Source organism: Amblyomma maculatum, chromosome 4 (assembly GCF_055883805.1).
Source record: "Amblyomma maculatum isolate TAMU_Amacu chromosome 4, ASM5588380v1, whole genome shotgun sequence".
Lineage (NCBI taxonomy): Eukaryota > Metazoa > Arthropoda > Arachnida > Ixodida > Ixodidae > Amblyomma > Amblyomma maculatum.
Genome location: NC_139347.1, coordinates 164,202,816 through 164,491,173, shown reverse-complemented (window position 1 = coordinate 164,491,173; position 288,358 = coordinate 164,202,816). Strand labels below are relative to the sequence as shown.

At 48.9% G+C, this 288,358-nt stretch overlaps 1 protein-coding gene and 1 non-coding gene across 5 annotated transcripts; one reads left to right on the top strand and one right to left on the bottom strand.

The window, feature by feature from the left end:
- The first annotated feature begins 73,889 nt into the window (after window positions 1-73,889).
- On the top strand, window positions 73,890-73,962 carry TRNAP-CGG (transfer RNA proline (anticodon CGG)). Its single transcript has one exon. It is a non-coding gene; the product is annotated as a tRNA-Pro (tRNA).
- An 85,720-nt stretch (window positions 73,963-159,682) lies between these two features.
- Window positions 159,683-268,167, bottom strand: LOC146193399 (ETS homologous factor-like). Of its 4 annotated transcripts, none has more exons than XM_084602743.1 (9): window positions 267,727-268,167; window positions 177,600-177,672; window positions 176,909-177,071; window positions 176,035-176,331; window positions 173,047-173,157; window positions 172,324-172,458; window positions 171,424-171,510; window positions 170,290-170,485; window positions 159,683-165,966 (listed from the first exon to the last, which is right to left on the bottom strand). In XM_084602743.1, the coding sequence occupies exons 2-9, from the start codon at window positions 177,636-177,638 to the stop codon at window positions 165,876-165,878; spliced, it is 1,119 nt and encodes a 372-aa protein (XP_084458869.1). In that variant the 5' UTR covers window positions 177,639-177,672; window positions 267,727-268,167; the 3' UTR covers window positions 159,683-165,875. The 4 variants fall into 4 exon arrangements, with proteins under 4 accessions (XP_084458869.1, XP_084458867.1, XP_084458868.1 ...); XM_084602741.1 differs by having other exon boundaries at window positions 159,683-168,350; window positions 267,727-268,164; XM_084602742.1 differs by lacking the exon at window positions 267,727-268,167 and adding an exon at window positions 228,796-229,257 and having other exon boundaries at window positions 159,683-168,350.
- Between the last annotated feature and the right edge of the window lie 20,191 nt (window positions 268,168-288,358).

Here is a 288,358-nt window from a genome sequence, read left to right as displayed (position 1 = left end):
AAGTCGCAACAGCACATGGCTACTAAAATATGGTGCGATTTTGTTTGGGATTAGAAGCCACTACTCCGCATTTTTTTTTACTCATGTAGTATGGGCGTACGTTAAAACAGCCAGGAAGGAAAAGAACACTTCTCGTAAGCATGATGTGAACAACAACGAAGAATTATAATTCTGTCTCTACCCTTGACCCTTTCTGAACGGTATCCTCTTATACCTCCCTATCTTCTGATGATATTCAAACCAAGCTCTGGTGATCTCATCATTTTTCAAGCAAGAGTTATAATCAAATAGGTTTAAAGCTTCTCAATTTTTAGACATTCGTCTCCCAAAATATTGATGCACAAAAATCGCATTATTTCATGCTTTTGTTACAGTTGAAGTCATGAGGCATAGCGAATGCAAGTTACACGCTTTGCTAACACAGTATCTTCATCGTGCTTCTGTATACGTGCAGTTATTAATCCTGTCCTGCCCTGTTCCTTCTATACTGCCTCTAAAGGGTTTATTATTAACGGTTAAATACAATACGCAAAAGTTAGATGTAAAAAAGAATTATTTTTATTGGTGGGACTGTGTCTATTAGTATGTTTTATTTTGAACATTGCTCAGATTAGTTAGAAAACTAAACAATGTGCATAATGACGCGGTTGAATCCGTCTTTTATTGTGTATAGTCGTGAGCGAGCTTTTTTTAAGGTTTTAAATAACCATTATAAGAATCAAGACAGGGAAAGCGCAGTGCTGAATTACATATGACAGCGGTTGACAGGACGTTGAGAGAAGGTAAGACTCGCGGAATCGCTTTTCGGGGTTAGCACTTTGGACGGTACTCCTCCCAGTGCATGCATGCAGCAGGCTGGAAGCTACTTGAATGCATTATTCTAAGTGAGACAAAAGCACACAGAAAGACAATACTTAGCCATCTCATATAGGGTTTTACAGATTTACATATTTCATCGCTTGCCAAAGAATCGAAGCTCGTGCGCTCGGCTCGTCTTCATTTATATAAATCGTTTCCGATTCATCCCCGCAATTTCGTCTAAAAAAGAAACTACAGTAGCGCTGTCTAGTCTGCAAAATGTTATTGCCACGCGCCTATATATAGCCAAGCCAATCTATTCTATATTTGCGCTCAATCAGACCGAGCATTGCTAGACACCCCAACTGCATCCTAACTGCAAGAATTCAAGGAAACCCCATATAGAATGCGGCTTCCGTCGAAAACTTTAGCCACATTTTGAGCCTATCTTGTCGACGGCCCTACAACACTTTGCAATGTGCACGTTCGCGGAGCTACTGCGAAAAAGTAAGCATCGCGAAACTCATACGCTCACTACCACCAACCAAGAATTTTGTCCCATCTTGTTTGTTTCGCCGATCTGATTGGCTGAGCTGTTTAGTGAGGTCAGAACCACGTGGCTTCGCGTGGTTGGTTAAAACTCAGCCCAGCACAGCGGCTCAAATGAGCGAGTCTCACCGAAGGGTGTTTCAAGTTCGTCAGCCAACAGAAACAGTGGTGGAGCCTGTGACTGAACAATGAGTGACCATGACCACTTGTAGTACCCTCCTTCAAAAAAGTTTGTCGGAGTAGACTGGAAACAGTCGAGTTCAAACCCGGGTGCTCGGGAGCAGTAGCCGATCGTCTAAACCACTCTTTTGGGTGCTCTACCCCTCGTTATAGCCAGGTTTAAGTATCCGCCATTTGGAAGGGCGGCTTCAACACGGCGCCACAAGTACGGTTAAACTGCCAACCTTCGATATCAAACGCGTTGTTTCACCACAGCCGATCGCAAAATGTATTCAGTTTAACTTCTGCCATTTTACGCGACGACTCTGAGATGGCGCCACATGTACAGCTGAATCTGCAGCTTCTCTCGCTTCCGCACTACAATCGGCTTAACAGAGATAACACACTCTAATTTTATTTTTGCCGATAAGCAGCGAATCATCATGGTGCGTACCACTAGCTTGAAAGATCCACACAAAGGAGGCGAACAGCAGGATGACGAGTATGGCGACCACGAGCATCATGGTGCCGTCGAGCACGAATACCACGAACGGGTCCAAACCATCCGATCTGTGCAGTCAGAGGAACAGTTTATTTACGCGCCAATATCGGCAAAACGTTCTTGGCTAGGGAGAAAAAAGTCAAAGTGGTGTCCCTGAACTTCAGAATTTACCCGAGAATGATGGCCGCCGACTTTACCAAGCGCTTACAGCACCCCGAAGTAGCCTGTACACTGTTCAAAGAGAAGCTGTTTCTGTCGCACGTTTTCGTGAGCTGGGGATTCCTTTAAGGATAAAGCGGGTAGCTATGGTGCAGATTGAAGCTTCTAGCGCAGACGGGGGCATTTCATAATGCGGCAGCAAAAGGAAGACGGGGCCACTCGTGATGAGCAGAGGAACGCGCGTGAACCTAGAGTAGAAAAAACGTGCAGCGCCAGCTGCTTGTCTCAATCTTTCGAAAACTAAAAAAAAAAAAGCGCAAAGGTCTGGAAGGTGACCTTTAGCATTACGGTTTTGACTCCGCGGGAGTAGTACTGTACGCTACCGGCTTTTCAATCGTGCGCATAAAACATCCAATAGCGCAACATCGTATTCGTCTCCTGCAGTCTTCCGCGGTCATTTCGAACCAATACGAACCTGCCGCTCTCCTTTCTTTTCTGCTTGCTCGTTTTCCTAGCTTTTCTTTTGTGATTTCTTAAGTACCTGCCACATAATTTGGCGTAATTAATCCAGTCGAAAGAAACAATGACATAAGCCTTTTTGTTGTCATGACAGAATTTCTGCGCGGCTTTCGTCAGTTGATCTGTTGTGACGACAGGAATTTATGTCGTAACATCAGATTTTTCTGCAGTTACAACAGAAAAGTACTACTGAACTACAGAAAACGTTACGAGAACTACTGGCAGGCACTGCAGAATGAAAGAAAATTCTGACGTTTATGACAAATTTCTGTCGCAAATGTCAGAGCTACAAAATATATTGTCGTACTTTTGACATGGTTGTGCAGTTTTTTATTTCGACTGGGTTCTTCCTGTGTTTTCTATCAGAATTCATTAATTTACCAATTGGCATCAACACAAGCGCAGCTCTACGGCTACAAAGGAATGCTTTACAGCTGCCGCATAATTCTCGTAATTCAAGGAAGTAAGTGCTAGTAATGTCTGCGCTGTTCTGGGCCTATACCAAGACCTTAAATCTGAGTAGTTGATCCATCGTAAACTGCGAAACGAATCTTCTACGCCAGTTCAGTTTTTGTGCCCATGGAGGAATCCTTCATGGCACAAAAAGACAGAAAGGACTGCGAGACTTTCACATTTTTGGAAAATGAATAAAACCTCAAAATATCTCTACAAACGACTAAATCTACAAAAAAATATTTTCTTATTAGTGAGCTGGCTATTTCTCCACATTTTCAAAGGGTTCGCAAGGAAATAAATTTGAAGGTTTTTGCAGCTTTCAGGAGTGCAACAATCTCACCAGCAGCTGTATACTCTGGCCGAAATTCGCATTTAGCAACAACAGTACTTCCCAGAGTGCCTTTGTTCATTCATACTTGTTATATTTTGCGTTATCTCTACCTTGCTTCTAACACGTACGGCAACTTGATACAAGCGCTACTGGAGTGCCATTTTGACTAGGAACCGTAGTGTTCTGCGTGATGGACCACAACGGCACGTCCGGCGATCCTTAGCAGAACTTGTTTCTACACCTCCTTGTTGTACCCAGCCGTTCGATAACCGCGGGGTTAAAGTGCCCGTTATAAATCAGAAAGAGGCCCTGCCTGCGTTTCCTGCCTTTGTAACTACACGGATGCCAACTACCGCAGGCAGTTGATGGAAACATAGCATTCGCCGAGTTATTACGGTCGCATATCAAAACGGCAGCCTTTATCTAGTGCTGGCTGCAGCTGATTATTCTTAGCTACGGCGGTAGATCACTTTCACCGACACGTGCTCGCCGTACGTACTTTTGCAGCACGAAGCATCAGACATCAGAGCAGGCATTCGTTTCGGTTTCGTTTACGAAGGCCGATCGCGCCGTTGTATATTTCAGCGTTGCTTCTGCGGCGGCCGCGAATATAATCAGTGCCAACCATGCCCGTTGGAACTGCAGCCAGCGTTATACTTCGCCTGGCCACACAGCTCGCTTTGATATCGAGTGGTCATGGCTGCTGCAAAGATATCAGGGCTCTATCCCTCAGGCATTTTAACAAGGCTCTACCACCCTGGCGCAGACCTAACAAAATCCTGCTTTCTGCTGCTAGTGGAAATCAATGAAATACGAAAAGACGCAGTGAAAATGACGAAAGCTAAATGCTTGTGTCGTTGCGTTCTTCTGTCCTTATCTAATGAGGTAGAATCAGAATAGAAATAGACCTGGCTACTATTCGCGCTTAACAATAGTTAGAAAATTATTAGCATTAACAAAAACACTGAGGGAACTGCAGAGATCTGCACTGAAGAAATGCGACAACATGTGCGTTGGCTGCTCTTTAGTAGCTCCTACAGTTTCATGACACTAATACATTTGAGTGTCATGACTCAGTACTTTTCAGAGACATGACTATAGATACTAGTCATCGACATGACTTTGACTTACACAAGTCATGGACTCCATAGTCACATAGTTCCGATCTGATTGACTAACGCAAGTGACTATGACTCATGTCTAAACTATAATGGCTCACATGAAATGACTAGGCATGCCATGACATTTATATACCACTTGTCATTATGTACACATTCATGACTACCAACCTCATCTCATGTGACGTTGTATCATGCGTTACATTTCGCTTCCACTTTTTGCGGACACGTTTTCGCAAACATAACCAAGTAAGGCTTTTGCCTTAAAATTATTTCAACGAAACGTTTCTGAACCAATTCAGTTCCTTCATCAGGGTCGATTGATGCATGAGGAAGCTGTGTGCATTTTGTAAAATCGGATGTGATTCATATACAAGTCCATTTTATTATTACATTGTTAAAGTTTTTTTGCTGTTAATCAAAATACGAACAAATTAGAAAATCAGCGCAGGTTCGCATCTTTAGTCATACAAAGAACTTGAAATGTTCAATCACGTATGAGTTTGCTTCAGTGTTAGCTTAGTAACATCCATCACGGGGTCATTACAAAGTAATTTTAATACGCTTGTCTCATCAATAGCAGTAAAAAGTTACGAAAACCTCTAGGTTCTGGGTGACCACCACTCTTCTTACTTGTCTTCGGGCGCCGTTTTGGACACACGATAAGCCTGTATGTTCTTTGTTAAGAAGTCCTGTAGCGTAGACACCCATGTTTTGGTTATGCAGTTAGTAGCTCGTTTCGCCCATCGCGGCATTCATCTGTACGTGGCCGCGTTCTGCTTTGAATGTTAGCGAGAATGCGAATGCTTGAAATCTGAGAAGCTAGTCAAATACTTACCCTGGTTTATTTTTGAAAGCAAAATAAACAGGACATCAATTCATAACTCATATCGGACTGTCTGAATGGTCTGATGGTCGGATGTAAGCATGTGCCACATCCAACACTTACCCGAGAGGGCAGCCTGCGGGCTCGTCTTATAGTACACGGTTGGCTCCTCGGATGGCTTGTGCTTTAGAATGCTGAAGCGCGCTGAGCGATTTTCACTGCGACGTGCGTCAATAAACAAACAAAACGGGGCACGACTTTTGTCGCTAGCAGCACTCATCGAGATACATTTGGGAGGTAAGTAAAGGTAAGTTTCAATTTCCTTTGTAGGCTTTAAATTAATTTTGACGCAATCGCAATCAGACACTGCGTAAGCAAAAACGGTGGTCGTGACCATGATTGAAGGAGGAGAGGTTTTGCATCGACTAACTGGCGAGATGTTCAGTTTTTGACATTATGCTTGCTGCCTTTTATGCGTTTTACTCTCACTCACTGCCTGCCTGTTTTTACATTTTACGAACTTAAGTTTCCAAGCAGGGCACGAGAGCTTGTTATGTAAAATACAGAGAGACGTCAACTAAATATTGGTGCTGTTTTTCACTGAACAACTTCTGGCGCGTTGCAGAAGTCCTATGACGGGCTGTGATAACCCTCATAAAAGCGGCTGTTGCATTGTGGCTGGCCGTTATCTGAAACCATGTGCTACAGTAACATGAAATCGCGCGTGTGTGATTATCCCGGATAGAGTCCCATGCTACAGAGCTTGCACCTGCGTGCACTCTAACAGGCGTGAGCATCACAAGACAATGTCCCAAAATTAAAAACACAAGCGCTCAAACGTTGTTAGAGAACTGTGAGGTCTGTGTGGCACTGCTTCGTAATTTTTGCGCCAATCAAGTACACAGCCGACAGAATCAGGAAGGCATTGTTAAAAAAATGGCAGTAGCGTGTATATGATATAAACACTTCGTTTTAAGCAGCAACTGTTGCCACAAGGTAGCATCTATGATGGTGTCTTTATATTAGGAGCCGCCAATAAGGAGCCACTCTTTATTGGTGGCTCCTCTAATGCATAGTGGTTAAGTGTTATTGCTGAAAAGTGGTAGTATTTCGGGCTACTGAACAAGCAACAACATGTGAGAGAAGAGCCATCACAGTAAGCGGAAAGCTCACCATGAAGAATTGCTTTCCTAAACAGAAATCTAGACTGCTGTTGACACAGCGGATAATGGGAACAGTAGTTAATTGTGCTCTGAAGAAACGCCTCACCTTCCTTACAGCACTAACATAGTTCCAATATTAATTTTGGAAATTGTGAATTTGAATTTTCGAGTTTTTATTTGTGAGACACTAACACTAACCGGAGGGAACGTATTTTATCCTCCATGTTTTGGAGCCAACTTCTCTCTTCTTGCGGTACTTTGAAAACGCCGTTCACTGGAAGAAAACGGAGCTGCCTCGAAAATACCATCATGTCTACAAAGCGGTCTAGGCTTATGTGACGCCATCACTGTAAAACGTCTCGTGTTTGGTTTAGTTTACAGAATTTAAAGTCCTAATTCGGCTCACACTATAACGGACAGCATTGTGGACGGCTCCTAAAATTTCGCCCATCTGTGATTCGTTACATGCACTTACATCGCACATCACACGGGCGCCCTGCTTTTCGCCTCTCTCAAAAGGCAGCCGCAGTGGCCCGGGTTCTTGGGCTCATGCAGACGAGCGCAGTATACTTATGAGCCACTACGGTGGGGCAAGACATCGCGTTTGTCTTACCTGCTGATAGACATGGTCGACCCATAGGTCACGCTTGAGCCTACGAAGAGAGAGCAGTATAAAGGGATAATTAATGCGCTTTGAATGCAGATGCAAACCTACTCGCTAAATTTCTACAAACGGATATCCTGACGAGCAGGACAAAGTAAGCCACCTTATAACTGATACTGTCGCTGCGATGTGAGCGACAAAATATTTAATGTTGAGGTTGGGTGGATATGCATTACTGTACTAAACATAGCAGGCATTTATGATTTAGAATATACGTGTACTCGCATCGCGAGAGTCTACGTTGATGCTTCACCATGTGTCCTTGTTTTCCTAGTATTTTTTGCATGCTTCCAATTCAGCAATTTCGGCAGGCAGTTCTTCACGTCTTAATTTCACGCGACAGTGTCAAGATCACGTGCCGCCGAACAGCCGGCGTTGCCATCGTCGCTGTCGGCGACTTTGATCGTGAGCCGAAAATTGTTACTGGCCGAGAGGGTTGCGATGTCACAGCCCCATGACCTCGCATGCGGATTACGAACAGGCACAATACTCGCCTTAAACATGACGCCATGGGCGAAATATAAATGTATGTGAATAAAGATCACCTCATATTTCAGGTGAATAAATGTATGAGGAGGATTTGACTCTTCGGTTTAGGTCTATTGGAACAGAGAAATCCCATTTTCATAATTTCATTTTAACCGAAAAAATGACTATTTAGGGCTCGTAACGCATAGAAGCTTGGCTATTGAATACGAGTTACGGTCGGATTTAAAATTGGATATGTATAACATAGCCATAGTGGAAGCTGTGACAGATTTTCTCTTCTTGGGCTCAGCGATTACCGCGGAAGGAGACTGCAGCCATGGAATTAGGAGACGCCTGCTTCTGGGAAAGAGAGCCATGGCTAGCCTTGACCGCCTAGTAAAGAGCGCAGACATTAGACTGCCAACCAAGATCCGTATAACTAGTGCTATGGGCTAGCCTTGACCGCCTAGTAAAGAACACAGACATTAGACTGCCAACCAAGATCCGTATAACTAGTGCTATGGTCTTTCCAGTTGTGATGTATGGATGCGAGAGTTGGACTGTGAAGAAGGCTGACCGCCGAAGAATTGACGAGTTTGAATTGTGGTGCTGGCGGAGACTCTTGGAATGCCAGAAGATCAAATCAGTCGATATTGTCGACCATAAACCCTGACTGCTCATTGGAGGGTCAAACTCTAAAGGGAAAGCTCAGCTACTTTGGTCATCTGATGAGAAGAGAGGAGTCGCTAGAGAAAGATTTGATGTTGAGAAAGGTTGAGGGTCACCGGAGAAGGGGCAGGCAGCAAACGCGATGGTCAGATGACAACCTCGAGGCGCTGAAGATGAAGTTATGTGATGTTAGGAAGATAGTGAGAGACCGGAAAGCGTGGCGTGCTATAGTCCATAGTGTCACGAAGAGTCGGACACGACTGAACGACTGAACTGAACTGATGTATAACATCAATAGGTGACGTTTATGTTGTTGGATAAGCAGCGTAGTCGTGTGATTTGAGGTATCGCTCATTAAGATTACACGTCTCTGAAGATAAGGAACCAGCTTGATCTCGCCACGTGCAGCTAACCACCGTTTGGTCACTATCGCGATCCCCTTGCCCCTACAAGGGCAGAATTACTAACTCCGCTCACAATTTTCTGAGGCACGGCTGTAGCACAAAGCCCCTAAGGGACCATCTGCTAACGTTTTCTGAAACGGAGCAAAGAATACGCAATAAATAAATAAGTAATAATTTATTTTGCAAACAAACTATGTTTCAAACTGAATAACATCAAGTAGAACAAGAAGCGCTCTCAGTTTTCCCATTATATTTTCTTCTCAGTAGGTTTTGCTGCCGCGAGGGGACGCTGACAGCGTCAAACCGTGCACTTCGCAGCCTGGAAGAGAACAGCTGATTCACTGGCTAGTTGCTGCTTTTTCACGCGTCGTCCAAAATGAGAGTCCTGTGTGGTTCTGTAGCAGCGCAGAAAAAAATATGTAAGGCAGTGGCAGCGAAGAATCTCTAGAGAGAAACTTGCGTGGAGCATTCGAAACAAAAGATGACGAAGACATCTTGCCGAGGCAAGTGTTTTCGGTCAGTGCTTGCTAGTACCGATGAGAAAATGCTCAAAGTGAAACGTGCAGGCACTTGATCTGTTGTTCTGATCTGATTGTTTTTCTTTAGGAAATACGAAGTGACCGTGAAGCATATAGTGTGGCCCAAAAATGAAGTTCTGCGGCTGCATGATCATGTTTGTATGTAGCTGGGTAGTAAGGAAAGAACATGGCCATCAGAATGCTTCCGCCTCTACCGGGGCTAAATCCGAAGCTTTAATCCAATGCAGTGCCCCCGTGACAGGGCTTTCAATGTGTATTCAATTGTAATGTGCGCTCTATTTCTTTTTTTCAGCGTTCTCCATGATCTTGTTGCTTTTGAGTGATACCTTCTGCCTACATATCCTTGATGTATCTATGATGTTTCCACTTGTTTGTGTACCTATGGGAATTGAATTTTATATTTATGTTTAGTCATCGTGAGCACTAAAACTCGCAATGCACATTATGCACTCGATTTGTCAGCTTTATACTTGATACGGTTCACTATTTTTAATTAAGCAATGTACTAGTCTCCACCAAATTAACATCCTCTGTGATATCAATGCATGCTGTGCACCGTAACGGTATATACAAGCCTATAGTCCTGAAATATAGTCCTGAAAGGCTCATTAATTTAAATTTCCCTGCTGCAAAAAGTGTACAGAACACTACTTGTGTCATGTTCTACGCTGATAAGTGCGTACTTGGTTTTCTGCTTCTGCAATGTGCAAACTTCTGACAGCTACTGCGCAAGTCCGTAATCATTGACTATTCTTTCGTCTCTAGCCTCTGCGTCGCGCAGTGTTGTGCACAATATTTTGTTCCGTGCTTCTGAAGTGTGCCAGACCTTCGATGAGCACTGTGGAAGCTTACAGGCAGTGAACAAGTATTCTTGTCTGTCTCCTCTGCCTCTGTGTAGCCCAATCGTACAGCACGTGTTAACTGCTGCAGCACATTCAAGCGTGTTAAATGCTTCAGCATCATAAAGGTGAGCAGTAAATACACGTGCTTCTAAAAACCTTCTGTGAGACATTTTCGTTTCGGTAAGCATCACAATTGCTGCCTTGTTGCGAAACACTTTATTTGCGTACTAAAACGCATGCACACAAACAAACACCAATGTGCACGATTGCAAACACCAGTGAAGGAGGGTGTGCGAAGACCAATTTGGTTTGACAGATGAGGCGTTTCAACGCATGACTCGAGACGATGCTTGTTTACCACAACAGGTTACTCGGTACTAACATGAAACGAGAAGAAGCGGGTACTAGGTTTCCTGTGATGATTTGGTCAGCTACATGTGGTATATCACAGCCGGTTGCTCTACTGGGATTGACGCCGCAGCTGTTGCCGCACAATGTACAGTTGTGCCAGCCTCTGGTGGCGAATTCTCTAGAACCGGCTCACAGCATGACTCTGCATGGCTTTCTGCGGCGCAAAATGTGCAGCTGTGCCAGCCTCTGGTGGCGGGTTCTCAGGAACAGGCTCACAGCATGACTGGCATGGCTTTTCCCTGATGCACCAGTGATCCCACTTCCAAGTAGCCGGTACACAGATGTGACCCTTTCTTCTCCAAGCCAGCAGCACCCTCCTCGTCCGCAGGCAGGAAGAAAGCCAGAATTATGCAAGACAACACATGCTGCAGTCATGCAGGCTACACGCTCCGGCTGGTAGAAAAGCATCTGCTATTCTTGCTGGAACCTGAAGCGGCTCTTCAGCACCCCAATGCAGTCATCCGCCACTAACCTTGTGGATGTGTATGCCGTGTTGTATAACCTTTCCGGAGAGGCCCGACTGAGATATCATGACACTGGGAGCCACGTCTCAACAGGTGCCCCTATCACCAGCATAACTGAAAATGGTACGCTGTTAAACACATTCTTCGTCGTTGTCGACCTCAAATGCCTTATAAGCTTTAACGGTCTTACTGACACCATAGAAGGGTCCCACCAAGTAGCTCATTGCCACGTTTTGCTGAAAATGACATTCATAGGCGTGCAGACAATGCATGATTGTGACGTGTCAGCAGAACTGATTTAAGGATAGCCTTGCACTTCATATCGGTATAAATGATGTCCCATTCCTACTCAATACAGGCATCAAACACGATTTCGTATCTTCGTTCTTACGTAGGAAATAGTATGCATTTCAACAATCTACTACGTGTCCTATGTTTCAGCTGTTATAAAAGCCCAACAACGGCAATACACGCGAGGCATGTGAAGCCTACTGTAACTTATCTTCATATATATATACTCGGTAGGGTATTCGACGTTTCGCAGAGATCTACCTCGACCTGTGTGGAGCCGATAATCCCGCCAAAAGAAAACATCTTGCCAAGATCCCAGGCAGCGGGCGTTCATGGCCCAAATCATGCTGGCATCTCATATATTAAGAGCGCGAGGCTATTTGTGGACGTCCGGTGTGCCGTCGGCAAACCCGGCGACGCTGGGTATGCTGGCGTCACGAAGGGAGCCTATCTTCGCCGCCGCCCTAGCTACGCCAACTGCCGCACAAGCTTTCGAGCTGTCCGCTGCGCGAGACATTGTTACGAAGCGGTAAGCCGATGAAGACAGGAGACAGAACATGACCGATGGCGATGGTAGATGACGTTTAATGAATGTTCGCGGGCCTAGCGCGAGCGCTCCTGCCCGCGCCACTGCCCGCTTCTTCTTCCTTGTCGTCCGTAACATGACCCGGGGCCACCGAGCGATCGTCCCGATCGTGGACAAGGAAGTTTAGCGATGTTAATGATTTTATGGCATGATGATGGGCGTGTCTGGATGCTTCAAGAAGAAGAGGAAGAAGGAAGAATATAACGGCTTGCCGGTACGATCTCTGATGCTTGGGTAATCCGCCCCCCTTGGAGCTGTCAACCATCCGTCACCAGAGTCCATGGGACCGATGGCTCGAGGTCACGTCGGGCAGCTTGGGCGGGAGTTGCGTGTTTGTGTCCATCGGTTCCTTCGGGTCATTCGGGTCTTTCGGGTCCTTCATCTCGGTTTTGATCGGTATGTCTCTTCTCCTTGTCTTCAGGTCCGGGCTGGGGGCTGGGCGGTGGTAGTTGTTCAGGTCTGGGCTTGAAGGGCTGGGGCGAAGCTGCTCGGCGATGTCCCTGGGCCCTCGGTGATGGTTCCGGCTTGAAGATGGCGTCGATGCTCCAAGGCGAGGATGGGGATGTCGTACGCCGCACCTCCAACCAAATGTTACGAAGCGGTAAGCAGATGAAGACAGGAGACAGAACATGACCGATAGCGATGGTAGATGACGTTTAATGAATGTTCGCGGGCCTAGCGCGAGCGCTCCTGCCCGCGCCACTGCCCGCTTCTTCTTCCTTGTCGTCCGTAACAATATGTTCACTTCGTTGCCAGTAGTGCCTTGGAAGCCTCTAGCATTTAGGAAAAAGTGCAGTGCACACATTATCTGCCGCAGCACAGGCCGCGCACTCGGCTGCACACACCTCTCACTTCATCGCGTCATACAGCCACTACATTTCTCGAGTAGCAACATACGTCGAAACAACTCTCCCGGTACGTCAACGTTCATCGTACACCGTCCATTGCCGATGATAGCGTCGGGGCACCGCCCTTACGCCTCAGGAGAACGCCGGTTACGCCGGCATCCGTATAGAACGCGACGATTTTCACTTTGTGTGCACTCACAAACAAGCTGGCTCTCGTCGCTCGCCACCAACACTCACAATCAGCCCGTGGCTAACGTCATCACTTCAAGTGTGTTCATAACATACACCTGAGCCATCGATGATGTAAAGGAACAGCACTCCCGGCTTGTCGCCGGTGACCAATATGGTGATTGTGTGTTACTGCGATTGTGTGAGCCGTCCGTAATTCGGCCGTAATGTAGGAGCGTAATACAAGCCGTGCATCTGCTACATGAATGGTGACGTGGCCTGGCTTATAACGATGACAGTGAGAAAACGGTGGTTCCAGAACTGTCACTGTATGCCATGTGCGGTTTTCAAAATGCTACACATTAAAAAGTTCCAACTAGGCGAATATTTTCGAGGTGTGTTATCTCGACGAGGTCTCCAGCGCCTTCACCGGTAATCGTTGGCGATGGCGGCTGTGACATGGCACGGCGATAAAGTAGCAGGCATGTGATAAATGTTGCTCTGCATGCTCACTTGCAGGCTATCTCAAACCAGGCGCTATCGGTAGGCGTAGCGCGTGTAGCTAAAACTGGTCCGTTCGAGCGCTCTAGACCATTTTGCTGACGACTGTACTTAAACATCCACTTGCAGGTTTTGTTTGCTCTGTATCTCAATTTACTTGCATTACTGTGTTAATATTGTTAGAAATTATGTAAGTTATGCAGCTAATACTACCATTTCTGTGTTAAACGAACTTTCTATACTGACAAAAATTACCAGACCCAAATAAATATTTAGGCACAGTATAGTATTTTCAGAATAAGTCACGAAAAAAAAACAATCCGTGCACACAAAACCTTAAAGAAAATAAAACGTCTAAATCTTTGTTCTGACACAAGCACTCATTTAATTCCATCTCGTGTGGTCTTTAATGCGAAAAAGCATTTGACTCAGTAGAAACCTCGCCGGTTATGCAGGCATTGCGAAATCAGGGGTAGACGAGCCATACGTGAAAGTCCTGGAAGATATATATACTGGCTGCACAGCAACCATAATTCTGCATAAAGAAAGTAACAAAATTCCCATAAAGAAAGGTGTTTGGCAAGGAGACACGATCTCCGCAGTACTATTCACAGCTTGCTTAGAGGACGTTTTCAGAGAATTGAAATAGGAGCAGTTAGAGATAAGGGTAGAGGGAGAATACCTCAGTAGTCTGCGATTTGCTGATGAGATTGCCTTGCTAAGTAACTCAGGAGATGAACTGCAAAGAATGACTGGTGACCTAGACAAGAAAAGTAGAAAGGTAGGCTTGAAAATCAATATGCAGAAGACTAAGGTAATGTTCAACAGCCTCGGGAAGGAACAGCAGTTTACATTAGGTAGCGAAGTACTGGAAGTAGTAGGCGATTATGTCTACTTAGGACAGGTAGTAATTGCAGATCCGGACCATGAAAAGGAAATAAGAATAAGATTTGGATAGAGCGCATTTGGCAAGCACTCGCAGATTGTGACTAGCAGCTTACCGGTATCGCTCGAGAGGAAAGTATAGAACAGTTGCATCTTACCTGTACTCACCTATGGGGCCGAAACGTGGAGGCTAACCAAGAGGGCTCTACTTAAGTTGAGGACAACACAGAGGGCTATGTAACGAAAAATGGTAGGGGTAACATTAAGAGATAGAAAGCGTACAGAGTGGGTCAGAGAAATAACTCAAGTTAGCGACATTATAGTGGAAATTAAGAAGAAATGGGCATGGGCAGAACATGTAGTGCGAGGAGAGGATAACCGATGGTCGCTTAGGGTAACAAACTGGATTCCAAGGGAAGGAAAGCGTAACAGGGGGCGGCAGAAAATTAGGTGGGCGGATGAGATTAAGAAGTTCGCAGGGGTCAAGTGGATGCAGCTAGCACAGAACCGGGTTAATTGGAGAAATATGGGAGAGGCCTTCGCCCTGCAGTGGGTATATTCAGGCTGAGGATGATGATGATCCCCTTCGACTGCGTGCTAAAGGTATTTGGGGTTTAGGCTTCCTTTAGGAGGTTTAACGTTTCAAAGAGAATTGGGATATGAGAGACGCCGTAGTGAAGGGCTCCGAAGATTTTGGCCAGTTGGGGTCCTTAACATGCACTGTCACTGCACAGCACACGGACGCCTTGCTTTTTGTGTTCATCGAAAAGCGGACGCTGCGACTGGGACACGATCCCGCATTCTTGGGCCTAACTGTCGAGTGCCCTAACCGTTGTGGAGATGCCAGTAGGACAGGTTTATTCCATCAGGCGAACTATGGCCCCAGCACGAGACAGGTTCCAGCAGCAGCGAGCGTCGCACGAGTAGGGAGTAGAGTAACCAAGCTGACCGGCCTAGCCACTGCATGTGGCTACTGCCTAAAACATTGACCCTAACAGAAAAGCAATATCTTGAGAGCCTAGCGTCCCATGCTCTCCCGACGTCGGGAGAGCATGGGACGCTAGGCTTATCGACGACGCCGACGCCTAAATTATTCGTCATTAAAGAAAGCGCATAGGGCTGGGCCCATCCAAACCACAGGTGCGTCACTACAACCACCAAATAATAATAATAATGTAGTAGGAGTCCTTGAACAGGGTGCTACGCCGTCAACAGTCAATGGAACGTTCTGCGATCAGTCGTTGCACTTCTGTAAGCGCACGCCCGAGCGTCGGAGAGAGAGCTTCGTTGTCGTTTTCTTTCCTGACCGTCACGCGCGTTTAACATGGTTGTCGTTCTCTTCAGAGCATCAGGCGCTGAACGTATCAGAGCCGAATAACTGTTTTACAACTTCCCCCGGGCGAAAAGACGCCATCCTGGCGGATTATGGCGATGTGACGATGGCAGGGTCGTAGTAAGGCTTCAGGCGGTTACTGCGTACTATTTCACGATTGCGGCGACGGTGGTCAGTGGATGGCGTAAGGGGTTCGATGAGGTAGTTGACGGGGGATGTTTGCTTGGCAATACGGTATAGGGGCCCTGATACTTGCTCAAAAGTTTGGATGAAAGGCCGGGACTGGAGGAAGGCACCCATAGCCAGACCAAGGAGTCTACGGCAAGTAGGAAGAAGTGCAGTTTGATCTCGTGTGATTTTCTGCTGTTGCTGAGCGTGAGAAGTGAAGGACCGGGCAAGTTGGCGGCATTCTTCAGCATAAGTTGCAGCTTGTGAAACAGTCGTGAATTCGGAAGAATCTGGTCGGTAAGGGAGAATGGTGTCCATGGTACAAGAGGGCTCACGACCGTACGGTAGGAAGTATGGCGAGAATCCTGTGTTTGCTTGAGTGGCAGAGTTATAAGCGAATGTGACGAATGGAAGAACGCGGTCCCAGTTGGAGTGGTCGGAAGCGACATACATTGCCAGCATGTCGCCCATGGTGCGGTTAAAACGCTCAACCATTCCATTTGGTTGCGGATGGTACGCGGAGGTGGCGCGATGAACGATTTTGCATTCTCTAAGAACAGCTTCGACAACTTCGACAACTCAGCAATTATTTGGGAGCCCCGTGGCGAAGAATGATGTGATGGAGGATGAAGGAGGCACAAGAATGGCAGGTCTCGAATCTGGTTGTGTTTATCATAACATAGAATCTTTTCGTAGCATTCCTTTATTAAACAATAAGCAGGCGAAGTACTTTTCCTTTTATCACCTGAATGCGCACAGTTTGCGTAACAAGGATGAAGAAGTTAGCAGTTTTTTCTCTTATTTAGAGCACGAGTTTGATGTTTTGGGCTTTTCAGAAACCTGGTTCAGGAATTATGATGATATAGTACATTTTGAAGGTTATAAATGTGAAGCTTTATGCAGAAAAGATAAAATAGGCGGTGGTGTTGCAGTATACATTAAGCAAAGCCTTTCCTATGAAGTCGTATCTGACTATACTGTTTTGAACCAGAACATTGAATCACTTTTTGTCAAAACCAGGGCATTCATGTATGGCGTTATTTACAGACCACCATCAAGCTCTAGCGAAGAATTCTTTCGTATTCTTGAATTTATGTTAGATAAACTCTCTGCATTACGACTTCCTATTATCATTATGGGTGATTTTATATCAATCTGCTTCGACGCTCCCATGTATCTAACACTTTCGTAGACACTTTGTCTTCTTATGGCTTCAGCAATGTTATCAATACCCCTACCCGCGTCACTGATAATACTGAATCCTTAATAGACCTTTGTTTATTAAGCTGCGTACCCGATAACACGATGTCTGGTGTCCTTGCTAGCGACGTCAGTGATCATTTGTTCCTTTTCTGCTTTATACCAAGAGGGCGGTCTAAAGATTCTCGTTGCACAGACAGAACACACACTACACGAAAGATAACAAATGTCAACATTGAACAATTCCGATCTCTTGTAGCCGCTGTTGATTGGCACGAACTTCTATCAGTCCTAAACCCCAATGACTTATACGAACGGTTCCTCGAAAAAATAATTGAATTGTATAATATTGCATTCCCTACCGTCACAATAAAAAAGAGCAAAAGGGCTAGGAAACCTTGGGTTACACGCGACTTAGTGATAAGAATAAAAGCGCGAAATGCTCTCTTCCATAAGTTCCTATCATGCAGAGACAAAATTATTATTTCAGGAATACAAAAATATCCGTAACAAGTTAGGTAACGATATAAAGAAAGCACGTATCCACTACTATGCCAATAAATTTGCTGACATTTATTATGATCCTCAAAAGACATGGCGCATTGTAAAAAGCTTACTTGGCAAACACCATACAGTTTTACCTGCTGAATTAAAGATTGATAACCAAATGTACGGTGGTGTGGCTCTCAGTAATGTGTTCAATAGACATTTTTTAACTTTTGGATCTTTTACTACTTCTGGTTCTTACGATTTCGATAAGTATATTCAGTGCAACCTGACTAAGTCCATGTTTCTTTATCCAGTCACAGAAACCGAAATTGTCGACCTAGTTAATGACCTTAAAAATAACAGTTCATGTGGTTTCGATGGTATTATGGCAGCACCAATCAAAGCGGTTTCTGATATTTTATCTGAAGTGTTATGCCACTTAACTAATCAGGTGTTATCTACAGGAATATTTCCAGATAAAATGAAAATGGCTAAAGTCATAGTTCTACACAAAGGAGGTGCCGTCGATTGTATCAGTAACTATCGCCCAATATCAGTCCTCCCACTGTTTTCCAAGATAGTAGAAAAAGTAATTAATCTAAGGCTAACTAAGCACTTGACTGAAAATGCCTTGCTCTCTGCAGCCCAGTATGGTTTCCAGAAAGGTAAGTCAACTGAATCTGCTCTATTATTCATTAAAGATAAGATAGCACATAATATAGACATGCAGTTGTGTACTATAGGAATTTTTTTGGATTTCAACAAAGCTTTCGACTCAATTAAGCATGAAATACTTTTTGAAAAACTGCCACACTACGGAATAAGAGGTGTCGCACTTCAACTGCTCCAAAGCTACTTGTCAAACCGTTCTCAGTTTGTCGTTATAAATGATGTTGCCTCGGATCCTGAATTCATAAAATACGGTGTTCCTCAAGGTTCCATCCTAGGCCCTTTATTATTTCTTTTATATATAAATGATATAATTGCTATCCCTGGAACTTCCAATATCTTGCTCTATGCCGATGACACGAGCGCCTTTTTTTCCTCGCCAAGCTTACCCTCCCTAGTGTCTGCAGCTAACAAATGGCTTGAAGATCTGTCGAGTTGGCTTTGTGCAAACCAGCTGATGTTAAATGTTAATAAAACAACATATATACTTTTTTCCGCTTTCAATAAACCAATAAATAAAAATATCACACTTTCGTTCCAATCTGTCTCCTTAGAACGTATTTCAGTGCATAAGTATTTAGGTGTTCTATTTCACGAAAACCTCCGCTGGTCTTATCATGTAGACTTTGTATCCAGCAAAACAGCCCGATACATAGGCATACTGAATAAATTTCGCCCGCTTCTGCCAATGCACTTGAAGAAGCAACTATATTTTTCCACTGTCCAGTCTCGTGTTCAGTACTGCCTGTTGGTATGGGGAGTGGGTACAAAAACCAACATGGAAAAGATTTATATTTTGCAAAAGAAAGGCCTTCGGTTTATTCACAACCTGTCTAGATATGATTCTGCGTCTGTATACTTTAAATAATATATTAAGTATTACAGCCCTCTATAAACACCGACTATCCGAATTTATATACCGACAATACAAAACTGACAGTAATGCATTTTTAACTACGTTTATCAACACTGATCCACATTACGTCCTTAGAAATGTGAACTTTATAAAACCTCGCATAAGGACCGGGTATGGTATGCAGTTAATTCACTGGCAAATCCCTAACCTCTTGAACTGCTATCCTGACATATTTTATCTACTTGAAGAATCATCCTCCTTGTTAACATTCAAAAACAAAAAATTAAGATGTACTTTTTGGAACATACGTGATTATTTGTTTCCTATTTCCGTTGTGTAATACCAATTACTGTTGACACTGTTACCTTGATGTATGTTACAGATTGAATTTTATGTATTTTGCCCCTGGTTTGTGTTTGTATTACATTCTCACATATGACTGACTATTTTGTGCTGCTCTGTGCCTGCTGCGTTGTGTTGCACATGTCATTTGTGGTGCCGAAGGCCTCGTCAGGTGACTTGTACGTCACCTTTAGCCTCGGTCCCACGGCAAAAATTGTATTTTTGCTACAAAGTGCAATAAATAAAAGTAAATAAATGTCTTGGGCTGTAGCAGATGGCAAAGACGTCGTTTCGGCGTAGCGTGTGAGATGATCAATTGCAACGATGATCCAGCGATTGCCTGTTGATGTGCTAAGAAGCGGGCCGTACAGGTTGATTCCAACGCGCTGAAGAGCTGAGCTGGGCAGGTCAGCGGCTGCAGAGGAGCGGCTGGCTGGCGAGGTGGGTGTTTTCGGCGCTGACACTCTTGGCAGGACTGGATGGACCGACGAACACAACGGTACATCCCACGCCAGTATTACCGCTGTCGCAGGCGAATGAAGGTTTTCAATAAGCCTGCGTGGGCACACTGGGGATTGTCGTGGTAATGGGAGCAAATCACAGAGCGCAGATGGGTCGGAATTACAAGCAGCCACTTTCTACCAATCGGAAGGTAATTCCTACGGTAGAGGAGCTCGTCTCTGATGGCGAAATGGTGAGACTGGCAACGAAGAGAGCGGCAAGGAGGTCGTGAAGCGCGGCTAGATAAAACATCCAGGAGTGAAGCGATCCATGCGTCTTTGCGTTGCTCGGAAGTCATATCGGTGGGCATGTCGGTGGGGTGTAGAACGGATATAGCAGGAGTGGCTTCAGACGGCAATGGAGAACGTGAGAGAGCATCAGCATCGGCATGTTTATGGCCAGAGCGATAGATGACGTTAATGTCGTATTCTTGGAGCCTCAGAGCCCGACGGGCCAGTCGACCAGAAGGATCTTTCAAAGAAGACAGCCAGCAGAGGGAGTGATGATCGGTCACGACATCAAAAGAACGGCCATACAAGTAGGGGCGAAATTTTGCTATTGCCCAGATGATAGCGAGACACTCTTTCTCGGTGACGGAATAGTTTGCTTAAGCTTTTGTTAGGGTCTGACTGGTGTAAGCGACAACGTACTCATCAAAGCCAGACTTCCGCTGAGCAAGTACTGTGCCGAGGCCGACGCCGCTGGCATCAGTGTGGATTTCCGTGGGAGAAGGGTCGAAATGACGCAGGATTGGCGGAGTCGTCAGAAGGTGGCGGAGTGTCACGAAGGCATCATCACAGTGGGGAGACCAGGCTGAAAGATCGTGGCTGGACAGAAGCTTGATGAGAGGGTTGATGATTGTGGCGAAATTGCGAACGAAGCGGCGGAAGTACGAGCAGAGGCCGACGAAGCTGCGGAGTTCTTTCACATTAGTTGGCTTGGGAAATTCTGCCACAGCGCGCAGTTTTGCCGGATCGGGAAGAACGCCATCCTTGGAGACAACATGTCCGAGTATGGTTAGCTGTCGTGCTCCGAAACGGCACTTCTTTAAATTTAATTGGAGGCCAGCGTCGGTCAGGCATCGCAGAACTGTCTCAAGGCGCTGGAGGTTGGATGGAAAATCTGGGGAAAAGATGACAACGTCGTCCAGGTAACAAAGGCAAGTGTGCCATTTGAGCCCTCTGAGAAGGTTGTCCATCATGCGTTCGAATGTGGCAGGGGCATTGCATAGTCCGAATGGCATGACATTAATCTTATAGAGCCCATCGGGTGTGACGAAAGCGGTTTTTGGGCGATCGGCCTCTGCCATCGGCACCTGCCAATAGCCGGAACGCAGGTCTATTAAAGAAAAGAACTCAAGCTCCCTGCAGGCAGTCAAGGGCGTCGTCGATACGAGGGAGAGGATAAACGTCCTTGCACGTGATCTTGTTCAGTCGGCGGTAGTCTATACAGAATCGGAAGGAACCGTCTTTTTTCTTGACCAGGACGACCGGAGACACCCAAGGGCTGTGCGACGGTTGGATGACATTGCGCTGGAGCATGTCAGTCACCTGTTTGTGAATAATGCGGCGCTCGGCGGCTGAAACACGGTACCGACGCTGGCGAAAAGGGGCATGCGTGCCGGTATCAATGGGGTGAGTAACGGCAGTTGTGCGCCCCAACGAAGGTTGCTGGGAGTCGAACGAAGCCGCGAAACGTTGTAGGATGGCGAGAAGCTGGGCTCGTTCTAAGGGCGTCAGTCCAGTGTCGATGGACCGGTGGAAAAATTAGAGGGAAGATGGAGTGACGAAAGGAAGAGGCGCTATGCGCTGATGTGAAGGCCGGCAGTGTTATCGACGAAGGGATAAGTGGGAGTGGAATCGAGCAAAGCAACGCTACCCAGTGACTGGCCACGGAGCAAAGTAGTTGGGCAGGGGCACGGCTTACAGAGCCCGACGGGCCAGTCGACCAGAAGGATCTTTCAAAGAAGACAGCCAGCAGAGGGAGTGATGATCGGTCACGACATCAAAAGAACGGCCATACAAGTAGGGGCGAAATTTTGCTATTGCCCAGATGATAGCGAGACACTCTTTCTCGGTGACGGAATAGTTTGCTTAAGCTTTTGTTAGGGTCTGACTGGCGTAAGCGACAACGTACTCATCAAAGCCAGACTTCCGCTGAGCAAGTACTGCGCCGAGGAAAATAGCACTTGAGCTGCGAAAAATTGTTAGCACAGCATGGGGCAGCAACACGGATTTTTAGTCAGCGCATCGTAACTAAGGTGTGTAGATAACAGTGGCGTTGGAAAGAGCAGCACAATAAAGAGGTACTAGCACTTAGGAGAAAGGCGGAACGTCGGTGTCCTCTGCGACGTGCACGGTAGCGGCAGCAGCAGCGGATACGTCGAAAGGAGTGTCACTGAGGGGTAATAACTCAAGTTGAGCACGGGCGCAGTCTATTATGGCGTTATGATTGGAGAGGAAGTCCCAACCAAGGATGCCGTCGTGTGATGAGCGGGCGAGGACGAGGAATTCTATTGTGTATTGAACGTCGTCGATGACAAGGCGGGCGATGCAGGCGGCTAATGGTCGAATGTCCTAAGCGCTGGCGATGCGAAGAGAAACGGCAGGAAGCGGCGTCATTACCTTTTTGATTTTGCGACAGAGGGTGTAATTAAGAACTGATACGGCTGCACCAGTGTCTACAAGTGCTTCGACAGGAACTCCCTCAATGAATACGGTAATAATGTTGGCTGGTACTGAAACAGGTCTTGTGCTAGTCCCTGATGGCGCAGTTCTTGCCTCCGGAACTGCGGCCGTTAGTTTTCCGTGTGAACGGCTGATTGGCGGCGGAGCATCGGAGAACGGGAACGACGGCCAGGTGAAGGCGAGCGGTGGGATCGGCGGTCGTAATTTGAAGAGGACTGCGGAGGATGCTCAGGGAACACGGGCGAGGGGGACGGGATAAGATTGTACATCGGCTCACGTGTATAGTCGTAGGGACGAGGGCCACGATTGCGGCACAAACGGGCCACATGGCCGGCGACTCCACAGGCGTAGCAAATGGGTCGGTTGTCTTGTGTGCGCCAGGAGTTTGAAGGCTGTGGCTGTAATCGACGGCGGAGAACCGGACGATAAGGGGGATTGTAGGCTGCTGAGGGTGCTGATGTCCCTGAGGCTCGTATAGGAGGGGAGGCTGGCTGTATACAGGGGCGACAGGAGTGGTGGCCGCACCAAAACATCAGCGTACGTGAGAGGAGCCGCCACCAACGGCTGCGGAGGAGGTGAAGGCAGAACATCAGCGACCTGCTCTTGTATGACACGCTGAAGAGTGGGAGTGAGCGGCGGCGCAGGCGCAGGTGCTGGCGGGCAGGTAGACAAAGAAAGCTGGCGTGTGACTTCCTCACGAACAAACTGTTGAATCTGCTGAATGAGCGACTGCTGATCTAGGGCACCATCCCCGGAGAGAGCCAAGCTGGAAAGGGTGGCCTGCTGAAGGCCCGCACGTCGTGTGGAAAGCCGCCTTTTGCGCAGCTCGTCGAAGCTTTGGCAGAAGCTGATAACATCGGACACAGTTTGGGATATTTGGCGACGAGCATATGAAAGGCGTCATCGTCAATGCCTTGCATAATGTGTCCGATCTTCTCGGCGTCGCTCATGGTAGGGTTGACGAGTTTGCAGAGGTCGACGACATCTTCTATGAAACTGGTGATGTCCTCGCCGGTTCGCCGGGCCCGATTTTGCAAGCGTTGCTCGGCGCGAAGCCAACGTTAGCGGGATGGCGAAAGACTTCGGTCAGGCTGGTCTTGAGAGCCGCCCAGGTAGGGATGTCACTCTCATGGTTGCGAAACCATAGATTGGCCACGTCGCTCAAATAAAAAATGACGTTTGTGAGCTTCACGTTGTCGTCCCACTTGTACGGACTTACGCGTTCATACGACGCCAACCAGTCTTCTACATCCGTGTCATCGGTGCCGCTGAAGATGGCTGGGTCGCGCTGACGCGCTGCGCCGGGACAGATGACAGGCGATGGGGTTGGCGTTTGGTTGGCGGTCTCAGGCATCGTGGCAGTGGTAGGCAACGCTCGGCTGCGAAGCTCCAGGTTGAGGGGATTGCTCTCACCTCCACCACTTGTAATGGGAGTCCTTGAACAGGGCGCTACGCCGTCAACAGTCAATGGAACGTTGTGCGATCAGTCGTTGCACTTCTGTAAGCGCGCGCCCGAGCGTCGGAGAGAGAGCTTTAATAATAATAATAATTGGTTCACAGGAAGGGAAAGGCGCAGTAACTGTCACACTTGCTCTGTGGACACCCGAACCGTGCCGTAAGGGAAGGGAGGAGGGTAGAATTGAAAGTGGAAAGAGAGAAAGAGGGGCCATAGTGGAGGGCTACCTGGGATCTTTAACGTGCGCTGACATCGCACAGCACACGGACGCCACTTCGTTTCGCCTCCATCGAAACGCAGCTTCGTTGTCGTTTTCTTTCCTGACCGTCACGCGCGTTGAACATGCTTGTCGTTCTCTTCAGAGCATCAGGCGCTGAACGTATCAAAGCCGAATACCTGTTTTACAATAATAAGAATTGGTTGGTTGGTTGGTTTGTGGGGTTTAACATCCCAAAGCGACTCAGGCTATGAGAGACGCCGGTTCACAGGAAGGGAAAGGCGCAGTATCTGTCACACTTGCTCTGTGGACACCTGAACCGCACCGTAAGGGAAGGGATGAGGATGGGAGTGAAAGTGGAAAGAGGGAAAGGGGAGCCGTAGTGGAGGGCTTCGGAGTAATTTCTACCACCTGGGGATCTTTAGCGTGCGCTGACATCGCACAGCACACGGGCGCCACTTCGTTTCGCCGCCATCAAAACGCAGCCACCGTGGTCGGGTTCGAACCCGGGAAACCCCGGACAGTATTCGGGCGTCTTACCACTGCACCACCCCGGCGGGGCACCACCAAATTTCCAAAGTTGTTTTCATCCATCCCTTGGAAACCACCAAATGATCATATCGACGATTTCCAAGGGATGAATGAAAACAACTTTGGATGCGCCTACCCGGGAAGCGAAGACGATATCCTCTCCGATCCTTTGTCGGAGCCAGTCGGGTTCAACAATGCTGCTAGTTGGGAGCTTGTTCAGTCCAAGCGCCAGAAAAAAAACTTCGCAGACGAGGAGAACGGAAATGCACGGGAACTGGCCAGGACGCCCGATTTCACGACAGAAAAAATCCAGGGATGCGACCGGCTGCAACAAGACTGCACAGAGAGAGCAGAGGAGGCCTGGGCGAAGAATGCTACAGGTAAACTATTCGGGGGAAAGTATGAGCAGGTATTGCTTGCTGTGTCTTCTGCTTTCGCTCATACAGAGTCGGCGACACATTGCGGTGCGCAGGTGCGAACTTCCCTTCTCAGACTGTACACAAGTATTTACACGTTTTTACAACTTATATACAATAACATCGTCAGATGCGACATCAAACATGGAGGGCTAACTGCAAATGGGTGAACGATCGGAGGTCAGAGGCTAGCAGAATCAGGCCTTGGCCTCTGCTACGCTTTAGGCCAGAGTCCCTTGAGACCTCCTTCAGCCTAGGCTCTCTCCACGAAAAACCCGTCTGCCCTCGACTCTCGTCTGGACCCAACCCTCCTCCGAGCCCCCTGCTCTACCCTTCCTTCCTTAGCGTTACCAAAATTCGAGTCTAGTCCGTTGACCACACAACGACTAGTCACTCTGTGGCCAATAAAATGCAGTGTTTCAAAATGAGCTGACAAATCGCTGTGTCATATATAGCCCTCTCCTATGCATGTCAAGTAAAAATAACAGAACGCACGCACTTAACAGCGAGTGGTTCCGCACGCAAACACACACACACACATCTGCGATTTACACTCTCTCCCGAGGTCTTCCCTCAGTTCACGCAAGAAGCGCCAAGCAGTCGCAAAGACAAACGGCGTCGACGGTTACACTTCCGAAAACACACACATAAACACACACGCGCAAACCTCAGGTCCAAACATTCCGATCGCTGCTCTTGGTCGGTTGCGCGCGGGCGGGGTATTCAAAGGGACGTCCAGGCGTCTTCCCGAGAAGACATGTCAACAGCGGCTCCCTCTGCAGCGCATTCTCCCAGGCCCGTGTTTAGCAGCGTTTCGGGATTTATGGCCTCCGCGCCCTGATGCCAGGATATACGTAGCGAGAGTTACGTTTCGCTGTCTGAGCTTGTTGTGGTAATTTATGTTTAGCAGTGAGAGACATTGGATAGACACATCTTTTACTCATTTTGCTTGTCACAAATAAAAACTACCTGGTGATCTGTGAAGTAGCATGCAGCGGTCTCAATTTTGTCTAAAGAGTATTAGATTTGGCAGTCTCCAAAGGCAAAGTCTCATAGATTGGATTACTCACCAGTGCCAAGTCCATTTGGTGCCACAGTCTCTCGCACACACTACACATGTCCAAACGGATTGATCTCAAAGTCTCCTTCAAATTTCCGGGTAGCAGATGCATCTTCATAAACTTGAATGGAGTGATTCGACGTGCCTTCAGATCCTCTTTTGTTGGTTCCCGCTGACTGAACTCTTCCGTAGGCCCCATCTCGGCTGCTTTGCTTTTAGTATGCTAGGCAGACTGGCTTCCCCTTTTGGCAAGCCGTTTCTCTCTCTTTTCGGACGTCTCCGCTGCTCTCTTCGCCTTTTGTCGCTCATTCTCTTTGCTGCTGCTAAGCGCCTCTTTTTACCCTCTGCAGGCATGCTGCGTTTCAATAGAGGTGGAACGGAGAAAATTTTCTCAAGGCGTTTCTGAAGCAAAGTGCAAGGACTCCACGCTTTACCAGCTTAGAGTGGGCGGAGTGAAAAGCTAAGTGGGGCTTATTGCTTCGAGGTTCGTAGCTCCAGCATATGTGGTTGTCGGTGAGTGAAAAGTTAATGTCAAGAAATCGTATTTCCCCGTCAGATGGTAGTTCATGGGTTAGTTTTAGTAGCCTGAGATTAATCTAGAAGGCTGCTAAAATCTAGCTAGCTTCGCGCTGAAGGGGGTTTCGGTCACAGTCAATAAACACTAAAAAGTAATTCACAAATATAAAAACCTTAAATAAATTTCAACCCTCGAGGTAACGCTGGAGGGCTCTGTCACAGTAGCTTAAAAACAGATCACTAAGCACAGTGCTATATGGAACCAATACACACGCCTTCCTTTTGTAGGAAGGGTTTGTTATTCCACGAGATCAATGCATTTTTCAAATAAAACTGCAAAATGTCTAGAAAGCCGCCGCATGAAATCCCGGAATCATTCTGGAAGGGGACAACATCGAAGTGGTCGATGCTGTCTTGAACATAATTAAACAGAGAAATGCGGGAGTGAGCAGTACACGTCTTTGGCACCGATTCAGGAAGCCTGAAAGCGCTTGTCGGGAAGGGACGATACAAAGTGTAATAATTCTTATGAGTTTTTAACTACAAAAAGGTCGTAAATGCTGAGCAGGTCGTTTTTCTTGCGTTGTCAATTACATCCCTCTATATTGTGGCAAAACGTATGTTGGACAAACAGGTCGTTGTCTCAGCGATCGGCTACGCCAGCACATCAATAATGTTAAGGCTTCTTTCGAAAACAACCTAGTCATTCACTACAGTAAGTGTCGTAACTGTGTTTCATTGATAAATCAATGCCATATAGTCGGGCGTAGTCGGGATCAACTCACCCGAGAGATTATAGAAGCCCAGAAAATAGCATCGCTGGCAAGCACCTGTGTTAGCGCAACTTTTATTACATTGTCGAAAAAATAACTTGCATTCCTTACATATCGGCGTAATCTCGCACATGTCTTCTGGTTTCCGTCAGTCTCGGCAGCTACGCTTTGTTATCGCGCATATGCTGACTTTTGCCATGTCTTTGAAGTGATTGTAGACAGTATTTAGCACTTGAGGTTTTACGAAAGAAACAGTTGGAAGTAGCGCTTGTCCCAGTCTGTTTCTTCTCCGTCCATGTTGTTTTAGCGCTTTCGAAAAATTTCAAACCTGCACCAACTAGCCCGATCCGCCACCCTTCGAAAACAGTAACCAAAAGCATCCAACAATGTAGACCTTGAAACAGATGATGCAGCAGGTGATGCAGGATATGATGCGGCAAATCCAATCGCAAATACAACAGTTGCTAGCACAATTTCAGGGGCAGACCTCAGAAAGCAAAAGTGTTTTTCGAAAACAGGCGTAACGAAAACATTAGGGAAAGTGTGTACAACCGTACAGTGTTAACAGTGTTCACTGTCGAACAAGCAACAGCAGTAACGCTTAAACATGAGCAATACGCGTCAGCAAGTGCAAGAATGCTTAGAAAATTTGGCAATGCAACTGCAGAGATTACCGCAAAAAGCAGAGCCTCCATACCCCCTGATGCAATAGCCATCTATGAGACTGAAACCAAGCCCATTTTACAGAGGTATGATGTTTACGAGAGTAAAACGGAGGTAAAATGGTCGTCCTAGCCAGCACAGCCATCACCGCTATCAAGCACGATACCATCGCCGACACAGACATCGAGCACACGCTTGCAGAAATCATTCCGAAAAAGCGCAGGGAAGGACCACATTCGTACTGAACGTGTACAGCCCGCCAAAACAAATAAAAGCCAATTTCTTCGAACTCTTCCACGGCGCACAAGCTGGCCAAAGAAGTTGCACTCTTTTATCGTAGGATATTTCAACGACTGGACAGGAGTTAGGGATATCAGAAAAAAGATATCAAGAGAAGAACATTAGCGGAGGTAGCGGAATATTCTGGCTGCAGTCTAATCCCAATCTCCGCAACCCCTAGAGAATCAGGAATAGCTTGAGCACGAACCCTTGCCCGGATCTCACGTTCGTAAGGAAGAGCAGAGAGTAACAGTGGGAAACATGATGGAAAACCTAGGCAGCGATCACTTTATCCTCCGGATGCGAATAGCATCGGACAGGATAAGATGCAGGATTGGACAAGCAAAACTCAGACTAGAACGCGTTTCACGGCGCTTGCAAATAATGTGAAGGCAGCACCCAATCACGGGAAGAACTGAGCGGCATGCTGAGAGAAACGCGAGAAAAATGCACAAGTGTAAGGCGAACAACAATGCCCGAAGTAGACAGGCACCTTCTTTGACTATGGGAGGCCCGACGCAATCTCATCAAATTATGGCGGAAGCATAAGCACAATAGGAAACTAAAATTAGGATAGCAGAAGTTATGACAGAAGCTGAAGAATACGCGACGCAATTCGCGAAAAAAAATTGGGAACAACTCAGCGACTCGCTCAAGGGAACCTGGAGTCTCCTGAAAGCTCTAATCAATCTGACCAAAATCAAATCAGGAAACAAAAGCCATTTACAGATTCATTCACTCCTACCAGGGTTCGGACGCCAACAACTTAGAGAAGGTACGAGCAAAATGTTTCTGTGATCACAACCCCTCGCAATATCAAGGAACGTATCATGGAGCCGAAAACGAGAGACTTGACCACTCCATAACTCTGGAAAACATTTACGCGGCCAAAGAAATACGACCAGAAACACGGCAGCAGGCGCGGACAGAATCGACAATGGCCTGATCCGTAACCTGAGTGACAGCCTCATACAAGAGCTCATAAGCTTTCTTAACAAGCACCGGTAGGCGGAGACTGTTCCCGAAGACTGGAAGCACGTTGAAGTAATTATTATACCTACACCTGGCAAAAAGCAGCCAGGTGGAAGCTAGCAAAAAACGATTCGAAGATTGGTGGCTTAAAGCAGAAAAGTAACATAATGCTAGTAATGTAGAAACAAAAATTCAATAAATAGAATGATGGTATAGTTAACTGATTTAAAACAATAATTAAGATATAGGGGAAAACAACGAGCATGATAGCAACTGCTACCACCCCGTTTCAAAGGGAACGCTGGAATATTCCATCCCTCCATTCCATTCATGAAACTTTCAAGCCCATCTCGCTCACGCCGTGCCTTGGCAACTTTCCAAGCGGATGGTAATGCTCAGACTGAAAAATTACGTGGAAGATAATGACCGTGTACCCCATACCATGTTCGGCTTCAGAGCAAAACTCTCCACTTAGGGCGTACTCCTCCAAATACAAGATGTGCTTCAAATAAAAGATGTGCTCCGCAACATACCCCAAACGGGTCGGTGAAATGTCATAATGGCCCTCGACTCAAGAGCGTATTTGATAACATCAGTCATTAAGCGATCATTACAGGTATAGACGACCTGGACTGCGGACGCAGAATCCACGAATACGTCAAAGCCTTGTTGTCAGATAGTACTGCCACCATCAGAATGGGAGACCTTCAATCGAACAAAATTCATGCGCCTTCCAAATGGCCGGTCATCTAAATTATCCTCTTCAATATAGCTATGATAGGTCTAGCACGAAAACTAGAGAAGATCGAAGGCATCAGACACCGCCATGAATGCCGACGACATATAACAACCTGGACGAACACCGGTTCCCTCGGGGAGAAGGAAGCAAAACTACAGGAAGCGGTCTTCTGTGTACAGCAACACCTCGGAGAAAAAAGGCCATGCTCGACCGAGAAATCGGAACTGCTTCGAGTGTGGAGACGCAAACGAAACCAGACCGTCCCAACCAGTGAGGACCTGAAACTCAACACCTACCTGGAAGCAAGGCCTATAGCGGAAAAGACAACAGTAAGAATATTGGGCACGTGGGTTTAATCAAAACAACGCAGTAATCACAATTTTATCTTGCTCAAAGCAACAATGCTACATGTCGCACGCATAATCGCCTGCATCACCAACAGGCGGCATGTCATGCGCGAAGAGGACACACCAGAACTAAGCAGAAACGTGGTAATTAGCCAAATTATGTACAGCCTACTCTACCAGTGCCTCAACAAGAGTGAAATACAACAAGCGGATATAAGGCAGCGCTCCAACTACCGCGCAACATGTCTGCAGAAAAACTCATGGCCCTTAGATTGCAAAACACCTTCGAGGAGCTACGCGAGGCGCAGCTTTATTCGCAAAAACTAGGGCATGCTGCAGACGACGACTGGGAAAACGCTCTTCAAAATACTCGGATACCGCGAGCAAATGCGAGAAATGGCGAAGACAGAAACGATCCCTGACGAGCTTCGCAAATCTCTCAAGGTGGCGCTCCAATCCCGACGAACATAGACCTCAACCTCTACTGAGGCAGAAGAGAAGCAAGGGTCGAATTCATTGAGAAAACATACACGACCGTGTGGGCAGAACACGACCGTGTGTGCAGAAGCGTCTTCGAGATGAGGAGACACAAAAAAAAAAAAAACTGTGGCCGCAGTGGTCGATTCGTCTCTGCGAGAAGTGACCGGCGCCCTATGCACGCTGCACGGTAGCAGAGGCCGAGGAAGTCGCCGTTGTTGTAGCGGCGGCGGGGGGCTATAGAACCGGGCGATGGCTAACGATACTCATGGACTCTCAAACAGCATACCTAAATTACATGCATGACCGGATAGGTCGTCACGCGCTCCGTATGCTCCTTGAAGCGGGCGACAAAACTAAAAACCAAGAAGAAAACAACAAGACCACACACAAAATTATAAGGCTGCCGAGGGCACATGGGGGTGAAAGGGAACCAATAGGCCTTCACGATAGCTCGAGGATACACTACTTTCTGAGAAATTTGCCAGTGCCCAAGCAATACTCGGCCGTAAGAGAAAGCTATAGAGGCAGAAGAATGCGATATCTTCCACCGCGCAGTTCTCTCAACAGAGTGGAAGCTGTCATTTGGAGACAATTACAGTGGTTCATACCCAAATTTACACATTCTAAACAAAATAAACCCTGCGATATACGCGGACAGATGCCCATGGTGCGACAATAAAAACCCACACGATATCACATCACATGGGCCTGTCAAACCATAGACGTGGCCCTCAAAATACGAAACACGAGTGCGGAGTAATGGGAGACCCTGGTGTCCAGCGACCGCTGCGAAGACCAGCAAGGTTTGTTGCAGCGAGCTCAACGGGCGGCAGTGGTCAGCGGAGCCCTGTACTGGGGGCTACCGACCATTGGTTGGAAGTGGACGAGGTCGACGGAGAAGACTCCTGAGTATGCAACAAGGGATAATCTCTGACGCCCTAAAAACCGCCGAAAAATGACAGAGTTAAATAAAGTTTTTTCTTCTCTCTTCTTCTTGGGAGCAGTGATACGACGTCCACACCTGGTGTGCTGGTGGGAGGTGTCAGCGCAGGTTGTTTGTGAATCTTCTGGAGACGTATCTGTGTGCGTGTCACCATACAGAGATTCCTCGTAAACGACATATTGGTTCTCTCTTCTATTTTGCAGGCTTGAAAAAAGTGATAAGATGGGTTCGATTTCGCGTACATTGCCGTTCCCAGTGTCAATCATATATGATCTGGGCCCTTCTGCGGGCACCAGCATGTTCCCTTTTTGCTTTGTCTAACCCAGACTTCATCACCTTTCAGAAGGTTTGGAAGTTGCCGTGCGTTTTATCGTCTACAGTAATTTCTCTGCTGCTGTTCGCTGTATTGGTTTAGAAACTCCGGAGTTCAGTGACATATAAAAAAGGGGGACACGTCTTCTGGGAGTTAGAGGAAGCTTTCTTCTCAATCGCCTGCCCATCAATAGTTCAGAGGGGTTGTAGCCATATTTCACTGGAGTTGACTTGTAGCATAAGAGGGTCAAGTAGGGCCTTGAGTCGTTTTCATTGTAGTTGTGATGATTGTTACAGCAGCCTCGGCAAGTCCGTTACTCAAGGGGTAGTGCGGCTTATGTTAGGTTTTAAATCCGTGTTCCTGAGCAAACGTCGTGAAGTCAGATGACAAGAACTGCGCATTGTCCGAGACCACCACCGCTGGAATACCATGTCGGGACGAAGAACTGGTCCATTGTAACTGTCTGCCATGGGATTGCTGAAAACTGTACTTTGAAGAGAAATGTTTTGGTAGCTGGACACCTTTACACATTATTGACAATGCTTCGTGGCGGCTGCGATGTTTTGGCTCCTGTAGGCCTCCAAACGAAGTCCTTTGCGTGGACCTGCGTCTTGGTGACACCGAAGTGACGACCCACAGTCAGGAGCACGGGCTCGGGAAGAATCCCCTGATCTCTGGAAGCAGTGGAATGGGATGAAAATAGGAAATAGGAAATAGGAATAAGGAGTTGATTATGGGTAGTTGGACGGGATCCGGGGATCGCGAGTTTTTGCCATGATTGCTGATATGCTTTGGCTCCGCGTAGAGCCTGTCTGGCCAAGACAAGTAGAACATCAAGATCCTTCGAATATACGGCCCCGCGTCGCGGGATTGCCACTCACTCACCGGGCGCAGTCGGGCACCAACGCAGAGACGGGAGAAAACCTAAGATGGGGGTGGTGCAACCGGTTCGCCACCCCCTATGCAAATTCTGCGGGGAGAAGGCAGACCTGTACCATATGGTGTGGGCCTGCCAACGAAATCATACTATCACTGTTAATAACCAGCCAACGTAGGAGAGGTGGAAGGCAGCTCTGACCAGCTCGGACGCAAGGAATCAAAAAGAACTCGTCGAACGAGCGGGGACAGCAACCTACGCCAATGGGGTTCCGGACTGAGGACTCTAACTGCCGCTACAACCTCCTAAACATTTTCATTAAAATAGTTTTACCACCACCAAGCTAGCTATCTAATCCAGCCATTCACAATGTTCGGCGTCGTTGAATGTCTCCTTTTTTAAACTTTATCCGGATACATTTCACACCAGCTTTTTAGGTCTTCTTTTCACAAAGAAAAGTATACTAGGTAACAGCGCCACGGGTTCATCTGCATGTGGGAGTAGTAAAAAATGCGCCTCTCTTGGCTCAAGCCGGTGCAGTTTCGATAACATAGTCGATAAAATCAATTGAGGAAATCGTGCACTTACGTCGTCTCGATTGGTCCCCCCTGCGTTGAGTGAGCATGTTGAGCTGGGTACAGAGCCAGTAAAGTCGCTTACAAAGATGAACAGAAATAGAGCTAGGTCTTCGTTCTGCAGCCGTGCAGATGTCTTCTTACTTCTTCATTCTCTTTATTAGCGTGCGCGTTGATGTTGTTGGTGACAACAGGTAGGATTGGCACTATGTTAAAATGTTAGCGATTGCTCCACAGCAGTGACATAATAAAGAATATTTGAAAAGAAAGGTCTCTATCGCAAATTTTCTCCCTACAGCGAATTATGCACATACTCACTAGAGTCAAACCGCTCTTCTCATGGACGCATTGAGGGCCTTAGCATGGCTTATGTTCTCAAGAGTGCGTTATATACGACCCACCGAAGGCATCTTTTCTATTTTCTTTTTGGGCTTACTTGGTAGACTTCAACGAATGGATATTTTTGTGTTGCTCACTGTGACATATTAAGTAATTGTGGACGTATAGGATTATAAAGTTGAAAATATAACAGTAGATGTCACCGGTGGGATCCAAACCCACGACCTCTGAATATCATGTTCGGTAATCTATCGACTGAGCTGCGCCGACTGCTGTTTAATCGCAAATTTTCTTGGCCATCTACACGGCGTATAATCTATCCTTGAGAATATTAATCAGCGTCACCTTTCGCAGTGGAGTGTAACCGCGAGGACGGCAAAGCCGGCGCCTTATTTTCTTCCTGTCTATTAACCCAATACCTGTCATTTCCCTTTTACTAGTCCGCTGCTGTGTCATGGACTTTGGCTGGACCGTTTCTTATAGCAGAATGGTTCTGCAGCATACGCTAGCACTTTTATAATGCAACTATTATCTATGGTAGAACGAGGTGAAGAAGACGGTTGCCCGATATCAAAGATAATAGGACAAATGCTGAGAAGGAAGTCTCAGCTAACAGCCACCGTTTCGACAAGAGGAATTATCTTCTTCTGGGGAAAACGAAGACGAGTCCTGTTATAGACTATGAGTACGCCAGCTGGCCTTCTGACAGTACCATGTACCCGTTTGTACTGCTGTACTCTGATATTTACGCTTGGAGCTACACAGACGACCAGCTATATGTGCAGTTCAGTAAATGATGGAGGACACCGAATCAAATCGATTTACGCAGAGTACATGAAATACCTCATCGGGTCGACACCTGCAGGTGAAAATCAGCCAGCATCAAGCTGCCCCTTGACCTTGTCGCCCCTGCGGAATCTCCCCCGCCACAGTGCACCCGCGATGAACCCTCCGTTTCTGGGCGAAGCCCGCAAACTTAATTCCTATAACTTCCAGGTGGTCGAAATGTCCGGGGTCCTCCACTACGGCGTCTCTCATAGCGTGAGTCGCTTTGGGACGTTAAGCAATATAAACCACAAGCCAATTTTACTTCTGTTAAACTTTACAGTTTCTGTTTTTTTTTTTGCTGTGTGCATCCTACTCTTGTCCAAGGCCTGTAACACAGGTTGCCGGTATTTACCGAACAATACAACAAGAAACTGTTACATATATTTCTCTTGATAGCTACTGGGAAGTAACAACTCATGACCTCGCGTTGGTGGCAATAATGCGGTAGTGGACATGGCACTGGCCGGTGGTATTTGGCAGCTGGCATGGCCGATCACTCATTGTTCTATAGTTTGTGCGACTTAGCCGAGACCACATTACATCACAAAGTTTGGAGTAACTACCAGATCGGGTTGCTCATTGGTGGTAGCAAGGTGGAATAAGAATCAACCTTACACTGCTTTTGGATGCCGAGTCATGCACGCCATAAGGCTTGATTGAACCGGTGCTTTATACTTGGGGTGGTCACCTACAACCTCCAGTTAGTGGCTTAACGCAAATGTGTTATTCCATTAAAGGCAGAGCTTAAGTGTCCCACACAATTTTATGCAAACTAATTTGAGCGTATGATATAGCCCAATTAAAAACGATTATATCGCAAGAGCTAACAATGACGATATAACTTTTAATCTTTTCGCCTATATCGTGCAGATCCTCGCCACTACGCTGGTGATACCAACGGCACGAGACTATCATGGCCCCATGACGCAGGCCGCAACAACGCGGGAGATAGACCACTCCTGCTCCTTCCGGCCTGTGGCGACGGCGGTCATTGACGACTTCGGCTTCCAACGACAACCGACCGTGACACTCTGCATCGACGGAATCCCCACTACGGCCCAGATGGCGCTCTGCGACCCATTCAGTATAAAGCAAGGCTCGACTATACCCGGCATCATTGGGCACGGCAGCAACAACGGCATGCGGATGCATAATCTTTTCGCCTATATCGTGCAGGTAAGAAGACTTTATGGTAAATGTCTTCGCTCAGATGACCTGTTCCTTATTGTGCTGCCGTGCCCAAGGTTGCTGTGTCCTTCACTCTGTGATTTAGCAGCACACCTTGCTGAACTACTGCTGCTAGCGGGGGATATCGAGACAAACCCCGGTCCTGAGCTCACTCAGATTTTCAAACAACTGGAAGCAATTGCTGGCGACATAAAAAGCATCAAAGAGGAACGATTAACATCTATTGAAGCGAAGTTGGAAAATATGGCAGCTCTTGACAATAAGTTATCGGAATGCACAAACCAGGTCGCCAGCCTGCAGAAAGTTGTTTCCGCGTTGGAACTAAAACTGGATGATCTGGAAAACCGCTCGAGAAGATGTAATCTGTTGGTATACGGCATCCCAGAAGATCCTGAAGAAAATAACGACACCTTTGAACAGATGTTTAATGAAAGCATTGCCAAGAACATCCTTGAAGTTGAACCTGTTGCAATAGAACGCATTCATAGGTTGGGCAAGCCTTCAGCTGAAAAAACCAGGCCTGTAATACTAAAACTTCTTGATTATCGTGAAAAGACACTGGTGCTAAAAAACTGTCGTAAACTTAAAGATTCAGATTATTCGATCAGTGAAGACTTCTCCGTCCGAGTACGTGACATAAGAAAAAAATTGTGGAATGGTGTAAAAGAAATGAAAGATCGTGGTGCAAAGGTAGCTCTAGTCTACGATAAAGTGCGCATTAACGGGGAACTTTTCCAATGGGATGAAGAAAATAAACGTCGAGTGCCCTTCAAGACACATGCAAGCGAGAATAAAAACGAAAAAAACCAGCAAGGTACTGGACCAAACCTACGCCCCCGGCAGCCCCCAAAACGAAATCAATAACATTTGCGAACGTAAACGCGCGTAGTATTCTTAATAAACTTGAATCACTGGAATCGCTTCTGATAGGCCTCGAACCTGATTTCCTGGCGATTACGGAAACGTGGCTAACTGAAGATATATGTGACAATGAAATTTCACCCCCAAACTATGCAATTGTTCGCAGAGATAGGTTAACACGAGGAGGAGGTGTGGCTATATTAATAAACAAAAAAATTCCTTTCGTAGTCCTGCCGGAGGTCGAGGGTATTGAGGCACTCTTTTGTAAATTGATTTTTGTAACTACTACCATTACTGTTGGCTGCGTATACCACAGTCCTTCGGCAGACGAACGTGCAATAGTATCACTGTACGAATATATGCAGCGTCATGTACAAAAAGCCAGACTTATTCTACTTGGCGACTTCAATCTTCCAGATATAAACTGGGAAACTATGTGCTACCGCTCTCCTGGTTTTGAAATTGTTCTTGATATTATGCTTAGTTTTGACTTGTTGCAAATTGTTAACGAACCCACACGTGTTCAAGGTAATACATCTAACATTCTTGATCTCATCTTCCTTAGCAATCATTTTTCAATTGACGACACTAAGTTAGCAGTTCTAGATGGCATATCAGACCATAAATTGACGTTATGCACTACTCCAACTGAAGGCGTAACGATTCACTCCATTTCCAAAACAACTTACTTAGACTTTACAAAGGCTGATGATTCAAGCATACTTAATTTTCTAATATTGGAGTTTGAATCATTTGAAGAACTTTATAATTGTCCAGGCACAGATATAGATACACTATGGCAAAGCTTCAAGGCCATTGTATCACACTGTGTCAACAAGTATGTGCCAAAAAAAACCAAACGATCAAATAGACATAACCCATGGATAACACGTGATGTTATTCACTCGAAACGCAAAGTGAAAAGACTGAAAAAATCTTTAAAGTTAAAAAATGACTCTCAAATAAAACAGAGGCTTACGAACGCCATCAGTGAAATGAAAGCAAAGATTAAGACAGCTAAAAGAATTTATTTTTCAGATACCCTTCCTAACTTTATGAAACATTCACCTGGAAAATTCTGGACGTACCTTAACCCCCAAAAGCAAAAAAACACTTTCAGTCGCGAGACCAAAACGAAAAGTTCGCCAACTCTTTAAACGCATATTTTCACTCCGTGTTCACAGCTGATAATGGCCAGATTCCGGTGGTTGATCATATCTGCCAGAGACCATTAGATATGCCAACGATAACTGAGGCTGGAGTACTGAACCTGCTACTATCAATTGATACTAAAAAAGGAAACGGCCCTGATAATATTCCTAACACTTTTCTTCACAGATATGCCGAAGTAAACGCCAAATACTTGCATTTAATGTTTCTTAAATCCTTATCTACTTGTTCTCTTCCTGAAGAATGGAAAATTGCAAAAGTAATTCCTGTACACAAAACAGGCAGCAAAGATGATGCTTCAAATTACAGACCAATCTCGTTAACATGCACGGTAGGAAAATTATTAGAACACGTTATACTAAAGCATATCACTAGTTACCTTGACCAAGAGAGCACACTGTCACCCGTCCAACATGGGTTCCGGAGGGGACTTTCCACCATCACTCAATTACTAGAATTAACACATGATTTGTCCCAAAGCATTGATAATCAAAAACAAATTGACTTAATTGCATTAGACTTCTCTAAAGCTTTCGATAAAGTAACTAAAAAAAAACTAATTAGCAAACTTAGAACAACCTTAGGCAACGGCTCCATTGTCAACTGGATAGAGGACTATTTAACTAACCGATCTCAGTATGTTACAGTTAACCATGAAATTTCATCCACTGCATCGGTTACATCGGGAGTACCCCAAGGATGCGTCCTTGCACCGATTTTATTCCTCATCTTTATCAATGATCTACCCACTAACATAAGAGTTAAAATCAAACTTTTTGCCGATGACTGCATTATTTATAATGAAATTAACTCTTCGAAGGACCACGATGACTTAAACAACGCCCTTCAAGACGTGATAACATGGTGCAAGGATTGGCAAATGGAGCTAAACATTCAAAAAACCGCCTTCCTAACTATAACACGTAAAAAACAAATGTCCGACTTCACGTACAGCATAAATAACATACCACTGACAAGAGTTAATCAACATAAGTACCTAGCTTTAATCCTCTCACATGACCTAAGATGGGAAGCACATATTAACAGCATTGTATCTTCTGCTCTGAAACGGTTATTCTTGTTGAGAAGACGACTTCATGAAGCACCACCAGAGACTAAACTATTAGCATATAATACATTTATACGACCAGTTCTCGAATACGCTAACACAATTTGGTTCCCTTATACACAGCAGCTTATTAACAAAATCGAAGGAGTACAGCGAAAGGCAGTTAGATTTATATTTAACAAATATAGGATCACTGATTCGCCATCCCAATTGCTTAAAAAAGCCTCTATTCTTACTTTACAAAACCGCGCCAAACTTGCACGACTAAAATTACTTCACCAGTTATTACACAATGCGCTAAACATAGATAGCTCGTTGTATATATCCTTAGATAAATGCAGACCTTCCCGCCATAAACACCCACAAACTCTCAAAGAATATTCTTTCCGTACCGAGTGTTTTAGATATTCTTTTTTTCCACGTGCAACTACCGAATGGAACGGTTTGGATCCCCACATCACCAACAGCACATCATTGCCGAAATTTGTAACCCTTCTAGAAGAACTACTACACAACACGTAAACCATTTCGAACCAAATATAACAAACCAATTACAATACTCTAAATGAAAGCTATCGTATTACTACATTATTTACCTTGTCTAACTGCGTTATTACCTAGATATGCTGTGTATGACATTGTTTATCACCTGCTACCTGTTTGTTTTTCTGTATTCATGTAATTGTATCCTTTGTATCGCCATTATTGTAGTCATTATTCAATTATATGCCCATCCTGTAAAAATCCCAATGGGGATTGACAGTATCTGAAATAAATAAATAAATAAATAAATAACTTCAAGTGTAAACATGTTTTATTGATCGACTACCAATACAGTAGATATGGCGTTCGGACACGAGGCTTCGGTCGCTAAATGGAGCTTTGCCCATCCATATAATGAACCCATCTTATGCTTTGTTTAACGGCCGCCAAAAACCGCGATTTACGTTTGTAATTCCCATTTTTCGGAATACTTTTATGCGTAGCGTTTTCCATACATCTGTCATGCCATGTACATGGTGAAAAAAGCAAACTAAATTCTGCTTGTCCCATGTCCAACCGATACATGCCATAAGTCTGGAAAATGTTTTAGCTCTCACGTGCACGCAGCAAAAAAAGCATACTCATATATGTGTGAGCGATTCAGAGAAGAAAAGAAAATATATGTTTCGTGCAGAAGAAGAAGAAACAGGCGTTCGCCCATACACGATTTGAAGCTGCGGGAAGAGAGTTTGATCCATGGCTGACGCTAAGAAAGCCAGCGGCAAACGTGAGAGCCAGCGGCCGGTGGAGAATCCCGAGAACTCATCTGCCGCAGCGTTTGTACAGTCATCACCCCCGGGCACTGCGGGAAGTCACGTCCGTCACCGTTCCTCCTCATCGAAGGCCAAGAAGCGTCGACGGGGTGGCGGCGGTGCCTCAGGGACGATGTCGCCTGCCGTTGGCGGACGGGGACCTCCTGCGCTTATCCAGCCCGGTCGCTCAATCGCTTCAGCACCGTCGACCTTTTTCGATGTGTCGGAGGCAACGTCTACGGTGCCAGCCACAGAGGCTGCTAACGACGATGGCGTCCACGGTACGAGAAGCGGCGGCAGCTGTAGGCCGCATGATATGTCTGTTTGATGATGAGTTCCTTGCTACTGTGTTAACGTGCCCGAAGAGGTCTGAAGCAAACATGCGTGGCTAGGACGCCAAAGCTCACCTCTCACTTAGAAAACTGCATTGACATTATGCGGTGGAGCGCCTTCAATTCGTACCAACCCGCTTGAACCCTATATACCGGAGGTAAATATATTGACAAATAATGCGTTGCATGTGTGGCTGTCAAAGGCACTGCCGATTCGAGTGCTGGCTCGGCAATCAACGCGACCTCATGAGGGATTATGCGTACTGGGAGCAACTGTCAGAATCATTAGCAAAAGCGAACACACAAATGCCGACCGGGTTGGCGCCGAAATGCCTGAGTGGAATCATCGCGGATCGCACGCACTGGCATCGGGAGGCTGTTCTGGATGCCGAAGCGAGCTCGCCCGCAAAGCTGCGCGCACGCACCGCACCCCCTTGTCACGATGCCGCCATCACGTTCTCAGCTTTCAGCTTTTGTCGACCCAGCTCTCATGACGATATTTCCCTAATGAAAATATTATGTGATGACATAACTTCCTATAGGATTTTTCTCGCAGTTTTTTACAAATATAGATATGTCACACAATGTTATACATTGCATAAGAAATTTCATCATGTACATTTGTATGGCCCCGCCGGGGTGGGGCAGTGGTAAGACGCCCGACTACTGTGCCGGAGTACCCGGTTTCGAACCCGACCTCGGCGGTTGCGTTTCGATGGAGGCGAAAAGCAAGGTGCCCGTGTGCTGTGCGATGCAGCGCACTTTAAAGAACCCCAGGTGGTCGAAATTCCCGGAGTCCTCCACTAAGGCGTCTATCCTAGCCTTAGTCGCTTTAGGACGTTAAACCCCACAAAACCAAAACCCAAAACGGACATTTGTATGATATGATTATGGCATTGTATGACAAATTGCATGTGAGGGTACTGCACTATACCACGTTCTTCAGTGGAATCGCCATGATGAAAATTTGACCACAATTCTAGGGCAGTTATTTGGACACCCTTCTGGCATGCGGAACTAGCCAGATTCTATGCCCAGTGTCGCCGAGCACTCGGCAAGTTCTAGTGCTTGCAAAATGTTTGCTACTCCGGGATTAGACTTCTCTGAAACGAAGGAATAAAAGAATGGACGAGTATTGAGGAACTTGATAATGGGAAATTTGAGCTCAGCTTTTCAGGCATTTTGGCTTCGCAGTTTGGTGGGGTGGCGTCTGCTGGCGCCGCTACTGGGCAATTGTCGCGCTCGTCTCGGATAGTATACGGGGGCGCGTTTCTTTTCTGTGCGATCATATTTCACCGCTCCATGTTAGGCCTCGGTCGGTGCAAATTGAGTCTACTTTTCAAATGCCCCGTGCCGCTTATCTCCACTTTCCACTTTAACGCTTTCACCGTGCTGACTTCCGCCGCTGCCCTCCTCCTCCTTTCATTCTTACGATTTCTGGTAGCCACCCTTCTGTTTATTGTCGTAGCGCCACCGTCAGGTCGCGCTTTCACCAGCCCTCGTCATAATCTCCTTCACCTACGGTGGCCGCCCTCTGGGTTATTCTCGCGGTAGCCACTTTCAGGTTGTGCATTCATCCTCTCTCGCCACAACCCCGAATCCACTAAGACACATGTCGCCTCAAATGCTATCGACTGCTTACCTCTCCTCTAAGTATAGGAAATATACTTCTTTGTCTCCACTGTGCTATGTGCGAGCCGTGTAAAGTAGAGCTCCGCTTTGATTTTAGCTGCCACGGCTGACAGGCGGCCGGTGACGCCAACAACGGCGTCGGTGAGAAGTCGGGAATATGAAATCGAGAGTTCGAGAAAGGCTGGTCTGGGCGGAGTGAACTATAAAATGTTGCATTAAAGATGCCAACCAAACAAAAAACAAGAAGCACAGCTAACACCCATACGGGAGTCTTGTTAACAGAAAAATGAGAAGCGGACACACGAGCTCATGTGTGCTTGAAAAGGGGCCTAGGGAGCGTGCGTAAGCAGTTGTCACATCACCACAGTTTCGGTTCAAGGTGCGGCTAGTCGTTTGTATCGTCACAAAATGTGGACAGCAGTGCCATCGCTGAGCGCTCCACATTGAAACAGCTCGCTATCGACTGCTGCAAGACATATGTTTTTGGAACTGAGAAAAAAAAAAAATTCCTCGCGTGCAGCTGGAATCCTTCACGACACAATCGCCCAGAGCCGCCTTGAAAAGAAACTAAATCTGACAACTGCTTAAGGGCGCGCTCTTTGCGCCCCATTTACAAGCGTGCTCGTGTTCTCGTTTTTGCTGTGAACCAGGCTCTTATATGGGAGCCGAAACGTCTGTTGTGTTCTTCCTTGGTGGTGGTGAAAATATTTTAATGAAAATTTTTAGGAAATTGTAGCGGCGATTGGAACTCCGTTGGCGTAGGCTGCTATCCGCGCTCTCTCGACGAGTTTTTTTTTTTTTACTCCTGGCGTCCGAGCTGGTCAGAGCTGCCTGTCAAAGCAGAGGGCCTAGAACTGCCACAAGGCCCTGTGACCTTGTACAAGCGCACTGGAAACACAATGTCGCACTCTCAAGCAGCAGCCGCACTCTCCTTGGCTTCCTGATCGAACGCCCTCGCCAGTTCTCCGTCAAGCGCATTATGTACACGCGGAGCAACCTCCTTGCGCATGCCTCCCGTGATGTCACTTGGTTTTCGCGCATGCGCCGGACTGGCGGCTCCCGCACACGCGAAACTCGATTCTGACCCGCGTAGTGTAGCTTTTCGCTACAAAAACGGGAGGTACAATGCGCGTTACGATGAAGGCAAAACGAAGTGGCGTCTATGTGCTGTGCGATATCAGGGCACTTAAAGGTCCCCAGACGGTCGAAGTTACTCAGCTGCCGTACACTATGGCACCTCTTTCTTTCTTTCCACTTTCACTTTCCACCTTCATCTCTTCCCTTACTCCCTTCTCTTCCCTTCCGCTCCAGGTGTCCGCCTTTCATTTCCCGTAAACCAATTAACATTATTATTATTATTATCATTACTATTACGATTAACTTGTGAAAACTTATATCGTGTGTAGAAATTATCATTAACAAATAAATTTACTCTATGCAACCCTGCAACCCACGAGGTATCGTGAATTGCTAAGTAACTAATAGCTAACACTCGATATTGAAGTTCGGCAACATTAAACTACTACTGATTTTTTAACTAATCGGCTTCAGTGACGGCTCTAATGCTATATGAAGAAGGATGATTGGTATGCCCCTGTGCTTTCTGCTGGGTCTACTGCTTTTATGTTAAATCAGGTATGAGGGAAGTTCAAGTGTGGGATTGCAGATGGCAGGAATGCTAGACAAGAACACACCTCGCGGAATGACAGATCTCGCGCACAACTCTCGTCCGTTTTATGAGAATAGAGAGTTGTTCGCCTTAATAACGCTTAATAATTGAGATAGCAAACGCAATCCTTTTAAAACGCCCTGCTGCTGCACGATATTCCGTGATTAACTAAGTTATACTGTCGGCATATTTTTGAACCTAGAGACCGTGAATCATTACGGCTCAAGAAATGCTGCATGCTTGGTACTGAAACAGCTTTCCATTGCGCAGCCACCGTGGTTACAACACCGCAAGAGGGCTCTTCCGGCGTGAGCTTCTCGAAGAGGCTAGACACGGCGGAACTGGAGCGCAGTTCCTCCGTGTACGGCACCCCGATGCAGCAACATAGCGATACCCTGGGCGTCCTTCCACAGGTATGCACTGTCTAATATTGAATGAATGAACCTGCATTAGTGGGGAAGGCCTGAGCCCGTAGTCGTTCCGAGAAATCCACTAATCAGGGTGAGAAGCTCCACATCACACTGCTCATATAAGGCCACACGTCTACTATAGGCAGCAAGGTCCTCCTTAATGATGTGGAGGCCGAGAGAAGTTGATTGAACGCGATAGCATCTGCGGGTGTGCCATGTTTGGTAACCAAGGCGTCCCTGCCTCGATCAAAGACGGATCAGTGCCACATCAGATGAAATAGGTCTCGCTTGCAATTAAGGTGGTAGTATGGGCATTTCAGTTGAGGGCGATGCGGTGCCGCAGCCATTTGGGGAGAATGTGAGGAGGGTAGGCAGCATTAGCACAAAGCTTATTAATGAAAACTTCTTCAGCCCGAGAGAGCGTGTAGGTGTCCACGAGAAAACTCTGAGGGGTGATGTCATGAAGCCGACGGCGACTTGCAGAAGGATTTGATTTGCTGGAACCTACGACAATTCCACTGAATGATAAGGTCCCAAAAGATTACGAAACATGCACTGCATGCGGCCTTCTTGCGAGGTAGTCCGTTACCGCTAGTGGACGCCTGTGTAAGGAGGTATAGGATTTGTGGTGCCATAAGTGTGAGAGATTCATTGACTGAGTCTAATTGAGGGGGTGAGGGGGCAAGATCTCGGTGAAAGATGTTAAACGTTCTCTCAATTTCGCGCGTAGTTTGGAAAGTGTATTTGCGCAGCAAATTGTTCGTTATGCGTAGCGTGTGCTACGTGAGCGGTAGGTGTTGATGTAGGGGCTTGTTGTGTAGCAGCCATAGCGGATCGCCGAGTATGAGAGCGACTGCGTTGTGCCCGCGATACATGGGTAGAGGGCGATCGCTAACGCTTGGGTGCTTGTTTGCGATGTAAAACAATTTCTTGCTGGAGCTAAGCAAATTCATACATTAGTACGTCGCTCGCTGCAGCGTCTGAAGTCGATGGTGTTGTGGCGGCGGAGCATTCGTCGGTCCATATAGTAGAGCTAGACAAAGCGGGTGGTGACGACTGAGACTCGTCAGACTGAGGTGTCTCCTGTTCCTGAATTTGTCGGCTAGGACATGCAGGGCTCAGTGAAGTGCGGCCCATGCTTTTGCATAAGACGTAGAACGGAGGCTCTTTGTACTCTTCATCACCCGGATGTGGATGCCCGCAACTCTTGCAAACTCCTTTCGATGGGCAGAATGTAGCCATATGTGCCCTATGATAGCAGTTGAAGCAAACAAGACGTTTTAGTTGGTACTGGGCAACTTTACCAAATCTCTATTTAGTACTTTACCACACGTGCGAGTGTGGCAGTACTGAACTGAGGAGTGCTCTGTCGGTTTTTCTCAGCTTCTGGACGCGCACTATCTTAGCTTGCTCACAGTGGAGCCAATTCATAATGGTATCCACGTCCTCACGATTCTGCCTGTCGACTTGAATTGGTAGGGAGACAACCGTAGTGCCATCTTTAAAACGAAGCGACTGGATGTTACAAAACCGATTAGCCGTTCCTCATCATAAAGCGTTATGATTATTCCATTAGCAGCGTCATCAATCCGTGAAGTGACCATCTCAGCCAGTTCTGGCTTAGGGGCAGTGCTGCCTATGTCGGACTCAATAACCTGTTTGGGAATCTGTTTGCACTTTTGCAGCGGTCTAAGGCGCAGTGTAAGGTGAGGCCTCTTCACCCGTTCAGCTAAGGAGGCCTTGCTTGCTTTGGTGCGTTTTTGGCGCGTCCAGGTGATTCACTCTGCGGCATCCGGCGTCACATTGTCGTCAGCATCCATCGTTGAAATCTGCTCCTTGTCTTGAGTGGAGACAACAGCTCACTTCCTTGGGAAACACTTGGGAAGCGACTGTTCGAAGTGGGTTGGAGGAACTTGAAGTGTTGCAGGGCGAAGAATATCGTTTAATAATGAAGTTAGCTGTGCCTCACACAGCGCCAACTGGGCACTTTTACTTATATTTTCGGAGCTCGTTGTTGTTGCGACTCTAGGAAGGAAATAAAGAAAATGCACGGGCCTGCCAACTGGGTGTATGGCTGATCCGCCACCGCTGCCTCATGCGGACAGAGGAGAATTGATAGGATAAGAGAAGAAAGAAAGAAAAAGGAAGGAAGGAAAGATAAGAAAGAACGGAATAAAATGAAATAGACAGAAAGAAAGAAAGGAAGATATGCGCATCACAACAGCCGTCGTACAGCACACCGGAGCAGCGGTGAGTGCAATGGCGATATGCACAACAGATACCAAAAGATCGGTGGCAAAAACGCCTCCGCTGCAAAAAGTGAAGCCCCCTAGGTTCCCAACCCCATTGGGCCGAGAGCAGCAATGTGTGCGTTGCAACGAGATGCGGACGCTCGCCATGCAGCCGAGAGAGCGGAGGGCCTCACCCCCTCCCTACCTCATTCCCTACCTTTCGGTAGGGGGTGAGGTTTAGCTCGGCAGCTTAGCCAGTCTGCACCTCCTGCCGTGGTTATCTCAACTGGGCGCGATACCGCCGGAATTGTTTTGGTGTCTGGCCGTGTAACCGGTCTTTTGAAGCAACTTTATGATTTGTCGGAGTGCGGCATGTAGAAGCGTCATATAAACGGCGTCACTGCGCAGGAGGATGGGGATTAACTATCTTTATTCTGGTGGCGGGAAAATTGGTGGCTTCACCGCAGTGGCTCAGTGGTCAGGGCGATCTACTACTGAGCGGTTTAACCTGCATTAGATTCTGACAGCGACGTTGCTATGTTTCGGTGGGGGCGATGCAAGACACCAGTGTACTGTGCGTTAAAAATGCATGTTCACGTTACAAGTAGCCCTAGCCCTCAACTACTGCGTTCCTAACAGCCTGGGACGAGAAAATGTCCGACGTAAAGAGAACACACGAACACAACGAGAGGCGGTAGGACACATTAGTACGGCCGTCTCTAGGAGTAGCCCGTGTTTTGCCTCCGGCTCGCTCTCCTTTGTGTGTGTGTTGTGTGTGTGAGTGTGTGTGTGTGAATGAGAGTGCGCGCGCGCGCGTGTGTTTGTGTGTGTGTGTGTGTGTGTGTGCGTGTGTGCGTGTGTGCGTGTGTGTAATTTTTGTGCCAGCGATAATGTCTGGATCCAGTAACCAACTAGACATAAGGTGCCTTCGCAATCGTTGTCTGAGTTGCTTTGCACGTCACATCCCAAACCAAACTTTCGTTTTTTGCAGATGCTTTGAACGGGAAAGGGTTTTGGGGCAATTATGTGCTATTTTCTTAGTGACACAGCCAACGTTATGCCCACAAAATAGGAGGGGGGGGGGGAGGGGGAACCTTAAGCTTCGCCTTAAACGTATATACATTATAGCGCCTTTTGACAGCCCTAATATTTCCGCTAATTTTTGTTATAATTTTGGTTCAAGTTTGTTTTGAGGTAAATTAAGGCGGCGTATCTCTCTCACTTCTCGATGGGCATTTGCAATTAATGGCATACAATCAGAGGTAGACAGTCATGATCGAGCAAAAGCAGTATGCAACACAGTCAGTGGCGGAGCTGTATTGTATACGACTGGTCCGGTTCTGCGGTTACTGCCTCTCCTAAGTAGACATATTCGCCTACTGCTTCCAGCGCTTCGCTAGCTATTGTAAACTTCTGTTCCTTTCCCAGGCTGTTCAGCATTATCTTATTCCTGTGCCTATTATATTTAGGCCTACCTTTCTGCTTTTGTCTACGTCATTAATAACTAGTTCCAGTTGGTCCCCTGAGTGACTTAACAAAGCAATGTAATCAGCGAATGATAGAATACTGAGATATTCTCCATAGACCCTTATGCCTAATTTCTCCCTTACCATGTCTTTGAATACACCATCTAAGCAAGCTGTAATAGGACTGGAGAGGTGGGGTCTCGTTGCCTAACACCTCTCTTAATTTGAATTTTTATCTCTTTATGCAGAACTATGGTTGCTGTACAGCCATTATGGATATCTTCCTCTACTTTCATATATGGCTCACCTACACCCTGATCTACCAATTCCTGCGTTACTACAGAGGATTCGACCGAGCAAAATGTTTTCTCTTAGTCTATGAATGCTATATATGGTGTCTGGTTATATTCCCGGCACTCTTCTATCATCGAGTTTATAGTACGGATATGATTTATGGTAAAGCATCCTTGTCGAAAACGTGTTATTCCTTCGGTTGATTGAAGTCAAAGGTTGCCTTGATGCTATCAGTGATTCCCTTAGCAAATACCCTCTATGCCACGGATAGTCCTCGAATTGGTCTAATTTTTCAATTCTTTAGCTTCCCCTTCTTTTGAATCAAGATAATGTTATCATTATTACATAACTCTGGCACCATTGATGTCGTCAGGCATTGCGTATACAGTAGGGCCAGTTTTTACAGCACGACATCGCCCCACCCTTCAACAAATCTGTAGTTAATTATTACTCCCCTGCGGCTTTTCTCCTTTTACATGGCTTCTAAGCCTTTCTTAACCTCGCCCTTCGTTACTTGCGGAACGGTTGATAGCTCTTCAGTATTGCCAATCTCATTATTGGCCTGACCACTTTGGCTACCATATAGGTGAGTATAGAACACTTCGGCTTCCTTGATTATCTCGTTGCTATTAGATATGATATTGCCCGCCTTGGTGCCTCAGTGGATACATCTGATTTTTGTCTATGCCCAACTTCCTCTTCACGGCTTTAAGGCTACGACCGTTCTTTAGAGCATGCTCAATTTTCCCCATGTTATACTTCCTGATGTCGGCCGCCTTGCACTTATAAATTAACTTTGACATCTTTGCCAGATTTATCCGGTCTGTTGGGTTGGAGGTTTCATACTTTGTCGTTTCTTAACCAAAATTTTCGTCTTCCTAGATAGTTCACGGCATCCTCTTAAACGATTTAAAATTTTTAAAATACAAGGCCATGAAATACCCAGAGTAGCACAATATAAATATCTCGGGTTATGGGCAAACGAAGGATTGGCATACATTGGAAAGCATGAGCAATGACTTAAGGCCAAAGGGCGAAGAAATGCCTGGATAATGAAGCATAGGGAATTTTGGGGATACAACAGGTATGACGTTTTGAGGGGCATTTGGAATGGAATTACGCTGCCCGGGCTTACTTTCGAAAATGCAGTTTTGTGCCTAAATTTAGAGGCACTGTCGACATTAGAAACAAATCAGAGAGCCGTCGGACGATTACCACTGTGTGCCCACGGAAAAACCACAAATGAGGCGGAACAGGGAGATATGGGCTGGGCATCTTTCGAAGTACGGGAAGCTCTGAGTAAAATATTATATGAGGAACGCCTGAGGAAATTGTACAGTAACAGATGGCCAGCTAAAGTATTTAAATACATATACCAAAAAAGCGTTGACTCTAAATGGAGGAAAAGAACAAGGAAACTAACCAGTAAGCATGCTGGTCACAAGGACGAAGAAATAAAGAGCGTTAAGCAACAGGTGAAAAACACAGAAGGTAAAAACAGGATAAATTCGATGGAAAAGAAAGTGAGTGGGGAATTATACCGAAAGTGGAAATGGCAGATCAGGAAGGAAGCTTTCTTTGTTAGCTCAAGAGGCAGTGCCCTACTTTTTGAAGTTAGATCAGGGTGCCTTAGAACACGCAGCTACAAAAAGAAATTTAACAATGAAGATGACACATGTGCTGTATGTGGTAACTCCAGTGAAACAATTAACCATGTTATACCTGAATGTAATGGTATCCATCCGGAAGTCGATGCAGGCGCAGTCACTCTTCCTGAAGCTCTGGGGTTTAGAGATACCAGTGGCCGGGTGAATAAACCGGCGATGGAAGCTAGCAAAAGAACCACTGGAATATTGGTAGCTTAAAAGCAGACAAGTGACATAATGTTAGTAGTGTAGAAACAAAAATTCAGTAAATAGAATGATGGCATAGTTAACCAATCTAAAACAATAATTAAGATATAGGGAGAAAAATGAGCATGATAGCTACTGCTACCACCCCGTTTCAAAGCGGACGCTCCTATATTCTATCCATCCATAAAACCGCCCCCTGGGCAACGCAGATTCTCTGGAGTTGAGATGGATGGATGGTGGATGGAATATAGGAGCGCCCCATTTGAAACGGTGTGGTAGCAGTGACTTCCGAAAGCATGCCCGGGCACCATAATTCCTTTATAAAAACCCCTGTATCCCCACAATTCCATATGCTTCATTATCCCGGCATTTCTTCGCCTTTTTGCCCTAAATAATTTCTCATGCCAATCTTTCGTTTACCCATACCCCAAGATATTTATATTCTGCCAATCTAGGTATTTCATGGCCTTTTATTTTGAGACAGTGATCCCTTGAGCAGCCGAAAATCATCAGACCCGTTTTAGCTGCGCTAAATCTGAAGCCTACATCGTCCCCTTCGTCTCCGCAATATTTAACTAGAGTTGGTTGCAGCACTCTTCTCAGTACGTTCTCCGTGCTGTAAAATTTGGCGTGTACTGGTATATGCTGTGCAGGGTCGAGGGGCATTCTCGTTCGTTTAAAGCACCTAACGTCCAGAAAAGCAACAAAGTTGCACTGCCGCAGCATCGAATTCCAGGTAGATTTCATCGGAGGCTAAAAAAATAAATTCCTGTAGGCTCTCTGAACCGGACTTCTAATGCGGTGTCTATTCTTAACCTTATAGCCAAAATACGTTCAAAACTTCCAATTAAAGATTTGGATAAGCATAAATATCTGTAAAGCAGTTCTTAAGGTACTGAAAAAGTCGAACTGGCGGTGTGTGGAGGCACGTGATACCGCGCGCGCGGAGCAGGAGCTTCGTTCTATAGTTCCGCTCCAAACATTTCTTGCACCGACGGCTCAAGCTGCTCAAGAGTTTCTTGTTCCAGATGATAGTCCGTTCCATCATTAGTAGCAATGTCAAAAACCATAACTCTAACGACCTCGCTTAAGGAAGTCGTTGAGTGCCAGCGTTGCCCGTCGGCTTTCCCCACGATTGAACTGCGGAGGTACAAAATGCATGCCCGTTTTCGTCGATGACGCACGCTACAACCGCAGAGTGCTTGCAGTCGCCACGACATCCGTAACGGGAACCGCGCCTGCCTTCCTGTAACCTCCGCGGCCCTGTCTAAAACCGCGCACCACGAACAAAAGTGTTCGTCAGGGTATTAAACTTTCAAGCGAAACCGTGAGGAAATTATGCTGCAGTAATCAAACAGCAAGCACCAAAAACAATGGGCGATCAATCTCTTCTCAGGTTCCTTCTGCACTTTCTATGTGTCGGTATGCGGTGTAACCGTAATATCTAAATGAAAGCTCCCTTTACATCAGCCAACATTTTCTATTCATTTATTGATTTCTTAATTCTTCAGCACATATCCCACAGATGCCCTGAGGCAATAAATATTGCAAGAAAAAAAATGCTCCGTTTACTCACGCGGAATTCAACGTCGTGCACGCGGTTGTTCCGTGGCGAGCGGCGCGCACTTCGCGGTGTCGTAGACACCGTTCACGTCATGACCATTCTGGTGTCCTTTTGTCAGTATTGGTGTTCGGAAGTAGCTTTCAAGACATTAAATTGCCTTGAAACCGCAGAAAGTGAGAGCCGACATGCTTCCCGCGGTACAACGCAAATGCAACCCAAGCGCGCCGCCTCAAATTACTCGGAGCTGCCGTTGGTGGCGCCGAACGCTGCGCACCACTAGCGCCGCCTGGCCACAGCAGGTTGCATATACGCATGCGCATCCGCTTGCAGGGCGCGCCGCGAAACGAAATTTTGTACGTTCGTGTGCACCGATTTATTTCGGGGGCACTGGCACAACAAAAGACTCGCTTAAAGATGGTGGTCAAAGTGGACTAAGCGTAAAGCATGCTGGGTACTCTGACTTCCGGTTCGCTCGACAAGGAGAGCGTCTACGGAGCAGCGCTTGAAACGCGGCGCAGTCAAGCTTTAATTCAACTTTTCTTTCGTGTTTTGAGCACTAATGAAGGCGTAAAAAAGGTCAGCATGATCTGTGTACATTATTGTGTCCACGTTCAGAGTTGTCTACCTCAAAAAAAGAGCGAAAAGGTGTTGTAAGTGCGACCGTTTCAGCCAGTGTCGTCTGTTCGCGCTGAAGTTTAGTACACGCTCCAATCACTTGCTAAAAGTTCGTTGGTTGCTACTACTTTTATCGGGCAGTTGCTATATGTGTGTCTAATATAGATTAGAGTAAACATATTCTGGCAGTTCTGCGTTATCAAGAGCTGAATATTCACGCTGCTGTAGCAGCCGTAGCTTAGCATTATGTACCATCTTTGCCAAAAGTAACCAGGCTGCTCCGAAGGCTGCCGGAGCAAGCGTGCGGCCGTGTGGCGGCGTTGCGCTCGCTGTGGCTTATCGGTGCTCGTCAGCTCCGAGGGTACAACAGCTGACGTAACTTCGCACCCTCACTCTCACCCGTTGGATGATAAAAAATAGGCGCGTATGATGTGTGGGCTGTGGTTTCACGCTTGCGAAGCCTGGATGTGCCCAGCGAGGGCGCTCAGTATAGCGACGGGGCTATTATCTCTTCTCGGCAACTGCGGAAAACAGAAAAGCAGGTGATAGTAGACACGGTGAGCTCTTGTTCATTTCTAGGACGAATATGTGCTAGATTTGCCAGACAATGCTGCTCTGAAATAAGGGTTCCGCGAACGAGAAAGCAGTCATGTGCATATAATGGCTAAGCGTGAGGAAGCTTTCATTATCGTTTGTTACCTATACCAAAACTTACCTACAAGCAAATGCAAGAATTTGTTAGAATCAAACATTGATCTTATTTATACACAGCCTCCCCAAGGGACTAGCACAATTTTGCAAGCCTAAAAGAGAGATAAGGTGGCTTGGAAGGGTTCGCAAGCTTTCCATAACTTTGTACCGGAGTTACGGTCCGTAAAATTGCAGTACGCAAGGCACCTCGGAGAAAGCATGTTGAAATTTCAAGGTGCGTTATCATTCTTTATGTACAGGCGCATCAAACACGCAGGAAAGCGCAATTCTGCTGGTGTGTTTCAGTAGCGGATTGCAGAACACAAGCACGTATAATTATATAGCGAGAAACGCGACATCTGCTTCAGGGCAGTTGCCGAGAAGAGCGAATAGCCCCGTCATAACTGAGCGCCCTCGCTGGGCATAACCAAGCTTCGCACACGTGAAACCGCAGCCCGCACATCATACGCGCCTAGTTTTTATCATCCAACGAGCGAGAGTGAGGGTGCGAAGTTACGTCAGCTGTTGTACCCTCGGAGCTGACGAGCACCGATAAGCGACAGGGAGCGCAACGCCGCCACACGGCCGCGCACTTGCTCCGCCAGCCTTCGCAGCACCCTGGTTACTTTTGGCAAAGACGGTACATGCGAGAGCACTGCACGCGATTTGCGGTTGCGACAGCGAAGTTTTGAAGCCTACAATCTTAAGAGAACTGTCTTACAAAACTTTCACGTGCTACATGCGTTGCACTGAGCAAGAGCAGCAATGGTTTATTGCCGTGCGATTAACAGCTGTCTAAGCTTGAAAGAAAGGTACACAGCAGCCTAAACTGGACATGCCGCTCTTAACAGTGCGTCGAGCTCGCGAAGGTATAGGTTTATTCACCAGGCGTCACAGCCTTAGAAGGGAACACTTCATGCTCTCTACAGCTCAACTGCGTATTGAATAGTTCATTAATAAATACTGCAGAAGCTGAGCCCTTATCAACTGTATCCTGGTTAACATTATGCTTGTATAATAACATTATACTAGTGTAACAATACTTTTATTTATTGATAGCTATCAATAAATAAAAGGATTGAGAGTATCATAAAATAAATAAAAAGTCTCATGCGCAATTGAATTTTATTTCAGCTGCATTGAAAACTGGAACTGCATCACATGTGTTGCATTGTTTGCTGTGAATGTTTAGTTAGCATGTATGCATTATGTCCCAACATGCATGAAACCAATAGTAAATGGCTGAAAAGCTCTACCACTGAGTGTCCAGGGCCTGGAGAGACTATAGCTATTTCTGGCCCAAATGGGCTTATCTAATCCAGCAGCACAAGAGGCATTCACTTGCTGAGGCTTTGATACGTGCAAGTTAACGGCGCTTATAGACATATTGCCAAGCAGGTGGCGGCAGATATTTTAAATTATACATACAACTGCTGGAGATATTCATTTCAGAAAATTCTCCCCAGTACTAATTGCTGCATTATGTGAATAAGAATGTAATAAAGAAAATCCTTTATCTTTACGGCACCCCTCGAAATCTCCGGGAGTTTCAGAATGTAAAACCCCTGCATTCGCTTCCCATCAATGTCAAGAAAAGCCTCTAACCAATTTGCTGGTGCGTATTTTATACCCGGAACCTGGTTAAACGAGAACCGCCAGCCCGTGTACAAATAGATTTCTTGAATGGATGACACCTCGGCTGCTGAAGCATGCATACAGAAATGTGGAAAATATATAGCTTACGCATTGTATGCAGTATGTTGAAGATAAAGCACTTATTACGAACAGCTAGGCAAATGGTGAGCTTGTCCTGTGGTTTTTCCTATGAGCACAGGTATTAATTAAAGAAAGGCATGTTTTAAAGCTTGGTGCACAGCTTTGTTACAGGCATCGCAAAAGAAACAAACTTGGGCACAAGGGTTCGCCAAAAACGAAAATAGCAAAACGTAACTCTTGACAGGCAGCTTTATTATACAACTGTGAAAGAGGAATGTTTCTCGGCTCTTAATTATAAGCCCTTTGTCTAGTGTTGGCAAAAACATCTTTTTCTTGCCAAAGTTTTGCAATACATCTGTATAGCATGTACCGAATTTGCCTGAAGCAGATTATGAGGGAGAACGAGCAAATTGCAACAAGATGCACGGATAAGCAAACATAAATTAAAAATTTTGAATACACCTATGACTAAGAAATACTAAACTGCTACAATGCATGGTACAGTGTATAGAAATCTTGCTACGGCTTTACTAGTGCACACAACAGCTTGATTCAAGTTATTTTAAGCATTGCTACAACTTCCCTTGACAAAGTTTTGCATAACGTTGAGCGAAAAAGTCGGCCCATCTTAATTTCAGCATATCGCTTTGGCACAGCTTGAATGCCCTAATGATGTTTGGTTAGCTATTTCCGAGACAGTCACAACGTCTGGGATACCTGTGAACGTGGTGTTTTTCTAGGCTTTTAAAACTAGCAGTTTTACAGCATTACCAACTACTATCTTACCTTCATGGACCCAAAAGCTACCGGCTAGACCAACCTCTGCCTATCTTGCGGTGTTTGCACTTCTTGAAATAGCTAATCACTATCTCAGTGATGATCCAATTGCATCACATGTTTTTGGACTTTGTTTGTTTTTTGTTTCCAAAACTTGCTACTTTGCTATTGTGAAGATCGAGAGAAATGATGTATCTGAAACATAAAACGTAGAAGGCAGGCCATGCCTCCCCACAGTCATGGTTTCCGGCTGTTCTGAAGCCTCTGCAGAACAACTATGAAACAAGAAGCAATGACACATAATCTTATTTTATGCAATATCGTGCAAACAATGAGTGCAGCACTGTGCAAATAATCATATGTAAGCTGTACCTAGATGTAGGCAATCACTTTTCATGCGTAGTACATTCACTTTCGAGGCTGCAATCAGTAAATTACTTTGCTACCTAGCCAACATTTGGTTTTATACCATTTATTTCAGCTGTTAGCTTTCCTATGTGCTGCACAATAATAGATGAAAAAGTGCTGGACAATGTTGGCATCTGTTTTTAGCGAAAAAGCTATCACATAACAATGTATAGATCTTACAAGTGCTCATATAACACATTCGTCGACACTGCGGTGGTAGTCACGCAACGAGACCTTCCATCCACATCACGGTGTAAGAGTAGTTTACACCGATATCCGGATGCAGCTGAACACATTGACGGATAGGTCTTGATTCGAGAAGCTCGCATGTAGCCAAAATGGCCATCGAAAAATTATTTCACTGCTTATAACGCGGCTGCGGTGTGCAAGCGGATCGCAACGACCGGCCTGCTGTTACTGCCGCTCCTTTTTTGATGACATTCAGAATATCCTGTACCCCATACCAAAGATGATGTAGCCGCTTGAGGCAACGCATAACACCATTTTTCGGGCGATATGAGCGTCATTATTGACAAAATATAGGTTGAAACCACACGGTAGCCAGCAACAGCTGTACAAACTAAACCACAGAAACGATCCGGAAGCTGAAATTCACATGACGAAGCACCATCCCTGACACAATGAATGTCCGCCGTCGTTTGACCACCACCGATTACACCGCCAGGTTGGTAAGCGCTACTAATCTGTAGCCAAGTCTTTGATCGACAGCCGCCATATGCGCTATGCCGGCTGTTGGGCACAAGTGGCGCAATGAATTCATGGCGCAAACTCGACTTGCAAACTTGCAAACTCTAGTTAAGTATTGTGGAGATGAAGGGGACGCTCTAGCCTTCAGTTTTAGCGCCGTTAAGTCGGGTCTGGTTATTTTCAACGGCTCAACTGATCAGGGTCTTAAAATACAAGGCCATGAAATACCCAGAGTGGTAGAATATCAACATCTTGGGGTAGGAATAAACGAAGGAACGCATACATTCAAAAGCATGAGCAATCACTTAGGGCAAAGGGGCGAAGAAACTCCGGGATAATGAAGCATAGGGCATTGTGGGGATGCAACAGGTATCAGGTGCTGAGGGGAATTTGTAAAGGAATTATTGTTCCCGGGCTTACTTTCGGAAATGCGGTTTTGGGCCTAAAAGCAGAGATACAGTCGATATTAGAAATAAATAAGAAAGCCGTCGGATGATTAGCACTGGATGCCCACGGCAAAATCACAAATGAGGCGGTATAGGGAGATATGGGCTGGGCATTTTTCGAAGTACGGGAAGCTCAGAGTGAAATATTATATGAGGGACGCCTGAAGAATTGGACAGTAAGAGGTGGACAGCTAAAACTTTTAAATACCTATACCTGAAAAGCCTTGACTCACAATGGAGCAAAATAACTAGGCAACTAACCAGTAAGTATGCTGGTCACAAGAACGAAGAATTAAAGAGCGTTAAGCAACAGGTGAAAAATATAGAAGGCGAAAATTGGATAAATTCTATGGAAAAGGAACAGAGTGTGGAGCTACACCGAAAGTGGCAAAGGCAGATCAGGAAGGAAGCTTTCTTTGATAACTCAAGAGGCAGTGCCCTACGTTTTGAAGCTACAGTGGGCTGGCTTAGAACCCGCAGCTACAAAAAGAAATTTGACCATTAAGATGACACATGTGTAGTACGTGGTAAATCCACAGAAACAATTAACCATCTTATACTCGAATGTGATGGCCTCCATCCGGAAGTCGATGTAGGCGCAGTCACTCTTCCTGATGCCCTAGGGTTTAGAGATACCAGTGACCGGGTGAATGAATCTGCGGTGGAAGCTAGCAAAAAACGATTGGAAGATTGGCGGCCTAAAAACAGAAAAGTAACATAATGTGAATAATGTAGAAACAAAAATCGAATATTTTGGTAGAGTGTAACTGATCTAAAACAATAAGTGAGGTATAGGGGAAAAAACTAGCATGATAGCAAGTGCTCCTATATGGGACGCTCCTATATTTCATCCATCCAGCATGTAGCACCAGGGACATGTGTCTCGTAGGGTGCATTTTGTTTAGTGTGTGTAGGAAGGGTACGAACATGTCTGTCTCGAAATGACAGCTTCCCCTCTGTTGAGAGATCTGTGCGGCGGGAGATATCGTATTCTTCTGCTTGTATAGTTTCCTAGTATGGCTGAGTATTCCTTGCATGTTGGCGGAATTTCCGTGATCTCGTCGTATGCTCGGAAATTAGTGTATGCTCGAGCTACCCTGTAGGTCTCTTCTTCGTGTTTTTAATTTTGTCGCTCGCTTCGAGCAGTAATTTAGTCGCTCGCTTCGACATCATAACCATTGCACCCGCAGCAACATTTATTATCTACGCTGATGACACCAGAATTTTTTTGTTGTTGTTGTTGTTGGGAACACTATTGAGAAGTTACGAACTTCGCAAACAATATGCTGCAGACTGAATCTCTGGGCACAACAAAATCGGCTTAAAAAGCAATGATGTTTCCAAGAAAAAACAGAAATACTACTCTGGAACAACCAATATTATTTAATTCTACTTCTATTGATGTTGTATTGAGGTTTAAGATACTAGGTGGTACATTCCAAGATACGTGATGTATACACATAACTAGTATAGGGTCCAAATTATCTGACATCATCACTGCAATTCGAAACCGCCAAATACTACCACGAACTGTTATGCTACGTATATATAACACCCTCGTTTCTTCCAGGCTTAACTACTGCATTTCATTATGGGCGTCTACAACACAGCAGAATACAGAAAAATTGCATGTCCTGCAGTAAACGTTTTTACGAATTATTGAAAATGTTCCATGCTATTTTCATACACATCACTTATTCGCGAAGTATAATGTGTTGCTGAATAATGAACTATATAATTACCAACTGTGTAAAGCATATAAGCAGAAAGTATATAATGATTCTATGATTTTGAAAGAATTGGGAAAATTAGAAAGAACTACTTCAGTTTACACAGCACGATATAGTCCTGAAAAGTGAAAACATAAAGGACTACATACGGGCAACAAAGGCTGGAAGACATACTACCTAGATTATTAAAATGTTTTGAGCGGCACAATATAGACCTTAAGAAACTCCCTTAAATCTCTGCGTAGCTTTCTCGAGTTTAATTCCATACCACTATTTACTTAAAAGCCGTTTCTCGGATATGTGCGAACGCGTTTTAAATCATTTGTGTAAATTTAGAGGGCTATGTGGCATCATGATGTTACCTGCCTTAATTTTGTGCTATAATTGTCATGAAATCTGCTTCCTTATAGTGGCAAATGTAATGGTTATTTGTGTTCTGCTTGTTTTTATGCATCTATATATACCCTGTTGTAATGCTGTAACCAAAGTTTATGTTGTACAGACGCCAAGTCGATGACTGTGCTCCTCAAATGCCAAGCCGGTGGCGTGAGGCTTTGTCAAGCTGTCCTTAGTTGTGTCAGCTTTTTCTTCACGCCTCCTGTATCATGTACGCTGTATTTGGTGCAAATAAACTTCAATTCAATTCAGCTCGTTACGGAGCGCGTGATGACCTATCCTGTCATTCATGTATTTCGGCAGTCGGTTTGAGAGTCTCTGTGTATCATTAGCGACCGTCCAGTTCTATAGCCCTCCGCCACCGCTACAGCAACGGCTACTTCCTCGGCCTATGCTACTGTTCAGTGTCGCATTGACGTGCTGGTCACTTCGCGCATAGACGAATCGACCACTGTGGCCACAACAACCCTAATTGACTGACGTTTTTTTTTATTACGCAAGCTTGCCATAAGGCATATTATAAAAACTCATGTGAATTATTTTCCGTAAGGAACCGGAGAAGGCTCCCGCTCTTATCGTTGTCAGTGAACCATTTGGAGAAGTCCTCTTCCCTTGTCGCGGTTAGTCTCACGTCCCGCAGAATCTGTGTCCTTGATGCCATTGTCCCTGTGCAAGTCCACAGCAGGTGGCGAACATCCACTTCTGCAGCTGGTATGGAACACTTCAGGCATGTGGTGGGTCCGATGTGTTCTTGATATTCCCATCGGCATGTTATCGACGGTGTAAGGGCCAACCTAGTACTTATCCTTCTAAGAGAAACCTCTTCCAACCTCGTTATGTTATGAGGGAGGGGGAAAGTGTACAGGGGAATGAGGGCGCCTGTACTTTTTTTTAAAGAGGATGCTAAGATGGGAACAGCGAAGCTGGCATCAAAAGGGAGCCTGTTGGGGGGCGCATTAGTGTTTGGAACTTCGTGTGTGACGTGGTCAAGTTTTCTCAGTCCTCAGCGTTCTCAGCATCGTCTTGTGTCCAATGTATCTGGATGCGTATATTTGTTTATTTATTGAGTGCGTGAATTTCCTGGGTTACACATCGTGTCTTTGTCACTTTCTTCAGTTGTTTTACTGCGGCTAAGGTGTCTGTATAGATGTGGGCTTCTGTTATGGAATCTATTTTATTTATGGTCTCCATAGCAACTCGAATTGCATAGGGTTCCATCACAAGCGGGTCCGGGTATTCTGAAACATATTCAATATGTACCTTTAGTTCACTGTGTGTTGGGCTATAGAAGTTGCTCAAAATAACGGCTTGAGGGGCTAGTTGGTGCTGCATCGTATTCAGAAATGTGGCGCAACAAACACAAACACAAGCGAAGATGCGCGTGTGTTGTGTATCCTCTCTTGTGTTTGTGTTTGTTGCGCCACATTTCTGAATACGATGTAGTAGTTGCTGTATATATGCAATGCAGGTACCTGGAAGTGCATTAACCCGAGGTAGAGATGCCAGCTTTTCTTTACGACGAAGCCGAGTAGTCTTGTTTGTCGTAATAGTCGTGAATTCTCACGGAGGGGGGTCAGCTATTGGTAGTGTTTGCACTGTCACTTCGTTATACAAGGATGCTATGGGCACAAAGTACTTTCGCTTCATATTCCTTGTTGCCTCTCGTTGTTCAATTAATTCTGTCAACGTACTTATCTGTGAAAATCCTTGAAGAATAGGGATAGGGGTAAGTTTTAGTAAGGCCGGGATTGTGCGCATTGCGTTTCTAATTACTATCTCCAATTTCGCCCACTGCCGCTTCGTGAGTGTTTGGAATTGAGCCTGGAATAGTATCCTCAGCTGTAATACCGATTGTACAAGACGTCTTGCCATGTCCGCTCGAGCTCCTCCTCCCCTAGATGAAATGCGCTTTATCAAGTTTAAGGAAGTCGCAGCTACGATTTCAGGCTTATGAAGCCATTGTGTTCCTTTGTCGGATTTGTGAATTTCTAGGCCAAGAACTCTCAACTCGTCCACCTCTTCCAATGCCTGATTTCCAATCTTTAGGGTGACTCTTTGCGTTGCTAATTGTTTGCTTCTATTCTTGTTCGCAATATGAATATAACTGGATTTTTGAGGTGATTCACTCTCTTAATTAACTATTTTAGTCTTTGGTACTTTTAAATTGCGCGCTAATTCCTTATGCTCTTTTTTGGCTCGACTTCAGGTTACGTGACGTCAGTCTAATTGACTGATTTAATTACCTATTTTGTATTGATACGTCTCAACGTCACCCTAATTGGCTGACTTAACTATTTTATATTTCATACATTGTGGTGCCAAGCCACGATCCGGGCCATGGCACAGTGGTAAAGCGCTCGGCTGCGGATGATGCATGAGATGGAGGTAGCTGGCAGAGCTTGGCGAGAGGGCTGTGCAACTGGCCTTGGCTGTGACGTCATGCGCATGCGCACAACTACTTGCTAATAGCCGATGGCTTCAATGCGGCGCACCCGGAATGGGGTTACGCTAAACAAGATCCTAAAGGCAGGCAGTTATGGGAAGACGCGCACGCGCTCGGACTCACCTTGCATACGGACCCTAGTTTTCCCTCCAGGGTTGGTAACAGCGTCTGCGTAGACACTTCCCCTGACTTGACCTTCTCCAAAAATGTGAAAGATCTGAACTGGCAAAATTCGGAGCAAAATTTTGGCAGCGACCATTTTAATCTGGCTTTGATCCTTAAAAAAGGAGTAAAGAAGTACCGCGCCGTGTATGTCAACCGAGGGTTACGCAATGGGAGCTATTTAGGGAAAAGCGAGAAAAGGCTGCCGAAAGGAAGATTATAAACATAGAAAAATGGACGACGACCCTCATGCGTCACGTTGGAGAGGCAACAAAGAGTCTTGAAGGGGACGATGCCCCCGGAGATAGCTGATAGCAAACTGCTTCACATGTGGGAGGCAAAACATGGTATGGAGCGCAGACTAAAGAAGCAAAAGTGGAACCGTAATCTTAGAAGGAGGATAGCTAGACATAATAAAGAAATTGAAAATTATGCGGTTAAAGTATGCGAACAGAACTGGTGCAGCAGATGCGACGAGATGGAAGGGTGCATGAGCCTTTCCAGAACGTGGGGTCTGCTGAGACACCTATTAGATTCGACCAACTCAAAATCCCAGTCAGGAATTAGATTATCAAAAGCCAGGCACGCGTTTAAAAGTACAGACGCGGAATTTATGGATGCACTAGTCAACATGTACATTGGCGATACTCATAGTGGCCCCCTCCCAGAGTATGACGGAGCTGGACGCACCCATCACGGAGGCGGATGTCAGTGCAGAAACATTGGGACTAAAACCAAAATCGGCCCCGGGCCCTGACGGGATAACTAAGAAAATTTTAGGAAACCTGGATGATGACTCCATCAGCGCTCTTACTGAGTATATGCAAGAAATTTGGACTAAAGGGCACCTGCCTCGGCAGTGGAAGTCGGCAAACGTAATTCTAATCCCAAAACCGGGCAAACCCCCGAAACTAGAAAATCTAAGGCCTATTTCTCTAACCTCATGCATGGGAAAATTGATGGAGAATGTAGTCCAGACACGACTGACGCGCTTTATGGAGAAACACGACCTGTGGCCGTACGAGATGGTCGTCTTTCGACCGGGTTTGAGCACGCAGGACGTGATGCTCCGACTCAAATACGACATAACCGACTCGCGTTCTAGAGACGGCAAAGCGATTCTCGGCCTGGACTTGACAAAGGCTTTTGACAAAGTTAAACACGAAGTGATCCTCCACGGTCTTCAAGAAATCGGAGTAGGTGAACGAAAATATGAGCACATCAAGGACTTCTTGTCAAACAGAACTGCCTGCATAAAATTTCAAGACATTCAGTCCCCCACAGTGAAGTTAGGGAGCAGGGGGACGCCGCAAGGCTCGGTTCTCTCCCCGTTCCTTTTCAACGTGGCGATGAGGGGCCTCCCAGAAGCTCTGAGGAGCATAAAGGGGCTAAATTTCAGTATTTATGTGGATGACATCAATTTCTGGGTTAACCAGGGTAGCGATGCGAGCATTGAGGAGCGCCTGCAAGCGGCGGCGGACACTGTCGTAGACTACGCTGCCAGTAGGGGTCTATCATGCTCGCCGCAAAAATCTGAATTATTTGTCTATAACCCAAAGTCACTCCGATGCAAGCGCAGCTGGGAATTTGACATTAAAGTAGAAGGAAAACCAGTTCCAAAGGTAGATCAAAGCAGAATCTTAGGACTATTCATTCAGGAAAATGGATATAATGATGGAACAATCAGAAAGGTAGAGGGATTCGCCACACAAGCCATTGGAATATTTAAAAGAATCGCGTTGAAAGGACGAGGTCTGAAGGAAGGAAGCTTGCTTAAACTTATCCAAGCCTACGTAATAAGTCGCGTGAGCTATGCCACGCCGTTCTTAAATATCAGGTCGGAGTAGAAGAAGAGATTAGACTCTCTCATTCGACGGTGCATAAAGAGGGCCCTGGGCTTACCAATTACCACATCCACAGAGAAGCTCCTTTCTATGGGAGTGCACAATAGCTGGGACGAAATAGCGGAGGCTGTCAGAGTTTCGCAGCTGGAAATATTAAGTCGAACCACCACGGGCAGAACTATACTCGAAATGGTAGGCCTGCAGACAGGGGACTACGAGAAAAATCAAGTATCCCACAGGACTGCCGAGAAAATCTAATCACCCCCCCCCCCCTCCCTCGTAACATGCATCCCATATTCAACACAGAGAGGAGGGAGAAGAGAGTAGAAGCACTAATCAGACGCTTCCATTCGATGGACAGCAAGTCGGTTGCGTACGTGCATGCGTCAAGTGGCAAAACGGGGGCGGCGGTCGCCTCGGGGGTCGACGGCCGAGGTGCCCCGGTATCAGCCGCCATCATTAGATGCCGCAACACCGAAACGGCTGAATAAGTTGCAATAGCGCTCGCTTGCGTCGGAACACAAGCCAATTTCATAATCAGCGATAGCAAAACGGCTATTTGGAATTTTGGAAAGGGTAGGGTCTCGCTGGAAGCGGCAAGGATTCTGGCCAGTAGACGACTAAACAGGAAAATTCGCCTAATTTGGACCCCTGCACACACGTCCGTTCCTGGCAACGAAGCGGCCCACGAGTTAGCCCGAGCTCTCTACTTCCGGGTAACTGTGGAGCCGCCCGATTGCCGGAACATGGACGAGCGTCTGCAAAATTTACGTAGATTCTTCAAAATTACAGGTTAAGCAGGAGACTAGTGCCAACACCGGATAAAAGTCTAAACAATAGGGAGGCAGTCGCATGGCGGCGCCTGCAAGCTGGGAACATTGTAAACCTGGTCTGGGCATATTATGTCCAAATGGAAAATAGGAGAAACGATAAATGCAAGCACTGTGGGGAGAGAGGGACCCTCGACCACATAGTCTGGGAATGTACTAGCTCCCCAGGGGCTAAAACAAATATAAATTGTAGGGAAGCCTGGGAAGCCCTGCTGCGGAGCGAGGTCCCTGCTCCACAGCTACAAGCCATTCGCCTAGCGGAAGAAGCCGCGAAGAGCCAAGACCTTTTTGCCTGCTTCTGATCGCGGAGGTCTCTGCTCCCGTCCCTTAGGCCTGCGTGCCGGGGGCGGGAATTGGGGGCCTCCTAATCTGGTGGAAATAAAGTTGTCATCCTCATCATCATCATCATCGTCATCATCATCATCATCATCATCATCATCATCATCATCACAACTAGGCTTTGTGGAGCAACGCGAAGCTGCGGTCTGACACGGGTAGTGAAGCTTTCGCTTCAAAAACGAGACACGCGAATACCACCATGCGCCGATGCTGTCTGCCCGTCCCATTACGAGATTGTACTTCATGAACGGATCGCAATCAACGCGAAACACAACGGGTCACATACAAATGAGACCTGAATAGTCAAAGTAATGGAACTACAGAGTACAAGCCTTACCCTCCTTTCCGTCCTTTGATAACCACGGTTCTAGGAAATAGTGACTGTCCCGACTCTCGTGTGCAAGGAAATAGAAGGAACCGCGTCATGCTCAGTTATGCCTTTTTGTCAAAGCCTTATACAAATCGCATTAGGGACACACTGCATGTAGTCACAGCCACGAAAATTCTTTGAGTAGAATGCTTCTTTTGGTCGGCTTGAATTTATCTCTCTTCTCAGCAACGTCGCATTGCGCCGCGAGCTTTTAACACAATGCAACATCATCGCTTCTACACCTGTTTATGCATCCCAATACATGCAGAGTTGTGTCGTGCTTTGCACGTCCGCAACGCACGCAATACCAGTAACTGCGCATGGCGAAAGCCACCTCTGTTGGCTCTGAATGCCTCCGGCTCCTCACAGTGACGTTATGACGGACGGAGAAGCGAGGTTTGTCTCTCCGCTTTCCTCCTCTGTAGCAGTGCGTGGAGCGCGGGTAATTTGAATTGTGCGCTTTTAGTCGGTGATTGCGCATGTGTTTTATGCATAATCGAAAAAATAACTTCACAGACATGATAAAAAAATAATCTACTTAAAACCTATAGTACTGGCTCATTTGAAAATCCCTGCAGTGTCCCTTTAAGCGAGTCGCTGAGGTGTTCTCAATTTTGTTTCGCGAGCTGCATTGCGCATTCCTCTTTTGCTTGACTTCTGCTATTTTAGTTTTAGCTTCCTGTTGTGTTCTTGCTTCCGCCATCTTTTGGTGTGACCACGTTCGGCTTCCCATAGTCGGAGAAGGTGCCCATCTGCTTCAGGCATTGTTATTGTTCGCCTTACACTTTGTGTGTATATTTCTCGCGTTTCTCCTAGCATGTCACTCCTCTCCTCCATTTGGATGACATATTCATATGTTTTTCAAGCCCCGCGACACGCGTTCAAGACTGAGTTTCGCTTGTCTAATGTGGCATCTTATCATGTCCGATTTTATTCACGCCCGGAGTATAAAGTGATCGCTGCCTAGCTTTTCCATCATGCTTTCCCAATGCGACTCCGGCTCTTCCTTTCGAACAGGGCAAGTGTCCGTGCTTCCACTATTCCCGATTTTCTTGGGGTCGCGAGATCTGTGAATATATTCCGATACCTCAACTAATGTTCTTCCATTGATATCTTGTTTCTAGTAACCCCAACTCCTGTCCATGGCACTGAAATCTCCTATGATAATGAGTGCATATACTTTGGCCAGCTTGTTTTCTCCGTGGAAGAGTTCGAAGAATTTGGTTTTTCTTTATCTTGGCGGGCTGTACACGTTCAGTACGAATATGCTCCCTCCCTGTCGCTTTTTCGAAATGATTTTTACATGTGAGTGCTCTGTGTCGGTGCCGGCAATAGTATCGTGCCTGATGATGGTGATGGCTTTGCTGTCTAGGACAGCCGCTTTACCTAGCTCCGTTTTGACTCTCCTAAACTTCGTACCCCTGTAAAGTGGGCTTGGTTCCATTCTCCTGGAGCGCAATTACATCAGGGGTTGTAAGCTGTGTGCTTATGTATTGTTTTATGAAGCCCCGCTTTTGCGGTAGCCTATTCAGGTATATTACCAAACTTCTAAGCATTCTTGTTCTGGCTGACGCGTCTTGGTCATGGTTTACGCGTTACTGTTATTGCCTTGTTCGACAGCGAAAGCCGTTAGCGCTGGACTATAGTATGCTCTTTGTCTACTGTTTTCGTTTTGCATTTGCTTTCGAAAAGCGCATTTGATTTCTTAGATCAGCCCCTCGAGGATTCAGCAAAAAAAAAAAAATAAAAAAAATTGATAACCCGAAAGGAGCAAAATTTTTGTTGCAGGCATTCGTTTAGTTTAGATTAGTTTAGTTTAGTTTATGGGGTGTAACGGCGCAAAGCTACTCAGGTTTTGGGGGACGCCGTAATGCAGGTCTCCGAAAAGTGAAACCAGTCTGGGGATCTTTAACCTGCACTGACGTCGCAAAGCTCTTCACCGCTACGGCAGGATATGATCCCGAATCCTCAGGCGCTTAAGTCGAGCGCCGGCCTAACTATTATACCACCATGGCGGGTCTCTTCAGACTTTCACTCCTAAAATATGCGCATAACCTGTTGATAACGCCGTGTGAAAATTTTAAGGTCACTTGTTCCGTTGTGATACGTATTGAAAAAACAAAGAGAATTTAAAAATGTTATTTCTTACGGGATAAGGAGTTACCGGTTGCGTATGACGATTTCCAGTTAATCACCTAACACTTGCGCAGCGGTTTTATGAGTAGTTACGAACTCAGCAATAATGTGCTCTTCTTGCTCACACAGCTAACGGGGCCGCGGCAAGTCCGCCACGTCGCGACTAAAGCTTCAGTCTAAGGTATTTGTCAGGAAGCTGCACCTGCCGAAGAATGCTCGTACACGTGTGAGCAGACCGCCAGTGCGGCCGAGTGGATGGGGGGGGGGGGGGGGGGAAGCATTGGGCTTTCAGCGCGCGAAAAGTGGTCAGAGGATCGAGGGAGTAAGGCGCGAATACGTTGAAATGCAAAATATTGACTGAAGATAGATCAAGAGAATGGCAAAGCGGGCGAGTTCGTATCGATAATATATTCATATTGTCTGGCTCATAATGAGTGGCAAGTTGCTCTCTGGGTGAGATTCTTGGGGTCGTTGCCACTTGGGCGTTCCGCCACGGCCTTGCTGAGTCATGCGCCTTAGAGTTTCTCCAGTGCCAGTTACTCGTTGGCGGCTTCCTCTAATCAGTTTTGCAGGCGAACGACCCTTCTCTACAACCGCGACACGTGCACTGCGAAATTGTTTCTCCTCCGCCCGTCCGAACCTGCCTGAAACGCCGCCGTACACACACGCCATCGTATTGTCACCTAAGCGCTCAGTGATTACGAAGGGCCCATCATATTTCGCGGTCAGCTTACGCCCTGTTTATTGTAGGCCGCGTCGCACCCAGACCTCGTCTTCTACTCTATAGCGAGGAGCTGGTCGATGTCGGCGGTCATAGTTGTGTTTTTGCGCCTGTTGCGCTCCAGACGCTCTTTTCCGTGCTTCCGTCCTGAAGCGCTGACAAGTTGCCTATAGTGGTACAGGGGTCCCGATGTTAATAGGTGTTTCCACCTTGCACGTTCCTGTTGGTGGAGGCTGTTGTCCGTATACAATCTTATAAGTCGTTGTTCCTGGAGCACTTTACACAGAACTGTTGACAGCGTATAGGCTGCCGCTCGGAGCTGCTGGTCCCAGTTTGTCTCGCCTTTTTTGTTGGTCATGCAGAAGGGAGTAAATCGCGATTGTATGGTCTAATTCGTCTTCTCGGTGAGACCATTCGCTTGAGGGCAGTACGCCGATGCGAAGTGGTGCTCAACTCTCGTCCGGCGCAGGTAGGCACGGATTTCGCGACTCCAGAAGGTGGTTGAACGGTTCGATATTAGTTTTCGTGGAATCCCGTAAACCATTCGAACCGGTGTTGCAAAAATTCAGCGACTTAGTGTGCAGCGAGGGAGCGTACAGCATCAACCTCTACAAATTTTGACAGATACTCTACAGCCATTAATATGTACCCATTGACCACTGCTGATGTCGGCCGAGGTTAAATGTGGTCGATCCCTATGATGTCAAATACAGTCTCAGGCAAAGGGATTAGTGTTAGAAGCCCGGGTTGACATCCTGGAAGACGCTTGTACTGCTGGCACACTTCGCAGTTGGCAACGTACGCGCGGATGTTGCTGCTCACATTGGGCCACCAGAAGCGCTCCTGCGCCTTTCGCAATGTGGTTCGCTGACCAGTGGGCCCTCCTGTGGGGGAGTCGTGAATTGCGTGGAGCACCTGTCCGCGGAGAGCAGCAGGAAGTACGAGGAGATGCTGCTATTCCTTGCAGGTTTTGAGCCAATGTCGACGGTATAACGTAGCATCCCGCATGACAAACTTGGAGTTGCTTCCAGTGTCCACAAGAGAAGCCATATTAGCCGCCAAATATCTGTCCTCGCTTTGGGCCTTCTTTATATTCTGCTGGCAATATAAGAGCCAAATGTCGCTGTACCGAGCTCGAGAGTAGCCGTCACCACTGGGGTGTCGCGACAAGGCATCTGCAATACGGTTAAGAGCCCCGGCCCGATGCCGCACATCATATGTGTATTCTTGGAGCGTGATTATCCAGCGAGCGAACTTGTGCTTGCGGTGCTGCTTCGTGAACATCCAGGCGATTGTGGAATTATCCGTTACGACGGTGACTTTCCGCCCGAAAAGGTAATGGCGAAACTTGTCGTCGACACTTCAGACCACCGCCAAACATTCTAACTCGTTACAGTGGTAATGGCTTTCAGGAGCGGGCAGTTTGCGACTAGCATATGCAACGACGTGCTGAGCACCCTGTAGAAGAACCTGGAACCTGGAAGAACCTGTGGAAGAACGCTGGAGAAGAACCGCCCCCAGGTCGACCTGGCGGGCGTCAGTGTGCACTGCAGTGTGCCAGTCTTCGCGAAAGTGGCTGAGTCAGTTATCTTTGAGCGCTTGAAAGGCTCGTCGCTGCCGTTCACCCCATGTAAAGTTCTCGCCCTTCTTTAACAAATTTGTGAGGGGAGCTGCTGTGGGGGCAAAATTGGCAACAATTTTTTGTAAATAGGAAGACATGCCAAGGAGCGTCTGCAGCTGCTTCACATTGTTAGGTGTGGGGTAATTCGTGACGGCCGCTATTCGCTCTGAGAGCGGATGAGAGCCCTCCGCAGAAATTTTGTAGCCGCGGTAGGAGATCTCCGACAGGCCAAACTTACATTTCTGCCGGTTTAGCCGGAAGCCAGCTTGGTATAACAGGACAAGAACATTATCCAGATTCCGGATATGCTCATCTTCGCTGCCGCCGATGACCAAAATGCCATCGAGGTAGACCACACAGGCGTGGTCTTTGAGAGAGCCGAGCACCATGTTCATAGCGCGCTAGAAAGTGCTTGGAGCTGTACGTAGCCCGAAAGGCGTGCGATTGAAATCGTACACGGTAGGGGTGCGAAAAGCAGTCTTATTTTTATCCTCTGCAGCGACTTTGATCTGCCAATACCCAGAGCGCAGGTCTAGGGATGAAAAGTATTTCGCGTGTAGGACGGCGTCAATTGTGTCGTCAATACGGGGAAGCGGATAAGTCTGGGATCGTGTGCTTATTGAGCTATCGGTAGTCGACGCAAAACCTCAGAGTGCCGGTTTTTGTGCGTGCAAGAACAACAGGGGTTGCCCAAGGGCTCGAGGAGGGTCTTACGACGCCGGCAGCCAGCATGTCGTGTACCTGCTCAGCGATGACCGTTCGCTCACGCTCTGCGTAGCGCCGCAGCGGAATGGTTATGGGCGGGTGATTGTCGGTTGGTATGCGGTGGACCATCAAGTCAGTGCCAGGAAGCTGTGCACTAGTCTCCGCGAAAATGGCCCTGTGCCGGTGCAGCAGGGCAATCAAGGTTTGAGGACTGGAAGGTTCACTTTTAGCATGCTCGTCCACGGGCGGGCTGGGAGCAGTATGGCATGCGCGGAGCTGTTTTCAATAGACAGAGCCACGTCCCCGGACATGAGGTAGTATGCGCCCAAGGTGAGGTCAGCAGGCAAGTCCGCAAACACCGGGACGCCCACCGGGACCTTGCTGCCAGCCTCAGTCCGGATGCAGATATCGACTGCACCAACGGGAACGGCGCTTCCCCCCAAGCCTTGCAGTGGAGACGAGGTTCATTGGCTCAGTGGGTCCAGTGCATGACGTTGCAGCAGCGCCGGTGTCAACCAGTGTGCTCAACTCCCAGATGCCGTCGACATGCACCGACAGGAAGAGAAGAGGGTGATTGTGGAATTGTATGCGTGGGCGGGTAGTAGCATGAGGACAATCCTTGTACATGTGGCCATGTTGTCCGCACGAAAAGCAACCGTGGCGTCGCTGTGGTGCTGCGGCAGATGTCCCGGCGGCAGCAAGGATCCGGCGACGACTAGCGGTGTCATGAAAGGAGGCCGCTCGGTAGACAAAGATGGAAAGGCTGTCTGTGTCCAGTGTGGACATAATCGATGCGTGGGTGGCATCTAGAAGCCCGTCGACGATGTACTGTTTGGCCGCGGACGCGGGCCACTCGATTTCGCAGGCGTGGAGAAGACTGACCTTATAAATATAAAGGGCGACGTCTTCATCTGGAGCCTGGCGCCGCAATCTCATCGTCGTGAGTTTGGCGTCATGCGCACTGGCCTGGGGTGTAAACGCGGCAAGGAGGGCAGAGGTCCAGGCCGACCAAGTGGTGTAGCGGCGGCCTTCGTACTGGTGCCAGGCGCGGGATACCTCCCGGAGAGTACAAGCACTTCGGGAAGGAGGGCCGCCAGAGCCGAATCCGCCGAGGAGGCATGGACGCCGTTCTCGGTTGTAACAGAAGTTCTGGGCGCCGAGTGAGCCGGTCGTGTGACTGCCCGGCCGCTTCGAAGGAGGAGCGGGTCGGGGAGGTCCGGGTTTGACCCGAAGTTGGTCGACTGCGCCATTGTGACGGAGAAGACCAGAGACGCGGCCATTATTTCGAACGCCCAGCTTTATTCTGTCTTCATCGCCGTCTTCCCCTTCGCTCCTGCACTCTTCACTTCATCGGCGGCGGAGTACACCACACTAGATACAATATTCTGAGGTCCGTAATATGCGATCATATTGTCTGTGATTTTCCTATGATGTTTATATGTCTCATGGAGTAAATTGGCATCCTGTTGTTTCCTTTTTTTTTCAATTTAAGCTCGGTGATGAGCTCTGACTTTCACAGAACGGAGTGAGGTGTGCAAAGAACTTTATCTGCCACATTTGGTGGCAACACCACATCAACTATCTCCAAGTCATCAATAAGGATGCAGAGAGGTGTTGTCGAAAGGCTGTGCGCAGGACCGAGCCCTAATTGTGGGAATGCTTGAAAAGCTGTCATTGCAGCACTGCTGCCACAGCTATCAGGATTTGGCTACTTGAGTGGAAACATTAACTAGCACTGATAAGACATCCAAGATTTACGTTTTGATGCGTTCAGCGCAGTCTGCGATGAGTTCAAAGACATAGCAAAACCGAGTCGGCATGCTTAGGACGTAGCGCTAAAACAACGTACTGTCGGATAACGCCGTTGTTAGTCGTTGTTAGGCCTACTAATCTCGCTTGACTGTCAAGTTTCGTTTGTCGATAGCAACGATACGCCAGGTCTCAGCCCGTCGCGTATGCCGTGGCCGCGGCCACGAACGACCTTGAACTGCCTTGAACAGCCGCGCCTAGCAACCGCTTAGCCGAGCTCCGCCAGATGGCGCCGCATTAAAGCCACTCCGCGCCGCTGCCGCTCGCTCCCGCCAGATGTTTTGCCTTGTTTTCTGGCGAAAGCAACACTCCGATAGCCAAAGCGAGATCTCAGGTGGCTGCAGCTACGGTCTCCTCATAAAAAAATAAAATTGTCTCCAGCAGCAATCAAACTTCCATATCTCGGATCCTCGGGTGCCCAGTCGAGCGCTTTAACCAACTGAGCCACGCCCGGTACCATGAACAGCGGATCTTATTTCTCTTTCTCTAGCGTGAGGATGGTAGTAGTGATGATGATGATAGACTATAGTCAGCAGCATATTTCAGGCAAGCGTGTACTCAGCAAGAGCGCTCACTCGGCCTCTCTTTTCATGTGAGAGGGTGACATTGGAATCAACCTGCCAGACAGCTGAATTCACGTTACCCTAATGGCACGGGAAGGATGTTCCAGCTCGGAGCGCTCCTTTCATATGGGAGGATGTGATATCAATGTTTCTGCCGGAACCGTTTGCATTCTCGTTACCCGTACGACAAGCAGGAACGTCCATACGGCTTGGTTGAAGCGTGACTTTACATGTGGGCTGGTAGCTCGCACTCTCGCGATATACCCTTAAAGGATGAGCTTAAATGTGCCCAATAATATAGCATCTTACATTAATACGGCGTGATATGAGAATAATGCAGGCAAAAGATGCTTCAGCCATTGCTTCGTAATTCAACTAGGGTTAATTAGAGCTAAATTCCAGCCAATTTTTACTATCTGTCCTGGTTGAAGGGGGAAAGCTGAAAACTCCCTGGAGAAAACACCAACCAGTAACAGTTGGCGTTCTTTTGATAAGCCTCCAGACATCGCTGTCCTGGTCACGTTAAACAAATTGGGTACCGTTTTCGGTTGCAGAAAGGCGGAGTCGAGGTGTCTCCGCTGAGCGGATCACTGCCCACCTTCGAGTCCGCCATAGGCCCGGCGCGCCCCAGCCTCGCAGCTTCCATTGCACCGAGTCCGACCTCACGCTACGACGAACTCACAGACACTGCCAACAAGAACGTCCGTCGGCGTTCGAATGTCAGATGTGAGTAGAGGTGGAGACGCTGCTTCAATGTCTTGCAGTGTAACAAAAAGCACAGCTTTCGCCCTCGCTCTTGATCCCGTTCTACGTGACGCTGGCGGTAACAAAGGACGTTCCACGCCCGCCGCTATGGTTGAGGGTGGCGCTGGTGAACACTCTCAAGGTTCGTATACAGACAACATAAATACCCAAGCAAGTAGCAGGGGGGACAGCGGCCGATGTAGCTCAGTTGGAAGAGCACCGGACGCGGTATTCGGAGATCGTGGGTTCGGTTCCCACCATCGGCGCGTTGTTTTTTCTTCTACTTTGTGTTTAATTATATTTCCCCGAAACAGATTACATTACTAATTTCTGTGATTATCCAAGTAATCATTAAAAAATAAAAAAGTAAAAAAGACATAAAGTACCATACCCAACGCTTTCCTTGGCCTCGCCGACTGTTGGCATCCTTCCTTCATGTATTATACCGAGCACCCTCATTTCCCCTTAATTGATCTGCTTGTAGCTTACGGGGGTCTCGGTTCTGGCAGTCTTGAAGCCATAGGTAGCGTAAGAGGGTTCTAGCACAGCTTTCGCCCTCGCTCTTGATCACGTTCTACGTGACGCTGGCGGTAACAAAGGACGTTCCACGTCCGCCGCTATGGTTGAGGGTGGCTCTGGTGAACACTCTCAAGGTTCGTATACAGACAACATAAATACCCAAGCAAGTAGCAGGGGGGACAGCGGCCGATGTAGCGCAGTTGGAAGAGCACCGGACGCGATATTCGGAGGTCGTGGGTTCGGTTCCCACCATCGGCACGTAGTTCTTTCTTCTACTTTGTGTTTAATTATCTTTCCCCTAAACAGATTACGTTACTGATTTCTGTGATTATCCAAGTAAATATTAAAAAACAATAAGACATAAAGTACCATCCCCAACGCTTTCCTTGGCCTCGCCGACTGTTGGCTTCTTTCCTTCACACGCACACACACACACACACACACACACACACACACACACACACACACACACACACACACACACACACACACACACACACACACACACACACACACACACACACACACACACACACACACACACACACACACACACACACACACACACACACACACACACACACACACACACACACACACACACACACACACACACACACACACACACACACACACACACACACACACACACACACACACACACACACACACACACACACACACACACACACACACACACACACACACACACACACACACACACACACACACACATATATATATATATATATATATATATATATATATATATATATATATATATATATATATATAGATATGTATGTATGTATATATATATATATACCATTAACTGTTTTTGCGGTTCGGTCAGTGTTGTTTTAGGGGGTTATCTTGGCCCCATGATTGCCAGAGCAGATACTAAACGCAGACAGACGAACAACTGCCAGGGCCGCTCAACGGCGGCGCGATTCGGGGCGCCTCCATTGAGCGGCCGTGGTACTGCGCACACTTGCATGATGACCTGTTTTTTTGATGCTTTCAGTTTGATATGTATTTAAAAACTGCACACCCTCTCGTTGGCTCCCATTATTGCGATAGCTAGTGGTGCAGAGCGGTTCACGTGAAGTCATCGTGCATGCGTAACATGCTACCGGATATCGGCGTTGCACAATACTTCCTTTTCTCAACCGGCTTTCTTCACTCTGCTCCATATTTTCCCTATTGGAATGCAGTGAGGTAACATACGTGGCTGGGTTACCTCCCTTCATTTTCCTGTCCTTCCTTCTTCTCTGTAAGTCCATTTCTGAATTTAAGGAATTTAAACTGAATTTCACAAAGTCGGTATGTTACCTTTGTGTCCGCTAGGTAGTTGGCTGGGCTACAGCGACAGAAGCGTTGACACGAGCATGCGCATGTGTCCACAATCGCAACAGCCCAACGAGTCGCAGATTTCACTTCTCCGTTGAACAAGGTGAAGTTAAGTAGGTGCGGTGTCCTTGAACCGCTCCGCCAATGGAATGTGCAGTCGGTGCCACGACGTTCCGCGAGATAACCCAGCGCACCGCCACGGCGTTGGGGCCTCGCGGGCTGCAGCACCTCCTGCTGGCGCTCATGGCCATCTCGCTATTCGTGCTGCTGCTGGCCGTGCTTGCGGTGGTCTTCGTGCGCGTCGAGGAGCCGCTGGTGCTGACGCGCTGCTCGTCGCCCAGCTGCCGCCGCGCCGCCCAAGACCTCGATGCCCTCGTGGACGCCAGCGTGAGCCCCTGCCACGACTTCTACGGGCACGTGTGCCGCCGGTGGACCGACGGTGCCGAGGCCGCGCCCAAAGAGGACGGCGCAGCAGCCATGGTCCGGGGTGAGCCTGGCGTCGGATCATTCAATTCAACGGCCTACTTTAGACACCTTGATATTTGTTGACGTACACATAGCCATAGGGGCTTTCACAGTTTCCGAAAGACGTTTGCCGCTGCCGAAATTCGGTCCTCCGTATTTGGGCTATAGTAACCGCCATATTTCTAACCGAAAGTCATATTCATAAGCTTACCGTGGTGGCTGTGTGTCTACTTCAGGACGCCAATTCCTTAGTATTGCTTTTTCGTTACTATATGACCCCAAAAATGGCACGATTACGTTTAAACAGCCCATATCTGCTTTTAAGGTCATGTTGCTATAATACGATAACACTGATAGTTAACCATATATGTAACAGATCCAGTTTAACTGGCCCATGGTCATTCATTTGGGGATAGGAAGGAAAGATATAAAACTTGGTCCTTCTGTCGTGCTCCTCCACAGCCGAGCTTTTGTTATAAATTTACTAAATCTCACCCCGGGCTACACTGCCGAGTGTTCTGCCAGCTCACAGAATCAAAGTTTGAATAAATTTCCAAAAACAGATTTTTCCTGCAACTTTGCGCTCTTTGTGTCTCGTATACTTTACATTGTTACAAAAAAAAGAGAAAAAAGATAGCAAAATTTAAGAAGCGTCTGGCAGCAGCTAGACACTTCTTAAACTTATCCATCATCATTGCCACTATCTTCAGCCGGACTATAAGCCCTGCAGGGCGAAGGCCTCTCCCATATTCGCCAATTTACATTGTCCTGTGCTAGCTGTATCCACTTGACCCCTGCGAACTTCTTTACCTCATCCTTCTGCCGCCACCTGCTACGCCTTTCTTTCTTTGGAATGAAATTATCGACTGAGCCGCAAACATTTTTACGGAACATCAAGCCGCTCTTCAGTCAAGCATATTGGGCCCATGAATCCCCTCGATATACGTTAGTAAACCACTGAGGATTCGCCAGGTGCGGAGGGGGTGGAGGGTATATATGTGCTAAGTGTACTTCTGTTCAACTATACGAATATTCTTCCGCCAAAGTAACGGTGTTTCTTTCCACATGTGCAGCCAGCAGCGACTACCTGGACGCCCACTGGCGGCTCACGCTTGCGCAAGTTAACGCCAGTCTGCATTTGACCGCGGCGATTGCGAAGGCGGGAGAAATCGGCGTCTCCGCAGGCGCGGGACTGAGTGGAGTGGCTCACTTCTACAGGTGACGACGTGGCGGCTCAATCTGTGAAACATCGGCCGCGTGATAGTCGGGCGCCTCTTTTCTTGCCGTCACTCGTGGGCAGCCACGGCGAAAATTATAGGCCCGCCCGCTTTGCTTCATAGGTTACATGAAGCCTCAGGTGAAAAGTCCGTGTCGTGGCAGACGAGCATTTGAAATAATTCGTTATTCAACAATGAACCATGCATGACATTTACATATCGACTTTTAAATCCATTTGAAATGTGCGATTTTTGAGGGGCCTATTAACTGCGACCGCGGGGACTCTTGAGAGTTCCTTGGACTGCCAGAAGATCAAATCAGTCGATATTGTGAGACCATAAACCCTGACTGCTCATTGGAGGATAAAATCCTAAAGTTAAAGCTCGGCTACTTTGGTCATCTGATGAGAAGAGAGGAGTCGCTGGAGAAAGATTTGATGTTGGGAAAGGTTGAGGGTCACCGGAGAATGGGAAGGCAGAGAACGCGATGGTTAGATGGCATCCTTGAGGCGCTGCAGATGAAGTTATGTGATGTTAGAAAGTGAGAGACCGCAAAGCGTGGCGTGATATGGTCCCTAGGGTCACGAATAGTCGGACACGACTGAACTGAACTGAATTTACTGCGACAGTACACATTGCCTCATGGCCTGGTCATATTAACAGTGTCACGCTGTGATTCATCAGGTTTCATTTGTTTTCAAAGTAACGCAGTCGGTGGTTTTGCAAGTTCTTTTGGGGTACGTGTCAGGTATACGTTTACAAATTAATTTGTCAAAATAGACACTGTACGCATGTGTCAAGAAAAGTCTCCACTGTTGCGAATATTTACGAAGATATTTTCCTCACTCCGTCATCTGAATTGACCCATTCGGTATATTAAGTATGTCGAGTAAGACATAAAAAGGGTGTTGTGAGAGTAAAAATGTGGTTTATTGAGAAAAAGTGGGGAAAGCCAGCCTGAGGTATCCATCTGGCTTCGTAGTCTGCGCTGTCCTCGGAACAAAGAGAAAAAAGTCGGGATTGCGATGCATACTGAAGAGAGATTTAAATAGAGCATGGTTTCTTTCGTGTGAAGCGGAAATGTTTTGAAAAGAAACTACCAATTTGCCATTTGTGGATATTTTTTGTGCAATAGTGTCCTTTTGTTTAGGGACACTATTGTTCAGGCGTTCAGTCGGACACGACTGAACGCCTGAACTGAACTGAGCTGTTCAGGGAACGGTTGGTCGGCGTAAATGTCTCTGTTTTTGGTTTGTTTTTTTATCTTTGTACTTTCACAGACATTTCTTATTGAGTCCATTTCTGTCTGTTCTAAATTATTACTAACTTGCTCTCACCTTGAAGGGAGGTGTTCTGCAGGTGCATTGATTACGGAATTTTTGTATGCAATGAGCTGCACTTTGAGTCACCGCAAGGACTCGAATGGAAATTCTCCATGGTCACAACCTCAGGACAAAAGCTTCATGAGCATTCATTTGTTTTCAGAGTAACGCAGTCGGTGGTTTTGTAAGTTCTTTGAGGGTACTATCGGGGGTACATTTACAAAGCAATTTGTAAAAATAGGCACTGTACGCGTGTGTCAAGAAAAGTTTTGACTCTGTTGCGAAATGACCCAGTGGATTGTGGAACGTCATGTGTCATGTGCTGAGCTTAAGGTCTGGAGCGCAGTTTAATACCTGCACCTCTCGAACAAGAATTCGGCTTCCAGAATGATGCAGGCAAATGCCTCCCTAGTGTGGGTAGGGAGGGAAGTGCGTTATTTTTTTATTATATTTGGTTTTCAAAGAAAAATTCCTAGTTTTATCCCGCGTGAAAATGATAGTATTTTGCTGCACACCTCTGCCCCATATACTCACTTTCTTCAGCAACTTTTCGCATTAAACCGCAGAGAACAAACATGGTTATCAGGTAATCATTGGAAGGACTATGGTTCTGTGGGCACGCAAGTATAGCGCCTTTGCTACCTGTTTAAACAGAACGACGAAACACTCTTTGACACTTGGGAATAATTGGTTTGGTTTAATTTATGGGTTCTAACATCCCAACGCTACTCAGGCTATGAAGACGTCGTGTTGGCTTGGCCAGGAAATGTCGACCACCTGGGTTTATTTAACGTGCACACACATCCCACAGCACACGGGAGCCTACCTTTTCACCTCCATCAAAAAGCGACCTCCGAGGCCGGGATTCGATCACGCGTCCTTGGGCACACCACCGCGGCAGACTCTTGTGAAAAGTCGGCGAAAGAGAAGGGTTAAATTTATAAAATATTCAAGCCCACCTGCTTGAGAGCATTTGAACTGAAAATACTTCTTTAGGCTTCGCGCACTCGGAAGAAAAAATAAGCTAGCAGCTCAGGGGAGAATTTTGACCACCTGCTATATATATTATAAACAGAGTATATACTTGCTGACAGCTTCCCGGGTTCAATGTCTGAGCGCTGACAAGTAATGAGAGACGAAAAAGGCTTAGAGCAAAGTAGTGAGGACTTTGAGTGAGGAGTTGTTGAGTATTGGTAATTTGAAATGTAATGCACTATTCTGAAACAAAAGGTCATATGATCACCTATATCATCACTCACTATGCATAAACACATCTTGGATATTTTACAAGAGCCTTTTTTACTTAATCTGATGATACATTTTAACATTGCGTCCAAACTGGGAGATTGTCTTCCCATTGATCCTATACGCGAGATTTAATGTGCTTAAAAATAATAAGAAATGGGAACTTGTCTGTGTTCACGCCTCTATATGCTAGCAGATCCGATGCCGCCTAATCATAAGATGCATGGCTCTGATTCAGCCTGTGGCCGAAATGAAATTGGGTTTCTATCACCTCGAGAGCTTTGGAAGTTCTTGGCTAAGCGTATGGTGTAAAGTTCTTTGCAAGCTGTCTGCTCTCACAACATGTCCGCGGAAGCTACCGACGCCACTTTTTGTACGCATACAAGGAACATGCCGCGATCACGTGATTAACATTCTCAGTGACGTGGAAAAAGGAACACACCGAATATCTTAATCTATGTGAGTACAAGTGCCACCTTATGAAAACAAGACTCGGCCTCGGACAACGTCTCGTAACAGTGAATGTGGGATCCAGCCTTTAGACGTGTGCTTCAAGAGACTCAGGAGCCCTGTAGACTCTTATAACACTTCTCTACATCACTCAAGTGATCTGCTGCCGAGCAAATGAAATGTAATATTTACGAGGATGCTTTGCAGCTTCTAGGCGGCTTGTTCATGTGCTGTTCTAGCAGCCGCTTTAGAACTTGGCTTTATTTTCTCGGGGAAACACGCACGAGCTCACTAGGGAAGTGTACATAACTACCGCACTGCCCATATAGAAGCATAAATAAAGAAAATGGCTTCAGATCTTGAAAATGGGTCTACTGCTCGTATGGAGTATGTTTGCGACATTTCGTCCTGCGTCAGTATTGTTATTACCTGCAGCCCATAGTGTCACAGAGTTCGCTCAAAACACAATACAATGACGTCTAGCTCTCGTGTTTCTGAGGATGCAGCTCAGATACATTTAGAGCCGCATACTAGTAACATCCGTGCCGCGACTGGCATCCCGCAATATGCAGCACCACCTCACAACCGGAAAATGGGCAGCCCTTTCAGGAGCCTCTCCAGAGATGTAGCGAAAGGTGTACGCGTTGCGACAAGCTCAGCAGTCATTACAAGAATTTCGTGGTCTAAACTGTAGCACGCATCTTTGCTGAGCGGGAAAAAACAGCCGCTGTTGACGGCGCTGGCGTCCCAAACCTGCCATTCTCAGTGCTATTGGCATGGTGATCCGCAATTTTGTTCCCATGGTCCTCTGATCCGCTACAGGCGCATTTCTTAGCAGGTAGACTACCGGTCTGCTATTCTATATCGGCTTTTTTGTGTTAAGATTTTCTATAAGCCAATGTTGATACTCTGCAATTCTTTAGCTCTTTCGTCAAGTACTATGATTCACCTGCGTTTCCTACAGGTTATGTTTTTCTTTGAATCTCTGATCCTCTGCAACAAACGCGTGCCAACGACGAATCTGCTTTTGTTTCTCATTTTTGGAGACCATCTCGATCTCAACCGCAACGGTCACAGAAAGAATGTGCATAATAGGACTAATAAGGCTTTCCCGTTGAAATAGATCTGTTCTCCTAGAAATGATTAATGTAGGGAAGTCGATAATCCATACTTGTGGAACTTGCATTATATTGCTTTGCACCTTAACACCAGTGACATACCGCGGGTCCTTGAGAGAGAGAGAGAGAGAGAGAGAGAGAGAGAGAAAAGCCTTATTTGTCAGTGATTTAGATGGTCTTGGCCTTGCTTTGCACTCAGCTGATCCAGGTGGCCGACATTTAAGCCTGTCAATGGCCTAGTGCGCTCTTCCTAAGGCCCGGGACTGGATGTCCGGGTCCTGGCTTGCTAGAACAGCTTCCCAGTGTTCCAGCGAGAGAGATGGAAATTTTATTGCCAGAGTGTAGGGAGGAAGTATAGTCCAGCAAACGCTCTTCAATAGACCAAGTACAGGCTCCGAAAGTGTCGAGAGGTGGCGCTGCTGCTGCTGACGGGATGCACTATCTACATCAGAAAAAGTGGTTGCACAGCATATATATATATATATATATATATATATATGCTGTGCAACCACTTTTATATATATATATATATATATATATATATATATATATATATATATATATATATATATATATATATATATATATATATATATATATATATATTCTAGGGGTGTCTTTATTCAGTAAACCCAGATGAATCCAGACGCTCAGGAGGAACTCGCAGCGGAGCGTTCGCCGTGGCGAATCAGCAAGGCAGCGACCAACTTGTTTGTCCTCGAGTGCGCCGGCACGCGACGCATGGCAGTGGCTATTAAGACGAAGATTACCACGTTACAATATATGTATGTATGTATGTATGTATGTATGTATGTATGTATGTATGTATGTATGTATGTATGTATGTATGTATGTATGTATGTATGTATGTATGTATGTATGTATGTATGTATGTATGTATGTATGTATGTATGTATGTATGTATGTATGTATGTATGTATGTATGTATGTATGTATGTATGTATGTATGTATGTATGTATGTATGTATGTATGTATGTATGTATGTATGTATGTATGTATGTATGTATGTATGTATGTATGTATGTATGTATGTATGTATGTATGTATGTATGTATGTATGTATGTATGTGAAGGGGAAATGAGGGTGCTCGTTATAATACATGAAGGAAAGAAGCCCACAGTCGGCGAGGCCAAGGAAAGCATTGGGGATTGTTTTATGTCTTTTTTTTTTCAATTTTTACTTGGATAATCACAGAAATGAGTAATGTAATCTGCTTAGGGGAAAGATAATTAAACAAAAAGTAGAAGAAAAAACAACGTGCCGATGGTGGGGACCAAACCGACGACCTCCGAATATCGCGTTCTCACGCGATATTCGGAGGTCGTGGCAAACGAAAGGGCCAAAGCGCGCGACACGTGACGAAGATGGACGGAGCATATCTCGACGACACAGGTCGCACATTGATGGCTCAAAGCGCGACGACACCGGCACTGGCCGGCGGTGGCGGAGAACCGTGCTAAGCAAGGCCCTCCCGACGCAGAAGAGTCGGCGCCACACAGGCGAGCGCCGGACATTTTTCGCGACTGGTTTCGGGAAGCATAAGGTGCGCTCGGGAACCCGGACGGAAATATGTACGCCCCTGCTGTTGCCAGATCATTTATAGCCCGTGGTCTCCCGGCCGAAGCCGGGAAACCCGGAGGGAAAACCATAAGCACCTGTCGTTGCCCGAGCGTTCACAACCCGTGGTCTCTCGGCTGAAGCCGGGAAACGAGGAGGAAAAACATTGTCTGTGGTTTAGCTCTGGTTAAACCGGGTTTAATTGCATGAGCAATACCTCCATTGCGACGCTTATAGTTCAGCTCCTGCGAGCTTCGTTCTTTTCAAACTTCCTAGCAGCATCAAGAAGCCGCTCCTTCTCTAGTCTTTTTTCGTGCTCTTCAGCAGTCTCCCCGGTATGCCGATTTCGCCTGGCTTCATTCTTGCGTTCTCGGCTGTTCCGAGATTCCCCACCAGTCGACATGGAGTCACTTTATGAGGCAAGAAGCTGCAGTTGAGACTCATCACTAGATGTGGACACAGAGTCACTTTGAGAGGTAGAATTGTAGGTAGAATCCGTAAGTATATATCATCATACGGCTCTTTCTCGATATTCGGTGTAACCTGGGTGAGAGTCCTAAGATTTTATTTGTTCCGCACTATATGAAGCATCAGCGGCAAATCCTGTAGCTTTGCTCTTCGTATAATTCTGAACATTTCGAATGTGCTTTTTTTACACAGGGCCTTGAGGCTAGTCAAGTTCGATACAACATTTCTTCTGAAGTCTTCTGTCCGCTTTTTGGATGGCAATAAAATTTGTTCTTTCAATGGTAGATTGGTGAATTCATTGCAACACCACTTATGCAGTGCTAGTATATGTATACTAAACCGCTTGTTAGTACTGTTTGAGGGCCCTATACGTACAGCCGCCGAAATCTTTAACTAGCTGGTGCGATGGCCGCCTTTTCCCTTTTCTTTCTCGTTGAAAAGGTTCTAACCCGCGAAAAAATCAAGTCTCAGCAGAGCTTTACGATGTCTTCCCTTATGTTCACCTCTCCACAACTTAGGTCCTCGTCAAGGAGCAGGGGCAGCCGTCACACACGCTAGTTGAAATTTGGTCGGCTGTTCTTAATTCGTGAGACCTCTTGGCAGTACGTTGCCGGTCATAATCGTACGGCAATCAATAAGGTGGAAGAGAAAACACTTCAGGACCTTAATTTACCATCCATAATTATCTACGGAATCTGCAAGATAAGATCAAGATTTCAGGCATACACGTACGGAAACTTGTAAATGCGTACACAAGCCGTAAATGCCGTAGGCAATTATGAGACTGCGGCCCTCTGCAACTTGCTTTGCATAATTTTAACACTACATAAGTTTTTCAATGGATGCACTCTGACTTACCAGCTAAAAAGCCTTGATGCTCAGTGTCCTCTGCCGATATCTCTGAAATTGCTCAAAACAGCCAACTTATTCCCGAAGTGACGACATCATCGGCAAGAACTTCCGGCGAGATCCGACTCTGATCGGCGAATTGAATTAGAGCGCCCCGAGTTGCTCCAGACGACCAGCGGAATACGCGCAACCTATCCCGGTCGACCAGTCGAATTCGAAATTTGCATCTCGGGGCAAGGAAGCGTGCTCCGGAGCGACCAGTGGAAATCGCCATAACACCTCTTTAGAATCACAATTCCACCAACATTTGTGCTGTACATCAGTACCATCATGCAAAGGTCCTAAAGCGTCAAAACCGCCCTCGATAAACATTTCTAGAAACAGCAGTGGATGGAAGCAACTTGGAAGACTGCATTCCAGTGCCCTCAGAGCATCGTACATACTTGCTTTTGGAGCGCAACAGGCTGTAAGTTTAGCGCCTCAGCGTTTGGGTCTGCCGTTCAGGAGATGATGGTAAGGGCAGTGAATCGACGTGATGAGACCATAAGGACTGATCGTAATGGTTTTGACATGATTCGTGAAGCAGTGGAATTCGAATGGGAACACGTTTCGCTGAAAACAAAATTTGCAGATGCCTAGCGCTTTCTGGACGCTTTGATCTATACTCAGACACGTTGCAGTTTGACGACGCAGGCACGTTCCCATTTTGGCTAATTGGGGGGGGGGGGGGGGTCTCTGCATGGACATAAGCCACCACACCACTGGTTCGAGCTTAGCGCGAGCTGAAGCCCCGATCAGCTGTCCCCACGCGCACACTGAAATACCACAGCGCGCACTCAACCTCCGCAGGGAGGAGAACGCTAAGCTGCACTGACACAAGCCCTCAAATTTACAAAGGAGACGTTTTTTGAAAGCCGTTCTCCAGCGATATGCACAGATACTCAGTCAACGCGTCCCCGGATCGCGCGAGAAGCAAGGTTCCGCTGCACGCACGAAGTGACGAGGAATGCGCACAGCAAGCACGCAGTGGCATGCTGTGATCTCTGTCTCGCGGGGAGCAAAGGGCCTATTTGAGAGATTGGCAATCAACACAATGTACGCCTACCGCACATCATGGATCACAATGGACAGGGTCGAGCTGCGCTCTCAGGTTTCGACCCGGAGCGGGCGAGCTCAAGTACACACTGGTCTGCGCGGACACAGGCCGATGGACAAGAACAGTACCAGAAGCACCTTGCAATGTCTCAAAGGAATCTCTACCTCGATACCTCTCAGGCCGTCGTGCGAGCGCGGCAGTCAAAGCGAGGCCGTGTTCCTACCAAAGAGCGCCGATGAGAATACCCAGTGGGACGCCCGGGTGGAGCTGTGGCCGAGCTACAGTGGCAAGTCGTCCGGACACCTCTCCGCTGATTGAGGTGGGAGAAAGGAAAAGAGGATGGGAGCGGGCGGCGAGCGCGCAAAATGAAGCTGCGGAAACCCCGAACCCACATCCGACTTTCTTTAACTGCCCTCCTATCATCAGCGAAAGCACGCGGCAGGTCCCCAACATGAAAAAAAAATGCTATCCTCACGCAGCAATCAAACTGCGCCTCAGCACCAGCCAAAAAGATCTCGAAAAGACGCAAGAAAGACAAACACTAGCAAGGCGCACCAAAAAAAAAAGATAGTATGAATAATATACAAAGTTCCGAAAATGAAGTACAATAACTATGTACAGGACGATGTCAACGGCTAAGTCCCAAAGTTATGTGTACCTCAGGGCGCCTGCTGTGACTCACCACTCGTTGACTTCTCGGTGGCCGACATTCATTGTTGGCTGCAGACGATCTCCGTCGGTGGCAATGCGGAAATAGCTAACACACCGAAGGGGCCCCAGGCGTGGAAACTCTGTGACTATCCCAGTGCGCACATGGAACTACAGTGCCGGCCTTTCTTTCCGCCGCGCAGAAGCCGGAAAGCACACGCGGCACAACGTTGTCGCATCCGCTCTTCGGCACGCGCGCGCACAACCACGCACACACCAGACAAAGGATGACGCCGACCTTCAGCGGCGAACTTGACGCGAGCACCTTCGCAGCCGCGACGGCCTTTGGCGGAAGGGGGCATCGTCCACGCTCCCCGTCCCCAAACGACCCCAACTTCCCCTACACCCGTAAACCGGAATAGCCGCGAGACTGGGCTGCTTAATGAGCAACCCTGGCAAGTTCAACCGGAAAGAGGAGAGAAAAGACGCGCTGAAAAAAAGAAAGCACAATCTCTGTTTCGAGTATGTACTCGATGGGAAGTGAGAACGGAGAAAAGGAAAGCGAGAGATGCTAGAAGAGAAAAAAAAAATAAAGCACACAGGCTGGAACTTAGCGAGCCAGAAAAGGGAGGAGTGACCTTGCTTCCGGGTAGGGTCCGACGAGAAAGCTCGCTCAGTGAGGCGATATGCCTTCGGTTGTGGAAAATGACCACTGTCTGGCCTCACACAGGCGACCGTCGACTGAGATTGTATCGGTGGTTCCCCACATAGGCCACTCCTCGGCGCTTTTATGTAGGGACAATCGCCACTGGCGCAAGCTCTACACCGCTACTCATAGGCCTTCAGGTCTGTGATGTAGGCACGGCTGGCTTTTCCGTAGGGGGATTCTCCAGCAATAAACCCCTGTTTGCTCCTGGGGAAATGCCCTATCAAATCGCAGGTGGTCATCTGCCACGAAAGCACACTGTCGATTGATTTCGTCATGCCCGGTGGCTTGCCGCCCCTCGACTTCACCATTTGACAGCCATAGCAGGAACGGCAACAGCGGAAAAGGTCGCTCTTCTGGCGGGCTTGTCAACGATTAACTCAGTTTTTTAAAACCTTGGAGCCACTCAGATGACCAGCCAATGGTTCGTCGTGAGCGAAACGCTATAGATCGTCGCTCAGACTTTGGGGAATAGCCATTTCAAATGGTCCATTGACTCATCATCTGTGGCTATGTACTTCAGCGCGAGCCCGCCATGGTCCAGCAATTATGAATCTCTGGGGTACGCAGCGACACACGCTGGCTCGTGCCGCCCTGCGCCCGCTCAATACAAGTAGCGTTACGGCACTGTACCCGCTGAAATCCATGTAAGCAGCTGAACAGCGCTTCGTCTTCCAGAGACCACCGCTGACATCGCGGCACATGTCGTCATTTTGCTGTGCCGTAGTATCTCTTATGGCTGAAAACGACCCTAGTCATCCCGAAGGAAAGCCTGGTTTTGCTTGACACGCCAGCTGGCTCGCATGCTCACGGAGCCGCATCAGCCAACTGAGCGCGCTGTCGGTGCGGTTTCCAGAGGGACTCCCGCCAACGCCTCCCTGAACAGAACTGACCGCGGTGCACAGGTCTGTTGTGTGGAGCAGCGGTGTCACTCACATTGCTTTCGAAATGACTTAAATCGGAAATAGCGGAGGCATATGGTCAATGGTCACACCGCAGGGTGATCTGAAAAACCATGTAGCGTGTTTCAGTGTCTTTGCTGAGGGCCGTGCTTGGGGCGGCAGGCATGGTGCATGAGCTGATCGCCAAGGCGACCGGCTAAGCCGATGTACTGTCCAACGACTCAAGGAGCCAGGGACATTTCACGTTGGGCGCCAGTTGTAGTTTTTACGTGGGTATAGGCTACCAACCACCGCGGGTTCGAGCTTCGCGTGAGCCGAAGCCCCGACCAGCTGTCACCACGTGCAAACTGAAACACCGCAGCGTGCAAACCTGGGCAGGGAAGAGAGCGCTTAGCTGCAATGACACAAGCCTCCAAGTTCACAAAGCCGACGTTTACTGAACGCTGTCCTCCAGCGATAAACACAGACACTCGGTCAACGCGTCCCATGATCGCGCAAGGAGCAAGGCTCCGCTGCGCGCACGAAGTTACGAGGAATGCGCGCCACAAGCACGCGGGGGCATGCTGTGATCTCTCTCTCTCGCGGTGAACAAAGGGCTTCTTTGAGAGTTGCCAACCAACACAAGATATGCCTTTCGCGGATCGTTGGATCACGATCGACAGGCCCGAGGTGTGCTCTCAGGTACGACCCGGAGCGGGCGAGCTCGAATGCGGACACAGGCCGGCGGACAAGAAGTAGCGTAACCACCTTGCGATGTCTTGGAGGGGTCTCGCCCTCGGTCCCACTCGGACCGTCACGCGAGCGCGGAAGTCAAAGCGGTGCCGTTTTCCCGCCAAAATGCGCCAATGAGAAAAGTCATTGAGACACCGGGGCGGACCTGTGGCCGAGTGACAGTGACAAGTTGTGCGGACACCTCTCCGTCGCTTGAGGCCGGAGAACGGGAAAGAGAAAAACAAACGGCCGCAAAAAAACGCAGCCGCGGAAAATCCAAATCCCACAAGGGAGATATCTTAAGGTGAAGCTCTAGACTGTGTAGTGAGTGTGTGTGTGTGTGTGTGTGTGTGTGTGTGTGTGTGTGTGTGTGTGTGTGTGTGTGTGTGTGTGTGTGTGTGTGTGTGTGTGTGTGTGTGTGTGTGTGTGTGTGTGTGTGTGTGTGTGTGCGTGCGCGCGCGCGCGCGTGTGTGTTGGCGCCACATCACAACAATCGCTAAATCGCGGGGGGAAGGAAGCAATAACATAACTAATCAGTTCAGAGATTTATCTTGCCGTACAGTCAGAATTGCTGACGTATACCGGTTAGCCTGACGCCTCGCACTCAGGCGCAGTGGCCGCGATTGTACCCACTCCTGTGAATGTTCGTGCACAGGAGTGGTCCGACAAACCGGTATACGTCACGCTGGTACGTCTCCGCCAAGCTAAATCTCTCTATTGATGTGCTTGGAAGTACCGTCTTGAATATTTCCGAAAGTGTACTATATACCACCTTCTGTATACCGTAGTCCCAAAATTGTACTAGAAAACTACAGGACCATTTCTCTAACATGTATATTATGCAAAAATGTCGGATATATTGTAAATATAGTCCTGTGATGAAACGTCTTCAAAGTAATAATTTCTTTCCGAATGCTAAACATGGATTCAGGCGTGGCTTGTCAGTACGACTCAACTGGTAGAGTTCTCCCACAATCTCTTTTACTCTTTTGACCTTGAATTTCATGTAAACTGCTTATTTTCTGGATTTCCGGAAAGCCTTCGACACCATTCCCCACTCATTGCTGTTATATAAATTATCTTTTCTCAGTATACACCCTACAATACCGGATAGGATTAGAAATTACTTGTCTGGGCGAACACAGCATGTTATAATAAACGGAACTAAATCAACACATGTCACCGTAACCTCTGGCGTTGCCCAAGGATCTATTTTCGGGCCTTTGTTATTTTTAATCTTTATAAATGACATTGTCCAAAACCTAGAATACAAAGTGAGGTGTGCCATATACAAGAATGTAGAAATGATTGTGGTGTTAGCAGTTTGCAGAATGATCTGAACAAAATTCATGCTTGGTGTACTAAGTGGGGTATGCCATTGAGCAGTGCTAATGTCAAATTGTCATTCATCCGTAAATGCTTTTCTGTGAGATCAGTGTATAATTTGGACGGTCTACTTCCTAAAAAGGCCCCACATTAAAAATATCTTCGGATCTATTTTTAGGAACTTTGACGTGGAACAGACATGCCGATTACTTAACCTTAAAGTCATCCCGTATGGTAAACCCCGTTAGATGTATTTTTTTATAACGCCCAAGTAAACGAACTGCTTTACATGACAAATGTTCGTCCGATACTAGAATGCGCTTGCGCGATATGGGACCTCAAAGCTCTATAGAACGGTTTGAACGCGTCGAAAACAACGCTGCAAGATTTGTTTCTGGTAACTATAACTTCCGTAGCAGTATTACATTAGTTAAAGAGAGCCTTGCTTGAAAAACACTTGAACACCGCCGATTCACTGGAAAATTAGAACTTTTTTCCGAATTTAATCTGGTCTCACAGGAATAAAAATAAATTGTACATTTTCTCTCTCCACTTCATCTCTAAACGATGTGATTACGATTTGAAAGCTCTAGAAATGTGCTGTCGAATAGGCGTCTAGCGTAATTTATTTTTTGCGCATGCGTCCACACACAGGAATAGGCTTCCCAATAGCATTGGTGAACGTAAAAAGTGTTCAGAGTTTCAGTCACACAGTCTGACGTAGATTCATGTAATCCCGTTTATTTCATTTCTTTTGGCTGGTATTGCGCTTCGTGTGATATAGTGTACATTTTCCACTTACTGCGTTGTGAACTTTGCACCGCGGAGCCCTGAAGACTGTTTGCCATCGAGATGAATTATCGATGTTACGTATTTTGTTATTTTCTTGCTGTTATCAAATGTGCTTAGCTGATTTAGTTTTTGTCACATGTTCATTTAAGACATATGTTTCCCTCCAATTGTCCCCCCTGCAATAATGCCCTTGAGGTACTGCAGGTTCATTTATAAATAAAATAAAAAAAAATAAAGATGAATAAAATTGTAGCAAAATGCGAAATAGCAGGAGATTTGCGCTAACATTTAAATTGCTACTCGTACGCTTAGAAGCGCGGCCCGAGCGCATTTCGGAAAGGGTCTATTGAAAGGCAAACGAGGAGCCGCCGACAGGAGCCATTAACATGCTGACCTTAAAAAGGTGCACAAGTGCCTCCAACTATTTTTGACAATCCAGGTAGAACGAGAGGACGAAGATGGCTTACACGGTATGAAGGAGCACTGAACAAGGGAAGAGGGGGGGGGGGGGGAAGCCTCAGTTCGCAGGTCGAGCCAACGTTTCGACAAGTTCAACGTTGCCTCGACCTGCAAACTGAGGCTTTCCCCCTCTCTACCCTTGTTCAGGGCTCCTTCCAACTGTTTTAGAGCGCAGCTCTTTGGCACCCGTTCCTGGGTTTCGCGGTGGCGTCGGCGTCGTCGGCCTCGTAACCAGTCCCGCCCCCCTTTCAGCCCCCCAGTTCGAGCCGGCACTACGTCAACAGGAGCCTCGCAGGAAGAGGGAGGGGGGGGGGGAGGAGTGCACTCAGTGACGAACGATGGGGGCAGGAGTGCGCGCAGCAACCGGAGAACACGAGGAAAAAAAAGGGGGGGGGGGCGCCGGAGGCAGCGCTAGCAGCGACTGACTGGACGCCGCTAGCAAGTCAAGACAACATGCTGCGTAGAACACCGTCGCCACCATGCAGAAAGAGGAGGAGCTCCCCCCCCCCCCTTTTTTTTTTTCTTGAGAGGCGGCGAGGGTGCTCCGAAACGCCGGCTCGCTAAGCGGATCACGGTGCGTGCATCCCGTTTTCACTCGCTTCACTCGCCAGCGGCGTTAGCGGCATCAGTGGTGGTTGTGGTGAAAACATTTATTATATTGCAGAGAGGTATATACACTAGGTGGGATACCTAGACAGGCAGTCCATTGGCGTTTTCCGCCGCCCGGGTTAAGACCCTTTGGGCCTCTATGGTGCAGCAGCCGGACGGGTCGCCTCCCGATTCTCTCGGGTGGGGTTGGGGATAGGGGGCAAAGACGGGCATCAGTCAGTCGCTGCTATCGGTTCGTCGCGCAACGTTTCTATGGACCCACGCGCTGCCTCCCGCAACCTCCAGATAACTCACTTGCTCTCTTGATTTCTCCGACCACAAAGCTTCTTTCATAACACCCAAGAACTGTTAGTGGAGTGTTTCTTGAAGGAATACGTGTGAAATATTTAAAAAAACATTGTCTGTAATTGTACATACGTGTCTTGCTCGAAATCTTTGCCTCAATTTATCGAAAAGATGAAACAGCTGTTGAGCTGTGCTTAAATTTCGCATTAGGAAGTAACGTATTCGTGTTCAATTTTTCGCATTTTAACCTACACAGTATAAATTTTTAGGAGCGTCTGCTACTAGCAGCCAGGAACGTTGAGCACGCTTTTTTATATTACGAGCCGACCCCACACTGTTTTGCCCGTCAGTGGGCCGACTCTGGGCCGTGCTCTCCGGCGCAATTCTTGAGTCGGGAGGTTGTGTTTCGCGCAGCTTCTGCCACCGGTTCCTGTCGGCCTCTGATGTGTCGCTGGCCTCCATGCTGAAACCACTCATGGGCGAAGAAGCCGATCACTGGAACATATTCGCCGCACAAAATGCGACGTCGCTGCTGAAGGCTGCCGTCGCCCTGTCCCTGACTCGAGGCGTCCACGTGGTGTTCGGTCTTGACGTCATACGCACAGCCAAAGGGACGGCACAGCTTCGCGTCTTCCAGGCACGCAATGTCTATCAGCCGCAGTTTTCAGGAATCTATTTACTTCCCTAGCTTATGAAACAATGTATGCTCCAAATATCCCGCACGCATGGCAGAGCCTACAGATCACAAGTATGGTATGTCTTTACTATACCGGCAGTTTAGGCGAAAATTTCAAATAAATTCTGAATACATTAGATTTGAAACAGAAAGAAATATATGCAGGAATACAATCTGCCGCTGCAGAGGTGGAAGACAAGTTCACTTGTAGAAACGTTGGATCTGCTTGCGAACTGATTAATAGTGAAAACTGCGCCGGAAAACACGACGAACAAATAAAGACACAGCACATGCGCTGATTCGCAACAGTTCTCGCTACAATGATTCGCAACAGTGACTGCAGTTGTGAGTCATGCTCGTGTTGTCTTTCTTCGTTCGTCTTGTTTTCCCACGCGGTTTTCATTATGAATCAGTACCAACTCGCTCAAATCCCAGCCTTAATTACGAACTGAGGCTTCCCTCTACCCTTTTTTCCCTTTCAAATCATAGCAGAAAAATCATGCTCACTAGCACCTCCAACATATGCACAGCCTTGCAGTGCTTTTCACATATACAGGCGTTTATTACTTCAAAGCATCAAGTTATAGTGAAACTAAAAAAATATTTGGAGAAAAAAAAAGCTTATGTGGTACAACATGAATTCACCTAGCATTAATATTTAAAAGATTGTTTTCGAAGAGCTCTCTGGGAAGAGCCTTTAGTCTGAGCTCTCGTTTTAGCCTCCACGTATGTGCCTCACTGGTAAAGTATAGATGTTATATACGTATTTATCTTCTGGGCCAAACTGTGCAACTAAGATTTATAACCTAAGGATACCTGCAAATGCACTCAATCGGTCTCATTTATTTCAAATATTAAATCTTGTGGTTTAGATTAATTGCCGTTATCTGCCAAAAATAGATATATTCCTTCACCACTTCCAATGCCTGGCCCCCGTATGGTAAATCTCCGTTCCTATACTATAATATACAGTATTGCTTTTCTACTGCTCAAACGTGTGCGTCGTAGTAAGTGATATAGACGTAGAAGAGCAGACCTGTGGGAGGTGGTGGTGAAAACAACGTTGAAAAAAGAATTTCGGAGTCTGAAGACCCCGCTAGATCATCAGTGTCTTTAGTCCGGGACATTGCATGACAAGGCCCCTTCTCGCGCCCGCTTTAGAGCCCTTTGGGCCTCCAGTGTGCAGCAGTGGAGAAGGGCAGTTTCCAATGCTTCCGGGGTAGTGTAGGGAAAGGGGAAAAGTGGGGATTCTGAACGCATGCCCGGGCAATGTGGGAGATATCGCACCTCTCTCCACAGTACGAGCAACGCCCATCAATGTTGTGGTCAAAGTGCGTTCTGCAGGACAGAAAGGAGTTCCTGTCTGCAGGCGCCCAAAGTTCGCTCTGCCGCCATATTTAGCCTCTTGGCAGGGGCCGGGTAGAGTCGATGGTTGGTACGCTAATAGTTTAAGATTTCTGTGCACTGCAGAATTGGTTGATGCGCCTCTGAGCTAGGAGAGCTAGGATGAGGGACCCGTGTGTAAGCGCTCGGGCTGCCGCATCAGCGGCCTCATTGCCTCGTAGACTCTGATGGCCTGTGGCGCCTCCCGAAAACTTCCGGTGGTGTGGCCCATGTGACCAGATTGGCGTGTCAGATGTTCAGCGGAGGTGGTAACCCTGGCTTTGAAGTTACAGCATGCATGCCGCTTGAAGGTCAGGGCAAGTTGCTAAGAAATCATCTATTTCTTTTGCTGCTTTATTTTCTGCGTGTTATTTTTTAGACTTACTATTCTCCTCTCTTGCTTGGTTGTCATTGCCCGTGCTTTGCAGTTTGTCTCCTGAATTTATCAGCGAACAATACCATACGCAAATCACAGATTGGTAAGCTATTCTCAGTTAACTCTTATTGCTAATTGTTTTAAATCCCGTTTTTAAATAGAGCCCCTCATTTCCATATCTCTTAAACCGAAGATAAGCAGTACTCGAAAGATAATTGGTTCACGGGAAAGGAAAGGCGCAGTATCTGTCACACTTGTTCCGATGACACCTGAACTGCACCGCAGGGGAACGGAGGATGGTGGGAGGGAAAGCGGAAATCGAGAAATGGGTGCCATAGCGGAGGGCTCCACACTAATTACGACCCCTTGGGGATCTTTGACATGCGCTGACATCCCACAGCACACGGACGCCTCTTCTTTTCGCCTCCATCGAAATGGAGCCGCCGGCGGTCGGATCGAAGCCGGGTACTTATCCGGTACAGTAGTCGGGCATATTAACCACTGCACCACCACGGCTGGGCAACACTGGAAAGATGGCATCTTAATACCTGACACTCTTTCGTATTGAGGTTTTATTACTCTGTTCACCGAGGACGCCTTTGCATCCGCTATGGATATCATATGGTATGCTTGCATATGGCTTGTCTGCCCTTTATCCGCAATACCTGCACGACTACTGAGAAAATGCCTTGTCGCCTGCAAAAGTTACACATTCAGCCACGACTGCGACACATACTGCTTTTCCTCGCTCTTATCAATAGCAAAAGTTTGCGCCTCTAGCACCAATCTGCTACCGCTGCGACGTCGAAAGTCACATCGCCAGTACACCCCTCGGCGCCTTCAACAGTACCCAACAGTCAGCAATATGAACCTGTTTTGCGGCAATTAAATGCTACGCTTGGGTATTACCCGAACGTCCCTAACGAGTATCTACGCTACCATTTGCCGTATCTTATCAGAGTGTTAACCCTCAACCTGCTTTCCGAGTGCGCAGTTCCCCATCACCCCGGCTGCGCTCCGTAGCACATCGTCATGAAAACTAACCAGCGCGACCAATAAGGGTGAGGCCGCTAGAAATGTGTTGCGCACCAATGCCCCTCTTTCAACTGTAATGCTCAAAAACAAAATTCGTGTGTTCATTGTTGATGTGTGCATTATCTTTGGTGGATGCGGGTGCGACTGCATCTGTGATGAGCATTGAGTTTCTGCGCTTGTTTGGAGGCAAAGTGATCTTTAAATACGATCGTGCTTCAAAGGTTTGTGGTGTGAATGGAGAGGCGTTGTGGCCTCTGGGTATGTGTAGAGCGCAAGTGTTGGAACTTAGAACTTAGAAAGTTTGTGACGCTACCGTAGACTGCCGAAGTAGAGAGGTTTATTTTGACGGCGCATACCTGCCGAGTATTTTTGAAAGCTGCCGTAACGAATAAACTGTTCTGAGTATCACCGAAGACACACCCTTGTCTGCCATGTTCGCTTCAGTGTCCGCTCCACTTACTGACCAGACCACATTTCAGGCAGCGGTGCACCCAATTCACTCAGCATGACTCATTAAAAATGTTATTATTCCTCACTGTATGATCTTCGTGCACCATGGTAGTAATGAACCCACCGTCAGAGCCTGCAGTTTTACCAACTGGGTTGAAGCATGTCTCATGTGGACCCGATGTGCTCCGCGTCGTTGCTTTGGTTACAGATGCTACGACTGCTTCGTACCTGCGGCCGCTGATGAATCTTCACTTCCACATGATCAGCGCCGATCTGAGCTCACCTTAATGCCTTACTCTTGTGGACATTCTTCAGCCCTTCTCTCCTTTGTTTGACTTTTCTAAAAAAATGGACCAACCTCTCACCCCGTGTCTCGGACACATACCATCGACACTGGTTCGGCTCGTCTCATAAGTCAAAATCCATATAGCGTGTCCCCATCTGAGCGCAAAGTCATTCATGAGCATGTAGAGGACATGCTACGGAAGAAAATAATACAGGAGCCATCCAGCCCTTGGGCAGCTGCTGTCATTCTCGTACGCAAGAAAGTCTGTTAATGGTGATCTTGTGTGGATTATCGACGTCTCAATTCTGTTACGAAAAAAGACGTCTATCCTCTTCCTCGCATAACTGACGCCTTCGACTGCCTCTCTGGTGCGTCTTATTTTTCATGTCTCGATCTCAGATATGGCTACTGGCAAAATCCAGAGAGCCTTGTGGATAATTGAAAGATGCCTTTATAGAAGGAGGGCGGACACCAGGACGCATCTAACACTGCATTTAATCCTGGCTGCTCTTGGCTATCAATCTGTCAACATGGTGCTCCCCTTACGGAAATCCCATATCTGCTCCAGATATGAAACATATGCTGCCAGATACAAATATATAAGGCAGCAAATAAGTCCTTATCTGGGCCAGATAAGGTCATATATGTGCAAAATGTTGCCCTTATATGGCTCAGATTTGGCCATATCATGCAACATAAAATCCATATCTGAATGGCAAACGGGACCTTATATGGCTTGATCAGGGGCATATATGGTATCCTCGCGACCTTAGGTGGCCTGATAAAGGGCATATATGGCATCATCATGACCTTATGTAGACAGACCAGGGCCATATGCCGGCATCAACAGGACTTTATATAACCTCATTGGGGCCTTAATTATGTAGGCGCCATAGTTATTGTATATTAGCAATATATGGCCTTCGTCTACCTTCTGCAAATATCCAATATTGGCATCATGTGGTCGAGCTTCAATTTTTCTACACTCAGCATGGCCTGCCTGTTAATTGTATCCAATTTAGAAAATTGCTACGACTCATATTTCAAATATTCTGCAGATTTCGCTGCACTATAATTATTACACCATGTGTTCCTTAATCCAAAAGGGCGCTGGGTTATAGCTACATGCTCCTCTTTCCGCCTACTAACTCCCATTTTCATTTAAAATGCGGCCGCAGTCCGGTGCACAAAAGCATGGTCGGTTAAGTTGAGCGATTCAAAATATCAAAAAAATGATGGCAGTTCAGTATACGGCCCCCTCCGCGCTGTCAGACGGTGACTCACCCTCAGAGACAGCTGGCGGTTGCTTCGTCGAGGGCCGCAGTGGCTAGACAGTGACTCCTCCTCTCCCGCGTTCCCCTTTTCCCTCTCAGACAGCCGCGGCCCTTGCGTCGCTGGCTCGCATTTCATCTCTCCTCCTCGCTGCCACGCTCTATACCGCGTAGGCCTCGCGCTCTTCGTTTTGTGTGTACTTGCTTCTTTCCCCTCCCCCTTTCAGCTCCGTGCGCCTAACCACTTGGTATCTCGTTCCTTTTCGGTGGCAGACATCGGAGTTCGGTGCGGCTGGCGGGCGTGCTGCATGTTGTGTATGCTCGTGTGTGTGCATGTGCCAGCGCCTGTTCGCTATTAGCTGTGTGCATGTAACAAAAATGCGACAGCAAACCTACAAGAGCTTCAGTCTGACCGTCGGCACAGAGGAAATTACTGTGACCCACTGCGGGTGGAAGCTGCCTCCCCAGCCTTGGCAGCGAACCTGATGGTCGATTGAGCTTTTCGGGGATTCGGCGCTGGGTGGCCCGGCCAATTATTCGCCATTGTGTCGGATCGCACCCTCATCGTGCCGCCTCATCTTCACGCCCGATCACCAAAACCGTGAGCGTGAGAATTCTTGTCGGGAACTAGCACTTGCCAGCCTCAGGATACTGTTCACTTTATTATTTTGATGGAAAATTAATTTTCCAATCAGTAAATTGGATGGTAATTGCCAGTGTGTGATATTTTTCTGTACATTTCATTGCTAATTTGTCTTTCGCTGTAGCAATTTTGACAAATTTCAGTGAGTGAATAGGGTCCTTCGTTGTTTATTATTATTATTATTATTATTATTATTATTATTATTATTATTATTATTATTATTATTATTATTTGCGCTACCTAAGTAGCTTCATGCTTGATTTGGTTTAGGGGCAGAGCTGTCGCTGTCATGACAAATGCCATCGGGCATGCTTTTTTTTGTTTTCTCTCCTAATTTGAAAAGCAACCACAAGTTAGGCGTGTTCGCTCATTTTGCACTGCAGTCTCTGCTTAAGACACCAGTACTTCCTGACAGCCTATATGTACTTTGCTAAGGTTTAGGTATTATCAGCAGTCCCAGCAGTGTGTGTTTTATCGCCCTACGGTTTAGCGGTACCTTTTCCAGGTGTCGACAAACCTTTAAATTCCATTTTAATAGTCTAGTTCGATTAATAGCCGTTTATTTTATTAAGCTTCGCAAGTAAACCAGCCCAAACTAAAAGCATTTACTGGTTAAAGCTCTGTGTGTAAAAGAGTAGAATAAAAATGTAATATCTAATTTAATAGGTTAATGTATTTCACTTTAGCTTCTCGTGTAGACATTATTCTGTTCAGATATCTCATTAATTTGTTATAGTATCACGCGTAAGTGAGTAGATCTCAATATTTACTAACGGATGAGCATGTCTTTGACCCTCGGTATACACACGTAATTCAGGACCGTCTTTGAGCGATTCCATATAGGCAGGGAAAAAAGAAAACCTGTGGTTTCAAAGCTATTTTCCTGTAAGGTTTGAAATAAAAGGGGAAATTCAGGTTTCCCTTGGCAAACTTGATTGAGTGTGCGTTTAGCTGGAATACTGAAATTGTTTTGTGTGTGTTGTAATAAAGTGTTATGTTGATATGCAGATATATAGACCTATAGTTCAAAACCTACATGCCATGCGGGCTAGATCTTTAAATCAGGAATTGGGTTGACAAGGCATATCTGAACAGATATGCCTTATCTGGTACTCGAAATCAGGAATTGGGCAGATCAGGCATATACAACCAGATATGCCTTATCTGGTACTCGAAATCAGGAATTGGGCAGATATGCCTTATCTGGGCCAGATCTGCCCTAATATACCATATCTGCCCAATTCCTGATATACCTGATCTGGATTTTTTTTATAAGTCCAGATATGGCATTTCCGTAAGGGTCTGCCTATCTCTCATGCGCCCGTCGCAAAACCTCCTCTCCTTCCTCCTCTTCGTTCTGATTCCAGATTGCTATTTCGATTCTGCAACAAGCTCCATGCCCCGGGGTAAGACAGCTCGAAGCTGGAACAGTGTCACCATTCACTTCACTTCAGTTGCCACCGTTATAAAATCGTTACTGACAACTCGGTCGTGACTCTTGTCAGTCAATGATGGCATGCTATACTCCGCGAACCAGCTTCCACAACAGGACACCAACTGCGCAGAACAAATAGATCATAGGGCGTTACAGCGCAGGTCGGACTCGCACAGCGCAACCTATACTCTGTCCACTTCTTTAGATCCTCATTCCGTTATACACGCACCAACCGACTGCACTGATTCGTCGACGCATGTGATCCCGATACATCGTTGATTGCTCTCGTCCGTCCTTGATCAATGCTACACTATAACCCCGGGTTCCAGTTCTGTTGAGCGACGACCAGAGCACCACCTCTCCAGGTATCACCTGGGACATCACAATTGCTCTACTTGCAACAAAAGTGGGCCCCGCCGGGGTGGTGCAGTGGTAAGACGCCCGACTACTGTGCCGGAGTTCCCGGGATCGAATCCCGGCCTCGGCGGCTGCGTTTCGATGGAGGCGAAACGAAGTGGCGTCCGTGTGCTGTGCGATGTCAGCGCACGTTAAAGATCCCCAGGTGGTCGAAATTACTCCGTAGCCCTCCACTACGGCTCCCCTTTCTCTCTATCCACTTTCACTCCCACCTTCATCCCTTCCCTTACGGCGCGGTTCAGGTGTCCACAGAGCAAGTGTGACAGATACTGCGTCTTTCCCTTCCTATGAACCAACCAACCAACAAAAGTGGTGCACATCGATTGCGCAGTACTGGAATACACAGCCGCAGCTCGACGTTTTACGGGCAGCTTCAACGGCAGCACTGACACACTCGCGCACACAATCTGGAACAGCCTTGTCACGCCAGGTGGTCGTTTTAAGTTTATTGTTATGCTATTCGGGCTGTGCAATGCGCTGGTCGCATTTGAACAATTTGTGGGCACAGTTCTTTAGTACATTTCCTTTGGTGCATTTCCCTTTGCTATCTTGACGATGTCTTCATATTTGAAAAGCCCTTCCGAGAGCACAATGAGCGTATCCGCGTCTTGAACAGTTTCCACAACGCTGCCCTGATTGTGAACTCGAAAACGTGTTGCCTCGGAGAGCGCGAAGTGCTGGTGCTAGGACATCTAGTTAATGGGGTAGGTGTTATACCGGATCCCCCCCCCCTCCCCCCCAAAAAAAATGCCGCTGTTGAGTCTGTAGCTCCTCTCGCGCCACGCTCTTAGCGCAAGCCACGCCACGGCGCTAGACAAAAAATAGGTTGGCACTAAGCGCCTCATCGCGAGAAGCGCAATAGACAAAAAACTGCTGGAACTCGAACGCTGTCGGAGCTGGTTATTCCTCGCCTTAGTTCAGACATATTTGGTGACCCGGCATCGACCACGCAACCCCGCCCTCCTACAAATATTCCACTGGCTCTTCGACCCCTCCTACAGCCAGCGACCCGCCTGAGGTGCTCCGTTGGCCGCGTTTCAACCAGTCAACCTGCCCCCATTTTGGTCCAACAGCCCTCGTGCCTGGCTACTCCAGGTGGAGGCAAATTTCCACTTGCGGCGTATCATTAGCCAGGAGACCAAGCTCCTGCATCTCGTGATCTCCCTGCCTCCTGACGTCGCCGAGTAATTAGCGGACATCCCTATTGCAAAAACCAGCGTCTCCAGTGCGAAACCAGTAAGATTTTCGCGCTGGTTTTGCACTGGATCTGCTGGGCACGCTGGAGGTGTGCGATATTTACTGGAGCAGTAACGGGAAGAGACTGGCTGCACTGGTGCAATGGGAGAAAAACGCTGGGATTAGACGTTTGACGCTGGGTGTGTCGCTGGCATCCGCGATGCACTGGGAGAAGCGCTGTATGTGCGCTGGGGCCGCACTGGTCCCAGTGCCCCAGTATAGCCGGTGCGGCCTGCAGCGTCAGCCGGAGTAGCATCCCTCAGGGGCCAACAGGGCAACAGCGTACTTTCAATCGACCATCGGGGGGCATATGAAAAATATGGTTCAAGCAAGCGCTTTCTGCTGCAAAGTCGTTGCGCATTTGTAAGAAAACAAAGGCAGTATCTTTTTTCTAGAGTTTCCATGTTTCGATAGGTCGTTTCAAGCGTTTCGAGAGCGACAACGATCGCCGCGCCTCGATCTCATGACAGACTGACGATTAACGCACTACTAAAGCTGGAATTGAATAATGTGGGCTACCATGCATAACCAACTTCACAGCTGATCTTAAGGGCACTTTAACACAATGATTACTGCCAAAATGTTCAATGCGGGCTCAATCGCAGGCGAGCGTAGCCTGCACCACGGCCCAGTATCAACAGCAGAAAGAAAAACTAAAACGAGGAAGAGAGTAGTTTACCGAGCGATGGGTCCATGAGAGAAAAAGCAACAACATACAGCGCTTGTAATACATAATATTTGGCGTGTTTCTCAATCTTTTGCGCTCCTTCTTACTCTGCGTATCAAGCAGCCGAGCCCTCGGTCATCGCAACGCTTCCCGCAATGTTTACATACAAATAAGGTTTAGTTATACGCAATTAGGGTCATCGCTGCGGCGCTTGCCGGTGTTGAAGCTTGGTCGCACGTTTTTCCTTGAAGGCTTCTACTAAAGCTCCGTGTTCAGCGAAAATTACGCCCACGGTAGCAGAGCCCCACCCAAGAGCCGCTGTTGGTAAATTTGCCAGCGATGTCAAACTGCACATTTTAAAATGATTCCAGTGCACAAAATAGCGCGCATAGGCACCCAGAACATTAGTTGCAAGTCGTGAGAGCAGACAGCAAGCTAAAATGGTCAAGAAGTTGCAATTGTTAGAGCGGTAGCAATGGCCTCTAGACTGCGAAACATGAAGTCCCAACCTTATAAATGCTGGTCATGACACAAAATGCAAAAATGTTTATAGAAAAACCCGTTCTCGGCGTGGCCGAGTGGTTAGCGTGCTGAGCTAGTGATTGGTATGTGCCTAGGGACTTCGTTCGAAGCACGCTTGGTGCACTATTTTTTTTTTGCTTTTTTTTTTAGGTTTTTTTATGTACCTAACTTGTTTTGTTACTTCTTACTTTTTAATTTTTATCCCACGCCTTTTTTTTTCGGGCGAACAGTGCCGCCAGCGCGGAGCGTCCCAGTATGCCGCGTCCCAGTGCGCCCAGTGTCCAGCGTCATACTGGGACCATAATCAGGTATGGCGCTGGGGCACTGGCTCCCAGTGGCACTGGTTTTTGCAATAGGGATTATCGCTTCGCCTGACACGGCCCGACCTTTTGACGGCTCTCGTTTACCGCAAATCAGCGTCCGAGCACAGCCGACTCCAGCAGCTCCTCACCGCTACTGAACTCGGTGATAGCCGTCCTTCGCAGCTCCTCCGTCACATGCGACAGCTTCTTGGAGACTCTCCCTCTGATCCCGACAGTTTACTGCATGATTTGATTCTCCAGCGACTTCCCCAGAACATGGTCCTAGTACTCGTGGCTGCGGGTGATGTCACTCTGGACAAGCTCGCCGAACTCGCGGACCATTTTGCGGATTACTAAAGGCACGTCAGCGTCAGCGCCGTGACCACTCCGCCTTCCACTACTACGACAGCCTCCCAGCTTGTGAGCATAGAAGAGCGACTGGATGCTTTAGCCAGGCGGCTTGAAGACCTCGCGTCCCTGCCATGCCGTTCTCCGCCGAGATTCTAGCCCTGCCGCCAGTCTCAGACAGCGTCACCCTCGCCAGAACTCAAACCATCCGAAGCACGGCAAGACTCCTCTTCCTCGGCTGTGTGCTGGTACCACCGTATTTTCGGCAGTTGTGCCTGCAAGTGCATCCACCTGTGCACCTGGTCGGGATACGCTGCGACTGGCCACTAACGACGGCAAGTGGTACTGGTCGACGGATATGCCGCCTATTTTATGTTTCGGACAATGTCACTGGCGCTCGCTTCCTCGTAGACACGGGAGCCCAGGTCAGTGTAATAAAATCAGCTTGGGCAGATCGCCGTCGCAACAAACTGACCTCCAAGCTGCAAGCGATAAATATCTCCCCCATTCGCACGTACGGCCAAGGGTCTCTTCCACTTAACCTCGGACTGCGCCGGACGTTCCGCTGGATTTTCATCATCGCCGATGTCTCGCAAGCTGTTCTCGGCGCAGATTTCCTCAGTTTCTTCAACCTCGCTGTCGATATGCAAGCCCATCACCTCATCGATTTCAGCACGAAACTCTCTTTCAGTGGCGTACTCTCCAACTCTTCGGCGACAGGCCTTAGAGCTCTCGTCCCTGTTTCACTGTACGGGGAAATCCTTGCCGATTTTCCCAATATCACGAAGCCGTACACCAGTCACCGGTGAAACACTCGATCATCCACCACATCGTGACCTCTCGACCACCTGTGTTTGCTCGCCCTCGCTACCTGTTTAGAGAACGGCTCGCTGTCGCTCGCCGTGAGTTTCAACACATGCTTGAACTCGGCATTGTGCACCCTTCCTCCAGCACCTGGGAATCGTTACTTCACATGGTCCCAGGAAGATCCGGGTGACTGGAGGGCATGTAGAGATTACCGCGCCCTCTATGCTCACACTTTACTAGACCGCTGTCCACTTCCTTACATACAAGACTTCTCATCAAATTTGGCTGGTTGCACAATATTCTCTAAGATTGACTTAATGAAGGCTTACCATCAAATTCACGTGGAGCCCGCTGATAATCCGAAGACGGCCATTACCACTCCATTCGGCCTCTTAGAGCATGTGAGGATGCCTTTTGGATTACGCAACGCTGCACAGACGTTTCAGTGAACTATAAACGAGTTTACGTCAGGCCTCGACTTCCTTTTCGCCTACATCAATGATCTTGTCGCAAGCTTCTCCGAGGATGAGCATGCAGCTCATCTACGCGCCCTTTTCCAGCGCCAGGATGCATACGGCCTCGTTATAAATCTGGAGACGTGCCTTTTCGGCTTCGCTACAATTGACTTTTTAGGCCATCTTGTCACTCCACAAGGTATCCGGCCTCTCGACAGCAAAGTAAAAGCCGATTAAGATTTTCTACTCCCACATTACTTAAGAAGTTTAGAGAATTCTTAAGCCATCTGAACTTTCACCGCCGCTTGCTTGCAAGTCTGCCAATTTCCTGAAGCCATTAAGCGACCTTTTGGCTACCAAAAAAGGTCCAGCTGCTCCACTTGAGTGGACTGATGACACTGTAGCTGCATTCTCTGCTGCGGAGAAGGCGCTCGCTCGTTCCTGACGCTCCCCGGCGCCTGGTCACTGATGCATCTAACATTGCAGTCGGCGCAGTACTTGAGCAATACGTCTCTAGCTGGCAGCCTCTGTTTTTTTCTCCCAAAAGCTAACGCCATCAGAGAGCTAATTACAGCACCTTCGGTCGAGAACTCCTCGCTGTGTACCTAGCCATCAAGTATTTCCGCCACTTCCTGGAAGGTCGGCACTTTCACGTCATCACCATAAGCCTTTGACGTTTGTTTTCAAACGGAATCACACACCCGCACTGAACGAGAGATTCGCCAACTGTCTTTTATCTCAAAGTTTACAGTGGATCTCCGCAACGTCCATGAACCAAAAAATGCTGCTGCTGATGCACTTTCCCGTGTCGGTGCCATGGCGTTCGACTCACCAGTGGACATGGAGGAGTTAGCAGCCGTTCAGCACACCGACCCACAGCTGCATCGCCTTCGTTCCTCGTCCACGTCCCTGTCCTGCGCTAAATGTCCGCTTCCGTTTTCCTCCACGTTGATTACTTGCGAGACATCCTCTGTGTTCCGCGCCCCTATGTACCCATGGCTTTCCAGCCCTCCATATTTGACAAATTACACCACATGAGCCACCCTGGTATTCGTGGCGCACAGAAGCTAGTTACATCGCGCATCCGCAACGTCGGGCTACTGTTACTCAAATGACACACCTGGTGCGCTGTGACCAACACAAGATATGGTATAAAAGAACAAGATATCGCGATATATTGTTCTTTCATCTCATCCAGGCTCTCGCCGTCGGCCTAATTGCACGCGGAACAACATATTTGGATCTAAAGAAAGCAGAAGTTGAAAAACTCACGGCTTTCCTCCCGAAAGCAATCAAAATTGCCATTTTGTATATCTGAACGCGCCTCCACGCAACGCCTCCTGCAATTGTTGCCTTCACAACACTTAGGAGGAGCTTACCGATGACCCCAAAGTCAGCCAGTTGGAACACTTAAAACTAACTAAAAGAGTACGTGCAGTCCTCAAATAACTGATGCAGATCAGTGCCTGGATCAAATGAAGTGGAGGAAAGAAGGTTAGGGAAGTAGGCTTAGCGCCCATCGAAATGAATACACGGAAATGCCTGGCTAAAAGCAGTTTTCTCTCTTCGTAGCGTACCTATGATGTGGCCCCTTGGTGAAAAGCAACCTTGAGCATCCTAGGACAGGTTATTAAACCATTAAATGTAATTTTAAAAGCGGAGAATTTCTAAAACAATACTGATAGAGGCAGCTGGCCACCAAAATTTGGTGACTGATGTGAAGAGAGTAACAAAGCAAGGTACGTCATTTAGGTTGACTATATTTCGTGCAGGCGTCGATAAATATATATTGTTAAGGTTTATTTACAGAGTGATTCTGCATCTTAGCCTAGTGCGCTAACCAACAAATGGCGAGCTTCCTCCTCTTCCACCTCTATCCTCGAGAGCCTCTTTTTGCACTTCTGTGCGCACGCCTGACATTTCCCCATTCGCAGACGAAGCCCCTGGGCTGTGAGTCAGAGTCCCGAGAGTTCATTCTTGCAATGTGAACTACTTGTGTTTTCCGAGAGGGGCGACCTTGGGAACATTGGCGAGACAAGACGTAATTCAACTCACTGATGCGTTTGAGCACAATAAATGGGCCTGTGTAGTGCGACAACAGCTTCTGGGACAAACCACACTTGCGGAGAGGTGTCCAGAGCCACACTAAGTCGCCGGGAAGGTAGGAGATATCCTGATGCCGACGATCGTAGCGCTGCTTAGAGCGGTCCTGTGAGGCCAGAGTGCGTAATCGGGTGACCCGACGAGCCTCTTCAGCGCGGCAGAGGGTGCTCGAAACAGAAGGCTCGGTGTCGAGAGAGAACGTCAAAATGGTGTCGAGAGAACGTCGAGGCGGACGAGCGTAGAGGAGGAAAATGGACTATATGAAGTTGTCTCATGCTTCGAGGTGTTATAGGCGTAAGTAATGAATGGAAGCACATCATCCCAGTTCTTGTGCTTCGAGTCAACATACATCGCAAGCATGTTCGTCAGTGTCTGGTTTGTACGTTCAACGAGGCCATTTGTCTGGGGATGGTGCGGCGTAGAGTGAGAGAGAGAGAACAACTTTTATTTAAAATGCCTGCAGAATCGGTTAGGCTCCCTCCAAGCAGGGAGGACAAGCTTTTACCGTGACGCGGCCACTACGTCAGTCTCGTGCGTTGTGCTCCTTGAGGTCTTGTTACGTCCCTCGCTACTTCCGCGGGTTCGAGAGGGCCGCCGCCCCCTTCTTGGGGGTGCTTCCCCCCCTCTCCTCGGTTTCGCTCGGTCGCTGCCTCTCTAGAGCTGCCGAGACCTGCTGGACGGCCTTGAGTTGTGTCTCTTGATCACAGCTCCTCGTTGCAGCCTCTAGCTGCGGCGGGATCGTCGTCTTCTCGCTGGCTTCGGGCGGATTTACGCTACAGTCCCAAAGGATGTGAGCCGCGGTGGCTCTCTCCTTCGCGCACAGTCTACACATGTCGCTCGCGTGCACACTCGGACACATGTGCTTAGCGAGCACCGGGGTGAGCAGGGACCCCGTCTGTAACTGTCTGTATAACACTGCCTCCTTCCGGGTAAGCCCCGGGTGAGGTGGCGGCATAGTCTGTCTGTTCAGTCTGTACCATTTCACTATTTCGTTGAAGGTGGTCATCTTGTCCTTGGCACTGAGCCGCGACCAAGACTCCGAGTCGGCCGTGCTTGCAGCCGCGCGGTTGTTTAGTCCTCGCGCGGCCGAGTTGGCCGTCTTGTTGTGGTTCACGTTTCCGCGTTCCGACACGTCACTGCCCATGTGGGCCGGAAACCACTTGATCACCACAGGACTTTTGCGTCCGATGTCTTCGGCCTTGCGCAGTATGCGCGTGGCCTCACTACATACCCCACCCTTGGCGTAGTTCTTCACTGCCGTTCTAGAGTCACACAACACTGTAGTGCATCCGGGGTCGGAAACGGCCAAGGCGATGGCCACCTCCTCCGCCCGGTGCGCTTCTCGAGTCCGGATGCTCACTGCGGTCTTCGTTGCACCCATCGATGCCCCGACAGCCACCGCCGCGTATGCGTTGGTGTTCCCTCGATACTCCGCCGCGTCCACGTAGGCGGCGCCTTCTTCTCTGGCGTGGAGGTCTACGAGAGCCCTGGCCCTCGCCAACCTCCGCTCCCTGTTGTGCTCGGGGTTCACGTTCTTCGGGATCGGGAAGACCCTGATCTTTCTGTTGATGCTATCTGGTATAGGTACGTCTTTCTGCTGCTTGCCTTCCCTCGGTTCGAGGCCAAGGTCCCGCAGTATCTGTCTTCCGGTTCTCGTTTCAGAGAGACGCTCGAGTTGCGCCGTTCTCTGTGCTTCGGCTATTTCGTCCAGCGTGTTGTGGACTCTCAGCGCCATGAATTTTTCGGTGCTCGTGCCCCCGAGGAGACCGAGTGCCGCCTTATACGCCTTGCGTATGGTGGCGTCTATCTTGTTACGTTCACTCGGCCTCCAGTTGTGGAAGGCGGCCACGTACGTTATGTGGCTAACTGCGAAGGATTGAACGAGCCTAGTCAGGCTCTCCTCATTCATCCCCGCTTTTCTTTTGGACACCCTCTTGATGAGTCTCATTGCCGCAGCCGCTTTGCCCGCGAGCTTGTTGACCGTTTCACCGTTGGCTCGGTTTTGCTGGATGAGCAGCCCGAGTACTGGAATCTTCCCGACCTCCGGTATTACTTGTCCTCCCGCCGTCTTGACCGTGATCTTGGGACGCTCGTACTTGACTTCCATATTCTTTCTTTTCCTGCCCGATCCTTTCGGGGGAATCACCAGCAGTTCTGACTTGGCCGGAGAGCAAACGAGTCCAGACCCGTCCAGCTGCTCCTCGATAGCGTTGACCGCTTCTTGCAGCGTTGTCTCGATGTGTCCGTCGCTTCCTCCCGGTACCCATAGCGTAACGTCGTCGGCGTAGATGGTGTGCCGGACTCCCGCTACTCTTTCTAGCCGGGTGGCCACCCCGATCATCACGAGGTTGAAGAGAAGCGGGGAGATTACCGACCCCTGCGGAGTTCCGACGCTGCCCAGCTTCTTCTCTTCGAGCTGCAGGTCTCCCGCACAGATTTCGGTGGTCCGTTCCGTCAGGAAGTCTATGATGTACTGGTATGTCCTCCTGCCAATGTTTAGCCTGGATACTTGGGCCAGGATAGCCGAGTGCCTCACTTTATCAAAGGCGCTCTGCAAGTCCAGCCCGAGTACGGCTCTGTTGTCTTTGGTTCACGTCGTATCGTCGATGATCCCGTTCTTCAGTAAGATCATGGCGTCTTGCGTCCCGAGTTTGTTCCGAAACCCGATGATGGAATTTGGGTAAAACTCCGATTCTTCCAGGTAACGCTCCCACCTGTTCATGAGAACGTGCTCGAAGACCTTTCCCACACACGAAGTGAGCGAGATCGGCCTGAGGTTCTCTAAGTTGGGCGGCCTGCCAGGCTTGGGGATGAGGATCGTCTTGGCTGCTTTCCATTGCTTGGGTAGCCTTCCTTCTTGCCAGCACTTGTAGAAGTTCGTGAGCGTTTCGATGGCCGCTTCGTTGAGGTTCTTGAGCGCTCTGTTGGTCGCTCGATCGGGACCCGCGGCAGACCTTCCATTGAGATCCTGCAGGGCAACTCTGACTTCCCAGGTCTGGAAGTGGCGATCTAGCGTCTCGTTCTCTTTGCCTTGGTAATCCGGGTGTCTTTCCGTGGGGGTGGTCGGCAGGTACTTGGCGTCCAAGCGCCGCTTGACCTCGTCTTCCCCATGTTCGCAGATTGCCTTGTGTAGGATCCTGGCCAGGTTGTTGTGTTGGCGGCCCTTGGTCTTGGCTTCGTCGAGGAGGTGCCGCAGCATGTTCCACGTCTTGCCCTTGTGCATCTGTCCGTCGGCTTCGTTCTGCCTCGATCTGCCTGTTGAGCTCGGCGATCTTCTTCCTTAGACTTCGGTTGGTTCGTCGCTTCTGCCACCTCGCCTTTATGGACTGCTTGGCTTCTATCAGGTGGGCCAGCCGACTGTCCATCTTGTCTATCCGTTCGTCCGTCTCTAACTTTTTGGTGGCTCCTTCCGTCGTCTCAACGACGTTGGCCGCCCATTGCTCGATGTCCGTAATGTCCACTTGCACCGCGGATAGCGCCTTTCGAAAGGCGTCCCAGTCCGTAATGCGATGCTTCCTTATGCCGGTGTTGCCTTGGCCTTCGAGCGGTACGACGACCTCCACGATGTAGTGATCGCTGCCCAGCTCTTGGCCCGTGTTTCTCCATTTCGCTTCTCTTGATACTCCGTCAGTTTTGACGAAGGTAAGGTCCGGAGTTGTGTCTCTCGTAACAGATGTGCCGATCCTGGTGGGAAAGGCCGGATACGTGATTAGGTTCAGTCCGACGTCGGTAGCGTCTTGCATCAGCTCTCTCCCCTTGACCGTCGTTCTGTGGTAGCCCCAGTCTTGGCTCGGAGCGTTAAAGTCTCCGCACACTACGAGCGTATTGCTCCCCGCGACTGAAGTTGCCTTGTGGAGCAGTGCCTTGAATTTCTGTTGTCCGTAGGTCGGATTGCTGTAGACGTTCACCAGGAAAGTGCTCTCCTTCCTCTTCTTGCCCGTGATTACTTCCACCGTGCAGTGACGCAACTGGGAAGTATAATAGCGCAGAAGCTGTTCCACAACATCCGCCGTAAACTGGCGGCCTCGGTCACTGATATTTACACGAGGAGGCCCATGAAGGAGGACGACAGCGTGAAGAAGAAAGAAAGAGACATCAACGGCGGTGGCGGAAGGGATGGCGGAAGTTTCACAGTAACGCGTGTGATGATCAGCGCACACGATGACCCAGCGATTGCCTTTGGACGAGCGGGAAAAAGGGCCTATGAGGCCAACACCCACTTGCTCATATGGTGTGGTCGGTGGTGTCACCGGATGTAAGTGGCCCGGCGGACAAGTTGTGGGGTGCTTGAACCGCTGGCACTGCACGCCGGAGCTCACGTAACGCTGAGTCGTTCGACGCATATTTGGCCAGTAGAAACTTTCCTTAATGCGGGTAAGAGTCGTGGCAAACCCCAAGTTCCCAGCTGTAACGTCATCGTGCATAGAGTGTAGAACAGAGGAGTAGAGGCTAGCCGGAACGACTAGCAGAAAGCGTGCACCGCCGACGAGTAATTGTTTCGATACAGCAAACCATCGCGAATGCAGAAAGGGTTCGCAGATGCCGGATCACGAGATTTTTCAGAAAGTGATACCAAGTCTTGATCTTTTCGTTGTTCTCGCTAGAAAGTGGCAAGATCCGGAAATTGTACGGAAACGGCGGCAAGATAGTCGTCAAAGTTGTCATCGCAGAGGGCAGTTGCGAGAGGCAGCCGCGAGAGGCAGCCGCGAGAGGCAGTCAGCGTCAGCGTGTTTGCAGCCGCTTTTGTACGACACTGTAAAGTTGAACTCCTCAAGGCGTAATGCCCAGCGGGCCAACCGACCGCAGGGGTCGCGTAGATTCACCAGGCAGAAAAGTGAATGATGATCGGTGATAACTATAAAGGCACGTCCATAAAGGCACGAGCGACACCACTGTACGCCAAAAACGACGGCAAGGGACTCCTGCTCAGTCACGGTATAGTTGCGTTCAGACTTGCTAAGGGTGCGACTTGCGCAAGCGACAACGTGTTGGTGTCCGTCATGCCATTGTATGAGCACAGCACCTACGCCGATGCCACTTGCGTCAGTGTGGAGTTCAGCGGTAGCTGTTGGGCTGACATGATGCAGTATGGGCCGCGAGGTAAGAAGAAACGTGAGCTGGCGAAACGCAGAATCACATTCAGTAGTCCATTTGAAAGGAATATCTTTCTGCAAGAGGGATGTGAGGGGGTAGGCTACGTCAGCAAAACTAGGAATAAAGCGTCGAAAGTAAGAGCAAAGTCCCAGGAAGCTCCTGAGTTCTTTCACAGACTTGGGCTCTTTGACGCAGCTGACAGCTTGAATCTTCGTGGGTCAGGCCTAACACCGTCTTTGTCAACCAAATGCCCGAGCACAACCATCTGGCATTCACCGAAGCGGCATTTCTTGGAGTTCAGCACGAGACCCGCTTTCTCCATGCAGTTAAGGACCACAGCTAAACGGCTGTTATGCTAGGCGAAGGTCCTCCCGAAAATCACTACGTCATCTAGGTAACACATGCAAATTTGCCACTTGAGTCCACGCAAAAGAATGTCCATAAATCTTTCAAAGGTAGCCGGAGCGTTGCATAGGCCGAAAGGCATCACGTTAAATTCATGTAATCCATCGGGAATCACGAATGTCGTCTTCTCCTTGTCCTTAGGATGCATCGGTATCGGCCAGTATCCGGACCGTAAATCAACAGATGAAAAGTAGGAAGCTGAATGGAGGCAGTCAATGGCATCATCTGCACGCGGGAGCGGGTAAACGTCCTTCTTGGTGACAGTATTGAGGCGGCGATAGTCGACACAAAATCGCCAGGTGCCATCTTTCTTTTTCATGAGACTCACAGGGGCGGCCCATGGGCTAGTTGATTCCTGAATAATTCCTCTTTGCATCATATCACGGACCTGTTCGTCAATTATCTTACGTTCTGAAGGTGAAACACGGTATGGTGTCTGTCTAATCGGGTGTGCAGACCCAGTGTCGATCATGTGATAGGTGCGGGAAGGATGAATCGGTGGTGGCTGATCTTGAGCAAAGTCGAACACGTACGCATGGGACGTATAGTTGAACGAGCAACGCCGTCACTGAACGCGGCGATGTGCATAGAAAAGCGTTCTTCAAAGTCTGCAAGTTTCAAACCACGCGGCAATATGGCAGGTTCGTTGGTATGGTTGACAATCCAAAGCGTGGTACGGCCCTCGTTCACTCGAACAACGCTGCGGGGCACCAACATACTCTTTTTGGCACCGGAAAGGGAAGCGGGTTCCACCAGAGTATCGAAGGCATTGGGAACCGCGCCCGAGAACACAACTGCGACGAAGATGGTGGACATCGCCGGAACGACGGTATCCTTGAAGACAGAAAACACTTGGACAGCCCGCGGCGATTCTTCTATGAGGGCCGATCGAAGTCTGAGGCTTATTGATATCTCGACACTGTTGAAGTCGAGAGTTGCGCCACACTGCTGTAAAAAGTCAACTCCTAGAATAACGTCTTGCGTAGAGCGAGGGAGCACCGTAAATTCAGTTCTAAACTCGTGTCCAGCGATTGCTACATTTACATAACAAATACCAAGCGGAACCAGCGATTCTTCCCCTACACCTCGAAATATGACAGTTCTATCCCAACAAAAAACTTTTGCGGCCGAGACGGTTCTTAAAATCTGAACTCATCACGTAAACTGTAGCACCCGTATCCACTAAGGCCATAACACAAACACCATCCACGAACACTTCCATGCGGTTCTTCAGCATAACGGCCGGTAGAGGAATTGGCAATATCGATGAACTGGCGACCGCACCTCCATCGGGCGCACACGCTAGTTTCCCGGTGGCGGAGAAGAACGGCGGGGAGAAGGCGAACGTCGGGAGCGGCGGGCAGGAGGTGAGAGGCTACGGTCAGAAACTGGTGAGTCGTTGCGTGGTGGTGCGTAGTGGTAGGAGCCGGAAGGAAGGGGATAGGTCGGGTCACGGACTTCTGGACTCACGGTAAAACGGCGATTTGATCATTGGCGCTGGTAGCGTGGTGCCGGGATCCGGCGGCGGCAGAATCTGGATATGTGGCCAAGCATACCACAGCGGTAACAGACTGGTGGTTCACGAGCACGGTCCAAATAATAGTCCTCGGTAACAGGATCGAAGCGATCAGCAAAGTCCAACCGCTGGGGTTGTTGCGGAGGAGGTGGCGCCCTGTAGTGAGAACGAGCTAGGGGAGCAGGGCCATATGAGTCATTTCGGTGGTCACGGACGGGAGGAGGAGCGGTAGAATCCCAAGAAGAAGAGCGCTGGATGGGAGCTGCCTGCAGGGAGCAGCTATCACAGGGGATTGCAATGCGGTTTACATCTTGATGGCGGGAGAGCTCATCACGGACAATTTGGCGAATCATGTCGGCCAAATGCGGAGACTCATGTGAATGCTCGTGAGAATTCATGCTTGCAACAGTGGTCACGTTAGGCAAACGGTAGAATTTCGGGGTTATGCGAAGCAGCTTTAAAGTTTCGAACGTCCCACAGTGCTTGATCACAGCCGTGGGAGAATCTAAGTTTTCTTTTGTAATTAAAAAATTGTATACGTCCCCTGCGATGCCCTTTAAGAGGTGGCCAACTCTGTCTTCGTCAGACATGCTCGGATTCACCGCTTTGCAGAGTTTTAGGACCTCTTCTATGTACATTGTGCATGTTTCATCAGGCCCTTGTGCTCGCTGGAATAAAGTCTGCTCAACGCATTTCCGTTTTGCCGTGGTATCCCCGAAACAATTTCGAATCTCCTCTTCAAAACAATTCCAGCTCGTTAGGGACGCTTCATGGTTCTCAAACCATGTCAGCGCTATCGAGTCCAAGAAAAAACAACATTTGCCAGCATTACAGTGGCATCCAAGCGATTGTACTTGCTCACCCGCTGGTAATTGGTGAGCCACTCGTCCTCGTCTTCGCCAGCCTTGCCAGGAATGGTCCGCGGCTCACGGTAATACTGCTATGCGGGTGCCGCTGGACCTGGCTGCCGTACGTCGCCGTCTTGGATCATTGTGGGTGTCAAAGGGGGGAGCCCAGCGAGTCGTCGGCTAGAACGAGGTAGAGAGGAATCCGTGTTGATGGTTGCAGCACCTTCCACCATACTGTTAAGGTTTATTTACAAAGTGATTGTGCACCTTAGCCTGGTGCGCTAACCAACAGATGGCGAGCTTCCTCTTCTTCCACCTCTACCCTCGAGAGCCTCTTTTTGCACTTCTGTGCGCATTCCTGACAATAGTATGAAGCCAGTCACACTACTAGAAGGCTGACTATTCACTGGGCACACATCCGAATCGCGAAGGGTTCTCGTGCAGTCCGACATGTTGCCACACATAACACATACTGTCGTCAATACGGCCCTTGCAAGGTAACGAATCTTTAGGTGAAAGCTGTTTATGAAAGAGCAGAGTAAGAGATAAACGAACCGTTGAAAGTAGCAAGCACACAGTGCTTCCTTATCACTCTTCTTGAAAACACTTGCCAACATAATTGCTGTCCCAAGAAACGTGAAAGAGCAGAGTAAGAGATAAACGAACCGTTGAAAGTAGCAAGCACACAGTGCTTCCTTATCCTGAAGTTTGAAGCGACGATTCTTGACGACTGCACCTTTGTCTGCAATAGTATGCAGTTGCGTCCGTTCGTATGACGTCTCATTACTATTGGTTAAGTGCAACGCTGCGCAGGCTGCATGGTTTGGACGAGAGTATTGGTAATTAAAGTTAGCCCATGCGGCGGCATGTCGGACTACACGAGAAGCTTTAGGGATTTAGAGACACCGAGCTGACGCTGAGCCTTTGGGGAGTAGGACCTGTTTCACAATATCGATTAATCGAGCTGTTTAAAAATTCGTTTGCATTCTAAGTGAGGTAGCACATCTTATATCACTCTTCTTGAAAACACTTGCCAACATAATTGCTGTCCCAAGAAACGTGAAAGATAATGAGGTAAGTTGTGGTCTCAACGGGTCGCATTCCCTACTCGTACCTACATACGTTTCGGGGCGTTTAAAAAATATATTCCACCTCTGAAATGGTGCTTCACGATTTTACATAATGTTCTAGGACGTTCATGGTTAATATTCACGGAGGGATAACGTAACAGACGTGCTATGAAATGAAAAACAAATCTTGTCCCTCTACGTATTTCTAGCTTTTCATCATCTTCAGCAGCAGAATCATCATCATCAGTCTGGCTACACCCACTGCAGGGCGAAGGCCTCTCTCATATTTCTCCAAATTACCCGGTTCTGTGCTAGCTGCATCCACTTGACCCCTTCGAACTTCTTAACCTCATCCGCCCACCTAACTTTCTGCCGCCCGCTGCTACGCTTTCCTTCCCTTGGAATCCAGTTTGTTACCCTAAGCGACCATCGGTTATCCTCTCTTCACACTACATGGCCTGCCCATGCCCATTTCTTCTTCTTAATTTCCACTAGAATGTCGGTAACCTGAGTTATTTCTCTGAGCCACTCTGCACACTTGCTATCTCTTAATGTTACCCCTACCATTTTTCGTTCCATAGCAATCTGGGTTGTCCTCAACTTAAGTAGAACCCTCTCGGTTAGCCTCCACGTTTCAGCCCCATAGGTGAGTACACGTAAGATGCAACTGTTGTATACTTTCCTCTTGAGCGATACCGGTAAGCTGCTAGTCATAATCTGCGAGTGCTTGCCAAATGCGCTCCATCCCAATCTTATTCTTCTTGTTATTTTCTTTTCATGGTCCGGATCTGCGGTTACTACCTGTCCTAAGTCGACATATTCGCCTACTACTTCCAGTACACCGCTGCCTAATGTAAACTGCTGTTCCTTCCTGAGGCTGTTGAACATTACCTTAGTCTTCTGCAAATTTATTTTCAAGCCTACCTTTCTACTTTGCCTGTCTAGGTCATGAATCATTATTTGCAGTTCATCCCCCGAGTTGCTTAGCAAGGCAATGTCATCAGCAAATCGCAGATTATTGAGGTATTCTCCAATAAAACAGAAGCTTGGGCATGTTGGTAATCCATTGTGTAGAACAGCGCGAAAAAAAACGACAGGGACGAAGGAAGACGACAAGACGAGCGCTGTCCATTGTGTAGAACAGCGCGAAAAAAAAATGACAGGGACGAAGGAAGACGACAAGACGAGCGTCTTCCTTCGTCCCTGTCGTTTTTTTTCGCGCTGTTCTACACAACAGCGCTCGTCTTGTCGTCTTCCTCCGTCCCTGTCGTTTTTTTTCGCGCTGTTCTACACAATGGCAGCGCTCGTCTTGTCGTCCCTAACTCTCTTATCCCTAACTCCTCCCATTCCAAGTCTCTGAGTACTTCCTCTAAGCAAGCTGTGAATACTATTGGGGAGACTGTGTCCCCTTGCCTAACACCTTTCTTTTATGGGAATTTTGTTACTTTCTTTATGCAGAACTATGGTTGCTGTGCAGCCACTATATATATCTTCCAGCACGTTTACGTACGGCTCGTCTACCCCCTGATTTCGCAATGCCTGCATCACCACCGAGGTCTCAACTGAGTCAAATGCTTTTTCGTAATCAATGAATGCTATGTATAAGGGCTGGTTATATTCCGAGCATTTTTTAATCACCTAATTGATATGGATATGATCGATAGTAGAGTATTGTTTCCGAAAACCTGCTTTATTCTTTGCTTGGTTGCAGTCTAAGGTTGTCCTGATTCTATTAGCGATTATTACCTTAGTAAATTCCTTATACGTAACAGACAGTAAGCTGATTGATCTGTAATTTTTAAGGTCCTTAGAGTCCCCTTTCTAAGGAATGAGGATAATGTTTGCATTCTTCGATGGTTCCGGTACCGTCGATTACACCAGGCACTGCGTATACAGACAGGGTGGCCAGTTTTTCTAGCACGATATCACCCCCCCCCCCCCGTCCTTCAACAAATCTGTAGTTACCTGATCCTTTCCAGCAGATTTCCCCCTTTCCATAGTTTCTAATGCTTTCTTGACTTCGTCCTTCGTTACTAGTGGAACGTCTGACTGTTTTCCCTACTGCCAATCTCATTACGGTCCTGACTGCTTTGGCTGCTGTAGAGATCTGTACAGAACTCCTCGGCTACTTTAACTATCTTGTCCATATTCGTGATGACGTTGCCCGCGTTGTGCCTTATCGCATACATCTGGTTTTTGCCAATGCCCAATTTCTTCTTTACCGCTTTAAGGCCTCCCCCGTTCTTTACAGCATGCTGAATTTTCCCCTTGTTATAGTTCCTTATATCGGCCACCTTGCGCTTATTGATTAGCTTTGATATCTCAGCCAATTCTATCTGATGTGTTGGATTGGAAGCTTTCATACTCTGGCGTTTCTTAGTCATATCTTTCGTCTCCTTAGATAGCTTACCGGTATCCTCTTTAACTATCCGACCGCCTACTTCTACCGCGCACTCAGTAATGATATCTCTGAAATTATTGTTATCAGCCTGGACAACCTTCTTTTAATACCGCTTATTAAGCCTAATTACGATGCCTGCCAATCTCTCATTAATGCTATAGAATTCATCTATATTACCCGCTATACACTTACTGACAAGGAAACCTGCTCCTAGATGTCGCCTCTCCGGTAAACCTCGATAACACAGTACATCCCTATCCTTCAGTACAGTATATGCCTCATTCGGCCTGCTAACGTCACTAAACACTATGACATCCCATTTCATACCCTTTAGGTCCTCTGACAGCACTGCTAAAGTAGCTTCACTGCTTAGGGTTCTAGCGTTAAACATTGCCACGGTTAGTTTTCAATGCCGGCCTGTCCAGCGGAGCCAGGAATTCTTAGCACCCCCTGCTGCCTCACAGGTCTGACCGCTGCCGCGGTCAGTTGTTCCGGAGCCGTTGGTGACGGAGGGCCGGGGTTTTAAGGAATTTATCATGAGAGGTTGCGGCCAATTACTGGAGCAGGGTGGCCAACTCCTGTACTGGTGAGGGAGTGCGTTACCGCAGGTGTTCACCGGCGTCAGGTCGTACTCCAAACCTGTTTATGCAATTCCATCGACACGCGTATTTTTTTTTATTCCGGTGGAGAATTGCGCGACACCGGGATTTGAGCCCCGGTCCTCTTGCATGCGAGGCGGATGTTCTACCGCTACGCCACCACTGCACCTAGCTTTTGCCCAACTTTTACCCCAGTCTGCTGTGGCCTCCACGAACGCCCCTATGTTTGTTACTATGGTGTGTCTACAGACTTTCACCCCAACATTTCACTTCAGAAGAGCCGAGAACCAGGCCGGGGGAAATATTCTACCCATTGAAAACCGGTGGGTACCCGGCGGCGCCGGGGATAGAACGCTGGTACCTCCCGAGTGCGAGCCGGATGCTCTTACACAAAGCTAACGCTTCGGTAAAAAGGAACTCTTGGGCATGCCCAAGCCCAAATGTTTCATGACCCCTTTGCCAAGTATTTCACCCGAGAATTGCCGAGCATCAGGCTAAGTGAAATCTTGTACCCATTGGAACCAGGTAGGTACCCGGTGCCACCGGGGACTGAACCTGGCACCTCTCTAATGCGAGGCGGAGGAAAGCCCAATTGTCTTTAGAGGTAACTAGGGGGATTCGTAGAAAAGATGTCCGTATCTGGAGGCGGCAGAAAGCTAGATGGGAGTAAGTAATTTGGGCGTGTGGGGTAATATGGGTAGCTGAAGTGGGCACAGCCAGGATTATGTTAACTGCTGAGATTTGGAGAGGCTTATTCCACGTAGTGGCTGTAGCGATGCTGCTTCTACGCATAATGATCATCATGGTGACCTGCGTCTGTAAGGAAGAACTCTACAGAAAACATGTCGAACTCGTTTGAGGCCCGAGAACAAAGTTTTCATGCCACTATCAAGTTATCCATTGCAGAGCCTTTTTCTCCGTAGAATTTCAATCTGAAATATAGGGGCATTGTTTTTCTTTTCAGTAAGCTTTCCACTTCGCAGTAAAGAGTCCTGTGCCAACTGGTCTTTCCATTTAGCTTCGTTTGGCCTGATTCCTTCAGCGCTGATGCTTTGAACGGACGGACCTGAACGCAGGGCAGCACCTTGGCGCAGAAGTTGGGTGAAGCGAACCACACGCCGGCTAGCGAGGGCTACCTGAAGGAGCTGCACGAACAGTGCTTGCGCCGGCTGACAGTGGTTGAGGAGAAAGACGTCCTGCGCCTCGAAGACGTGCTCGAGCAGGACCGGCAGCTCGGCTCGATACTCTCCGAAGGCGGCGCCGAGGTACGCCTGCCGTTCACCGTGCTCGCTTCGCTGAGCGACGCCTTGAGCTCGTACGCCTGGCTGCAACTGCTCAACACACATCTGTCACCGCGAGACCGGCTCAGCTACCAGGACTACATCATCGTGGACTCCTATGACGCCGTGCGAAATGCAGTCCGCTTCCTCTTTGGAGGGATCGGAAGCTTGGTCAAGGTGGGTGTCCGCTGTGGGCATACGTGTGTGCATCTGTTCGAAGTCTGTGAAAATGCTTGAAGTCAAAACACCCTCTTTTCATCAGAGATTAACGGTTTGTTTGTGGTAGCACAGGTGAAACATATACCGAACGCAAGCGTACTTCAAACTATCTTATCTGCTGGGAAAGCGCCTACCGAAGCTGAGAGTGAACCAGAACTCCGCTTCCCGTGTCAGAATTTAATGCGATAGCATTCGGCGGTGCAGTCAGCCCCTAAGCCAGTCTTTGCGCATGTGATCACCGCCAGCTGCGCCGCTCGGGAAAAGAACAGCCGGCGCAAAGGGATACGGTCCCGACCTTGCAAAGCGCAAAATATTATAGCCATTGATGCACTGAGACCGAATTTCGATCCCGCGTGCGCGTACAGACATTTTCGGCTGTCGACTGCCCCAGTGCACAATGCGACCCCCCCCCCCCTTCCCCGTGTTTACTCGCACCATGTTTACATTTCCCGGGTTTAACCGCCACTCTTTCACACTCTCTTTCCCACATGTAACCTCCTTCCACTTCGACCTATGCAAAATGGAAGCGATTTCTGCCTGAATACCTAGTCTCGAACCAAAAATTAAACGCAACATGATCTGCAAAACATGCATTCGCACTTAGCCAACGTAGCTACATCGACTGTAAATGTGATCATTCCCACGCCATTCTCTAAGACCTCACATGTGTTGCCGATTTACTGTCGGTTATATAATGCTTAGTGACAATAAGAGACTTCCGAATGTGAAACACAGGTACGTTTGATTGCAGCGCCTATGTCTGAATAAAAATTGAGAATTAGTGGAACTTGGATACTTCGTACAGATCGCATCTCCCCTTCCGTTCGCGTGCTGCATGTTATGTTCTGCGTAGCGTTTATTGGTACGCACTGATTTCTCAAGGTCACATTAAACTTGATTTTTGTCGAGGTGGCAGTGGCTACATGATCAAAGTATTTGTCATATCTGGTATTCTATAGGATTGGGCATTTATCCAGTCCATACGATAGTGGGCGTCTGTATGCTTTTCGAAACGCCGCTGCACGTGTTTTTTTATTCCTTTTTCGTCATGCATATGAGATAAATATACCATGTCAACGTGGAAAGGCCGTGACTTTCATCTAAATAAACCATAAAGGGATCTGCACTATAATCGAGCCATAACCAGAACTCTGGTATATTTTCATCCAGCCGTGCATCCGTGACTCTGCTCAACGGCTGCCTGCCCAAAGCCTGCCGCAGTGAGCTCATATTAATATACGGAGAAGAGGAAACGAGGCTGCGCCCCGAACGCGACGCGTTGCCATGATTTAACTGTTTGATTCTTTGAATACCTCCAATGTCTCCAAAAAAAAAATTTCTGGAGGAATTCGCAAACAATAATTTTATTTGCGTTCCCAATGTTTTTTTTCCTTGTTGCAGTTCAGGTCGATTAAAGAACTCCTGGCCCGCACACAACAAAGGTATCGCGCGAGAATGACTAAACCTAATAAAAACAAAAGAAAGTACTAGAGAAAATATAAATTTTGATTAAGGGGAGAAAGGTTTCAGTGGATGAAACAACGAAGGAGGGGTAAAACAAGGCTTTTCACTATGCGCTCACGGTCATGGAAAAAAAAGTATTTTTTTTCCTTCTTTCCTGCTTCCTCTTGGCCTGTCGATGTCGTCACCTATTAAGCCCTCTGTATGATCCCTTTTTTATATAAGTCCGATTTTTATGTCTACTTTAAGTGATCATATCTACAAATCTTAGCTACTTTCCCACTGTCAATTGCTAAGAGACCGCGCGGAATTCGAACGACGTCTGAGGTCAGCCTTTTACCAGGTGGCCTACTACATCTACCTGCATGCACTGGTGAATGTGTTGCGGTACGACTACCAGCGGAAGCACCACTACGGTTCCTCCTTGACCGCGAGCAGCGCGGGATCTTTGGTGCGAACCTGCCTCCAGCTCACGCAGGCACGTGCCATTCTTGGTCTCCGCGCAACAACAGCAAATTCGCGAAGCCTCTTCTTTTCAGCGCTGAAAGGAGGCTGCATTTCTCAATGCATAACGCCATCCAATGCCGTCAATTTTACACTCACCTACACTGTCACCCTTGTCGCAATTCTGGCACCAAGGACGTAGCAGCTGCTCAGACTGCAGAGACATAGTGTCCTACGTTGTCCATGCCCGGACAGAGGTTTCAAGATCTAAGGATGACGACAATAGCGTTCAAAGCCACGGGGGGGGGGGGAGTGGCCGTCGCTTAGCTCGGCTATGCCAGGCTATACGTAGCGTTAGGCTACTACGAAACGGAGACGCACAGCTGGGCACGCGGCACAAAGACGTCACTCCTCTAGAATGTGCAGCCCGGCAAGGCGCGCGCGCGGCTCCAGCGAGCCAGTTCACTGCTCCTCGCGCTTGCACAGCACGGCTCTCCAGGAGCCACGCGAAACTGCTCAACCTCGGCCAGTATAGCTGACGCTACAAAAGAAATTTGCAAATCTCCGTCAGCACGCCCACGCTGCGCCAAGGTGCTCCGTTAGCTGCAGTTCTGCAGCCTGCAGCCGCGAGCTGCAGTGCTTTCGGCTTCGAGCGCAGCTTCGCGTCAAGCGACAAAACTAGGTGCTCGCCGCGATGAATGGATCTGTGAGGCGCTTCCCTCAATGAGGCGCACGGACCGTATAGCAAGAATAGCAATGGAAGATCGTCATTCTGAGCCAAACACAGCGCGTGAATGAAGAGGGACTTTAGGATGGATGGATGGATGGATGGATGGATGGATGGATGGATGGATGGATGGATGGATGGATGGATGGATGGATGGATGGATGGATGGATGGATGGATGGATGGATGGATGGATGGATGGATGGATGGATGGATGGATGGATGGATGGATGGATGGATGGATGGATGGATGGATGGATGGATGGATGGATGGATGGATGGATGGATGGATGGATGGATGGATGGATGGATGGATGGATGGATGGATGGATGGATGGATGGATGGATGGATGGATGGATGGATAAATGGTAGCAGATGCTATCGTGCACGTGTTTTCCCCCTATATCTTAATTATTATTTTAGATCAGTCAACTATGCCATCATTCTATTTACTGATTTTTGTCTTCTATATTACTGACATAATATTACTTTTCTGCTTTTAAGCCACCAATCTTCTAATCATTTTTTTGCTAGCTTCCACCACTGATTCATTCAGCCGGCCACTGATATCTCTAAACCACAGGGCCTCAGGAAGAGTGACTGCGCCTGCATCGACTTCCGGATGGATAACATCACTTTCGAGTATAAGGTGGTTAATTGTTTCTGTGAATTTACCACATACTGCACATGTGTCAACTTCATGGCTAAATTTCATTTTGTAGCTGCGTGTTCTAAGGCACCCTGACCTAGCTTCAAAAAGTAGGGCACTGCCTCTTGATTTATCAAAAAAAGCTTCCATCCTGCTCTGCCTTTTTTCACTTTCGGTACAGCTTCCCACTCTTTCTTTTTTCATAGAATTTATCCAATTTTTACCTTCTGTGTTTTTTTACCTGCTGTTTAAAGCTCTTTATTTCTCCGTCCTTGTGACCAGCATACTTACTGATCAGTTTCCTAGTTCTTTTCCTCCGTTGTGAGTCAACGCTGTTTAGGTATAGGTATTTACTTTAGCTGCCCATCTGTTACTGTCCGATTTCCTCAGGCGTTCCTCATATAATATTTTACTCTGAGCCTCCCGTACTTCGAAAGATGCCCAGCCCATATCTCCCTGTACCGCCTCATTTGGGGTTTTGCCGTGGGCACCCAGTGCTAATCGTCCGACGGCTGTCTGATTTATTTCTAATGTCGATTGTATGTCCGCTTTTAGGCATAAAACCGCATTTCCGGAAGTAAGCCCGGACACTGTAATTCCTTTCTAAATACCCCTCAACACCTGATACCTGTTGTATCCCCACAATGCTCTATACTTCATTATCCCGGAATTTCCTCGACCTTTTGCCCTAAGTGATTGCTCATGCTTTTCAATGTATGCCGATCCTTCATTTACCCATACCCCGAGATAATTATATTCTGCCCCATTGGGTACCTTATGGCCTTGTATTTTAAAACCCTGGTCAGCTAAGCCGTTGAAAATCATCAGGTCCAACCTAACTGCGCTTAAACTGAAGCCTAGAGCGTCCCCTTCGTCTCCTCAATACTTAACTAGAGTTTGCAAGTCTTTCTGGCTATTTGCTAACAGCACAATATCGTCTGCATACATTAAACCGGGGAGGCACTGCTCTACCACCTTTCCGCCTAATCTATATGACAGGTTAAAACCTAGGTTACTTTCTTGTATCCTCTGTTCCATATTTATCATATAGAGCATGAAGAGCAGCGGTGATAGAGGACAACCTTGTATTAATGCTTTGCATGCCTTGACAGCTTCCGTACTTCTTATTCCTTCCCATGTAATTTCTATTTGTTATTCCGGTATATTTTCTGTAGGAAATCTGTTATCTCATGACTGATACCTTCTTCTTTTAATATGTTCTACAGGAGTTCCCTGTTTACGTTGGCGTACACTCCGTTTATGTCCAGGAAAGCCAAATGCAGAGGTGTATTTCCCGCTCTAGTTAATTCGCTGCAAAGGGTAAGCACGAACAGGCTATCATCTAAGCGCCTACCATTTCTAAAGCCGTTTTGAAATTGTCCGAGTATCTTCTTACTTTCTACCCATACTTGCATCTTTAATTTCACCGCCCGCATGGCCAACCTGTACATAACAGATGTTATGGTAATCAGCAGGTATGATTTTATGTGCATCCTATCTCCTCTACCTTTATAAATCAAATTCAGTTTACTCTGCCGCCAGTTGTCCGGAATTTGCCTATTCCTTATGACCGTTTCCAAATATTTTAACAACGTTTCCTTACTTCTTTGACCAAGTTCATTAATCAGCTTCATTGGAATTTCATCCATTCCTGTAGATGTGCTTTTAGAAATATTTTTACCGCCTTTTTTCTATTGGTCAGTTTACATTGGTCAGTTCTAAACTGCTTTGCATTCGGCTACCTTGTGTTGCTTCCTGATTTGCGGAGATTACCCTATCGTCGCTCTTAAATGACTTGGCTATAACTGATATAATGCAGTTCTGAATCAAGTCCTGAATTATTTGATTCTTTTTACCTAGCCAGCTTATACGGTTGCATAATTTTCTTAGTCCGCATCTAGTGGTATCGCATTTTTCAGCCATTCAGCGATCGGTGGACTGCTTTATTTTATTTTGGACGAAGACCTGTACATCAGGTTTCTTTTGTCGATACAATTTCCATTTTTGGTCTGTTTTCTCCTGAGATACCTAGGCTTTCTTTGCCTCTCAGTGTTCCCTTGAAGCAGCCCGTCGTTGCTCAATGGCTTCCCTTATTTTCTTATTCCACCAGCTCCGTGGCTTCCTCTTTCCATTTCATAGGTTTGCGACTTTAACCTCCTTAATTTTTCTCCTTACGAGTAGTTCTACCTGTTCATGACCCCAGTCTTCCATGGGGCTTTCTCTATTGCTTCCTCTATGTCTGCTGCTATCTGTGCTATTTGATCGTCGTTTAATTTTGCGTTTACTTGTTGTCTAGGTTCCATCTCTCTTTTCATGAAGGGCCCCATCTGCAAACTGATACGTTTATTATCACTTCCCAGACTATACTCCTTTTCTTCGTCCCTTTCCATTTTAGCGAGCTTGCTATAAATTCCCGGCGACATTAGACAGTAGTCAATGGTCATCTGCCTGTTCCGAAATTCCGACGTGATTTCTCCATCACACTTTATTTCTCTATCTACAATTACTAGGTTGTGTCGCTCACGGAAACTAGCATTAGCTTTCGGTTACAGTACGTGCATCCATACAGATCGTCAATGTGGCCGTTCGTGTCCCCCAGTGGAATAATATCGGCCCCGTCTCCAAACTGGCTTATATCATCACTGAGACATTCAACGAGATCCTTGTTTTCCTGCCTGCATTGGTGTCCTGTTCCTAAATAAACTACCCCTAGCCCTGTCCTTATACCGGCAATTGTTTCTGATACCCAGATCTGTTTTTTGCAAGATGCTTTTATTTTTTGCCAATTTGTTCCTTGGTGTATCAACTTCACAAGAGTCCTGTGATGGAAGCGCCGTCTTGCGGAAATGCGCTTCATTGCGGTGAGCGCCTAGGTTTTAGCGCTCCTCAAGAAGCGGCGCTAGCAGCCTGCCCTTGTAGACAACAGTCTTGAACGGCGGCACCGGAGCCAATGTTTGGGCATGGAGATATAGAAACAGCCTCGTGACTTCGGGTGGGGGCGCGACGCGCGAGAGGAAAAGTAAACCGCTCTTTTTAAAATGGTTATGTTGAAGTAGGTTCCTACTCAGCTGAGAACCTGGCGTCATCGCCGCTATAATTGGCGTGAGAAGAAAATTCGTATTTATCGAAAAGGTTTGACGTCACACGTGGAGAGTGGAATCGATATGTTAACTATTAGTTGTGCAAAGAACATTCGCAAGCGATGATATTTCAATTGCACCCGGAGACCCATGCACGCACGCTACGCCTATACCACGCAGACATGCATGCATGGAGTTTTATATCTATGTCTTGAGTTCTTTCGCATAATATAGTAACTTACTAGTGCATACCAATGAGAATGTGTGATATTACAGGGTCAATAATTGAGGAAGCAAACGCCATCTCGCCTTATGCACCGAATCAATAAATTGTGGGAGGCAAACCAGCAACTTAAATCGTCATTGTTATACTGGCCAACGCCGTCTCCCAAGCATACAGCAAATAATGAAACGATGGGAGATTTTTGTTAATAACTTGAATTACCCCTGATATGCTTTTGAAGCTCGTCGCCAGTGCGTGTCAGCGGAGTGTGAGTGTGCGCGAATGAGGATCCACCAGTGCCCTTAGAAAAATGCCGTATTGCAAAAAGAAAATGGTTTTTACCGGAACATATAAGGGTCCTGTATCAATTTCATGCCGATTTGACTCGTCCATTATAATGCTTAAACAGGTATATGTCGGTTCAACATAGCCCTCAAACTAGACCACGATGTAAGAGTACTCTTACACCGTGAACTGGACTGAGCAGTCCGCCATAGAGCTCATTTACGGTCCGAGCTCAAACCGGGCGGACACAGCACTGAGCTCTAGCCGAACAGACTATTTCTGGTTCAAAGCTCAAACCGGACGAACCACTCCGGTATGGAGCTCTAACCGGACAGAAGATGTCCGATTCGTGGCTATAAGAGTGTGTGCTGATCAGCATTAAAACGTCACAGTAGGTATTGTCCCTTTTCTGTATATGTGAAGTACGCGCGTTTTTTATTTCTTCTTTTTTTTTTACAGATGCATTGTAGCTTTGAAGCCATCGAAGTACATCCTACCTCCCACGTAACCTAATCACATTGCTTGTTACGCGTCCTTCAGTGAAAGCGTATGCGTTATTACGAGCCAGAATCTCTGTCACTGGCGCAGTTATACATATTCATATCTGTAACTGAAAATGAGTCCCGAATGCGAAATCGTATAGAACAACGCAGTGCTTCATCAGCAACATTAAAAATATGCTCGATCATTACTGATACATATCGATGACGACGAAAATATGCACTGATATGGTCAGACGCAAGTCTGCAGTAAATGCCACAGACATTCCCTACGTGACATAATGTAGTCCACTGTTAAAGCTGTTCTGTTCACCTAAACAAAAAGCTAAGCATCACACCAAATTACAAGTCGAGAAATGCTTTGCGTGTTGATTGTGTGGTATGCTCAAATTTTCAAACAGCTTTTTTTTTTCTCTTCAGCTGTTCAGCAGAGTAATACACACGCTTCATTCCGTGGCCGATAGTTAGCTTTTGGTGTCTTTTTAAAGCTTTGTTCTACCATAACTGACTATCAGATGGCTTAGTGCACGATGCAGCGATGTGGAATATTCTTATAAGGGCGAATTATAAAAGCAAATAACAAAAGAGTAGCCAGGTCCCGTATTGTTCAATTCCTTCCGTTTCCTTTTTTGTTTCAGTTCCTGATATCACCCAAACCTGTCGTTCGTTTAAAGTTTCCTATGTATTTACACACTCAAAATTCTTAGTCTAAAGTGAATTATTGGCGTCACTGCATCGATGACAGCATGGTGAACCATGATTTTCTGAGGCCAAGCCCGCAAAAACAGCACAAAACGCAGTCAAGTTTCGGAGTATTAGTGACACCCCCTGATAGCCAGGAAAAAGATTCAGCACGCTTAGAATACGATCGGCCAACTGCGACCTCAGTTTCTGCCCTGGAGAAAGAGGTACAATTTGCAAAGAAGCGGAAATAACATAAATGACATTATACAGCGAATAGGTGAACTAAACCCAAGCGTACAACACCTAGGTCAACATGCTTAATTCAGGTGCAGCTATTACTGTTAACTTTTTACACAATTTCGTGCTGCACCTAAAATGAAGAGCTGGTGACGCCTCCGAGGCACAATCCGAACTTTATCTTGAGCATAGCAAAAAGCAGTTCGATCGGTATTCCATTTCGTATGTCCCCCTTTTTTAGTAACACCGGCAATATCCATGTAAAAACTAATTGCACTTTTAATGTTGAAATCATATCTCGGTAAAATCTGATAGTATATGAATTATTACCGAACATTCGCCAGGAGATAGCAAAGTTGCCACCTAAAATGTTTGTCAGCAGTCGCGCCTAAAAGTCGGCAATTTTTCGAAAAAAAACTCCAAACCTAGCAACGATGTTTGCGGGACCGGAATATACGTATATTTTTTGTTTTTAATTTTTTTAACGCAAGCGAAGTATTTCATAGCTGTGAATTGTGTGTCATTGTACAGCTGTGGACTGTTACCGTTGTCGCTAGCTGCCTCCCATATCAATATATGGTATCGAACACTGTTTAATTAGGACATGGGCTGACCTCCACTACTTAATTCGTGGGAGATCGCGTAGTGCTGCGAACCGCGCAGCTACCATTCGCTGATGTAGACCTCTGCAACACTTGTTTCTCTATAGTACAGCAAGGAACTATTGAAACGGTCTAAAGGCCTAACTTTCAAGAACCTAGGGCTCGCTCAGATGACAAGCAGCTCTCTCGGAGGCCCACCATGTAGGTAAAATGTAAAGAAAATGAGAAGTTCCAGTCCTTCTGTGATGCACAAATACTTTCTTGGTTTCTTTGCGATCCAGCAATCACATTCGAATGCCGATGCATCGCACACACATGTGCATCGTTTGTTATAAAAGACATATATATGCAAAACATGATGATAAATCGAAAATTTTCTTGTCACAGTCATACTTCATCCTTTTATCTACCTTTCATGGTGCATGTACAGTACATTTCATGGTGCCATATAATCTTCTTCCTGAGCGGAGCTTCTGCGGTGGTTACAACGATCTTGCGATTTGTCCCTGTTCGGCGGCAGGCGTCGTCATGTGGGCCGCCTAATGTGATCACGAATTTGTCGGACGCTCACATAGACTCACTGTATCGCGGGTGTGCCGCAGACCGTCCTGTCGGAGTCGTGGTCCGTGCTGCTCGCAAGCGTGCTGGCCACCGATAATGGAGCCGAGCGCGTCGCCCGTTCATTGGCCGACCAGGTGACCCAGTCGGCGCACGAAGAGCCATTTCTCGCCTGGATGGGCGACGCGATGCGCAAGAGGGCACGGGACGTACTTGATGCCATCAGCGTGCGGCTGTACAGGCCGCAAGCAACGGCGCTGGCTCCGCGTCTTCAGCATGAGACGACCAAGGATGCACCTTTCGACGAAAAGACGCCCGTCAGCCAGTTCCCAAGTACGCTTTATTCTTATCATGTACTCCCATCTTCTCACGTTCTTTTGATAGTGCGAGTTTACAAAGTTCTTGTGAGCAAGCGTTTAGAGTAGACATTCAAAATCACTGAAAGTGAACATTATGTCCATCATTTATTTTACTCGTGATCCGAAAAAGATGCTTTTTAAAAAAACGAGGCAGAATGAGTGTCCACATTCTGAGAAAGAGACGGCGTCATCTTGTATCATAAAATTCCCTGGCTAGGCGAGAGAATTCGCTTATTCTCGTGACCAAACACGATCCGCCGATAAATCGATGCTTAATATCACGTCAAGTTACCTTGTGACGTCATCGACCTCTATACCAATTAGAATGTTTGTAGTCGAGTTGCCAGGTGGTCTGGAAGGTGACAGCTAGCAAAACTATGACACCGGATAGTACGGCCGAGTTCGAAGGAGCTGCTGACTTGCGGAGCAGTTTTCATATGGATAGGCGAGATGGAAATGGAACACACCGAGACTCTCGCACCTCCTTTGAAGCTTCGCCGCCTCGAAGAATCACGAGCATATGCTTATGACCACTATTTTGACCACAAGGCTATGACGAACCCATTAAGCACAAAATATTCAAATCAAAGAAATTTGAACGACTGGAAGGACATCCGATGCAGTCGAGGGCACCTAAAAATATTTCTACTGAATGAATTATTCAGAAACGAGCAATATTGTACCTGTAATTTATTTCCATTGGTGCGAACATAATCATGCAGCATGGTGTAGAAACGTAATGTTTTCGTGTATATGGCGCATGATTCTCATGGATCGTCTAAGTTTTGCTGGTAGGTTTTACGGAGAACTCCCTGGCCTAAGCCCCCAACACACAAAACTTTATTTTTTCAGAAGAGGGTTACGAAATACGCTTTTATGTAGTAGAACCCCAGAGCTCAAACTGTGTTGTGAGGGTGGCTCGCATACAAGTGTTAGAAAGAGTAATAGTCAGCAAAAATATTTACGGCAGAGAACACTGGATAGATCTACGATAAAAGTATGTAACCTAAATTCGCACTAAAGCCAAGTTACAGGCGTCGTACAGCCTCTATATATAGAGGCTGTAAAATATAGAACAATAATGTAACAACGCTGCCTTATTGAAATTCATATTAACTTCATTGGCGATGTAGGCACACGTATTAACTAATTCCACTGGTTGTAACTTGTTCTGAAAACTGCACCTTGGCATGAGGTGTCGCTACCCTACCTCCAGGAAAAGCACGCGAAATATGCGTCCTGAAATTAGTGCATCAAAGGTTATCAGTTTCTGGAAAGAGCTTTCGTGTACGCCCGGCGCTCAAAACCACCTCTTCGTTTCTTCGTTTATCGCAGGCGTCTACTGGTCCATGTGGTCAGCACAGCGTGCAGCCCTGCTGCTCCGACCGCCGCTGGAAAGTGAAGTGGCAATGGACCGGCACTTCCTGGAGGCGCGTGTTCGCTACGAGGCCACTTTGCAGCAGCTGCTGGTGCCGCCAGCGCTGTTTCTTCGACCGATGCTCTACCCTGAAGAGGTGCCCGTAGAACTGGCCATGGGCACGCTCGGCGCTCTGCTGGCAGAGGAGCTCTACAACGCCTTGGTTCCTCCATCAGCCGCCTCGGAGATGTGGAGCACAGAAGCGCGGCTCAACGTACACAGGTAGTGAGCAAATAATAAAGATGGGCACCGTGACGCCTTGCTTGAGCAAGGCAGTTGCCAGAGCCGAGAAACGAGATAGGAGAGTGTAGAATATCCTGCGTCCTATGGATATTCTATGGATATGGATATGGCAACTATTTCCGCAATCAACATTCGAATGGTAAAGACGCACTAAGGACAGTTACACGAGAGGAGAGACTAGCGTTGCCTTCTCGCTGAATTTATCTACGAGGCTCTGCTACAGAAGTTATGGAAAAATTCGCTAAACACACGACACACAAGAACCCTGTTCTCTGTGCCGTTATCTTGTGTGTCGCGTGTTTAGCGCATTTTCCCATAACTTCTACAGACGATCACCAAAAAGCCCGACAACTCTCGTTGAAGGTCTGTTATTTCTGTAGCAGTAATGCTAAACCCCCTACTTTGAGTTAACGAGTAAGTGAGTGATGGAGTCAGTAAGCCAGCGCTTCATTATTGTCATAAAGATAAGGTTGCTTAAGAACTTGGTAGATCACTTGTTCATATCATAATGCCGCTATCATTGGCTGTATGATGCCCCTCTGAAATGAGGCCAAGGTAGACCTTCGGGACATTGCTAATTCGCTATAACTCTTACTGCTCAAACGATGTGCTTGGTGCCCTCATTTCTTCCGGCGTTACCTGAAGTGAACGTGTGCATGCATAATGGGACATAATGGGACTTTATGGGACATTTGTCTTTGCTGTCTGGACGATGTCGTCATATTTGGGAAGTCATTCCAAGAACACAATGACCGTCTAGTACGCGTCTTGAATTGTCTGCGCAACGCCGTCCTAATTCTAAGCTCGAAACAGTGCCGCTTTGGAGAGCGCCAAGCGCTGGTGCTAGGACACCTTGGCAATGGCGATGGTTTTAATGCCGGATCCCCAGAAAACTGCCGCTGTTGAGTATTTTAAACCCCCACAGACAGTGAAGTAGTTGCGCAGTTTTCTAGGGTTTTGTTCGTATTTTAGACGCTTTATACATCGCTTTGCTGACGTTGCTTACCAATTGACGTGCTTTCTCAACACAAAACTCCACTTTTGACTGGACACAAGCAACGCGTCATTTCGTCAACTGAAGTTTCTCTTAATATCGAAACCCATCCTACGTCACCTCGATCCTACTGCAATGACAGAGGTTCACACGGACGCTAGTGGAATTGGTGTCGGGGCAGTCCTTGTCCAACGACACGATGAACGAGAGCATGTTATCGCGTACGCAACTCGTACCCTGAGCAAGCCGGAGCGAAACTACACTGTCACCGAACAGGAATGCCTGGCTGTAGCTTTTGCTGTGCAGCGTTTCCGTTCATATTTGTACGGACGGTCGTTTAGTATCGTAACTGACCATCAATCAGCCTATTTATTCGCTGCGGAACCTTCGAGACCCACGTGGTCGCCCGCTGGGCTCTCCGTTTACAGGAATATGACTTTGCCGTGATGTACAAAAGCGGGAGGCGTCATGAACACGCAGATTGTCTTTCTAGGATGCCAGTGACCACGACCGGACCTGACAGCGACAATTATATATCGACCCTCGAGCCAGCGTTCCCCGACACGAATGTTTTCAAAACGGTACAGCAAAGTGATACCAGTCTGCAGCCTCTCTTTGCCGCTGCCCAAGCCAGCTCAGCTACAAGCCGTTTTTGTGTGCGTGATGGCCTCCTATTGAAAAAGAGTTATTCGCCTGTCGGCCAGCGATACCTACTCGTAGTTACCAAGACAATGTGCACGGACGTATTGCGTGTTATGCATGATGATCCAACTTCAGGGCATTTGGGATCGGTTCGAGCCCTCCACCGTGCTCAAGAAAGATTTGACTGGCCCGGAATGCGCTCGACGATTGAACAGTACGTTGCGATGTGCAAGCAATGTCAACGCCACAAACGTCCAACTGCAACTCTATCTGGCTTGCTGCACCCTGTGAAGACCACGACAGCTCCGTTTGATCCAGTAGGCATTGACCTCATAGGTCCGTTTCCGAAGTTCATGGATGGAAATCGCTGAATTGTAATCTGCGTGGACTCACACGTTACTGTGAAACCGCCGCTCTTTTATCTGCTACGGCGCATCAGGTGTCGCTTTTCTTGCTGCCCTCAGTCATCTTACGAGCCGCGCCGCCACGAATTGTCATCACTGATTGGGGCCGACAATTCACTGCTGATGCTGTTGAAGAGCTCATGTGCTTATGCGCCGTAACTTCCCGATACTCGACGCCATACCATCCCCAGACAAATGACTTGACTGAGCGCGTCAGCAGAACGCTTATCAACATACTAGCCATGTATGTGGATGCAGGGCATAAGAACTGGGACACCATACTACCCTTCATCACGTATGCGCTTAATACCGCCACGCATGAGACAACCGGGTACAGTCCATTCTTCCTGCTGTATGCCAGACCGCCACGCTACTCCCTGGATGCTATCCTGCCCTTCTCAAGCCGTGAAGACCCCTGCTTGGCTGAGACCCTCTGTCTCCCCGAAGAAGCTCGGAGAATCACCCGATTACGGTCTGGTGCTTCACAAGAACGTTCTAAAGTACGATACGATGCCAGTCACCGGCGGGTCACGTACTCTATAGGCGATTTAGTCTGGCTGTGGCGTCCAATTCGGCGCTGTGGCCTACATCAAAAACTCTTGGCCCACTATGACGGCCCATATGTGGTAGTCAAACGCATCAGTGATTTCCCTTGTGCAATAGCCCACTTGACAGCATCTGGTCGCCGGTCTGCCAAAACCGAACTATGTCATGTTGCCCGCTTCAAGCCGTGTCAGCCTCACACGACTCACGAACACGCCCAGAGGGCTTAGGCTGAGTAGGGGGGAAATGTCACGCTACTGACGAAGAGGAAGGATTGTGCTGGTGCGGGAGAAGAGGAAGAAGCGTTGGTGTCTGGGGGATAGTAGGCTTCACCTTGCACCGCTGCATAGCACTGTAAATAAACACCCCTTTTCTTATTTAACCGTAACAATATTTTAGCCCTAACGTAAGTATTTTGTTACGACTGGAACGCACACGGTAATGGAAACCACGCATATCAACCAGACAATCGGTGACGTTTGTATTACGTTGTCTCCACCCGACATCATCATGTCTGAGGGCGAGTTATTTCTCTCTGTTTCCAAGCTTGCACAGAAGCACGACTCGAACATGTTTCTGGTGTTTACTTTTTTACGCGTTGCACTCATCCGGTGCAGCATTTCATTTGGCACTAAGCAATTTGTTTTTTTTTCCTCAGCAGAGTTGAGTCTTCACCAGCATTTTTCCCGTGAAAAGGGGGCAGTCAAAATTGAAAAAAAAAAAAAACAACGCAAGTCTGCAATGCATAAGGCGTTGGCATACACGAACGTAGTCCTTCCTTAATACTATCCCTTAAGCTCTTGTGACCGTACGCTCGCCAGTCATGTAGGGTATGGCTGAAGAAAAAAACTCGGTTTTATTTATTTTTCGCCATTTTCGAGCCAGCCCTGGAGCGTCGTGTTCGGTGTCCTCATGCTATAGAAAATTACCGACCAAAATTCATTTGTGACGAATTAATATCACAGATACGTAGCACTTCTAGGTCAACATTTTCTGCTCATTTCAGAGCAAGCCTTTTAATGGTAGATCGGGATCACGGGTCATGTCTTCCAATGGCAGAATGGAAGCAGGCGCCGAGAAAAGATCGCACCGTAAGCAGTGCGTGCCGCTCTGCTGCGGTCGTGCACGTGATTCGTAGCAGACGAATATGATCGAGGCAACGTATGCAGCTCTCGGTATTAGGCAAAGCGTATACAGCTCGTTCGGTAGAAAAGCCGTAGCCCCGGCGTCTAACCCAAATTCAGAAGCGCGGTGTCGGGTAAAATACGCACGTGATTTCGTCTCGATACTGTGACGCAAGCGTTTCTTGCGCGTCGTTCAAGATGATGTCATACCTTTTGGCTTCATATTTAGCATTCTTCTAGTCAAGATGCAGGCAGATTTGCGATTGGAATTTGAGCCGAATATATGTGCACCTCTCACAAGTGTAGGTGTCCACTGAAAGCCCTGCCGCAGCGGTGAAGTGGTTAGGGTGCTCGAGTACTCTTCCAAAGAATGCGGGGTCTAATTCCAGCCGCGGCGGCAGCTTTTCAATGGAGGCCAAAACCAAGAATCATGTGTGATGTTTGATGTCAGGGCACATTAAAGAATATCAGATGATCGAAATTTCCGGAGCCCTCCACTACGGCGTCTCTCATAGTATGAGTCGTTTTGGGTCGTTAAACACCATAAACGATATAAACCAAACCAAACCAAACCCCTCAGAAGTGAGACGATACTGCGCCATTTTCTCCTCAAAAACAAGATTAAATACGAAAACAAAATAGTATTCACGGAATAACGGGATAAACAGGCGGTGTAAAGGCACTTCGCGTCTATAATTCTTTAGGGACAAAGTTTGTGTCCCCTGGATCAACGACAAAGCAGCAGCGGCTTGCTCTGTTTTTGTATGAGGTTGCAAACGAAGGGCCAGTGATCCTCGTCAGATTTGGTCACACTGTCGCGGATGAGGAAGCGGGCCGATAAGTATTTGGGATTTTAATGTGAGGTTAGAGACATCCTTTAGGTGAAAGCCTAAAATGGTCATCGACAGCGAAACCTGTCGGCGTTCACCTCCAGCAATACTCCGGAAATCTGTTATTGGTCAAGCAGGACTGTGGGGTTGTCACCCAGGAGACTAAGAAGGAACCAAAACTAAATTTGTAATTGCCTTTTAGCCTATGTGACCTCGTAAGAACATTAACAAATCATTTGTATTACAGTGGACTAAGAATAGCTTCAGCTATCTTGTGGCGCATTATGGTGAATTGTGGTCTATATGGTTGAATTGTTGTGAATGAAGGCAGATTAAGTTGAAATAAGTGTGAATTAAAGTGGATCACAAGATGGATGAAACAGTTGACGATTTCGCTTTCACAGCATGCAAGTGTCCTTGAGTGCCAACTTTTGAGGCAACGGCGTATGCTACGGATACCTACACGCATTTTCTGTTCTTGTTTCATACGTAGAATTATGTGCGGGATACTTCGATGTGCTTTGCGGTTACTGCACACAATTTAGGATGCAAAGTAGATGTCGTGGTCGGCATTCCTATTTCCACCTTGCCCGCCTGTCTTCCACGGATGCATGTTTACTGCCCCTTACATCCTCAACTGTACGTGTGTGCAGTTTGAGACATAATTCTGCCCTTCTCAGTTTGGTTGATAAGCAGTAGTTTTAATTTCGTCATATATTCCGTTGTTAAAAAAAGACTCGTCGGGTAATCGCCTCAAGATAAATATGTCTCGTACAAAGCGCATTGTCGTAGTCAAGATGCATTTATGGTTTAGATATATCATGTATTAAGCCTGTTCTCGACTTCACGCAGTTTCGAACTGTGCCTTCGCACCTTGGCGCTGAATATCCTCAACGGTACTGCGGCAGGCGGCTCGCAGCTCGAAGACATTGGAACAGGAACTGGCGAGCTACTGCTCTGGACTCAAGGTGCGCGCTTGGCCTACGCCAGCCTCAAGAGGGCGCTGAGAGGCTTCCGCCGGGCCATCAACTGGGAGGCTTACTGGCTTCAGGCCCAGAAGAATTTTTTTCGCCGCTACTGCCTGCTGCGGTGCAGCTCGATCAATCCTAGCTCGCGGCTACGGTGCATCTTGCCGCTCGCCAACATGGCCGAGTTTGCAGAGGCGTTCCACTGTCCGCCGACCGCAAGCGGAGTTGTGGCGATGGGGGCCTCGCGTACTTACTGCACACTCCGGTAGCGGCTGCGAGATGGCCAAGTGACTCGCAGCAATTGCTGTACGTTTGCACCTGCGACCAGTGTGCGTGCAAATTTTGCTGCTATCGCGGCATGTTATTTTTACTTTTTTTACATTTATATTCTGCTGTTTTCACGGCTGACTTTCTGCAACATGTGTTAGGAGGCTTTATCATCTTTAGTATGACAACGTTTTAACACAATGACATCACAATTCCCCAATTGATCGCTCGCTCGCCTTTTGTTCATCACCTATAAGTTACATTCACTAATCTTGCAATGTTGCATTTTTTTTATACTGACACAAATAAATTACGATTTATTGTCACAAAACTTTGTAAAATTTACTAGTTCATGTTCATACCCCTGCAAAAGATGATTTATTACTTGGTATCGGACGAGAGGTGCTATCGCATTAGTGTAAAATTATTGTTTGGTTTGTTTCGGTTTGACATAGTGTGCTTAACATCCCAGAGTGACTTGTTCGATTTGGTTTACTTTACGGCGTTTAATGTTTCAAAGCACCTGAAGTAGGAAGGACGCCGTAATTCAGGGCTTCGGAAATTTTGACCGACAGGTTTTAGTAACCTGCACTGACATATCTCACAGTACGCGGGAATCGTGCTTTCCACGTCACCTGAGAAGCGGCCTCCTCTTCCGGGGTCCAGCCAACTTCCTTGTGTTCAGCAGTCGATCATACTAACGACACTGAGCCAAAGCGGTGCGGTGAGAAAGATTTAAGCACGCGGAAGTGATTCTGCATTGTTTCAGATGGTCGGGAGTAATTAGTGCTACCCTGCCACAGATGCTCTTCGTCGGCTTTAAAGTTAGCGTTTGCAAGAGCGACGATGATTGTGTTCTTAGAAAACCACGTAGCACCTTTGGCGCTCTCGCCGCCACTGAGTTCTTTTTAGTTCACTGTTAGTAAAATGACAAGTTTCTTTTGAAAGCTTTTCACTGTCTTCCTGACTGCTGGACTGCTGTTAAAACCATGGGGCATAATATATCCTCTTTGCATTACATATTAGCGCATCTTTTCATAATCGCTAACTTTCCTGCACTTTTCACCCAAGAAATCCTGCAATCGTCGAACTTAGTGTCCGTGATTAGCGGCTCTTCGCCGCAATCCTACACGTGCCACCTTGCATGGGGCATCGTCAGCCTATCGGATGTCTGTGCCTGCTGTCACGGTTCCCCCGCCTCCTGAATCATTGATAAGCAGCTGCAGTGCGACAGATAGGATCTATATTTCCTCAGTAATGCGCATCTTGCCAATCACTAATTGTCACGCGCTCGGTAATAACCGGAGGTCATCACCGAGACATGACAAAAAGGGGGGTGGTCGTTTGACGCCCGGCGTAGCCTGTAAGCAAAGGTCCAGAATGAGAGGAAGTCGTGTTTATTTGAAACAACAAGAAGACGGTTATAGGCTCAGAAAGAGGAATACACAAAATAATTAGTAGACCGCAATTGATATTCTAAGCGGCGACGACACGAGTGAAAAAAACAATCGAATTAAACGCTCCGAATTCCATGTACAGAGTTAAACATGCTTTTTCCGAAATGAAAGGGGCAATCCAAGCAACAGCAATGGAAAGAAATTTCAGAGCAATGTAGAGCATACAATTGACCGGTGAACGCGGCAGCAGTCCATCACTGGGATGACGCAGACGGGCGGCCCTCGAAGGCGATAATCCTTCCGGGGCGGCTGGCGGTCCGTATATGCAGTGCCGGCAGCGGAAGCTCGCGAACCCCCGGGAATACGCGGCAGCTCTGGTTTCCTTCTCCAGGAACGAACTGGGCGGACTGACTTTGGGGTCTCGGCGGCTCCCTTTTAAACCATCGTGGATGTTGCCTTGGGCGCAGGTTTGGAGTCCGAAACAAAACAAAGACTTAGAGCGCACAAAGTAGTTCACTCACAGAGGAAGGAGCTCATGTAGACATACCACACTTTAGCACTGCATGGTAGCCATTTTATGTTTAACAAAAATAATGCGCAACCAAAACGACAGTCACATAAGCCACAACTTCGGTTTTTCTTGAGGTCACAATACGGATATACAAAGGAAGCTCTATACTTTGGACGTTGTAGGGGTGACTTTGAGTGGGGGAAAAGTAAGATACAGACCAAACAAGCAGCACGTACTCTTCCGCTCGAGCATGGAGAGAGCTGAGGCTAACCAAGGGAAGTTATGTCATTCTAAGGCAACGTGCACGCACGTTTTCTTGCACGGTCAACCGACGGTCACATATACAGGTCCCGTGAACATATTAGGTTTACAGAACAACAATTCAGTGGTTGCAATAAAAGCAACGTGGGCAAATTAATGGATACCGCCTATTCTGTGACACTAATGTTCCTACACATTCCAACCAAGAAATCCGGCAGTCACCTATCCAAGTTCCCGAAATAAGTGTTGTTCGCCAGAAGCACCTGATTCAGGTATTCGGGGTTCTGCGCCTGCACGTCCGGTTGACGCGTCATCTGGATAATGGATGAATAGCTGCCGTACCATGGACCTAGCTGAATTTTAGCAGCAGTGCGCATCTTGCTGCAGTCACTAACGTTCCTGCAAGGGTAAATCACGCATTTTGGACATTCCTTTCTGTTTTGTGCGCGCTTCTGTATATTCGCACTCATCTCGAATAGCACATGATCTGCACTAATTCTCTGTACTATCGTGCGCTATCTCAGTGTGTGAATATGATATAGTCATTGGTTCTCCCAAGCGTGTATTCTGTGTGTGTTTTACATGCATTCTAAACCACCAGAAATAAAAGAGGTGGTGTGATGGCAGTTCCAATGGAATCCTTTCGGTGCTCAGTTGCTCCTGACGACCAAATCGTGCGAACAGCTTAAAGTAATCTGGGCACAACATTTTCTGTGTTGTGTACCATCGTGTAGACGGTAGCGTCTCAAACATTTTTCGGTTCTTGGAAGTTTTTAACAATGGTAACGAAAAACAAACTTCATATATTCATTGGCGAGATATCAAGATAGGCCTCAACCCAGCAGCGTCAGCCTACATAGGCAGTCACGGTTTCATGAATACAGTCAATGGCCCAATGCTCCTGGGGACATCGACTTCAATTTCTATGGATGCTTTTATTACAAAATCACATGAAAATTCATTCTTGCCACTGTGTTCATAATAGTGAACATATTTTCATTTTAATGCATAGTATTGCGTGGCAGAAGCGTAGCGTGTGCGCAATGAGTGTGCAGAATATGTCCGCAGCTGCTCTAGCTTATGTCGTTGCGGCTAAGCGACGACCTCTTGCGGTCATGCGTGCCATTCGGTAGTTCAGGTCGCTTACGTGGTCTATGACAAGGTAAGGGCCAGCATAATACGCTGACATCTGCGCTAAACCACGTTTCCGGAGAGGTCGCCAAAGGCACACTATCTCCAGGGGCGTAAGACACTTGTTGATGCCGGCTGTCGTGCAGTAGAGGTTTCGCAGCGCTCTTGCGAAGCGAGAGTTGACAAATAGGCGAGACACCGAGCTTCGTCAGCCCTTCAAAGAGTTTCGGCGGTGCACGTTTCGTCATGGACTGAGTACAGAAGAATAGGGTCTAGAGAATACCTATGAGAGTCATCTCATGCGTTGCAGTGTTGAAGGTAAACGTTATAAACCGCAGTATGGCATCCCAGTTCTTGTGGTCAGATGAGATTTACAGTGTCAATAACACTCAGCGGGAACACGGCATCGCGTGGCCATGCAATGCAATGCGTCATTGCATATAACCCGGTTACAAATCAGTGCTGAGTGGCGCAGGACTGAGGGGACCTCGAAGTAATGCTTCATATTTTCCGCCATTATGCTCAAGTTTGATAATGGCCTGGGCACAATGATGCTGTGCACATGTGCAGCCACGCGGAGCCATGTTACCACTAAGTGCCTGACACTATACATCGCATGTTGACGAGTGCACGGTTTGCACGCTCCGTAAAACCTTTGGTTTGAGGATGAAGTGGTGTGGGTTATCGAAAATGCGACGCGCACAAACGAAGAAGCTCTTCCATAACATCTGCCCTAAAATGGCGACTTCGGTCACTGATGGTAACTCGTGGAGGTCCATGGTGCAGGATAACAGAACGGAGCAAGACCGTGGACACGTGGTGAGCAATCGCTGAAGGTAGAGCGGCCGTTTCACAGTAGCGGGTGAAGTAGTCTGCATAAACCACGATCAAACGATTTCCGTCGGAAGACTTCAGGAAGGGACCCGTAAGGTATACTCCACCTTTCTCGAATTTACCACGTGGTGGAGTCACAGGATGTAGCCGGCCCTGCGACGTGGACACAGTGGACGTAGGGCGTTTTTGCTGCTGGCAATCATTGCAGCTCGTCATCTGGCCCATCTTCGGCCAATAAAACTGGTCACTGGCACTGTGGAGCGTTCGCACAGATGCCAGGTGATCGGAGGTGTGGTCGTCGTGCGTGGCACGCAGGAAGCACGAGCGTTGGCTTTCGGGAACCACGAGTAGAAAATTGGCGCCAGTGTTTGACTAAGCCTTTTTCTAGAGAAGGCTACCACGGAGACAAAAAGAGTTAGTTACTGTGGAATCCCCTGCCGCGTAAGTAATGACTTGATGCTTATGCTTATGTAGGTCGCGTGCGCAGTCGGCAGAGCCGAGGCATCGGGCATAATGGAGGCGATGTAGCTATCTAATTCGGCAGTCAGGTGTCATAGGTAGAGAAGACGTGAACGACAAGCTGCAGCGGCGTGTTTGCGGCCACTCTAGTACGAAATAGTAAAGTCCTACTCCCGCAGACGAAGGGTGCAGAGCGCCAGACGACTAGATGGGTCACGAAGGTTGACGAGCCAACACCGGCCATGATGGTCCATCACAACCGTGAAATGGCGTCCATAGAGGTAGCACCGAAATCGCTGAATGGCGAAAACTAAAACCAGGCACTCCTGCATTCTCCGTAAGTGTGTAGTTACGTCGAGGTTTGCTGATGTAACGGCTAGCATATGCAATTATATGCTCGCCGGTTTCCGAACTTTGTACAATCACAACACGGACACCAATCCCACTTGCGCCAGTATCGGATGTGAAGTAGAATATTCAACTGGTGAAAAGAAGCGTCAAAGTCTGAGGTTCAGTCGAAACGGACGTCCTTTTGGATGATGGACGTCAGAGGCGAGGCTACGTCGACAAATCGCAAGATGAATCATCGAAAGTAAGAACACAACCCCAAAAAACTGCGGAGATCGTTTCGAGTCTGGGTTCGTTGGAATGCAGAAACTATACCGTAGTCTAAGAAACATGAAATCAACGTCGTTGCAAAGGCGACTGAATTTCAGGTGGCCTCATGTAGCGAACCATCAAGCGACTCGACAAAATCTGTGGAATGGGTGCTTCGTTATTTTGTCTGCCGCACTTTAGTAGCAGGTATATTTCGGCTGGTGCACAAGTTGCGCGTTGTGGACGCGTGCCGGATCGCACGCGTCATCAGGCAAAAACGTATACCTTGCGGAACCGACTAGGTGTGCGCAGATGACGCTTCACGTTTCGCATCCGCTAGTTTGTTTTTTGCCCCGGCTCTGGCGGCCGTTTCTTTGGCGTGGAAAACACAGCATGGTCCTCTGGATAAGTGTTTTGCACCATGGACTACCATTTTCAACAACTGTGGAAAGAAGTTTCTGTAACGCCTTCGTCGTAAGTGAATTAATTCAGAAGCAGTAGTACAATTAATATACAAAAATGTGTTAGCAAGCCTAGTTGCGAGGCTGTATTCATTATATTTGCATTGCCACTTCTCCTCTGTCTTTTCCACATTTATGTTTGTTGCATTGCGGTATATGCCTTGGATTATTCAACTTGATAAGGCTGGATAACAAGCATAACAACCGCACTCTTTGAGGTGATAGATGTATTTATTGAAAGGAAAGGCAAAGGGGGTTTGGGCTGAAAGCTCAGGCAACATACAAACTCGCAGGGACGTCCTTTTTAAGCCCCTACCTCCCACATCTTAACAGGGTAATCCTAAGGCGCTCTCTTCTGGGATATGTTCGAACCTCCAAAAAAGGTTCTCTATGGGATGTTCCATTTACTTCTCTTTTATAGGACCATGCTAAATACATTCCAGGACAGTTTTAAATGACCATGCACAATGTCGCAGGAATGCGGAACGTCAACCACACAAAATCGCTTGTAATGTCAAAAATAAAAGGCATACTGGTAGTCATTGCAACTAGAAATTGACGCTGTCTCTGCCACGATGTTCAACAGTTGTTTACTAAAATTTCGGTTGCGCTTTTCAACAGTCATGTAGGGGGGTTGCAACTGATTGTTGAGGTTTTCCAGAGCTACAAACAGCCACGTTGAGCTCATAATTGCATCAGCTGATGCATGGGAATTGGTTCCTTTGGAAAATATATAAAAGGCTACTCAATATGCTACATTACATGCAGCCTGCCATGATGTGAGGGGTAAAATCCAATATGAATCATGCTCGCAAAGAAGGGCATATGTTGCAACAGTTAAACTTGGCGCCCAACTGTCGCGGTGTCCTCGTTGTGCCAAACTAGAATGCGCGCCCCACCTCTCCGAAGAACACAAAACATCTCTAATATCTTTAATTGTATTGTTGACAAACTAATGAAGGGGCCAAATTATTAGAACGTTGCATGTGATCCTGATTACTTATACTGCAAACAAAATAAATAACTATTCAAGAGATGCTTTTATATAGCCTTGCTTATATGGACTCCAGTGTCTGCACATACTGGGACGCCCTTGCGGAAGAGTATATATAGAAGTGCTTGAGAAAAGTGCTCATTCCAAGATGATTACTCCTCTATGCTTTGCGAAATGTGAATGTGTGCGTATGAGCTTGCACTGTGTGCGAGCTTCTGCTGTGTGTGTTACAATACGTAGTATGAGATATTCCTTGTGTCACAGGTTGCAACACGCAGTGTTCAAAGTCCCCAAATATTGCGGAGGGGGTGGCTGCTCCTGACCCTACGGGGATGGGACACCTTCCCTCTTCCTTTGGCTGTTCAATGAAACAATACTGTCGTTTCACGAAACATTTCCTGGGCCTTCCTTTATCTTTATTGCATACCCTTTCTTTTTCATTTTTATTGGTATAACAAGGCCCCTTCACATATTTCGTTAACACAGTCAATGTCTTGCAACCTAATTTCCCTTACTGGTGATTTATAAAAAGTAAACGAAAAACATCGCCGAGAAGAATAAGTGCGGAGCTTTCGGCTAGCATTCGAGATTTATCAGAGCACCTACGAGACATATAAATGCCAATTCTTTTGTTGGTGCCTTCAGTCGCTGTAAAAATGCCATGGTGGTTAAGGGTAGAAAACACAAGTGGAATAATAGGTCTAGGAAAGAAAGGTTTCTCTCAAAGAAAAATCGCTGTCATAGTAGGCCGACCACAGAAAACTATAAATCGTATCCTGTAGGCTTATTTCAGACAGAATCGGGTAACAGATGCCCCTCATCGTCGCAAACCGAGAAAAACGACTCGAGATTAAGACCACCTTCTCTTAGCTGCGGCCATCCAAGACCCCTCCGTAAGAGCGAAACGAAAATGCCGAGCAGCTCTATGTTGACGTTAGTCTGCCAACTATTCGCAGGCGACTTCATGAGGCTGGATTGAAGAGTTGCGCAGCCGCAACAAGACCCCTTCTTACAGCCGCTTACCTTCAGAAATGATTAGAATTCGCTAACCTTCAGTAGAACTGACCGTCGCATCAATGGAAGTAAGCAATATTCAGTGACGAGTCTACATTATCCATCTGCTGGAATCAGTGTCTCCGCGTCTGGAGGGTCGCCTATTCTCGGTAAGATGGCGCGGTAAGAGGCATGCGCGTGCTTTTAGCGCTGTTCAAATTTCACCTTTTCTGTTCTTTTTCCGGCAGCTCCCAAGAGAACAAAGTGCTGAATTTTACTGCAGCGGATGCGTATACTTAAATGTGTTGGGTGCCCTAAGCTACCCAAGCATTGGCGCGCTCTATTGCATTCCAGGCAAGCTGACAGCTTAAGCTTACAAAGCAATTTGTGACAACACTCTTCTTCCATATACAAAAAATGGGCCTTTTCCGGATGGGTGCTTTTATTCCCGGCATGACGGGGGGCCCCGTACATATTGGATAAGTATTGCAGGAGTATCCGAACAGCAGTGGCATCGCACAGCTGGAGTGGCCACCTTGAAGTCCGGACCACAATCAACATCGCTGAGAACAGCTGGGGCATTATGAACACGAATCTGGCAGGCGTGCATCGGCACACAGGGAGTCTAAAAACAATGTGGCAAGCAGCAGAATCTGAGTGGAATCGTCTTCGCGGAGATCTGGCTTTGGTACAGTCGCTCTACACATCACGGCCCGGAAGAATCGAAAAACTTCAAAAGCAAGGAGGACATCCTATCAAGTATTGAAGGCAAATTGATACATCCCTGATTATCGACAGACACTATGTTGCATTATATAGGAGACGTGCAGCATGTTGAGATTTAGCCCTTTTAGCAGGGAATATGAAATATTCGCCAATATTGGGCCGTAATTGTTTTCAAATATTTAATAGCAGCTTTTGCAACTGCGGTCTACGAATATACGAATAAACGGGAGTGTTACACACCAAAACAGTTTATAGCAGTGCAATACTGCAGTTAGAGGAAAAGCAAGGCGCAGTAGATGTCGCAGTAGAGTTCCTTTGCACGCCCCCATTCCCTGCTCAGACTATGTTGAGGTTGAAAGGTCAGAACTCCTATCTGTGATTTTTTCAATACAATCCTCGGCTCCAGGTTGGGACGTGGTTAGGGTAGGTGTGCTCAAACTTTCAGCAAGCGAGTTCACTCAGGATCTCCTGGATCTGGTCAACGAATCATTAGAATCTGCATGGCTGCCGCACGTCTGGAAATTGTCGAAAATTGTACTGCTCTTGAAAGACCCTGGTAAAGGATTTCATGTTGAAAACATTCGGCCGATAGATTTGACTTGAAATCTAGTAAAATTAATAGAAAGAATTGTACATAGCCGCCTCTCAAAGCATATTTCAGATCTCAATGCTTTGAGTTCTGCACAGATTGGTTTTCGCAATGGATGCTCAATATGGTCTGCACATGTAGATTTAGAAAGCAGAATTCGCCTTGCTATATGCAACAAGGAGGTATCAGCGTTAGTGACGCTCGATATTGCTAAGGCGTATGACAGCATTGAACATTCCATTCTACTAAAGTTTCTATTACGTCCCCCGCTCGACATTTATGCGTGGATCAGGGAAATTTTGAAAGGACGACAATTTTTTTTGCGCTGATGGCTCATAAATCTCAGACACCTATGTACAGGCAAGAGGGGTGTCCCAGGGCTCTGTGCTCTCGCCACTCCTTTTTAATATATTAATGCGCGATATTCCGGTTCATCCTGATGTCACTGTATATGTATACGCAGATGACATAGCATTCGTCGCCTCTGCAAAAGATATTCATGACCTCTATCGTTCACACATGCACTTGAGGTCTGGTTGGACAAAATTAAATTGTTTTTAAATGTGTGAAAACGTAGTGCGCTAGTTTTTAAAACCAAACCCCCTTATATGTTTCGTTAAACTACCGCTCAGATGTCATACCGCAAGTGAAATCTCTTAGGTATTTAGGCATTACGTATGATGCTAGTATGAATTGGAGGCCTCGCATCACGCCTAATGTTCAAAAAGGTGAGCGCGCCTTTGGTAGGCTCATACGGATAAGTAACAAGACATTTCGAATGCGTCAAGATACTCTTCTACTTCTGTGCAAAGCATATGTTGAGACCAATTCCGGAATTCGGCTGCATTCGTTTTTCTAGTTGTCCAAAATATAAGCTGCATCCGTTGCTGCTTTCAGAGCGACGTGCACGCGCCTCTGCCTAGGGCTTCCACAGTCAGTCTCCACCATTTTTCTTTACTTGGAGGCCCACATCCTGAACCTTAACTCCCGTTTCCGCCTTCTAACTGTTAGATCATTCTTGCGGTCCTTTGAGGCTACTCCCATTGTGGCTATAATTATTTTTGTGTCAAACCCGGCCCTCTTTCTCACTCAGCAGTGGCCAAAGTTTTGCATGCCCCAGGTTGTTTTCACGCAGAGCATTTTAGCAAACATTGGTGTGGGCCTCGGTTCTATAAGTCCTATTGGTTGCTCAACGTTCATTATATTAATTAATTAATATTAATTATTAACAATTAACGATATTATGATTGTATATTTCCATCTAATGTAAAGCACTCACCTTCATCTCCAATATCTAGTCTCCTATGTGATTACCTTGAAAAATTCCCCGATCACATTGTAATTGCCACTGATGCGTCTGTAACTCTGCAGAAAGCAGCGATTGGAATTTTTTCACAGTCTCTTTCCTGGAGTTTTTCGGTGCGTGTCCCGGATTACACACCGATCTTTTTAACAGAGTTTATGGTAATTGGGCAAGCACTACTAAAATTTCCTGCAATCGGTCAAAAATAATTTCTATTTTGTTGTCACTGGAGTCAGCACGGGATGCTCTTTTGAGCCGCTCACTGACGTATTTCATACCGGGGTGGGTGAAAGAAATACGCTTCATTTAGGTCCCCAGCCACTGCGGTATTTTCCACAACGAAGCAGCAGACTTCTTGGCTAAATCAGCTCTTGATGCACCTGTTCCATATACCATCCCTAATGTCATCATTTTTAGAATGTGCTGTTTTCAGCGTTATGAATACATAGCCACCTCATGGAATGATCCCTTGCTATGTACAGAAGAGTACCAACATCCTATATATTCATGGAGAGTTCGTTCATGTAAATCACGGCAGTCTGAGGTAACGATGACTCTCATGAGATGCAGGATTCCCCGCCTAAATCTTTATTGATCTAGATGCAGGTTCAGCCCAACAAACCTGTGTGAGGCTTGCGGTGAGATTGAAAATATTTATCATTTCGTTCTCGCTTGCCGAAGGTTTTCACATCAGAGGAGGGTGCGTTTAGAAATTCCAATAGCACAATTGGGATTTACGTTGTCGGTGCCGCTTCTACTCTCCTTCGGTGCGAGTGCGAAAGTATTTGCGTTGCCTCAAATTTGTCAGTATTTACATAACTACATCACAGCTACGGACAGATTCCTTGGCTAATTGTATCCCAAAATTACAAGCTTCTAAATGTTTTGCTCCGTATTTGTTTTTGCTTTCAGTCAATTTTTCGATCTTGAACCTTAGGTTTTTGTTTAGATGATAATTAATTTAATGCACTACTTCAGTGTGTGTGTGGGACATTTGGCAGTCCACACTGAACCCTGGCTAATCCTCCATCGTGGGTATGTGCCATTTATCAAGGCAGAAGAAGAAGGAGAAGACTGAACCTGAAGCCGGTCGTGGGGCAAGGAGCAGAGAGGAGAGTGAAGAAAAAGCGATAAAAGTTGCGCAGTGAAGGGCACCGAAATAGTCGCAGGGGCACCTGCGACTACTTTCTTTGATTGCACACGACATCGATCAGTAACTGATCGCAGTCTGTTAAAATCTGTCTGTCGAACCTTTTTTATTTATCTAATCATCTTTGTCATCCATTAGTGCATTTCCTTTATGCACTGAGGCATTAAACACCATTTCAAAAACAAAATTAAGCGATCCTTATTATGAACACCTCACAGAGACCACACCTTCAATTTCTTAATTTTCCTGCATTCCTTTGCTAAGGAAATTCAGGTGTGTAAGTATCCTTCATAGTGACATATAGCAGCCCATCTAAGCAGCAGTACACAGAAAACATTTGACGGTTTTTGGTGCCGCTTATTTCTGGACGCTGCCGCCGTCGCCGAATTTTTGTGCCGATGACACATATATTGGTTTTCCGTAAATAATTTCGTACATGTGGGGAGCTTTAACGCGCGCTGACCGCGCACAACTCAAGAGATGCGGTAGAGTGCTGCGCGAAGAAGAAATTGATAACAAATATTACCTTTGACACCCCCAGTAATGTTCCGTAGTTGGTTCTTGTTGCGTTGTGCACCAGGGGTGCGCCGTCAGAGACGGCATACTTGTTTCAGCGGAGGTTCCTTGCGCCAGAGGCGCCCCGTCAAAGACAGAATGTAGCGATGACTTGAAGACAGGAGTTTGCGAGGAGAATAATTGAATATTTATTTACACAGCAAATATTTACAATATGTACAACAAAGACACAAGTTGGAACTGGCTAACAAGGAAACATTCCCACCGCGGCATAGCCGAAGATGCAGAGCATCTAAACCTTGCCCAGAACGCCGGTCCAGCCCTAATTTCCACAACGTCCAATGACCACAGACATCAACCTGATTGGTTCGTTGTGACGTACAGCTGCCACTTCAACCTCAACAGCAGCAGGAGTAGAAAACCTCTCTCCACAGATAAGAAAAAAAAGGAAAAGAAAAACTCCTAGGGTCACGTCCTTCCTATGTCGCGCTATACACCTGTCCGTTCACCTCGCCGTTGCAACGTTAGAGTCAATAAGTACCGTTGTTACCACAAAAAAAAAGAGAAAAAAAAGAGTGGTCAGTGGTCGTGGCATAGCTCGGCTGTCGCCACATCATCATCATCATCATCAGCCTGATTCTACCCACTGCAGGGCGAAGGCCTCTCCCATATTTCTCCACTTAACCCGGTTCTGAGCTAGTAGCTGCATCCACTTGACCCCTTCGAACTTCTTAATCTCATCCGCCCACCAAACTTTCTGCCGCCCCTGCTACGCTTTCCTTCCCTTGGAATCCAGTTTGTTACCCTCACCGACAATCGGTTATCCTCTCTTCGCACTACATGTCCTGCCCATGTCCATTTCTTCTTCTTAATTTCTACTAGAATGTCGGTAACTTGAGTTATTTCTCTGACCCACTCTGCACGCTTCCTATTTCTTAATGTTACCCCTACCATTTTTCGTTCCATAGCAATCTGGGTTGTCCTCAACTTATGTAGAACCCTCTCGGTTAGCCTCCACGTTTCAGCCACATAGGTGAGTACAGGTGAGATGCAACTGTTGTATACTTTCCTCTTGGGCGATACCGGTAACCTGCTAGTCATAATCTGTGAGTGCTTGCCAAATGCGCTCCATCCCAATCATATTCTTCTTGTTATTTCCTTTTCATGGTCCGGATCTGCGGTTACTACCTGTCCTAAGTAGACATATACGCCTACTATACTTCCAGTATTTCGCTACCTAATGTAAACTGCTGTTCCTTTCCGAGGCTGTTGAACATTACCTTAGTCTTCTGCATATTGATTTTCAAGCCTACCTTTCGACTTTTTCTGTCTAGGTCATCAATCATTATTTGCAGTTCATCCCCCGAGTTGCTTAGTAAGGCAATGTCATCAGCAAATCGCAGATTACTGAGGTATTCTACATCTACCCATATCCCTAACTGCTCCCATTCCAAGTCTCTGAATATTTCCTCTAAACAAGCTGTGAATAGTACTGGGGAGATTGTGTCTCCTTGCCTAACACCTTTCTTTATGGGGAATTTGTTACTTTCTTTATGCAGAACTATGGTTGCTGTGCAGCCACTATATATATATATATATATATATATATATATATATATATATATATATATTCCATAACTTTCACGTACGGCTCGTCTACCCCCTGATTTCGCAATGCCTGCATCACCGCCGAGGTTTCAACTGAGTCAAATGCTTTTTCGTAATCAATGAATGCTATGTATAAGGGCTGGTTATATTCCGAGCATTTTTCTATCACCTTATTGATGGTATGGATATGATCGATAGTAGAGTACCGTTTCCGAAACCCTGCTTGATCCTTTGCTTGATTGCAGTCTAAGGTTGTCCTGATTCTATTAGCGATTACCTTAGTAAAATCTTATACGTAAAAGACAGTAAGCTGATTGGTCTGTAATTTTTAAGGTCCTCAGAGTCCCCTTTCTTATGAATGAGGATAATGTTTGCATTCTTCCATGGTTCCGGTACCGTCGATGACACCAGGCACTGCGTATACAGGGTGGCCAGTTCGTCGCCGCAAGTGAACCGCTTTTGTTAGGTGCTCGCCACCATATTCCATTGGGCACTTGCGTGAACGAGCGTCTCACCTGCGACTGCGGCGTCGAGACAGCACGCTCCAGCCCGTGTAAAGAAAAAACCAGGAAAATAGTTACAAGAGTTTAACGCTGCTGAACCAAATATTGAGCGAGAGCATTAGCTGCGGGTGACCGAGCGTTCTTCTTTTTTCTTCATCCTCAGCCCACATATAAAGCACCGCTTTAACCAAGCCGTACGAACGTGCCTTAGTGGCCTATAGGGGTAATATGAATACCAGGGTCCTAGAAGGCCGATCCTGGTATAACCGGCTCTTGTGAAACGAGGGGCTCAAGTTGGCAGATCCTGCCAACTGAGCCGCGGCTCCGACCGCGCCACGCAGACCGCTTCAGTTGGGAGCCCATCTCTCGCTTTTGTGTCACGTGAGGTGTGACGTCACAGCGTCACGTGAGTAAAACGTGGCTGCCGCCCCGCTACGCTGAAGGCTCGAAACCTAGAGTAGTATTGCTTTCGCAATAAAGGAAAAAGAGCGGTCTCCGGTCCTGCCACGGTTCGCCTGTCGCCAAGAGTGCAGCTTTTGTTAGGTGCTCGCCACCGCATTCCATCGGGTGCTCGCGTGAATGTGCGTCTCACCTGCGACTGTGAGGTTTAGACGGTGCGTGCAAGCTGGTGTTCACTATGTCGTCTATATCTCCCGCTTCGAGAACTCACTGACTGTCACTATAGTGACGCTCGTCATCCTAAATGGCTTTGCGTGCTTCGCCAGGTACCTCACGGCGCACCTCCTCTCTGCGCACAACCTGCGTCCATTCATGCTAGAAGGCTGCTAAGATCTGGGCTCCTAGCCACATACTTTCCCCGACTTCCCGCGCTAATCCGTTGTGCTGGTTGGTCCCTTACACCCGCCTTGATGAGATGAGAGCCCGCGCCTTGTGGAAAGGTATGAAGGCAACGGAAGCTTGTGTAACTCCATTTCTGAACGATAAAAAATGCATCGCAAAGCGGAAATGTCAATTATTAGTACACGCTCGCACGATGAGCTCGCTGCGTGCAGTCCCATCGTATACAGACGAAAAGGGCATGTGCGGTGTCACCTCAATCTGCCTGGTGATGAATAAAAAGAAAGAAATAATGTTACTAGCTAGCGGGAAAATGTCAGCTCTGAGAGGAATAGCTAAAAGAGAGAGAAGAGCTACCCTGATGTTCCCCTCGCCACGAATGGTGATGACGTAACGTGGCGCTGCTCCTTGTCTTGGTTGCTGGGAAGTGTCAGCTGTGACGGGAATAGCTAAACGAGAGAGAGGAGCTACCCTGATGTTTCCCTCGCCACATATGGTGATGACGTAACAAGGCGCTGCTCCCTGTCTTGGTTGCTGGGAAGTGTCAGCTGTGACAGCAATAGCTAAAATAGAGAGAGGAGCTACCCTGATGTTTCCCTCGCCACAGGTGGTGACGAAACGTGGCGCTGCTCCTTGTCTTGGTTGGTGGGAAGTGTCAGCTGTGACAGGAATAGCTAAAAGAGAGAGGAGCTGCCCTGATATTTTCCTCGCCACGAATGGTGATGACGTAACGTGGCGCTGCTCCTTATCTTGGTAGCTGGGAAGTGTCAACTGTGACAGGAACAGCTAAAAGAGAGATAGGACCTACCCTGATATTTCCGTCGCCACGAATGGTGATGACGTAACGTGGCGCTGCTCCTTATCTTGGTTGCTGGGAAGTGTCAGCTGTGACAGGAATAGCTAAACGAGAGAGAGGAGCTACCCTGATGTTTCCCTCGCCACATATGGTGATGACGTAACAAGGCGCTGCTCCTTGTCTTGGTTGCTGGGAAGTGTCAGCTGTGACAGGAATAGCTAAAAGAGAGAGAGGAGCTAACCTGATATTTCCCTCGCCACGAATGGTGATGACGGAATGTGGCGCTGCTCCCTGTCTTAATTGCTGGGAAGTGTCAGCTGTGACAGCAATAGCTAAAAGAGAGAGAGGAGCTACCCTGATGTTTCCCTCGCCACAGGTGGTGATGACGTAACGTGGCGCTGCTCCTTGTCTTAGTTGGTGGGAAGTGTCAGCTGTGACAGGAATAGCTAAAAGAGAGAGGAGCTGCTCTGATATTTTCCTCGCCACGAATGGTGATGACGTAATGTGGCGCTGCTCCTTGTCTTGGTTGTTGGAAAGAGTCAGCTGTGACAGGAATAGCTAAAAGAGAGAGAGGAGCTACCCTGATGTTTCCCTCGCCCCAGATGGTGATGGCGTAACGTGGCGCTGCTCCTTGTCTAGGTTGCTGGGAAGTGTCAGCTGTGACAGGAATAGCTAAAAGAGAGAGAGAGAGGAGCTACTCTGATGTTTCCACAGATGGTGATGATGTAACGTGGCGCTGCTCCTTGTCTTTGTTGCTGGGAAGTGTCAGCTGTGATAGGAATAGCTAAAAGAGAGACAGGAGCTACCCTGATATTTCCCTTGCCACGAATGGTGATGACGTAACGTGGCGCTGCTCCTTGTCTTGGTTGCTGCTCGAGCAATCACCTTCATTTTGATTGCGACTGTACATGGAAAGACCCCTTGTCGCAGCTGTAAGCTACGTGACCAACGACGGTAGATGCCACGCCGATGCAGGACTGCCTAAGCCCCTCATTTAAGACTGCCTAGTTTTGAGAACTAAGACGCAGGTGGCAACGATCGGAAGTTCTTGAGAAGCGCTTCATTTCCCGAGATCGCCGACGAAGTAAATGTGCCTAAAGGCGTACTGTACCTAAAGGTCCACAGCGAAGTAAGGAAAGGCGATTCGACTCAACGCAATTATACCAGCAACCTTGAGGTGGGAGCCCCACGTGAACGACAGGCCTGGACCAATGGTACGGCTGGGCGAGGACGTTTGCAGCGAAATGATTGGTTGAGTATCGTGCAGCATCGGGAGTTAAGAAAACTGTGGGGCAGGTTATACTGCGTGGTGTGATCCGGCTTGCTCTGAGAAGCTCGGGTCCCGACTTGGAGATAGCAGAAGGCTAGTGAAGCGGCTCTTTTCAGCCATTTAGGGCGGGAGTAACGTTGTACTGAAACCAATCGGCACGCTTGCCTGCTACGTCACAGGAGCCTTGGACCGGCTTCTGGCCCTGACAGACAAAACCGGATTCCGCTTCTATAATGAAGTTGACGTCGCCTCTCCGTCCTACAGCCTCCCCGACTCCCAAGACCTGAGCCACTGCCCGTGACCACGAGACAGCGCTAACACTGACACGATGGGGAGCATACCATCTAACCCCTTCATGTAACCAACGTTCGTAGAATAAATGGTTTTAAATAAACGGCCAGTTGTGGGTGTTGATTCCTTCCTCACCTCAGGACGAACCCGAGTTTGGCAATATAACCGGTTGCGGTTTGTGGCACCAGATTAGGGACGCCACAGTAGAAGGATATGCGTTTCAGCATCCACTGCGGCATGTAAAAGGGAATGATCAAAGTTCAACTATGTACACACTAAAATCGGGAATAGGCTTAAAGGAAACAGGGTACAGAATCTTCTACTCAACCGTTCTAACTTACAGCTTGAGTCTCCAGACTGATCAGTAGCGCCGCAAATGACTGCAGCAGCGATTCAGACTAATGGATGTGAAAAAGTTCTGGCCTTGTTTGCGCGTCTCCTTTTCCCCTTGCGCACTTTTTCGACTCGTATGTTTTTCATTTGTGATTAGGTCTTTCTAGTTAAATATTACGTACAGTTCAATACACTGTAATTTTCGGTTTATAATCCGCACGTGGTGTGTAATCCGTAGAGGCAAATTTTGGTTCAAATACATTTTTGCTTCTATTAGCGCACACATGCTGTACGGTCCACAGTGAAGAATAATGGTTGAAAACATGTTTGTTTATGTTGTGAGTAAGCAGTATGGAATATGTAAGCAAGCAGTATATTGTCAAAAAGTGAAATCCTGCTTTTTATTATGCTGCATTGATTTCACTCCTGGAACCCACCGAAATCACTTTCCCCGAGGCGGAAAACTGCCGAGAATGCTCTTCGTCTTTCCGGAGTCATCTAAATGATTCTAACTACGCCAGTTCTGGCGATACACACACATTTGTGTGTCCCCGTGTTTATTATTTATTTCTATTCATTAGGGTTTGTACATATTCACGTTCACAAATAGTAGACATTATTTGCTTCCGTGACAGAATTCCCTTGCATATCGAAATTGATCCCATATAAGAGCTGACTTCACTGTGTTATTTAGCAAGGTAACATGTAGTAGGCGCCCGCTCGAGGCACGTTTCCTTTCTTATCTTTAATAGCCATCGGTAGGGCTTCTTCGGCTCTCAAATCGGACAAACGATCTGAAAAATAAAATGGTGCATAGTCCGCACTAACAGACAGTACGCATCACACAAAATTTAAGCTTTGAAACTGCTATAATGCTGAAATTAGGTTAACAAAAAGTTCTCCGACGTTAAGCGAAAAAAACGCCAAGCGCCCCATTAGCCCCATTACGCGAAAATCCGGTCGCCGGCGTGTGGACTCGATTGCTTCGACAGTAACCCGAAACGACCATAGGTGTCCACAGAAACAAGTTTGACCGATACAGCGCCTTCCTTTCCTGTGAAACGATTATCAAGGCTGCTGAGGCTGAGGCTGATAAAACGTTATTCACAATAAGCGGGAGGAACAGGGGAAGTCAGCTAGCTTGCCGCAGGCCGTGGAGACTTATGGCAACGCCGGCCCATTCGATGGCCTGGAACTGAATGCCAGGGTCATCGCTGGACCTTAGCTTGTCCCAAGCTTCTTTAGAGGGATCCGGCAAGACTTCTGAGGGAGGCTAATGAGGTTTGCACGCCCTTATCGTAATGTTCGAAATTGTCTTTCTCCCCGCAAGACCGGCAGAAGGGATTCACATCCTTATTTATGAATTTTGAAATATAGTTTGTGTTGCGGAGTGTCCCCGTCTGTAGTTCTCGCCATATTACTTGTTGTTGTCTGGTGGGAGTGTTTTTCTTATTGCTTTGTAATGTGCGGTGAGTTCGTGGTATGATACGGCTGGCTCACCGAAGGGTTCTGGTTCCTGATTTTGCGCTACCGCTCGGCCGGCTAATACGCTCGATCATCAAGGCCTTTCTAGGCTCCTGGTGAAAATCTCGCTTCGGCAAGATGTATCAGCCAGATTCCGCGGCATATGTCAGCGAGATTTTACGAGTGACATAAAGTACAATAAAATTTTGGTTGGGCCTAGTTTCTTCACGATTTTCTACGGAACTACGCCTTTTCTTAGCTGCAAAAGAATTGTAGACCACCGGTGAACTTTAATGCGTTCAACGGAACGCTGGCTGTGTTCGACAATGGGCGCGCGATGTACCGTGTGCAGTAACGGGGTGTGTGTGTGTGGGGGGGGGGGGGGGGGGGTGAACGGTGGCTGTTCCTAGCCCTACGGGGCTGGGACTGGTAGGTCAACGCCGCTTGCAGCGGGGGCTCGCCTGCCGCCGAATTTTTATCTGTTGTGGGCCGTCATTGCACCCATCACCGCTTAGGTGGTGGACGACGGCTTTTGCGGAGCGCGTCTTTCTCTCCCTCTTCTTTCTCTTCTCTACTTTCTCTCTTCTGTCCGCATGAGGCAACGGAGGTGGCTCAGCTGCCCCGCCGGGGTGGTGCAGTGGTAAGACGCCCGACTACTGTGCCGGAGTACCCGGGTTCGAACCCGACCTCGGCGGCTGCGTTTCGATGGAAGCGAAACAAAGAGGCATTTGTGTGCTGTGCGATGTCAGCGCACGTTTAAGAACCCCAGGCGGTCGTTAGATAAATACTCTTTCTCCTTATCGAGGCCTATCGCTTGCCCTAAAATGACGTATGGAGCTGGGAGCGATATCAGTGTAGTGACGTCATAGCAAAATAGCGTGACGTACTATCAACGACACAGTGATGCATGATATCAGCCAGCCGCTGCATCAGAGGTAGGTGGGTTGATCGACTGGGAGCCCTCATTGTGATCAGCAGACCCGGCCAGACAGAAGATCGTCGTCAGTCGTGTCGCATACGTCATGGACCAACATCACATGAACCTTTAGATCGCGAGTGGTGTCGTGCGGAGGCCTATGTGCCTCAAATTCTTCGTGAAATAAAGTTTTTTCCTCCTCCTCCTGGTGCCGGTGTTGATGAACCGGAATCGGCCCCCGAGTGAAACCTTCTCGCCGATGAGACGACGACCTATCTAACCGCACTTTACACTTCATTGAAAATACAATTAAGTGAAACAAAACTATATTTCATGCGGTCACACAGCAGCACTCAGCGAAAAAGAGAAAAGTAAGAAACATTTCGGCATATTGAAATGTTTTAGTAGATTAAGTATTTATCAGAAAGCTTCTCAATAAAGCCTAAATTTACAACCAACACCGAAACACAATAAATAATAAATACCGTTCCGCAACCTTGTTAATGTTCGCTCCTATATACAAGTAGCTATATAGCAATGTTAACATTAGTGCAAATTTTCAAGTTTTTCAAGCTTCATTGGCCACGATGCAGCGAAGTGGCACCAATTTCCATCGTGGTTGCACCACTCTTAGCGTCGCTGCCTAGCAACCACCTCCTCGCCATCTAGCGTGTAAACAACCAGAGCCCTTGCCTAGCAACCGCCGCCGCAAGTGGTGGACGCCGCTAGGGAGCCTACATGTTTCGCCGCGGCGCCCGACGCCGCTAGGGCCGGGCGCCGCGGCTAGACGCTGAGCGCTCGCACCGCCATCTGGCATAACTTCCTCGGATCTCCAGCTGAGCGCTTTACGAACTGTGCCACACCCGGGATACAGAAGCGCATCTTAATTCTCGTTTTCTAACGTGAGGATCATAGCATTGTGATGATAATAAGCTCGTCAGCGGCGCATTTCGGGCGAACATATCCTCAGCAATGAAGGGGATTGAATCGGACTAGATTAGAGTGGACTGGTATTATGCTGAGCTGCTTGTGAAAGAGGTCGCATTATGTCACCGAAGCTTTAGTCTACTTCTGAGGTTCTCAGGAAACCACCTGCGCCACCAATCAAGCTTAAAGAAATTCTAGCTCAAAGACAACCGTGCGCCCACATTTGTTTAAATAATTTCAAAATCAGTGCGCTATATTGCATACAATAAAGATTCAGAAATGACGGAGTAATTTTTTAGTTCGGCTAATAACATAAGCAGCTTCATTATACTGCCAGTTTTCGTAATGTAGCTAAGTATTAACGATAGTCTATCGAGTCGTGTTTCGACAATCATTTTCGGGTCTCTGTTCTTTATCGGCATCAGAAAAATACCGTCTTTGAGGGCACATGGTATCGGCACTGACGACATTGTTAATGCGAAAGCCTTAATTCACTATGTTTCAAGGTAGCGTCCCGAGGTACACAAAATAGGTGAATAAGAAAACAAATTAAATAAGTGATCCGTGCACACGCCAAGACGCGACCCACAATCATTCCGTGCCCCAGCCGTTCTATGTCGTGTTTTTTTAAATATTATTCATTACTTTGCTTTGGCACACGTTCTACCAATCAGTCTTCTCCAGAACGAGTCCATTATTCTTTTCTAGCGTAAGGAAGCCTGAGGACAATGAGAGAAAGAATATCGGAGGCACTGGGAAGGAGAAGGAAGGTGTCAGCTGTGGTGTGGTAGACCACCACTCGAGAGAACAGTCAACTCCGCCAGCCAGCACTCACCGACCTTGTATACGTTGCCGCGTAGGCTTAGATCTTCATTCCACATCGCTATCGGTGGCAACTCACCAGACTGTAGTCGTGGGCAGGGAAGAAGACCCTTAAAGTACTTCACGGCGGAAGAGGCGACAGCATGTCTAAATGCGCTCACTGTAATCGCCGTCGGGAAGTGCACGTAGAACATATATGCTGTGGTGCTGAAAGTGTGTCCTGTTGTGGTTGTACGACGTAGAGTACGAAAAAGAAATGCAAAAGTTTAACAAAAGGTACAACTAGGCTTTCGCCTTCTTATTCTTGAAAAATCTAAGCGTAACTCGCATATTGCTTTTTTTTTTTTCAGATATCGTGCCCAGTCCTGACGTATGTCATTGACGGGATATAACTTTCTTGGTTGTTTATTAATACAGATCTTTTGTTTCACCGGCCTTAAAAACGCGTACAGCATAGCACGAAGTTCGAAAGCGTTGCATGTTTATGCTCTGGGGTAAAAACAGCACGATATTGAAGGAAGTGAAGTAATGTAACTCGAAAGGGAAACCGGCCTCTTTCTACTATTGCGATGTTACTTCTACTTCTGCACCGTTATCCTTAAGGCTAGACCAAACCTAGGGTCGGAGTCCAAGATTTTTATATGTGTGTTACATACATCTGTTTTCTTTTCTTGTCATAGTCTACTAATAACCCCCTTATATAGTTTAGCTTATAATTGCATGCATATTTGTAACTTACATTTTTGCCCTTTTAAAAACTTGTGGCACTGTGAGAGTTTTTATCGGCACTCTACCTTTTCAGCTATCAGCAACATTCAAGGAACATGTAAAACTAAGCTGGGTCATACTTATTACTTACGTTTTACTGGACATAGTTCGCAGCTTTCATAAAACAACCGCAAGGAACAAATAACCATAAGTTAACCTGACAGCAAAAGCCATATCCAGTTTATTTATTTTAGAATTTCGTATGCAGCTTCAAACCTGCGGCATCCGCCGAAAGCTTAGCAGGCGTATTGAGAGAGAAACAAGGAAGACACAAACACAGAGCAGGTTGTGGCTATCTACAAGTAGTCTTTATTTGGAATCTTTTTCTCTCTCGTACACGAGTAAATAAACAGGATGGTGGAGTAAAAAAAAAAAAAAAAAAAAACAAGTTAGAGAGAACAATGCGACTGGCGTACAGAGAGTTTGTTTATAGTATACATATAATATATTTATATATATAAAGTAGCTCTGTCGTCTATAAAAAACGCATCTCTCAAATATACTTTGTTTTAATCTCTCTCTCTTCCTCTCTCGTAAAATATGGTCACAGATATCAACAAGGCTCGCGTTTAGCGATGCCATAGGTCTCTATTTTGAAGGCAGCACAGGTATAATACAGGAGAAGGCACGTACTCTTCGGCCGCGACCACAGCGCAGGCACGGCCGAGGCACCAAGGGCGCTGCGGGTGCCCAGACAGCACAGAGCACGGGAACACGCCAACAGAGCAGCAAGGCATTCCTTCAGTTGGAGCTCCAAAAGAGAGGCAAGTTGCAGCTGCCTGCTTCAAGTACTGATCTTTCGCGGCGATGACTCTAAGGTTGCGCTCGGAAGAATGGAGTATAAAAAAGACTGGGTTTGTGTCGCCAGCACCAGAAACTTTGAACGCTGTCCTAGTTTGTTTGTCTACAACGGCGATCCCCATGATATGCATCAGAAGTTTCCCAAATTATTGATTCTTCGGCAACGTCACGGATGTTTAGATTTCACACTAAAAGCAAACGTACGCGCGTTTTTTTTTGTTTGTTTGGTTTTTAAGATCGACTCGGAATTCTTAGTGAAGCATTGTAATGGACAAGTTATCGGCAAGTGTTGCAAGTGCCGACATATGGTGATGTCACTTGATGACGAACTTAAGACGACAGGGTAGATACTTGGGCTTGTTGGTACATGATCAAAGGGAACAAAATGTAGCGCACCTTGTCTTGGTGCGCTACATTTCGTTCCCTTTGAGACGACAGCCACTGCAATTCCAAACTAGTCTTAATTTACGGATTAGCGTTGCTAGTACTACCTAAGGATGCAGTGGTATGACACGAAGACCATTTACAATGAGCGTGCAAAACTGGAACGCACTACAAAATCGAAGGCAGCTGAAAGACACCTCTCGTTCGAAGCTCGGACAATTTTGTAAGATGCAGCCCGATGGGAGCAACACGGCACTCTCGTTTCACGAGCCCCAAACGGCGAGGACGCCTTTGAAAACAGAGCAAACACTTGGCTCTTCGTCCTTTGAGGCACGTTTGATTGGTCGGTACACACACGCAGCACCGCTCGGTGTTGGGCTCTCACAAGAGAAGCGTTGAGCAACTTGGGACTCTCTCACTCTCGCGGAATAACTCTCAAAAAAAGGGGAGAAAGAGAGAGAGACTTGACTGCGGTGACAAGGCAAACGGGCCGAAGCTGCGACGCCAGCCTCGTCCGCTTCCCTTTTAAGTACTCGCGACGCGCAGTGACGTCCAGCGGTAGAGAGAGGGGCTTTCGACTGTCGCTCGCCGAACAGCCGTACAGGGCGGGAGTATTCCGTAGGAAATGTACACTTCGACTGCAGAACTGTTTGCCGAATGAAAGAGGAAGCGAGACCCAGACATCACGTTCCCTGTCCTCACATCGTTTGCAATCAACAATATGGTCTCGTCCCAAAGGTGGTGAAATAGCGCGGCCATTACTAGTAGCAGTTGGCGTCTGTAACTTTTGTTTTAGGGTGCTAACGGACGAATTTCTTCAGGTTAAAGTGTAAACCTAATCCGGAAGTGGGTTCATGCATCATCCTTATAAGGTCTAGGGCTTTCATAAAGCTTTGAAAAGGTTCTCACAGGACTGCGGATGGTGAGAAACACTGCAACTTTGCGAGAAAAATAAAAATCCAATTAAAGGCACATAAAGCATGCAAAAAAAGGAGGAATAACATGCATCTCCCATATGTGTGTAGTGCGATATCTCGCCCAGTGAGACGAGCATGAAGTAACTTCTGCTTGAGAACGTTTAATACGCCACACTTCCAAACCCCGCTATGCTTTCGAACACTTTCAGCATTCTACTTTCATATGTTATATCGGAAGGCAGCGGCATGATGCTATTGCTGTAAGCCTTCGACCCGCTGGACGACTAGAGCGTTTTCCAACGTAATGCTTTAATATCAGTGCATTATATATGTGCTCAGAGCGGACAAGGAGTGGGAATTTCGTTGTTGCGAATCTATACACTCATACCCTGATTTAATAGAGGCGCCGCTGCTGTATTAGCGGCAAACAGCTCTGCAGTCGAGAACAAAGTGCCAAAAAAGAAAAGCAAAGAACAGGTAAAAATAATCAATCTGGATACACATCATTTATGCACGAAATCAAACATATGGGAATGTAATGGGGTATGTTCCGCGATAAAAAAAAAAAAAATGTCGTTAACACAAATCTTGGAATGGAATTCCTTAGAATGCTCATGCGTGAGAACACTCGAATAAAAAAAAATACTGTTCTGGCATGTTTATACACAGAGTTTGTACAGGATCTCGCTTAAATCCTTGCCACTTCTTTTCTCCAACAGGCCTTGCCAAACAAATGAGATAGAACAATGGAAGAGTGGTCCCTCCGTCCAATAGCAGCTGACGGCGGTAGATGGTTTCAGAAAAAAATAACTGATGAAAGAAGAGCCAGTAAGAGAAGCCGTTTACCGGCAACTTGGTCACGGCATTCTACCTCTTGGGCAGGGAATGACTGTTCGACATGAGTATGTTTCGTCGATGATTGCACATATGACAAGGAAGACAGCGTGCCGGTCTCACTGTTCCACGAAAATACAGCTTTTGTTTGTGCGTAACGCAACACACCCACGCGCGACGTGTTAATAAATCTTATGAACACTCGTTGCTTAACCCATGAGGTCTCACAGTAATGGAATATGTCTGCACACGAAACAAAAGTATTCGTCCAGAGGTCTGGATAAATGACAACAACAGTCTGAGCCTGCCCTTTCCTTTTGTCTATGCATGTATGATCTCCGTGATAGTGTTGGCCTTTTCAGTGCTTGATTTGTGCTGGTATTAAAGGTTTCACTAGATCAGGCTTCACACATTTACCAACTAGTGTCAAGCTGGAGCAATAAGGCCTGGAGCTGCGTCCTCTGGGAATCGAGAACCGAAAATATACTTTTGGCCATACATTCGTGCGGATTGTTTGTGGTAATAAGGGGCCACGGTTGTTAACTGAACTGACATCCCCTTTAAAGGAATGCTGCGTAAAAAGAAAGGCACGACATGCCATAGAATTCCACGGCTAACATTCTTATCTGTTGAGCAATAAGGCCTGGAGCTGCGTCCTCTGGGAATCGAGAACCGAAAATATACTTTTGGCCATACATTCGTGCGGATTGTTTGTGGTAATAAGGGGCCACGGTTGTTAACTGAACTGACATCCCCTTTAAAGGAATGCTGCGTAAAAAGAAAGGCACGACATGCCATAGAATTCCACGGCTAACATTCTTATCTGTTAAGAATCGGATAGCGATAAGATCAAAAATACCGAAAAGAATTTCAGCATTCCAAGAGGCCGCAGAGTGACATCTGACAGAGCATAGTTTTCTCACTGGCAGAATGGGACGATGACGTAATATTGCTTTTACTTCTTATTTTGGACTAGAGCGAGGTAAACTATATTACTCCATAAGAACGAAGCTCCAACACCATCTCGCTATCGATGCAGCGATGCCGGCGAGGAATGGAGCGAATAGAACTGTGCCCAGGTAGCACAAAGTGGGCTATGAAGGGTGGGCCTCGGTGGGCCCGATGTAGGCAATGCAGGACAACCCCGGTGGGCTCATTGTGGGTGCTGCAAGAGGGGCCGACGTAGGCCCGAAGAGGGCTGTCGACAAAGCCCCAATGGGCCCCACTGGGGGCCGATGCAGGCAGCCCTTGCGGGGCTGCCCACATTTTTCCGGCATTGTGAAAAGGGCACATCCCGCCAACTCCCCGCGATGGTTCTACTTTGGGCCGATTTGGCCAGCCGCTTTGGAAGAACATCTTTTTTTTTAATTCAGTTAGCCCCTCAGATAATGACATAGGACCAATGCGGGTTCTATAGCGCTAGCCGCACTTGGGCCTGCCCACATTATCCTCATAGAGGTCCGACGCAGTAAATTGATGGAAAGCCGTAGTCCAAGTTTTCCCAATCAATATTTATATACATAATTAAGTAATTATTTTATACATGTCTGCACTTTCTAAACAGCCACAATATTAAATTTTACAATAATTCATAACATTCATCTAGCCGAAATGACGTCATGTACATCTTATTCAGGCTATGGAGATGTGTATTTTGAACAGTAATATTGTACTGAGAGTTGCAGGCTGTCCAAAGCAACCACATAAGAGGCAACAGTTAGCAATCAGTTTGTTTTAGTATTTGTAGCGCAATTTGCATTAGCGCGAGAACTAAAGCCATGCAAATTTCTAATCGACTAAACATGGCAACAACTGGTATACAAATCATCTATAATAGTAATTTAGGGCAACATCTACTGCAAATAAAGGTTGGAAAGAATGATTACGCAATTGCACGCACGCCTTCTAGCCCCATTACGGCCGATGTGGGACCTACAGCGGTTTTGTGTGGGCAGCCCCAATTGGGCTGGATGTTGGTTTTGAACCTAAAACCCACTTGCTGTTGCACGTGCCTTCAAATTCCCCACAAGGGACCAATTTTGGTATCATGCGGGCCCTCCCGCCTTCCAGCCCCATTACGGCCCATGTGGGATATAAAGCAGTTTTGTGTGGGCAGCCCCAATTGGGCTGGATGTTGGTTTTGAACCTAGAGCCCACCTGCTATTGCACGGGCCTTAAAAGTCCCCACAAAGGACCGATTTTGGTACCATGCGGGCACACCGCCTTCCAGACCCATTACAGCCTATGTCGGACCTTAAGCGGTTTAGCTAAGGCTGCCTCATTTGGGCTTCACGAGGGCTTGCCCAAATTGAGCCCTTATTCATATTTCGTCTGCCATCAAGTAACCTACAAGGGGCGGCATGTGGGTATGTCCGTTTTCTTGCCCCACTACGGCCGATGTTGGTCCCAAAAAGATTTAATGGGGGCGGCCTCATTTCGGATCTATGAGGGCTTTCCCACAAAAAGCCCACATTTAGGTTGGATTGCCCTCAAATATTCGGCAATTGACCCTTGTTGTCTGGATGCAGGAATGTGATCTGCATTAGCCCAAGAAACGCCGCTATGGGACCCATGCAGAAGGAGCAGGGGCAAGCCCAAATGGGGCTTGCCCACTTTTGCCCCATCGGGGACCGATGCAGGTTTTATGATGGTTGCCCCAGCCCCATTTGCCTACATCGGACCTACTGGGGCCCCACATTCTGTGCTACCTGGGTGGTAACAATTGCACATTGCCAGGAAGCTGTGTTTAACAACACACCCCACACTAAGCCGCGTCTGTTTTAATCAGCGTACATTCACGGGCAGTGGCTTCGCCGAACGTGCGCGACGTGGGCTCACTAACGTTTGGCAGATGAAATCGCACAAACAAGCTCAAAAGCGTCGCGCACTCAGGTGTCGTCTGCTCGGAAGCGTGGAGTTTGGGAATCGCCTGCACGTATTCTCGCTAGCGTGGATATACGCGCGCCGAGCAGACGACAGACGCCAGCGTCTGCCAAATCATTAAGCCTTTTCGATCTCGTCTGCGTCTCCCAGCGCTTTCTCGGCGTCAGAAAGTCAAGCTACATAACATAACAAGCATTAGCAAACTGCTAACGCTCTCGTGCCTCCTTGCCCAGAAGCGTCACTATTTCAGGGCACAGCAGCGGCAAGGACCGCTGTTAAATTTTCATTTGCTCTGTCGACTGAGAACAAACGCGCATGCACGTCCAGCTCTCTCTGAAACGAATAATGTACGCCCCGAGGCGCACGCACGCACACACGCACACACGAGGGATGCAGATGAACAATACAAGGGGATTAACGAGAACCGAAGAATGAAAACTGATAAAAATGAGACGACAAAAAAAAGGAAAAAGGGGATGGGAGAATTACATGTCGAGTCTGTGTTACAGTAGAAGAAGAAGAAACACATGTCGAAGGTAAAAATATATGCGCCAGCCAACAAAAATGACGCCTGACGGGCGCTCGAGAACGGGTGTGCCATGGAGGCGCATAAAACAACAACAAAGTAGAAAATTGCAGCACTCTTGGAACAAGCGTACATGTAAGTTCTCTGTCGTTCCGTCTGCTGTCCTGGTGTGGTTCTTCTGTTCGCTGCTGTTCTTGTTCCAAAGAGCGAGGCTTTACGGTCTCCAGCCTGTGGCGTTGGGGCCGAATTTGTACACGAGCCGGCGGCCGAACACCGGTAGAAGAACCTGGCTTTTGTAGTAGTATCTGAACGCCCAGACGTTGCGGTCGAGAGAGAAGAGAAAAGCAAAATTGAATACACAATGCTCATTGGTCAGAGTGTGTCTGCGCTGGGAACCAACAATTCAGGATTGAAACTGCACAGAATTTACACCTATCGCTAGGGATTGTCCACATTGATCGATATTCACTATAGGGACCGGCACGAAGAACGGCCCACAATACACATCGTACCGTGCGCTCGTATTTTAATCAGCTCGTTACACCGTGGACTCGAGGACTTTGGACGATCTATTCACAGTAACCGAGGCTATCTGGCAGGTATGGTTGACACCTTGAACCACTCGCTCTGATGACTCGCTATGACTAGAGCACGACCATGCGGCCATAGGAACAAGTTATGGGCACTAGACAAACTAAAGACGTGCACAACAAAAATATTATGGTCGCTGATTGTTCAGTGCTGTGCTAGAAGCCGGTTATCCGAGTTTGGATCCGGCACAGATGAGTAGAAGTAAACCCATCCTCCACTATCAGATGCTTGATAAGTACAGCAAGGTGCCTGGTACCACACCCATCGAAAATTGAAATTACTACTCAAACCAGTTGTCGAATTGATCAGGGACGAAGGACTAAACCTAGTGCAAATCTGTAAGAGTAATTTCAAACACTGTAAATGTACTATAACTCTACACATTGGAAACTTTTTCACACTGTAGCAATTTATTTCTGGTCGACACTAAAGTCCTTTTTGAGATTTGGCACTTCTGGCAGCGTTAGATTCGACCACCTTATTGTAAATGTCACTCATCAAAAAATATCATACAAAACATAAAAAGTTCATAAAGATAGAAATGAACAGAATAAAAACCCGCATATACAACAGTACTCTTTGGCACTTGAGACCCTTGGTTGCGACTAAATGCACAGGTTTGCTATGACCTGCCCTAGTAAAAGCCGTCATAGTGATAATCTTTACAGCAGCATGAGAATTATAAACAACATAAAAATCAGTGAAAACAAGGGCTCAGCCGTTTCTGTGCCCACGGTGTTTTTGTGACACTCATTCAGTAAATACTACAGACTTCAGGCACTATATCCGGCCTTGCATTACAGGTCAGTGACGAAAAATAGCGTCCAAATGCCACAGAGCAATATTTATCTCCTTTTTTTGTCTTAGTTTTTGATCAGTTACAAATACTATAGCCCTCATTTAGGCAACGGTAAACTTACAGCTGGTTCAAGCAAACACCACATATTTATGCACAAAATTTGCAACAACTGTGCACAAAAAAAACGTTACTGTGTAAAACTCAACAAAATTTCCAAAATCACCTTGAAACAAATTTTCAGCGCCATCCTTTTTCAAAATAAAGTCCTTTGCCAGTAACCACAAATAATATACTTCCTTCAGCATACGGGACCATTTTTTATATTTACAAACACTTATGGTAACTTACACACAGTGGAGCCTAACAATTCGTGACCTGCACAATCAGGTAGGCCTGCATAACGTCCCCATAATATTAATCGTGATTGCTGACTCTACCTAAGAAATTTGTCAGCTCTGTCTAAAACGATTAGTCAGCGGTGCACATTTATCTTATAAAGTGGACACGAAAGCCTACGGAGTTGAATACCTCAAGCAGGCATGCAATCGCCTTGAAAAGAACAGCTTACGCACGTGACTGTTTTCGACCAGCTTTACATGAGCAGTATGGCAGGCAAGTCACACAGTGCTTTGTCGAGTGCTTACCTCGTAATTCTCGCAGCTCCACTGCGCACGAAGGCACCAGAAGTGCTAGGAAACCGAATCTCTAGTCCACAAACATTCACCTCAGCTTTGCACAAAAGCTCACCCTGCTTGCGGCAGTAGGATTTGCAGAACAATGCATACGTGAATGGCAACTTGGCCATGACCTTGACCTCGCTTTGGAAAAGGGCAGCAGCGGCAGCACTGCTGTAGTGAACCTATCGTTTGCGCTTTCTAATGGTTTTGTGCAGATGAGCAAAGAGTTACAGATTGTTACAAATGTGAACTTGAGAGCATGCAGACTCAATCGCAGCAACATGACATAGCTGTGACCAGCACAGCTCAAGATGAACAGAAAAATCACCGACGCCAAAATCAGCGGAAAGAGGACATTTGTGACAGTCAACGCCACCAGTGTCAGTCAACACCACCACCACCAGCACAAGTGTTAACAACCGTCACCGATCATTGTCGTGAGTGCAGGGAAAGAAGTGGGTGTCAGTGGGTGAGCAGGCAAGGGTTGTGAGTGCGAAGAGGTAGCGTGCCATCCGCCTTGTCTCTCCAGCCAGTGGAACGGGGCCCAAACTTGTAGACGAGCTTTTTGGGCAGGCCCTGGCACTTCGGCACGGGCTCTAGGATCTGCTTGCCGTAATAGGTTCTGCTGAGCGCCACCGCCACCACCGAAGGTGTCGAGGGAAAAGGGATAGGGATGATTGTAAGTCAGAGGAGGAAGGGAGAGAGAGAGGAGAGAGGTTCAGAGTGGTTAGTAAAGATAGTGGACTGTAGGAACGCTTCGTTTACCTTCGAGAAACCCGGCATAACGCAGCAGAGTTGTGTTTTGCCAACATAAGCAAGCAATAAAGTTCTTATTTGACTCATGAATTTTGAAGTCAGTAGCGAGGTCACAGATTGTTGCATTTGTTTTACGTTGTCATCAGGAAGTGGACATTCCTGTTCAGAAAATTTTGAGCCTACTTCGATCAATTATACTACACTGAATATTGTTCAAATTTTTTACCCTCGTATTGCCCAATTAACAATAAGTAACTGATGCTGGTAATAATTATACTAACCGGGCACCATAAAATTATTTTCTAAGATGTACCATAACATATACGCACTTACACATGTTGAATGTATCGGTTGAAATGCTGGATAAATATTTCTGCAATAATACCCTTCACCACGGTGCCTGGAATGTTTCCTGGAAGTTCCAGTACAAAAATATGTTTCATAAATTTACGATATTTATGATGCTGAGTGTTCTGCCACCAAGAGAGTGTTAGTAAGAACTACCACTCGTGTCTGGTGTACCAGCATGCAGCAAATCTTAAAGGCAGCGTGCACATCTAAATGACCATCATATACAGTCGATTCCGGATATATCGAACCCGGATATATAAAAGTATTCCTTATATCGAAATCTCAGAACATCCCCTGGATAATCCCAAGCAAATGTATAGAAGTGTTTTTTTTTTTTTCCTATATCAAACTCATATTAGGGAAAAAATCCATATATCGAAATTCGCACCGTGACCCTGCAAGGGGCGCTTCTCCTAATGATGCGCATGGTCATCTTTCTTGCGCGGAGCGGAGTCGTTGGCTGCACATCCTTGGTCACGTGCTGGCAACGTTAGCGCTGTAAAACCGCTTGGCAAGGTGAAGATTGAGTCCGATTAAAAGTAGCCTTCGGTCTGACATAACATTTTTTTATCGCGACACAGCTGCCATGCGAGGAAGCCAGGGCTCGATGCGCAGGTTGTTGTGCGCTGAAGCCGAACTTGTTGATCGAAGGCGTGCAGCAGTTCTCACATGGCCTGCTTCTGGAGAGGTCATTGTTAGATTTATAGTGTGCAAGTAATAGAATTAGACCTCTTATGATCAGCAGTGGCTTTTCCCGAAGCACCATCAGCAGAACACTTGATGTCGGCTTCAGCCATATGCCCGACCTCAAAGGCCTTTTGCCACAAGGCCCAACACGCGAGCCCTGATATCCCGATCTGTTCCTACGAAATACCGATAGTGCGCTCTCGCGCCCACGGAACGGCACGTAGAAATGCGTCCCTCTTTTTTACGGCTGTCGCTAAGTGACGCTCGACGCCAGAGTGCGCGCGCGTGCTCCTTTTGAGAACATGCAATTGCGGCGACCGATGGAGTGCCAGCATGCCGGCGGCTCGCGTACTGCGGCAGGAAGCACGTCGCTAGCGTGGTACACCGTATGCTCTCTTCTGGGTTGCCAATAAGCTCATCTGTTGCCATGTTTTATATATCGCATTATCGATATATCGAACTATTTCGCGATCATCTTCGAGTTCGGAAAAATCCAGGACCGACTGTACATGTTTTCCGTAAGACCGAGGGTGTTTTAACCTGTGCCGAAGGTTAATGCAGATAAATCAGTTTTACTATCATCACGCGCCAGATGTGTTTTGAAGGTAACACCACGTAAGATGTCCACGCTGCCTTCAGCTGCCATTAAAGAGCATCATGGTGGCCGTTGTTGACGGAGATCTTGAGCAAGTGAGTGCATTTCCTAAATTTCAAACTAAATGCGACAGAAAAGCCTTAAAAGCACGCATAGTTGAAGCAATACATACCTCATAGCTCGGCTGAGCTTCTCGTAAGTCATGCGAGGATTCTGCTTACGGTCGCCCCACATCTTTGCAACTTTGTCAGACTGGACGAACTTGAAGATGCCGTCCTCACGTCGCTCCCATCGTATCAGGCTCGGGTTGGTGGACGGGTTCAGAAGGAGGTCGCGGATAAACTCCCAGAGCTTGCCCATGCCTTTGCCTTTTGGTCGAAACGAAACAGAGGGAAGTGCATGTTGGCAAAAAGTGAGCAGGAACAGCAAAAGATGCATGTTGCCAGTAGGAAGCAGTGGCTAGGCCATGCAATAAATGCGTTGAAGTGCCACAGAGGGAACGCCAAGGTGCACGATCGAAGTCAGCAGCGTGCTGGATACACATGTTAGGGCAACGCTGTTGTTATTAAATCATGCAATTGATAAGGCAAGCATTGAGAGACATCAGGCAGGCATGGATGAGTGAAAGGCCATGCGATAATTTTAGTAATTAGACGTCATGGATGTTACGTGCTTTACCGTTGCAAAAGACAGAGATACTAGCATAAAGAAAAGGCATGAATCGAAATCAGTGCTGATTTTTATTGTCAATAAATTTCTGATCAGCTATGCAGTCACAACTCTCGCAAAGGTAAACGGTTTCTAACGCTTACAGGTGAGGCAATTCTTGAAGATCTTTGCATTACCACAAAAACTTTAAATATTGGCATAAAGTGAAGGAACAGGCTCCTGGTAATGAATCTGAATAAGAGTTACCTCTTTATATCGTTCATTTAAACCCTAGAGCGGATAGTTTCCCATTAAAATCGCTCTCTTCTGAATAACATATGATAGCTGCCTTTACGCCATTCTTCGATTTGCGGTGCGTACGAGACACGGCGTGCATGAAGACATCCTAAGGGTAGTGCACGACTCGTTTTTTGCAAGGGGACTTCGGGGCCCACACTGATATCACCGTTCTGGGGCAGCGCTTCACGCATTACTCCCCGGACTTCCTGTGAAGCGTTCTTGCAGGGCTAAGGGGGCGAAGAAGAGCGGGCAGCGGCGCATCGCGAAACAGAGCAGCAGAGCAAGCTTGCTGGCTGGCCTGAGAGACGGACAGAGAAGCGGAGCGGACAGAGAAGGAGGAGGAGAAGCGAGTGCTTACCTGCTCGGCTGCGCACTTTGGCCTCTTTGATGGGGGGTCTGCCCCTCCGTCCTTTCTTTTTGCCCATCATGGGCATGGGAGGGGGCACTGCACACACAGACAGGCAAGGGAAAGAGAAAGAGGCAACGCGGGCGTCAGCGTCTCGACAGATCGACACATCCCGCGCCAACCTAACCAGCAAGCTTGCCCGCCAGCGCGGTCCCTCGCGCAGTCTTCTCTCTTTCTTACCTCATAACGCACCATGCACAGACACATAAATACACGCATGGGCATTAGGAGCGCTTGTTAACTATAGGCTACGCCTCGCGCCACGCTGGTGAATGAAACAGACTATGTTACACAACCTCCGCGAACAAATGACCCCTAACTTGATGCTGAATTAGGAATATAGGAGCCGGAACGTAAGGTGGCGTAGAAATGTGCAGGAGAATTATCGAGGCATATCGGAATTCAAACCTGTGAATGACTACAGCTGTCAATTTCAGCTACTCAGCAATGCTGTTTAAAACCATTACGAGCTTCTAAGCCGATCGTTGCTACTTTATATGCAGTCCTTAATCGCAAGAGCTTAAATTCGCAATGTGTGCAAAAAATGTGTCAAATATTCGGCCTTGTCACTCGCAGGTTGTAGTTGTCACTTACGGTAAAGAAGTGTACACATTGGGAGCTCTTTTCGTTGACAACGCGTACCACTGGGGTTTCTTCACCGTGCCTGAGCTTTCCTAACTGCGTCAGTGAATTAGAAGTGGTGTGCGCAGATACCACTACAGATGTCACTATGTTGTAAAGCTGCTAAGTAAGTGTGTGTACCGGTTCGCTCAGCAGCGGACGAGCGTGCATCGTCAGATAAGAGGCATGCACACCGAGCCGCATGCTACAAGAGCGGGGAAAGGCACTCACTCTGCTTTGCTAGTATCCGCGTGTCACACGGCATGTAAGGAAAGAGGTTCTCTGTCCGCTCGTTGACGGTGCTTAGGCTGCTGCTTGTGCTGCCAGTATCCGACTCTGCAAGACCCGGAGACCCCGATGACGTCACTGGGAGCAGAGAAAACGAGAGGACGGTGAAGTCAAGGATGTGCCACGAACACTAAGGTCAGAGATCACTCGCAAAGACACTTGCAATGCGGTCTGTCTGAATGTAGGCTGCATCGCTTATTGGTTAGCCGACACACTTCAAGAGCAGTGCGCTGTTGAAAGAATGCTCTACCAATCAACGTCACCAAAGTTATGAGCGCAGAATAACAGTCAAATGGTCGCACCAGACAGCGCATCGTAAAGGTCATGGCAAACGGTTTTACTGGGCTGAAGACATCGATGATCATACTTTACTTTATAGCAGAATAATCTTTTTTTTCTTTTTGGCGTAAGAACGGACAGAACAAACAGTTACTATTGAAATGGCCACCTTCATTAAGATACTGCGTACTTTTTATCAGCCGCTGACAGTCCTTCAGCGTAAGCTTTTGTTCCAGGGGTACTGGCTGGCGACGAAGAACGCCAATACGATACCATGATTGGCAATGAGTAGCAGGACTGCCCTTAGCGAAACTAACTCGTCAGTGCTGCGAGAGGAGGAACACAGCTGGAACTGCACAGAAGCACGTAAGGAGAACACCGTCTCACCATTTTCGGAGCCGGGACTGCTGTTCTGTATTTCCAGGGTATCGTCGAAGTAGCGGGGGTGGAAGGCGTATTTCTCAGTCTCGAAGAAGGTGTCGGGCATACCCATGACGTCTGCAAGGCATACATAAATGATAAAGTGCGAGCAGAAATGGGAGTGTAGCAACATAATCGCACAGGGGAAATTAGATATCTGTTCACCCTTTATGGCGCCAGCTGCCTCATATAAGGATTTTGGGCACAATCGGTTCTCCGGGCCTGTAGCATTTTTTTTCCTCGTGGCGGACGTCGCACGCTGTCTTTTATGAGCTCTACAGGACGTTCTGCATATTTGTGCATTGCAGTTAGTGTTTGAAAACATCGCGATGACATTCATCACAGTGTTCAAAGCGTAACGTGAAAATCGTACCCCGAGCTGAAAGTTTTATTAAATTTTACAACGACGTTCCTGTAGACTTCCTAAATTAAGCAATGCACAACTGTATCAATAATGTGAGCAAAAGGCGATATAGGAGGTCAATCTGAATAGGCCCTGTGGCATGGGGATCAAACCTGAAACATCGCTCATGGGCTTCTCAAATGGACAAGAAAAGGTAAAGAAGGCACAAGGTCTCGCAGCAGATCCGGGCTCCGGTAAGAAAAATTACCCTTCAGGCAAGCAAACCCTATTGCAAAGTTATCTCCAGTCCTAAGAAACGTGCAATTATAGGTAAATCAAGGGTAACACTATCGGGGTACACGCGGTTCTATTGCGCAAGAGGGGTTCCACCCGAGTGATCTTCGAGGATGAACGGGATACGAGGAGTGGACCAAACGAAAGCAACGACCGCTCAGATGTCGCTATGCTGATGTTTCGTAAGACGAAAGAAAGAAAACTTAGGCCGGCTAACGAAAAGAATAATGCGCCTCGCCGATTAATCCCCCGCACCCACCAATCGGTCGGTATCGTTGGATGGATGTTTACCAGGAAACTTAAGCGCGGTTCCGCTGAAGCGGCCAGCTTATTTGCATACCGTGATCTGCTGGCCTGTCACTGCCCGAAGCTTGCGAGGGCTGCGCTGAATCGGTCGGGTGGCCACGCTGTACTTGCCTCGAATCAATTGTACGCGCGCGCCGTAACACGAAGAGCCAGCCAGCTATTGCGCAACGAAACCCCTTAGTGACCGAGACTGATTCTGCTCTTGCTGCACGGATGGAACAAAAGGGAACAAAAATAAGCCTTTCGACGCTTGCGCTTCGTTGCCCCACTGCTCGCAACGAACTGCACGGGTCTCGGAAATGCCTCATTAGGCCACGTGGAAGGCGTTACGTGGGTCGCGGTCAACCGAACCGGCCGGCCACGTGTCCTCCCTTCTTTGCTGAAACTGTGCACAAAGTATAAGCCGCATCAAATCGCTACGGCCCTCCTCCTTGGCGGATATTGTCTTTCAGAATGTTAATGGGAGGCTTGTTCATACAGAACAGACAAAAACCGTCTTTATCGCGCCAACGGGCGTTGCGCTACCGTTGCATCTCTACATCACTACCGCCAGAACAGACGCAAAGGCGGTAAAAGCAGATGCTTTTGCATGAGGTAAGTGCTGCGACCGCATCTAATTAGGCCTAACACGAAGAGATGAGAATGTGAGATTAGATTTTTTTTTTTTTGACCTCAACTGCATGACGTCACAAAGCAAACGTGCTGCGACTGCTTGCACATAGTGGTAGCACTTCAACCTTTTACCCGGCGGTTTAAGGGCGAAGCGGTAATGCGAAAGGATAAGGTCGGGTCAGGACCACGGGTGGGACAAGCGGTATATTTGATCTCGTGAATTTTGCACCCCAACTTTACGAATTCCCAAAACGTGCATCGTGATCGCAATCAGAGCAGATATACAGGGCACTATAACGCATTGCTGAAAGTGCAACAAAAAGATGCAAGTGCGAAGCAGCTGTGTAGGGCTCGCTCTGTGACGTCAAGACTCCGGAAGGGAGAAAGAATCATTCCAAACACAGCTGTGCACGCTCGTTTGTCACAGTCTTTGCGCTCTGCCATAGAACTACGTTCGACGGTTTCATGGTGACTGATACCAGTTTCAGCATGTGACCATCAAGACTAGCCCTCCCTGGTGCATCTGGTATTGATTATCTAGATTAGATTTTGATGCTGTTACGTTCCCAAATTCGCAATTTCGTGCGCCAGCTTTCGACGTGCGTGCGTGCTCCAAGCGAATTTTAATTTTCCATGAAAACTTCGCTTGTTTTGCCTAATTTCCGGATAATTGAATTGAAACTACGTTGTTCCGTCTCATGCAGTAAGTCCTCAAAAGACAGCAGCCACTAGCGTACAAAATGGTAACTTATTCGGCGTACCGTTTAGGCGCTGCTGACTTCCTATCCCCATTGATGGGCGGCTTCACAACATAGAGCTCAGCCGCGCAGCAAAGCGACTTCCCTTCACAAGCTGTACTGCTGACGGGAAGGCACCTTTCAAGACTCTGAAGTTATATTTCGAGTCTGGAATTACAGCAAGACTGGATGATCCACTCATGCTATAAATAGACTTTCACCTTGGGCACTAGTGTAATTCAATAACGTAAAGGGAACAATGGTGCAGCAGCGCGTCCTAACAGTAGTAACTTCCAACGCAGTTGCAAGTTCACCTCCTTATTGAGGCCACTGGAACAGCTTCCTGGGGATACTGGTTATCTTATTGCGTTACGAAAAGTAGATACAATTACGCGACACAAAAGAAGCAGGGAACATTACCATACCAGAGTTTCATTTACGGAGTATCTAATATCTACCTTTCAGGCGGTTAACTCACTGCCTGAAAGTGTCGCAAACTGTTGCGCTTAAAGTATCATGCAACAAATACGAGCTTCACTGGGCATCTTGAAGACGCGGCGCATATGAAACCAACCTTCACATTTGCCAATTGATTCTTTTTTTCCTTCAAGGCCTGCTTCGAGATGCCGCGAAAGTGCCACTACACGAGAAGACAGTACTCACTGCGCGACGCTGTCGCTGCTGCGGTGCTGTTTCCAAGCAGTCGCTGTACCTCGTCGTACAGGCGGTGGCCGTACGAGGGAGCATGTGCGCGGAACTCGTCCAGGCTCATACGGCACAGGTGGTCGCCGGTGAGGGAGGCGAACGCGGTCATGTTGATGTCGTCGTCGACGATCTCGAGCTGATTGTGGCTGGTCCATGCCACCAACCACTCGATCACGTCCTGCGACTGCCAGTGCTGGATGGCAGTGTTCTGCCACCGCTCCCCCAGGTCCAGCATGTCCGCCGGGAACGTGTCGCCTGCGGCAGCAGGCGGCCAAGCTTTGCAGCTCCAGTTCGCCAAGACTGTGCCGCGAGCCGCCGAACGCGCGAATCGGCGGCAGTGAGCGCGCTCATGCAGTGCCTATGACGTCGCAGCGATGGATGCATTTTACGCACGTAGATGGATCGGCCTAACAATGCCGCCGCTGATGGGTGTTGGGAGCATCGGTATTTTATAATTCATACGTCCCGAAGTAGACGCCTTAAAAGAAAAAACCAATACGTACGCACACTGATGCCGTAAAGTTCCGGCGCATCAGTCGGAGACGGAAAAGCCCAGAAGTGCCAGCAGCATCTATCTGCCTTATTCCCCGTTTCTCCATTTTGTTTTCTGCACTAAGGCGTATGCAGAACCGGGAAACTATTCTCCTCGCGAGATTCTTCGTGACCACACCACGCGCACAGCAAGATTCGTGTCTGCACCTGCCGCCGTACTGTGTATGCCCGACACTGTTCGGCAGAGTGTTCTGCAGTATACTTTCCGTCGCACAGAACGCGCTGTGTTTACATTACGAGCAGATAGAATGAACGTTCCCCGGTGGCTGTGTGTACTTACCTTCGATAGGTATGTGCCTAGAAAGAGCCATGTGGTCCATGTGTTGTAAAGAGGGTGTCACGTGGTCTGGGCAGTCAATGCCGATGGGCTGCAGGTTGCAGTAGGCGTTTTTGTCCTCCTCCGACGGGTCGTACATGTACTGCTCTTCCGGGCTGAACGGGGACTGCACGAGGACAAGGAAGTGCCATTTCCTCACACGTCTACCACATGTCTGCTCTCCCTCCAACGTTTAAGCACATGCACAGCCATCAAGGACGTTACAGACATACTGATCTTCGTGGAACAGAAATAACTTGTGAACAGTAAGAGTGACATTTTACTTAATACCTAATGCAGGATTAGAGATTGTGCCTTTTTTTTATTTCTATACCAGAGAAGTAATATGTTTTCTTTGCTTTTTGTACCTTGCGAGTATTACGATTCGAAGGGCTTTGTGGCATCTAGCGTAGACCAAAGAGGGCGAAAAAGCGGTTTTAAGAAGCGCTCCCAGAGGTCACAGAATTGAGGCAGCAATAAAATATCAAGTCTACCTACGGCTGGCGAATAAATGACAAATGGCAAAAAGCTTGCGATTTAATAATAGGTCAAGATGTAAGAAAAATATCTCCTAGACTGGATTTGCGTGCACACCTGACATATATAATATTCTTTATCACTCCGAGCGTCAAATGTCGGTGAAGTCATCGCTTACCTCATGGGTCCCCATGAGGTCTGTCTGGTTGAGCATCATCCTGTATGCGAGGTTCTGTGTCCTAGACTGGACTCTGCAACGATACAAAAATACGGAGAATGGGTAAGGTGAGTGTGATCATTTCTGCATGCTCCAGTTGATAAAAAGCGGCTACTTTTGAACGGACATTTCACATTCCTGCGCCTCGGTGAAAGGCGTTGACAGTTTGCTTTACAACCTGCCTGGTATTCTTATGGTCGCGAATCATGACATGATAACTATCGCGTTGACCACTGCCTCACTTGTGCTGTCAATGACAGATATGTTTCCCCCTCACAGTTAAATCCACTGAACACGTCTGCAGAGAAGGCTTACATTAAGACTTCCAGCACGACCGTCTCCACCATAAAATGGCCACGTGGAAAGTATACAAAAACTTCACACGTCCATTTTGAAAACATTTGAAACAGCTTGCGAAATCCTTGAAAGCCCGCTTTCGAGAAGTAAGAAACCCGCACCCACTGATACCTGCACGCCGTTACGACAGAGCGCGCCACCGTCGTACGCCGCTGAACATCCACTGAGACAGGTCTGCTTACCGACGTACGCGACAAGCCGGACTAGCAGCTACGAAGCGTGACACAAAAACGCGCGGCATGAAAAGGGTACAAGCGAGTAGCAACAAAACGACTCCTGTCACGAGCGCGTCACGCTGCCATCTTGAAATGACATGGACCGCCGCCGCCGCCGAGACGGCCACGGGGACCGTTCGAGCTGGGACAGGCGCGCGGAATGGGCCGGCGTATGATCCCCTCTGCCCATGCATGCGTGCCAAAAGGAGACTGTCATGTGAGCCGCGCTTCTTGACCCTGTGTCGTGTTTCCGTAAGGACTCCGACGTGACATGTACCAAACAGAGATGTCAAACAATGATTCATCAAAAATGCGTAATCTTGCCGTTAGGTGGCGCGCTGGATTTCATCCGTACGCTGTGCGCAAAATGCTACTCGACACTAGGCGCCGGCGGACACATAACTGTACCGTACAGTTGACAAAGCATGTGAACGGCAAGTTTCGAAGGCGACGAACAGAGAAGTGCGACGAGGAAGGACGGCAGTAATTGCTCGCGCTTCGACGCAAAGTGGGAAACAGCGGATCCTGGCCGCTTTTTTATTTCGCTTTACACCACTGTTTTTGTGCCGACGCCACCATGGTCGACAGACGCCGTTAATACGGCGTTCTACCCTCATCACAAGGCTACCGCGGTTCAACGCAGATATCTGGGCAAGTAGGTAGAAATACACAGCTAACATAGGCTTCCGCTGCAAGGAGCGGTCCCACGTGTGAGTCGTTGTCGCAAGTGAAGCTGCTATCGGTGCCGCCAAACGTGGAGGCTCGAGGCGCTGCTCCCATCCAGTACACCGGCGGACGCACGCACACCCACGAGGGAACAGGCGCGCCGGCAAAACAGTGCGGCACGCGGCTATTCCTGAAAGGGGTAGGGCAGAGTACGCGAAAGAGCGGCACTATTTTGTCTTTTGCAGAGAGGCGCTTCAGTTGTAGAGAATAACAGTACAGTGACCTCCCACCCAGTTCGTACTATGATCTTGGCACATCTATAGTCATTTACGGATTAGATTGGCGCAGCATCTGTTCCGCAAACTTCAAGCCCAATTTAATCTATGAGAAAGCCAAGTACCTGTTTATGAGACGACAGAGTGCAATATAGAAGAGGTGGGTCCCCAATGCTCGCACAATTCTAACGCAGTACTTGCCTTCTTGGAGACGGACACTCTGCTGCTAGCCAATCCTTATAGATTCTTTATCTTTCTTGCCCTTTTACCTAGCTCCAAGAATGCACATTGCAAGCAGTTGTCTCCGAATTCGATCCTCTGCCTTTACTTCCCGTGGTTCTCCTTTAGAACAGGCGTAAATAACAAGGTCTTTCACTTGCATAAATAGTCGGAGAAAGTTCACGACCTAATAGAGTGTAAGGCTCTTCTAAGCTCATTTATGTTTCAGGGAACTATCGCTCCACGGGCACTCATGAGAATCGTCATTCGCGATTCAAGGAACTATCGTTCCATGGGCATTCAGCAGGACTGTTTTGAGCGTGTCAGTACAAATGGTCAAGAGTGCACACAATCGTGTCTAAACGCAATATCCTAGAAGACAGCCGCGTTTCATACTGCTCGCTGTCTGAAAGAGAGCAGCAAACGCAGAAGCGTCGTGTGCAATAATTAGCCTACTGTCATTAAATCGCTGATTACATGCACATAAAAACGACGCTACCGTAACCTGTACCACCCCGGCAGCAGATAAAGCGCTGCAAAAGGCGCCTGTGTGGACAGGTAGCAGTCGACCATTTAGCGTCGCAGTGCGATGGGAGTGTCATATGAAATCAAAGTACGAGTAGCAACGTGCAGGCGGGCACGGTAAAATATATCACGCGAAGGAATACAAACTTACGACAGATGGGCCCCTTATAGACAAACTGGACGCGACAATTTCGAACAGAGCGCGTGTTTAGTAACCACGCACAAAAGAGCACGCACAAAGAAAGCATTCAACGCCAAGGAATAAACCGTCTAACTAGGAAGCGCTGATAACTGCTGATGAGATGACAGGCCAATTTAAAAGCGCCGTTTGTGACAGACAAAACCATCGAGTTCAACGCAGCGGGAAATTGCCGAGCAGCAGCAAACTAAGACAAGTGCGATTTCGGCGCCGAAGCGCGCATTCCATCACGACTTTATACCAGCCGTCGCGCATCTGCCAAGCCAAGCAAATTGCACGAACGTAGTACGCCTAGCGGACCATTCAAAACGTGGCCGGCTTCTTTTCTTTTTTTTTTTTTCTTTTTGCTCCAATCTGTCAGAGAACGACCATACCGCTGCGTTCAGCGTTCACGGCGAGCCGAGTGGACCTGAAAAACAAAAAAACGGGCATGGGCAGCTGCTGGGCAACCCGCAGGACGTTTCTATCGAGAACCCTCGGATGACCACCGTCCAGCGATCGGCCCCCTGAGTAGTGCCTTTCTGCTTTTATATCGGCGCAACGCGAGGATGTCCTGTCGCGCATGTCAGTTCCGCGTGGCGAGCACGTCGCCCAGGCCGTCCGCAGGACGCGTGCACGGGCGCCATTAAGCCCGAAAAGGCAAGCCGAGAAGAGGCAGAGAAGCCCGTTGCGCTACGAGCAAGCAGCAGAGACACAACGTGACGCGAGCATTAGGGGGTTGCCTGGGCCGCCGTTCCGCTCCCAAGATATCATTCTAATCGGCCGTTCGCCACGCCGTCCCATCGCTGCCAGACTAGTTCGTCGAGCGGCCGGCAACATTTCGGGACCGGGTAGCCCTCTCTCCGCGTCCTACGCGTGCGTTCGGGGCAGCAGCCCAAGATGCGTGAGCGCACGGGCACAGCTGGCGATACGGATGAATCCTTCGTCGCTACCTGCACGACGACGTTGCTGCTCTTGTTGGAAGCCATCGTCGATAGGCCGCTTCTTTTCTTGGGCTTTGCGCGCGCCGGCACCCGGACTGTCATCCAGTGTAGACGAGACAGCGCCTATGTTTGAACGAACACGTATCGAGGCGCTGATGCAATGTTCCCGACCACAGGAGACGCCCATGACTTCGGGGTGGCCACGAGTTCATGGTGGCAAGATGCGTAGCATTGGCAAAGCCCATCACGTCTGTCGTTGCTGTGCGGTGATCCAGATCGAGAGCAGGCGCATAATTTTATTGCGAAAGCAATAATACGACAGTCAAAACGAGACCTCGGGTAGCCGCAGCTACGCCGTGAAGAGGCGTAGCTAAGGTCTCCTCATAAAAAAAAAAAATCGGCCTGCCATGACATTTGAATTCACGTTACCCCTGTGCCATGGGCAGGAGCTGCCAACTCGGGTCGCTCCTTTCATACGGGAGGGTGATATCAGAATCAGCCTGCCAGAATCGTTCGCATTCTCGTTACCCCTACAACATGCAGGCACTTTCATACGGCTTGGTTGAAGCGTCACTTTATATGCGGGTTGGTAGCTCACGCTCTCGCCTCATACCCTTAAAGGATGAGCTTAAGTGTCTCCAATAATGTAGCACCTTACACTGATATTGCGTGATAGGGGAATAATGTAGCAGGCAAAAGAAGCTTCCGCCGTTGCTTTCGCAATTCAACCAGGGTTAACCAGAGCTAAACCACAACAAATGTTTTTTTTTTTCTTTCTGCTCTGCTCTGACGCGATGGTAGCCTGGATGAGTATTTCATTCAAACATCAAACCCTTCTCTCTTGCACACCGGTTTTTGGATAATAATGCTGTCTAAATGTAGCAATAGGATCAGCTAGAATTTCTTCACCAGGAGCTAGTATATTCGCGTTCTTACTTTGAAGGTATTGTCTTCCTCCTCTTCGGGTTTGGAGTTGACGCTGAAACTGCATAGACACTTCCTCTCTGTATGCCCAGCCTCATGCCTAGCAATCACAGTTACTACACCAAGGAGCTTTTGTGTCATCATTGCCTCTCAGTAAATGACACAGCTTCTTCCCAAACGGTTGTCAGCCCCGTACGGATGGATGAAATGCGGTCCGAAACCAAGTGCAAAACCGGCGGGGATCCCCGGAGCGGTGAGCGGTGTGAAGCTCCCAGAATGATGGGAACACGGCGGGCAGCCTCCTCTCATTCGACACCTCTTCCTGCGCCTTCCAAGCTCCTTCTCGGTTCCTTTCGAAGTCCGATCGTGGCAGCCACTGCCCCGCAGAGTCGTTCGGACGGGCGGGGAGAGGGCGACGATAATAAGCATCGCCACGGAGCAGCGAGAGCGCCTAACCGAATAACCCAGATCCGCGGACACCAGTGCGGCTTCCCAATTAAAGCGCCCCGGGCAGGGGAAGGGCAGCGACGCCGCGAACGCGGATGTTGAGCGGCGGCGCCCGCGGGGAAGACGACGACGACGACGACTCCTTATCGGACGACCTTCCACGCCTCTCGACCGGCCCTCCAGTGGGTCACCGCTCCGCGCGCGCGCCGCGGCACGGAGTTGTCACGCGGGCCCACACCGCCTACTCTCTGCGAACAAAAAAAAAAAAAAAAGAAAGAAAGAAAAGATCTGAATGGACGCTTTCTGTGTGAGCTATCCTCAACGAGAGCATGCAGGCGCTCCTGTATAGTGATTCGGCGTCTATTTCGCCCATATACAGCAGCACAAAAATAGCACCTGCGATGTACCCCGCCGCGGTGGCTCACTGGTTACGGTGTTACGGCGCTCGACTGCTGTTATCACGGCTTAAGTGGCAACTTTTCGAAGGAGGCGAAAAGCAAGGCGCCCGTGTGACGTGCCAAGTGAGTGCATGTTAAAGAACTCCAGTTGGTCCACATTTCCGGACCCCTCCACTACGGCGGATCACATAGCATCAGTCGCTTTGAGAGGTTAAACCCGACAAAGAAATAAAGCGAGATGCTGCGATGCGTTAATTGTAAGCGTAAAACTGCTGTGTGTGCCGAGTAAGCGCGCCACAGAAGCAAAATGTGGGAAGGAACCGTTATATCATCTCGCCGCCTTTAGGATAGAGCGAACCTAGCTACCGTTTTATTTTTCGTTTCTTTAAAGTAGGCAAGGATCTCTTCTGCTCAGTTGGGCGTCGGCCGATTCGACAGGAGCAACCCGACACCTCCAGGAAAGGCTCGAACTGGCAGGAATCGTACTCGGAACCGCATAAGCAAGCGGACCCCAGTTGTCAGCATGTTACAGTTTAAAATGCGTGTGCACAGTTCGAGAAGCTACACCACGAGCCTCCCTCCAACGAAAACCCGTTGCAGCGCTCAGTCACAGCCTCCGGCGATCTGGTGTGTGCCACCCGTGTGCCTTCTCTGCGGCAGAGAGAAGCCGGTCTAGCCCTTCTGCTCCACCGTGACGGGGGAGGAGTAGTCGTGGCGCCGCGCTGACCCATTGCGACCCGAGACGACCTTCGCCGCCGACAAGGTGGCACGGGGCAAAAGGGGGGAAGTTCTGAGAAACGCGGTTCCGCATTTTCCAACGAGGCGTCTTCGCCCTTCGTTGCGCGCACGAGCCCACACAACGGGAGCATGTACTATGAGCGCGCGGTTCATTACAACCTGAATGCCGTAACGCCCCTCCGAGGTTTCCATTGCGAGACCATGATCACTCTGCTCTGTGCTGAGGCGAATGCTGCTCAAGATTTGCTCTGTGTCAAATTGAACACCGCCGCCATTAGGAGACATCGCGGTAGGGGAACGAAGCCGTTTCGAAACGCGATTGCATTGCAATCCACCGGGGCACCACAACACGACTCTGCGCACGGTAATAACATACAAAAAAAAAATACAAAGCGCCAGAACGAGCATAACAAATCCCAGTGTATACGTATAAAGCCACGAGGCATCAAGGCGCGCTGAAGGGACGCGCATAGTGGTGCCCTTAACCATATCCCTATGTCCGAAGTTCCGGAGAGCCGTGACATACAGCAGAGGTGCCATGAGTGTGACACCACAAATGGGCCGAAGAGAAATCCAGCACCCGTGGAACATTCGACGACGGTTGTGCGCAAATCCACTCGCAAATGTTGCATCGCTGGGTAATTACGAGCTGTAAAAGAAACATGGCTAAAGGCAGATAATGCGCCACATCGCATATAGCGGCAAAAACAGGCCGACACGAGAGCTGCTTCAAGCCTTCTCGTTCCTGCAAATCCCCTTCATCCGGCAACAGTCATCAAGTCCGTGGTCGCCCCGTCCCACCGTAGTCCTCGAGGTCAGATCAGCCTCATCAGCGCGCTCTTCGCGGCGCGCCGCCAGTTCTGCGTCCTCGCAAAGGGCGCCACCCGGCCCCGGCAGTGCGTCTCTGGTGGCCACGCCTCAATTAGGGAAGCGGAGGGCGCGCTTTATGTTCGCTACCGGCTCGTCTCTTCTGGCCGTTTACTCGTTCGATGTAGCACTCTATGGTCACAGACAGCAGAAACGTCATCAGCGCATCTACGCGCCCGTTCTGCTCGCTGTATTCGGCTCTGGTGAAAATATCTTTTAAACTTTAAAAGCGTCTACGCTCTGAGCCTTGCGTGAAAGATGCATTCAACAAGGCACTCGACTTCGAAGTTCGAACACCTCTAGCGCAGCGGAGCAGCGGCAGTGGTGGTGATTTTCTTTTATTCGGTGTCAGCCCCTTTCGCCGTAAAAAGGAGTTGCGGACTTCGCAAACAGCTCAGCTCGCGTCCCCTTTGAGATTTGCGAGTATGGGCAGTACGATGAAGCAGCGCGTCGGTGCTTGAAATTAGCACCATGCGTTTTGCTTTTTGAATATTAGAGTATTCGAAGCCGAGTTTCAGAGATACGAGGTTTAACCTCCTACGTTTAAGCGATCAAATACTGCGGCGTACAGCGGGACACGCTCCGCGTGATGAACTAAAGGCCCTTCTAATGGAAAAACAACTCTTTTCGCGAGAAAACAAACATTTTTCACCATCGTCATGACGCGCGGTCTTGATAAATACTCTATGCAGCGAGGACGAAGTCAGAAATTCCAGCCGCGAAGGCGTTAATAGGAAGATCGTGGACACTAACGAGCGCCCGTTTAGAGACAAAGGAGCGCGTGTTAAACAAAACAAATGCCCTAAGGGGTGCCAGAAATTTCTTCTCATATTTCATATCCGGAACAAGGAAACGACGCAAACAACCTAGGAAAGAGGTATACATACTTAATGCCTGCAGGTCAGCAGAGAGGTTCGTCTCAAACCTCGCGTCCAAAGAGCGAGGAGGACGTCGCAGAAAACTCTGGCCGCGAAACGGTGGCGCAAATTGCACCCGTCGAAGAAGAGCCACTTACGTCCTTTTTTGGCAACTGTTAAAATGCTTGATGGCGTTTAATTGCGACGGCGCCGGACAAATAGAGACGTCAAAGCAGCTCCGAGGAGTCGGCCTAGACCGGCAGCAGCCTGTCGCACGGATTGCACATCAACCGGGTAGAAATGCGGCACTTTGAACGCGCGAAGCCGGACCGAACAGTACAAACAACAGCCCGCGAATTCTGGAAGTGGCCATTAATGGATGCCGGGGACGTAAACACGATGCCGTTCTCTAAGCTTCCACAGTATGGTCTCCAAAACACCATCTGCCGTAAGCAAGACTGAAAGAGAAAACCCCAAAGACAATGGCGACCCAGGAGGACAGAGGGGAATATATATGTATGGAAACATTTTTCCCAAGGGAATACAAGAGGCTGATGTGAGTATCACGTGGATGCCATGTAACCAAGGCTGACATGAAGTTTGGAAAGCTTCAGGCTACTCTAAAAGGCGCTAAAATTCGCAAGAAAGAGGGCAGATGACATTGACTCTCGCGCAAGAACACGAAAAATAAAGAAAGAGTCAACCGTGCCCTTTCAGCCCGAGAAACAATTTAACAGGCTTCACCCTGGTTAGGCTGATGATGCCTTGCGCAAGCAAGGCGAAAGCCCTTCTAGGCTCACGGAACGAAATCCCGCGTGCGAGAGTTGTGCGCGAGACATTGCGCGAGATTGCGAGATTTACTATCAACGCCTTTTGTTAGGGACCATTTGACAGCCAGAATCTCGCACACAAATCCAACGACTCCTGTTAGGAAACGTTGGATCTATGCTCGAGATTCCAAAATATGTGTTCTTGTCGAGCGTTCCTGCCATCTGCAATCCCACATTTGAACGCGCGCCAAGGAACGCCCCGCGACCGGAGCAATTGCGTACCGTGCAAATTCGCACTAGCCGGAGAGTGTGACAGATATTGCGCATTTCCTTTCCTGTAAACCAATTATAATTATACGTAGCACAGCAACGAACGCCGATAAGAGGCAAACGATGAGAAGCAAATGATAGGAGAGAAAGTGCATAGGCTTTCGCCATTCTCCTCTTAAGAGACATCTAAGAGGCGCTCTAATATTTGGAATACCAACGCAGGGACACGTGAACTGTGATGTTACGATATGGCGGGCAAATCAGGAGCCAGGCACGACTGTTGACGACATTCTTGCTCGGCCCTGGTGTCCGTATGGGTGCTTTCGAAACAAAACAACATCACAGGGCATGAGCGTAATACGGTGCGCCGAAAGGCTATGGCTGCAGGAAAGAAGCGGCGCAATGCCTTTGGCGGAAATCTCGCCTTGAGCTAATTCCTGGCGATCGAAATGGAGAGATTGCTTATTAGCGTCAAAATATCGCAGCTAGTGCAGTTGGTTGGCGAGCCAAACGAAGACAAGAAAAGAGCGCCTGCATTTTACCGGCTGAGTACCCTTTCCGTCACGACGTCAGCGACGCCAACAGCGGCGCACTCAGCCGTGAGGGGTGCACACCAGCTGTATTTCAAGGAAGCGGACGAGATTTCCAACTGGCTCCCCTCAACTCAGCCGCAAACCGACGACGCCAGGCAACGACAGGCAGTTGGAGGAACGTTGAACTTTGTGAGGCCACCCCGGGTACCCTCTATGCGCTTCGCTCGCGGTGGCCGTTTGCTCAAGGAGAGGGCAGGAAATATCTATAGCATATCTAACCAGCGAACGCACTCACTCCGACACCACAGGTGCCGAGCGAGCGGGCGAACCTGGAACAGAACGAAGCCTGAACGTCCCTGCGCCGGCACGTTCATGAACGCTTGGTCACATCGCGGCACCGCTGCTAGAAGCGAGCGGTGTCTGCATCTGAGCGGCGTCTACTAAGCGCTGCGATAATAACCGGATGCGAGACCTGCAGAACCTTGTTCCCCACTGCGATGACCACTTCAACGATAGCTAATAGTGATCCCGGAAAACAGTGTAAACTGAAGTTTTCTCTGATAAATGTTGCCTCTAACTTTCGTTTTCTCCTTTCCGTTGACTTCCTGGAACGGTGACATCGCTATCTGGACTCTCGGATCATCTCTCGCTTTTTCTTTTTTTTTCACAAACTTATTTCTGCTTTAATATGTGCCTTTTTTGTATATTTGATTCGTCTTCGTGTAAATAGCAAACGGCTTTAAACCTGACAAAGATCTGCCAGCCGAGCTCCTTCTTTTATTTGCGTTTTTTTTTTTCTGAGAACAAAGCGAAATCCGGCGTCTTTAGTAGCAGCGATGCCACATTAATATCATGTGTTTGCGGGCTCGTTATTTCGAAGCATCTACATTAAAACGAAGACTGCGATGTTGGGACCAGATGCCGTCGGATGGAACGAGCAGCACTCCGATTTGCACTGGCTGATTTCACTGTTTTACTTGCTCTCCAAAACTTCATCAGTGCTTGTTATCGCAGTTACAATTTAACCTGCACGCAGTAAACGCCTACAACTACGTTTCCCTTCTTTTTTGATGATCAGGTGTCACGGAACGATAGGCGGCATATCATCGTAAAGCGCCAGAGGATGCAGTCCCAGAATTGCGCTTCGCCTAGTTTAACAGTGATGTGCAACCCCCTCACGGTCAACGTTGAAATGGCAACGCGGGCTTGTTGGCATCCCACACCGCACAAACAGCGCAAGAACCACCGATGGCCACGAGAGGAGAGAGAACACATCACGAAGGTATCTTCTATGCCTCGTCGACTGTGGCGCTGTTCACGCTATCTAGGCAAGGATTCATCGGACCTTAGGGAGCATTTCGCGTCCTATTCACCACGCAGATTTTGCTGACTTCCTTGCTCCGATAACACCTTTTCGGTTACCGGTACCAACAATCCCAGCTCCAACCCACGTTACAGCAAGCAGACCACGGGTTCATTCCTTTCCATCGGGTGCATAGAGAGGTGGATCCTGGGCCGCTACTCAGTTTATATGCACTTCATAGCAGAAATAGGAGCTGGAGCAGCGCTCTCCGTGCCCCGAAGCACGCTCACTGCAGCGAGACACGCCTGGCTGCGCATCCTGTTCCTGCCTTGAACTAGCTGCTTCACCTGGCTCGTTGCGCCCGAAAACAACGGCCACCCCGAAGCTCTATGCGCTGGCTTTTTTTCTCCCTCTCTCTCTTCTTCCATTTTCTTGCTATTTGGGTCCCCCTTTCATTCCCCTGCAAGTATAGCGGCGGCTCTATCGGCACCCTTTAGGCGTCCAGGGCCGCTAGCGCTGCATACGTGATTCGGTGCTACTCGTTCGCTATCCTCTGCTCCTGCGTTGCGGCGCTTAAGCCGTTCAGCGCTCCAGCTGCCGGTCAGGTGGGCGGAGCCACGTGTGCGCTTCCTCGTACAACAAGCGGCCTTGATTGAGAAGATGTGGTGCGCGTCGCCGGAGAGGCGATAATTGCTGCGCGTTGACGACGCAGGCAGCCGCGGTTCAAGGCGAGCCGAGAATGGAAACTTTTGCTGCTCCAGCCAAAGAGCCTCATCCAAGAATGGAATCTATTTCGGAACTCTAGAGTCCACTCTACTACCGGTTCTTCTTAAGAAAATGGGAAGGGGCAGAGAAAATATTAGGGGGACACTTAATCACCGAGTTAAGGATTTGACACGATAGCGGCCTGTGGCCCCCTGAGGTGTTGCCGCATCGAGGAATAGACGCAGATCAGCAGTCAGCATTCCGAAATCTGTTTTCGGACTTGACGCTGAGATGCCATCTGTCTTGGCAATCACGTAGTACCAGGTCTCGATCAGCTCCGTGCGCCACGCTTTGTGCCGGCAGATATGGTTTTCAGGTTAGAAAGAGCGTATGCGTATAGGCTGTTGCTAACCCTAAAAACGGTAGAAAGCTTTTATGGGGCTGCATCTCGCTGTGTATGCGGGAATAGAGTAGGAATGCAGCTCCCTGCTGATGCTGCCCTCTTAACAGTGCCAAGTGCCCAGGTAAACGTCGACACCGATGGTGCAGCAAATAAGATAACGCCTGACGGAAAGATAAAGAGAGAGAGACAGATCAGACGGATACCAGAAGGAAGAGTGGGTCTCTTCTGCACTGCTGAAAGCTTCGACAAATAATCTCAAATCGGTCCTATAGCACAACCAAAAGCAATCTTCTGTAAACGCAGGACCGCGGTCCTCGCAGACAAGTCAGGCTCAATCCAAAAAGAACACGGCGAGTGACTGGAACAACTGGCACGAAGAAAGCACATAGCATGCAAGGACACGGGAGGAGCTTGCTTTGAAAGAGCAACGAGAGGACCAAAGCAAATGTCTCCAACCTTCACGACAAAAACTGGAAAGCAAACAGCAAGCGACAGCTGAAAAAAAATAGCATGAACTGCTCTTTGGGACAGCGCCCGCTTACCAAATGGCTTCTTTCTGGATGCGCAGAACATTAGCTGACGCTACCAGCAAAGAAAGATCAGCGGCCACACAAAAAAAATGCGCAAGGCGAGCAACAGAGCAGAGCGCGAAACGAGCGGCAACTAGCGGTCGCGCAGGCGTGATCCCGAAAATTGCAGAAGCTAACAGAGCGCCGCGAACGCCAAAGCCTGAGGCTGACCGTGTTGTTGTTGTTGTCGTTATTGTTTTTGCAGCTACTGTTAATCGCCACTTGGTGGGTAGGTCTTCGCAGGCGTATAAATTTCGGCATTCAGAGAGCGGAGGAGCCCGAAGAGCAGAAATGTGGACGCCGCACGAACTCACGATTAGAGCGCACCGCTCACGGCCAGCGGGGAGCGCGAAGGCGCATCGAGTGCCCATGGATGAACGAACGCGGCGTTGTTTCTCACTGGGATGGACGCCGGGTCGTCCGCGACCACGCGGGACGGAATAGAGCTGCTTCCCTAATGCTTTAAAGAAATAAGTCAGGAAAAAAGGAGAAAGAAGGAAACGCTGCTGCACATGGCGTGTTTGTGTGCCATGCAACACTACGAACGTCTCTTCCAAATACGCGCGCGGGAAGCTACCCTGCGCAACACTACAGCCAGCGTAGCTGTTGTTCACAAGGGACGCGCGTGTGCACGAGTTTCTGAATGACGAGTAAAAATGTTCAACGCAAACTTCGTAGCACTTATAAAAAGTACTGTGTTCATAATTGCATTTAGACAGCTTATAATCCCAGGGGGCGAAGAATGGGTTGAAACGTTATGATGCATGGCTATTGTAGTTTTAGCCCTCTGGATCGCAACCATAGTGTGCCACGCGTACGCTAAATAAAAAAAGCAAGCGTGTTTTCTTTGAAATGCGGCAGATTTCAATTGCAACAATGTCTTATATCTAAATATCCGCTGGTTGTTTTTAGAGTAAAACGTACGGAACAGCTGAAAGCATCAAATAACGGTCACGTATCAGAATTTCTATGCTGCAAGCGAAGCACCGCTGATAATACTATCGAGTATAAGAACACAGACTTCTATCAAGAAGTAACGGAGGATGACTGTGCGCTGCGAAAAATGTCTTCACCGCGTAGAAGCCCGTGTCGTGCGTGTGACTTTTGAGGCTAGCTCTCCTGACCTCGAACGCGGACCGCAGGGGAAGCATTTTCAATTAGCGCGCCAGCTATGCTAGCTTACGGGAATCGCTCGTATGTGCCACCCCCTGGCAGTGCAGCATATAAATCAGAGTCGGCCGACAGTGAGCAATTAGATGCAACCTCCGCGTAGCGAGAGCAGCGACACTTATCTCGACTCACGGTGGGTGGAAGTATACGGGCACGTCCGGCGTACCGAGCGGCTCACAACAATTGTGTGCACACACAGCGCCGTGACCCTCAAGTGCGACCGCAGAAGGGAGAAAGTGAACGGATATAATCGCCGCAACACGCCGACCACTCTTCACTTTCAGGCTTCGTGCGAACATGGGGCCCGCGCCGCGGCGACCTCCTGTGTCGCAAGGACTGCCTCCTTTTGTTCTCTCGGACCGAGGACGACACAGGGCAGCCGCTTTCTTGCGCACCCCTTATCACCGCGCATATCTCATCTCGCAGCATTCTTATCTTCACTTTTGGCCTAAGAAAAAATTAATTTAAGGGAGCGTTTAGTTCCTTAAGCTCGCTTCGTGTTGCATTACCCCCTGCGACCCAATTCCCTGGCTGACCTTCAGTCAAGCTAGCCGTAAGAACTACTCCGACTTCAGCCCAGGGTCGGCAGGCAGCAGCCACCAATGGGAGCCGCCCTGTCAGGAGTCTCTCGTTTATCTCGACAAGACGTACAGGCACGCAGACTGTTTTCATAAGCTTGCCCTTCCAACAGAATCTCTCCCTGTCTCTCACTCACGCTGCCACCCCTATCCCCTGCTTGTTTAGCCTGTTTGTCGGCAGCCTCTCGTCTTCAATAAGGCAAACGAAGCGACAGCATCGGTAGTCCTCGAGCACCTCAAGCGAGTCTTTGTTTCTAGAGGTTAACATCCGCTGTCACGGAGAAGGCAGTTGATAAAGTAGTGTCTCAGTACGACGAGGAAAATAATTATGAGCTTAGTGCAGCGGCCTATGATGGTATATTTCAGCAACTTTGTTTCCTGCCTGCTAGTAAAATTGTTTGTTTTGCTCACGTGGTATATTTGTGTGCCTATATAATTCGCTCATACGTCTGTGTCAGTAGCTAATAATTTGCATTCTTATATTGTTGTAACTTGCTTATGTGTGCCAGCCATACTACAGTTCACATTTGCTTTAATACTGATTGCTGTTCTTCTTTTCCTTTTTTTTTTTCTTTTATTGTACCCCACTCCCCTCTGTAATGCCCTCGGACCCTGAGGGTACTGAAATAAATAAATAAATAAATAAATAAATAAATAAATAAATAAATAAATAAATAAATAAATAAATAAATAAATACTGTTAATCGAGCATTCAGGCTATTCAAGCAAGAACATGTTTTCGCCGCTGCTTTCCGCAATAAACGCTTATTGCGCACAGCGAACATCGCATAACTTCTAAATTACCGTGTCTAACTCGTGTCCCCATGTATTCTCTTGCATGCAACATAGTTGGCATGGACAAGACCGCGTCAGCATATGCACGGTTGGGATAAAAAAAAAAATATCTTACATCAGAAGGCAAGGCGAACTTTCACCGTTTCCAGTGTAGCTATGCAACAAGAATATCCGCTGTAAAACGAGAATATCGCCCCGCAGCAGGTGCATTGCTGGGATTGAGCCAGTGTGCACCGGAAGTTACAGGGTCTGTGCCCATGCAAAGTAAGGGGAAACCCTGAGAGAGTTCGAAAGCTTCACTGATTTCCAAAACTTCAATGTAGTCTCATGAGTTATGAATTTATTCTACGGCAGTCCAGCAGATGCGAGCCTCAACCGTCGAAGAACGTTCTTGAGAGTTCGTCAGGAGCAATTATCTATTAGAAGTAACATGCCAAGTATGTGCGGTGGTTGAATATACAGGTTCGGGGGTGATGTGTTCCACTTAACTGCCTCCGTTTTTAAGCGCGACACCACAATTGGAGTTCGTCACTACGCGGACACTTGGTTAGCGTTGCTGGGTCGAGAGTTACGCAGCATTTGCGCGAGAGAAATCTCAAGGACGGGGTAAATAAACGCCACTTTAATTTCTTTGACCACCCGGAGAAGCGGCGAAAACTGCGGCCATTACGGACGGGGCGAGTGCTCAGCCCTTGGGCAATAAGATGCACTGTGTGTAGCAACCACCAGCATTGTAATACTCTCGCTCAAGGCCGAGTCGATTGCGCCATCAGACGCAGTAGCAATTGGAAAACGCTGAGCAGTAGCACGGCCGTCTCGCAACTACATGGCGTCGCAAGGCGAATTGTCATTTTCGCTATAACGCGAACTCGCTCTCCATAACATGCACTATACAGGGACGGAAGAGGAGCGTGCCCAGCGGCCGTCCACCACAGGACCGGTGGAATGAAGTGTGGCAAACTTGTGGACGATGACAATACCTCGCATCAGGCGGACACAGAGTTGCGCCTTCTGCGTACGTGCTACAGACGGCGGCCAGCCAAAGGGGGCTTTACTCAGACCGTGTCCTCAGAGACGGGACCGGGATCCGACTCAGGGTCGGCCCCCCACAGTCTCGGCGCGGAGCTTCATTAGAGCGCCTTGATCCCGTTTCCCACCGAAGCGGCTGCATTCTAACCGCAGAGACCTACACCTTGTTCTGCGTCGCGAAGTAGGTCACGAGAAAACAATGCGGCCGGTGGCGGCGACGAATTAAACGCGCTGCCGTCCCACCTTCTTATTTTCACGTTCCGTTGCCGCAGCCCGCCGCAAAGTAAAGAAGAGGCGGCAATTTTCGTCCGTTCTCCCAGGGCGCCAGTGTCACGGCTGCGCCGTCACGGGCTGCTGCTACATGTCCGCTGGCAACGCCAGGGACGGCAGTGCGCCAAGGGTGGCGCTTTCTTTTCGATTGTCTTTCCGACACAGGGTGTCGCAAATAAGACGGCAGAGCGGCGGAATCAGCGCGGCCTTCCCGTGGTTCCGAGCGCCACCGGCGGTATCACAGCGAAGGTCGTGTGCGTGTCCTGCACGCGACACCACTACTGGTAGCACGGCGAAACGTTTCTAGAATCCCATGCGCGCGCCCGGTATACGCGGTAAGAGAGTGATGAAGAGCCATAGATATTAAGCTGGTCCAAACCTATGACGACAGCAGCGCCAGGTGAAGAACTGACGAACGGGACACCCGTTTAATGTGGATGCGATGTAGCGTCAATTAAGCTTTTTTCCAGGAGTTGATGTGGTCCTGTGGCCTACAGCTGACCCAATCAGTGACTTGACACCACGGACCGAGGAGCGAGTGCCATTTAAAATGCGTGTTCTCGCATGCACAAAGCCCGCCAGACTTGCGCTTCGAAACCGGACACGCAGAGGTACGAGCGATGCCTAGCACAACAGTAACCGGCACATAAAGTAGTTTGGCGACCAATATTTTAGGAGCACATCGTGCCAGAATTCGCATAAGGGCAAAGATGGTCGAGTAAAAAACTTTGGGAGAATAAGCGATCCATCACGAGTGCACGAACTTCATAGTCCTGTTTCAGCTTTGCTTACTGCAGCTTCCTTTCGATAGCGAACAGAGAGACTGTGTTTATGGCGAATTCTGACGGACGCGGCGCTTATATTTTAAACTTCTTAAAATTATCTAAGCATACCATATAAAAAATTCAGGACAGAGGTACGGGGACGCTTTTGGGCACCTACGCAAAGTGAGCGGAAATCCTCTTGGGGGCAAGTATGACATTTTTCCGACTATTGTACGATATAGAGATAGGAGAGGGGAGAGGAGAAGAGGGGGGGGGGGGGGGGAGGGGGGGGGCTCCTGTGGAGCAAGCGCCGTCTAAGTTTAAAGAAGGTTAGCCTAAGTAGGTCCATATAGAGGGCGATGCTTTTGTGTGTGCCCAACTGGCCGGCAGACACTGTAAGGCCGAAATGAAACTATATGAAGCAAGATATGCACCCTTTAATTGGGATGCCCCCTGAGCCAAAAGCGATGCTGCTGTATGGGAAATGTGCGAAAGCAGCGCCGAAACCGCACTTGTCAGCATCGCACTGATGGCAGCACCCACAGCGGGATTAATGTGTGCGGGTCAAGGTGTATAGTGCGTCAGCTATCTTGCGTGACCGTCGCAGGCAAGACGCGATGCTACTACCAGTCTAATAAAAGTGACACGCATCGGTCAGTGAGAGTATTCAGCAGCGTTACACAAACTCCAAATCTTCCAGCTACACACAAAAATGTGTCATATGTAAGGCAGCCTTGCAACTACAGTTAAACTAAGCCCAGACACGCCATGATGCTGCAGAAGCTCTGACATTCACTTTATATAGCGAGACGAGAAAACCTAATACACTGGTACAGGTGCCTGCCCTTTACCTGTGTTGTTTTGTTTTTTCTTTTACAAGAAAAAAAATAATACGAATGTATAGGCAGTGTTCACCTACAGTGGTGGCCATCATCGTGGTGCATGAAGCACGCCGAAGGGCTGATGGCATATGTAAACGGCCTATTTTTATCTGTTCCGGCTTGTACTGATGAAGCTATGCTCTGCACCACAAGATGGCACACATAACGTCACTTGAATGCCTTATTTACGGAGTATCAGCCATGCCCTCGCATACCACAGGAGTTTCAAAGCTAATCGTGCGCATTTTTTTTTAATAGCTCCCAATGCGCAACACAGCGCCATCGGACTCCGTCGCCCTCGAAGCCGCTGCGTGAGTAGATTAATGATGTTTCTGTCGCCTCAGCGGCATGTGTGGCTAATCGGATGGGCGGAGGAAAAAAAGTGTCACGCGGATTAATAGCGAGTGGGTGCGCAAGGTGAAAGCCAGCCCGAGGCGCGGACCTCACCACGCCGAATGTCCCGAGATAAGTCCATGCACGTGCAGGGCGAGCCGTGCACGGAACGAGTCAGAGAGAGAGAGACTAAAATGCAAACAAGAGGCCAGGTGGCAGCGTATAACCTTGAATTAATCACAAACTTAACGATATTGTACATCGGCCTCTGCTTTCATTTCCTTATTGCGCCTGCACCGTTTATCACCTTAACTTCCTCAATCACTCTAGATCGAATCCTGGACGCGGCGACCCCTTATCGATGGAGGCGAAAAGCAAAGCGCCCGTATACTGTGCGACGTCAGTGGACGTTAAGAACTCGCCGTTGATGGAAATTTCCGGAGCCCCCCACTACGGCGTCCCTCATAGCCTTAACCGCTTTGTGACCCTCTAAACCAAACCACTACCTTACTTCCGTCATTGGTTTCAACCGCAAATTTGTTTGTACTCGCCTGTAGCAATTTGCTTAACGTGGGCCGCCTTAGACGCATATAACCTGTCCAAGAATAAAAGACAATCTTTTGAATATATAACGAAAGAGTCGGTGCATGTACTGCGACTCCCGCTGAATTCTTCGCTCCATGTTACCTCTCTCTCTCTCCCCCTCTTTTTGAATGAGCAGATTGTTAAGCAGTGATTTTAACACGGGGATTAGCTCGAACTCTTTGCGCATACAGCCGCACTGCCGATGTTATTGCTCCGCGTATTGGAATCCCCGCGGGACCCATCAGGCATCTGACGCAGCATAGGGTGTCTGATGGGGACCGGCAGTCGACGAATTTCCCAAGCAGGATGTAATCGAACAACCAGCCGGCCTGGCCGAGCTCAGAAGGAATACTTTATGGCCGCAATACACGCCTTGTTATCTGCCTCGCCTGCACGCGGTAAACTATAAGGTCGCTCGCTATACGGAACTGCAATAAGGTTGCACTCATAAGCCACCCCCGCGGCTGCTGGACACTTCTTCGAAAGAACTGCAACGGGAGCAATTCATATTTCTCTGTGTCTACTCTTCAGTTAAATTTTCTAACTGCGCAGGATGCAAAAAGAGTGAGTGACCCCAGATGAAATAGTGCTACAAATACATCGTTGTTGAACATGTGGCAAGGAAACGTATGTCCATCCTGAAAAACGCTTTGTTCCATGGTTGAGGTTTCAAGCTACACAATGTTGGTATTCCGTGCTCAGACGCAGACTTCAAAACTACCCTGCGTCGAATGCTTCATTTTTCTCGAACCAGAAAAAAAAAGAACAAAGAAAAAACAAGAACGACCCTGTGAAAAAAGAAAAAAAAACCGAACAGCTGTAAATTGTTACATTCATCCGCTCGGAGTGCGACCTACGCCGAGTGGATGCACATATGTATGCGTAAGCTGGCAGGTCAAGGGTTCGAATGGGCATAACATAAAGCCTGGCCGATCTCGCTTTTTTTTTTTTTTTCAGTGACGTCAGCACGGGCTGCGCTCAGTCATGAGCGGGGCATATTTAACACTGAAACTGAACCTCACGGCCGGACAAGCTTGTGAAGGCCCGCGGGCTATACGAGAACGAAAGTATATCAGCTCTGCTGCGTAATGACCCAGCCAGACATGCTTGAAAAAAAAAAAATCAAAACCTGGAACACAAATGACAAATGTCATTTAACTCTGAGTAACACACGCAGCTACACAGTTGGCATTGCAGCTCGCAATCATAGAACTGGCTCCACCTCGCAGAACGCACTTGTGTAAGAAGGACGCTATATAGCAACTGAAATGCCAGCTAAAGAGGCGGCACCGCTCTCTACCCCCGCTTTTAATGACATCAATTTGTGGAGCGCACGCATATAAACCGCTAGAGGGTTAAAGTGGAATGAAGGACAATAGTATTCACTCACTGGACTGAAGATGTCAGCGCGGCTCGTATTCAAGTCACGACTTCCCTTCGTCTGTGTTGTCGCGCAGTTCCTGTCAGTTTGTCTCCTGAGCAAGGAACGGAAGTGGACTACTATACCCGCTGGAGGAGCTCGTATTCGGGCACGCTTATAGCGACCGCCGGTTCGTCTCCATAGCCGATGCGACGAGTCCTTCACAACCGCTATAACGCTTCAAAGTTAGACTCTATAGTTAGACACGAGTTCGACCACAGTAAACGAGACAAAGGCCGAAAGGGCGCACGCTGCGCAAGCTTCGCCCGTGCCTGGTGAGCGCGGTCCCACCGTTTCCGGTACGCAGAGCGACGGCGGTGGGGAGAATCGGTGGGTTCACCGGGTACAAACTCGCATGCATAATAAGCTGGTTCGATGGCGAAACGGTCCCCGACCGGATTTCTTATCCGGCCGCATTAGCCTGTCAGGTCGGATCGCGCGCAGGGTCACGGGAGCCGAGGTCAGAGGAGCGGGCGGGCTCCTATAAGACTGCTCATAGAACCCTGCTGCGTAGAGGGCGCAGTTTTGGGGAGAAAATAGCCGAACCGCCGAAAAATAGCGGCGGAGTACAAATATGAAAGAAAAAAAAAAAGGGGGGGGGGGGGGGGGGCACGCGAAAGGAAAGTCTCGTCGCTACGCGAATCCTCCTGAACTGGATTAACAGTGGACATGGACGAAGCAAATATGGAAACCGCTATGGAGGACCCATACATGTTCTAGCGGAAATGAAACAATTGTCCCGTCTACGAGAAGAAAACATAAAGAAACTAAAGCGCGCGCGTGTCCGAGCCCTATTAATAATTTACTCCGCGTAATAAACGATTTATAACCTGGTGAATGATATCGTGCAGGATGTGGAGGAAGAGGGCAACCGCGCTGCTGAAGACGACGCTGGAGGCGACGTGAACAGCTTAAAAAAAAAAAAAAAAAAAAAAAAAGAAGAAGAAGAAGAAATGAAAACGAACACGCGGCCGGGGGCCTCAATATGTTCGAAACAAAAAATTTAAAGGGTGTGGTAGATGATGGGAGGCAGGAAAGGGTGACCCTAAACTGCTTTTTGTGCCACATTTTACGTGTATTGCACCAGGCACTCCTCGGTAGATGCAGGGAGACAGAGTGGCAGGAGGAGGAGGAAGAGCAGGACCTAGAAACAAATGCCCGAGTCCGTCTATAAAACCTCTAAGAAGAGAGATAGAGAGAGAGAGGGTTGAGTGCGTGCACCCTACGACAGCCCATACAAGTTGAAAGAATACAGAGCAACCGACAGTATCGCACGTACAAACGCACACAAGATCGACCTCCACTAGACCGCGGAGGCTAAATCTGTCGCCCGGCGGGTGCTGCCTGCTACCTTCCCGGCACCCATCCGTTAGGACGTTTCGGCGATTTTTTATCGCGCAACCGGTAGCCGAGAGAGGAGTAGCGATCGGAACGGTATCTCCCGTTGAGGCCTCAAGCTCGCATGCGCTTCCCCGGCGGGCTTTGATAGTTGATAGGAAGGAGGCGAGAGGTCGGACCGGTCCCTCCCCTCCGACGTCTCTCGAAACCTGACCTCCCGAACCGAAAAGGGCGGCAGTGAGCCCGAGACAGCGGGGGTGCTCGGCAGTCGAGTGGCTTGCTCCCCGCCCGATATCGCTACACACGGCGTGAGGGCAAGGGGGCAGAGACTGTTTCTCAACCGGTGCAGAGGGCTATCGGCACGCGTCATCTGTCCATAGAGCAGCGTCCCTCCATTCGTGTGGCGTAAAACTTAAGCGTGCCGGCGGGCTAGAGGCATTCGGGTGCGTGCTTTGGGTAAATAAGGGAACGTAGCTGCGCCGACTAGAAAAATGTGGTCCCTGCTCGCATCGGCGTGCGTTTGGGCGCTTGACCTTACAACCGGAATCGAGGGACTTTTTCAGCCGAAAAGCGGACAAGGGAAACTAAAGGAAGAATCGCCTCCGGTGAACTCTGCCAATCGTGGAAAATGTAAACAACGAATCGCCGTCCGGTGGATATGAGGCTTTTTGTCGCTATTTCTGCGACGCTGATACCATGCAGATAGGCTGATACCAGCCTCTTCAAATGCGAATGACTTCTCCCGATTCGCGAAGTCCCATCCTTCCATCGTTAACGCATTGAGTTGGGCATGTTGTTAATTTATCCCTCTTAGCGAACTTGCACATGCAGTCGGCATGCAACGTCCTGTATCTCGTCTTATTTTCTGTAATGTGTGCGTCTGAACCTCCGCTAAAATGGATAATTTTAGGAACCCATCCACTGCTGTGCGCATAATTATGAACCCTGAAATTTTTCCAATACCACAAATAAAGGTTCTCGCGTTCCCCAAAGCTGGCCTCAGCTTTATGCCAATGAACTGAAACTGGAAAATAATTCCGTCATACTTTATGACTACACAGCCGTATCGACCCGCTTCTTTCAGTCCGAATTCCTACACCATCAGAAAAAAGGAAGCCTTATCAGAACATAGACAACGCGCTTTAACGCGTTCCCCTTCATTAGTAGATTTACAAATGGACGGTACAAGAGATAACTAATCCCCGGATAGGAAATTTTAATAATACGAAATGAGGTTATCTCAATCCGAAAAAAAATAATAATATATTATATTACGGGGCGTGTCACAATCGCTCTTCAACGGTTCGTCTTTATGAGCAGCGGCAAAGGCATAGAAGAAAGGAGAGAGAGAAAGAGAGGGGGGCAAATAGAACCGAAAACTTTTAAGTCCAGACGTGAGCGAGCATGTATAATTATTCGGACTGGAGTACAGGCGCCCTTCGGCGAAGCCTTGGAAGACGGTCAAAGAACCGCGACGCAGGCAACCTCGTAAATCGTTTGCTCTTCTCCACCTAATGGGCACGGCCGACTGAACGGAACCTTGGATTCTTTATCCTTTTTTCGTGTTTCTCTTTATAGACGATGTACAATTGAAAATCTTTCCACGAAGCTCGAGATCTCTTCAAGAGCGAGGGCAGCGCACATAGTAATGCGTGCGGTGCTTGACGGACTATAGAACGGTCCGGGGATGTGCCGCACTGACATCTTCGAATAAAATATGGATAGCGCCAACTTAACGCACTGCCGGAATCATTAACGCTCTCTGAAGAGAAGAAAAGTAAGAGAAACTTCATGGCCGTGCTTCGCGTGCCTGTTAAAACAACCGCTGCAACTGAGCTGCTTTTAATTTTTTTCGCGTGCTAGCGTACCGAGCACGACTGTAGGGAATATCTGCTGCGTGGCAGGCACGTGAGATAGTCGTGCCCGGTTCGGTGCAATGAAAACCAGCGACGTTGGCCGCGACTGCTTTCACGTGGGTGCACCTCAGAAAGAACACTGGCGGTCATTTTACGAAGGCGCGTCACTTGAATGCATGCCGAGACAGTGCGCTGCAACAGAATTTTCTTTTTTCACCCACGCACATCCCCACGCACAAACAAACAAAAAAGTGGACTGCAATGAAATAATCCGCGTTCGGGGCAGAAAAACTTGACGCAGGAACGATTCCGTAAACGTTTAAAAGGAAGGAAGTCGCGAAAATGGATTTTAATTCGTATAGGCAAAATAACAGGGTGTGAGACAGTGCATCAACAATATATACTGATGTGCTGATGAGGCAGCACAATCTGTAAGCGTAGATCTCTTTAGCAGTCTATGGCAGCCCAATGGAAACGGCCCCCAAATCATCAGTAGTTAGCTAGGCTGCCTCATCAGAAGATGGGACTTGTGCATCAGGCAGGGGTGGCCATTTTCAGTTCCGTCATAGCCTTCTGGCGGTTTTAGCCTTTTTCCTCGCTCAGTTCCTTCCTGGCCTGTATTCTTCTGCAAGCCCACCCCGCCCGAGATGCGGATGCCCCGGAGGAATGCCGGCGCATACTGGAGCAGAAATCCGGCGCCTCTGGCTGCCTCGCCATCAAGTAGCAACTTGGGCAGAAGCAAGAAAGTGCAGAGCAAAAATAAAAGACTGGGCGACAAAACGTGCAGCAGCAGCACGAGCATCGGCATCCAGCGGAGGCCGTGTGCCCTTGGCCATAGCCTTGGAAGCGGGTCAAAGAACTGGCCGCCAAGCAGGCACGCAGTCGAGGGGAGAGGGGGGAAGCTGCGTCGCTTCTGCGCGAGCTCCCCTTCATGGGCGAAGGGGAGCAAAAACCAGGTCGCCGGCTTGCGGGCCGAGCTGCGAACTGGGTGACGCGGAGCGCCTAGCGGCCCATTCATTATTCATGGCGAAGGGCTTCGCCGCTGCTCACGCACGCCGATTGCTCTCCTCTCCTCCTCGCCCTGCCTCGGCGTACCCGCTCGCCTCCTCCTCGCCGCACAAGAAGAACGCAGAGGAAAAAGAGAGACGCAGCCTCTTCCAGCGTTCCGCTATTCGCGTCCAAACCTGGCCCACCGAGGCGGCGGCGACAACCACCACCACGGTGCATTCCGAGCGCAGAGGCCTTCATAGGCGCCGCTGTCCACTGCTGCACTGTAACCAGCGCAACCAACGTTATAGTTGATAGCACCAACGACGCCGCCTGCCTCTAAGGTACCACGTACATGCCTATTGGTGACTTTGCAACAACGCATATTCATGGCACCGTTGCTAAGTCACCAGCGCTGGTGTTACTCGAACTAACAGGAATCTTCGGAAGCGTTCCGGCTTCGGGCAGTAAAAGTGGTGGAGGCACTGTGGCGTTCCAAAACCACAAGAAAGTAGGAGTAGCTGGCCGCTTGTTGCCCACGGCGTTAAAACAGCGAGATCACTAGATGCAATCAAATTTCAGCGCTACCGCTTTACACGAAGGATGTGGCTCTGTAAAGAGACGCCCCTCAGACACTGAAGGGAGAAAAGCAGCGTCAGTGGGCCAGTTCCGGCCTTCTAGCTCCCCCGCTTAGGCGCTTGAAGCACACTATATATGTTTAAGTGTTCAGACTACGGAGCTAAGCTGACGCACGTGAGAGTCCCGACTGCTAAGAATAGGCGAACAACGCCGCAGCGAAACAGGCCTACCATGAAGGAAGCTTCGGTTCCGAATAATATCGAATACCCGAATTCTCTCAGGCATTTCTTGGCCAGCACTTATTCATATCAGCTACCAGCAGTTAAGCGTGCTCTAATTTCTTCGCGTTTGATCTGTCGCAGATTGGGCTCATTCCAAGTGCGCTTCCCAACCAGTGCGCGGAGAGTTTTGCACCTCGGAAAGTGACAGAGACAAAATCACTGCGTGTTCATCGGCGCGTCAGTGAGCGTGTCCGAAAGGTTCAGGGTGCCCGCAGTGCTGCCGGAAGGACGGGGCGGGTACGCGGCGGGGGACGGCGTCAGCGTGGCGGCGGCGCGCGGACGACTCAATAGCGCCGCCGCCGCCACGCTGTCAACCCCCGACGGGGCACTTGACGGCGACACGGCGGGAGCGACACCCTTCCTCCGCCACCCCTGGGAGAAGGGTATGCAAAACGGGCGCACACGCCGCCCGCTGCGACGCGCGGCTTCCGCATCGGCCCTCCTCGCGTTCCTGTTTTGCTTCGCTCGTTCTTCAATGCTTTTGAAAACATAGGAACCACGCGACATTGCTACTCACACGGCATCCACTTGGCGCCATCACAGAGGCTGCGCTGAGGCGATAAGCCAGTGGTCGCTACGGGTTGACTCATCGATCGGTTACAGGGGATCCCGCTGGAATAACTTTCACACCGAATGGTTCGTATTCGATGTATGTGTATTTATCACGAGAGAGACACTCCTGGGGACTAGCTGGAATACGGCCTCGGCGCAATGTCTACGTCGGACCCTCGCCAACACACACTGCGCGAACGGCTCGCAATCGCCAAGCGCTATCATGGAGGACGACGCACGGCAAGCATCACGCGAATATAAATCCAGAGGTCATTAACAAACATCGATGACTCCTTTCGCCGTCTCACTATATATAAATGCAGCTAGTATAATTTGTAACGCGCTTAGCTTGGTTGATGATGTTTAATTTCCCAAAGCGACAGGCTGACGAGGAACACCATAGGGAAGGGCTTCCCTACCGCGCAGTGCGCACTGACATCGCACAACACATGAGGCCTTAAGTCAGGCAAACTACAAAAGGGGGGGAGTACAAAACCCTAGCGAAGCCTTCACGGATGTGGAGTTGCGGCAATCATGCTAGTGTCCAGTCCTATGTGAGCCGCAAGTCACTACCGTCACGTGAGTCGTTCATCTCGGGAGCCAAGACTAAGCACTTAAAAAGCTAGTTGGTCGGTTGGTTCGTTTATGGGGTTCAACGTCCAAACTTTACTCAGGCTAGGCCATAGCTACTGAAAGGGAAGACAGATCTGGGTTTCTTCAACGCCGATGCGTTTTCGCGAGCGTATCCAAGGAAGAAAGGCATATCCAAGCGCTGCCGACGAGCGCTTGTCATCGCATCGTGAAACCGAACAGCGTCAAGAACCTCCCGCCCAAAGGTTGCGCTTTCTCATCCGTACAGAAAGAGGCTCCCGCAGGGTGTCCCGGACAAAGGCGCAGCGCAAAGTGCACACCGACTCGTCGACGCCAACGAGACGTGCAGTGGGGTGAAAGTCAGCTCGACGCGACGAGTGGCGAAAGCGCGCACTCGAGCGCACAGATTGCATATGCACAAAGGGACACCCTTTGTGTCCGGCCCTCGCCTTGTGGAGGCCACGCTGAGTGCACCTTGTGCTCACGCGTGCCAACACAGCAACCTATGCTTCTTCTGCAGATCCCTTGCACCCAACCCCGAAAGACAGAAGCTATAAAAGGGAAGTGGCCGTCGATTCGGCCATTCCGTCTTCACTGCGCGCCTGCAGCACGACTTTCTCCCAGTCTCCTTCCTTCTACACAGACGGACACGTCCGCGTTCCACGATATAACTCTCTCGCTGGCTCCTCACTTCCTCCCGTGGCGGCTGCTTTCTCGACTACGGTTCTGTTTGTAATTTGCAACGATGTCGGCTGGTCTCCACCCGTTCGTTTCCTGCAGTTCGCTCCGGCCGCTCCTGATCGGAGCGGCCATCGGCCTCACGCAGCAGTGGCGTCGCACTGTTCCCGCATGACGCCTTTCTGCTGGTCTTTGCATTACTCCTCCCTGTCGGTTCTAGAGTTCTCGCATGCCGTCTGGGCTTCATCCGCGAGTACCTTTTAGGGACGGTGGCAGAATGGTGTGCCGTACACGGCCGGCGACAGGCTTCTGCAATATACACCGTGCGCAATGGGTTCCGACGCAGCAGCCGACGGCGAGGCGCCCGCAATAAACGTGCACGCTCCACGGCGCGCCCGATCGTGGGACGACGCGAAACGTCATTAGTCTCGCCTGCATGGCCGCGCTTCGCTTGAGAGAGACACCGCCGCCGCCATCACCGGGTGCCGATACGCAGCCGCCTCACGCGCTGGCCGAGAGTGCAGGGTGCTATGCTATACTGGCGACCGTATCTGGAGTGAAAAACGCAGCTTGCTGTCAGCTATGAAGTTGCGATGCACAGTACCCGAGCGTCGGGTGCCTGCGTGTTCGCGCATAGCTGCGTAAGTATATACAGTATAGTGGACGTGGCTTCAAAAGCTGACGTGGTGAAGCCATTTTCGGAGAGACCAAAAGAAGGAACACGGGAAAGTCACTCGAGAGCGGCACGACACAGAGAAGCAGGTGTTTGGGCTAGTTGAAGACTCGTAAGGAAAAACAGCCCCCCCCCCCCATTAACACACACACACACACACACACACACACACACACACACACACACACACACACGCACACGCACACGCACACGCACACGCACACGCACGCACACACACACACACACACACACACACACACACACACACACACACACACACACACACACACACACACACACACAAAAAGCACGAGAATGAACATGTACACCATCAGCGATGGGCAGTGGTGTGTTTCGTCTTGTGTGCTGTTTTGTGCCTTAGTGCGTTATTTTCCATTACTACGCAGAGTGACAGAGAAGGCAAGGCGAATTTGCCTCACTCATTTTGTGCCCCGTCCTTTTCTGACCTCAGCACCACAAGCATATGTAGTCCAATATTTCACTGCGACGTCTTAGCTCAATTTACAAAGCACTGCAACGCGGGCGGTACCGAAAACCTTCGCATTCAGCTCTAAACCAGAACAGCGAACGCTTGTGCCTTTTGTAGCTCACGATACGCTTATTTGCCTCATTACCCGCCACGGCGAATGTGTAGTTCGGACGCTCGGCTACTGAACCGGGATTGAGGCCGGCCGCGGCAAAACGCACAGCGGTCGTGTACTGTGCAACGTCCGCACATGTTAATGAACCGCGCGTGGCCATACTTATTCGAAACATTCCACTGCGGCGTGTCTCGTAGCCATGGGTCGCTGCAACGCTAAGCGTAAAAACCAAAGCAAACGTTTGTTGTGAAACGCAATATGGCCGCAAGAACCGTGTTTCAGTGCCCCTCCAAGCTCGATGGTGCGTACTATACGTGCATGCTGACGCAACGCCTATGCGTCACGGGCAACACCGTTTCCAAGTGGAACAACCTTTCGAAAATGATGTAAACCAGAAGCAATAGCGATGCGAGCTTCTTCCTCCAAGCATAGACCGCGAAGGCTGCCCTAATTCTCCGCGCCAGCATTCCGCAGAGGCTACTCAGCGCCACACTGCCTTCTATTCCTTTCCCCGGGTGTACAGGGTGAGTCATGGGGAAGTCGGAAGCTGCTGAAGGAAACGTAGCGAAGGTATGCGCAGATAAGCCACCACGCTCGAGGGGACGAGGCTTGGAGATCAAACGTGTGAATCCGGCGCTCATTGGCTCACTTCCTCGTTCGTTTTAGTTAATTGCAGTCTTTAAATTATAAACGAAAAATAAAGCAAACGAAAACCTCGCAACCAATACAAACTACGCTAGTTCCTAGACACCAGTACTTTCATGTCGTTTGAGAAAACCACAACGCACACTGTGCGCTTTCGGCACGGATAACAAAACAAGGAGTTTAGAAGTATTGTAATGCACAGAAATTTTGCGTTCTCTGTTCGCACACAATCGTACACGGACCGCAGTGATTCACAGGTGGAATTATGCACCTTTACGCACTGCTTTCGGTTCTAACGAAACGACAGAGAAGTATTTAAAGTTCGACCTGAAATAAGTGTCCTCGGTGACCCCCCCCCCCCCTCCCCCCAACTTTTTCTTCTCCAGTATAGGAATTGCGCGCAGGTCGGAAGAGGCAGAGAAGGAAAATGCTTGAAAATCTACGCTGAGAAGAATCTACGCAGAAAAATTTTCTGCGTCCCACCGCGTGAATCCGTAACCACCGCATCGGCAGCAGTTAGCCGTAACTAATGGTTTCTTTTTTGATGCTGAAATAAAATAAATTGAATGTTGGCCTTCAATGCGGACACGCGTGCATTTCAGGAGGCAACAAGTGCATTTGCTCGTACAGCTTGCGCGATGGAATAAATAAAACTAATCAGAACGAAGAAAACGAGGCAGCCGTGACACTGAATGCTCCTTCCAGGACTAAGGCACAGACGAATAAGGCGTATGCGTCAGGGCTAAATGCCTGCCTCAAGCCGCACCTACACTTGCCGCCGCGCCTAACCCGAATATACATATGGGAAGATGCTGCCTGTGTACGGAACGAACAGGCTGCCAAACATGTGCATAGTTCGAAGGCAATGCGGCCATCGCACTTACACTACACCGGTGTGCACTGCAGAGCAAGTGAAAGGAAGAAGCGAATGAGGGGCCCGATAGCAAATTCGTGTGAAGGCCAGTGAACTCGAGCGATGCTTTCCCCTGCATCTTACCTAGCATTAACGAGGAGCACAATTTCACCCGATATACCCGCGGAGGCAACAGAGAACGCCTCCTGAGCGAGCAGCGCTGGCCTAGTTTGGTTGGCTCCAATGTGGTCTGCGCTGGGGGCAATCGCGTATTTCGATCCGCCGCTGGTCGTTCAACCGGTCCCATCCGAACGCCCAGAGGAAACCGAATAAGCTTCGTTCGATTCTGACACTGCGTCGCGTGGTGGTGGGTACGCGGAGGAGTGCATATGCATAGGCCTCGCGGGCGATTCGCCTGCGGCATACAAGATTCGTCCCATCCACCGCTCTCGTTTCTCGAGCGGGACGCTCTCGATTAGACACGGCACCGCCTAGCGTGTGTATTTATAAACACGGCGCGCATTCAAAACCCCGCATTTCTTTGCTCCGCAAGAGAGAGAGATAAAGAAAAGGTACAGGATTGACATCGGAGCAAGTTGCGAAGTAATTCGACCGGAAAGCTGCTCTTGTGGCACTAGGCCGCATTAGAGACGCAAAGAGCGGTTTTTAAAACGCGAATCCTGCTCGAGTTGCTAGGAGCACATCGGTGGACGGTTCGCATTCGCCCTCGCAATCAAACGATTTAAGTCTAGACTCCAGAGACAAAGCGAACTTGAGTGATAGAAATAAAGCTTCAGCTGTCTGCACTACGAAAACCAGGCTATACTACTGCTACGGGAGCAGCTGCTGCTAAAACGTGGCAAAAAAAGGTGACCTTTGCGCCATAAGTAATTCTTAGTAGCCCTTAAGTCGATGCACAAATGCAAGAGTCAGAGTGATCATAGGTAGCGCTCGCATGCGTCGCCATCTATCTCGAGGAAGAGCGAAATCAAACAAGGAGCGTTTGCACTGAAAGCATCGTCGAGAGATGGCATATTTTGAGTTGTACTGCTTTGCTACTACACGTCTTCACCCATAGCAACATAGCAAAGGTAAAACGGGACACAGCTATGATGGCGTTTGCGGCTTGGCTCGCATTCGGGAGAAAAAAAAAAAGCAGCTATTCCGCATAGTTCAGGCTGCGAATTCACAGTGGCCTTTCCAGTCACTTTCGCTCCCTCTTATTCACCCATCCTGTAGGTAGCATTCTTATCTACTCTGCTGAAGTGTAGCCACTAACAACGGCTCTGCTGGACGTCGGCATCGAGTCTGGTACGTAGCATGGGCTGGTCTGGAAGGCTCTCGTGGCACCATTCTCGTAGGCCGGACGCCTTCGGCTAAGAGGACGGCTCCCCGCAGGGTTAAAAGGTGAAAGTTTGGGGGGCGGAGAGACTCTCCGAACCCGTTCACCCAGAAGGACGTCGGAGCGGTCCCTGCAGGCCGATATAGCTTCACGCCGCTCCGCCTGCACATGCGGACGAAAGTTTTGCGTGCGGGAAGTGGTCTCGGGCCGCGACTCATCGTCGTCCGCGGCACCATTCCCCGGTCGTTGGCCGTCGTCCATTTCTCTTTCTCCGCTCATTGTTTCGGGCGTGCAACGAAGAACGTCGGGAGAGGAGGGAAGCCCCGAGTGCCTCGGCGGCCAGCCGGGGTGAGGGAGCCTCAAGAAACCTCGGCGGCGGCCGTCTCGAATGGGTCACCGCTTGCGCATGCGGCGATGACGGCCGTGCGGGCCGCATCTTTCCCAAAAAAGCGAGCGCGCCGAGAGCGGTCAGCGTCGTCGCCGCCGCGTGAACGCGGTCTCGGGGGAACGGCCGACGCCGGTCCATTACTGGTGGTGGCCGCTACGCATGCCCGCCGCCGGCAGGATGTGCGCCACTACGGGGCGCCTAATTACCGATGCGCGCTGCCAGGGGACGCTGCGGAGTCCCGAGCCTCGTTTTCACTGCCCGCGGGAAAAACGTGGAGGACGGCGACACGGTCTCAGTGCCGATGCAGCAGAAGCGACTCTGTACAATGCGGAAATGCGCACTCTTGTGCCGGGCTTAAACTCCGAATCTGGAAGCAGGGTCGGCTTTCTAGGTTCTCCACGTGCTCTGAAGACGCGCCAAGCCACGGCCGCTTCGGTCGCCACAGAGTGCTCCTGCATTAGCACGACGCTCAGTCACGCTCTATTCATGCCTCAAGTGCACAGTTACTCTAATAGTGAAAGGCGCCGCAACCGGAAAACCCGGAAACTGCATCCAGGAGGATGGGTGACCAACCGCCTGAATGTCGCAGTGCACAACTCAATGAGCGAGTTAAAAATGCGGTACATCCGCACATTTCGACACTGTGCCGTCAGTCCACGGGATGTTCAAGCCTCCACAGCAATCCCCAGAAGCGGAACTGCGACTGCGGGTCTATGCCTACCTCTATGTTCGCAGAAGCGCTTTTTCAGAAGTCTCTGCGAGCGTGTGCCGAAATTTCGAAGCAATTCGCCACAGGGATGCTTCTCCAGAGCCAGCAGCAGTAACGCCGCGCAAAAAAAGTGTTAGCCTAAGGGATACCCGAACCAGAAAACCCCATTTCGAAAGCCAACGTTTCGACAAGGGGACTTGTCTTCACCTTGTCCGGTTCACTCCCATACTGTGTATACATATTCCCTTCGTTCCACGTTTGGTTTGATTTGGTATGAGAGATGCCGGAAGTGGAGGGCTCCGGAAATTTTCACCACCTGTGGTTCCTTAACGTGCACCGAAAAGCGGCCGCTGCTACCGGAATTCGATCTCGCATCCTTGTGCACAGAAGTCGGGTGCCCTAACCACTACACCATTGCGGCGGGGCTGCTCCACCTTTCATGCTTAACAAACCGCTAACGTAATTCAATGGCACGAGAAAACTCCTGCGCTCATGATCACTAAAAGCGGCGTAGCATATTCAAGAACTTTCGCTTAATGGCACTGCAGTGTATCCGCGGGGAAATAAGCCAGAATGAAGTATTTCGCCGAGACATCATCGTGAGAGATGTACAGGTCGGTGCTCCGGGTCCAACAGTTTTCTTCAGGATTTGCTGTCGCCTGGAGCCAGACGGTATTTGTCGCTTGACGTAAATCAGAACACGATGACAGCCGTCAGCGTCCGCTTAACTCTCCTTAGCACGCGCCATGCCACAACGGCTCTGTGGCTCCCGTGTTCAGCAAACCTCCACTGGCGTATACACCGCTGTCCAGTTCCCGTGCGAACGACTGTGCACAAGCCCTTCTTGGCTCGAAGAGGTGAGGCTTTCCATTGAAGTCTGGTCGCTCAAATCGCGACGTTCAGCGCCAGGCAAAGCCGACACGGACACATTGGTGATATCGCCGGCGATCTAGACACCCGCCAGAGATGCGGGGGATGTTAAAATTGGCAATGATCGCCGACTGCTCCCCAGTTACTTGGCGAGTTGCTGGTAGCACGAGCGGCATGTGGCGACTCCAAGATCACCGTATGAGAGCCATGCGAGCGTCTACGTTGAAGGCATGGACGCATTAGCGCACGCTGGCGGTGCCTTGAAAGAAGCCCGTGCTCTCCGCGAGAATGCATGCGCAGAGAAGGATCGTGCGCGCATCCATCTCTCTCTCGCTCGCCCTGGGCGCACGACGGCGCTCCGTTTTTTGTTTACAGGCCAAGAGCGGCGGCCGGTTGCAGCCCAGCGAGCCGAAAGCGGCAACGAGCGCCAGAAGTATAACGGGAAGTGAGGCATTCCCAGCGAGTAAGGGGGCGGCAGCTCGCCACGCTCGGCTTCGCCTTCCTAGTGGGCCTCGTCTAACGCCGCGCGCGCACGGAGCCGATTCGGACGCGCACTTTACTCCGCTCGCCAGGACCCAACAGAAAGAGGCGATGACGCAGAGAGGGAGAAAGAAAACAAAGCCAACAAAAACGGCTGGACCGAATAACTCGGCGGGGGAAATAGAGAAAGAAATGAGCAGCGAGACGGACGGAGCCGAAACGAGAAGAAAACAGAAAAACCTTCAACCTCGCGTACCTGGAGGCGCAGGGAAGAAAGAAAAGCACCATCTTAAGAAGCTGGAAACGCGGAGAAACGGGCGAAAAGAAGAAATAAAAGCGAGCGAGTCAGGCGAAGCCGAGCTGCACAGCGGAGTAGTTGTGGCTCTCTCGGGTGAACGGCCTGCGCTCGGCTTTGCCCGATTAAGAAAGCCGGCGCACCAGCCTCGCGTGCAGCGGCCAACGGAGCCGCCACGGACGTCGGTGGCGGCCACGTTGGAATCTCGGCCCTCGATATAAAGCGTCCCTTTCCCCTCATCCACGCACCGCGTGGCAGAGAACCTTCCGAAGTAGTATTTGTTGTTGTTTGTTGGCGCTGTTTATGTCCGTAATGTGGCCGGCCGTGTACTTCGAATGGCCAGCGCCGTGCATGACCCGTGTTTCACGGCTGATAGACACTCTCGTGGAGCAGAGACATATACCGCGCACACTGGAAACGGTGGCTGGCGCTGTAGCGAGGAGGACGTATACGAGGCGACAAGAAAGACCAGCACAGCAGCAGCGGCACTTTCTTCATCGGTGGCCGCCGTCCGGCCGGAGAGAGGCCCGCCTGGCGAAGCAGTGACGACCCCGCATCGTGGAAGGGAACCCGGCACTCAGGAGGGCTTACCCCGTTTCTAGGCCAGCGCCTTTTTTTAAAACCCCTCCTCTGACCAGAGACTGGCCGACCTGGCGAAAGAAACATGCACGCCAGCCGCCTTCTATGTTATATACGAAACCTGTCCTCCGGCGACGCCGTGCACACGCCGTCGATGATCGGTCGTCGTCCGCGGCGAACGATCTGCCTCCCCATCTCGTCGTGCTGCAAGCGCCTGTGAGTGTGTACGTGCGCGCGCGTGTATATATATATATATATATATATATATATATATATATATATATATATATATATATATATATATATATATATATATATATATATATATATATATATATACACACACACACACACACACCTTCCTCACCTCGATGCGCAAGGGCTGCGGCTACTATTTTCTCTTCTTTTCATTTGGCTTTTTTTCCCGCGAGTCGGGCGGTGTTTTCGGCAGAGACGTGATAGGCTCATGATACCGATGGGACGCATCGTCATTTTCTTGCTTATTTTATCTTTTTCCTTTCGGGGCCACGGCCGCACCCACAGCAGGGCCGGCCGATCGGACACCATCTTCTGCGCGTCGTCACAGATGGGTGAACAGAAGGGTCCCCAGACTGCTAGCAACCGTCAGCGTGGGGTCACGTCTGCTCTGAGCCAAACGCGGCGACCTACGGATGACGCTACTCTTCCCCCTGACCGCATCGGAGGCTCACTCTCTCCCCTCATTGTTGTCGACCGCTGGACGCCAGAGTGGCACACCGAGCTCCTTTTTGTATCCTGGTTGATACACAGTGGACCTTCGTTTTCGCCAGCGAAAGGCGGAGCGCAGCTCATCCAAAAGTGGCACTCAAATGGCACTTTGCCTCGTACCGGCAATCGGTCCGGCGTACAGCAAGACCACGCAAGTGGCCCTCTGAGTATGTGCTGCTTGATAATGTATAGCCCAAATGCTGGTCGGGTAGACGACCTCTACACACGGCAGCGAGCCGGTTGCATCGCGTCGACCATGCCTGGACGTAAACACGGCGTGTCTTGTCTTCTGTTCGAAGCGACGAACCCCTACTGATCGAACCAGCACTGCCACTCGTTATAGTATGCCGGCCAAAGCTACACACCGAACTCATATAGACGGCATGGATGTGCAATGCGCGAAGACGCCCTGGGCTCGCGGCAGACATCGGTCTTGTCTTCGGACTCTAAAGCAGACAGGAACCAACAAGCTAGAGAACGGACTGTCAGAAGGTTGCAGAGAGGGGGGTGGGCACGGAGAGCATGTTCGTAGCTCGTGCGTGTCAATCACCCCAGGTCCGGCTGGCCAGGGGTTCCCACAGGCACGTCGTGGCTACGCCCGTGTACACGCAGCGCGCTCGATCCTGCATGCGTAGTTCGCTTACGGCCAACCGCTGCAGTACAGATGCCAAAGAGGCGCACGTCAGCGGGATCCTCCTGCGGTTAGCGTGCGGACGATATCGTGAGGCCCGATATGCGTCACGGTCCAAAGGACGACGAGGCGATGCATTGCTCTACGGTTAAGGCTTGCCGCCTAATCGAATGACCTCCGTCCAACACCGCAGTCTTTGGTGCGCGTGATGAAGGGCATTTCGCTTCGGCGCCAGCTAAGCGACACTGCCGAGACACGCTTGTCCGTCTTCATGGTTAGTCCGTCCTAGAGGACAAATCTCTCTCATGTTGACCGGCAGATGCAAATCACTGGCGCACTTCACCAAGTACCACGACCAGCAATGGCCATTCCCACTGCAGATACCGCATAAAGTTCAGCTCCGATTACAGCGCAGTCCATCGTTTTCAATGGGTAAGAGCCGCGCATGGGGTCTCTGGCACCGTGAACGTCTCTGAGGAGTTCGGCCGTATATCCGTGCTAAGTCACGCCAGCGAGAGAGTGTCCGCGCGCTCTTTTTTTTTTTTTTCTTTCTTTTTTTCGGTCACGGAAGCTGCGCTGCTGCAGGCACTTACCGCGGTCCTGCGAAGCAGAAGGGCGCCCTGCGGTGCGGAGACGAAATGACCGCATCCGTCCGAAGCGTTTCCGCTCTTTCACCCCGGCCCCACTCCTTTACCGCCCGCTGCGACTTTTAGCGGGTATCCATCTGCACGTATTTTATTCAGTCGGCAGCCTTGACTCGGCGCTTCTCGTAGAATGCGGGAGATCAAGAGCTTAGAAATAGTCACCTGGTGACAAGTGCAGAAAGCAATGCCCTGTAGTCAAGTGCGACAATGACTCCCCCACCCTATCTCACAATTTCGCCCATGTCGCATTACTGTGTTCGCGAAAGTCGCTTCTGATTCAGTGAGATTGGGGAAGACTTTTCTTGCATTTTCCACACACCCCCTTCATTTTCCTTTCTTCAGGGGACGTTCGTATGCTTGTGCAGAAAGTTACGGCGCCTTCCCTCAAAGCCAAACCATATTGATGTGCTCATTCAGTCAGTGCACCGCATCTGGCACAGCATCCAGCAGTGCAAAAAGGCATACGGAGTAGCGAAACTTACACCAGATGGAAAACGCCGGCATAGACTATTAACCATGTTCCCTGTCACTAACTAAATGTCGCACATCTTCGATCTGCCACACAAAACGGAGAGTTCGGTATCCAAACAGAGCAGTGTCTCGTGAAGGCGCCGCCTAGGGCCCGAAGCCCACCCTCGAAAAGCCCTCCTCACGAGCGGCTGTCCAGGACGATTCGTCTTCGCACTTCAGTGGCGCCCGATCGACAAGGGGAGGCGCCGGCGAACGCGGCCAAATCAAACAGACCGGCCCACCGGCCTCGGCCATCGCAGCGTGTCGAGGGAGGACGTCCTGGGATGAGAAAAAGGAAGGGAGACCGGGTACGGTCCGCGTTTGGCGTCGGGCCCTTCTCGGCGTCACGCTTGCCTTGACATTCGAACGGGGCCGGCCACGAAGAGCCTCTTGACGGATTCGACCGGTTCCAGGTAGTCTCCCTCGGCTGCAACGCTCGTCATCCGCTCTGACCTCCTTAGGACCGACAGCGGGCGTGGCTGGTCCCAACGATCGATAAGTCGACGCCCAGACCGGGATGGGCGGACGGCGATGGTTCCTTCATGTGCTGTTGGCGCCTTCTACGCCGAAGCTCTATATACTGGAGGCATTCCCATCGGGTGTCTGCCTTAAAGGGCAACTCCGATGGCTTTTTCGTCATTTTGTGTCATTAATTGCATCGCATTCCTCGGGTGCCCCTGTCTCCGACGCAATAAACCGTTTCTCACGATTCTCATTACAACTGTTTTCAAAAAAGAATTAGGCAAATCGTGACCGAAGGTCGCTACATGGTCAGGAACAACGCTCCGGTTTACAAATTGACAACGTCACATACAGTACTCAAAATAGTGTGGCACGCGCGTTGAATGGGGGAAATAGACACACCACAACGCAGTTCATGAAATTGCCAAGATAGCTTAATGCAGACCTCAAAATATGTTCACACGGAGACAGAGCAGTAACAAGAGTGTGATGTTTCCTGGAACACGCTCGTGGTAAGACAGGGCGCGTGCTACAAACAGAGCTCTCCGCAAAATAACAATATATATAAGAAACACAACGCCCAGTGCTAAAGTTCATCTATAGTTCACTGCGCCGTTCAGAAAACAGAAGTCACTCACTGTCTCCTTGCTGCCCCTCCTCTGTGGCGACTCTGCCCTTGCCAGGCACCCGCATATACACAGATCGTGTCCAATGCTCGCTATAAGTGCTTCTCGACTCTTGCCCTCTCTTTGGAGTAAGGCGTACATGCTGCAGGAGCAGCCCAGGGTGCAGCCACGAACCAGGAACTCGTGACCCCGCTGCTCTAACACGTAGATTAAACAAGTGGCTCTCTCTTTCAGGTGGCCATCAGTGCGCGTTGGGCTCGCTATGTCAGCTGTGATGCTGGTGAAACGGCGATTGCACAGAATGACTCAGTGTTATCCGCCGCCTGTCCAAAACACTAAAGAGACGCCACTTCTCTTGCATTAACTGAAAATGAAATATTTCACAGTCAGCCGAGTATGGACATCTACACTGTGAAAATGTTGAGATTGTGAGACCACCTCCTGTATACTCTAGATGTGTTTAGCCAATGCCAGCAGCCGTTCTCACTGGCTGCCATAGATGGTTAGCATTCGCGTGACAGTAACTAGCTCGCTATGGGTGGCTCGTCGACTACAATGACCGAAGCCTCGGGCACTACCGTTCCCGCTAATTGAACTCAAGACCAAAACCATGCTATAGCTGGCCCCTGTTGAACGTTTTAAAGGCACAACTGAAAAGTACTTCGAAGAATATGCAGATATACAGCCAGCTATTGAATTATCAATATCGCGAGATTGTCGACCGAGTGGTCTGTCGGCGCGTTATCGCGAAGTAGAGCGAAATATCCGGTGGGAAGGGTCGGGAGCAGTGTGAACGGCGCCAGCTCGACCACAACCCGCGAGGCTCTGCTCACATGGAGGCCCAAGCCTGAAAGTGGCATCCTACGGCAATTGGCGATGTCAACAAAAGCGTTCCGAAACTGCGCTAAAAAACACATCGCAGTCCACTAATGCTGCGAGTCGAACAGCAAAAAGGCATTTCTCGCTATGGTTACGTCGCCAGGCGCCACTATAAGACGCTGACGTACCGACAGCCCACGAGTGCTTGATACAATTGCAGAACTTGCCTCCCGTACGTAGACGATGAAAAATGACGTAAGAGCAGATGGAGGTAGTGCGCACCGAGCTGAGAACCCGCCCCAAAGTGCAGGCCCGCCTCCTGGAGTGGGCGAGCCGAAGCCGCCAAGATTGCAGCGCAGTAGCTGCAGCGAATTCCGTGATCAAAAATCAGCCGCTAGTGACAGCCATCAATCAAACGCACTGCAGCCCAAACGCTGCTTCGAGTATGTTGCACAGAGAACAGCTGCCATTGGGATCGTGGCGCAAAGAAAGTGCCGACGGGGCAGGCAAGGGCACGTGAACTGATAGCCCGGTACCCGCATTTAGGGAGCGGGCCAGGTATTCTGCTCTTTCAAGATCTGACAGTCGGCTGAATGCGTGCAAGCGACGGACCGTCTATTTCAAGATATACGCATACGGGCGACATGAGACCCGGTGGTGTCGGAAACGTGTGAAATAGTTCGTATAATACGCCGAGTACGAAAAGAGGCACAATGTGGATGGTGAGGAGTCCAACACACGTGCCCCCCCCCCCCCCCCGTCTCGCTGAATCAACGCTATATGTTCATGCATGCGCAGGTCGCCATCGTGCTCTGCGCTATTGTCCCTTGCATACCAAAGCTATGGGCCATTAACCTGAAATTAGTCCCATTTGCCCCGCTGCCGATACGCTACACCTACTTTACCTTCCCACGGCTATCTGCAGTTTTCACAGTCTGGTGTGATTTGAAGCCTTTTTGCTAACCTGCAAGCTACACCACCTCCGATGAGGGTAAGACTGTGAAGCTGCATCTAGAGCGCCGGCCGAGTGGGAAATGTGCTAATACACGAGTAAGGCAACAAAGTAAAGGCTGCTCGAAACGAACTTTGTATTGGTTTAAGGCGGCGATGCTTTACAGGCATAGCGCATGGCGGAGAAAACGCGACGTAGGCGCGACACCCTCGAAGACTAGGAGAAAGGCCTAACCCCATGATTACGCCCCAGCAAGTGGCCGTGGAATAACATGTCTCGACGAAGCATTGCGAATCGGTTCAGCTTAATTCGGTGTCCCCCAAGAGAGCGCCGTCCTCAGTTGCAGCAAACAGATCCGTAAAGCGCTGACCTTTTGTCCATCTCCTTGTCGATCGTCGCTAAGCCTTGACCAGTGTCCGCCGGCCTGCACAAGGTAGGCATTCTGCAGCTGTAGTAGCGGGACCATCTGTAGCTGTAGAACCGGGACCATGTGTTGGCACAAAGGTGCTCCCGCTGCGTCTCACATGACATCGGGTAAAAGGAGTGCGCCCGGACTCGGGCCGGCAGCGCCCGGGTTCTTCTCCCCTGACCGTAGGAGAGCGCCACTGGAAAGCAGCGGATCTCCCTCGCGCACAGCGCAGCCCCTCTTCGCTTATCACCGCGGAACTTTCGAGCGCCGTTACAAACCGGGGATGCAATCGCCGGCCCGCGCAGTCCGGGACGAGCAACAGGAGATAACCGCGCCATGCAGCGAAGCACCCTTTTTCTCCCCTCTCCACTCGCACCGGCGGACGTTGCGAGGGGGGAACAATATATATTCAACAGCCGCTGCTGTTATTTTTTGCTTTCCATCGCGTGTCAGTGATTTCTACACAGAACGCTTCCTTCGAGCATCACATAAAGCCAGCTGTAGTAGGTAATAGAACTCGCTGCCTGTAAGCAGTGAGCAGCAGCGAACGAGCAGTGCCCTGTTGTGGCTTGTAGGACGGCAGCGTCAAATAGCGCATAAAAATCTGGTGTTTCTGACCTGCCCAATTACGCGTTACAACAGATTTGCTTCTTTTGCGAAGAAATTCGAACCCTGCGACTAACGATAGCTCGCAAACGGCCCATCGCCAACACTAAAGAATGTGTTCGTGTAAGGTCGTTTCACACAGTGCCGGTCGCTTTAGGAACTGCGTGGGCACATGAGAATAGCTTCACCATAGTGCAGCCTCTCAGTGAAGAACTGTGCAGGTCTTCACTTTGCAGCACGTGCAGTGAAGAACTGTGCGTATGTGAGCGGAAGGCACGACGACCTGTTGTCTATTTACCGCTTATTAAGGCCTGCTTTCTGTTGTACACTGATAAGGCCATGAAAAATGATCACGCACAGCTAGACCGCATGTCTCCGAACATGCAAACAACGCGTAGCACTGTTTCCATACTAGGAGGGGAAAATAAAAAAATCAATGGAGTCACTGGCTTTGGAAAGTAGAGGGAACTGGGCTCGACTCCAATTATCAACGTGGCTAGCCGACTAGCAGACACACTTAGAGACACGTGTAAAACATCTGTATAATCTCAGTGGCCACATGACCCGCAATGATCAGGTAAATGTAAGGTTGGCGCCACGTTACTAATTTAGCTGTAAAAAGCCCTCCGAGTCTCCGACAGTTTCAGAAAGAAACCTTTTTCAGTCAACCCCATCATAATCATCAACTGGACTATACCCACTGCAGTGCGAAGGCCTCTCCTATATTCCTCAAATTAACCCGGTCCTGTGGTAGCGGCATCCACCTAACCCCAGCGAACTTCTTAGCCTCCTCCGCCCTCCTGAATTTCTCCCGCCCTCAGTGCTTCGCTTTCTTTCCCTTGGTATGAAACTTGTTACCCTCCTCAATAATCGATTATCGTCTATTCGCACTACATCCCCTGCCCATGCCTATTCACCCCCTCATGGCAGTAAAAAAAAAAAATCACAGAGGACAATGAATTCTTTTATATGATTTGGGTGTTTGCCATAGGAGATAGCAATATAAATCAGAATAATAAAAGAAAGCAAATAATAAAGAATAATAAGCAAAAGCATTTTTAATCATCTTAATTCTATGCTTGCTGTAGGAAATAGCAAGAGAAAATAAACCTTGCTTGTGGATCCTCCAGTGGTCATTTCAGCCAGGAACTATTCCAATAATCCAGCTGTTCTTCGGACATGACGCGTATCCTCCTGTGCTAGGTATGCTTACGCGCACGAGCAACCTTGGAAAAATGGCAAGAGCAAAGTGCTGATATCTGAAACCTGCCCAACTCGTGCTACCACCCGCAATGACTAGCGAGCGGGCAAGAAAAAAAGCCCGTAGGCTCGCACTGTTTTAAGAAGAGCGAATTTCAGTCAGGAAAAATAAAAGGAGAAGAATACGCACAAATGCGCCCTCTCTCACATGCACACAAAAAGGAACGTCCGTGCTCAGCCGCATTTCTTGACATCAACGACCAAAACCCAAATGCCTGTATGGTATTTTCCCCACACTCTTAGCCATTTTAGGGAACCTAAGTGTTATCACTAACAGCGTAAAAAAAAAAAAAAGCATAGATATTTTGGAAACGGTAAGAGGTACTACAAATGTGCACCAAACGAGTCAGCTCCCTCGTTTCGCGGATAACCTGTTTCACGCATTTCCTACGTTTGGCAGGGCTACTGACATAAGTAAGCTTTCCCGCACGTCAGCTGAGCTTGATGGGAAACACACTCCGCGTGTCGCGCTCGAGGTCAGACACGCGATGCACGCTGCCGCACCTCGAATCCAAAACGGAACCTGATCCGTAGCGGCATTACTAAATACACCGGCCACGCGCAAAGGTTGTCGGCAAGTCACAGTAGCCAACGAGCTCTAGCCCCTGCACTGTATGTGCGTATTTTAGTTTCTGTTCCGCGGGGCACCCCTGCTTCGTATCGCCGGCTCACCAGCATTTCATTCCTCCTTCCGCCATTATTTGCGCCTTCACGCTGTTTACGCCGCCCCTGATCCGTTAACGCTGACGCTGCCTGGCGTGTCTTCTCTGCTGCGTTTCCAATGTAGTTCCGTTGTCGTCGCCAAACAATTGATCTCTATTGGGAATGAAAACTGCATGGGCGTCTTTTATAACCGCATAAGTGCTGTGCCTCTCGCTATCTCGCAGCTCTCAGTGCGTGGTTTTCTTCGGCCAGACATTGCGCCACGCCGGATGCGGGGATCGCGCCTGTCAGGCAGCAGCGGACCCGCCGGCCGCAGCGTGGTGGAGAGGCGGAGGGGTCCGGAATTCCGGTGCAGCGGCAGCAGCCGCTGGTAGCCCTTTGATCTGCGAGACTCCGTCCCCGCCGCCGCCGCAGCGGGGTGCACGCGGTGGAAAGAAGAGGCTCGGTTACACGCCGGGAACAGGAGGGAATGATGACCACAGGAGACGCGAGCGCTCTATCCGTCTCCATTAGAAACACCGAGGATGGACCTACGCAGGCAGCTTTTCTTTGTTGTTTGTCGACGCCGAGCTGTTGTTTTCCTTGCTTCCTTCTTTTTCATCGTCTTTCTTTCTTTCTTTCTTTCTTTCTTTCTTTCTTTCTTTCTTTCTTTCTTTCTTTCTTTCTTTCTTTCTTTCTTTCTTTCTTTCTTTCTTTCTTTCTTTCTTCATTTCTTTCTTTTTTTTCTTTATTTCTTTCTTATGTGCCTGAATTGTTCTTCCATGTATGTAATTCTATCAATTGTTTATTTGTTCCTTTGATCTGTGCTCCTTCCTCGAGGTCAAAATGACCAGAATAGTTTCTTTTTTCGATCACAGGCAGGTGTCACAGCAAAGGTTACAAGTCTCTCGTGACGAGTGCAAAGTGTGCAACAACAGCCACTGCGTCGTCCCCACACAGAAAGTAAAGCAAATAATTCAGCATTTCCTTGGCTTGAGTGCTCACCGCACCGCTCGGTTCCTTGCTCGTAGCACGAAATCGTTTGCCTGCACAAATGGTGAAACGTAGATGCCGGCCTCGCCTACTACCTGCACACATAAGAGGACCTGCTCGTGAAGCAAGCCGCAATGTGGTTAACTTGAAATCTGTAAGATACCGCCGCCATGTAATGGATTTTGGCGGAAAGCGATGGCTATTGTCTTTCGCCTGTCCTGTTATGATGAACGCGAAAAAAAAAAAGAAAGGACACATATGGCACAGGTTCGCAAACTAACCTCCAATAATTACCCCAAAATATCAATACGGAGGCGTAGAGTCCTCGTGTCCCTGATGAGACGCGGGGAGAAGATATTGGCCACATGGGAACAGCGCTTACGTTTCCCTTTCTGCACCAGTAGCGCCTCATGCAGCGTGAAAATCGCGCGCGCAGACCTTTAACGGTTGAACCAGACTCATCGCCCTTCCCGAAAGCGACGTGCAACGCGATTTCTTCACCCTCGCCTTCAGGAAATAAAGCTGGAAACCCCTAAAAATACATACATGTATGCAAGGAGCGGCAGAGCGCCACCGTGTAAACGGTAACGCGTGCTTGAGCATCGCTGCAGGATGTCAACATGCATTCGCAAACATGCGCCCGTAACCAGCTGGGCTCAGAGAGCGTGTAAGACGCTTAACGGCTCCGGGGCGGCGCTCGAGCGGGGAGAGCGGCAGCTGCTGGTTTCCCGGGCCTGGTGCGGCAACCACCAGTAATACCACTGCCGGCACAGCGCAACAGCCACCAAAAGAACAACAGGCATTGTCACACACTATGGAATTCCAAAAGCACCACGATCGCCGATAAGATACGCGATATCGTGTCATTGAAAATTTACAAGAGACAGCGTGCAACGCAGTTCATTTGCAGGCTCAGTGTTGATTTACAGGCAAGGATAACGGAAAGCACGCCCTCTGTCCGCACATTTGTGAGATCGGAGCTTTTTGTACCCGGGGCATATCCACCAAGCTCCCGACCCTGGACGTCAGACCAGCGCTTCTCCATCACAGACGCTCCATGAAGTAACCAATCATTTTTTGTCCGATTGACCAATGCCGTTATTCCAGATAAAGTCCGCAATTTGCGAAGCACCGCGCTCACACATCAAGCGCCATAAGATTGTGCACAATGTGCAGGTTTCTGTCCTGGCCGCAGCACCAACTGGACGCAAGTCAACCAACGTAGCACTCAGGTTTTGTTTCACCCCGTCAAGCGTCCCGTGTGGACGAAATTAACCAGGAGCATTACGCGTACGGCGCGCCTAGTACAAACCGAGCGCGTTACTTGGGCAATTAAAACGGCAATTGACTCCCCACTGTGCCCAATCATAACGGCCCTCAAGCGGTGCCACGCAGGTAAGCCTCCGCAAAGAGTGCCATGCGCACCGCTTCTTCTCACGCGAAAACGGGTCCTGGACGCCGCTTTTTTCTCAGCGCTGCGTCGGCCTTGAGCGTCGTCCGCGGAATCGTCGAGCTGCCTGCGATTTCTCCCAGAAGACTGTCGCCGATGGGAACCACTCCGGAAAAAGGGCGGGCGTGATCGAAGATACTCGCTCGCGCCTACGTGACGAACCATCGCCATGCTTCCGAAGGCAACAAAATGTGCGGAGAAACGGCTCCGCGTTCCCAGCACACGCAGTCCAGTCAGCCGGCATGGAAGCAGCCGTGTCGTCACAGGTGACCAATTTGCGTATATCGCCGACAGAGCGCGTGGCGCGTCGCACGGATTGCCGCCGACGAAGGGTCTGGGAGACCAACGGTGGAAGCAACGCTGAAAAAGCTCGTTAAGGGAAAAAGAGGAGGCCGGATGTCGTTCGCGTCTTCACACGTGGAGGCGATATGCCGCGGCCAGCAATTTGGAAATCCCGCTGTAACTAAGAGCAAACTTTGGAAACGTAATGAAAGCTGTACGCGGACCAATGTCCGGGATGTGCGTAAAGCAGTACATTGCGTGAGCGAAGATTACCGTCATAACTGGGGAGAAGCCATCAGCGATAAAAAAAAAAAAAAAATGAAGTCGGATACCAGCGCACAGAGGAACCAGGCGATGCATGAGTGCGAAGGTGACCATCTCTCTCGCCGTAGTCACTACAGCCCTCGAAGACTAAAAAAAAAAAAGGTATCAATAAATAGGTGGCTTTAGTCTGGAGTAAATGTCCAGCGGCAGGAGAGACATCACTAAATGGTAATTTATTTGCTTTTTCAGATTTCTACTGCAACGGTAAAGACGTTAAGGAGCGGGAGGGGGGGGGGGGGGGACGAGAGCAGCATTTCATTATATGAAATAATAAAATTAATAATAGAGGAGAAAAAAAACTCATCTGTGCTAGAAGACGACGGGGGACCAGAGACGCTTTCCTCATCCTTTCTGGCGAACCCTGTACACGGTGGTGCCAAACTAAACGAAAGACAACGCCTCCCTCCGCCGCTGCCGCGTCACGTGTATCCGTGGGGGCTATCGGGCCGTTGTCAAAATAGCGGACTCCCGAGATGGAAGAATGCGAAGCGGATCCCAGATCCCAACGCGCCGGCTAAAGCCCCTTGAGCGCCGGCAAGATGAAGACCCTGCTTGGCAGAGGAGAGCCTCCATCCAGTGCCTCCGCTCGCTCAGAGGCGCCCTTCCCCCCGCGTGCAAGGGAGACACCCAAGCGCCGGAGCCGATCAGCCGGAATTAAAGCGGCGTTGCACGCGTGCGCCGGGGATTTAATTGGCCGCCGCGCGAAAGCATCCCGACGCCGTCACCTCCGACAAGCGCAGGAATGACTGCCGACCTCCTATCATGTATATATTTTTTCTCTTTTTTTTTTTTCTGAGTGTGATCGACGGGTTTCACCGCGACATCCTAAGCGCGCGCGCAGTCGTCATTGTGCCAAACTGTGTGCGCCCTTACGGTCCACCTGCTGGGAGTTTACCTTCTGTGTTCGCGGGGTGTGGTTGCCCTGGTAAAGTGTTGACCGTATACGGGTTTATTAGGGAGTTGTAGAAGGAGGTGGGACCCTATTAGTTAAGTTTAGGGGAACAGAGGGTTCAAATGCGCATGCGCAGAATGCTACGTTAACAGGACGAGGGTTACGACTTTACGTGTTCAGTAATCTCTACCCGCCCCGACGTGAGGGCCAGATTATCCACGGTTGAGATGACCCGGGCCCTCTGTTCTCAAGCCCCCCTCCCCCGAGAGCTAGAAACATATGGTGAATTTTGAGGTTTGGTTAAGAAAACAAAAAAGTAGTGAAATCATCTTCCTGATTTTCCACGATTAAGGTTACAGCTACAATGCCGAATGCTTCAAAAGCTGATCGTTGCGTTGTACTGTTAACCAAAAAGCAAGCATCATATTACGCCAGTAATCGCCCATATAGAGAAAAATAAATACAAAATTATTTTAACTGGCTCTAACTGGTTGCATTTGGTTTCAGCTGACTCTAGCTGATACTCAAATGGCATTAACTGGTTCCAGGTTCCTAACAGTTGGAAGTCAGCGGATCCCAGCTGGTGGTCAAGTGGAATCAACGGCCGCAGGTTCTAGCTTGTTTTAAGTTGAGAGTGATCAGCTCGTACCAGCTGTAAACCATCTGACCTCTGCCATTCGTGCTGTTGAGATCTGTTGTGCATTATTAATCTGAGCATAACCATTGAAGGTTGTGACAAAAGCAATAAATTATGAATTAGACATTATGCCTGCCCATAGCTGACAGCTGTTACGATATTTGTCGCCACTACGAGAGGAAACGCGAGATTCTCAAGCGGGTTAACGTTGAAGGTCTCTAGAGAACGCTCATGAAAACGCAAATATTTTTATTCACTCGCTTAAAAGTGCTATGCAAAATGCAGACATGCGCTTAAAATCGGAAATGGCGAAATCTACTTTACAGGACTGCTTTCATTAACTGCATCGTTACTGTCATCGGTACTGTTTTGGTTTGGTTCATAGGGTTTCCCATCCCAAATCAACTCAGGCTATGAGAGACGCCGAAGAGGAGAGCTCCTGAACCCTTGACCAGCTAGGGTTCTTTAACGTGCACTGGCATCGCTGACGACTGGGCAAGTTAGTAAGCATTCGTTTTAAACCAGCCAAAAGCCAAGACACAGACAATAGAGTCTTTAGTTGCTAGTTGAGCCTCGTCATGTTCGCTTCTATTCTCTGTGTCTTGTCTTTTAGCTGGTTTAAAATGAATCACTGACATCGTACGGCCCACTGGAGCCTTGTTTTCTGCTTCGATCGGAATGCGCCCGCTGCGACCGGGATTCGATCCTTCCAACTTGGACTCATAGCCGAGCAACCTAACCAGCGCCCCCCCGCGGCGGGGCTGTCATCGGTATGGTCATCACTATCGCTATCGCCACCCCCTAAATGCACCGTCATTGCCATCGCTACAATAATCATTATCACTATCACTAACTGCAGCCTCATTTTCATCGCTACTGTCATCCTTACGCTAGACAAGTAGAATTAGGATCTTTTATTCACGAGCCCGGTATGGAGTCGTGCTTTACGCGCTGGGCTGGGATATAGGCGGGATAGCGGTTCGGTTCGATTCCCAGCGGAGACGAAATATTTTAAAGAAAGTACAGGCATATGAACTAGGGTCTACATGGGGAGCTGGAAAACAGGAATCAATAATGATGTCTTAAAATGCACCTGAAGGTAGAGGTCAAGTGTCCACCCTATTTTCACTGGAGCCTAATTTTTCCGACCGTCGCCCACGCCGGTGGGCTTCTCGGTGCAATGTCCAGCTATACACCGTGGACACGACACCTACACAAGGCGAGCCGCCGCTGGCGAGGCATAGCTCTCCGAGCGAACTTATAACGAGACTTGTGACGACCTGATGTATTACGGATTCGCCCGCCTTCCAGCGTTTCAACGGTGAGCGTATAAACAACTAGATAGCACGCTTTCTACGGTTTCAACAGTGAAAAAAAAAAATGATTAAAAAAACCCCACCTGCTAGGGTTTAACTTTTCAAAAATATAACAGCACATGAGCGGCTTGGTTTTCGCATCGAAAAGGGAACGCCACGGCTAGGATTCAATCCCGCATCCTTGTGCGCAGTAGTCGAGGCCCTAACCACGCTACCACCACGGCGGCATAAAGCCGCAGAGTGATGCTTCGACTGCGACCTACAGGTACAGAGTATACGTGATCAGCGCACAGCGATACCTCGAGCCGGCCGCTAACACGTCACCAGCTCCTGGCGCCAGACAAGCGCGGCAGGCCTTAACTTCTCCTTTCCCCGCCTCCGCCCCCTCCTGTCGTCCATGCAGACTGCAGCCCAAAACAAGCACAAGATGCGCAACGCTTATATGCGCACGACTGCGAAACCAGCAGATTCGTGCTGCGGTTTGCAGGTTCTATTTTTTGTTTCACTTTTCACGAGCTTTGGCGCACAATTTGTTCATCTTCTCGATCCTCGAGCGATGGCGGGGTTTTCCTTCGCATAAATAAACTCTCCCGAGTTGCCAATGCTCATCTGTGTACGTGGGAAGGGTGACCACTGCGCACTTTTGCGTCACTCTATACTGTTCTCCCGGAGTTCAGTTTGCCAGCGTTCGCCTTGCGTGCACCTACACACACAAAGAAAGAAATTAAACTGAACAGACCGCGCAGACGGGGTGATTCGGGCACTATCTTAACGTATCAGGAGGCTTCATGCGTTTTCTTTTTATTTCATTTCGTAAATATCTGCCGAAACGGCCGTCTGCATCCACTGCAGAGGGCCCAGTCGACGCCGCCAGGCATCGCGGAACACAGTACAGAGGTTCGCAGATTTCGCATCATGAATGCTGTCATGGCCAGTCTAAAGCGTGGGCCCGGACCGCGTTGTCCGATGAAACATGAGCTTCAAGCCCACTATATACGCAGATTACATCAATACGCAAAAAGACACACTGACTGAGATGAGCTCGAAGAAAGAACAGTGTGGCAGAGTCCCAACCACATTGCCGGCAAATAATAACAACAATATTGTTGTTGTAATGGCGTCTGAGCAGCGAACTAACGCAGTTCCGCATGTGATTCAAGACACGCGAATGGCCTTGCGTCTCACCTCAGCAGTTTTACACCGCTGTGCTCTGACGCGTCATGATTGCACACATTGGGAGGAGATATTAGGCGCAGGAAAGGAGAAAGCTATTTCTGGCCGCAGTGATAAGGCTTTGGTTGTAAATCTCAACGGTAAACTGGACAGACCCACGTCAGCACTGAGCACTGCTGAGCGCAGCGGACACGTCAGATACCGCTTGCGATACTGTTTATTTTATTTTCTCTGGCGAGCACTAGACGGGAACCCCCCAGGGGATAACTCGTAGCATACCTTCACTGTGATCTCAAGCATACTAGAGATATCCTGTCAGTTGTCCAGGAGAAGAGCAGCAAGGTTTCGCAGCAGACCACCGCGGCAGTCTGGCGCTGCTGGCGTTAGCGAGGGCACATACCAACAAACCATCAATCAAGAAAGACCGCTGTGATTAACGCGCGCCGTTCAGAAGCATTGAAGTGTCAGAAGAACGGCCGCGCTGAGGAAGCATCATGAGCGCTGGAATCCACGAAGGCGACGGCGCACATGTAGCGGCCATTGCTGGACCTCAACGGCGCATGCCAATGCTTCTTTTGTCACATACTTATTTTTTCTTTAATTCGCTTCTCTCGTCAACCGACGGAGAGAAGACGCGCGGCGGGATAACCCGATGGCAGAATGCCTCGGAGGCTTCCTTGGGTACCCTACGCACGCACTCGTCCCTCCTCCTCCACCTCGTTGGCCGGCAACTTGGCCTCCGGCGAGCGCGGAATATCCCATGATGCTCGAATTGGCCGACCGCGGCCAAAAGGCTGCGCCTCCGGCGGTGCTATTGTGCAACCTGCACATGCCGGGTTTCACAGAGCGGCTTGCCACCGGTAGGAGGGACGCGCGGGGCCAAGGGGAAGAAGGCTAGGCGCCAGGATTAGCGTCGACGTGAGAGGACGCCGATGTCGCCGGACAGCGGCCGACGTGGTGGTACGCACACACTCACGAACCAGCGACTGACTCTCGGCCCGGCAGGTAGAGTACGAAGAATGTTAACGGAATCCTCGGTGCATCGAGTGACCTAGGCTGGCACTGGCTCTCCCAACCTTGGAGCTTCAGATCCAAAAAACAATGAGCAACTGTTCCCATTTCTTGGGGGCAAATCCACGGGAGGCTCAAGAGGGGGGCGATTGAAAGAAACGGGTGGGGCGGTCTTACTCGAGCAAATCATCTTTAGTATATTTTTGTATCGACGACAAAGCCTCTCTGCGGTCGAAATGAACAACGCGGAGTGGGGTTAAGTTTCCGTCTACCAGATTTCAAGCCGCGGCAGCTTTAAAGAACGCGGTCGAGATCTGGAACGACGTAAGCCTGATGTTGTTGGAAGGTGACAGCAGGGGACCAGCTATGGTGCGAGCAGCCGGAGTTGACAATTATCTTCACGCAGTTAGCCATGAAAGCCTATATTACGAAAACGCGAGATCACAGAAGAAGCCAAGAAGAACAGTACATGAAGTCAGACTTACGCTCCGTAGCGAGGACGTGGGGCGGCTTCTCTCTACAGCCAGCGGAGTTCCGATCACCGTCTATGGACTATTTCCGGCAGGAGCGGGTCGCACCATTCAGAACTTCGCGTTCTCACCCAACCCACGCGGCACGAGTCATAAGAATGTTGTCCTTCACAGTCGGCTTGCCGGAAGAGACGTTCAGTTTCTCGGCAAACAGCCGTGAACGTACTTCTCGAGATTGTGGACGCTCCGTCACTTAAGCCGTGAAGGCGGCCTGATTCGGGCTTTCCGTGCGGGACGCCTGGGCGATGACTTGGAGTGATGGAAAAACAAGGGGACCTGATGCGCCGAAGCACAGAGTTGCAGTATCCACTAGTGGACGGCGACGACACCGGGGACAGGCCGTGATCTTGTGGCCCGAGCGGCAGCGTCCCGCTAGCGGCAGTGGCGAGAGCACGGCGGCGCGAACGCGAGCGCCGTTTGCGCTTGTGCGGCGACGTCGGCGCGCTGCTGCTACGCTGTCGCAAGGAGAGTCCCGCGAGTCGCCTGCCGGCCTTGGCTCTGACCTTCGAGTCGTTGCGGCACGCGCTGCAGCAGTTCGGCCGCTTCTTGTTCTTCTTCTGGGCCGGCCGCTGGTGCGCGGAGAGGGGCGCTTTCTTCACCGTGCCTCCCAGGCGCTTGTTTGCGGCCACGGAGCTCGCGCGTCACCGCAGGCGGCTACTTCCCACCCCAGGCTCCCGTTAACGCGCGATTCAGACACACTCAAGTGAAACATCAGGAACAGATAGCGAGCTCTGGGTGCGTGTTGTGCTGTCGAATTCGCTTGAATCGGGGGCGAAAAGTGAAATTTAGGAAGACGTTCTCTTCCAAGCACCCAGCAGGAGCCCACAACAATTATTGATGGCGTTCAGGAACCGAGAAATGCTATTATAAATTTGAAATATTTAATCGGGGCGTCTTTGCTAACAGAAAATCAGCTGATACGTCGAAATACCACCCGTAAGGAAACAGCACACGTGGAAGCAAAAAGCGGAAATCATGTTATAAATTCTCTTAATTTGGGCCGTGGGAACGCCCCTCAACGTTAGCAAGGGTTATAACCCCGTGTTTTCCGGCCGCGACATATTGTCTGTTTCCCCTGCGCTGGGCCGCTTCCTACGGTATGGTGCCGGGGACGTCATCACCGGCGTTGGTTTGGCACGTCGTCTTTAGAAGGTGGCCGAACAAAGCCAGCTGAAGGACAGTGTGTCCGGCCAGAGCGGAAGAAGACTTCGCGCATTTTCCTTTATGCCCTGCGGTAATAAGCAACGTTAAAAGTCTTCGCGCACAAAGTATGGACTTTCACGAGGTGCAAGAGGGGGGAAGGGGTGTTCCCACGAAGGGCGATCCTCGTCTGGCCCGACTGGATGCAGCCTGATATAGAGCCACCGACAGACGCAACCGTATCAAACGAAGCGATCAAGGCCGCCCACATCCCACCTATAGGCACACACCTCGCTCCCGCGAAACGTCTCGATCGCGATAGACAACTTCGCGCGGGACAAGAGAGGAAAAATAAAATAGTACCAAACTAGTCTTTCTTCCTTTCTACAATTGTAGCGAGAAGGAATGAGTTCGCACGTCCTCCACGGTCGACCAACGGTATTCGGGGGCCAGCGTCTATTTCTGAATAGCGCTGTTTATCGGAAGATATTTCCTACTCCTGTCTTTCCAATCTCGTCGGGCGTGCGATGGCTGCACGAATAAGGAGTGGCAGAGCAAGGGCGAGAAACTTCGCTATTTTCACTGCTGCGGGCCGAGGTTGCCAAAGCGACCCACGCACAAAATACACGACGCTGCGCAACATGCGTAGTGCGCTGTGTTTGCACTTGTCGCAGCTGGGCCGTCGTCTGTCTGTCTGGTGGGTAACACCGCAAGCTGCTCAGCGATACACGACAAAGCTAACGCAGGTTCGTGCCGCCGGTCGCTTTTCGCTGAAGCGGTTGTTCTCGACGAGTTTTCCAGACAGCGCGGAGCTACGAAAGCTGGTAAAAAGCGCGACATCAGACACACCCACACAGACCACTCGATCATCGAAAAGAAGAAGAACCAGAAAAAAAAAATACGCCCTGTGTTAGGTGAGGTGAGGTATAGGTAACCTCACGAGGGCAGGAGAGGGGGTGGGGGGGGGGGGGGGGCAGCAGTTGTCGCACTTAGTCTGGAAGGTTTTGACAATGGAAATATCGAGAGCATCCATTTCGCCGGCTAGATCCGGACCAATATCCAGCGCGTGGCCTTGCTCTAGAGCCTCCGTTTCGTATTCGGGATGTATACAAGTTCGATCCCTGGTGCCTTCAGGTACCCACCGGCTTTCGATGGGTACAAGATTTTCCCCGGCCTGGTGCTCGGCTCTCATGGGGTGGAACGCTTCGGAAAGGGGTCATGAACCAAAATGGGTCACATATGGTTTCTGTCGTACGAGAAGGACTTATGGGTGTGCGAATGGCGAAATTAATCACCGATCCATCGGTGCAACTTGCGCCTGAGGCATTGGACGCCACGTTGAGCAGGTATACCTGCGGTTCTATGCCTATACTGCCTTTTATCCTCTACGGTTTTCACCACTGGGTCTAGCGATGTGATGCCCATAGTGTCGCAGAGATTTGCAGCATGCGCGGCTTACAAGTACAGGGCCGTTCATTCTTAGCTTGAACAGGGTCGCTATTTTCAAAGCATCATTGTGTCCGATCCGGCTGCGCACAGTGGCAGGACATGTGATGGACCTCATCCAGGTCTTTCTGCGTTGACCTCACTTTCCTTCGATATGTTTCCATGTCAACCGCAATGGCACTCTGAAGCCAGCGACCGTCTTCAAGAGTGGGCGATCCTGCGGGGCAAACATTCCCACCCAACAGGCTCTACTGTCGAACTGTAAACCGGAGGCATAAGGTGCCTATAGGACTACCATGCATGATCATTAGGATTAAGAATGCGCCTTCTCTTTAACCATCTAGAAGGCGGTGGGTGTTGTTTCCAGCGTCATATATGCCCCACCATGTTGGCAAAAAGCATACCATGTATCCCAAGAACTAACCCTACTGAACAGAATGGACGGAAGGAAGGAGAGAATCGCTAATTACACGGGTCCCCCCTTGTGTGCGCGCGTTCGAGGCAGGCACGCGTATATAGCGCCTCGCAGCCTGAGCGGTGACCTTGTTTCCGCCCAGCGAAAACTTTTATTCTGCCGCGGCGTGACGGTGCTGCATCTGAAAGCAGTGCTTGCAGCAACATGTGCTCCCGTCCCCGCTGCGGCTGCAGGATGAGCGGCGAGCAATCTGCAGTTTCGCAGCTGTACAGATCCACGGAGAGTGCCTGTTTGTTCCGGCCTCCCCTATGTTGCATACTGCATGTGGCGGTGGCGGCGGCGGTTGTCGCTTCTGTCGAATTGCTGCGTTTTTTTTACTTTTTCCTCTCGGGTTACAATTTTTCCGGTTGGCCCCACTGCTGTATGATACGAACGTAGTTGCTACGTATTTACAACCATGTCGCGGAAACACACAAGTGTGCACGCAAGACCACGCGTGGGTGACATTCTGGTTGCCCCATTTGACCGGAGTAAACACAACCATACGAGCTATCATATTCCGGTGAAAAGGAGTCTCTTTTTACGCCAGGCAGCAGCTTGAGAAATGCGGTACGAAAAGGTGGGGACTCGTCACTCGCAATACGTTCATGGAGCCGAAATCTTGGATCTTAAAAGATATCTTTTAAAAGTGTAAAAATGTTGAAAGAATATAAAGACAAGCTGTCGAAGGGCAGCCTTTTCAGGTCGCTTCCTTCTATGTGGAAATCTCTAGGTGTCAAATAAACTGATTTGAATCGATTTGATCTTAACTTTGGAGCATCATGCACGCACTTTGCGTTCCTATAGCTCTCTGTTGGATTGTAGCAAAGCGCCACATATGCGGTATGTCCCGTTTGCGAGCATACTTTTATTTATTAAATCTCCTTAACCGCTACGCTGTGAACCGGTTTGTGGCATGGGCAGAAAAAAAACCTGCGATTAATACCCACTCATGAAAAAACAGTCGGGAACGGTGTCATCTTGACTAAACAGACACCATGAGCCAATGCGGGAGCAGGGTAGTCTCTGCTTCGGCCACTTATGAGCGCATAATTGACGTGACGCGTTTTGTTTAAGCAGCTCGGCTTCGACTGTGTACATTAACTGTTCATAAAGCTCATCCAAAGAGCGACTCTCGGCAGCGTCTTACGTGCGTGCGCTCGTTCTACGAGCCCCGGTGAAGTGACGTCACACCGTACATGTGACGGACGGCATTCATGGGTCTTCTCCTCTGCGCGCCTAATTTTCCAGACTTTGTGTCTTTTCTTTCCACTCTTCCCTGCGTCAGAAACGTGCGGATCGCCGCGGAACGCACGAGGAAATCACGCCACGCTCATCACGACAGCAGCTGCAGCACATCATAACCTTCCTCAGCGAAGCAATCCAGCTTCGCCGAAAACCAACACGCCCAACATAGCGTGCATGTGCACGTAGGATGAAAACAGCGTACATACTTCATAGCGCTCAGACTAGTACGCGAGCGAACGAGCACTTTCAAAAAGCAGCGGCAGTCAGAAGAAGGCACATTAATAGGTAGCCGGCTTCGTTTTCTCATTCTTGCTTTTAGCGCCCAGTACTTATTTCTTTGCTTTATTAACTAAACAAATATTAATGAGAGCTTGATAGCTACACGTTCGTGTATGAAGCGGAGACATGGTGCGCCGCGGCGAACTTCTACGGTACGCGTGCGACGATTATTTTCTTGTCGGCACTATACAAAGATTTGATTCAACCGAAATATATTAGATAGCTCGTTAACCGAACTCATGGCAGTGATTTGCAACAGTTTTTAGCGCTTCTGCAAACGATTTTAAAGTTGACTGGAGCTTCGCTCTTCACACTTTCTTTTTATAGGCCATGCTGAGGTTAATTCGCACAAGGATCATGCCACCTAACTTCTAAGTGTACGTACCGTATTAGCTCTAAATTAAGCATCCAACAACTCACGTCATCCTTTGTGTCAAATGTCTGGTTAAGAAAAGTGGTCGCGCATATTACATAGAAGTGCAAATAGTCGCGAATATGTGGAAGTGACCTACTATATCCAAAAAAATTCCATCCTAGAGACAAAAGCAAATCGAAAACCGCAGGATACCTATAGACTTATAGTTTTTAATTTCACTGGTTTCTCTGCACAAACGCTCTCTCCCTGCGCTGCTATGTTCACTCGATACGCGTTGGTCTCGTACTTCAACGCGCGTCATATGCTGAGTCTCGGTAGGCGTTACACGGTCGCAGTTCAAGTTCGCGCATTGGATCCGGGCACAGGTTCTCCGGTGTCTCAGATGCGGACAGTGTTTCGCCTGTTTTCTTTTTTTCTCTCATTTTCACGGAATAGAGATGCAGTCTAAAGAAGCACGTCTATCTTGTCTCAAGTTTAACTGCTTGCGCGTGCCGCTCAATGTCGGACGGCCCTGGCCTGACAGCACGCAGATCAAGCACTGCATTCGTCGGACGTTAAGCCACGCTATTAGCACCAACTGGAAGCGACGACGAGGAATAAGCTGTCGGCATAGGTTGCTGCTGGTCGGCAAGCTATGCCGAGAGGAGATGAATGTGATAAAAACTCTGATCAAAGTATGACATTGTGGCCACGTTGACCGCCCCAGTACTACACACCGAACCATCGCCTCCAGCGCGCTAGGGTTGCGTTTGGACATGACGCCGATCCCTCGCGTGCACCGGCCGCACGTGAGTGCATTACAGCGGATGCAACCTACCTCGCCGCGATGTGTGTGAGAATATTGTGCTGTGAATGAGAAGCAGCGGGCAGCCCAGGGACGCTTGATGAAAATGCAATCAACACGCGTCCGCGGAATTACAGGGTCCGAGAAGGCAAACCAAAGAGGAGACAGTTGTAACCATGACGATCGCTTTAACTGCGCACTGTTGGTGTCCATTGTCTCGGCAGCATCGTGGATGGAGTAACTGCCGGCTGTACGGGTCTTTACAAGCGCTGCCCTCCCGACTTCCAGAGTTCGGTGTATTTAGCGTCTCTGGGAGCATAAGTAGCCTGGTGGTGGCGATCTTTCCACAGCGCTACTACCGTTCGCTCCCCCGGGGGCGTATTGCCATACCATATCCCATAGGCGCACTGGAACAGACGACGCTTTCAGCGAGTTAAACGGCGATTGTTGCTGAAAGATCTCTGTGAACGCAACCTAAAGGTAACATACACTCACTGTAAAGGGCGATTGTTGCTGAAAGATGTCAGTGAACGCAACCTAAAGGTAACATACACTCACTGAGGCATGAAATGATTGTGGGAAAGGTAATTGCTTAGTGTAACTGTTTTCATACCGATTGTTACTTAAAGGTGTCTATAAACGCAACCTAAAGGTAACCTACGCTCACTGAAGGCAGAATATAATTACAGTGAAGACAATTGAAAAAAAAAAAATATTCAGAAAAAACAATAAAACACAGGAGTCGAACGCATGTTTAAGTGGCATCAGTGAAGAGATGCGTGGTGTTAATCCATTGAGCCACCAAAACGACGGGAACGGTGGGCTTCAAATATGTTCTTATTTGTTTAGACAATATATCCACTATTTGTCGCTTGGTGGCGCTGCTCAGAGGAATCACGCGCCAGAACGTCGTCTGCTCGAGTGCTCCTACGGGATATGGTTTGCTAATAAGCCCCCCCGGGGCAGGCGTGCTGACCACCCCCATGGAGTGGCCGCTGTCCATGCAGAGCTCATAAATATCTACACAGTTAGTCGAAGAAGGCGTGTCAATGAGTCGAATTCATATGTACACGGTCTCATGTAAGAGCGAGCCACAAGTCGGACACCAGAGGGCCAGAACAGCGTTCAGGAGGAAATAGTGAGCCCCGGGTCTGTCGATATTGGTCGGTTGTCAGGCTCGTACGAAACACATTTTATTCAACAGGTATCGCAAGTATGCCCGATGAACTGAAAGCATGGGTGTATGACCACTAATTACGTGACTCCTACGAGCCTAAGAGCTGATACTGCGCTCGGGACTCACTCCCGAGCAGTCCACCTACAACCGACGGACGGACATAGAGGCAGGCAGACAGACACATAGGCAGCCAGGCAAAAGGTGGATGACGAAAAGCAAAACCAAACAAGGACTTGCGCAAGCGTGCGTACTTGAAGAGGAGAAGGGCCCGCCGGGAGATAGAACACACAAAAGAGCGAGCGGACGTCTTGTCGCCGCGTCAGACGGGAATCAAATGGCGGGAAAGGCTTAAAAGATGGCCTTGAGGAGCGCCCACAGCGGCATCGTGCGCTTGCCTCCGACAGAGCGCCGTACCCAGTACACCGTATGACGTATTCCCTCGGGCTCCTTCGAAAGATGGGCCACGGTCGCTTCACGGGCAACATGTGAGCGCGCAAGGGGGCACGGCGATGAAGAAAATGCATACGCTCACTGGTTCGCGACCTGTAGGTTGTTCAAAATGCACTAGTACCGCCAAAGGCACGCCGCCTCCGCCTCGCCCCCATCCCCCTTTATCAATGCGAGGAAGGAAAAAGAAAAGTCTTGACAGAGTCTCAAAGGTACGCCCGCCAATTAGTAGAGAGAGGAGAGGCTGCCGCCGACACCACAGTGCGTTACACACAGGGGGGCGTGGCTTTGGATGTGATTAGACCAGGGAGCGAAAAATCGATGCAGCTTCGTTAGAAAGTCACCCACGTTCCCTTTGTCATATATCTTCGCGTTCATGACGTAATGCACAATTGACCTCTTAAATATAAAACAAAAATGCAGTCTACACAGTCGGCACGATGGGTGTCATGCAACTTCATGTTCTTCGGTAGAACGGTGTAGCACATTTTATGACGGTCCACATACAGGGCTATCAGCACTCCCAATCGGGTATTCCGCCAGGTCAGAAAAAAACCAGGGGTGCTGCGACCACTTCAAGTAACAAGACCAGCCAAGCCTGCCGTGAGGAAGGGGTGAAGGAGGGGCGACCGTTAGTTACGCAACCAGTGGGCACAGACAAGCCTTGCACGCGTTCCTCTGGAATGCGGCTGCCGATAACTGACAGCAACGCGCCATGCTCATCACGAAGAGCCGCAGTTGACCCAATACACTAGTGTGTGATGTAGGGTGGTAGGGGCGACGAGGTACGACAGTCGTACGAATGGACGACCTGCGATCTCGGATTCCATGTAGTACCTCGATTCCAAATAATCCTGTCAGCAGAGAGAGAGGAAGGCACGAATCCTGACCATCGCGAAAAAGTGTAATTGCCAACTCCACGTGTGCCAACCCCACTTCGCAAGAGCCCCGAAGTCTCGGTGTTCATTCTCCCTCTATTTTTTCCTGTTTTGTAGCGAAAGAAAGAATGAAAGGAAAAAAAAGAAAAGAGGCGGTCTTCGCAGCAGCAGAAGCAGCAGCTCGTACGGGGTACGCGGTTGTCCCGTCGAGGGAAAATTATTCGAGGGCCACCGTCGAGCGGGACCTTCGCTCTTAATTCTCCGCTCATCCGCATCAGACGGCACCCCTTGTTAGTCGGTCCGGACGCCAATTTGCTCGTCAAGGGGCCGCGCGAGTGGCCGCTCTTTTTCTCCCGAATTTAATCTCTCCTCTTTCTTTCTTTTGACATCGGGGCCGCCGGTTTCGAAAGCCGCCCCTTGACGGAAAAATATGACGTGGATACGCGATGGGAAGGCGGTGGAATAATGAAAGGGATTTAATATGCTGGCCGCACCTTTTATTGTTATGCCAGGTCTCTCGCCTCGAGCAGGGAGAGAAAGGAGCATCTGTCGTGGGAGGAGGCCGGATTGCAAAGGTTTTGTTTCACTTACAGGGGACAGCTTACCGTTTCGCCAAATATGCCGGGAGTTCCCAGACATCGCGAGCGTCTGCTCAACTTGAAGGTGCCAGCCGAGGTCGCTATATTAGCCTCGGAGGCTTACCCTCCAAGTATATCGCAATGGGTCGGCGGCGCAAAGAGATACTCGACGCCCACAGGATGTATTTTCTTCCCCTTGAATAACGGAGAGCTGTGCCAGTTATTATTGCTTGTAAAACGCGGCCTAGAGAAACAAAGACAACGAGTAGCGCCTGTCTCCTGCGTCTTAGTTTTTATTGCGAAAGCAATACTACTCTATGTTTCGAGCCTTCAACGTAGCGCGGCGGTAGCCACGTCTTACCCGCGTGGCGCTGTGGCGTCACACCCCACGTGACACTAGGGTGAGAGCTGGGCTACCAACTCAAGCGGTCGGCGTAGCGCGGCGGTAGCCACGTCTTACCCACGCGGCGCTGTGACGTCACACCCGACGTGACACAAAAGCGAGAGATGGGCTCCCAACTCAAGCGGTCGGCGTGGCGCGGTCGGAGCCGCGGCTCAGTTGGCAGTAGCTGCCTACTTGGGTCTCTCGTTTCATATGGGACGGTTATGTCAGAATCAGCCTGCTATCACCCTGGCACTCACGTTACCCCTATAGGCCACTAAGGCGCGTTCATACGGCTTGGTTAAAGTGGGGCTTTATATGTGGGCGGAAGAAGAAGAAAAAGAGAAGAAGAACACTCGGTCACCCGCAGCTAATGCTTTCGCTCGGTTCAGCAGCGTGATTTTTTATTTGCTAAGTTCTGCAAGCAAAACCAACTGTCCGTGCTCCCCATTATTCGGAGGACAATTTCTATTCGACTTAAAAGTGGGAAGCACTGTAGTAAACATGCCGAAATTGGTCTTCAGTCGACGAGGTGAATATCGCAGCCTCTTGACCACGTACACCTCATGCAGTACGCATTTCCTCCTGTATCAGCGACTGAAAAAAAAGTGCTTCTCTTTCCGCTTTCTTTTGTGGTTCCGCCCTGTCCCCGCTCTTAGTATCAGGTCCACGGGCAAGACGGCTCAAATGGAAACGCGCTGCCCAACGGCCGCAACGGTTTCCTCGGTGACCCGCTAGCAGAGGCATTGAAATTAAGCATCCGGATTCCCTCCCTCTAGCGTCCACCCCAAGTCGAAAAGAGCAACATGAGAGACGGCAGCAAGACAGCCGAACTACGCGATAGCGGCAGAAGGCGGGCGTTAAACACAAGTGTGGGGGTCGGCGCTTCCTATATACACACACGGCGCAGTGTTGCTTAAGGGTGGCCGGCGGCGATCGCCTTCCCGCCCTGACGGCGTTCGGGTGGAATCAGGGCCAAGGAATCGGGACGTCCCATGGGGCCGCCGTCGTCCCAGTCGGTTTTCGAGCGAGGGCACTGAAACCGGACTCGGAATAGTCGCTGCACACCGCGGGCACGCAAGCTTTCCGCGCCCGCTTCGGCCGATGGCAGCCGCGATCCCCGGCGCCCTGTACGATTGTCTCGTGGCACACCGACTGTAGACGTGACAGGCGGCGGTTTCTCGGTCGCCGCGTGGAAAAGAAACAATTGGCTCTGACAGAGATTCGAACCCGGAAGGTCGGGATGTGCAGCCCAAAGTAGAATACGACGATGACGATCTCGCGCAAGAATACACAGGTAGGCAGCATACACTCCCGCTACACCTGGTATGCACCTGGTGTTGTGGCCAAGGCATGGCATCGATTGAACGACGAGCTAAAGACATCAGTGTAGTGGGCGATGGCCGTATGCGCTCGAAATTTATAAGGAGCCACTCAGTAAGCCGTCCTTCGTTGACGTGCTGCTTCAGTATACGTTCGATCCGAAATAATCGTAGAATACCAAAGTACGCGACATACTCCGGAGGGAAGCAACAGTATTGTAGCCAGCATATTCTTCGGATCTGGAGCTTCCGCGGTTAAAGCGGTCAAGGCTAGCGCGTTTTACTTCAGAATCTCCAGCTGAAACTAATGGAAGGCGATATAAAATAACGAACGCTTATAAGGACTAGGCCGCGGGCTCCATAGGTCGCCCACATTGTTCTTATTTAGGCGGTTCCAACGATAGGAACATCCGTATCGAGTACACACTGGACATCCCAAGATCAATATGCATACATGTCACACCGGGCTCAGCGGGAGCAGCTGACCCGGCGCGTGTCCTCCCGGGGTGACAGCGGGCTGCTTGTTGCATCGTGAAGGTCGCTTACATACAGTAATTTTTATCCATGGCCACATGCGTGCCTGTTACAAACCGCTTCGTGCCACACAAAGGCAACTCGCTAGCACGACAAACATTATCACGGAGAGCGGCACTGCGCACGAGACACACTGCCGAGTGCAGCATTAGAAGAAACACTGTGCGTATGAGCAGTGATCGACCTCTTTCCCACTGCTCACGCTGCATGCGTGGCCACGTCCGTCCACTGACCAACCGCGCAAATCTAGGGCTGCGCCGATGCACATCCCTCGATGCGCAGTTTGCCTCTTTCAGGTGCTATATTTCTACGTCCACCCCGTATATTTTGCCCAAGATCAGTAATGGACGTCCAGCACAGAGCTCGCTTAATTCTATCTCGCTTGGTCACGATCGTCTCCAGCGCCTGGCTTGCGGAGTTGCCAGCTTCTTCCAGGAGCCACGAAACAGCGCTGAGGGAGCAGTGTAGTCGCGTAGAACGGTCTAGCTGTGGACGACTGAGTGATCCGGGCAACGTACAACTCCGTAGTTTACACACAGCTGACCACAAGGTCGAACATGGTGTCATAGCCCCCCATGTCCGGCGTACGCTCAAGCATGACGGCGCGCTCTCTACTGCTGGCACCAGCTGCCCCTTCATCAGGAGGAGCGGCGGTTGATCGGCGGAGTGGGACAAGGTCAGGGCCGATGGGCGCTGCCACTCCATCGACTAGGCGGCCCCGGCTTGTGTGTGCGGCGGTGGTTAGCCCGCGCTCTCCACCAAGGCCGGCCCTCCTGACGGGGGGCCGCCGGCGATCACGTGAAATGGCGCCTCAGGGCACTTATACAGCAGCGCCCGCTGCATCGAGAAGCGGGCTTCGGCGTCTTCCGATCAGCCGACGATGATCCCGCCCTGCGCAGACAGTTGAGCTCGGCCGCTGTGGCACCCGGCGTACTACACACGCACGAGCCGGATACTGGCCTGGGCGAGTCAAATCTGTGTGCATTCAGCACCTCGCTGATCGCTGGGGAAATTTTAGAAGATAAACAACCCAGAGGGGAGGGAGGCGGGGATACAATAACTTCGTGACACTGCTCTTGCCTCTCGCCGTCTAAACAGAGTTGCACTTGCACAATGAGGACAGTACACATGTAATCATATGTGGCGCAGCGGAATCCGTGATTTGACGCCATGAATGTCGTCGAAAGAGGTGTTCGCCGGGCGCCACTATCCGTGATGACGTCTCCTTATTCCAGTGTTCCACGACGCGCACCAGGACATCGCCCTTTTACATCGTTCGCACAGATCCTGCTGACTGAACACATATACTGTTCTCTTCCGCTGCTCAGCGACAGGCCAAGATTGCCAGACTTTGTTCTCATACACGAATGCGAGGTTCTAAGCTTTCAGTAGGCAGTCATTAACCGTGTCGTGAGACCGAACACAGAACGTTACTTATCTTAACGGAAAATTCCTTTTAGATTTAGATATGTTTTTTTTTCGTAAGCTAGCAGTAAAAGGGAGCAAGTTTGCAAAGAGAGAGAGAGAGAGAGGCACATTCTGTCCTTAAAGTCCCTTAACCTCCATAAAAGTATCCTTTTCGTCTGATTTCCTGCTCATCTTGATTGCGAAAGGGCAACGTCATCAAATTTAGCATCACAGACTGAACACGCCACCTTCGTGGCCGTAGCGAATAGCCAGTCACTGCAAGGCCCTCTGACAATGTCTTTCTTTCGATAGCTGGTAAGCGATGAGCTTGTCTAAGAAGGCTGCAAGGAACATTAATTGCGCGTCGGGGCTAAACCTGTCCTCCGGATATCGCCATGACCTTGGGATGTCAAAGATCGTCGGAAGGGTTTGGTTTGGTTTTGGGCCTTAAGCCCCAAAGCGACTCAGGCTATGAGAGACGCCGCAGTGGAGGACTCTGGAAATTTCGACCACCTGGGGTTCTTAAACGTGCGATCGTAGGAAGGGGAATATTATGATAATCGTTATGATGACCCGCCGAAGCACTCCCACTAATGTCCAAAAGTCAGCAGTTTGCTTCTAATTCTCATGAGTCATAGGCAGCTTCCCGCTCCCCCATGGGATCAATTAACGGCACCCGTTGGCGCCCTCTCTCCGCATGGCAGCTCTGCTGTCCTGCAGCTCAATGGAAACGCCAGTACGAATGCAGCCAGCGCGTCGCAGTATTTTCCTGCACTTACGCTACCCGTTTACGCAGTGGACTGGCGTGGAATCGGTGTGCTGCGGTGTATACTACACCTGGCAACATTCATTTGTGGGGCTGTTTGCGTGTTTCCCGGGTCTGCTGCTTCCACCTGAGCTTGCCAGCTGGCGCGACTTCTATCTGAGACCTCATCGTCAACTACCTGGCAGCAGCCGCCAATTGGCCCAAGGAAGTGTCCGTAGCGATGGAACACGTGACCGCGAGGTCCCGAATGCGCGAGGAACGAGTCAGCGCCTCGTCTGGGCTCTGCGGCCGCCGCTGACGCAGTCGGCCCAGTGTCTCCGCTGGGCGGCCTTGTCCGACTGGGAACCGCGGACGCCGGCGGAGACTACTCTCGCTTGCCCGCGGCTTATTGCAGTGCCCCTGCCAAGAACGCCTTCTGTGCCCAGTGGGCGCAGCCACCTCCTCGCTTATTTGCTTACGGTTATGCACTTAGTCGACGACATTTCCGGTACTTACTGCTGGAACAGAACACTTTATAGAATACGCTACGAGCACATTACGCGTCAGAGATTCTGCCACTTCTAACCCTTATCTTGACGTTACCAGAAAAGTGATCTAAACAGTTACGCACGGGCACGCAATAAACTCGTCTGGGCCAGCAGGACGTCGGTACTGCGCGCCCCAGTCTTGCCTCAGACTTGCCCCAGTCTTGCCAATGTTGTGCCACTGGCATAAGATGTGCCACGTCCGAGTTGAAGTGGCTCAGATGTTTTCTTTCGTGACGATTCTTGCGGAATATTTCTTCGTTGCATCTCTTTTTCTACGCACAATACGCTCCTTATTCTGCAGCGTTCTCCGCTCGCCCCAAGTCGGCGTTGCTCCGGCATTGCGCCTGGATTCCATGATTCCGCCCTCCCGCCTGTTTGCACCTGCCCGACTCCTCTGGATGGCGTTCCTCCTCTCCCCGCGCATCTGTAATCGGTCTCTAATAGGCCCCGACGCGGCGCCATCGTTTCGACACTTGCTTGGACTAGCTGCGCACACTGCCAAAGCGCTCGCCGGGGAGCTTCTCGGTCGTCGAAGACCGGCCTGAGGCGCGATGCGCGCTGAGTTACGCAATAAGACAGGCGCTGCGTCGCCGATGTTGGATGAGCGCAAGGCTGTCGCTGACCGATCGCCTGTGCCGATACATATTCTCCGAACGTGACTGCACGCAGCTTGGGCCCCTCTCTTTTCTTTTGCTTGCCTGCTGTTTTTGTCGCGTTTTGAGCGGCGGATAGGGCTTCCCACGGGAGCCGCAGGAACTACAGAGAGAGAGAAGAAAAACAGAAGACGAAATAAGCAGTGAGCTTCTCTCGAGAGGCCCTTCATTAGCGCTGGATGACCTCCCAGCTGAAGAGCGGCCGGGCGTTAATAGTGAAGCCAGGATTTGGATCAATGCCATACCTAGGCTGTTTACGAATGTGTGAGCAAAGATATTTGAGTGGAAGAGGCAGAGAGGACAGCGCTGCTTGCATTGGTAAGAAAGCGGCATTGACAATTTTAAGATTTGAAGGCGATCATAAAATTCATTAACGATCAAGCTTAGGAGGAAAAATTAATGAAAACCTCAATCCTCACCGCTTTCAGCTGCACTCAATCTGGAGCTGGCAAAGAAGCTCCAAGGTAAGATCCGAAAAGCTGTCTCGTAGTGTGTGTGTGTGTGTGTGTGTGTGTGTGTGTGTGTGTGTGTGTGTGTGTGTGTGTGTGTGTGTGTGTGTGTGTGTGTGTGTGTGTGTGTGTGTGTGTGTGTGTGTGTGTGTGTGTGTGTGTGCGCGTGTGTGTGTGCGTGTGCGTGTGTGTGTGCGTGCGTGCGTGCGTGCGTGTGTGCGTGTGTGTGTGTGTGTGTGTGTGTGTCCGAGAGAGAGAGAGCCATCTGGAATAGGCGCACTCGGCAAGGACATCAATATACGTAGAAGCTGGAACTCCCGAAACAACAAACTTCACATCAGTAAGGAAGCGCTTCAAACAGCTCACTTAATTGACGGCCGAGTATGGGAGGAGCGAACGGCTCATATTCCGTCCGCCATCTTATTCGAACAGGAGTGGACGCTACGAGCAACGGCCGATGGCCGCCACACCTCGCAACACTCGAGGCTCGCTACGCTGTGAACTAGTCTTCAAAAATCTAGAACTCGAATACGGCTGATATGCAATCTGCACGTATACCCGTGAAACTTACCGCATGCGGCCAGTATCACGCTCTCTTTCTTTTCTCGCCCTAATCGCTGCAAAGGGACATAGATAACAGCATCCCCCTCTCCTAAACCCGTTAAAGTGCACACGCCACAACGCGACTACTCAAGCCGAATAAGCGCTCCGCCTAATCGAGAAGTCAATCGAATGTGCTCCACAGGTTGGATCATGCTTTGTATACACACCGCTGATGATATCGCTTTCCAGCAGCCGCGCTGCCCATGCCCTTGCCCTCCTCCTTCATCACCCTGTGCATACATATATGCACAAACAACGAGCCCCTGCATACACAGGCGCGGCGCGTTCCTGAACAACGATCCGGCTAGCGCAGCCTTACCGTGCGCTAACAAGGTTGTCTTCATTGCGATGAACATCGTTCCGTCATCAGCGGCATATGGGAGGCGGGTCGGAGACGTCGTTTGCGTTCGCTGCAGCGTCCTCGCGGGTTGCTGCCAGCGGAGGCAGGCTGCTTTGCCTGGCTCGTCCTTCTGCCCCCAGAGGGTGATCAGTGATGGGCGAATCAGCTTTCGTCAAGCACAAGACGAACGCTATTAGGTAGGTACCAGGCAAGGGAACGTATATGTGCCAAATCGGTGGGGCGAATGAAAATGCACGAAGAAACATCGCTAGGGCACAAAACGCTTCTGAAAGTCATTTGAGTTGCGCTGCCCAATACTTTCTTCTCATTGCCGCTCATGCCGCATTTTTATGTGAATGAAGACATTGAGTACAAGTCGACGATCGGTGACGAAATAAAAAAAAAAAAGTGAGAGAGATAGAGTCGGGGAGAGGGGTGTCACAAACTCGAATCAAAAGTAACAAGGGAGAAAGACACCAAAACCTGTTCGATTGCTACCGATGTGCGCAGAGGAGGAAAAAAAAAAAAACGAAATTATCATAACTGTGCCACAGCAGCGAACAAAGCTATTTTGCGTGCGTAGCTGTTACGTGTGTTGGCTTTTGTTTGCGTGGCCCGGCTAATGTTGACGACAGGGACAACTTCGTCTGGGCAAGTTCGCCGACGATCGAGCAATCGGCGTTCATCGCGCGAACGTCCAAGGACGACTGCAGCGCCGGTGGCGGTCGTATACGCGATTAGCCGCTCACGGTCGCCCCCCGCCGCGAGGATTTTCCAGAAGAAACCGCGCACCGGAGCGTCGACGCGCTCGCCGGACTCCCGAGCGGTCGCGGGGTGCTCTGTAACAAGCTGCTGTGCAGGATACGCTTTGTTACTCTGTTGACGCTGGAAGTGGCGAACATGTCCCGTAAACGGTGGATGTTTGACCGACGCTGTCGCTAGCACGGTGGGCACAAAATTTATCTGAAGATTAAATATAAGTTTAAACCTGGCGATAGCGATTATACTCAAAGGGATCACGCAGGCCAGAAAAATGGAGAACGACGCAGTAGCAGCCAACCCGAAGGAAACGAGAATTACAGGACCTGTCTCTTATTGCATTATAGATAACATTTAGAGACCAGAATAGTAGGAGACAGTCATTTTCTTTTTGGGGTCCGGGGAGGGGGGGGGGGGGAGGGGTGTTAATAGAAGCATATGTTTTCATCAACACGCGCAGATAGGACAACCTACTTGAAACCTGTGCTCCTGTCTTAGATTACCCGTCTGGCGCGGCGACACCGATATTCGTGTCACGCTGTCTGTGTAAGGTGCGATACAGTAGAACGAAAGCTTACCTTCTCCTGATGTCCCTTCAGCCGTAACTATGTGCAGCAAGAACACTGAAGTCAACAACCATGCACAAAAAAAAAAAAAAAAAAAAAAAAAAAAAAAAACGCGTGCAAGAAGTTCCGGCTCACGGCGTCGCAAATGAACAGCAATCGAATATACATACACAGCCATCAAAGAACAGACCCGTTGAAGAAAACCGCGTCGCGTACGCGTACAGCGCCCTGACTCATCTCCGCACGACGCCGCCCATTGAGAGACGGCGGCACTGGGCGCGTAGTTGCCTACCTCGGCTTCTCCGTGCACCCCTCCGAAACTCAAACACCCGGTGGCGCACGCGAGCGCAATCGCAAACACAGCTGCTGTAGACCACTCTGAGAGGCAGGACGAAGGGCTCACGCGACCACGGTGCCGACGCCGTACAGCGCATTAATTGCCTCCGCTCACAACGCCACACCGCTGCAACAAGCGGCGCGAGAGGGCCGCAATCGAGGCGCGTCGGACCGCGTCGCCAAATTTGCCGCACGCGCGCGCTCGAGCCCACAATGCGCGTATACATGTCCACGCTGCTGGCTCTGGACTCTGAAGTTGCCAACAGCGGCCCGCGCCGGGGTCCGGCGTGGCACAGAGCTGAGGCGTAGAAATTTGCCCGTAGGTTGGCGGCCGAGCTGGCGGTTTTGCCGTCCACAATATCACCCCTCTCTCTCCACTTTAGACGCAAGGGCGAAAACTAAGGAGACTGCGTCTTTCCTTTCACAACCGTCCAGAACTCTAAACGGGCCTTATCATGCAACAAAGGATTCTGTCAGGTGGCGGCCGGCCATAGAGGTAAACCTTAGTAATCTTCAAAGTTCAGCTGCGATATCACGAGCCGTAGCTGTGGATGGCGACACCACATGATATGCATGAAGAACGTTGAAGGAAATCATCTCGCTGATTAAAGACGGAGAACGGGAATGCACTGTAGGCTGTACGGCCTGAAGCGGTCCACGGACCACAAGAGGGATTGATGTGCGACAGCGTCCGGTCGTGCTGCTTCCAACTTGCGACTCGGCGTCGACGCTCGGTGGGCTTCCGATTGCCTGTACGCATGCAACGGTAAGCGCTTGGCCCCCGTCGTGCGAGCGCCGACTGGCTTCGCGTGCCGCCGGCGCCCATTAGGTCAGTCACAGGCGGCTGACGGTGACGTCGTCGGGAAGTGCGCGCTGCCTATCGTCGCGTCGAATCTCGCGCCGCCAAGGACTCTTGCTGCTCGACGAGCCACGGCCGCCGAAACATGGGCCGCGTCTGGTCGAAGGAAAGCTCGCGCCGCGAGCGAAGCCTCTACGAAGGGTCTGTACCCGAGGTTGGCTAAAGGAAGCGCCCTGTCAACATAAATGCGGGCTCCAAGAAATTGGCTCCATGCGCTCAATTCGCTTCCGCTTCAGAACATCGTGTCGTCTCGACGGCGCCAACACGACGCTGGGGATCGAGAGCGCAGAGGAGGCTGCGACTGCTAAGGCAGGAAGACGCCTGGTACGGCAATAACTCTAGCTATGTAGTTGCCACCAACGCGTACACTCGCGGAGACGGCGTAGACCCGCGGCTAATCAATCTTGGAGTTGAGCCTCCGTGAGTTGAGCTAAAACTTCAGCCATGAGCTACTTCCTACACTGCGATTAAAGCGTAATACTGAGCAGAAAAACTCGGCAACGTGTGGCTCATCCAGAGAGAAGACAGAAAAAAGTGCGGCATGCTTCAATGCGCAACTGACTTACGAGTGATTGCGTATTCCCCTGTACGCTGAACCTGTTATGCGGAGCTCGGAGCGGGTCGAAAAGAGGCGAGGAAAATGCTCAGAGAGGAACAAACAACAGAGGACGTGTTTAATGTGCTGGCTGCCTGTACAAGGCTTGCGGTCGCCTCCATGGCGAAGGTCCTCAATATTAGACACAGTGACGACTCGGTCCTGTGCATATAATATTTTTTCTCATTTTTTTTTCCATCGCCCGTCAACCAGGACTACCCATTCGTGCCCCTAGCAGACACATTGCCACACTCGCCTACCGTGCCACTGTTTACCAATCCGGATTCCGAGGCGGCGAGCCAGCTAGCGGCGATGCAAAGCGGCGACCGCCGTTCACTCGCTCACAGCCTTGCGCGGCCAAGGTCGCTTTCCATTTCTTCGAGTCCCTCTCCACTGCGGCAGGCACTCGGAGAGAACAGATCGGAGGGAAGAGGGCAGCACAATGCGACGGCTCTCCGCGCTGCATCTGACGCGCGCCGGCGGCAGCACACACAGCGTGGCGTAACCGTTGTCGCATCTGCACCGTCGAGCGCATCTCGGACGTAACGCCGTTTGCGGAGGAGCGCTTAACGAGATAAACGAATGGCCCGAACTGTGTCTCGGTACGATCGGTACAATGAAAACGCCACGCGAGCACTTCATTCGCGCGAACGCGCGCGTGCGGTAGTCGGAGAAAGGAAAGGGGAAGAGAGTGGAGGTGAGCGCCGCAATGAAGCGAAGTTGTCGTTGAGGTCGGAGGCTACGGCCAGCCGCGCTTACCCAGAAGCAAGCCTCAGTATTGCGCGCAGACCTTTCACGTCAAGCAGTTAAGAGCTCTTTGATGCGGGTTCAGGAGCGTAAGCGGGTTTGTTTGCAAGGATACTGACAACGTTTCCTAGGAAGCAGGCGCAATCACGTTTGTAGGCGTCCATCGGAGCGAAAAGGTTGAGACGAACGCGCCTCTTTTTCTCTAATAATTAGGGGTTCCGCCTTGGCTTAATGCGCACAGGAAGACGCCGGTGAGAAGACAAAGGCAGGAAGAAGAAGCTGCAAAACTGAGGAAGATGGACAAGCCACCGACAATGGCAGCAAGGGAGGCCGCAAATCGTCGCTGAAGATAATGCGGCAGCGAACTTCGCCGAAAGACGTCGCCGAAAAAATGTATAATAAAGAACGAAACAAGCTGTCGTCCTCTCGCACACGTTTGTTTTTTGTTTTTGTTTTTCATGGTCATAAATCAGTGGAATATTGCCGCTCACTTTCCTACCTAGTCGCCGAAAACGCCACATCCCACTAATGAGGCGAGAAAATATTTCGGACTCACGGGGCCGGGTCGATGAAGGGGAGGAAGAAAATATCTGGGCCAGCGCATACATAACAAGGAGAAGCGGCCGTGTTTGTGCAGCCTCAACGAGCGGCCTTCTGAAGCGCGGAGGTCGCGACCGGATAGTTGGCTCGTCAGTTCTCTCCCCACCAGCCGAAAACACCGTCCTTTTCACGCGTCCACTTCTTTTTCTTCTTCTGCGCAGAACCCCATCTTCTTCGCGGTCTTCCCACCCCCACTTCTGCGGCCAGGAGCGCGTGGAGCAGAGTGCGTCTTCCGCGCCGAGACAATGGACAGCGTCGGCGCCAAGTTTCGGACCGCTCGTCAGAGAGCGCGCGCGTGTACGCGCCTTTATAACGCGGCACGTTAGCGCGCGCGCAACGCCTCTGCGAACTATTTATGGCGCGCACAGGGCTAGAATCACGACTCTTCTTTTCTCCCACTCCCGGCAGTTTGTCCCAAGCCTGCTGAAACAAAAAGAAAGCGTAATGACGCGTGTCCCTTCCCCCGTCTTATTCGTATACAGCACGCTTCGGCTGCGTCCTCCCCACGCGTCAGCGCCTCTCGGAACTTCGAGGGAAGAGAGAAAGCGCGCAATCTAAGGGTTTTTTTTTTTTTATTTCAGCGAAAAGTGCGGCCCGTGACGTCTGTTCACCTAGGTTATGACGCAAAACACGAGAACGCGAGAGAGCATGATCAAGGAAGGGAGGTGGGGTCGCGTGCTTGCATTGACCATGAAGCGGGACGTCTTGCATGCTCGTACTAACGTAACATCAACCCAGAACCCGGCCATCCTTCGAGACTCTGCATGTCTGCGCCAGTACACATTCGCGGCCATATGCCCACTGATTACTGTAGCAGCATTAACTAGGTTGCCAGGAAACTCCGTTACCTATATATGTTTATATTTTATGTCTGCCTTACTGGCTGCCTTCGTTGAGTCCATCCATTTTATTCGCATACCACGCCATACGGGTTCTACTCACAAACCTCTGCCTGAGCTGACCAACACCGAGATTTCCGAAGAGCGGCTGATGTTGACGAAAAACCCTAGTACAGTTTTCTTTGTCTCAAAAAGAAAAAAAAATACGAAAAGAAAACTGGACGCGCCACAGAAATCTCCGTGGGAATGACTTGAGTGCTGAAAAGTACACCAGTGTCTAAATTAAACGCTGGGCGCCCCGTGAGCTATAATTCCCGAAAAGAATCCGCCAACCAGCAAACTCGAATTTACATGCAGGCAAGGATTAACCCAAGAGCCTGATCAAATCTCGAGTGGAAATGTGCGCAAAAGCTGCGCCCGCGTTCCGTGACCATTGCTAAGCGTAATCAAGGTGGAGAGGGAAATCCTCTTCCATCAGGGGCATGGTTTGGTGGCGCTATAATGCGCGAGACGTGATTCCGTCTAAGTGGCCATTATTCTAATGTGCAACGGCGCTGGCCAGAGCTCGTATAAACTAGGGATTCCAGAAACAAAACCAGCCTCGGTTAATAAGGCGTTAAGCACATTTCCTGAGTCAGATGGCTGCTTCCAACGCAAGAACAAAAGAGACCCGGTGAAAGGAACATTCAATTAACAAAGGCCAGGAAGCAGGTTAGAAACTGTAGAGGAAGGGTTCCTTTTAATAACGTTACGCCGAGGAGTCTCAAACCGTAGGGCTAATTTCTTATAATCTACTCGAAAACACTACGTTCCGTGATTTCTGAATTAATTTAACCTCGCCTCACTTTCTCTCCTCTGAGTTTCGTCATTACCATGCATTGCGGTAGATATTTAGCTACAACGCCAAAGCCTAATCAGCCAGCACCACGCTCTAAATAAAACTGGGAGCCGACTAAGGTTGTCAATTTACCGTGTCTCCCGGCTCAGTGCGCTGAAAACAAAACGGCGGAGGGAAGAAGCAGCGGCACTAATTACGCGCGAATTTCCTAATAACGGACAAATCAAACACTCGTAAAGAAGAGGAAGACTTGCCGAGACTGTGTGAGGCTCATGCCGCACATAATTAACAGTGTCGGAGAGAAATGCGCGTAAGCAGGAAGATGAACAAATAAAAATAAACTAAAGAAGACTGGCAGTGTCGCGTCGCTTCACTCATTTCTCGACAAGAATTTTCAGGGTGTCCTGTGGCAGCAAGCAAGATGGCGGCCGCGACGTCTGACTCAACAAACATCGCGGCGGGAAATCCACCTTGGCATCAAGGCCGCTCTGCGCCGTTATCTGCGCTACACGGTGGAGAAAACGTGTCCCTTTCTCACATCGCGCACGCCGTGTGTACACACTGCGATATCTTGCGTGCAGAGCAAGCACAAATTGCGAGAGCTCGGTGGAAGAGAACTGCGCGGGCGACACGCAGTATAGGCACTCTTTATAAAACCCAGAGCGCACCATGAGCAACGTTCAAGAACGCCACACTGCAAGGATGGAGCCAAATCGGGGGACTTTTTTCTCAGCGCATTTTCATAATGGCAGCAGCATCCATGAGAGTGACGTGACATGTGCGCATAATGGATCGACCTCTGACCAAATGATATGAGCACCAAAACGTAATGCAAAAAAAAAATAAAATAAATAAAGTGGAAGAAACAATTTAACATCTTAAAGCGCCTTAGAATATTAGGGACGCCGTAGTAAAGGGCTCCAGGAATTTCGAGCACCTGGGGTTCTTCAACGTACACGCTGTAAAATACACGCGCGACTCGCTCTATACGACTCCATGAAAAAGTGGCCGCCTCGGCGGGGTATAATTTGCGTCATTGGGTTCAGCAGCCGGGCGCAGTAGCCACTGAGCCACTGCGGCTGTGCTGCTCAGCTTGCGTCCAAGCTTGGCTCTTCGATATTTCCAAGCTTTCCAAGATTGTCAAATCGACCGCGGTGTAATGAAGCAACGAGCTCGATTGCAGGGCTGAATTTCTAGCCGCATTACGAACTGCGGCCTCCGGCACGTCCCGGAATATGCGCTGACTTAGTGGGGAAAGCACTCCTGATAGTATCCAAATGCAGTTAAAGCACCGCTGTTAGAGCAGTTTTTGCCGAAACAAGAAAAAGCATGAAGCCCTGGTGGACGCTGGCGGTTTGCTGCGATAAGCGCCGCGGCCGGGCGAAGTGTGATGCCGCGGGAAACACTCGCTGCGGGGCTTCCCCTTCCTAGCGGGCCGGCCGACGGCACACTTTTTTCCCATCGGCGCTGCTAGCTGAGGCCTGCGTCTTCGCGGCAGCCGGACCTCGGAAGAGTTCGCTGAAACCGGCTGTTTACCGCTTAGCGGGACAAAAGGTGTGACTAAGTCCTAACCAGATTGCGAGAAAGTAATAAACACACGACGCGAGAATGGCACCTGGCCCGCAGCAAAGTGAGTTTTACATGACGAAGCTTTCGGATGCAGTGCGGGGAACGTTTGGGCAAGACCACAAACTTGAACACCTATATAGAAGAAATACTGCACGAACGACTAGAACAATTAGCGGCAGGGTGAAAGGATAAAACAACATGACGCGAAGTGGGTGCTACAGACTTATTATCGTTGTGTAACGAAGAGATCCTTACGTTTTCGAGTTACGCGACGTCGGTATATCCCGGAGGCCGAGTCACGACGCCCTCATGAGCTGATAACGGAGACTGCCGCGGCTAGGCTAATGTTTTCCATTTGCCTCCATTATTATCAGTGAACAAGAAGGGAGTTGGGCAAGCACTCGATTGCCGTCTCTGCACGCACAATAGATCAACGCCTATAGCACAAAGAATACTTCGGAGAGCTGCTTGGGATCAGGATCCCCAGACCCGATTTCTCATTTGGACCCCAGGCCACCAGGGCTTACCAGGGAATGAGGCCGCCAACTCGGCCGCTCGCGCACTCATTAACCGGGCCCCCGGCATAGGCCCTACCGATCTGGACAAGGACACTTATCCTCTCTTAACTTTTCAAGAAATCTGCGCCTATTACCGGGACTCGCACCGTCAGTACCCGGCTCCTCTCAACGGGCTAGGGAAAGCGGGCGAAAGAATACTTCTTAGACTTTTTACTAACACTCTACTGTGCCCGGCAGTACTCAAACATTTCGACCCTTCCTTTTCTGGCCTCTGCCCTTTCTGTGGAGAGGTGGCCGACGCCTTTCACATGGTCTGGGCATGCCAGCTAAATCCTTCTCTTTTACCCATAACCCCTTCCCCTACCCGAGAGGACTGGGAGGCGGCCCTGCTCGGCTGCCTGGATCTAGCGCGAGCTCGTGTGGCGGCCCAGAAAAATGGAGTCCCGGAATAATGGACTCTACCTAGTATTGTAAGGGGAGCGGCCCACTAGGGGTGGCTCTCCAAGCAACCTCTCCTTTTGTAATAAATGCTTTCCACCACCACCACCACCACCACCATCATTGACTAGACACATTACCCTGAGCACTAAAGAGAGACATGGAAAACTCAAGCCGGGAGGGGGTTCCCCTTTCGACTCATACTGCTATGAATACTCCACAAATTTATCTCATGCCCCTATACTCTTCCAATCAGCCATCTATAGTTATTATTTCCCGAGTTCCAGCGGAGTTCCATCTACCTCTTGGATATAAGCGAGAAATCTATCATTTGCCAAACGCAGGGTCAAATGTGCAAGCTTTTGTGTTCAAAGATGACGTGTTTTTCTCGCACATTATTGTAACACGAAGTAATACGCAATAGAAACAGACCCCCCCCCCCCTCCCCTACTTCTCGTTTCATCAAAGAGTTTGATAAATTTGCTCCTGGATTTCATATTCCAAGTTGCAGGTGAGTGCACGCGTGTTTTCGTGCTTCAGAGTGAAGCGCCAGGGCAGGAATTGCACGATTTGGCCTCCAACGTATAGAGTGGCGCGCTCTGTGACGTTGGTGCGGGCCAATTATTCACGAACTCCGCAGAGTAGCGGGAGCCGGAGGCTTTCATCGCCGGCATCAAGCACACACGCATGTATAATGTGGCGGTCGTCCCGCAGGTAATAAAATTTGCGCGCGTATAAAGCGATTTAACGCTCCCGCGCGTGCTGCGGGAGACCAACATTGCGTGCCCCTGCCGGCTATACGTGATCCGGGGGTCAACGAGGTGGGATGCAATTAGGCAGCGTATTCTTGGAAGTGGCGTCGCGGGTGCATGTTTTCCCGCGTCAAGATGCGAAGACGCGCGTCAAGGAAAAGGCCACGAGCTCGGCCCTCTCCAGGAAATCAGTGGATCAGAGTCAGGCATGCAACGAAGTGTAGCTTGTCGCCATTACAGACATCCGCGCTTTTGCTCTGTGAGCGTTGTAGTTCGAACAACGCCTAGACAAAGTCGTTATAGCCAGCGAAATTTGTGCCGCCGTAAGTGGTGCCGACTAGCGCAAGATGAAGAGGCGAACATCGATGCCTCTCCTCCCTATTCATCACCACTGTTCGACGGGACACACCGAGAAGTGCAATATCGTCAAACGCAGATGCGCGCTTGCCAGGAACACTTTGCTCATTATTAGCGTCTTTTTGAGGGAAGCATTCGCTGGAACGCGCGTGAGGGCTCCTGGCTACATCACCGCCGCTTCCCTCTCCTCTCTCTGACGACGCCATTTTGCTGTAGCTGAGCAACCGCTGAACTGCGGTGCCTGGAATGTGCACAGAACTCAGCTACGAAGCATCGGTTAAAAGTGGAAGGAACGCAGCGAAATGCGAAAAGGAAGGTGATCTCCATTCGGCGCTATCGCTATTGCGAACACTAAGAGGACCGCCAGCGAAGCCAGGAAAACGAGAGCTCAGGAACCGCACACCAAGAACCCCACTGTTTTCAGCGGGCGCGGTTAAGCCGGGGTGTGTGTGGAGTGCGCAATCGGCCGTACTGTGGGCTACCATGCAAACCTCGTGAAATATGGCGCGGCCAGATGCTGCAGCGCCCTGTCGAGCTTCAGCAGCTGGGAGATCTGCCACGCAGCCTCCCTCCGCCATGGCCGCACGAGTGCACCCAGCTGGTAAACTGGGAGATGTGGCAGAGGGCGCGCTGTCTCGCTGTTTGCTCAGCGGCCCATACCTGCCATCGCCAGCTCACCCACAACCAGCGACAGGGGTGGAGGGTGGGGGAGGCAGAGTGGAAAGAGGCCCGGTGTACTGTGTACACAGTGCCTGCCATACCGCTGCCTCGATCCGCTGGCGTCCCCTCGATGCGGAACTTGAGAGGCCCGGTGCCACTGGGGGCGTCCTGCCACTTCAACGAACGCGTACTTGCTCGTGATGCCACTCGACGAGGCATGCCTGAGCAATCGATCACCTTGCCGCTGCCGGCGCTCCACCGGCACCCGTGCACCTGACTTGTTCCATATACATTTACCTAATCGGCGTATGGTATCATGAGATGAACGGGAACAGAAATATGTGTGGTGTGCTACGCCTCTCGTCTCGGCGTACTGCACGCGCATGGGCAGGATGAGGCTAACTCGCGAGACCATCGAAGGCAGGAATTTACGCCGAGCCCACGCAGTGTATATGCATGTAATAAGACTGATCATATATTAACGCCACGATCGTTGGTAGCAGCTGCAAATTGCTAGAAAAAAAAACTAGACCACTGCATTTCTCGCACTTCCTGATAAGAATTTATTGCTCGAAAGAACGTTGAAACAATGGCTTATCCATCAACAAGAAAAATTGGCCTAGCTCCCTTCCGTGTTACTCATGAAATATACCTAAGTGTCGGGAAACGACCACCCCTGTATGCTCACCTTGCCCCCTCGAATTAAATATGACATCAGACCGGACACGTTGCGCAGTTAAAATTCTTCATTAGAACTCCCTCCTTGCACCTTAACAGCGCGGTTCAGTTTCTCTTCCACACAGAACCAATTTCCCGCCGTGATGACTCAGCGCGCTGGCTACCGAACCGGAGAATCTGGGTTCGAACCAGGACGCGGCGGCTATGGGCCCGTTTCGACGGAAGTGAAATGAAAAACGCGTTCGTGCGCTGCGCGTCGTCAGTGCACAATTTACGACCCGCAGATAGTTGAAATTATTCTGCAGTCATATCCCTCCGACAGATTTTCCTCGTTCTTTCACCCCAATCTTGATTTCTTCCCTTAGGGCGCGGTTGAGGTGTCCGGCAAGCTGTGCGAGAGACAGCAGCTCCGATTTTCTGAAATTCACTGCGACTGCGCTCGCCTAACGTCCTCCTCCTCTTTCGACACGGGGCCGACTACTGCGCACTCTCCACCGGCCTGTCGAAGCGCAGCGCGCGGCCCGGTAGCCCGTCGTCACGTCCAGTACGTACATAAGCACATCAACCTCATTCGACGCAAAGATTCGATGACTACTCCATTCGCGGCGGCATTCCTAGAAACGAAGCCACATGATCACCGCGCGAAGCGAATAGGAAGCCCGTTGAACAGCGTCACACCCTGCGCCGGTCGACAGCGGAAGCGCTACATAGTATAGTTTACATGACGAGGTGGACAACTATACACACCAGTTTGAGAAAGGCTATTTTCGGACAAAGTCAATGAATTTTGCGCACCACACTACCGGCGGTGCTTGTATACGGTTTACAAGAGAAAACTCACTGCGTGGCCATCCGGGTGGCGAGGCTGAGCGGGGCCCAGCGCTGCACCGGCGACTCGTACGGCGGTAGAGCCAGGCTGGCGTGCAGGGCACCCAGGTGCTTCCACCAGGGCTCGGCACAGCGTAGCACCTCGCCAGTCATCAGAGTGGTCGCCATTTGTCGTCTCCTTCCGTTCACAGGAACGCAACGCAATGCACTAGGCCGTACCAACGACCACGACTCAAGCACTCGGGGTGCAACAACTGCGTCGTCGCCTGTAATCCCGAAAGCAGCGCGCGCTGCATGTGCAAACGTGCGGGATGCGCGCGCGACGTCATGCCACACGTGTGCGGCCGACGCACGCAGGGGTGGCGGTAGCGTGGGCAGGTGTCGCCTGCTGCTTCCCGGCGCCACCCCACGATAGCGAGTACATGCACTGTGCGACCGGCATCGGGCGACAACGACATACGGTAAGCGCAGTTGCTGCCGAACCCTCCGCAGGACGGCAGGGCAGAGAGAGACTGCGCGCATCGCGGGAGAGCCAGAAACATGGCTGGAGTAACGTGCACTGCAGTATGAAATCATTGAAAGTTTCACCCCAGCCAAGACAGACACCGCACAGGCTTGAGGGCCATTGATGCCAAGTACCGTAAACCGCGAGAAGCGAGCGTCAAGACGGCAGCCCCTCGTGTTGGTTACGATGAGGATGACTGTCCTCGGCATCGCCTAAGAGACGCGAGGAAACGGTGTCGGAAGCTGACAAGCTAGGAGGTCGATGCACCGCAGGAAACGTGGCCCCTCGGGCACTTGGCGTGCAGTCAGTGCTTGAAAGAGCTTCCGATAACTTCTCCGACGCAGCAGCACGTCCGTACAACGATCAGTCCCGGCTTCTCCTACTGCTTAGAAGTATTCCCTAGCCGAAGCGAACCGATTTAGCGTGAGTTCCATAAGTATGACGTATCCCGCCAGCAGTGATCTCGTCACAAAATATCAGCACGGGCATGGGAGCAAGTTTGCCTCGCACGGTAACCATTTCGAAGCAGTAAACGGGCGCGCTGTTTCCTTTCTGGCTTGCATGGGACGCTGGTGATACGGGATGAATACGCTCGCCACGCGGGTATCGACGGCGTCTATACCATTACCGTGCTCTCAAAGAAAGCTATTAAAGGTGAAACACGTCGACAAGAAGAAAAGGGAGGCACTAAAGACACACGTGTTTGGCGCCCTGCGTGCTTTTAACTGCAGCGTTTTCATGCAATGTCTTCAAGAGCCGAGCGCGCGTTCCTCTCAGGGTCAAACGGGCAATGCACGCGATCGGTTCGTGTTGTATGAAATTTGAACGCAGTTGCAGTGCACAGATAAATGAATATCACTGATTCTTGTATATGCACAGTCTGCAACTCTTGCTCCAGGGCGCCGCGCTCTACCGCACCCCGTGTTTAACCGTGTACGATGGTGATCTATAGGGGCAAATCACGAAGAATACGCATCTGCAAAGTAACAGCCATATTGCGCTACAAGGAATTGTAAACCACTTATAGCGGCGTTAAGCTTTAAGAGATCACCAAATAAGTGGTTAGCGTGAGCAGTGGTTTCAGTTAAATTATGTTACAGGCACTAGGCACTCATAATGAGTGCTCCATTGTCTCTGCAACACAGCAGAGACCGGCTTGGCAAGAACTGGCAACGCACAGCAGGAGTCAGGCAGTGGACGCAAAAGTGTAAACCAAACAAGGACAAAAAGAACGTCCCTGGGACCCGAAGAGGATTCAGTTTCCGGGAATAAGTATGCCTTCCACACTATAGCTGCCATGATTAAATTAGTTTTGAGGAGGCTGCCGCTGTGTGTCCTGCCGAGAGATGGATGAGCCTGGGGATGATAAAAAGGAAGAGACAAGTGCCGCAGTGGAGGGCCCGTAATAATGTAGAGTAGGACACCTAACGGTTCCTTAGCGTGCGCTCACATCGCACAGCACGCGGACATCTTAGGCGCCCCGCCCCCACCGAATCAGGGTTCTCAGTATGAGTAGCCGCGAGCACTCCGACCAATTCGAAAGGAGGGCGAAAACGACCTATCACAGGGCAGCTCCAGTCGGCTGCGAGTGATGCAGTCCCTTGGAGCGGCAGCTGAGAACTGGCAGCAACGACGCTTGGGACTGCCGCCATTCGTAAGTTTCTATAGAAGCTTTTATTTGTGCATTTCTTTTTCACTTAGCTCCTACGCTCTGCAGTTGGTGCTGCCTCATCGAGCTGTACATTCGCCAACAGAGAGAGACAGCGGGCGGGAACTGGAGCAGCTGCGCGCACTCTTTCCGTCTCTGTGTGTACTTTCATTCCTTTGTTTAGTGCTGCGTTTTTATGCGCTTCTGATTTCGCCCCGGTGACTGTTCCGCTGTAATAAATGCCTTTCCGTCGGAGCCCCCTCTGGCGCTGTGAGGTAGGCAGGCGTGCATGCACCAAGCAGGCACTGTATGGCGAACACTGGCGGGGACGTGCATCACCTATACGCGGCGCGGAACCATTTTGGACACCGTGGTCACGGTTTCAGCCGAAGTACACGATGGTGTAAGCGGTCTCTATTGCGTTCTTGGCGCGGGGACCGGCAGGATTCAGGCATGAGATCACCAGATTGCGCATAAAACACGTGTGCCCGCACGTCACGCGACACCAGAAGGGGCAGAGATGTGTGTTCGCATCTGTTGGGATTTTTTTTTTTTAGCCGCTATTCGCAGCGGCAGCGTGAGCGGTCGCTTCGGCTCATATGTGGACCTACGACAGACTTGCTTGTTTTTTTTTTTCTACCGTGGTTCAAGTCAAAGTCTCATCTCGCGGTGCTTTCGAGGTGGTAAGAAGGTGGCCGCGACGGAACAGTTCCACACGATGGTCGTTTATGTGGACAAAAAATCTAGGAAATAATTTTTTTTTCATGATAGCAATAAGGCTAGTCATGCTCACACAGCATGGGATCCAGATATTGACAGCGCTGGGCGAAAGACCACTAACCTAAGATTTAGCCAAAGGAAGATGCGAATAAGGGGGGCGTAAAGGACTGGCTCCAGATGGGTTCCAAACCACGAGTGTTTAAAAAGGCCTGAATAGAGCACACTATGGTCCGGAGAGATGTCTTGGACTATCGAAAGTTAGAAGGCAGAGTGACGAAGTCGCCAGCTATCGTCCCGCCCATCCACACAAGCCAATACATTCGGTGTTTACGGTCGCTGCAAATGCTATGTGCCTCAGTGGGGAAAACCTCCGCTTGCTTCAGACTGGCGCAACTGCCGTCCATGTCGCCCACGTCGCAGTGGGATGCTCCTGGAGCCTGCGGACGCAGCTGCAGCATCGCAGAATTATTACGCGAATTACAGGGGTCAAGGTCAGTTGCACGTACGCGCACGCTACGACGCGAGCGCCGGCGAAAGGACTCGTAATCTTTGCGTGCACCGATCGGGTCAGGGTGAATAGCACACGAGGCACGAGTGCAAGAGACCTCGACCATTCTGGCTGGCAAATGAAATGCCGGCTCGTCTCAACTGAGCCACGGTAGCGGCAGAGTCCGCCTTATGTGCGGCAGGTATCGCGTCTGAATCCCGTCCGGACACAGTTTTTTTTTTCTCCCCCTACATGTGAAACTACTCCTGAAAATCAGTGAGCGTCACTATCAAGAAAACTTGACGCGCCGCTTTAGGAAATGCCGAGCAGCGAAGAATAGTAACTCCACTGTTTTTTCCCCTCTTATCGACCGACAGCTTGGCTGCATAGGAGCGCATGCTGGTTGAAAACTCAATGCGTTTCCTCTTACGTTACGTGAAGTACATCACAGAGCGTTGCACTTTCTAGGAAGAATTGTCCTGAGGTACGCGACGTGAGTGCGCGTTAAACAAAAGCCCTCGGTGGTCATATGCGCTGCATGTTCCCCCTACACCCCATACTACGGTGACCCTCATTCTTCAATTGCAGCTTCAATATGCGTTAGTACAGGCGTGCCATGGCAGTTCCTCGAGCGAGTTTTAGAGCGTGACAGCCATTTCAAAGGTCATGTAGCGCAAACTTTGAGCCGAGAGACTCTGTATACATGGAAGGTCCATTGCGGTTGGTAGCGATTATGCACACGAACGGAGCACAGAAACAGAAAAGACGACGACACACGCAGCGTGTCTTCACCTTTTCGGTCTCTGTGCTCCGTCAGTGTGCTGTCAAAAATGGATGAGCACCAACTACAGCCCGACAGGTTGTCCTATTGCAGTAGTGGAGGGCTCTGGAAATTTCGACCTGCTGGGGTTCTTTAAGTCACTAGCGTAATCTGAAATAGGTGTTGAAGTCGACATTCAGAGTTAAACATCTCTCTAGACAGAACAACGATGAATGTAGCATAAGAGGAGTTGTGACGTAACGACGGTCGTGCGTTGCGCGATGTTCCTAGCTGCAGGTACGTGTCGATGACGCATGAGTATGACGTGTGTCGTGCAGGCATCGGAAGCGCGAATGCCTCCTCCGAAATCGAGATGGGTATCCAGGTGCACTTCTGCTTGGGCTTTATCACATATTTTCGCGTTACTTCAAGCGTGCCCGGTAGATCACTTGGTAGGTGCAGCAACCGAGATCCGTGCACAGGACGCGCGACGAAGGCACACACCGGGGGCAAGGAACGGGCCCCGTCCTCCGAAAGGAAGCGCGCGCACCCCCGCAACGGAACAAAAACAAGCGCGTGCATAGGGAACGAACCGAACAAGAAAGACGACGAACGAATCTGAACAGCGGCAGAGGTATTGAGCGAGAAGTCAAACCCGTTACAAAGCGGAGCGGCGACGCACGGCGAAAAACACCGGAGGTGAGCGGCCAGCATGCCCGAGGACATCCTCTGCCGCCGACTAACAGCGGCTCGGCGGAAAGCCGGCTGGGAGATGTCACCCCCTTTGTCTCGCCCTCCGATCGAGGAAAAGCGAAGCGCTAACGGGGTTTACGACAACGCGTTGGTATTCAAAAAAAGAGAATACGGAGGGGGAAAAGAAAAATAAGACAGCGCAGGACGGGAAGAAAGTGGCCGATGCCCCCGCCTCGAACTCAGCCCGCAGGCGAGCGACCGTCGAAGCAGCAGCAGACGACGTCTTTTTCCTTCCTGGGCAGACGACGACACTCGGGCGGTCGGCCGTCTGCTCGTGGGTCGGAGCAGCAGCCGACAGCGAGAAAAACAAGCGCTGGAGAAGAAAAGCCGCGGCTAATCCCACCCGCACCGCTGTTGTAGCACCACACGCGAACGCACAGGGACCCAACGGATTTCACGCGAGCCGGCGCAAAGTCCGTTACGCGGCTGCTTTCTTCTCCTGTTGGTTCTCGGCGTGCGCGTGCACGTGGAAGCGAAGCAGCCGCGCAAACAAGACGCCGCGCGCACGCGAAATCCCCCCTCCTCCTTATTTAGTAGTCGCGAGATCCTATCGTCGGTGCTTGGCCTTTCTCTCTGAGCGTACTTGTTGCTTCTCTCTTGTTTCAAGCCGCGTTCGGTCTCGGGCCGGTAGCTATCTCGAGGAAAAAATGGGCGCGCGGCCATGCAAATGACCCGCTGGAAACACGGCCGTCCTCTCTCCCGTGGACCGAGCCCAGCGCTGGTCGCCGTGCATGGCCCTTTCTTGCTATTTCTCTGCTTTTCCGGCCGCTTGCTAGCGTAGCATTTTCGGCATCTTCTGACTTAGGAAGGCGGCTTGTTTATGACTGCCACGGCGTGTCGGGGTCAGGGTGGCATAGATTATACACTTCACTTGTCGCCACTGCTGTGAGCCTACCACTGGACATCGTCAGCGACGGACCCAGCGAACGAAGGCTACACCAGATGCCGGCAGCTAAGGATGTCGTTTTCTTGAGGCCACAAGACACTTTCTGGGCGCTACAGAGAAGCCATTACCGAAAATTCCCACTTGTAACTGCCGAGGCGCCATCTTTTAGAAGCTGCGCCCACTATTGTGTACTTTGCTCTGCATTCGGACCAGGAAAAATATATAAAGAAAAGAAACGTTCGAAATTAGTTTTTCATACTGATGCGAAACATGATGCGAAACAGCCTTCTGCAGTGAATAACAGGTGGCTCCTGCGAAACATCTACTACTGTCTACGGTAAAGTCTAACATGGCTTTCACTGCTACACACCGGCCAACAACTGGCGGCGCTGGCCCGCGCACGATTACACAAAAACGATAAGCTCAACGTGCTTGGCAGTAGTGTGCGGTGTCTTCATTGGAACAGCGCCAATGTATTCCAAATCTCAACAGCACGCGAACCTCATTTGTTGGCTACATTAAAAAGTTGTTCCTTTCCTACATGATTACGCTCGATTTCTTGACGACAGACTCGGCACTTTTGAAAATCCTGGCCCATTCGGCCCGTCGAGGTTCACAACATTTCGGACATAGTTTAAGTCCATGGTTTCACTCGAGAAATCGCCTCCGCGGACAGGACATGCACGGTCAGAAAAAGGAGGCAGCGATGCGTTTCAAGGTGACATGGAAACATAAGAAACGACGCTGATATAGAAATCATAAATGTCGAACGCTTCAGCGGAAGTCGAGACTTTCAGAGACAGGAGTGCTCGACATAGCTCGCGCTTGCGATGCCCCTTTCTCGTCGTCAGCGCATTAAAACAGGGCTACACTACACACAGAGCAGGAAGGGACCTGAATGAACTCGAGGCGGCAGTCGTTTTAATCGAGTCGCCGATGACTAAACTCACTGACCGAGGAACGTCATGCCTATCGAGAGATGGGAAATCGTGCAGTGAAAGAAAAAAGACAACGTGCGGTCAAGGAAGAAGCTAACAAAAGCGAGAAAAAAAAATGCACATAGAAATACTGGGCACAACACAGCATTGCTTTATGCCTGTCACTTTCGGGCGATTATTTCTATTTTCCTTTTTTATTTCTTCTACGCGGAATTTCTGCGTGCTCGCGGGCAAGAAGCGTGCAGTCGCAAAGCGCGTCCGTACTGCGTAGTGCACCACTGCGCACAGCCAACGCGCACAGCCGTTTCGGCGGGCGATGGGCGTGAAGCCGTGCCTCGCGGCCGCGTATCCGCGACGCCCGGGCGTCATTTACGCCGTGTATTCCGCGGTTGTTTCTCTTTTCCCCTTTGCGCTGCATTGTGTCTCTCTTTGCCGCGGATTGTTTTCCCTCTGTTTACGGCGCCCATTCGCCCCGCCCAGTGCGCGGTCATTAGGGTGGGCGAGCCGAAAAAAAAAATTAAAAAAAAAATGGACAAAAGGGTTGGAAGGATGGAGAGAGAGGACAGAAAGATGAGCGAAGCGAGATAGAGAGAGACGCGATCAGGGAAAAAAGCTGGACACGGCCAAGTTTGGGCTCAGCAGCCACTATGAGGCGATTTCGAGACAGGTTTCGTATTATGCGGAGACTCCCATATCTCTTGCGGCTGAGGGCGCGACACGCCGAGCAAGAGACTTGACGCTCCAATACGTGGGCACTGCGTCTCGCCACAAATGCAAGCAAGGAACACGGCAGTGTTAAAGAAGGGAACACAACGCCACTCTTTGAAGCAGCTATCTTACAGCAAAGTGGGCGTTAGGGGCTGCTGCAAACCGCCGTAACGTGGACGAACGGAGAGTCAAGGTGCTTCTACTCTGTATCTGTGGGGTACAGCATGATGAAAGAACCAGTTACGAAACGGGTGCGTAGCTCAGTTCAATAGACAGTGGCTAGGCACTATTTTGTGGCCTCTGTTTCCAGTACAGCGCAGTTCGCGTCTGATTGAACGGTGCTTGCTGATGTCTTTTGCGGCACGACGCGTCTGAAGGCTCATCCACATTATAACCTGACCCCCCTCTTAATGAGGTACATACACTGCCCAATTCAGTCTGCTTTCCTCTGAAAGAAAGGCAGCCGGTCAGACCTTAATTTAGCGTTAAGCGCGACAACCACGCCAGCAAAGTTGCAAAGTACGACCTTGAGGTTATTATGACAGCGATACCTCCCGCCACCCGTGGCCATTTATTTCATCAGCGATGACATCTCAAGCGCGTACGCAAGGACAAAGAAATAGCATGTCAGGCTGATGATCACAACTCGGCGCATCATCGGTGTGAACGTCTTGCTTTAATCTCTTGTGTGTGTTGTGCATAACTATGCAGCGCCAGAGGTCTTCGGACACTAATGAAGACGGTGATAACAGCCACGAAAAACGGTTATGTTCTTGGAATCGCGGTAATAAAACGACAGCATCAACACACAGAGAAGGGTTGGATAAAGCGAATATTAGCGTCACCTTGGCGCTAACTCGATCCGAGCGGGGCCGCTTTATGCATGTTATAGCCGCGGCATGCAAACCTTCGGCTTGCAATGGCTGCCCCGCAGCAGCGGAAACACGTAATAACGGTGAGCGGCATCGCGTTTTACGGCCCCAAGCCGCCCTGCGGCGGGGAATCCGAGGCGTGTGGAAGGCCGCGGTCCCGTGCCGCGCCATGCGGCTCCGATCGCGGAAGGCACGAGATGTCTCGCATCGACAGCAGACCTTGAGGGCCGCCTGCACCCTCAAGGTCGGCGTGATGACCATTTTCCATCGGCCGGACCGCACGTCGCCGGGCATCACTCTTCGCGAACCGACGCGACAATCGCTGGACGGGGCATATGGCGTCGATGTATGCTTGTGCACTCATGCACGAGGTTGCGTTGCCGCGTTTACGTGGCTGACCGCAGCCTTATAGGCAGCAACAAGGGCGGTGTATCACTCTTATTATAACTTTCTTTTTTAATTATTGTACGGAAATACAGGTAAAGCAATAAGAAGCTAGCATAATCAGCCCAGCAAGCTTTATCAGCGGACGGGTGATGCTTTAATTCGGGGCTCCAGGTATATAGCGGTACAGATAATGGGTTAACACGTTCGGTCGAATGTAAAATGCCCAAATTATGTACTCAAAATCGTTGGCGAAATTCTCGACCTCCGGCGGACCATACTCTGATGAACGCCTCCACGCTGCTGGACGCGGATCGTTTCGGGCAGCTAAGGCGGAAGACTCAGAAAGTACGAAGCTTCGCATCGGCTTCATATTTACGATGAGCTCGCAGCAATTCACGTTGCAATCGGTCATTCTCGGCATGTTTTGTTCGTGTGTACATCTGGCTCCTTAAAGGCTCCTTGTAATGAAGACAAACTATCAACCAGAAAGAGTAGGAAAAAAAAAAGCAAAGCAACAACAGCAGTCGATGCCGACAGAAAGAATAACAGCATCCATCGAAGATTTATCGTTTTGGCCCCCAAAGTACTGCCAGCATGTAAAAGAAGAAGCAGTTGAAGTAATTTTTTCCGTACCTGACTGCCTCATTTTTCAGAAAAAGAAAATATAAAAAGTCGGCCAATGAAGGCGGCCGCCGTCACCTAGCAGGCTCATCTCGGATGTAATGCCCTGTTCCTCCTTTTTTTTTCTATATCTAAACACGAAAAGCATTTCCCTTGGCAGTAAATATCGGAAAAGGAAAAGCGTGAAAACGAATGAGCTCGTTACATGACTGCAGTGTTGTGACGAAAAGTCAGTCTAGCTGCAGATGAAACCGTTCCGAAAAGATCACCATACTCAACCTGCATCTTCTCAAGCCTTGCAGAGTGAGTAAGCTGTACTGCACTAGCGGTTACTTTAAGGGCAACGGACCGGCCTAAAAGTTCAAGACCCCACCCTGCGAAATGGGAAACAGGTGTAGCAGCGACCACATTGGTAAGAAACATCTCAAGGTCACTTTAATCCGACCGCACCGAGAGCTGAGCGGTAGATAGCTCCGGCGACCGGCTAAAGTGCGCGCTGCTTTGGGGCATGCGGACAAGAACCCGATGGAGCGGAAATCCTGCCGTGCATTAGGGAAGTGTGTCAATCGCTCCCGATCCGACAGCGTTGATAGTAAAGAACAAAATAATAAAGAGACCCCCAGTAACAGCCCCCAATCAAGCAAAACACGCCTCTTTTTCTCGAGTGTGGTCAAAGAATACATTTATACGTGTATGCGAAACTGGAATGCCATTTGCTAGTAGCCATGTAAAAAAAAAAAAAAAGACCCGACGCGGTCTATAATTCAGCGCAGTAGTCTATTTCTTCACTGTGCTTCAAAGAAGCCAAACCAGTAGGAAGAATACGAAGCTGCGGAGGGCCGCTCCGCCGCACGACATCACAAGTTCCTGCAAGTCGGCTTCGCACGAGCAACCGGAGGCAAGCGCGCCTCCACGACTTTTCGGATGCTCACGTCAGTATCGCTCTCGAGACGACGGGCCCGGTTGTAATCATTAACGAGCAGAAGGCAGCCCAATGGGTCGGCCATGCTACCAATCGTCTATCTCAGCTCGCGCTTCTCAGAAACGCATACTATCTTGCATTCGCTGTTCAGTCAGAATCTGTGACCAGATGCAACGAGAGAATAGCAGTGCAAAGATGCCAGTGAAGCTATGCCATCGCGGCGCATGAAGTGAGTTACCGGTGTGACACAACTGCTGTGTGGCGACTGAAACGCGGAACAACACCTTGTGTGCCTCATGCTGTGCGGACGGTGTCCAAGGGGATCGAAAAAAAAAAAAGAAAAACGAAAACAATAGGAGAAAAAAAAAGGGGGGGGGGGGCTTAAAAGCAAGCAGCGAGTGATAACGAATGGCGCAAAGACAGCACAAATCTGTTTTAATCGGCTTTACGGATTCAGGGTCGCAGCGAAAGCGCGAACGGTTAACGATTATGCCCTTGAGGCACGATCTGCACTGCTCCTGAGAACCGTGAAAGTCAGCGCACGACCCTCTGTCAGTGCGATGCCGACTGCGATTTGTAAAGGAAAAAGATAAGCCACGAAACTGCGAAACGCTGAAAGGGGGAACGCGTGCTTAGTCACATGCAAAAACATAGTTTCTTTATAAGCCGTGCTTGGGCTAACACCGCAGGAACTAGATTCTAGGCAGGCCAAAGTTGGCAGATTTTAAGTAAATGTCGCTATGTTCGTCACAATGTGCACCAACGATTTGCAGTGCTGACACTTTCGCGGTGCGTCATGCATTCAAGCAACGGCCTCCCAGCTACAACGACCTGACGGGAATTCACATCGGCTAGTTCGCAGCCCCCGGATTCCTTTATTGCAGCATGAAAAAATATTAAAAAGAAAAAATCAACAGCAGAAATTGCCTGGACCCAGTGACGGAGCTCACCTGAACGTCTGGAACGACGGGAGGTCGCTCCCTGAATCTTGGACTTCGGCGCCCTCAATGGTGGCCAGTTCGTGGACTTCGTTATCCTCGACCCGTGGCTAAATCCTCGCGTGACGCCGTCGTCGAAGAAGGTCGGTCAATGCAGCACAACACTGTTCGCCATGTGCCGGGCCGCTTAGTCACTCCCGCACCAATTTCTCCTCCGAAGGGGTATAATTCACACTAGCACCAACGGAACGCACGCACTGCGGCACCAGAGCGCACGGCCGGTCGCCAGGGGATCAGGACCGTCCTGGGGCAACGTGGGACACAACGCGTGCAACCGGATCAAAAAACAAAATTAACCAGCGGCCACGTTCGGCGCCGCACCGCTGTGTGTTTGCACGTCGGGCAGCAGCGTTGCTGTGTGTCGTCTGCTCCAGAGAGCCGGTATCCGCGGAACGGGACGGCCGTCAGGCGACCGGCTCGGTGCGTCATCACTCGCGGCGCGCTCATTGGCTGGAGTGAAAACTTGGCGTCAGGCGCTCACGTGACCCGGACGCCACCGCTGCTCTTGCTGCCGGCCTTCGCCGGCAGTCGGGTTTTAAATATAGCCGGCCGACACGGCTCGGCGGATCGCTCTTTGCTTGCGTCTCCGGAGAGGGCCGCACTCCGCGCCTCGTTGGTGTGTGCACGCGACAACTTTACGCTGTCAGTGGGTCTCGACCGACGGGAACGACGCCCAAGTGTCGTGTTGCAGGCGTGAATGGCAAGCCGGCTTATCGGCGTTGCACTTTGGTCGTGTGATGCAAAACCGAAACTTTGAGGCACTCCGAGAGCACGCTGCGTTTCTTCTTTTCGCACCGACAAAGCTGCACGCAAATGATGCTACTGCCTTCTGCAGCGCTAGTTACAGGACATGCTGTGGATTTGACGCCATTATAAAACAAAAATAAATAAATCGCCGGTGTTTGTGTGTTCATGTCGCAGAACAAGTACTCGCCGGAACCGCTAAATCGTTAAAGCCACCGGAAGCGTATTACTCCAAAGGGATGGTTGCGCAGATACCTTGTGAAAAATCTGGGCAGCCTGATAATGGAATATATATAGTGTGGATGTTATACCGTGTAGATAAGTTTTCAGAGTTCCAAAACTTCAAGTTGACGCACCCTAGAGTGCAGGTCATCTGTACGCGGGTTTGGCACTCGTCATTATCAAGAAGCAGACTCATTTGTAAAGACGTTCGTGATACGGGGGCTGCGGCGCTATCACTGGTTCATCTGACATGCCATTTAACCAACGCGCTGTCTAAAGAGGCTAAAACGATCGAATCGCTTAAAAAACAAAAAAAAAAACAGGAAAAAGTCAATAGGACAGGACTGTGCTGACAACGTCGGTACCCGCAAGTGAGGTTAAAGACGGCCAAAAGCCTCCACTCACATTTACACTCTGACTATAAGGCTCGCAGAAGCACGCTGGCAAGTATACCATACGTTCCAGGAATCAAAGAAGACATGGCCATGATCTTAAGCATTGCAACATCTATATCCTCAACTGCCATCACCCGATCGAACGCAAGAGATAGCTCGGAGTTGTGTACAATATTACGTGCAATGATTGCGAAGCTGCTTATATCGGCGAGTGAGATAATTTTATCAGGCAGTTGAAGCAGCAGCAGAACCACTTTGTCAATGACCGCTAAGAAGAAAACACATTGGCGGAACATTGGGACACTGCGACAACGCATTGGTCATCGCGGCGAGTAAGTATATTTGTCATAACGACTACTTCTTTAATAACTGCACGATCAGACGACGGCACATCTTTTCAGCCGGACGCGGGGTGACCTTCCCGAGATATACGCATGCTCATTACGCCACCTGTATAGACGCATGTTCGCTTTATTGCTGCTATGTTTAACCCACCCCACCCCCCTCGAGGCGAGTTGCCGTTAAACATAACTGCGCATGAATTCACTGAAGACGCGGTTCGTGGTGTAAACAAAATACTTCGCTGGGAACCCATACGGTTCTTTGTGTCGAGACATCCTACAAACCGGCTCAGCGAAGCTAATCCCGGCTTCTTCTTTTTTGTTTGTTTACCTTTTCTCGGTGGCAGGAACAACATCCTTGCTTCTCCGAACAAGTTATTGATTCGAACATTAAGTAATAGCAAAAATGTTATATCACATATATATATATATATATATATATATATATATATATATATATATATATATATATATATATATATATATATATATATATATATATATATATATGCATATATATATTGTAAAAGAAGGCTAGGTCGAGACTGCGAGGTTGTGACGGCCAGGACAGCGAAGCCTTGTCTAGCGTTTTAATCCGATCACGAACCCAGGCGCGCGCCGGAGCCTGCGCCGCGGGACGATGATGATGGTATGTACAAATGAAAGAAGAAAATCATGGCATGCACAAATGAAAGAAGGTCCACAGAAGGCTCACAATATTATATATATATATATATATATATATATATATATATATATATATATATATATATATATATATATATATATATATATATATAGGATAAGTAAATAGACGTACTTGGTTGCTAGAGGTTACATAAAAGTGAAAAATTGCTTCATACTGTTTCCAAGTTTATTTGTAGTCGACGTTTCGGCAGGAGCCCTGCCTTTCTTGAGAAAGGCAGGGCTCCTGCCGAAACGTCGACTACAAATAAACTTGGAAACAGTATGAAGCAATTTTTCACTTTTATATATATATATATATATATATATATATATATATATATATATATATATATATATATATATATATATATATATATATATATATATATATGTGAAGGAAAGAAGGCAACAGTCGGCGAGGCCAAGGAAAGCATTGGGGATTGTACTTTGTCTTTTTTTTTTAATTTTTACTTGGATAATTACAGAAATTAGTAATGTAATCTGCTTAGGGGAAAGATAATTAAACACAAAATAGAAGAAAAAACAACGTGCCGACGGTGGGGACCGAACCCACGACCTCCGAATATCGCGTCAGGTGCTCTTCCAACTGAGCTACATCGGCCGCTGTCCCTCCCCCCCCCCCCCCCCCTTGCTACTTTCTTGGGTATTAATGTTGTCTGTATACGAACCTTGAGAGTGTTCACCAGCGCCACCCTCAACCATAGCGGCGGACGTGGAACGTCCTGTGTTACCGCCAGTGTCAAGTAAAACGTGATCAAGAGCGAGGGCGATAGCTGTGCTAGAACCCTCTTACGCTACCTGTGGCTTCAAGACTGTTGGCTTCTTTCCTTCATGTATTATAACGAGCACCCTCATTTCCCCTTCATTTATCTGCTTGTAGCTTACCGGGGTCTCGGTTCTGGCAGTCTTGAAGCCATAGGTAGCGTAAGAGGGTTCTAGCACAGCTTTCGCCATCGCTCTTGATCACGTGGTAACACAGGACGTTCCACGCCCGCTGCTATGGTTGAGGGCGGCGCTGGTGAACACTATCAAGGTTCGTATACAGACAACATTAATACCCAAGAAAGTAGCAGGTGGAACAGCGGCCGATGTAGCTCAATTGGAAGAGCACCGGACGCGATATTCGGAGGTCGTGGGTTCGGTCCCCACCATCGGCACGTTGTTTTTTCTTCTTCTTTGTGTTTAATTATCTTTCCCCTAAGCAGATGACATTACTTATTTCTGTGATTATCCAAGTAAAAATTAAAAAAAAAGACATAAAGTACAATCCCCAATGCTTTCCTTGGCCTCGCCGACTGTTGGCTTCTTTCCTTCATGTATTATAACGAGCACCCTCATTTCCCCTTCATTTATATATATATATATATATATATATATATATATATATATATATATATATATATAGATTTTCATGCTTCAAACCACCGCAGTCGCCTGCGCCGTGAACAACAATCCCCACTCTCTGCTTCAAAAACAGGCCGCGCAGCGGCGCCACCGTCACTGGAGTGACCGAAGAGCGTTAAGGCCCAGTTCCTCCCAAAATCCGGCGTCGATATTGCTGTTGCGTACGAAATATCCCGGGATCGGCGCTGCCAGGTGGTAGCTGCCAGCTTACATGGCTGACCTGGCACTGATTCTTCGATGGTCTGTCCGAGTTAACGAGATCACATGTTATCAGAGAGCTTGGGGGAGCTGTTAACCCATTCCAGTGCTTTGGATGCCGAATCAGGCACGCAAGCGGGCTTTACAGTTGTGCCTCGTTAATATGTACTCTTTAGTTCGCGCACAAAACTCTGCATAAAGCAAATCGTTCGAAAAACGAATCAATGTTTTTTTTTTTTCGGGAAAAAAGAACAAAACGCCCGAAGGATAAGGTCTGCTTTAAAGCATAATGGAAGTAAAAGGATTTAGAATTGAGCTACAAACGCATTATCCCAGCCACCCTTGTGCTTCAAATGCGATGTAATTGAAAATAATGTGATGCAGTTGCATATTGTTCTAGATGACGTTTCGCGAATAAATTACTCGACTTTTGCAAATTTTCATTTGCCACGAACCCCTGCTACATATCAGCATTCAATCGGCTGAAAGTTGTTGAATGCGGAATTCTAGAAGGCGCAGGCTGCAGGCAGTTTTCTTCACTACGCGAATTCACGCAATACGAAAAATGTAACGCAGTGTAAAGCACTTTACAGTGTAAAATATGAAACCACAAGCGAGAAGCCCAATCACTCAGTCAATGACACTATACGGTCACGTACGGTGCTGTACACAAACTTCGGAAGAAAAAAACCTATTTGAAGTAGTATAACGGTTTTGTTTTGACATTGCCCACAATAACGCGGCAAAAATATATGGGCGCTAATGGGATCTCTACATTTTCTCCTTGTCCAATGTCCGGACAACGAGTTTCCATAGTAACGAGACCTAAATACATGGAAAAAGTTTGTACTCCAGAAAAACTGTGTATATATAATTCGAGGCGTCCGTATTAACAGACGGATCCCGTCCGTATTACCAGCCGGGACCCATTAACGCTCCTTATCGTTTCTTGTTTATCGCCCATGGGCCGGAGAGTCGAAATGATCGAGGGAAGCCTATCTGTCACGCCGCCCGTGGCCTCTTGAATTCTAGTATCGTCTCGGACGCAGCGTGCGGAAACAGCGAGTTGGAAGCGGTGATAACGCGAAAGTAGAAATATACCACTCGATTTAGAGCACAAAGTATCTGCAAGCGCTGACTTTAGGAAGATGACGAGTCACCTACCGATGTCAAGCCCGATCAACGATGTCGTGCGTAAAAAAAAAAAAAAAAAAAAGAAAAAAGAAAGAAAAAAAAGATAGTTAAATGTATGCCTGCATGGCGCTGGAAGGCCCAAATATCTTACGACAGTCCTCCGCGCGTGGCTCTCCTTGCGGTTCTTCGCTAGGGTACATGTAATTCTAGCTCGCTTACATACCCATTCCTTAACGTGTGGCCCTGATATACCAGATATTCTTATTAGAATACGCTACTAAGCCCCCTCGTTATCTGAACCTATATGTTATTCAGGCGCTCTCCCTCTTTATTTCGCAAACTTGCCAGAAGGCATACTGCATAGGATATCGTGTAAAGCAGTTTATCGAAGGAACCGGAGAATGCGCTCCTGCTCTTATTGTTGTCGGTCTGCCGATTGGAGAAATGTTCTTCCCTTGTCGCCGAGAAGTACTCCTCCTCGCCTCATGTAGAAACTGTGTGCAGGAAGTGAGGCTAACGACGACAAGGCAACTCATTATAACCGCCCACTTGAAACGACGGATCCGCCGTGGTTTCGTCTCTTTCCAGGTGACTCACTCGCTATTAATTAAGGGTTCATGGACGTGTTGGTTTAATTTTTCTTCTTGGTAATGCCACTTAAGTTATTCTTACACACGGATAACCACGTTGTTGTTGCTTACGGCCGCTAAATACTTTATAACTGCATTTTTTTTTTACGGCTGCTTCGGTTTCGATGATATGACTGCGAAGTCTATAGGATGAAAGACTGCCACTTAATCACTGCTTCTTTAGTCGTAGCGATTAGTATTCTTAAGACAGCCTCACTCTAGCTTTATAGTTAACCATTGCGACGGAGGAGGAATTGTATCGCAGTTTTTATTCATCAGGTGACCTTAAAGTAGCACTTATGTCGTATCCACCGCTTGGCTGTTGAAACAGAAACCAAAAGAGAAATTTGATCATAAATTATTTACCGATCTTAGGCAAATATATGGTGATACGAGTATAGCAATTTATTATGTACCATTGCAAAGGATAACTCCCGCAACTATAAAGTGGGGGCATATACTCAAGTGATTTGAAGTGCACATCTTCAGCAGAATTCGCCTCTGCTATAGCATGATATACTTTAAAAGAAGAAAACAGCCCTTGCGAACTATGGGCCGCGGCACGCAGCTTGTTTATTATTACGCTGGACTAGACACGAAACCAGTTTTCGGTATTTGACTACACTTAATCATTCCACAGGCACATAAATTATCGAGGTTATAGTTTGGTCTGATGTTTAATTTTTAATAAAGGTAACAAAAATTAGTAGCGGTCTACTTTCTGTCACAGAGGGAATATGTATGTCAATTTCTGCAGACGACTTGTACGACTATGGGTGAAGTGAGCGTTTTCTAAAGGTCACTAAGCAGGTAGGGCCGGTCTCAGCGTTAATCACCTCACGTTTTCTGGGGGGAGGGCGCAAGAATTCGCTATGTAAAACGCGATATGCATTCAAAATAAAAAGAAATTATATACCTACTCGTTGTTTGCCTGGATGAAAGAGGAGCTATATTTCTATAGTTTCAAGAAAGAAAATATTAGGCAGCCATTGATACTGCTGTTCTTCTTCAGCGATGAGCGCGGTTTAAGAAATGAAAGAAAAATCGTAAAAGCATACGTAGCCGTTTTGTTGCTATAATGATGAGACATGTGACATATTTTACACAGCTTGGTAGTTTTGGCGTGCAAGAAGCGAGGCTCCATAAGTGACAGGTGAACGAACTACAGTGACCAGGTTCATGCTCATAACGTACTAGACACGAATATTCTTGTAGTCAGCAGTATCATTCCGTCATACAGGCTAAAACAATTCATCCCTACAACGCTTTGATTGCTCATTGTCCAAAAACATGGGTCACACTTAAGCTAAGGCACTGCCGCTCATTGGCTCGCTCAAGTTCTCGGTTTGTAGAAAATTCGGCCCGTCGCCCAGAAGCAATCAATGACTGAATGCTTTATGGGTAAGCAACTCCCGTTCTATCCATTTTTGAGAGGAAAGCTTGCTTTTCTAGCGCGCTTTCAATGAAGAACCTGCGGACGATCGCTTCATTTGCGGGGCATACTCATGAAAGCATCACAATACTTTAGTGAAAACTTAGTATAGGATATTATAAAGGCCCATAATGACTAATGTGGCTAGATACAGGTAATTCTAATTGAAATGAGTGGGAGAAAATCACTGCTTGCACCGCAGTGCACAGTTTGGCACCACTGCGCTGTGTCGTTTTTAGAAATGCGATGCGTTACCAGAGGAATTCTCATCAGTGCGTTTACCATATTCAATACTGTTTAGTTTTAAAAATTATTTATAGCATAATTATCCCGACGGGCCGAAGTGATCGAACGCGATGGCGTCGGTTACAGAGAGAGCGATACCCGGAAAGTATCGTCGTTATGCGGTTGCCCCAAAGCGGCAACGATACGCGATGGCGTGGTCATCGCGCGACACATCGTCAAGAGGCATCGTTTTTCACCACCCCACGTTGCTATCGCTTTATTCAGCTCGAGCCGACTTAGAGCTACCAGTTTCCGGGCGTTAAATACCAGATTATGCGCATTATGTTATGTGTGATCACAACACAACAAAACGGTGGATGTATTCTCAGTATATTTGATTTCTCTGATTTTTCTCCTTTTTTTGAAAAGGGGGGGGGGGGGGGTGGCTGCTGCAGGTACTAGGAGAATACTGTGCTCTAAACTTACATTGTGCGATACTTTGTACCTATGCTAAAGGTGATTACAAAACCTTTGACACAATTTTTCTGATTGTGCTCCATAGCCTGCTGAAAACGCGCTCGTTGGACCGCAACGCCAAGCCTATTGTTCCAGTCAAAATTAATTTAGCCAAATGATGCTCTAAGCAAAGGGTATTTATGAGGAAAAATATTAAATTGTATCGGTTGCCGCTCTCTATCTATTGTTTCCGGCCTTTTCATTACATTTATTTTTCGGCAAAGATAGCGCAGCTAAGTTGCTTGCCGATGGCTTCGTAAATCGACTGTATATATTTAGACCTGGTAGATAGCAGCATGTAATATATAAATACCACGTATTAAAAGGAAAGAGCGATCGTGGCTTCGTGTCCTACACGCAAACTGGAGGTCCTGAGTTCGAATCATAACTCAGTCCACCTGAATTCAGTTTTATATTGAGCTAAAAAAATTCAGTTGAATACAGGAACCTGCCCTATAATTTTGGCGGTAATTGTAAATACTTTCAAACGTTCCTGACATCGGGATGCTTCCATCGGGATTTTTCGCTTTCGATCATCGCCTCCGTCAGCGGTGGCGATGAAGCCGGGTTATCTGCGAGACGAAATTCATAACTCTAGCGCGTTAATAATCAACGAGGTGGCCTTTGCCAACAGCGTCTCCGGGGGAATATTTATTCGAGAAAACATGCTGGAAGCCTGGACATGCTGAACATGAAGAGCGCGGCTTTTAAGCACCCATTCCTGGCTTAAGCTGCGCCGGCGTAACCTGTTGGCAGCTATAAGCTGGCCTAAAGGGCTGCCCAATGAATATGATAGAGTGGCCCAGTGGGCGACCCTATGTCACTTCAACATCTAGCGCAAGATCCCTGTTGGCCTACAGCAACCCGCTATCGCCACCCGGAACTCAGACGTCTCGCACAGTCTGAACTAAACTGAGTGGCAGCGTTGGGATTGGTTACGAAAACTATATAGCTCAAAACTATGGATAGGTGAAGGAAAAATAATGCTTCATATTGTCGTTCAAGCTGAAATATTATTTAAACCATATCGGCCTCCTAGACTATTTGGTCATGCTTAAACTGTAAGTGAACGACAACCTCTCCCATTGATGGGGATCAGCGAATCGTTTCGACACGAATTGCCCTGAGCTCCGCTCTTCGTGGGCTGTTGTGTGACACCCTGAACGCCTCCCTTATAAGAAGCTCATGAGATTAAATGGAGTTTGCTATGAGGTGTGAGAGGGGCATTAGCTCAGAAGTAGAGTAATATGTACTTTTCACTCCAGATATGATTATTACTCTCCCACTCTCCTCGAGATACTCCAATCGACAATTACGGCCCGAGGTCATCCATAGGGAACGACGTGAGCACACGTTGGCCACTCCTTGCACTGGCACTATAAGGGCCAACAGACGCTGGCCTGCATCGATAGGTCATACCACTCTGTAATCACAAAGATAGCGGCCTCCTCCTCAAAAAGAGAACTTCCACCGAAGAGAACCAAGAGAGAACAGCTAGAAAATACCAGAAAACGAAAATTATTTATCGCAATACGGGGGCCGGTTTGGCAAATAAGTTGCCTGCGATTTTATGCAACGGATCTCAGAGGATACAGTACTGTTCAGCCGACCGTATAAGAGAGATATTATGGTTACATCAACTATTTCAATATTTTAGAAACAGCTCCAGGCGGTTTCAAAGAATTCCCTGTGCGGTGCGGAGGAACTGGTGTCAGCAGCGTGCCTGCCTGCAATAGAATAGCTAGGAATATTTTTTGGGGTATTATACTCCGTGGCTAAAAAAACATTTTAGTCATTTTTCTGCATAATAAAGCCGTTGCTGTTTCAGTCACTCTAATTTCCACATGCATAAGTAATATCTACACTGTAACATATTTCAACTGTAAATCTACATCGTTGGCGAAAGCACTGCTCTCGATGAAACAAGAATACGTGGCTGCCTGCTCCAAAGGCTCCGTTAACCCTGTTGGAGGTGTTTGTACCGCTTCTCTTTGGGTCGCCGGTGCAGCACTTGTAGTGGGTGAAAAATAATCTTTTCCTCTCGGAGTAATTGTCCAGTGTAAATTTGGGTCATACCCCTGAGTTCCTATCTAAAGCGCCAAAATAGTCTCTCTCTCTCTCACACACACACACACACACACACACACACACACACACACACACACACACACACACACACACACACACACACACACACACACACACACACACACACACACACACACACACACACACACACACACACACACACACACACACACACACACACACACGCACACGCACACGCACACGCACACACACACACACACACACACACGCACGCACGCACACTGAAAGTATATTTAAAAACTGCAGCTAAACGGCACCGCAAAAACCAAAATCAACAGAATGAAGCTCCTAGCGAAGGGGCAGAAAGCTTATGGGTCGTTCATCGCTTCTCGCTGTTGACCTCAATCGCCCAGACATTTTAAATAACCTTACCAAACCAGGAATATCTAGCTGCGTTAATCAGAAGTGAAGTTAACGATAAGGGGGGGGGGGGTGACAATTTATACGGCATAGGGCATAGTTCTTCCTCGCACTCGCAGAGCTGCGCAGTACACTTCACACGTGCACATTCCACAGCGTTCGGATCTGTTCCGGCGCCACGCGCGTCCACGCCAGACAGCTAGGGTCCCGTGAGAACGGGTTTCGTCGCATCCGGCGCTCCTTTTACATGACAGCCTGAATACGGCGCAGTTGATCTCCGGCCCCGCCATCGGGATAGACTGCAGCTTGCTTGTGGCGCCATGCTGGACGCCCGGGTTGTCTTACAGGCAGCGCAAGTTACGTCGAAGGCTGAGAACCGCGCTTGGCAGACATCCGGGATCCCTGGAAAGGGGGCAGGAATGCACGTACCTCACCGTCGGCACTCACGTGAACACAAACATAGCCGCGGTGACGTGGAAAGTCGCACTAAGGTGCCCCAGCGGAAAGCCCACCGGAGTGGACTACCGAAAGTTGCGCGTTTTGCATTAACACATAAGTTGCTTCGTTTACGAATGTTGCATTGTACTCCGTGTTTACAGGCACGCTGATGAGAGCTGCAGCCTGCAGGTGGCCTTTTCATCCTCGGTTTCGTCAGGAAGACTATGAATTGGACATAACGTTGCATGTCTGGGGAACTGCCCTTCAGCATAACAATGCGTATTTGATGTCTGCATTTCCTAAATGAAACAGACGACTTTCGTCCCGACCAATACATGCAGATGCCCCGACAAACAAGCGTTTCGTTTCTCGAGGAGTGCGCATAAGAGGGTTGGCGCGACAGCCCCGCGCGGTATGTACGTGTAGTTCTAGCATCATTTCATATAGCAGTGCTTGTTGAAATAGTTGGTTTGATTCCATGCTTGCAGGGATCGGCGCTTCGTCCTCTCGTCCTTGTGTTTCGGCTTTGTGAGGCCGATCCCCGCAAGCATTTCATATGGTGCAGTTAAGGGGACGCAGCTATGCGTCGCGAAATACACGGACGCACTGTGTGGCGGCGGCAGCCCGTAGGACATCGGCCCGTCTAAGCCCAAAGTTCCATCCGACGTCTGCTCACAGCGCGCACCTCAGGTTTCCAGAGCAGGCGTCGCGTATAAGCGAAAACATTCCTTCAGAGCGGAGCTTGCGAGACCATAAAACTCAATGTGCGAAACCGCAACTGAAACAAGCTAGGAGGTACCGCTTGCCGTGTCATGTGCTGGTTAATTTCCCGTAATGATTTCCATTATATTTTTTATGACTAGGCTCCACTTTTCCGCCGTGGCGCTCCCTCCTAGTATCTTTTTTTCTCCAGCTGTGCATGCGCGCGACTTCAGGTCGACACACCGCTGGGCCGATCTCAAATGACAAAAAAAAAAAAAGATAAATAAAAAACACGTCTCCACGATTCTCAAATGGAAAGGGAGGGGGGGGGGGGAGAGAAAGAAGGAACAGAAAAAATACACGTCTCCACGACTTCGCAAACGTTTTATAGTCCACATTTGCAAACGTGATTAGCCTGTAGCCATCCACTGAGAGCAATTTTTCTTTAACCATGCCCTTTGTAATTAAGACTGCGTGATTCCTATAGTAAAGGACTGAGGAAGAGCCTCTACATCTAAACGTAAAACGAAAATCTGCAGCAGAACAGGGCTCAGCGAGGGTTTAAAAGCTTTGCAAAACTCGCATGATATGCCATCAAGGGCGAGGTGTTTTAGAGAGAGGTAATTGGTCAATTGCCTGTTCTATTTCTCCAACATGAAAGGGCCATTGATAACAGCACAGTCACCATCTGATAAAGGCATTATAAGAGCTGTGAAGTTAGCTAGTAGGTCCGAATTAGGAGTAGCAGAAGCATCGCTGAACAGTGCTGTGTAATAGCTCACAAGCACAGAGATGACATCACATGTTTTCGTTACAAGGGTGCCATTAGACATCATTTCTGGTATCAACTTGGCAGTATCATGACGACGCTCGTCAAGTAGAGCTTGTCGCGTAGGGGTTTCACGGAAAGCACGATTTGTACGAGATCGAAGTCGGGCACCCCTGTATTTGACGCTTCCTGGAACGCCGCAACACACAGCATGGATAAGCAGACTCAGTGCTGCAGGCATCAGCGGCGTTTTAAATTTATTTACAGGAATAAAAAGACGCAGTTGGATTTTAGGAAACGTATAGCGCCAAGGAGACAAGGACGAAATAAGGGATACACACAGTACACACAGAAGGCGCAGTGTCTGTCGCAATTATCCGCGGACATCTTAACCGAGTCGTAAGGAAAAGAAGGAAGAAATAGAACGAGGTGCCTTAGTGAAGGGCATTAGGCTATCGCTACACCCTAGGTTTGAACGTAGCTAAATCACTAACAATTGTTTCTTTTTTTAAAGGAACTACATTTTTTTTAACAAACCATCGCTCTTGTTATTTCCGTGTTTACATTTTAATATATCGCTGCAGTGTATAAATAGCATGGGCGAAGGAAAGCCGAATAAACCCGGAATGAATCGTTAATAAAATTTCGGAAGGTATTCTGACAACTAAAAGGGGGAGGGAGGGAGGGGGGGGGGGATGTGCGTTCCATAGCCCTCAGCTAGCCCTGATTCCAGAACCCTGTTAGTCATGAAAACGTTCCGTTTACATGTTTGAAAGTCATTACTCAGGTCTCCGCTTCGTCTAGATGCATATGCGAAGCTTTTCAGTTGCTGCGGCACATCCAGGTGGATAGGTGCCATTTCGAGATAGATCCGTGCATCAGAAGCCAACGCATGCAAGGTGTGCAATGTGCAATGCTCTTTTGTCGCAAGTAACCGCTGAATACATGTAAGCGGTACCGCAAGTTCACGTTTATCCGACTGACTTAGTCATGCAGGCATTTATGTGATCCGTGTAGCGTGCCGTGAATGGTACACTTTTTTTTTTTTTTTGATGTCGTGTTCTACATGAACGTTGTCTGAGCCTATAGAGCTCACTTTACGCAGGTGACCTAGAAAAAAACTATAGCGCGGAGTTTTAATGATGCGACGGTGTTTTGGTTTTAACCAGTGGTGCTGATTTGTAAAAAGGACCGCTTCAACGCTTTATTTTTCTTCGCGTTTTAGGTTTTGCCTACGATTTATATTACTTCCAGGAAACAAGCCCCTTCCAAGCAACAAGGTTGATTAGGCCTTCTAAAAGACACTCTTAAACATGAAGCACAGAAAACGGTTGTTTCAACCCAAAAAACGAAGACCCTTCATATATACGCCTAGTTTCTCAAACGACTTTCACACAGCCAGCGGCACTGTTGAATGACGGATTGATAAACGCCAGTATCGATCTCTGGAATCAAATCACGGATCCGACGTGAAATACTAATACTGCGCAGCGATACTCGCGTGTTTCGTAAGATAATGTGGCAGAGTAAGTGGCAGGCTCGCAGCATCACCTCTCGCGAAGCCCGATCTCACGCTCGCGCATTCCTGGGGAGAAACTCAAGCCGTTGGTGGCTGCTGCCGGCCGGTGCCCCGAAGAAGCCGCGAAAAAGGAAAACACGAAGAACGGTGTACGGGTGTGATTCGAGCTGCGCAGTTGTCGAGCCAAGATGAGCCCTGCGGCATGCTGGGACCGTCGTTTTCTTCATGTTCGCCCCAAGGCTGTTGCATGATCGAGGCTGCGCCAGTACAGCGGTCAGCTTGGCTGAAAAGCGAGTCAAGCGCCGCGAACGAGAAAAGAAAAATGTGAAGAAAAAAAGAAAAAAAGAAGCGCGCCTATTTTTCTTTTCTGGTTTCAAGCCGGCTCCTCATCGGCGGATGTCGGCACGCTCCACCAGTCGGAGCGTAGCGGCTTAATCTCCCGATTTTTAATTCGCCGCAATTAGCGGGCTGTCGCGCGCGCCCACGACAGCGACGACGCAGGTGTACGCTGGAGCGACGTTCTGGCTCTGGAAACCGGCGGAGCAAGGTGCGGGGCCCGACGGGTGCGGCAACGGTAGTCTCGCTACGCGAGATATATCCGGGACGACCGCCTTCGCAACGGGCCAGAGCCTCGGCGACAGAACGCGAAGTGGAAGAGATGAAAGGAGGAACACATGAAAACAGCGCGACCCGTGTACCAGACGAAGCGAATACTTTGTGAATCATCTATCCTCCAGCCAAGGGACATTTGGCCCACAGAACAAAACCGTGCATCTTAAGGAGGGCATTTAAGTGATGTCAGAGCGCCATGATGGCGGACCTCACCCCACAGCTTTCATAAAGCATCCATACAAATGCGGATAGGCGGATTAGAGTAGGGAAGATGTTTTCGGTGCCGATCCAAGTGATATATGTATGGATATGCACTCATCGATGAGGAAGAGCCAAACGCAATGTCGGGAAACAGAAACATGGGCTGTTTGTCGCCCTGTGTACACATCGCGAAATGCGTGAATGGAGCTGTAACGGAAGATAAATACAGTAGTGGGCACTATCACACAGGTCAAATACCTCGAAGAACCGATAGGCTGTTTTCGATGGAGGCAAAACGGAGTGGCGCCTGTGTGCTGTGCGATGTCAGTGCACGTTAAAGAACCCCAGGTGGTCGAAATTTCCGGAGTCTCTCATAGCCTGAGTCGCTTTGGAGTGTTAAACCCCACAAATCAACCGATAGGCTGTAACGAATCTTCACTTCGGGTACCCCTACGCTCAGTTGAAAGAAAGCTGGCACTTCCATCAAGTCAGTATGACCGATCATGGAGTAAAAGCATTAAGATCACATTATCTGAAGGACGCGATGAGAGACAAAGCATGCGGATAAACAAGGAGCAAGAGCAGAAGAACAAGGAAACATCGTTGTGGCCGTTAGTAAGTATTCTGACGAGAAAGCTCATGAATACTGATTATATATATATATATATATATATATTAAGGAAAGAAGCCAACAGTCGGCGAGGCCAAGGAAAGCGTTGGGGATGGTACTTTGTCTTTTTTTTTTAATGTTTACTTGGGTAATCACAGAAATTAGTAATGTAATCTGTTTAGGGGAAAGATAATTAAACACAAAGTAGAAGAAAAAACAACGTACCGATGGTGGGAACCGAACCCACGACCTCCGAATATCGCGTCCGGTGCTCTACCAACTGAGCTACATCGGCCGCTGTCCCCCCTGCTACTTGCTTGGGTATTTATGTTGTCTGTATACGAACCTATATATATATATATATATATATATATATATATATATATATATATATACATGAAGCCAATTGGCCAACTGAAGGGAACACAGAAAATAATTACTTTGGAAAAGCGAAGAACTATTCCGCCATATATCTGTCCACTCGTCGTGTTGGCGAAGAAGCTTATAAACTCCCGAAATGGCAACTATAGCTGCTTCGCTTGAATACTGTCGGAGTGACTAACGTAGTTTTTCCCCTGGCTCAAAACTTAGTGAACACTTGAACTAAGCTCGCACTAAATGTTCTCACCAATCATGGTCGACTCAAGGGCATGCAGCTATGCGCTTGCCAAGGAAAACTATACAAGGTCACGTATGTTATCTTTGCTTTTGTTTTAATTCAATCAAGTTTATTCACTAACGTCCATGGAAACGTCGTAATTCGGAGAAACTCGCCGTGGTTCGGGGTTCGAACGCGGGTCGACTGCCTCACCGGGGTTTACCACTCAGCTCACACGATTGGACGAGCGTCCATTTGTGAACAGTATAGTTAACAACAATCTATACACTGCCGTCTTAAAGAGACGCTGGGACGTATTATGTGTAATCTACCGACGAAGTATACAGGAACGCGCCCTGAAGGTATTGCGTATAGGCTGTGTAACAAACAGCGCGGAGAAAAATTCACAGCAGACCATACATACGATACTGAAATTCAACTGCCAACTTAAGTTTTCCCGCTTCTGTCGATACTCAACAGGCTGACCACGCGCGAAAGTCACGTACAACTGTTTCATTAATAAGTCTTAAAGAGACAGCACATAAATACTGAAGGAAAAAGAAAACTAACCGTATGGACGCAAAAGAAAAAAAAAAGCTTTTACTGGAAAAAAAGCAAAAATAACTATGAAATGGCGTTTCCCTCAGAAAGGTACGTAGAATATGGGTGGTTGGCTAAAACGAAGCCCCCAGAAGGTGGAGATGTGATGATACCAACCGCGAGAAAGTGGGCAAGAATGAACAAGTGCAAGCATACACCGCAAGTCAGGCAAATTTAGAGGAAATCAGACCAAAGGCCCTTGGTGCACTGTTTCGAAGGCTGGACCGAGCGATTTCAGTTATCTGACTAACTTCGAAAAATGGCGACATTAGAGACAAAAGAAGAAAATCAGCGCGAAGAAAAAGAAAAAAGAGAAACAAAAAGTCTTGCCCCCCGTTTTCAATGGGCGGCAAGGCTGCTGATTAAAGCGTTTATTGTACTCGATCAGGGGGCTTCAGTTTCATCATGGCACCTTGACTCCCGCGACTTAAAGCAATAAAAAAAAAAAAAAAAAGGAATTGAGAAAAGTTATTCCCCGTCGCTCGGCTTGCCCAAGAATCGTTCTTAGCCCATCTTATTGCGCGTTTCATTTAACATTAGGCTCTTCTCTCATGCCCCTCCTCCTCTTCGCCTGGCTTGCTTCGGCGAATGCTGGCGAGAGAGAGGGAGAGATAACGGGGACTGCCCCCGGCCGCAGCTGAGGAGAATGAGAATCAGACGCCGCTGGAACGACGCCGCTCCGTGGAACTTTCGAATTCCCGGGAACCGCATTCTCCCAGCGTCCGCGGAGCTGTCCACTCACCCCTCCACTGTGAAATCGTGGGCTCCTGGCCAGCTCAATCACGTGCGCACATCACCGATGCTGACCAACTGGCCGACTCATAGCGTTGGCCCATAAGTTTTCTTTATTGTCAGCTTTGCGCAACGAGTTAAACAGCGCAATGTTTTATGTGCTGCGAGAAAAACTTTTGGTAGCCTCGGAGATAACTGCACATTTAATGGAGGTCTCTAAATTTGAGCGTGGTTAATTGAAGTCTGTCAAAATCAGGATTCGCTGCAAATACAGCGGGGACGGAGTACCCGACCCGAGTTCGAACCTGACGACCAGCGGCTGCGTTTCAATGGAGGCGAAACGGACAGGCGTCGGTGTGCTGTTCGTTTTCAGTGCATGTTAAACATGCAAATTACTCCGCAGCCTTCCAATACGACTCCTCTTTCTTTCTTTTTACTTTCACTCCTGTTTTCCTGCCTTCCTTTCGGCGTGGTTTAGGTGTCCACAGAAAAAGCGTCACAGATACCGCGGCATTTTTTTTTAACCTGTAAATTGATTTACAATTTACAAACCCAGCGAGCAAAATTAGTGCCTGTATGCACGCGACATACCAAGGAAATTGATTCGAAATTAGGAGACTCGCTTATCATTCTTGAAAAGAGTGCTGATGTTCAGAAAAAAGTGCCACCATAGTTTATCGACTATAATCCTGCAGAATGCGGAATGCGTTTCACTCGAGCGTAGCTCCAGGACAATATACTGATCTTTTAGTCTAGCAACACGGAACCTTTAGTCAGCGACCCACTGAGATGTTAACGGTAAATTTTGAAGGTCCTTATAGTAAAGTGCGCACGACATCTGACATCAAGAACGGGCAAGTGTGGAGCGGCACGGGCTTTTGGAAAGCAGGGATAACGTTCTGAATAGTTGTGGGCATTTTAGAAAGTAACGCGTCGCTCTTAGTTAATTGATTAGGGCAAGGAATAGCTGCGTGGTCCCAGGTTTCCGCTTCACCCAACGAAACGTGCCAGCTCCGAGTGGAACCAACACCTACGTGCTAGGGTAGCAGTGACAGAAGGAAATTCATTTAATGTTCCGATACAAAAACCTCAGAGCCACAAATTCACGTCGGCTACTCTAGTAGTCGACTCGAAAGAGAAATTTATTTAGAGACAACCACAGGGAGAACATGAATGTTTGACAACACACCCAGTATGGCTGCCAGCCTCGCCCTTTCACTAAGCCTTGGCTGAACTCGCGTAGAAAAGCATCTGCTAAAATCCAACCCTTGTCTTCGAAAACTTCTACGCGACGGAAAAGGATGTACTATAATAATTAAAAAAAAACTGCATATTTTCGACAGCACAGATCTCAGTTAAAGAACTACCACACTGTTGATACCTCCCACTTATCACATATGTTCTGCAAAAACTCTATCGCCCCTCGCCGTGATGTGAGAAGTGGGAACTCGGCATATCCTCATGTAGGCCGAGAACAGCGTACTATTCTGGTAACAAATATTTGCCTTTTATTATTATTATTTGTTCATCATAGAACGCATCAGGGTGGCATGGTCTTCATGCTGACGGTAAGTGCATAATGAATTTTTGAGCGTAAACATAGGGAACCGACTTGACAGTATTGAGATCCAACACCATGGCCTACTACACATATCCAGTCTCTTTTTGTCGTTTTATATCCGACGTGACGTCAAAACCTTTTACATTCGCAAGCGCAACTTGGTGCAACTTAGCGCTAGCGATCGTGTTACTATATAGCAGCACACTCTCTGTTGCGTATACTATCACACGATCTCAATATTTAAAATCTTTATCGGAACAACCACCTGTCGTGGCGATGACATCCCAGAAAGTGCGAGGCACTGAACCGCTCCACTAGGCTTCCGACAGCCCTCCGGCAATGCTTCATCCCGGTGGCAACAATGGGTTGCAAATATTTTCCCAAATATTGAATATCATTCAATTTTGAATAAAGCATTGATCAGGACTGAACGGACGGCGTTTTCTGCAGAAGCATCTTTCGAAATTGCTCGCTCACACTTCCGAAGGCCGTGTAGCCTAGTGCAAGAAAAAGCCTTGCGATGGAGTTGTGTGACTATTAGGCTCACAGTAAAATTAGGGCCGTGACTATTACCCTAAGACAAAAACGAGGTAGTTGTAATTAATTCCGCTACAGATGCCGTTCGCCAGCCTTTCCCTTCGGAAGCCTTAGCCAAAGCCTTGGCAGGTGTCCTCATCGCGACAGTGCACGCAGGCCAGCACGTTCCATGTCAAAGTGCTCATTGGTGGAAGGACGGAGCGAGAGAGGATGCAAATAGATATGCTCACTTGCCCTGATTCCCGACAGAGCAAGTACGATAGAACGACACCGCTTCGACCCCGCATCTGCATGTGCGACGATAGGACTACCCGAGGTCTTCCTCCTTCAGGGATGCATAATCAACGGGCGCTGACTTTATATGCTGGACGAGGGCTCGCAACACCTGTTTGTGCGTTCATTGCAGTAGTTTACTTCGAGTGACCAGAATGTATGCGCGGATAATCCCCTAAGCGCTCATTGTCTCTGGCGGTATCCGGAGGTACACTTAAAGTTCACCGTTATCTTTTGGAGGTATCTCCGCATGCTCAGCAAGCATGCTCTCTCTTCTCTCGCGTCTACCCCTTCATGGGTAGGCGCTCATCCCTTCATGGTCACCCGAAGCTCGGACAGATTCTGGACACCTCCGCGGTTATAATGTGGCCCCTTCCCATCCCCTTTCTTTTGGCGACTCTTGCTAGACTTCCCACAGGGTCTCCCTGCGATAAGGAACCGATTAGCATTCGCTGCAGGGCGTCCAGGACGTCAGCGGAGACCAGAGGGCGAATGTGGAGCACATGCGAGAGCACTGCAAAAAGCAAACAAGCGGCGAAGAGGCGCGCGTGCAGTTCCCGTCGACCGGCCAGTAAACGGTACATTTCGTTACGCGCAACACCCTCCCCTGTCCGAGCAGCGCCTTGCGAACGGGGCGCGAACGCGGCCTCCGGAGAAAGGTGCGGCCGAGTCAAGGCCGCTGGAATTACGGCGACCTTGACTGCGTTCCCCCGTTTCGCGCGTCGTCGTCGCCGGGCATCCTTGGCGCTGTTCGCTGACCCCTTCTACCGGGCGCGCGCGTTGCGAGAGGACCGGACTGCAGGGAGAAAGAAGGGGGCGTATCCGCAGTGCTGTGCGCTAATGGCCCAAGAAGAAGAACAAGTCCAGGCGCCGAGGCGCCGTCGGCTACGTGCTTCGGTATCGCCGGTAGTCGCGTCTCACACAATGGCAGCCATTGTGTTGCATCCGATGTGACAGTGCCGGACGCCGCTGAAGGCGAATCAGTACGCTGGCGACGATTGTGCCGGGCGCTGCT

What these genes read in the sequence shown, in the direction of transcription:
- LOC146193399 (XM_084602741.1), bottom strand. Translation starts at nt 177,638, where the DNA reads ATGATGCTCAACCAGACAGACCTCATGGGGACCCATGAG. An exon ending in GCGGATACTAGCAAAGCAGA is followed by an intron (nt 171,511 to 172,323) that starts GTGAGTGCCTTT and finishes CTGTGTGTGCAG; the next exon opens with TGCCCCCTCCCATGCCCATG. An exon ending in CAAAGTGCGCAGCCGAGCAG is followed by an intron (nt 170,486 to 171,423) that starts GTAAGCACTCGC and finishes TTCGACCAAAAG; the next exon opens with GCAAAGGCATGGGCAAGCTC.